Source organism: Trichomycterus rosablanca, chromosome 6, assembly GCF_030014385.1.
Source record: "Trichomycterus rosablanca isolate fTriRos1 chromosome 6, fTriRos1.hap1, whole genome shotgun sequence".
Taxonomy (NCBI): domain Eukaryota; kingdom Metazoa; phylum Chordata; class Actinopteri; order Siluriformes; family Trichomycteridae; genus Trichomycterus; species Trichomycterus rosablanca.
The window spans coordinates 32287909-32531562 of record NC_085993.1 but is presented as its reverse complement, the minus strand read 5'-3'; the positions used below and the strand labels follow the sequence as shown (position 1 = coordinate 32531562).

At 39.2% G+C, this 243654-nt stretch overlaps 3 protein-coding genes across 4 annotated transcripts; 1 reads left to right on the top strand and 2 right to left on the bottom strand.

Moving 5' to 3' along the window:
- Positions 1-9817: 9817 nt before the first annotated feature.
- Positions 9818-144582, bottom strand: dock9b (dedicator of cytokinesis 9b). The gene is made up of 54 exons (XM_062997678.1): positions 144253-144582; positions 114302-114418; positions 106654-106743; positions 102509-102591; positions 100586-100655; positions 95416-95511; positions 94153-94287; positions 90025-90199; positions 89693-89748; positions 88195-88269; positions 85529-85669; positions 83312-83527; positions 83094-83216; positions 82874-82956; positions 79955-80077; positions 79639-79718; positions 72895-73079; positions 72169-72234; positions 71913-72005; positions 70606-70717; positions 70399-70517; positions 66377-66463; positions 66204-66296; positions 65269-65384; positions 65115-65184; positions 64885-65010; positions 64014-64085; positions 62281-62427; positions 59511-59594; positions 58173-58284; positions 56915-57093; positions 56724-56822; positions 55125-55236; positions 54499-54629; positions 52248-52362; positions 51639-51705; positions 51501-51548; positions 44927-45063; positions 44487-44596; positions 43860-43997; positions 42942-43124; positions 40904-41017; positions 39326-39541; positions 38816-38873; positions 33970-34076; positions 30735-30857; positions 30510-30623; positions 23989-23994; positions 18594-18740; positions 17484-17694; positions 12055-12245; positions 11864-11964; positions 11433-11571; positions 9818-10280 (listed from the first exon to the last, which is right to left on the bottom strand). The coding sequence occupies exons 1-54, from the start codon at positions 144370-144372 to the stop codon at positions 10158-10160; spliced, it is 6234 nt and encodes a 2077-aa protein (XP_062853748.1). The 5' UTR covers positions 144373-144582; the 3' UTR covers positions 9818-10157.
- A 10124-nt stretch (positions 144583-154706) lies between these two features.
- Positions 154707-216196, bottom strand: bmpr2a (bone morphogenetic protein receptor, type II a (serine/threonine kinase)). The gene is made up of 13 exons (XM_062996857.1): positions 216116-216196; positions 193199-193381; positions 187419-187598; positions 184642-184749; positions 184406-184497; positions 177220-177447; positions 172985-173099; positions 165740-165900; positions 163867-164014; positions 163620-163756; positions 160368-160537; positions 157998-159181; positions 154707-154996 (listed from the first exon to the last, which is right to left on the bottom strand). Exons 1-13 carry the CDS (start codon positions 216168-216170, stop codon positions 154722-154724), a joined length of 3036 nt encoding a protein of 1011 aa, XP_062852927.1. The 5' UTR covers positions 216171-216196; the 3' UTR covers positions 154707-154721.
- Positions 216197-219316: 3120 nt separating this feature from the next.
- fam117ba (family with sequence similarity 117 member Ba) lies at positions 219317-242657 on the top strand. 2 transcript variants are annotated; one of them, XM_062996856.1, is made up of 8 exons: positions 219317-219349; positions 226853-226990; positions 230998-231081; positions 231211-231321; positions 236062-236205; positions 239408-239621; positions 241444-241564; positions 242272-242657. In XM_062996856.1, the coding sequence occupies exons 2-8, from the start codon at positions 226970-226972 to the stop codon at positions 242558-242560; spliced, it is 984 nt and encodes a 327-aa protein (XP_062852926.1). In that variant the 5' UTR covers positions 219317-219349; positions 226853-226969; the 3' UTR covers positions 242561-242657. The 2 variants fall into 2 exon arrangements, with proteins under 2 accessions (XP_062852926.1, XP_062852925.1); XM_062996855.1 differs by having other exon boundaries at positions 239402-239621.
- Positions 242658-243654: the final 997 nt, after the last annotated feature.

Genomic DNA, 243654 nt, shown 5'->3' with positions numbered 1-243654 from the left:
GTCAAACACAGTCATGGACAATTTTGTATCTCCAGTTAACCTGACTGCATGTTTTTTGACTGTGGGAGGAAACCGGAGCTCCCGGAGGAAACCCACGCAGACACGGGGAGAACATGCAAACTCCACACAGTAAGGACCTGGACCTTCTTGCTGTGAGGCGACAGTGCTACCCACCGAGCCACCGAGCCACCGTGCCACCCTTAAGGGAAACAGTCATGCCATAAAGCTATTAGTGAAAACTGCTAGTGAAAACAAAACTGGAGATCTTTTATATCAATGTGATGAATCAATTTAACCACACTGATCAGCATTTAAGCATGAACTGCCTGTTTAAGGTCCTGCCACAACATGAGATTCAAGTCTGGACTTTAACTAGATCACTTAAAAATAGTATTTTGGTTACTCTTAAGCTGTCCAAGGTGTGCTTGCTCTTGTCATGACAGGTGATTGGATTTTCCCATCAGGATTTAATGGTAGAGCATATGGAGAACATATGGTTTTGTCAATTATTTACATTTACAAAACTTAGCATTTACATTTACAGCATTTAGCAGACGCTTTTATCCAAAGCAACCTCCCACTGTGAGGAATACAATCTAAGCAAGGGTTAAGAGCCTTGCTCAAGGGCCCAACAGTGGCAGATGTGAGGCTTGAACCTGCAAACCTTACAATTACTAGCCCAGCACCATAACTGCAAAGCTACCACTGTTTTAGGTAAGCAGAGTTAATACTTTTCCCTTTCCTCAGTAAAGCATCCCCACACCGTCACACTATTACCACTATGCTTGACAGTTGGTATTATGTTTTTATTGGACTGCTGTGTTGCTACAAGCCAGATGTGAAAAAAACTCATTATGATATTGAGGTGTTTTGGCAGGAGTTACACATGCCTGAATGTTTCTTTTAGTTAGCAGTAGATTTCACTTTGCAACTTCCCAATGAATGCAATCTATACTTTCTCTTTTTTTAAATAGAAGGATTGAGGAAGCTGACCTTATCTGATGTAAACAAGCTCTGCAGTTCTTTAGAAGTTGGTGACTTCCTAATAAGAAAGTGCTATTAAAGGAAGTTTTGTAAGTATACAGCAACCACTTTTCAGACTAAGATATTTTAATAAAAAACATGTTTTTATGTCTTGTTTTGTATAAGTTGCTTTTAACAGCAGTGTGCAGTGTTAGTTAAGTGTTGCCAAACTTGACTAGACTATTTCAGATTGCTGAAAATGTTGAAATACAAATGAAACTAATTATTAACTGCATGTAGTTTATTAGTTAACAAACATTTAATGCTGGATATGTGTCATTCACCAAATAAAATAATATTTGTGTGTTCATTCAGGTTTTTAACGTTGAAGATGTAAAAGTGTGATGACTATGCAAAAATGTAAATATGCAAACCTCATTTAAGAAACAGCAGGGACTTTATAAAATGCAAAAACATTAAGAATAAGATACTAATTAAATTATATTTTGTAAATATTAACAAATTTGGAATATGACGCCTTCAACATATTCAAAAAAGTTGAGGACAGAGGCACTGTATACTACTACTATGCATACATCGACTATGCTCGCCACTGTATTATTATTCTCATGCTGCACAATGCATTTTCAATAGGAGACTGATCTGGACTGCAGGCAGCCCAGTCAAGCACACACACTGTTGAAGTACGTTCAAAAGGAGGCCTAGAATTGTCTTAAGTAACTATATACTTCCCAACAAAAGTCACCTTTATGGCAGCATGTGTCTCTCAAAAAAAAAAAAAAATATTCGCCTCCATGTCAATGGTATCTTTACACAAACTGCAAGTCACCCATGCCATAGCCATTGATGCACCCCCATACCATGACAGATGTTGGCTTTTGGACCTTTCACTGATAACAATCTGGATGGTTATTTTTGTCTTTGGCACAGAAAACACACATTTATTTCTTTAAAACAAGCTGTAACATAGACTCATCTGACCACAGCACACATTTCCACTGTCTTTCATTTATATAAGAGGAACTTAGACCCAGAGAACTAGGCTTTGTTTCGGCATAAAATTAATGTATGGCTTTCACTTTGCATACAAAATTTTCATATTGCATTTGTTGATGCAGAAGCAGACTCTGTTAGTGACAATGGTTTTCTGAAGTACTCCTAAGTCCATGTGGCTATATATATTACAGTAGACAGTTTCTCATGCATTGCTGTCTGATGGCTTAAAGATCACACCCATTCAGAAGTGGTTTCTGGCATCGCCCTCTACAGTCTAGAATTTCTCCAGATTCCCTGAATCCTTTCACAATATTATATATGCTGGATGGTGAAAGATCTAAATTATTTGCAATAATGAATTGAGAAATGTTGCTTTTAAACTGATTGATAATTATTTTACAACGTTGTGAACAAAATGGTGATTCATGAGCCAGCTTGGCTTGCTGAGCAAAGACTGAGCCTTTGGTGGATCCTCCTTTTAAACCCAATTATGAGTCCTTCACCTGTTACCAATTCACCTGCTTATTGTGGAATGTTTCAATTCAGTGTAACCGTATTAATCTATGATCTTTACACTTGTAAAATGTAAAAATAGAGTTAAGTTGTAAGGAAGTAAAATGACAGATTCTGTCATTTCTGTTTTATTGCATTTTACAAAATATCCAAACATTTCTAAACATGGGGTTTGTAAAAATCAGGAAACTTGGAAAACACCTTTAAACTTTCTACAGGGCCAAAGTGCAAAATCATGTCAAATATGGCCTCTGAGGTTTCAAGTCCAAGAGTCAAGTTATATTTCTCAAAGCTGTTTGCTTGTACAAATCAGAGTCTTATAACAAGTCTTTGGTCAATAAATTGTATAATTGTTTTGCCAGTGTACTTTATCGCATGTCCATCACACTGAACGTTTTTGTTCCTCCTCCTTGTTTCTACACTTACTGTCCATTTTATCAGCTTCACTTACCATATAGAAGCACTTTGTAGTTCTACAATTACTGACTGTAGTCCGTCCGTTTCTCTGCATGCTTAGTTAGCCCCCTTTCATGCTGTTCTTCAATGGTCAGGACTCTCCCAGGACCACCACAGAGTAGGTGTTATCTGGGTGGCAGGTCTTTCTCAGCACTGCAGTGACACTGACATGGTGGTGGTGTGTTAGTGTGTGTTGTGCTGGTATGAGTGGATCAGACAGAGCAATGCTGATGGAGTTTTAAACACCTCACTGTCACTGCTGGACTGAGAATAGTCCATTAACCAAAAATATCCAGCCAACAGTGCCCTGTGGGCAGCGTCCTGTGACCACTGATGAAGGTCTAGAAGATGATCAACTCAAACAGCAGCAATAGATGAGTGATCGTCTTTGACTTTACATTTACAAGGTGGACCAACTAGGTAGGAGTGTCTAATAGAGTGGACAGTGAGTGGACACGGTATTTAAAAAAAAATTCCAGCAGTGCTGTTGTGTTTGATCCACTCATACCAGCACAACACACACTAACACACCACCACCATGTCAGTGTCACTGCAGTGCTGAGAATGATCCAACACCTAAATAATACCTGTTCTGTGGTGGTCCTGTGGGGGTCCTGACCATTGAAGAACAGGGTAAAAACAGGCTAAAAAGGTATGTAGAGAAACAGATGGACTTTAGTCAGTAATTGTAGAACTACAAAGTGCTTCTATATGGTAAGTGGAGCTGATAAAATGGACAGTGAGTGTAGAAACAAGGAGGTGGTTTTAGTGTTGGTCATGTTTTTAATATTTTAATGTGTTTATTTAGGCTACTACTTAAGTCTGCTTAAGAAAACATAAGCATTAACATTTCTAATCAAGAAGAGATTATTCTCTAACTGGACACGATAAATGTGCAATACAGAAATCACTTACATGAGAACCATGGCTCATGGAGATTCTTGACCTTTCTGAAAAGGCAGAGTGTACAACACAGATGTACAGGAAACATGCTTAACCACATGACGGGGGCACTGGAGGCTTGTGCAGTGTGAGGATTTGTTTGGAATTATCGGGACATGAGAGGCATGTGCAGTGCAGTCAGCAACTTTCATTATGATAAAAAGACCATTGCTTAACTCTACACTGGGATGACACACAAAGCTTTTAGGAAAAAGCATTAGGAAAAATAAACCATATGTGTTTCATGCCAATAAATATACTGTGATTAAGCCATTAACGATAAAAGTACAATGAATGGTTACAGCTGTTGTGCCAAATGCTTTTTTTTAACCGAAAAATGATTAAAATCTCAACAACTGCACTTTTATAGCCTGTTGCATATATTGTCTTACAGTCCTGAGATTAACACAGGCCCAGAAAACTTGTGTTACTTGTGTTTCTGCATGTATGGCTTTTTCTTTGTGTAATACAGCATCAGTTTACATTTTCGGATGCAGTGGTGGAATGTGTTAAGTAACAATGGTTTTCCAAATTACTCCCAATCCCATGTGGCTACATTTTGCACAGTAGCATCATGGTTTCTAATGCAATGTCATCAGAGGGTTCACACTTAAGAGTGGTTTCCAGCTTCGCCCTACACAGACTGAGATTTGTCTGGATTCCCTGAATGTTTTAACAGTATTATGTATGGTAGATGGTGAAAAACCTTAATTATTTGCAATATTGCATTGTTTGTTTGTGTGTTTATTGGGATTTTTAACGCCATGTTTTACACTTTGGTTACATTCATGACAGGAAGGGTAGTAGGAAACCCCCACAGACATGGAGAGAACATGCAAACTCCAACAGAAAGGATCAATGTCCCTTTTAACTGACTGAGCTTTAGTGTATCCTCTTTTTTTACCCATTATGATTCCCTTACATGTTATCAATTTACCTGCTTATTGTGGAATGTTGCAAAACACTGTATCTTAATCTAACCTTTCTTTCTTATTTTGCCCCGTCCCAACTTTTTAGTGTGTGGCATGCATCAAATTCCAAATTCTACAAAAACTACAGTGAAGCTGATCAGGGAAAATATTGGAAATCTTTTCTTTCTATTTTTGTCTATTAAATAAAGATTAGAGATGCATGAGTACCGATACTGGTATCGGGTATTTGCCCGATACCGCTCTCATTAACTTGTACTCGTACTCGCAAACGAGGCTCCGATACTAAACATCCGATACCGTGTGCCTAGTGCACGTTGCTGCGTTATGCCTGGTTCACACTACATGATTTTTGCCCTGATTTTCGCTCGTCGACTGGGTGGCGCTAGATTTGCCGGCTCGGGAGCAACTCAGCGTTCGCTCGGCGATCAAAACTCGGCTCTCGATCGCTAAGTGTGAACTATCCAACAACTCGATCTGACCAGCTCGCCAAGCGCTCGCCGACCGGATCGAGTTTTCTAGCATGTCAGATATCTGATCTGAGATGTGCGACTGGCAGTGAGTGACATGTCGAACAGCCAATGAGAACGCAGGATACGGTGTGAGGGGAAACGCAGGAGAGGAGTGTAAACAGGTGGGACAGGGGGATAATATAGTTTATATCAGAATACACCGGCACACACACACGTTTTACAGTATTTCTGACCTGATCGTTCTCTACAAAACATAACAACAAAACACCAACATTGCAAAAATATTTATTAACCTCCAACTCACTACAGAACAATCCATGCTATTCGTGTTGCCAAATCCACTCAGATTCATTTATTTTTCCTCCTTGATTTTATCACGTCAGCGCACAAACACTTTGATCACTCGCTACTTGTTGACGTGCATTTTTGGACGTGGTATCATTAAACTTCTCGTCACTTCGCACGTGTGTACGAAGAACGGTATTCTAAATAGGTATTGGTATCGGTAAGTACAAAAATACATGTACTTGTACTCGGTTGGGAAAGAATGGTATTGATGCATCCCTAATAAAGATACAAGAGAATTAATAAATCACAGATTATTTTTATTGCATTTTTATTGCACAAATCCAAAACTGTAAAATTGTATTAAATAAAAAATAGCATACTATATTTTACATGAACAATAAACAAATCATTTTAGCCATGTGTAAGCAGATACAGTATACTCAATCTCACGTATACTGTTTAACATGAGATTATTATTAAAAATAAAAATAGAACATGGAAAGAAGTACAAATGTACAAAGCAAAAAAGCATTCACTCTTTTGCTTAAAAAAGAAGTTTAAACTGAATTGAAACTAAATTAAAAAAATAAACTAAGAGGTACCATAGCGAGGTGGATTGAGAATAAGCAAAACTGAATTGCAGGGTTTTTAAATTTTTTTATTTTGCAAGCAGCTACTGGACACTGCATATATATAGAAGCACTTTGTAGTTCTACAATTACTGACTGTAGTTTATCTGTTTCTCTACATATCTTTTTAGCCTACTTTCACCCTGTTCTTCCACCACAGGACCACTACAGAGTAGGTATTATTTGGGTGGTGGATCATTCTCAGCACTGCAGTGACACTGACATGGTGGTGGTGTGTTAGTGTGTGTTGTGCTGGTATAGGTGGATAAGACACAGCAGCGCTGATGCAGTTTTTGAACACCTCACTGTCACTGCTGGACTGAGAATAGTCCACCAACCAAAAATAACCAGCCAGCTGAGCCCCATGGGCAGTGTCCTGTGACCACTGATGAAGGTCTAGAAGATGACCAACTCAAACAGCAGCAATAGATGACCGATCATCTCTGACTTTACAGCTACAGGGTGAACCAACTAGGTAGGAGTGTCTAATAGAGTGGACAGTGAGTGGACATGGTATTTAAAAACTCCAGCAGTGCTGCTGTGTCTGATCCACTCATACCAGCACAACACACACCAACACATCACCACCATGTCATTGTCACTACAGTGCTGAGAATGATCCACCACCCAAATAATACCTACTCTGTGGTGGTCCTGTGGTGGTCCTGACCATTGAAGAACAGGGTGAAAGCAGGCTAAAAAAGCATGTAGAGAAACAGATGGACTACAGTCAGTAATTGTAGAACTACAAAGTGCTTCTATATGGTAAGTGGAGCTGATAAAATAAACCGAGTGTAGGAACAAGGAGGTGGTTTTAATATTATGGCTGATCGGTGTATACGGCCACTATAAGGGTTCTTTTGTTTTCCATCATTCCAACACAGCATTGTGCCTACTTGTGTGCTATTACTCAGTCGTTTTCCTGTTCATCTTTTGTAAAGTCTCACTGTATAGATTTTGTTTTGTTCGTGTCTGGTTTAGCCCAGCTTAGCATAATTAGCACTACTGTTAGGCTCACAGATTATTTACCATGGTGTTTAGTATTGCTGGTGGTTTAGTCTTAATTATAGTATTGAGTGTTTGTGTTCATTTTAAATAAATCGCACTAGCGAGTACAATCGAGTTTTAGTGTTTTGTGTTGCAGTTATAAAATTTTTGCTAGAAAGTATTTTCTGTAATGCCACCTGTAAAACTGCAACATGCATTTTGACATCTTGACCATTTAGTGTATAGAAGGCCAAATATGGGATCGAAATTGACTAATTAAACAATTATTTACAGAAATTATTATTTACAGATTTTTCTTTTATTGTGTTTTACAAAGCATCCCAACTTTTTTGGAAATTGGGTTTGCACTTAATGTGTTTAATATGCAACATGTTACACATATAAAAATAAACCATAAGTAGACGTGTATGTCCTTGAGTGGCCAAGACAAAGCTCAGACAATACTCCATTGAACATCTGTAGATAGACCTGAAGATTCAGTTCAATGACAAATGCAAACCAAGTCAATGGAAAACCAAGAGAATATGCCATGAAGAATAAGATAAACTGCCCAAATCCAGCTGTGTAAAACTTGTAGGGATAATTTAAAATGATCTGTAGCTGTAATTGCTGCAAAAGTGGCTTTTACAAAGCACTGAATAAAGGATCTGAATACCCCATGTTTAAATCATTTTTGAAAAAACTCCCAACTATGGGTGAGTAGATGTACACTGATCAAGCATAACATTATGACTACCTTACTAATATTGTGTTGGTCCCCCTTTTGCTGCCAAAACAGCTCTGACCCATCGAGGCATGGACTCCACTAGACCCCTGGATGTGTGCTGTGGTATCTGGCACCAAGATGTTATCAGTAGATCCTTTAACTCCTGTAAGTTGTGAGGTGGGGCCTCCATGGCTCGGACTTGTTTGTCCAGCACATCCTACAGATGCTCGATTGGAGTGAGATCTGGGGAACTTGGAGGCCAAGTCAACTCCTCAAACTCGTTGTTGTGCTCCTCAAACCATTCCTGAAAATTTTTTGCTTTGTGGCAGGGTGCATTATCCTGCTGAAAGAGGCCACAGCCATCAGGGAATACTGTTTCCATGAAAGGGTGTACATGGACTGCAGCATTGCTTAGGTAGTTGGTACATGTCAAAGTAACATCCACATGGACGGCAGGACCCAAGGTTTCCAGCAGAACTTTGCCCAAAGCATCACACTGCCTCCGCCGGCTTGTGTTTTTTTTCCCCATAGTGCATCCTGGTGCCATGTGTTCCCCAGGTAAGCGACGCACATGCACCCGGCCATCCACGTGATGTAAAAGAAAACGTAATTCATCAGACCAGGCCACCTTCTTCCATTGCTCCGTGGTCCAGTTTCGATGCTCATGTGCCTATTATTGGGGCTTTCAGTGGTGGACAGGGGTCAGCATGGGCACACTGACTGGTCTGCGGCTATGCAGCCCCACACGCAACAAATGATGCACTGTGTATTCTGACACCTTTCTATCAGAACCAGCATTCACTTCTTTAGCAATCTGAACTACAGTAGCTCGTCTGTTGGATCGAGCCTTGGCCGCCCATGACCCTGTTGCCGGTTTACCACTGTTCCTTCCTTGGACCATTTTTGATAGACATTGCCCACTGGGTCTAAGTCTAACAGCATGTTAGGCTCTGCAAATACAGATTTTTGTGGGGGTTTTTTTTGTTTCTTAATTTTTTAAAAATTTTAAACTTTTACCTTTTTTTAGCTAAAATACAAAAAAAAAAACTTTATTACACAGACTGCATTTTTATTCTGATTAGCATGTTTAGTTAGCGCTTGTAATAAACTGTTACCTGGTATAAAATCTACATTTATGAGGCTGAACTGGTTCTGCTCACGAAGTTTATGTTTCTCAGACTGTTCTACATTACTGCCATGGTCAATTGGTTACACTGTTTTTAATCAATAAATAATATGTAATTTGTTGCTACTAAAATGTGTGGTGTGTTTTATATTTTTATGGGACTTGTTGGTTATTGGTTAAGCATTGGTTAAAAAAAAGGCAAAATTTGCATTGCTAATTGTGACATCACAACCCCATGCTCACATGCTTTTAGCTGTTTGTTTTAGTGAATTTAACTGTGTTGCAACAACAAAGGTGATCTTAAACATTGTGCTAAAGCCTTTTGTGCAGCTTAATAAAAACATTTAGCCTTATCTTGACTTTCCATCCAACCTAGATTGCTACTTCAATCTAATGCACAGAAAAGAACTGCATCTAGCAAAATATTTTTGGTATTCTTTTTTATCATCTATTTATTCACAGTTGGGTCCAATAGGAGCTTATCCCTCTCACCTCACTGCTGCCCCCCCACCTTCACCCCAAACTGATGATGGCCGTGGCTGTCACACACCCCCTCCGACACGTGTGCAACTGCTGATCGCTTCTTTTAACCTTTTCACCTGCTAGGGACGGGGTCTCACAGCACAGTATCTGCATCACCCGAGCGCCTGTTTCTGGTAATCATTATTTGTAGTAAAACACGGGGGGTCCGGTGTAACGGCGTCCTATCAAATAATAGTTGGCTCCCTTACCCACTCAAACTTGTGTAGTAATAAAACAAATTGAGAGAAGTTTCGAGTTATAATTAAAAATTATGTTATACTGAACATTTCTAATGATCATTTCAAAGAATGTCAACATACTGTACATATTTAAATGTAAAAATCTTGGGACCCCATCAGCACTCCAAGCAAATCCATTTCAGTGGTATGATTGTTGACAGCCTGCAGTTGATGTAGTTTCTTCACGTTTCACTGTTGCACATACAGAAACTCAAGACTTTTGAGTCAGTAGTAGTGCGGATTGAATGGAAACTTGCATACTGCATCCAGTTTAAATTGTTGGTAGGACTGCGAGCTGTCTGTGTCTCTCTCAACCAGGTCCAAAATGTATGGTTAAAATGAAAAGTCACATGGGGGAGGCAGACCTGGACATGCTGTGGGTGGAGCCTCCTGGTGTGCCACTGATGGCGTTAAAGATGTTTAGAGAATCAGAGAGTGAGCTCTTCGCTCCATTTTCAACTGCTGAGACCTGTAAAAGAAATCAGAGAATGAGCTGCAAACTCTGGCCTTAGAAAAAAAGGAATATCATTTTTAGAAAGACAATGAAACTAAAGACTTGTTTACCATTCAATCTGCAAAAGTCAGCAAAAGAGAATAAGAAAGAATGTGTCAAAAGTATTGAGTGGAGTCAAACAATATGATTTAATACTGGATATTAATTACACTGGTGTTAATGTGTGTGCAGATTGCAGGCAACAACTGCACACATTTATCATAGTTGTACATATTTGAGGATCAGTAATCATACGAAGGATCTTCAAAAAGTTTCCACACTTTTTTTATTTTTGTTGGAAACGGTGAGGGCAGGAGGGTAGTAATTGTTCGTGTCTAAGAGAGAGCTTATAGTCCAGATTTAGCGTCATCTGATTTCCACTTTTTTGGATCGCTCAAAGAAGCTTTAAGGGGAAGAAGATTTTCATGTGATGATGTTGTGAAAGCAGCGGTGCATCAGTGGCTACGGGCTCAACCAAAAAAATTTTTTGCTGATGCATTAAAAAATTGGTACGATGCTGGGAAAATGAATTGGAAGGTGACTTTGTAGAAAATGTATGTCATTTCTTTTTAAAATTCTTAATAATACTTTTTGAAGAACCCTAGTATATGACCTACTTTGTGCCTGATTAATGAAAATGTTGTACAGCATTGAAACAAGTGTCCTAATACGTACAGGCATAATTGCAGTAAGCCAGTGAAATAAAAGTAAGACAAAGACAAAAAATTACACACATCTGGTAAACTGCTGATATAAAAGACATACAAGAATACAAATATTTTTAAAAGAGAGATCTCAAGTCTGTGTAGGTTAAATTATTTTTTCTTGTTTGGCAGCCTCTAAGCTTTTGGCAAAGTAATGCTTGCTTTGACTGTGCGTGCACAGTGTGACCCATTCTTCAGCTGCTTCTAATTCAGCTATTTCATTTTCACAAAACACGAATGTGACCAGTGGTGATTGTGGCACTACCAAGACGCAAACCACTATTGAGCCCTGTGGCCATTATTTGATTTTAAATCAGATCACTATACAACTTTTGCTAAATGTACATTTTTAAATAAATAACAACATATTGACAAATGGCAAACATTTACAATAAGTAAATGCATAAATGTAATCATTTTGTACCTGTTCATGCATGATTAGTGAGAGTTCTCTGGTCAGGTCTCTGTAACTGGCCTTCATTTCATCATGATATTGCTGCTGATCCTCCTTAATCAGCCTCTCATTCACTGTTAGAGCCTGACCACAAGCCTCCACAAACTGTCTGCACACATGTACACACATATATAAGTGTCAAAAACAACCCAATTGTTTTACATTAGCCTAAAATATATGCAGTTCCATTGGATCATGAAATGCATTTACAGGTTTCCCAAACATCCTTATAGGAAAAAATACCTTGAAACTCAACGCTGTTTAAACTTAATGCCTCTTTCAGAACCAACTGACGTCTAATTTCAAGGTACCACTGTATTATGTGCTTAAAAATAAACAATTGTAAGTTCCTGCCTTTATCAGAGCTGAATCAAAAAAACGAAACGTTTAAATAAGTATACCTGAAGACTTCTTTGAGCTGTTTGACTTTATTGTCAGGATATTTCTTGGCACACGTATTGTCGAGGAAAGCTCTCGCATACGCAAGTGGTCCTGCATTTACCTAATAAAAGAAAAACATTTTTAAATTACACTTTTTATATTGATAGACGTGTAGCTCATTCTGGGTATGTCTGTATTTGATTACACACACCTGTACACTGATGCTGCCCTGCAGTTTGAGCTGCAGACAGATCATGTCGACCTCTGCGGCTGCACATAGAGTTTTCAGCTCGGTAACTTTACTGCTCATCTCGTCGATAGCCACCTCAATGGGACTCAGATCTGTATGGTGCTGATACATCACTGCTATGCGCTTCTTTACATAAGGAAAGCAATGAGTGGCTGAGACAAAAGAGAAAGCAGTGAGAGGGTTATTATAATGCTCTGAGATAAGTAACAGATGCATTTTGTTAAGGCCTTTACAAAAACTTCCAGTCACATGCATCTTTTAGATGAAATATACATCCACCAGACATTCTGGGATTATAAACTAATAAACACGTGCCTCTGCACTTCCTGCTACAGTCAAGGTTAAAGCTTCGACTTTCACCTGAATAATATGTAAGAGGTGTAACTATTTTCTTTATATTATCTGTTTGTAAACAAAGATACAAAAATACAACAAGAATCCCTCATCTATGTAAAACTCACAAATCAGATTTATTTATAGGGTGTGTTCGAAAACCTAGGGAGCTGCCTTGCTGTCTTACTGCCTACATAGGCAGCTGCCTCAGTAGAGAGGATTCTAATAAGTTAATGACTTATAAGGCAGGTTATTCGAACACGCTATTTAGACAGCAATTCCATCAGGTTTCACCTTTAGCATCCTGCCATTCAAACCAATGGGATAGGGTGGCACAGCACGCTAGCATGTCAACTAACATCTCCCTCCGTGTACCGAAAACGGTTACATTCGCTGACAAGCTCGAACTTGCAAATAAATGACACTTGTGCAAGTTTATACAAGTTAAAAATAAATATTAATGTATTTACGTTTGAAAATAACCCCATTCGGTTCTCCACACCGTCAGCCATGTTTTTATTTTTCTGTGAGAGAAGAGCTGCCGCACTGAATGCTGGGATTGCCTTGATCACTAAGGACGCTTCCGATGCTCACTCGCTCTTGAGTCAAAATAACACTGAAATTTTAAGATACTCAACTAGACAGCTTATTAAGGCATCTAGGTTTTCGAACAGCCTCATTCTCGGGAGCGCGGGTAGGATGACGTAAAATGCTGTCTATGTAGAGAGCTCACTAGCTATTCGAACACACCCATACTGTAGCGACCGGCTGGTCAGTCATTGTAGTGAGGCGGGGGAAGGGGGGTTTCCCCCTGCATGCATCACTGGCCAGAGCAGAACGGAACCCTGGGCTGAAGCATTTTGAGGGAATAAAAGTTATGTTTTGTGGTTAAAGAGTGGTTTGTTTACATGTATGTAGTTATTATGTCGTGATGTGTTTAATAGTGTGCTTTCTGTTCACGTTATTGTTAAATGTAAGTTACTGTTTAAAGGATGTGCTTTGCATTTGGTGGTGTGTGCCCGTTTTGTGCATGTTAAAGCAGTAGTGGAAGTAGTCTGCCTATGTCACATCTGGTCTTTGCTCCTGCTTTTGTCATTCACCTAAAGACAATTCTTAATAAAGAGCTACCTCCTACAAGTGAAAGAGCGAAATGCTGTCTTTCTCCCCACTGACGCCACAGTACACATTCAACTTGTAAGCAAATGTATTATAATTTATTTAGATTATTTATTATTTTTGTAATTGGCAAAACCAGTTACATTCGACATGCTCAACCTTTTTTGGTCAATGTTCCTAATTTGAGAGCCCACCACTGAGCTCATGGTGCCCCCTTTCCCACCTCAATGAATCAAAAACAGTGTATATTACACTGTAAATCATATTAGTTATCCATAAGAAGATAAAACACTCACTCTCACTTTCTTAACCGCTTATCCAATTAGGGTCACTGGAGGGGTGCTGGAGCCTATCCCAGCTTTTCAATGGGCGCAAGGCACACAGTAACACCCTGAACGGGGCGCCAGTCCATCGCAGGGCAGACACACATACACACACCCCTTCACCTATAGGGCAATTCAGTGTCTCCAATTAACCTGACTGCATGTTTTTGGACTGTGGGAGGAAACCGGAGCTCTTGGAGGAAACCCGCGCAGACACGAGGAGAACATGCAAACTCCACACAGAAAGGACCCGGACCACCCCGCCTGGGGATCAAACCCAGGACCTTCTTGCTGTGAGGCGACAGTGCTACCCACTGAGTCACCATGCCGCCCAAAGATAAAACAAACAAAAAAAAAACCCCAGCAGGTTAGATTAATTAGTTAGACTCAGTAAACATTCATTTATTCATTCATTCATTCATTGTCAGTTTTTCCACCGCATTATCTTATTCGGGGTTACAGTTGGTCCGATTCACTGGGCAAAATACAGGAAACACCCTGGACAGGTCGCCAGTTCATCACAAGGCAGACACACACACACACACACACTCGTACCTAAGGAAACTTTTTAGTATCTTCAATATAGGAGGAACCTGGAGCACCCGAAGAAAAGCCACATAGACAGGATCTGGACTGCTCCACCTGGGAATCAAACCTAGGACCTTCTTGCTGTGATGCAACAGTGAAAGCCACTGAGCCACTGTATAGTCCCTCAGTAAACATGTTATTGTTTTTTGCCCTGTGATGACCTGGCACCCAGTCTAGGTTGTATTCCTGCTTTGCACTCAGTGCTTTCAGGTGTTGTCTAAATAAATGCTACCTTGACCAAGATTAGGCAAAATAGGCAGGCTAGACTCTCAATGCACCAATGAATAAATCAATAAATGTATACAATAATGCACTAATCTTTTAAGTTGTGGGTGAATAAGTGTGCATATGAATGATGGAATGTTCCTGCCTCGTGTCCAGTGTTCTTAAATGGCCGTGGAATGTAATGGAACTCTGACCAGGATAAGTCACTTAGTGAAAACGAATAAATAAGTTGAGTTTATTAGACTGGTTATTACTAATAAACTCAGTATGACGTGCTGCGGTACATGCTACATGTGCTATTCACAGAATCCTCAGATAAATGTTGGTTTTATATTTTATGTAGTGATGCCAGGAACAGAAACCATGATAAGGGGCTTGATTAGCTATCAGCAAGGCTGATAACTGGCCAAAGGTTCAGGGACATGGAATTCACTGAGGAATCTGGTAATAAAGTGAACAATCAGGGAGCAGCTACCTGATTTCAGTGGGATAAGAACATTTTACCCTAAAAGCTGCTGTCTGACCTTATAGGAATTATTATAATAGTGTAAATACACTAAATGTATTTATTTATTAGGATTTTAATGTCATGTTTTACACACTTTGGTTACATTCATGACAAAAACGGTAGATACTCTTTACACAAGATTCATCAGTTCACAAGTTTAATGTCAAACAGTCATGGACAATTTTGTATCTCCAATTCACCTCACTTGCAGGTCTTTGGACTGTGTGAGGAAACCAGAGCTCCCAGAGGAAACCCACGCAGACACAGGGAGAACATGCAAACTTCACACAGAAAGGACCCGGACCGCTCCACCTGGAAATCGAACCCGCGCTACCGTAATATAATACAATTGTATTACATATCATCAGTCTTATACTAGACAGTACTTGAGGGGCCAAGCAAGGAACACTACAAGGAAGTTGGCTTAACTGACTAACAAATAGCAATAAATTCACCACAAGTGACTGGTTGAACACTGTGTTCCTCTAGGGCTGCACACAGCTGGTTGGACTGTTATAAAACTGAAATGTTTCATGAGGCCATGAGTCAGGATTTTATAACACTCTGATCAAACACTCCATAGACCTGAATATAGACCTACAGTCAAGATCAAAATTTACATTTGCATTTATAAGAGACGTAAGGTTTTCATGGCAATTGAGGATTTGAATGATTTCTGCAACTGAATGAATGGAATTGGAGTTCAATAAAACTCTTTCTGAAAATATAAAAGCATCAGTTGGAACAGAAATATGCCCACATTAACTTTGATCATTTGTTTGGTGGTGCTGATAGTTCTTTAATGTCATTGAACTTTGTGGCAGGACTTCCTAATTAATTGTGAATAATTATGATTGACTAAAGACATTGATTTCTATGTTATTTTTTTATTTTTTATTAGGACTTTAACGTCATGTTTACACACTTTGGTTACATTCATGACAAAACAGGTAATTACTAGTTACACATGATTCATCAGTTTAAGATTTTAATGTCAAACACAGTCATGGGACAATTTTGTATCTACAATTTACCTCATTTGCATGTTTTTGGACTTTGAGAGGAAACTGGAGCTACCGGAGGAAACCCACACAGACACGGAGAGAACATGCAAACTCCACACTCCACCTGGGAATTGAACTCAGGACCTTCTTGCTGTGAGGTGACAGTGCTACCCACTGAGCCACCATTGACTTCTATGTACCCATATAAAAGGGCTAGTTTATCCTACTGCACCCATAAGACTCAGCCACAAACATTACAACCATGAGGTCATGAATATCATTTGCATCCTTTTTTTTTTATAAAAAACTTTTTATATTGGTTGTATAAAGAAAAATGGGCCTACCCCAAAATGTTGGCACAAATTTTAGGAACATCATGTATAGCAATGTAAGGCTTGCTTTACTGTGGACAGTGTCTAGTCTAACCTACTGCACCCATTAGACAAAGCACAAAGTCATGAAAATCATTCACATCCTTTTTAAACAGCATCAGAGATCATCTGTACAAAGAATTGTTCATTAATGCAACATACATGGAACAGCGATCTCTTAACCAGACTGTCACCTAAGGAAATTTGTTCAAATGGTCAGAAAAACAAGTCCTCCATGAATTCAAAGTTGCTAGAACACTGGTGTCACTGTCCACAGTAGAGCGAGATTTAAATCATTATAGGCTAAATTAAAAGCTTAAAGCCTGACTGAAGTTTTGTTGAAACCCTTTGAGAATTTGTGGACTGTGCTAAAGTCAAGTCTGTAGCAAATATAAAACAATGAGCTCCATTGGTGCACAAAAATGGAAGGTGTGATGCGTAGCTTTAAACACCCTACAGTAAGAGAGGGGTGTGTGTGGTCCAAAATGGACCTACAGAAAGACAGAGGACACAGAGGAGTGGTGACATAGTGGTTAAGGTACTGGACAGTTGTTCGGAAGGTCAAGAGTAAAAGACCTAGAATTAAGAAACTGCCACTGTTGGGCTCCTGAACGAGGCCCTAAACCCAGTTGATTGAGCCTTTCGCCCTGTAAATGTGACACACTGCGTCCATGAATAGTATAAACGTGGTGGTAAAATGAAACAATGAAAATTATAATTATCTAAGTCATGGTGGTAGGGCGACAATTAATCACAGGGCAATTAAAAATAGCCAGTTCATCTATGGCCGGCCATGTCTTATGAAAGCTGGAAAAAAAACAAAGGAGCTTGAGGCAGACCCTAACAAACTTTTCAAAAGCATCATGAAAGCAAATACTGAACACTGTAGTAACCACTCTGGGATAGTAATAAAACCACTCACTGGTGAGCACAGTCCTGCGCTTGCATTGCTCGTCCACACCGCCATGCTTCTTGCCAGACTCAGTAAACGGTGTCTCAAAGACGAAGCGCCGGATGTTGTGGTTCCTTTCAAAATCTGTAGGCCTCTCCTCCAGCTCCTTCTCCTCCAGGTATGGAGTGACATGTGTAACCTGGATGTAGGCAAATCTAGCCTCCAGGTCTTTAGGGTTCACCTGATTAACAAGGTCCAACAAAGAAAAGGAGTGAATTAACTCAACTCTCAAGTCTCATAGACTTGTAAGTGACCTGTACTCTACATGGACTAAAGGATGTCAGGGCCTGAGCATGAGCTTGGTGGACATCCAATTCCAAAAATGTAGGTTTTACAATTGAGACACCTAAACTGTAAGCTTCTCCCCTCTTTGCTGCTACAACAGCCCTCAAGATTTTGTAGTTAGTTTGTAAAAGCCTGTATACATTTTACTTAAAGAGGATTTGTAAGGTCAGGCACTGATGTTAGATGAGAAGGACAGGCTCATAATCGACATTCTAATTTTTTCCAGAGGTGTTGAACACCAATCTAGTCAAACCATGTCCTTAGGGACCTCATTTCGTAAAAGTGGATGACATGTTTAATGAAAAAGGGGTCTTCCTCAAAGTGTTGGCACAAAGTTGATATCATATAATCTATTTTACATCAGTGGTGCTATACACCTGGTTTAAACTGTCCAAAAGAAGAACAAAACAGCTGATGCCTTTTATGTGCCTAGGTTGACTGGATCCATCAATAACATGGAACAGTGGTCTCTAGCCAAGTTCAGGACATCATGCCCATCAATGTAAAGCTTGCTTTACTGTGGACCATGTTCCCTGTGCTTCACAAGCTCTTTCTGATCTTGACAGTGAGCTTGCTGTTATATGTATTTTGTCATAGGTAAAGTCAAACTATTCCTAATTAAATGGCCACAGAGATGCCATCAGTTGTAAACTAAAATGAAACTAGGATACCCACAATAAATCTATGAAAGGAGTAACTTCTCATCCAGAGGAAGAAATCCTGCCATTACATGTACTGTACGTTATCCGTACGTATTTAAAACTCTTTATTTGTGTGTGCTGTGTGCATCTTTACCCTTCCTGAGTCCTGGATCATTTTCACATTCTCCTGGCCAAATTTATCAGAGTAGAGTTTTAACAGGCGCTGTGATATCTCTGAAAGAGGTGTGAACTTTGGTTCTTTATAGATGTACTCCTTCCCATCCTCATCTTCAAAAAAGCCCTAAAAATAGTAACATTTAGTCACACTGTATGAGTAATAGTACATCAAGCAGAGCTACAAAAAAGAAAAAGGCCAAAGCTTAAGCTTTAAGCACAGGCAGAGAAACTAGAAAGGGGTCAGTTAAGACTTTATGGGAAGATCAGATGTTGAGATTAGACAATTAGGCTTGTGGCAATATTTAAATCTGATGCTGTACTGTATGTAACCTGCCGTTGTTGCTTATGCTCAGTGATTTGTATAAAACATTTTGTAATGCATTTTCTCCCCATTTTCCTCCTGATTTAGCGTACTCAATTTTTGTCTTCCGCTGCTGAGAGATACCAGATTGCATCCAAGGAGAGCACGTCGCAGCACACGCCTCTTCCAACATCTGTACAGCCCTCCTCTTCTCGCCCATTGCACTCTGCACAGGTGTCTCTTCCACCAATCAGGGTCCTTACACAGCATATGAAGACCCACCCACCCACACATAGTCCGCCCCCACCCTGCAGATACGGTGGCCAAGTAGTATCTGCTGCAGGCACTGCCAATTACGCCCGCCAGATGGCGCCCAGCTAAGCGGTGGCAACACGAGTTTCGAACCAAGGAGTTCAGAAATTCGGTGCTGGTGTGCTTGCAGACCACCTGGGTCCCGCTGCACCACCTGGGTGCCAATTTGTATAAAACATCATTAATAAATTTAATAATTAATAAAATTACTATTAAGAATAACCTCAGAAATGGCACACACTTTGGTGGCGTATTGTTAAAGTGGTTGGCTCTTAATGGCAGAATATAATAATAACTAACCAGTCAGAATGGAGTTGACAGTCATGGGTATGATTTAGTTACATGGACAACCTAGTAAACATAAAAGCTCTAGATTTACTAGGAGTTTGCATATGTAAACATTGACAAAAATGCAAGGACAAATTTTCTGTAGACACTCATAAAGAGCTGTATTTTTCAAATAGGCAAAACAACATGTTTTGTCAATTGCAGTTTGCCCTAATAAAATGACATATTTCTAATTATGAGAGCAAAACAGGGCCGGACAGGGTCAATGCAAACAGATTTTTCATTACCAGCTGTGCTCAAGTAACGTAAAAACCAAACCAAGTATGAAAGTAATCTTTAAAGTGCTCATTGAACATCTAAATTGATATGGAAGAGCGCAGTTATTCTATGCACAATTTGTTTGAGGTATTATATTAACAAATGGGACAGTAATATATCGGATGTCCTATATTCACATTTAGCTTATTTTGTTCTATGATGTGAATATCATTATATTGGTGTTTCATTTATTTTATGCAATCATATTAGTTAAAACCAGATGTCTATTGAAACAATATGAGAATACTTTCTTACAGTGAAATGTTTGTATGGTACCTTGTAACTCGATGTCCCCTAAACTCGGAATTTTTGAAACTCGGCGCCCTTCGTCAAGAAATTCACACCCTTAAACTGGACGTTTACCTTAAACTGTGTGTGTTACGTCACTTTGTTCAAGACTTGGCTGAAGCGGTGCAGTAAAACATCATCAAAGTGTGACTATGAGACGAATCTGCATTTGTGTGGAAAAATCATCAAATTCACTCTAAAAGCTCCACGTGTATCTGTGTTTAGCTGGATTTTTCTCCTGTTCAATTTTAAACTTTTATTATAGTTATAGTACTGTATATTACAGTATAGTTTGTGTTATAGCTCGGGGTGCTGAGAAATTGTAAGAATCAGCTTTCTTTCGACAGTCTAAAACGCTTATCGTTAACAAAAAGCTTAATGTGACTTAATGTATTAAAAGATTGACACAGAAACACTAAATCTCTCTTAATTATTCTAATAATTATCTTATTCAATAAAGAAACATTTAGTTAAGCTTAAACAATTTTATTTAACATAACAGCTTAACCAGTCACGTTGGGTTCATCTATATTGCTCTAACATTCTTATTCTTTCACACTAACATAAACTGTTCGCTGCTCACTACTGACAACTAGTGTTCACATATTACCATATACATATGCTTATCACTACAGTTATTACTGCTCATAAGTTCTCTCCACTAATGAAATTCCTCGCTTATTGTTTTAATACAATAAGTCACGTTAAGCTTTGTGCACCAGCACACTCCATAGGAAATAACGACACAGCCAGCACTTCTCATGTGAATGCACCTTAACTGAATGGAATACAGTATTCCAAGATCAAGCATCACCACGATAAAAAAGCATAAGGAAACAACAAAGAAGTAAAGGTAAAATGCAGGTTTTGTTGTATTTTTATATTGATTTTTAACTGTTTTGAATTATATTTCAGTTTTTTTTATATTATATTTGAGTTATTTTCAAGTGTCAAAACAACCCCATTATTTTACATTAGCCTAAAATATATGCAGTTCCATGGCGCCATGGGGTCTATGTTTTTTATACTGGTGAACAGGAATTTATAGATGACAGCTTGAGAAACTCCCAAAAGAATTATAAAAAAGTAATAAACAGTGTTAAAAATATTCAGACCCCTTAACTCAACCTGTGGAACTACAAATTGTACTCAGGTGTTATGGAGTTCATAGAGTACATGCATTGACATTGTCAATGTTAAATAACAACTGGCTGAAATGTCACATAGCAACTATGGTGTCCCATCATGTTTTGGTTTTATTTCCGAAAAAGCATAAAATTTTACGATGTGCTGTGTATTTTACGTCAGCTGTCCCTAAAGTTTCTTTTTTTACGTCTCTCTCCAGAGCTGTCAGGCAACGAAGCTTTCAAAAGCACCAACAGAGAGTAAAAAAAAAAAAGCACTTATACAGTATATATCCTTTTCCAAGTCAACCGACAGCAGCAGTGGTTTTATGGATCATAAAGTCATTATGGCTGTGGCCAGGCTAATGGTCAGAGCACAGACTAAAAAAGCACACTAAAGTGTTAGCACTTAATGATGCAGCCACAAACAACAGCGAGAGAATCCAGCTGTAAGTAAGCAGTGAGATCACAGGATGCATGAGAGCACAGAAGAAATGGAAACAACTGAACTGTTATTATACATGTAATGAGGTAAATGAATGATAGAAGCACAAAGGCAAGCTCTTCTCTCGGAAACAAAGTTTTATGGTAAAGAATGAGGAGAGTTCAGCTGGTTTACAGTACTGGAAAAAGGTTACACCTCATTGTTTTACATATTTAAACTAAACACTAGGAAAACACAAACTACAATTTGGTTTTTTCTTTAATTGTAGAAGAAAAAACTGAGAAAGGGGATGTTTCAACAATATAGTATATAAAAAGTACTTTTTATCAGTGGTAAAAACACACGCTAACACACCAGAGCTGGGATCTCGAATACATCGTATCGAATCTTAGCTCTGCCATCCGGCTGGGCTGAGCGGCCACAGTTTTGGAAGTGTTTGCTTGCAGTAGTTGCTGCTTAAGGTTGCAAAACTGGTTAGTAAGGTAAAGTAAGGCCCCACCTAATTCACGACCATGACCGTGAAATGAGCCTTTTCTGATGTAATATGCAATTTGCTGTGAAATTCAAAATTGAAGGTTTGTGTTTAGCAATTTAACATTTTTTATTCGAGTAGCATTCAAGTGCCTCATGTTTACTGGTTAATTTGCATTATGAGGCAGTCCTAGCAATCCTACAGCAATTCAGTTAGCAATCGGTTAGTCAAAATGTCCAAGATGTTGAAGTCTAAAGTGGCTAAAACACTACTCGGGTAACTGAGATTGGAAAACTCCCAACCAATTCTGTGGACACAGAGGGGGCGTGTCAAAACACAGACAATGATTTTCGTCTTTGAGACTGTGGCTGGATGTTCTAGGTTTACATTCAACTCCTAAGGTAGGCTGTTGTGTATTGTAGCTTCCATTTATTCTATCATTCAATTTATGAGTGTTATTTAATGACTGTTGTGAAATGTGGCAAAATCTGTAGTAATTACTTTTCAAATGGGTGATATACTGTAGCTGTTGCATAAACCCTTTCATGTAATACATTAAATCTTTTAAAACTAAATTTTTTTGCATTTTTCCCCAATTTTCCTCCCAATCTAGTCGTATCCAATTACCCTATTGCATTAGACTATTTTTCTACTACCATTCCTGAAAAAAAGTACTTTTTTTCGGCGCTCAGGTGGCGCAGCGGTAAAAACACACGCTAACACACCAGAGCTGGGCTCTTGAATACATCGTATCGAATCTCAGCTCTGCCATCCGGCTGGGCTGAGTGGCCACATGAACAACGATTGGCCTGTTGTTCATATAGGGGTGGGGTATTAAGCCGGATAGGGACTTCTCGTAACTGATACACTATAACCTCTGCTGGCTGATTGATGGCGTCTGCACAGAGGCGGGGAAAGAGTGCAGATCAGGGTGTGTCTCTCCGTACACAAGGCTGATACGCATACATGCACTCGCCTAGTGTGGGTGACAAAATGCATACGGCTGCTGCCCACGTGTCGAAGGTAGGCTGTGTTGTGTATTGTAGCTTCCATTAATTCTATCATTCAATTTATGAGTGTTATTTAATGACTGTCGTGAAATGTGGCGAAATCTGTGGCAATTACTTTTCAAATGGGTGATATACTGTAGCTGTTGCATAAACCCTTTCATGTAATACATTAAATCTTTTAAAACTTTTTTTTTTTTTTTGCATTTTTCCACAATTTTCGTCTCAATCTCAATCTAGTCGTATCCAATTACCCTATTGCATTAGACTTCTTTTCTCCTACCATTCCTGAGCAAGAGATCTTTTTACCTGCACGAAGCGGGTCATATAAGAATCAGCTTTGTGTACAGAAAGCCACAACCTAATCAACGCATTATTGCTCAACCATCAATCAGCCAGCAGAGGTCATAACTTCATCAGTTATGAGGTCCCGGCTCCGGCTCCCACCCTATATGAACAACAGTGAATCATTGTTTGTGTAGCCGCCCAGCCTGCCAGATGGCAGAGCTGAGGTTCGAGTTGATGAGTTCGAAATGTCAGCTCTGGTGTGCTAGCATGTTTTACCGCTGCGCCAGCTGAGCGTCCAAACTGTTATGTGTTTTATAGTGTTCTCCTTGTCTTAAATTACTTTGTATATCAATGTAAAACCAGTTAGTGTGCAAAAATTTTGAAAAAAATGATCGGGACCAATACTTTTTCAAAGCACTGTATCGCTTAATAGCCATCTGTATTAAAAACTGATGAGTGAGTGAGACAGGGTTAGATCCATACAAATACACACACAAATACACACAATGCATTTTGCATGAGCACTTACCGCAGCCTTAAGGCAGGAGAGAAAGCAGAGAAGATCTGATTAACCCAAAGCATTACAGCAATTTATAAAAGCATTGTACTGATGTACATAACAACCACACACAACCACAGGCTTTCATTAGAACATGAGAGCAAACGTATTACTGTTTACAAGAGCTGAAATTCACCTCTGCTCATTGGACAAAATAATAAAATGTACTTTTTAGTCAAGAAATACAGTGGGGCCAAGAAGTATTTAGTCAGCCACTGATTGTGCAAGTTCTCCTACTTAGAAAGATGAGAGAGGTCTGTAATTTTCATCATAGGTACACTTCAACTATGAGAGACAAAATGAGAAAAAAAAATCCAGAAAATCACATTGTAGGATCTTTAAAGAATTTATTTGTAAATTATGGTGGAAAATAAGTATTTGGTCAATAACAAAAGTTCAACTCAATACTTTGTAACATAACCGTTGTTGGCAATGACAGAGGTCAAACGTTTCCTGTAAGTCTTCACCAGGTTTGCACACACTGTAGCTGGTATTTTGGCCCATTCCTCCATGCAGATCTCCTCTAGAGCAGTGATGTTTTGGGGCTGTCGCTAGGCAACATGGACTTTCAACTCCCTCCACAAATTTTCTATGGGGTTGAGGTCTGGAGACTGGCTAGGCCACTCCAGGACCTTGAAATGCTTTTTACGGAGCCACTCCTTCGTTGCCCGAGCGGTGTGTTTGGGATCATTGTCATGCTGGAAGACCCAGCCACGTTCCATCTTCAATGCTCTCACTGATGGAAGGAGGTTTTGGCTTAAAATCTCACGATACATGGCCCCATTCATTCTTCCCTTAACACGGATCAGTCGTCCTGTCCCCTTTGCAGAAAAATAGCCCCAAAGCATGATGTTTCCACCCCCATGCTTCACAGTAGGTATGGTGTTCTTGGTATGCAACTCAGCATTCCTCTTCCTTCAAACACGACGAGTTGAGTTTTTACCAAAAAGTTCCATTTTGGTTTCATCTGACCACATGATATTCTCCCAATCCTCTTCTGGATCATCCATATGCTCTCTGGCAAACTTCAGACGGGCCTGGGCATGTACTGGCTTAAGCAGGGGGACACGCCTGGCACTGCAGGATTTGAGTCCCTCTCGGCATAGTGTGTTACTGATGGTAGCCTTTGTTACTTTGGTCCCAGCTCTCATGATCATTTTGACCCCACGGGATGAGATCTTGCGTGGGGCCCCAGATCGAGGGAGATTATCAATGGTCTTGTATGTCTTCCATTTTCTTACAGTTGCTCCCACAGTTGATTTATTCACACCAACCTGCTTGCCTATTGTAGATTCACTCTTCCCAGCCTGGTGCAGGTCTACAATTTTCTTCCTGGTGTCCTTCGACAGCTCTTTGGTCTTGGCCATGGTTGAGTTTGGAGTCTGACTGTTTGAGGCTGTGGACAGGTGTCTTTTATACAGATAACGAGGTCAAACAGGTGCCATTAATACAGGTAACGAGCGAAGGACAGAAGAGCTTCTTAAAGAAGAAGTTACAGGTCTGTGAGAGCCAGAAATCTTGCTTGTTTGTGGGTGACCAAATACTTATTTTCCACCATAATTTACAAATAAATTCTTTAAAAATCCTACAATGTGATTTCCTGGATTTTTTTTCTCATTTTGTCTCTCATAGTTGAAGTGTACCTATGATAGAAAGATGAGAGAGGTCTGTAAATTTCAAGTAGGAGAACTTGCACAATCAGTGGCTGACTGAATACTTTTTGGCCCCACTGTAAAATCTGGCTAAAAGTGATGCAAGTTCATGCATACTTTGTCATTTATTTATGAATTTATTTATGAAGTGCTCCAGTAAGGTCCAGTAAGAATAAACTCTGGACTGGGCACCAATTTATCTCAGGGCAACATACCACAATCAATTACTCACTTACACCTAACTGTAAAGCAATCCACCTGATAGATGTTGGACAATGACCAGACAGAGGCAAGGATCATGCCCCCTTTTAGAAGTACTGGAATTTTGCTGTTTTGTGTTTAGTGTGGTCATTGAACAATTTATTTATTAGAATTTTAACATCTAGTTTTACACACTATGCTTACATAGGGCAGTTGTAGCCTAGCGGTTAAGGTACTGGACTAGTAAGCAGAAGGTTGCTGGTTCAAACCTCACCACTGCCAGGTTGCCACTTTTGGGCCCATGAGCAAGGCCCTTAACCCTCGGTTGCTCAAACTGTATACTGTCACAGTACTGTAAGTCTCTTTGGACAAAAGTGTCTGCTAAATGCTGAAAATTTAAAAATGTAACATTCATGACAGAAATGGTAGTTTCTCGTTACACCAGGTTCATCATGTCAAACACAGTCATGGACAATTTTGTATCTGCATTTCACCTTACTTGCATGTCTTTGGACTGTGGGAGGAAACCCACACAGACATGGGGAGAACATGCAAACTCCACACAAAAAGGACCCAGACTGCCCCACCTGGGGATTAAACCCATGACCTTCTTGCTGTGAGGTGACAGTGCTACCCACTGAGCCACCGTGCTGCCCTGATCATTGAACCAAGATCAAGAATGAATAAAAAGGCTAAAAATGCCCATAAAAATTGGAATCAGATGTAGAAATAAAATGTATAATATTTCAATGTCTATTTTAAAAATCACATTTCTTTATAGCATGTGTATTTGCTTTATACAGAATAAATTAAACCTCATCGGCCAAAAATATATCAAGATAAAAGAAGGATGTGTTAATTAGTGACTGCAAATATAAAGCCAAATTAACTCAAGAGGTTTATAATAAAGATGACGAGGGTGCTCGCATGGTCTAACCAATTTCCTGTACTGAGTCCCATTAAAAATGTATGAAGGATTTTGAAATTGCAAGTCCATCAGAGTGACCCTCGAAACCTTGAGGAATTGAAGATGGTTTGCTAAAAGGATTAAGTCACAATTAGAACCACTGCAAAAAGCTGCTGAATTCCAACTGTAGACATCTTAAACTTGATTGCCGTAATTGCCAATATCTATGTTTTTGACTATAATTACATGTTTTTGTTCATGTTTGTAAGTACTAAATTGAAAAACCTAATGTGGGTTTGAACTGGCAAAATAATTAATGACAAATACAAAAGTGCTTAAATGTTTTTTCACTGTAAATACTTAAAAAAGAAGATAGAACAAATAGAAGAACCTCCTTGTTTCTACACTCCTGTCTATTTTATCAACCCCATTTACCATATACAACCCCTGGCAAAAATTATGGAATCACCACTCTTGGAAGATGTTCTGTCAATTGTTTAATTTTGTAGAAAAAAAAAAAATCACAGACATGCCACAAAACTATCATTTTTCAAAATGTCAACCTTCTGGCATTAAGAAACAATAAAAAAAAGAAACAAATATAATAGTTGTGGTCAGTCACAATTGCTTTTTTTAGATCAAGTAGAGGAAAAAAATATGGAATCACTCAAATCTGAGGAAAAAATTATGGAATCACTCTGTAATTTGCAGTTTAAAAACAAAACATCTGCAGCAGATTAGATTTGCTAATTATTCTTCAGTTTAAAAAGAGTGCTTACACCTCGGAGAGCTGTTGCACAAAGCAGATTGTCATGAATCATGGTTCCAACACAAGATATGTCAGTTGAAACAAATGAGAGGATTATAAAATTCCTTCAAGAAGATAAATCATTGTGGAATGTCGCAAAAGATGTTGGTTGTTCCCAGTAAGCTGTGTTTAAAATCTGGACCAAGTACAAACAAAATGGGAAGGTTGTAAAAGGGAAGCATACTGGTAGACCAAGTAAGACATCAAAGCATCAAGATAAATCAATATGTCTTGAAAACAGAAAATGCACAACAAAACAAATGAGAAACAAGTGGCCGGAAAGTGGAGTCAATGTCTGTGACTGAACTGTAAGAAATCACCTAAAAGAAATGGGATTTACATACAGAAAAGCCAAACAAAAGCCATCATTAACACCTAAAAAGAAAAGAACAAGGTTAAAGTAGGCTAAAGAAAAGCAATCGTGGACTGTGGGTGACTGGATAAAAGTGATCTTCAGTGATGAATCGCGAATCTGCATTGGGCAAGGTGATGATGCTGGAACTTTTGTTTGGTGTCTGTCCAATGAAATTTATGAAGATAACTGCCTAAAGAAAACATGTTAATTTCCACAGTTGTTGATGATATGGGCCTGCATGTCGGGTAAAGGCACAGGGGAGATGGTCTTCAATAAATGCCAAAGTCCACATTGAAATTTTGGACGCTTTTCTTATTCCATCAGTTGAAAGGATGTTTGGTGATGATGACTTCATTTTTCAAGATGATAATGCATCTTGCCATAGGGCAAAGGACGTGAAAACTTTCCTTCAAGAAAACATATAATGTCAATGGCATGGCCTGCAAATAGTCCGGATCTCAATCCATTTGAAAATCTCTGGTGGAAATTGAAGAAAATGGTCAATGACAAGGTTCCAACCTGCAAAGCTGATCTGGCAACAGCAAGTGACAGTTGAAGGCAGATTGATGAAGAATACTGTTTGTCATTAGTTAACTCCATGCCTCAGAGAGTTTAAACCATTATAAAAGCCAGAGGTGGTGCAACAAAGTAATAATGGTGCAGTGTTTTCTAATGATTCCATAATTTTTTCCTCAGATTTGAGTGATTCCATATTTTTTTCCTCTACTTGATCTAAAAAAAAGCAATTGTGACTGACCACAACTATTATATTTGTTTCTTTTTTTATTGTTTCTTAATGCCAGAGGGTTGACAGTTTGAGAAATGATAGTTTTGTGGCATGTCTGTGATTTATTTTTTTTCTACAAAATTAAACAATTGAAAGAACATCTTCCAAGAGTGGTGATTCCATAATTTTTGCCAGGGGTTGTAGAAGCACTTTGTAGTTCTACAATTACTGACTGTAGACCATCTATTTCTCTACATATCTTTTTTAGCCTGCTTTCTCCCTGTTCTTCAACTGTCAGAACCACCACAGAGTAGGTATTATTTAGGTGGTGGATGATTCTCAGCCCTGCAGTGACAATGACATGGTGGTGGTGTGTTAGTGTATGTTGTGCTGGTATGAGTGGAGCAGACACAGCAGCGCTGCTGGAGATTTTAAATACTGTGTCCACTCAGTGTCCACTCTATTAGACCTAGTTGGTCCACCTTGTAGATGTAAAGTCAGAGACGATCACTCATCTATTGCTGCTGTTTGAGTTGGTCATCTTCTACACCTTCATCAGTGGTCACAGGATGCTGCACTTAGGGCACTGTTGGCTGGATATATTTTTGGTTGGTGGACTATTCTCAGTCCAGCAGTAACAGTGAGTAAAACTCCATCAGCGCTGCTGTGTCTTATCCACTAATACCAGCACAACACACACTAACACACCACCACCACCATGTCAGTGTCACTGCAGTGCTGAGAATGATCCACCACCTAAATAATACCTGGGAGAGTCCTGACCATTGAAGAACAGCATGAAAGAGGGCTAACAAAGCATGCAAAGAAACAGATGGACTACAGTCAGTAATTGTAGAACTACAAAGTGCTCCTATATGGTAAGTGAAACTGATAAAATGAACAATGTGTGTAGAAACAAGGAGGTGGTTTTAATGTTATGGCTGATTGGTGTAGCAGGTCCTTCAACTTCTGTACACTGTAAGGGTTGTGATTTTGAGTAGGGCATGCTGGTGCCAGCTCTTTCATAGATAATTAATGCACACGTGCTTGACTGTCCACAGAAAACGAAATTGAATTAAACAGTATTTGTCAGGCCAGTCAGTCCTCTTCCATTGCTCCAATGTCCCGTTCTGATGTCTGCGTGCCCATTGTAGGTGCTTTAGACAGTGGACAGAAGTTAGAATGGGCACTTTTACTGGTCTGCGACTACACAGCTCCATACACACAAGGGTTTAATGTACTGTGTGTAGTGACACATTTACCTCATCGCTGGTATTAAAATGATCTGCAATTTGAGACACAATAGCTCCTGCAATTCAGTCACAATAGCAATGAGTCTTAGCTGCCCAACAACCTCTTGTTCCTACTCAGATAACTGTTGGTACTCATCACAACTGTCTGTAACTGTCTAGAAATATTTCAACCCAGTCGTCTGGCCATAATGACTTGGTTCTTATGCAAGTCAATCAGGTCTTTCTTTGTCCCCATATCTGCTCTATTCATCATGTGTACTATAAGTAATTACCAGCCCAACAAGTGATACTGTATATCGCTGCCTGTGTCATGCTCATCAGTGTATGTATAATATAGCATCAGCACACTGTACGCCAACGTAAATACACACAATAAGAGGAACATAGTTGATATGGCTCATATCAGAATCACTCAGTTCTTTGCCCGAGTGCCTATGCCTGATTATATCTGTTGCATTCATCATGTGTACTATTACTAACTACCATCAGCTACCATTTAATACTACTGACCGCAAAATGCACAGTTGTTATGAACCATGCATTGCCATGCACATTTTTGAAGGTTGTTTCGAAGTAAAGGTAGCATACCTGACCAAAAAATGCCACTCTAAAGAATGTTCCCAGCAGTCTTTTTCCAGAATGCATCACTTCAAGGACTTTAGTGTATGCCCGATGTAACGTGTCATACAGGTGCGCCAATTTCTATATATGCATGGGACAAATACAAGATTACGGGTTATTACTACTTTTACTAATTACATTAAATAACATGTTTAAACAGTGATGCTGCACATAGACACAGCATGTGTGTACCTGAAAGTCTCTGCGCTGTTCATAGATAGGGACGATGAGTTTGTAGATATCTGAGATGAGCTCATAACGTTCAGCCTTCCACAAAGCATCAGTGCATTTCTCTAACAACTCAATCAGTACTTCCTAAAAACATAAACAAGCAGTTACACACCTTAAAAAATAAAATAATACAACCCCAAATCAGAAAAGTTGGGACAGCATGGAAAATGCAAATACAATAAAAATGAAGTGTTCCTTACATTTACTTTGACTTTTATTTGATTGCAGACAGTTTGAACCCGAGATATTTCATGTTTTGTCTGCTCAACTTCATTTCTGCAACACATTCCAAAAAAAAGTTGGGACAGGGGCAATTTAGGGCTAGTAATGAAGTGAAAAAACTAAATAATTACGTAATTCCAAACAGGTGATGTCAACAGGTGATTGTAATCATGGTTTGGTACAAAAGCAGCATCCAGGAAAGGCTGAATCTTTCATGAGTAAAGATGATCAGAGGATCTCCAGTTTGTCAACAAATGCGTGAGTAAATAATTGAAATGTTTAAAAGCAATGTACCTCAAAGAAAGATTGGAAGGAATTTACATATTTCTCCCTCTACAGTGCATAACATCATTAAACCATTCAAGGAATCGGGAGGACATGCACAAATGCCACTTAAAACTTTAAAACTGTGCAAAAAAGAAGCCTTATGTTAACCATGTCCAGAAGTGGCGTCGACTTCTTTGGGCTCGAAGGCATCTAAGATGACCCATCACACAGTGGAAACGTGTATTGTGGTCAGATGAATCAGCATTCCAGGTCTTTTTTGGAAAAAAATGGACGCTGTTTGCTCTGGACCAAAGACGAAAAGGACCATCCAGACTCATCAGCAACAAGTCCAAACATCAGGGTCTGTCATGGTATGGGGCTGTGTCAGTGCCCTTGGCAAATGTCATTTACACTTCTGTGATGCAGCATTAATGCAAAAAAGTACATTGAGGTCTTAGAGCAACATGTGCTGCCTTCAAGATGTCTTTTCCAGGGACGTCCATGCATTTTTATAACAAGACAATTTAAAACCACATGCTGCACACATTACAAAAGCATGGCTGCGAAAGAAGAGGGTACGGGTACTGGACTGGCCTGCCTGCAGTCCTGACCCGTCCCCAATAGGGAACGTGTGGAGAATTTTGAAAGGAAAAATATGACAACAACGACCCCGTACTGTTGCACATCTTAAGACGTGTTTGAAGGAAGAACGGGACAAAATAAAACATTAAATCACTTGGTATCCTCAGAGCCAAAACGTTTTTTTAAGTGTGGTGAAAAGGAATGTTAACATTACAAAGTGGTAGATGCTTTACTGTCCCAACTTTTTTTGGAATGTGTTGCAGACCTGAAATGCAGGAACGGATGTTTATTAATAAATTAAATTAAGTTGAGCAGATAAAACAAATATCTCAGGTTCATCCTGTCTGCAATCAATTAAAAGTCAAAGTAAATGTAAGAAACTCTGTGTTTTTTTATTCTTCTTATTATTTTTTTAAATAATGTTTACTGATTTGGGGTTGTACTTTCCAAATGGGCATTTTTAAGGCACTGATTGTCAGAGCAGGATAACTAATTATTCTTTGGCCCATGTAAATTTAATTTGGAGGTCTTATTTTTATCTGAACAGTGGGTTAATGTTACATACATCATGATCATAGGTCATGTGACATTACTGTACAGTCCATTTGACATACGATGAGCAGAATGTGTGGTTTTGACAATAAAAGCTGCCATTTGTTTCATAATGCAGAGTGAGAGGGCTTAATTCACAAGACTCTTGATGTATATGCCAGCAGTACGAAACTACAAAACAGATTTGAATCAAAATGGTGAGAGGGCAAGATTTAATTAACAATGAGAGGATAAATATAAGAGCATTTATGTCAGAGGCTTTAGTCACTGGCTAGTGTGGTAGAATGTATAAAGAATGAAATTGTCCTCAACATTGGAACCCACTCTGTTATGCTGAGGGAAGGCTTTGGACTCAGCGCAGGCAATTCAATACCTGATATGCTGGAAGATTTCTATTCCAATTGAGTTTCTCTTTTGCAAGATAACAGTGGCACCATCCACAGGAAACCACATGCTTAAACATACGTATATGAGGAATTATAATTGATTGTATGAGTCTGGTGTACTTAAATGACCTTAGTCACTGGATTTTTTTCTAGTAGAGCATTTTGGAATGTAGTAGAACAAATCTGCAGCAATTACATATTATTAAGGCCCTACCTAATTCACGGCCGTGAAAATCATGTCATGGACCGTAACACGAGCCTTTCCTTATGTAATATGCGATTTGCTGTGAAATTCAAAATTTAAGGTTTGTGTTTAGCAATTTAACATTTTTCATTTGCATAGCGTTCAAGTGCTTTACGTTTACTGGTTAATTTGAACTATGAGGCAGTCCTAGCAATCCTACGGCAAGTCAGTTAGCAATCGCTTAGTCAAAATGTCCTAGATGTTGAAGTCTAAAGCAGCTAAAAACACTACTCAAGTAACTAAGATTGGAAAACTTCCAACCAATTATGTGGACGCAGAGTGGGTCAAAACACGGACAAGTATTGAACAGAGCCTCGCACCGTTGCTGGATGTATTAAGGTAGACTATGCTGTGTGTTGTAGCTTTTATTTATTCTATCAATCAATTTATGAGTGTAATTTAATGACTGTTATGGAATGTGGCACTTTTCTTTAAAAATCAGTGAAATTAAGCACATTTGTAGTGAATTTAGTAGTGCCTTACATATTACATATTAACATGAACTAAAATGTGAAATTGATGCCAAATCGTACGCCTGTTCTGAGAACGCAAAGGAGTTCTACCCTGTATTAGTGCGGCGTTCTTAATAAAATGCCCAGCGACTCTATATTGACTCTATTGCCTCAGTAAAACTGAAATTGTTCATTCAGCAAGATAAGATAACCTCCAATTTACCTGTTGCACAACCTAGAGCAAAACTATAATGAATGCATTTGTTCTTTTACTTGACTCGTGTGCTTACAACTCAGTAAAACTGTGATAAGATAATGAACCTCAGTTTCCGATCCCATGTTTATAATTTAATGATTCGTATTTATTGACTTTGATGTAATAAATGTAATATAATGAGCCAATAACATTTCGGTGACATTACTAGAAGAAAAAAGAAGGAATTTAGCATGGGATTTAAATTATAAAAGGAGGCATTTAGAGTGACACTGACCTCATTAAAGTGCACGTCCTGCATGCCAACATCCTCCATCATGGCTGCTTCCTCAGCGATATTTGGGGTGATAACACGAAACGCTGAACAGCCCTGCTGAAACATTCCTAATATACACAAATGAAAGGATATTTAATAAGTATATCTGTATGTACACAAACAACCTGATTATACTATGTTTATGTGCTGATTTTGTGAACACACAGTTCTCTTCATGTATTTACAATACTAATATTAATCTAATTATCAGTCACTCTACACTTAATCATTACAAAACTAAAGCTACACACACTGATTCATGTACTGCCAAAAGTCATTATCTAATTAGATTTTATTATCTAATTATTCTGTACTTAAGGATGTCCCAATCTGGCTTCACATTTCCAGTAAATATATTTATAAGTATATTAATATAAAAAGGCAAAGATAAAAGGCATGATGGTAACATATTTTAAGATGTGTGTTGTGTTCATGACTAGGATCTGTGTCCTTTCAGTCATTACACACAGTCAAAGCCAAACACAATCCAATAACTATCCAACCAATCTAATCAGCGCATTTCTATTCCTAACACTAATTTCATTGGAATTACATAACCCGAGGTAATCCTACTTGTCGCATAACACATCAGGTTTATTAGATGTTTATGGTCGCTATCAGGTCTGTTAAAATAACCACTCCTCCTTATTATTTATACTGTATAGGTCCAGGTCTTAACCCATCATGTATCATGTTATGTTTGTGGATACATATCTGTGTGTATACTGTGTGTGGGTGTGTATGTAGCTTCATTAATATTGCTTAGTCATTTTATGAATTACCCACATGATCCAAATGACCTTAATTCCATGAAGATGCCTGTAAACAACCCCTGTAAATCAATTCATGAGTGTATGGATATGCGTGTGTGTCTGCAAATATTGTTAATAACTGATAAGCTCCATATAACACTTTAAACAGCTTTTTATGAGCATTGTAACTTAATTTATGTATTTATTTTTGGAAATATACACTTATTTCAACTGTTATACATGAAACAAATTCAAAATAGTTGGGACAGGAGAATGTTTAGTTTAGTGTTGCATCAGTGGCCCTTTACACCAGTGGGCCACGGAACGGTACCGGGGCCGCACAGAAAGAATAAATAATTAGAGATCACTACAATCAAAGCAATCAAAGCAATGAAAACTCTGCTTCCACTTCTAACATCCTATCTTTGTGAAGCAGGTTTTCTGCAGTGACTGCAACCAAAACAAAATTATGGAGAAGTCTGGACATAAGGAAAACACTTCGGGTGTTATTGTCTCTTATCACCCCTGAGTGGGAGCATCTCATTGCTAAGGGTTCCCACTGATTTTCCATCATTGGTGAGTAGTATTATTATGCTCAATGTAGAATTTTATTCTAAATTCTCCTGCCCCTGCTGGTCCATGAAATTATGTCTTATATGAAACCGGTCCATGGTGCAAAAAAGGTTGGGACCACTGCTTTACACAACACAGGAATCATCATTTTGGAATTAAAGAGAATAAAAGAGACCACGTTTTTAAAGTATGTCCTATAAGTAGACATTTGTATGTGTTTTACTCAACAGTGACTGTTGTGCCATTCCGCCATGAAAACCAATAAGAGCACCTTAAGATCAATTCTATTACAGGAGTAGGGTAAACAGCAGAAAATTACAATAGTCAACTCTAGATGTGACAAAGACTGCAGTTTTTCAAATACTACTAATGTGATTTTTAAAACTGAGCTCATTATCAAAAATAACTTCTATGACACATTCTTTGGCCTCCAAATTCATAGGCTTTAGATGTGCCTGTATGTCCTTAGTTTGTGCCCCTTTACTAACAATAAGAACCTCTGTCTTTTCCCAGTTTAACTACAGAAAATTATAAAACATTCTTGTATACATATCAATTAAACAGTAATCTGATAGACTGCCCAGAATTTGGTGCTAGAGAGATATAAAGCTGTGTATCATCTGCGTACTGGTGAAAAGAAATGTTATGCCTCTTAATTACAGCAGGAAACAGAAGCATATGCAGGATTAATAGCAGTCCTAATTGTGTAACATTGTACTCACAACCACATGAATAGTTTGAGACCCACCTAGTTTTGATTGATAGATAGACAGACAGACAGACAGACAGACAGACAGACAGACAGACAGATAGATTACAAAAAGTGTCTTGGGCATTAAATGTCCAGAGATGTGCAATGACATAAAACCAGGACTATCAGGACAGACTCATGAAGCATGATCTGTCACTCTGTTTAACTCAGTGAGCAATGATGTCCCGGCACAGTGGGGATGAGTTATACAGTGAGATCGCTGTTGGTACAATCGATTTCCTGTATTGTTCCTTCTTACAGCAGAGCTGGATGAGTCTGTTACTGAAGGTGCTCCACTGTCTGACTAGGAGGTCATGGAGGGGATGTGATGGATTGTCCAGTATGGAAATAAGTTTGTTTAAAGACCTCCTTTCGACCACCAACTCTAAGCCTTCCAGTGAGCAGCCCAAGACTGAGCCAGCCTTCTTGATCAGTTGAATCAGTTGAAACTGATCATGTAGTATTGTGTAGAATGATCAACTGTATCAAACGCATCGCTAAAACCAAATAAAAGCCTTGTCTCTCTTGTTTCTTGGATCATTTAAGTCCTTAAGAAGTGCAGTTGACTGACTAAAACTTGTCATTAAGCAAGCTGCCATTGAGATAATTAATTAATAGGATTGGCACCATTATTTCAATAATTTTGCCAAGAAATGAAATGCTAGAGATGGTCTGAAATGATTCAGCACACTGGAGTAAAGACTTTATTCAAGCTATTCATTACATTTAGCAGAAGAGACGAATTCCGGTGAGCTACATGGGCAGGATTTAGTACTTGGTCTATGCTAGAGAAGAGAAATTAGGCACGATTTTTTATTAAATTACTGAAATAAGCTTTCCTGGCCAACCTAATCTCATAGTTAATGGGTTTTTTCTTAATACAAAGCAAATGAATCATCGGGCTTGTGTTTCTTAATTTCCTCTCTGCTCTTCAGCAGTCTTGTTTATGTTTTATGATAGACATTGTCTTTCTCCAGGGTGCTTCTGTCTTACTAGGAATGACCTTTGTTTTTAGAAGTGCATCAAAATCTATGCTTTTGATAAACCTTGAGTTAAATGACTCTGCAAAAGCATCAGCTGATAATGTAGGTAAAAGGTTGGGTAAAAAAAATGCATTTTCACCTTACAGCAGTATCTGCAGTGAGATAGTTCTTACAACACAGTTTTTGCACATGCTTTAATGCTTTAATAAAAAAGACACAAAAGTGAGCTGAGATTGCATTAACTATGTTTCCTTTATGTGTAATGGATGTGGAATAACCAAGTCTGTGGTATTCTATGCTTATGAGTGGAACCTGACACATGCTGTATAAAACTGAAGGACATTAGCAGCCTAACTCAAAAATTATTGGATCTGTGTATCTGTCCATGAGAATATTAAAATGACCAGTGATAACATCATTAAATGTTTGTTTGATGCACATTATTAGGGTGATGATCCTTCACTAGGCGAGTACCATTCTCCTTGTGCCTGATGGGCTGACGGTCAGAATGCCGAGGTTGTGTGTAATGCATTACTCTATTCTTCTGTGGAATTGGCTGTTCAACTTGCGGGATTCCACCAATAACAGAGCTTTATATCTGATTATTGTTAGGACTCCAGGCTGTTTTTCTTCTTTCCCCAACCAACAGTAAAATTACTGTTTTTGTAACAATGTTTAATGTGTCCCAGCAGCTACATGGTGTGATGTCTTTACTGGCTTCATTCTATGGGGTGGTTTTGTCAGCAGATGCTGTTATCTTAGCCGGATGAGTACCAAGCATCTAGTCCAGATTTTCTTTATACTTGTGTATGGAGTATAAGATTCTGTCCTGAGCTTTGGCTAATACGTGTGATAATTTGAGGACAGCTAGCAGCCACCGGGAAAGTGGAGGGAGGCATGATAGATAGATGGATGGATGGATAGATAGATGGATGGATGGATGGATGGATGGATGGATGGATGGATAGGAGTTTATATTGATGGATAGGAGTTTATATTGATCTTCTAGCAATTATAACACTGAAAATCATTGAAATGCTTTCGTTTTATGTGTAATTATGGGATTGTCTTGATTCCAATAATGGAAAATCACTAGGAAATAAAAATATTTAAAAAAAAGTAATAACAGGACAAAACAAAAAAGCAGAGCTTAGCAGAGACTGCTAAAAGAAGGAAGCAGGAATGTGGACATTTAAATCGAACAATAAAGCCTGTCAGTGGAGATTGTGGCATTTAAAATTTGTCACAGGTTTACAATAATAGAGGCATATAAATGGCATATTAATGTGAAATAGTTCATATAAAGTAAACTGCTTTATTTGACTTTAATAATAGCAAAGTCAAAATCAAGGAATTAAGGAATTGCAACTAAGGTATAGGCATAATACCAGTTAAATCATACGATTTTTTAACTTTTACACGGATTTTATGCATGGACATTGCACTTTTGTGTATTTGCATGACTTACTGTCTTTCTAACAAGAAAGCACATGGTTACTATGGTAGTGCTTACAAACTACAAACAGTGTGGACTGGACATATGTGTCGGGTGTAAATTCTAGGTCTAAGTCTTAAGTTCAGTAAGTGTTGGTAAACTGTATGTGATAAACACTACTTATCAACTGTCCATGCACTAATATTGCTTAAAGCACAACATGACAATGCAGAAGTCTGGGACAGAGGGCATTAGGTAACATGACAGTGAGTCCATATGCATATCTATATATAATGCAACAGAGAGGACTTACCTTTCCTGTTCAGGTATTCTGCCACCAGTGCTGCTACATGCACATAGCACATTGCTGCCTACAGAAAAAAATAACTATTAATACAGTTATATCATAAAATAAAAATGAAATATATCAAAATTAATAAATACCTTTTTAGTGAGTTCACTAACCCAGTTATTTATTAACCTTGTGCAAAAGTTTTGACACCCTTGGTCAAATTCTGATAGCAGCACGCAGCACACGTAGATCACAGGTAGACACGAGTGGGATTTCTGGACACCCCTTAATACAAGCCAGCCATGGATTCTTACAGAAAGCCTTATCATTTACGCAAGGTCACACTTTACCTTGTGTGTACCTCCACTACTCATGCCGGTGCCTCGACCACACAACAGGACACAACAGGACTTTATCCAACCTTCCCTTCCACAGACACTCTCAGTTAAACTCTCCTAGACTGCTGCCCCACCTACACACATCACATACTATTATATATAATACAATGTAAGCCCTTTAAGCCAAGCACACCTCTGACAAGTCTCCATTCTTCACGTGGATTTTAGCCATGCTGTCCAGCCATGTCTTTCTCAGTTCAGGTGTGCTGGTGTACGACTTTGCCAGGCTGTACTGCAAGTCCACCAGCATCTCAGGATCCTTCTCATGCTCCTTCATCTGCTGTGTGGCCATCAGCACTGTCCGGATCCGCTTGGTCAAGTCTTTAACGTCTGAGGGGAATGCAGTGTGCTGAGAGAGGAATCAAAAGAACCAGAGAAAATTTAAATTTAAATGAAGTGATCAGTAAAATAAATTGATATTAATAGCATTAAAAAGAGCTTCTTCAATCAAAAAAACAGGGACTAGAGATGCATGTGGACCAAATGAGTGTCCACATGGCAGGACGTCCAGGGGCAGCATACCACATTATATTTTACTTCATTCAAAAAAGGTACAGGTTTACACACTGTAATAGTAATCAGAGGATCACTGGTTCAAGCCCTGCCAAGTTGCCACCATTGGACCTCTAAGCAAGAACACTTATTAACCTTAAAACCTAAACTGTATTAATCCATAAATTGTTGCTTTAGATAAAAGTATCTGCTAAATGCTATAAATGTACATTTAAATAAATGAACATGCTGCACTTGCCTGTAAGCTGCATTTCATACCAGAAATCAAAATGTACACCGATCAGGCATAACATTATGACCACTTTCCTAATATTGTGTTGGTCCCCCTTTTGCTGCCAAAACAGCCCTGACCTGTCAAGGCATGGACTCCACTAGACCGCTGAAGGTGTGCTGTGGTATCTGACACCAAGATGTTAGCAGCAGATCCTTTAACTCCTGTAAGTTGCGAGGTGGGGCCTCCATGGCTCGGACTTGTTTGTCCAGCACATCCCACAGATGCTCGATTGGATTGAGATCTGGGGAATTTGGAGGCCAAGTCATCACCTCAAACTTGTTGTTGTGCTCCTCAAACCATTCCTGAACCATTTTTGCTTTGTGGCAGGGCGCATTATCCTGCTGAAAGAGGCAATAGCCATCAGGGAATACCGTTTCCATGAAAGGGGGTACATGGCCTACAACAATGCTTAGGCAGGTGGTACGTAACACACTTTAGGTGTTATTGTCTCCTATCACCACTAGGTGGGAGCATCTCTTTGCAGCAAAAAAAGCTCAGGGTTCCCACTGATTTTTCATAATTGATGAGTAGTATTGTTATGCACATTGTGATTTTTATTATGCTCATTGTATAATATTTTTAAAGAATCCTCCCGTCCCTGCTGGTCTGTGAAATTATATTTTATATGAAAACCAGTCCATGGTGCAAAAAAGGCTGAAGACCGCTGCCCTAGATCACTTTTCTACATTTTAATGTTTGATATAAACATTAACTAAAGCTTTTAACTCTGTATGTCTGTATAATATATGCACTCTGCTGCAGCCACATGACTGGCTAACTGGATAATACCATAAATGAGCAGAGGTTCAATACTAAGAGGACTAATACTAGTTTCCACATAATAAAAGTAAGTCACAACATTTAAGATAAAACAAACTAAGTATAATTGTTTATACCGCATCTCTTTAAGTGCATTTTGCTCACCTTCATGTTCTTGTCACTGTTGGCACAGTTGTTGATGATGGACAGAGACTGCTGGAATCTTATACCTCCAATACCAATCACATCAGCTATCAGCTGGCTAACTGCTATTATCACCTGGAAAAAAACAGCAGCTTTCAAAAATAACAACAGTTTTTCAAACCAGTAATAAAATAATACTGAGACTGTAGAGGTGTAATTTTTATATCTTTATACTAATAATGCTTTAATTTTCTTTAATTTTGTGCATCTTTTAGCTGAATTTTGTACTGACATGACTTGAATCACTTTTAGAAAGATAGAAAGATATCCTTTATTTGTCATATATACATATACAGATGTACAGTACAATGAAATTCTTTCTTCGCATATCCCAGCTGGTGTTGGAAGCTGGGGTCAGAGCGCAGGGTCAGCCAACTTACGGCGCCCCTGGAGCAGACAGGGTTAAGGGCCTTGCTCAAGGACCCAACAGTGGCTACATAGCAGAGCCTGGATTTGAACCGCCAATCTTCCGGTTGATAGCCCAAAGCCCTACCCACTAGGCTACCACAGACCATTTTACGGTACACTGCGTCTCTGGTTAACTATTAAAACAGCTGCTGTAGTACAAGTAATACACACATTAACACATAGAACCTAGAAACCAGCTGTGTTGATTCTCATTTTAATGTATCTGCATTGTTGGTGCTACATAAAAATTGTAATTTAAAATAACTCATTAAAGAAGAATAAATTGAATACTATTTTAAAAGAACTTGTATGTATGGTCATTTGTTTTTTTTGTATTTTGTTTATGTATTTTTCTCCCTTTTTAGAGCGTTCAATTGCCTGATTGCCCAATTGCATCATGCTTTCTCTCCACCAATGCCGATCCCCGCTCTGATTGAGGAGAACGAAGCTAACCCATGCCCCCTCCGACACGTGGGCAGCAGCCGTATGCATTTTGTCACCTAAACTTTTACGAGTGCAATGCGGATCAGCTCTGTGTACGGAGAGACACACCCTGACAGCACTCGTTTTCCTGTCTCTGTGCAGGTGCCATCAATCAGTCAGCAGAGGTCATAATTGCATTAGTTATGAGAGAGTCCCTATCCAGCTTAATATCCCACCCCTATCTGAACAAAAGGCCAATCGTTGTTCATGTGTCATTTGTCTTTTAGCTAAAGCTGAAAAAACACAGAAATGGAGGAAACAGAAACAAAGGTTTTAAAGTGGCCTAATCAAAGTCCTGACGTGAAATATATAATACGTAATATGCTAAATATGTAAAAATGGGTTGAAAAACATAATAGAAATGCTAATTATATATAGTTACAGTCAAACATTTACACCATTATAAATTTACACGTATACTTACTTATACTAGAAACTATTCTATGCTATTATAGTGATTATATCACTATTATGTAACATTTCTGCAGTAAATTAGAAGCTGAAACATGGGTGTTACTATCTACAATCAACCAACCTTAACCACACCATGGGTTTAAGAGGCTGCAGAGCAAAAAAAAAAAAGCCCCTGCTGCTTCTTTTTTGACCATGTAATTTAGATAGTGTTACCTGTGTTCCAACAGCATCTTATTCATGGCTGCCTTTTTTTGGTGATTATATTAGACCATGCAGACAAATTTCCTTTTAGCTAGAATAAGACTTTGGGTTTACTTTCTGGCCTATGATACAAAATGAATACTTATGAACCTTAGCTGTTGTATGTACATTTTGACTTGTGTCATATTTTTGAAAAAAAAAAAACACACACACACACATTAAAATAAACAATAACTTAACAATACTTAGTAAAGTTTTGTTCTATTTGAACACCAATTTGCTCCAATGATTCAGTTAGAGAGAAAATTATCAATTGTAGAAATTATTTAGATCTCAAGACATAACACATTACAAGAGTGTTCAAACATTTACCTAGTTGTAATTCATATACTTAAGCTGATGCTGTGATTTAAACCCTATATTGGACTTGTAACATTTTCGTTTCCGTTTTGTGCTTTCCTTTATTGCATTTCTACCACTCCATGTCTCTTACCTGTAGATGAGTGCGGACAAATGACTTTCTGTTAGTGTAATCAAAGTTGCTCTTCATGAGGAAGTAGAGCAGGTTGGCGGCATCACTGCGGATCGAGCTCAGTTTGGAGTTACAGCATTTCAGGATTTCGTAACACAACCAGGCACACAGGTCGGCTCGGCCATCGAAAAACGTGCTAGGAAACTGGGAGAGAAAAGACTCTTTCTATCTTTGTAGTTATTTAGCCTGTTTTACATTTACAAAACATATAATAATGTATATTTTATATATATATATATACTATAAATATACTGTAAATATATTTATAGTATATTTCTAAAAAAGAAAAAATGTCTGACATTTAATGACACCTGCATTTAGACAGCATAAAAGTACTTAAGTCTTTGCCTATGATGTGATCCAACAATACAAAGCAAGAAATTTGATGAATTTTGCTCTCTACCAAAAAATTCCTAAAGAAAAATGTCTGGTTATCAGTCAGTCATATAAAGCTAAAGTGCACCCAAGTTATGCAAAATTACATCAATGTGAAGCAAATGAGCAGATGGAATTGTAATTGGCTTTTTTATAAATGGGGTTTGTATATAATTATACAGTGGTACCTTGTAACTCAACGTCCACTAAACTCAAAATCTTTGAAACTCAACGCCCTTCATCGAGAAATTTGTACCCTTAAACTCAACGTTTCCCTTAAACTTAGCGTGTTCAGTTTGTTTTTAAAAAATGTATTCATTCAATTTCAAATTCACAATGAACAGTTGCTTTGTGCAGAGCTTGGCTTGAGCGGAGACTGGGGCAAGTACTTTTTCACAGCACTGTAGAATCAATTCACTTTATTTAAGGTTAGATTTACTTATTTACTAAAAGATTAGGTTAATTTATTAATGCACTTGTAGAATGAGAATTTAAGGTGATTACCTTGTATATAAAGGTACGTAGTGAGGTGAAGACATGCTTCATTGCTGTTTCTGACTGAGGAATCTGCAGGAAGCAAAGATGAACCTGGAACACCTTCTTCATTAGAGGATTGTGGCCCAAATCAGCACACAACTGTGACTACAAACACATAATTAAGGAAAAATAAAAATGTTTCAAAAGATACAGAATGATTTCTAATAATACAAACTAGTATTTCATTTCTTTGTCTCTTTAACTACAGCAATATAATATTGTACTACTTCATATAGGATTAGAAAGTATGCAATGTTTTATTGCACACATCATACTTAATCATTTCAAATTATTAAATGCATAAAACATGAGCTTACATAAAAGGAGCTTAAAAACTTATTTCCAAAAGCCTATTAAACAGATGAAAGATATCCAACAGCCATGTGACTCTTGAAAAGGTAAAAGCCCCCTCAGCTTTGCAATGACTAAAGTATTTCTTTTACTTCACATTAGTTTTTTACATCACAATTGAGGAATTTTAGCTCACTCTTCTTTACAGATCTGCTTTAAATTAAACATTCTTCTCTGGTCACAGGTTTCTTGATTAAGTTCTAAAGATCTGCATACATTTAACTAGAGCAATGGAGACTGTACCTTAAAACCTGTGATGAAGACACTCAGGGTATCCAGCACAGTCAGACACACCTCAGTGGAAATGTTGGCCTCTAACAGACATGCCTCAGCATCAGCATGTCCACTGTACACTAAGGAGCAGTAAAAATAAATAAATAAATACATTGTGACTGGCTCAAGATTGTTCATAATTTAAACAGCAAGCCATGGTCTAGGAAATAATAAGCATCAATTACAAGCATAATGTAACTATACAAATTTTCTTCATTTGATCTTATTTGGTAGTTTATGGTTAAAAAGATGACTGTGCTGATGTGGGTGTTTAGCTCAGAGGGTGGTAGATCAGAGGTGTGGCAAATTAAAGGGAATCAAATAAAAAAAGAAAATAAGAACTAAACAAACTTTTTGTATTAGAAATGGTTGTTTTGATACTGATAACATGCTTTAAAACAATATCTTACTGTGGTTGAAAGTGTGTGCATTTTCCAGACAGCCAAGTTGGTGTAAACGAGTGTGTAGGATGCTTGTTCTGTTACGAGACACAGGAAGAGTCAATGACTTCCTGTCTGAAGCCATAAATCCTGTTCCTTCCTGGCATCTGTAAAAAAAAAAAAACATAGGCTAATAAAAGCCTCAGTTAAATGACAATGCTCATGTAAATCAAAATATTTACATTTTGTGAATGGTATACATGCTCTTAATTTTTAAGTTCAGGTGTTTGAGCCACACACTTTGCTAACAAGTGTATACAATTAATTATATAATACTATCCATATCAATCCATATCAATAAAATTTATAATAATAAATGATATGCTTTCAAATTTGAGGAAGACCCTGTTTCAGCATGACTGTGACTTTGTGTGAGGTTTATAAAAAAGCTTTGACAGATTTGGTATATAGAAATTTCAGTGGCCTTGACTCAAACCCCACTGAACAGTTTTGGTATTGTGTGGGGAATTAATTATGTCACAACCCTTTTTGTCAAACATGAGTGTCTGACCACACAAATGCTCTTTTAAGAAAAAAAAACGGCTCAAATTCCCACAGACAGGCTTAAAAATCTTGAGAAATGGCTTAACAGAGTGAATGCTGTTATAAAATGGGATGTTAAACAAGCTTAAGATCTGATGTGCATGTATTTTAGGTACTTTTCAAATTCAATGTGTGCAACAGTCACACTATTTTACTAAGTGCTACATAGTGTAGTTTTGTAAAGTGAATGTCTATCTTAACCTTGATTAAAAAGACTGTAAGAATTGTGGCATTGTTTACAGACCTGTTAATAAAATAATAACAATAATAAAAATGAAATACAAAAACCCTAAAGAGACCATTCTTGATAAATATTTGCTTTGGGTTCCTACTTTCAAAATTGCTAAATATAGGATCTTCTTTATAATTTCACAGCAGTATAGATTATCCATTTGACAGTAGTATTGTTTGTACTGTAATTTAATTGAGCCTTGTTAAAGTTTTAGTATTAGACCACATTGTCACCCTTAACCACTCTCTGGTGTTATAAAGCCCTAACATGTAATACTGTATACTTAATTCTTCATTTAGTAAAATGGTTTTATAACAAATATATTAACTGTATGTAATACAGTAACATTACTATTAATATTATAATTAATATACTTATAATTACTGTCATAATAACAATAACAATTATTATTAATATTTTTAGTATTATTAATACTTATTAATACTACTACTACTGCAGCAGCTACATTTTAACTACTTCATTATTAGAGCAGCCTGCTGGAACGTGTATATTAAATGCAGTATAGCATTTAGTACATTTACTGTATACGTTTAGACTGAAGTGTTTAGTGAGTCATCATTAAGAACCTGAGATCATTTATCTTTGTAGCTAAATGTAGGGTTTCAATGTGCAAAAGAGCAAAGACGGTACAGGATGAAGACAGCTATCAATCTACTATGACAAAACAATGGAAACATATGCTAAAGCTACAGTCACACTAGAAACTTGTCCTCCACCATGGTACAAACCCATTTCTTAAAACGTTGGGACAGTTTGACAGTGAAAAAAAATGAATACAATTTTGCAAATCATTTTTGACCTGTTTTCAACTAAAAGTGTACAAAGACAAGATATTTAGTTTTAAGTTTTTTTGTTTATATACAATCATTCTAAATTTGATGGCTGCAACATATACCAAATGACTTGGGACAGGGCAATGTTTACCACTGTGTCATATAACTTTTCCTTTTAACAATGTACAGTAATCATTTGAGAATTTAGTACACCAATTGTTCTACTTAATAAGGTAATTTTTCCCATTCTTGTTAAATATTACACTTCGGCTGATTAAGAGTCTAGCTCTGGTGTTGTATGTCATACTTTATAATCCGCCACATATTTTTAAAAGGAAACAAGTCTGGACTACAGGCAGGCCAGTCTTTGCATTACAAAGCCACATTGTAGTAAACAAAGCAAAATGTGGCTTGGTATTGTCTTGCTGAAACAATCAAGAATGTCTATGAATAAGATGTTGTGTCGACACCAGTATAAGTAGCTTCATAATGTAAATGTTCTGCTCAGCATTAATGATGCTGCACATGCCACTGGCACTTCTTCTTCTTTTCCTTGGCCCTTTGTCCCGTTCGGTTGCGGGGTCGGCTCTCGGCGGATCATGATCCGCGCATCAATTTGGCACAATTTTTACGCCGGATGCCCTTCCTGACACAACCCTCCCTATTTTATCCGGGCTTGGGACCGGCACTACAATGCACTGGTTTGTGCATCTAGTGGCTAGGTATCTATAGGACAATTCAGTGTTTCCAATTAGCCTGGTGGCATGTTTTTGGACTGTGGGAGGAAACCGGAGCACCCGGAGGAAACCGACACGGACACGGGGAGAACATGCAAACTCCGCACAGAAAGGACCCGGACCGCCCCACCTGGGGATCGAACCCAGGACCTTCTTGTTGTGAGGTGACAGTGCTGCCCACTAAGCCACTGTGCCGCCCGCACATGCCACTGGCACTAATAGACCCCATACCATGATATAATCTGGCTTTTCCATTGGTCACAGTACTATGTACTATGACCACAGCACACATTTCCAGAGCCCAGAGATGTCATCCATGTTTCCGGATGTTGGGTATATATATATATATATATATATATATATATATATATATATATATACAGTGGGGCCAAAAAGTATTCAGTCAGCCACTGATTGTGCAAGTTCTCCTACTTAGAAAGATGAGAGAGGTCTGTAATCTTCATCATAGGTACACTTCAACTATGAGAGACAAAATGAGAAAAAAAAATCCAGGAAATCACATTGTAGGATTTTTAAAGAATTTATTTGTAAATTATGGTGGAAAATAAGTATTTGGTCAATAACAAACAAGCAAGATTTCTGGCTCTCACAGACCTGTAACAACTTCTTTAAGAAGCTCTTCTGTCCTCCACTCGTTACCTGTATTAATGGCACCTGTTTGACCTCGTTATCTGTATAAAAGACACCTGTCCACAGCCTCAAACAGTCAAACATGGCCAAGACCAAAGAGCTGTGGAAGGACACCAGGAAGAAAATTGTAGACCTGCACCAGGCTGGGAAGAGTGAATCTACAATAGGCAAGCAGGTTGGTGTGAATAAATCAACTGTGGGAACAATTGAAAGAAAATGGAAGACATACAAGACCATTGATAATCTCCCTTGGGGTCAAGATCTCATCCCGTGGGGTCAAAATGATCATGAGAACGGTGAGCAAAAATAGTACTTTTTGGAAAAACTCAACTCCTCGTGTTTGGAGGAAGAAGAATGCTGAGTTGAAAACATCATGCTTTGGGGCTGTTTTTCTGCAAAGGGGACAGGACAACTGATCCGTGTTAAGGGAAGAATGAACGGGGCCATGTATCGTGAGAATTTAAGCCAAAACCTCCTTCCATCAGTGAGAGCATTGAAGATGGAACGTGGCTGGGTCTTCCAGCATGACAATGATCCCAAACACACCGCTCGGGCAACGAAGGAGTGGCTCCGTAAAAAGCATTTCAAGGTCCTGGAGTGGCCTAGCCAGTCTCCAGACCTCAACCCCATAGAAAATTTGTGGAGTCCGTGTTGCCCAGCGACAGCCCCAAAACATCACTGCTCTAGAGGAGATCTGCATGGAGGAATGGGCCAAAATACCAGCTACAGTGTGTGCAAACCTGGTGAAGACTTACAGGAAATGTTTGACCTCTGTCATTGCCAACAAAGGTTATGTTACAAAGTATTGAGTTGAACTTTTGTTATTGACCAAATACTTATTTTCCACCATAATTTACAAATAAAATCTTTAAAAATCCTACAATGTGATTTCCTGGATTTTTTTTTCTCATTTTGTCTCTCATAGTTGAAGTGTACCTATGATGAAAATTACAGACCTCTCTCATCTTTCTAAGTAGGAGAACTTGCACAATCAGTGGCTGACTAAATACTTTTTGACCCCACTGTATATATACTGGTGCTGGTCATAAAATTTGAATATCATGAAAAAGTTGATTTATTTCAGTAATTCCATTTAAAAAGTGAAACTTGTATATTATATTCATTCATTACACACAGACTGATATATTTCATATGTTTATTTTTTTTCATTGTGATTATTATAACTGACAACTAATGAAAACCCCAAATTCAGTATCTCAGAAAATTAGAATATTACTTAAGACCAATACAAAAAAAGAATTTTTAGAAATGTTGGCCAACTGAAAAGTATGAACATGAAAAGTATGAGCATGTACAGCACTCAATACTTAGTTGGGGCTCCTTTTGCCTGGATTACTGCAATGCGGCGTGGCATGGAGTCGATCAGTCTGTGGCACTGCTCAGGTGTTATGAGAGCCCAGGTTGCTCTGATAGTGGCCTTCAGCTCTTCTGAATTGTTGGATCTGGTCTCCCCCACATTTTTGAATGGGTTTTGTTTCACAATCCTCTCCAGGGTGCGGTTATCCCTATTGCTTGTACACTTTTTTCTACCACATCTTTTCCTTCCCTTCGCCTCTCTATTAATGTGCTCTGTGAACAGCCAGCCTCTTTAGCAATGACCTTTTGTGTCTTGCCCTCCTTGTGCAAGGTGTCAATGGTCGTCTTTTGGACAACTGTCAAGTCAGCCGTCTTCCCCATGATTGTGTAGCCTACAGAACTAGACTGAGAGACCATTTAAAGGCCTTTGCAGGTGTTTTGAGTTAATTAGCTGATTAGAGTGTGGCACCAGGTGTCTTCAATATTGTACCTTGTCACAATATTCTAATTTTCTGAGATACTGAATTTGGGGTTTTCATTAGTTGTCAGTTATAATCATCAACATTAAAAGAAATAAACAAATATATCAGTCTGTGTGTAATGAATGAATATTATATACAAGTTTCAGTTTTTGAATGGAATTACTGAAATAAATCAAATTTTTCATGATATTCTAATTTTATGACCAGCACCAGTATATATGGTAATGCTAAGTTGATGATGATAACTGGGATTTATTGCCACGTCAGCACGATTACGGCTATATACGTGGCATGTCAAGTTTCTGGTTCATATAGTGGTAACAATGTTTTTAGAGGTACGGCTTGGTACTCCCATCATTTTCTTTATTACATAAGGTGTACTAGTTTGACGTGTGTTAAGTAATTATGTATTTTCCCTGGTGAGGTTTTATCGAAGAGATCTTTGATGTTGTCTGCAGGGAAGTGTTTTTGTCTTTGTGGCTGCAGGGTAGGGCATTCAATCAGTATGTGTTTAATTGTCAGGGTCTCGTTGCAGTTTTGACAGGTAGGGGGTTCGTCTCCTGTAAGTAGGTGTTTGTGTGTCAACTGGGAGTGTCCTATGCGCAACCTTGTGTGGATAACTTGGTGATGTCGGTTCTCCATCTTGTAACCTATTGGTTTTATGTTAGGTTTGATTTCTTGGAGCTTGTTGTTGTTTTGGTTGTCCCATTTCTCTTGCCATTTTGTGTTTATGAAGGTTTTTATTATTGGAAAGGTATCTGTGGCTGGGATGGGGAGAAAGGTTATGTCCTGACCTCTGGCGATGTTGTCCACTCTTTCGTTTCCCTGTATTCCACAGTGTCCTGGTATCCAACAATATTTTATATTGTATTGTGTATCTTTCAGTTTGGTTTTCGAGGGTTCCATGGGGGAGCGGTTCTTGGGGCTTTGCAAGTGTATACATGTGTATTTTTAGATCTTTCAAATAATCCTTTATGCGGATTCCTAATGGCTGTATGAAGTTGGGTTTCGCCTCGTACATATGTTGAAACCTTTTTTTATATATTCTTATATACCTATACATAATAAATAGCAATTTGGCTTTGTCTGAGCATGCATGTTATATATTATTTCTAATTAAAAATTCATTCGAGTTTTGCAAGCTTCACAAATGCAATGTAATGTTCTCTGGGGGACCAAATCAAGTACAGAGCATATCAAGTTTTAATATATTGGAAGTCTGCCTCATCTGCTAACTTGCCTGCGGGTCAAAGTTGAACAAATTTTGTTGGAGCAAATCCCAGTGAAACTGATACGTTTCTTTGAACCAAATTTCACATACTATAACTTAGTGTGACCAGGGCTTTAGAATAAGCAGGTAAGAAATGGAAATGTGAGAAATCACAGACAATGCTCAACATGTAGATACACAACAATTCACTCATTAACCACAAACAACAGCTGTTACAAAGCAGTGAATGAGAAAGTGTTAGACAGATGAAGGTGAGTCAGCATGCTGTTAGTATTTAGCCAGTCAGCAACACACATCTCTTACCCTGTGCAGGGATGCCAGGAGGGTTCAGTAGAACTGAGTAACTGTGCTCTCGAGTTTTAGCCAAAAGTAAACCCACGCGCATACACACATGCACACACACACGCAAACATATATAAAGGGACAGGGTAATTTTGGGCAGGGTAGTATAGGAAAAAAGGTTTTGTGAGTACATTTGTGATTGTACAGAAAGCAGTGGTTTATGCTGAGTAAATATGTATTACATGTTTACAGTAACATTTATTAATCATTCTTACCTGATAATAAACCTCTTCCCCATGTATTTAAACTGGTGGAGGCACACTCTGAGGGCCAAAAGGGACAAATAGGTATGACACTTTGTGCTCACAGAAAAATGAAAATTGCTTTGATTATTTGGAACAAGTTGTTCTTACTCTATGAGCATAAAGAAGTCCATCAGTTCAGACTGAGAGGCTTTGTTCCAGTATGTGAACAATGCATCTGGAAGGACAAAAACACAATACATTGCCATTAGGTGCAGTAGGTGGAGGGGTAATGTCCTCACAAATATATTTACATATAATACTTTGTCGTTAGTCACTAATTAACAATAAAATTAGTATATAAAGTTCACGTAAAAATATGTAATCATTCTGTAAGAAAGGTTTGGTAGTCTATTTGTGTGTCCATGTGAGTACAAGTTAGTGCAGTGGTCCCCAAGCACCGGGCCGCAGACCGGTACCAGTCCGTGGGTCATTTATTACTGGATCGCACAGAAAGAATAAATAATTAGAGATCACTACAAGAGCAATTACATTTTCAATACTCTTTGGGTGTTATTGTCCCCAATCACCACTAGGTGGGAGCAGCGTCTTGTTGCAGCGAAAAAAGCTCAGGATTCACACTGATTTTTCATTCTATAGTTATTCTATTTTAAATCCTCCCGCCCCCGCCGGTCCGTGAAATTACATCATATATGAAACCAGTCCGTGGTGCAAAAAAGGTTGTGGACCGCTGTGTTAGTGCATATATTGTGTTCTTACCTTCAGACATGCTCTTGAGTACATGTAGAAAACACATCAACAGATTCCTGATTTCCTCTCTGTCCAATTTATCACAGCGCAAAACTGAACTGCTTGAAGGAATTGCACACTGGGTCTGTTAAACACAGGCACACGTCTTTTAAAATCACTAAAATCAATAGGTTTACTATATGACCAAAAGTATGTAGACACGTCAGCTTAAAATCTTATAATATAAGATACGTCACATAATAATTTATATACTTCCAAGTCTTGTGAGAAGCGTTCTGAAAAGATCACATAGAGGTCACTCTATTTGAATAATATGTTTTTAAAATGATATGTACAACAAGCTCATGGTCAGGTGTCCAAATGCTTTGTATACAATGTAAATACAACTTTCTTTTGATTGTGACATAGTGTTTCTGTAGATACTTTAAGCTGATAGCTTGACTGTAATGCTTCAAGATAAGATTACTATTTTAAAAGGCTGACTGAATCCAAGGCTTGCTGGCTGGTGTTTAGTTATCTAAACTGTTACTCTCTGTTCTCTTTGAAGAAGAAGAAGAAGAACCTTTATTGTCATTATACTTGCGTACAACGAAATTTTGTTTGACACCCCCCGAGAGATAAAAAAGAAGAAGCAAAAGTATTTACATAGCATATGGATATTTACACAATAACCAGTACAATTTAAAGTATGGATTTTAGGATGAATAATAAAATAAACTATGGATGAATATATAAAGTAAAGTGACTGTGCTATGTGGAGATACCAGTTCAGTTTCCAAAGTGATGATTTTATGCTTGAGTGAGAGAATGGTTGTATGAATGGTTGTATGAAGATGTGCAAATACGCAATGTTCAGGTTCACAGTCTATGAGGTGTTGGGAGGGGTGATGGAGGCCACAGCTCTTGGGAAGAAGCTGTTCCTCAGTCTGTTTGTGTGTGCCCGAATAGCCCTGTACCGCCTCCCAGATGGTAACGGGGAAAACAGATAGTTCCCAGGGTGTGTTGAATCCTTACTGATGCTGTCGGCCTTGCTCTGTAAACGGCTGTTATATAAACTGTCCAATTTGGGGAGTTCGGTCCCGATGATACGTTCCGCCGCTCTGACCACCCGACGCAGGTCCTTCCTCCCTGAGGCTGTGCAGCTGGAGTACCACACAGTCATGCAGTTGGTGAGGACGCTCTCGATGGTGCTGCGGTAGAAGTTCACCAGGAGTTTTTGAGAAAGCTGAGCCTGTTTTAGCTTTCTCAGGAAATAGAGTCTTTGATGTGCCCTTCTGTTCAGGTACGAGGTGTTCTGTGTCCATGTTAGATTGTGTAACAACAAGGCAATTACTTTTTCACACCACTGCAACCCAGTTCATTATATGCAAACAAATCCTGTTAGATAAATTGAGCACACAAAAACACACAGACACACACATGAACACAAAGCTTCACTCCCCAGATAGGGGACACACAGCAGATCTACTTGGATGGATTCATCAGCAATGCTTGTGTCCTTCTCAGAGAGACTGTGGTTCGACAAAAGTGAAAAATCCATGGTGAAGCGTTTGGTGGGTGTGCTAAGAGAAATGAAGTCATCTGACACTGGTGGGAGGGGCAGCACCATGAGGGTATGTCTACGAGTGTACTTCTCTCTCTGCTGATTGGTCAGTTTTAAGAGGACAGAGAAGGAGACAAGTAGCAATGTAATCAATGGCATTTGAAAATGAAATACACTATATGGCCAAAAGTATTTATTTAGTTATTAGGTGTTTAACGTCATGTTGAACACACTTGGTTACGTTCATGACAGGACAGGTAATTACAGGCTACACTTGATTCATCAGTTTAAGTTTTAATGTCAAACACAGTCATGTACAATTTTATATCTCCAATTCACCTCACTTGCATGTTTTTGGAATGTTGGAGCTCCCGGGGAAACCCACGCATACATGGGGAAAACATGCAAACCCGGACCACTTCACCTTAAAAAAAACAAAAACCCAAGACCTTCTTGCTGTGAGGCAACAGTGCTACCCACCAACTGTTGCTAATGTTTATATAATCTTTTTTAATGCATTTTCTTCAACCACTTTATTCTGGCAAGGGTTGCAGCATGTCCAGTTCCAACTGAAATACACTGGGTGCAAGGCAGGAGTACTCTGGACAGGGCCAATTTATCACAGGCTTCACCTCTTAATACTGCAGAGGTGGGGTTACACCTTACACCTATAGAGAGAGACACAGAGAGAATGATAAGACAGAGAGAGATATATACCTTATCAGTAGCGTTGCTCTTCTCACAGGTTCTGTCAGTAAAGCTGTTTCCCGAGTCGGTGCTGAGCAGAGAGCCGCGGGAGTCAGCATGGCGCACAGCATTCATGTTGGGGGTAGAAGTATGTGGAGAGGCTATAGAAACATAACATGAACAGTAAAAGTTCAAATTAACTATCGAACTACAATTTAACTGTCATTACAATCAATACATTGTTGGATGCACTTAGTGTACTAATGAGACCCTGCCATTAATTTTTGTTATGAGTGAAGAACATCAGGGACGTTGTATCAGTCAAAAATATAAATAGTATACATTTCTTTAAGTATGTTTAAGGTTAAAATGTGGATTTTAAACCGTGGGGTGGGACCTCATGAGCTTCCTGTTTTTGAAACATGAATGCCATTTAAATATCCAAATTTTACAGACAACAAAACAAAACTCTATATGGCCAAAAGTATGTGGACACTTTACCTAAATAATAAGTTCACTGCAACAAGATAAACAGCTGCCCCATATATATATGCTGCAATATAAATATTTAACCTGACAGCAGGTTCATGGAGTTTAATATTGACTAAATTGTACAGATTGTGTAGTAAGTGATGGTGTAGTAAACAAACACTCACCTGTGCCTGAGATGGTCCCAAATACATCCTTATGCAGACTGCTCTCAAGGTTCCAAGCAAGCTTATGTGAGCTTGCTGTAGAGATGCTGAAGAGGAGGTCTTCCTTACCATTCTGTAAAGAGAGCTTAGGTGTATAGGTATTGTAGTTCTCTAGAGCTTTCTTATCAGACAGTGAAGCATGGCTTGATACAATAACAATTTAAAATCAAAACTACACTACACTGTGTCCTGGTAGAGTACCTGTGTCGTTTCCCATCACACGTCCATGTGCACTATTATTCACCCCCCAGTCTCAGTACTTGTCAGAACAACCTTCTGTCTTGATGATCTCTAGTAAGCGATTTTGTTATGCGCTAAAAGGCCCAATACTCCTCACTTGGAAAATCTTCAAGCAAAAGCTTTCACCTCCTTGATGTTTGATGGCTTTCATGCTGTAACTACTTTCTGTAAATCCCAACAAATATTTTCTATGGGATTTAAATCTAGAGACTAAAAGACGGCCACTGCAGGATATTCCAGGACTGATTCCTTAACCAAGCTGTGGTTGACATGGAGGTGTGTCTGGGATCAATGCCTCGCTGAAAAGTCCAACTATCACCAAGGTTCAATTTTCACCACAGAAGACATAATACATGAATCTATGATGCCAGTTCCTGCAGTAGGGACAGTATTCTTTTGGTCATTAGCCTTGCCTTTCTTTGTCTTAAAAATAAGGCTAGTTTGAATTTGTCACTCCATAGAACTGTGTACCAGAACTCTGCAGGCCTATCCACATTCATTCTGGTGCACTCCAGTTGACCCTTCCTGTGTTTCAAAAGTGGCATGCATTGTGGAGTCTGACCATGAAGTTCTTGGTTGTTAGGGGTTGAATAATTGTGACATGGCAGTATTACCAAAACATCCTGCAACTATATAACTATATAATTGATTTTCTTTCTTCATTTGCTGCATCATTCACTAATAAATACTTACAGCAAAATCTAGCTCAGCAGAAAAGTTCAGAACTATAAATATTTACTTTTTTATACAAGTTTTTTTTTTTTTTTTTACATTTTTATATAAGTTTTTAGTAATGCCAATAATAATAATAATCTTTTTCAGAATACATTTAGGTTAGCATTCTATCATTTTTAGTGTCAGATTGAGATAATTAACCACAAAGACAATATGGCACAGACAATAAGTATGTGGACACCTAACCATCAGCCTGTTGGGCATTTTTCCCAGTGTCAAAACAACTTTTAAATGCCATCAGCAAAAAAATGTTTTTGGTTGAGCCTGTAGCCACTGATGCACCTCTGCTTTTACATCATCACATGAAAATATTCTTCCCTTTAAAGCTTCTTTGAGCGGTCCAAAAAGGTGGAAATCAGATGGTGCTAAATTCGGACTATAAGCTCTCTCTCAGTCTCTCAGACACGACCAATTACTACTACTCCTGCCCTCACCATGTCCAACAAAAATATAAAAGTGCGGAAACTTATTGAAGATCCCTCGTACCTTTATATAGTGGTTGTAAGTTATACAGTGTATTTTTATGACATTGTTTACCCATCTTTACAAAGGTTGCCATGATTTCTGAAGCTGGCTGTAACTCACCTGACTGATAAATGTTTCTTTCATAGTGAGTCTGTAAACATTCTCCAGAAGCAGTCCAAACAGTGGCAGGTACAGAGTTGCTAATCGAGCCTGGTGACTCTAAAATGCACGCACAAAGCCATGTAAGGTGAATATTATACTGTATATATACATTATAATTACATATACTGTAACAATCAGTTCTGTCTGACCTTGGGAGCATAACGATCATCATATGTGTGTTTGATCATCAGGCTCTTAAGAACTTGGATAGCTATCTGCTGGATCTCCCGAAATTCCTGCAGGGCTCCGCTCACCTCCCGCAACAACAGCCCAACCATAAAGTGGTTCCTGCAGAAGTCATCAGTCAGGGAGTAGTCTAGCTCCAGATCTGTAAAATTTTGAAGAAATTAAGATTAATTACATCGGCGTGAGCAAGTGATCAGTCAATTATTCAATGCCTCTGTTAATGCGTAATTATATTAGCTTATACAATTCTCACTAAAATGTCAACCATAAAAGACCCACTAATTAGAAAACTTTCTTATACTTTAGTTATTTAATTAAGCTTGCATCCAGTCAGGATACAAACATTGTTTTAAACCAGTGATGTGTGTTAAATTTATAATTAGTCAACGCCTGCAAGTGAAAAAATTAACACTTAGTTATCCTGCTTGCTGTGATATTCTTTTTTCTGAGAAATCACTAAAAAGTAAATACAAACCATTAAAATGTATGTTGAACTAAAGGCAAAGCTCACAAAATGTATGAAATGTGTTTGGGAGCAGGAACAAACCCCTTTTCCACTGCATGGTACCTTGTGGTTTAATAACATTTTTAAATCCCACATAAAACCCACATTTAGTGGTTGTTTCAATCGCCAAGTGACCTGAAATTTGTACGTAAGTATCTGTGCTAAATTTGGTTACCCTTCTTGACCAGGGATCAAGTGTTCGAAAGTAAGAAACAATGCAGACTATTACTGGTCAAGCAAAAGATAAAAACAAGCTCCATAGAAAAAACCAAACTGCAATAGAATTCATTAAAGTGGAACCTTAAAATACATAAAAACTAAAAGAAAACAGAAAATTAAACACCATAAAAGTGGGAAAAACCAAAAATCGACCTGTTGCTGTGTGTTTGCTCTCAGCATCAGCATTTAGAATTTCATAACAGCCTCACACCAGCAAACTGTAAATACTTCCACTGTTATCATTGTGCAATCAGAACCAGACAAAAGCACATTAGGTACAGAACAGAAAGTTCTAGATTTAGGTGTGAACCATAATGTACTGTAGAACTGTGCAATGGAAAAGTGAAAGGAAATGTGTTCTACAAAGATGTACAGAGAAACTGATAAACAGAAACTTGATTTTTCCATCTAAACTAACCCAGTAAACTTAAACATTGGCAGCAAACAAAAGCTTTCTTCCAGTGATTCAATCAAAATAGGCTTTAGTAGAAACTGACCTTGAAAGCGCATAAACCTTCCCTTTCCGAAGGGCATGGGCAGGTTAAGTGGGATGTAGTGTTCATGGTTACACACCACCTTGAGAAACGCAAACTTAAACTCGTACAGCGTCTGCAGGAAACACAAAGAGTCAAAGCTTACAGATTAATATTCAAAGCAAAAAATAAAAGTAATGTTTGTATTTATTTTAAGGCAAAGATCATTTGTTTCCATTTTTAAGGGAAATTAAGAGTTCAAGAGAGGCTTTATTGTCATTTCAGCTATATACAAGAACATATGGAAACGAAACAATGTTCCTCCAGGACCAGGGTGCAACACAGAACACAAGTACAAGACAATACAATATACACAGTGCAGATAAAAAACAGTACAATAAATACAAAAACCTACAATAAATACAGAGGACATTTCTAATCTAAAGGAATGGAGGGGGACGAGAAGGACAAGACTAGAAAGTCTCTAGTCTCTAACTAAGAAATTCCCAGATGACTCAAAGAATTATTATGTAATAATATCAATACTGTTTGTAGGTCATACACTATATGCCCCCCAAAAAATATGATGTGAGGTCATACACTATATGCCCCCCCCCCCCCCCCCCCCCCCCCAAAATATGTGAGGTCAAACACCATAGCCCTAGAACATTTTTTATTATTAGTTTAGGTACCAGATGGTCTGAAGACTTAAAGAGTATAACTTATAATTTATGACCAAAAGTATGTGAACAGCCACACCTAGTCAAATGCTTTTACCTTTGTGGCTATGTAGCAAGGTCCATAGGGAAAGAACCCCAGTGGCCTGTAGGGAGCCCTGACCTTGAACTCCATTAAACACCCTTTGCATTAAAGCCAGGACTTCTCATCCGACATTAGTGCCTGATGCCACAAATTCTACTTTGACTGAATAGACATAAATGCCTACAGACAAATTCCAATTCTTGTGGAAATCCTTTTCAAATGTGTAAAGACTATTAGAGCTTCAAGGAAGTTTATATCAATGTCCATGGTTTAAAAACGGATGTCCAACAAGCCTAATGTCAGCTCTCTGTATGCTTTATATTTTAATGTACAGGGTTGGCTGATGTCAAGCCTAGCTCTAAACAGTTATCTACATTGTCTAACCAATTTAAATTTGTTAGTTACAGAGCAGTTTTTTTTACATTAAGGCCATATGGATGTTGCATGAATTTGCTTTGTGGATAAATTAAATTGCTTTACAAAAGAGTTGTTTACAAAATTAAATAATTGCATTGCATATGTAATACAAGGATAGTTTTTAATACAATACAAGGATAATATTTCTAGTAAAAAAAATAAATAATAAAAAAAGTTTGTTACCTTCGGATCACCAGGCACAAAGCAGTTGATGTAGTTGTTGATTTGTTTGAAGACAAATCCACGATCCATAAACGTAAAACAGCGCTGTTTAAAAGGGAAAAAAAATGTGGATAAAATTCTGAGCTTTTATTCTAAGTGTTAAATGCAGTAAAATGCTGAATTCTGCAGTGCATACTTCAGTCTAACATTGAAGGAAATTAAACAAAACAAGACAAGATTTTTCAGAGGATTGTTATATAGGTGTACATTACATTTTCATACATTAATTAATTGTACCAATTTTGTTTTAAGATTTTTTACACAGTCCAAAATGCCCTTAGATATACAGTATATATACAGTACAGTGGCTTGCAAAAGTATTCATACCCCTTGAACTTTTCCATATTTTGTCACATTACAACCACAAACATAAATATATTTCACTGGAATTTAATGTGAAAGACCAACACAAAGTGGTATACAATTGTGAAGTGGAAGGAAAATTATACATGATTCAAAACATTTTTTACAAATAAAAAACTGAAAAGTGCGGTGTGCAAAAGTATCCAGCCCCCTTTTCTCTGAGTGCAACCAATTGCATTCAGAAGTTGCCTGATGACTGCTAATGACTAAAAAGAGTCCACCTGTGTGTAATCTAATCTCAGTACAAATACAGCTGCTCCGTGACGGCCTCAGAGGTTGGTTAGGAGAATATTGGGGAGTAAACAGCATTATGAAGTCCAAAGAACACACCAGACAGGTCAGGAATAAGGTTGTGGAGAAGTTTAAAGCAGGCTTAGGCTATAAAAAGATTTCCCAAGCTTTGAACATCTCACGGAGCACTGTTCAATCCATTACCCGGAAATGGAAAGAGTATGGCACAACTGTAAACCTACCAAGACAAGGCCGTCCACCTAAACTTACAGGCCGAACAAGGAGAGCACTGATCAGAGATGCAGCCAAGAGGCCCATGGTGACTCTGGACGAAATGCAGAGATCCACAGCTCAGGTGGGGGAATCTGTCCACAGGACAACTATTAGTCGTGCACTGCACAAATGTGGTCTTTATGGAAGAGTGGCAAGAAGAAAGCCATTGTTAAAAGAAAACCATAAAAAGTCCCGTTTGCAGTTTGCCAGAAGCCATGTTGGGGACACAGCAAACATGTGGAACAAGGTGCTTTGGTCAGATGAGACCAAAATTGAACTTTTTGGCCTAAATGCAAAACGCTATGTGTGGCGGAGAATTAACACTGCACATCACTCTGAACACACCATCCCCACTGTCAAATATGGTGGTGGCAGCATCATGCACTGGGGCTGCTTCTCTTCAGCAGGGACAGGGAAGTTGGTCAAAGTTGATGGGAAGATGGATGGAGCCAAATACAGGGCAATCTTGGAAGAAAACCTGTTGGAGTCTGCAAAAGACTTGAGACTGGGGCGGAGGTTCACCTTCCAGCAGGACAACAACCTTAAACATAAAGCCAGGGCTACAATGGAATGGTTTAAAACAAAACATATTCATGTGTTAGAATGGCCCAGTCAAAGTCCAGACCTAAACCCAATCGAGAATTTGTGGCAAGATCTGAAAACTGCTGTTCACAAACGCTCTCCATCTAATCTGACTGAGCTTGAGCTGTTTTGCAAAGAAGAATGGGCAAAAATGTCAGTCACTAGATGTGCAAAGCTGGTGGAGACATACCCTAAAAGACTTGCAGCTGTAATTGCAGCAAAAGGTGGTTCCACAAAGTATTGACTCAGGGGGGCTGGATACTTTTGCACACCGCACTTTTCAGTTTTTTATTTGTAAAAAATGTTTTGAATCATGTATAACTTTCGTTCCACTTCACAATTGTATACCACTTTGTGTTGGTCTTTCACATTAAATTCCAGTGAAATATATTTATGTTTGTGGTTGTAATGTGACAAAATATGGAAAAGTTCAAGGGGTATGAATACTTTTGCAAGCCACTGTATATATATATATGTGTGTGTGTGTGTGTGTGTGTGTGTGTGTGTGTGTGTGCGTGTGTGCGCACGCGCGCGCGCGTGTGTGTGTGTTAAGATATGAATGTGTATGTTTGCTCTGCAATGGACGAGTGCCCTGTCCAGGGTATTTCTCTTTGCCTTGCACCCACTGAGAGCTGGGATAGTCACCCCCTACCCTGACCCGGATTAGAATAAACGGTATAGAGAGTGAGTGAGTGAGTGAGTGAGTGAGTGAGTGAGTGAGTGAGTGAGACTATTCATTCATTCATTGTCTGTTTTACCACCTCTTTATCCTGGTCAGGGTCGTGGAAGGTCTGATTCATTGGGCAATAGACAGAAAACATCCCAAAAAGGTCACCAGTCCATCACAAGGCAAATACACATACATACTTTAACACTTAGGGAAATTTTAGCTGCTCCAGTTGGCCTTTGGACTTGTGGGAGGAAGCCCACATAAACACTGGAAGAACATGCAAACTCCACAGACAAAGGACCTTACATTTTTAATACTTCATATAAAAGTAGCCAAATAAGCAAAAGCATATCATATCAACTTTAGCACAAGGCCAGGAACTAGCAGGGCAGCTATCTAAATGGTAACACACTAGTTCACACATTGTTACAATTATATATTTAAATATTTAAACATATTTAAACTGGCTCAATGTTCAGCTTCAACAGTGACATCAATAATTAATCTGAAATGCCCTTAAATGGGTTTTGATCATTTAATAATTGTATATTTGGCTTTCCCAAAGCAAATAAACCAATGCTAATATTCTGTGTGTCCAGGAATTGATCTTACCTTGATAAAGACAGCCAGGCTATGATTGGCATTGCGGGCAGCATCCAGATTATCTTTGTACTTCTGAGTGATGTGTGGCATCAGCATGTTCACCAGAGTCTCAACTGCATGGTGGAAGGAAGCAGTGAATCGCTGGTTTCTGGAAAGCTGGGTCAAAACATCCACAGTTACTAGCGAAATGACAAAGCCATGCAATTTACTCCTGACCTTAAACGTGGACTAAGGTTTAATTACAGTCATGGTCAAAAATATTGCCACCAATATTTATAGAAGTCGCCTTGTGTTTTAGCTGTTCCCTTTAGGAGTCGCCTTGTGTTTTAGCTGTTCCCTTTAGGAGTCGCCTTGTGTTTTAGCTGTTCCCTTTAGGAGCCGCCTTGTGTTTTAGCTGTTCCCTTTAGGAGCCGCCTTGTGTTTTAGCTGTTCCCTTTAGGAGTCGCCTTGTGTTTTAGCTGTTCCCTTTAGGAGTCGCCTTGTGTTTTAGCTGTTCCCTTTAGCAGTCGCCTTGTGTTTTAGCTGTTCCCTTTAGGAGTCGCCTTGTGTTTTAGCTGTTCCCTTTAGGAGTCGCCTTGTGTTTTAGCTGTTCCCTTTAGCAGTCGCCTTGTGTTTTAGCTGTTCCCTTTAGGAGTCGCCTTGTGTTTTAGCTGTTCCCTTTAGGAGTCGCCTTGTGTTTTAGCTGTTCCCTTTAGGAGCCGCCTTGTGTTTTAGCTGTTCCCTTTAGGAGTCGCCTTGTGTTTTAGCTGTTCCCTTTAGGAGTCGCCTTGTGTTTTAGCTGTTCCCTTTAGCAGTCGCCTTGTGTTTTAGCTGTTCCCTTTAGGAGTCGCCTTGTGTTTTAGCTGTTCCCTTTAGGAGTCGCCTTGTGTTTTAGCTGTTCCCTTTAGGAGTCGCCTTGTGTTTTAGCTGTTCCCTTTAGGAGCCGCCTTGTGTTTTAGCTGTTCCCTTTAGGAGTCGCCTTGTGTTTTAGCTGTTCCCTTTAGGAGCCGCCTTGTGTTTTAGCTGTTCCCTTTAGGAGCCGCCTTGTGTTTTAGCTGTTCTTTTTAGGAGTCGCCTTGTGTTTTAGCTGTTCATTTTAGGAGTTGCCTTGTGTTTTCAGAGGATCATTTATCTACATATTTGATTTGGCACAGTTTTTACACTTGAAGCAACCATCCTATTTATCCAAGCTTGGAAAAGGCACCAAGGGCACACAGATTTGCCACCCGTTCCCATCATTCCCCAGTAATTGCTAAGTTCATGTGACGCCATGTATTTTCTGTTTTTCTGAGCCCAGCCCAAGATTTAAACCCCTGGAACAGTCACAGCGGTTACCAGCAGTGTGGCTCATATAACAACCATGATCGTACTAATACTCAGTTTTTGTCTGCCAAGAAACTGGAGCAACAGTCACCCACAAACATGGAAAGATATTTTTAATTTCTGATAATTCTGTGTACATGTTTATAAATTAGGCCATATTTGTATTTAAATCCTTCTTGAGTTTATATTCTGCATCCGTGTTAGAGCTCTGTCTGAACATTGATTTTGCTTTTGCATTGTGTTTTATAAAACTGTTTGCATTGCATCATTAATGTTTTTGCACAGAGAATGACACCCAAGAAATTCAAACATCAGATAGTCTGATTTCAATTAGCAATTAAACCAATAAAAATAAAAATCATTTCTAATTTGTAATTTACAGTGTTGCAATATACAATATCAAACTAAAATATAAAGACTTTTTAGAGGTTTTTACTTACTTTGATTTTGCCTGTTTCTATTAAATGCTGAGCCATGGACTTTACTAAGACCTCGAAGAAATACCAGGAGTACTGAAAAACAAACAACACTTCATGTAAACTCATACATTATAAAACACAAGAATACACACAGATGTACTGAACCTGTGTGGGTGGCTCTGGTCATGATGAAGCAGTTACAAAAATTAACAAGTTAATAAATTAATCCTGCACCAACTTAATGTGGAGGGGAGTAGTTTATTTTTAATTAAAGCTGCCAATGCATGCAATCAGCAGACAAAGTGAAAGAAGCAGATGGCAAAAGATATTTGTACCTACAGCTGTAAAAATATTTAGTGCTTTAAATATATGTAAAATATATGCATTTTGTATGTATGTCTTAGTATTTTATTAATTTCAGTTTTGTTTCAGTAACCAACACTTTTTCAAAAACTGTTCAAAGATTGCCTTGGCTATTTAATTTTGTTCCACTGAATGAATGGTAGCCTAGTAGGAGTTTTGAGTTATCAATCGAAAGGCTGAGTGTTTGAATCCCAGCTCTGCCATGCAGCCACTGCTGTGCCCTTGAGCAAGGCCCTTGACCATCTCGGCTCCAGGGGTGTCGTACAATGGCTGACCCTGTGCTCTGACCCCAGCTTCCAAACAAGCTGTGATAGGTTGTGGCTAAATTACTAAATGAAGCACAATAGCAGACCATGTGGGAATAAAACAATTATTTATTGTGACCAGGCTTTATGAGATGGACAGCTAGAATTCTACAGGCTTTGTTTGCATCCTAACAGTGATAGCACCACTTGTCTAAACTACACATTCACATTTGGGCCCATTTATAAATAGGAAACTGCCTGAATTATTATTTTTATTATTGTACCTTGAGTAGCTTGTTGCTGGTGAGAAAATCAGTGCAAGGTTTTAAGATGGCGGTCATTGCTCTGGCCAGTTCCTCGTGCACCGCCTTACCATTCGTGGGTAAAAAGGGTTCAGTCCTAAACACAAACTGTACAGGCAAAATCAGTGAAAATCTATACTACAAAGTATTTGTCTATAAATGATAAAGTTTGTGTGCATTCCAGTTCTTGTATTTAAGATTTCTAAATTTACCTTTACGTAAGATCTGAGGTAGTGTTCTAGACCCTCCTCATGACACTGAGCAACTATGTGGACCATGACCCTAAAACAAATATACTGTAAATATAAATATAAATGGTAAATTAATTCTAAATAATTTTAGTCCAGTATCAGTAATGCCTCCCACCTGGTGGTGTTAACTGCCACTTCTTCATGACTGGCTGTAGTCAAAACCCAAACCAGCTGATTCAGGATGGTTGGCAGAAAGTTGATCATCATGTGACTTTCCATTGCATGAAGGCTCTAAGAAAATGAAGTTAATAAGTTAAAAAGAAACTACCATTCTACCATTTAAAAAGGTACTTGACTGCAGACTCAGACATCCAGCATGAAAAATACTTAATGTATCTGCAGAATCGGACACAACTAGCTGAAAAGTTACTTGGCTGCAGAATGTGGTTCCCACCATGCGAAAAAGTTGACGTTATAATCAGACAGCTTCAACAAAAAAAGACTTGGCTGCAGAATAGGACATCTACAGCACAAAAAAGTTCCTAGGCTGCAGAATTGGAAAAAAATGTAAAAAAATAAATAAATAAAGCTTTTTGTGGAGCTTAGGCTGAAGTGAAGAGTGTTAACTATCTGGCAGGGTGGTCAGCAGGTCTGAGAAGGGTAAAGATGAAAAGGGTTTCTTGTTATTGCTGCTGCAATAGTGACTCCTGCTGTCTGGATGAGGCGCTAGCACAAGTGGCGAGCACCTAGGGCACAGCCTGACTCTCTGTCGATGGTATGGTTCTCTGTGAGAATCTGCTAGTGGCTGGAGTAAAAGTTACTTGGTTGCAGAATCACAACACATATACACACTCACTTACTTTAACCTAGGTGTACTTTTTAAAGCAGCAAATCTATGTTTTAGAAGCTGAGGTGATAACCCAGAATTCCAGATGGAAGGTCAAACATTCACTGAAAGTTCAGTCAGTGACCAGAGTTGAGATTTGAACCCAGAACCCATGCTGCTGTCTGACACCCACTCAAACAGCTGCACCACTGTGCAATCCTGTTATTTAATATTTGCTATCTTTAAAGAAACAAGAGTCCCATTAATGTAAGAACACCACCCACCTTAAGGTATTTGACCAGCTCTCCTTCTGTGGCCTGAGCTGATCCAGCTTCCATCAGCTGGCAGTGATGAAAGAAATTATGAAGGTGCTGATCCTAACAACAGAGAGACAGAAAGTCATGATTTAAGGAAGGATCTTTCGGGGCACTTATCTGCTCTGCTGTTGCACTCTTACTTGTGTGTAGACTGTGGAGACCAGGTGTGTCGACACTCTGAAAAGTGGACGACCTCCATCCACCCATTTCACCTCCGGACTGGAGTGCTATCATCCAAACACATTCAAAATGATCATTTATTGTGTTTCTGTAACATCAAATATGTGAAGAAAGTCTTTAGGGTTAATAAAGCCTACAGGGCTGTATCATAGGCTGTATGGTCAAAAGCATGTAGACACCTGGCAATGAGCTTGTTGGATATCCAATCTCTAAACCATAAGCATTAACATGGAGTTTAGCTCTACTTTGCAGCTATTAACATTTTCTACATCTAGAAAAGTGTTTCATGATATTTTGGAGTGTGTCTGAGTACATCTGTGCCCATTCTATCAAAACAATTGTGGGATCAAGCACTGACTCTGGACAATATGGCTTGCAATAATAGATAGATAGAAAAACCGACAGGCATACAGACAGGTAGGTAGATAATAGATGGATAGATAGACAGACAGTCAGACAGACAGGTAGCCAGAGATGCCCGACAGAAACGAGACTAAAGAAAAGAAAAAAGGTAAGAGAAAGTGGAAGAACAGCTTCAGCACGAAGTGTAAGCCGAGAGATGCAGGAAAGCTTTTGGAAGAGGCTCTGGAAAACAAAGTTCTCCAGCAGCCAGAAGGTGATGAGGTTCTGGAGCTACACTCCATCTTGGAGGACATTTCACCTGGTGTACTGGAGATCCACGCTGACACCGAGGCTGGAGCTCTGAAACACACCTGCCTGGATGAGACCAGGGATGATGCTGAGAAGCTGCTGCCTGTGGAGGATCTTGAATCTGAGGCTGAAGCCTTGAAATACACCAGTCTGGATGAGACCAGGGACAATGCTGAGAAGCTCCTGCCTGTCAGAGCGCTCGAAGCTAAAGCCCTGAAATACACCAGCCTGGATGAGACCAGGGATGATGCTGAGAAGCTCCTGCCTGTCAAAGAGCTCAAAGCTGAAGCCCTGAAATACACCAGCCTGGATGAGACCAGGGACGATGCTGAGAAGCTCCTGCCTGTCAGAGAGCTCGAAGCTGAAGCCCTGAAATACACCAGCCTGGATGAGACCAGGGATGATGCTGAGAAGCTGCTGCCTGTGGAGGAGCTTGAAACTGAGGCTGAAGCCTTGAAAAACACCAGCCTGGATGAGACCAGGGATGATTCTGAGAAGCTCCTGCCTGTCAGAGAGCTCGAAGCTGAAGCCCTGAAATACACCAGCCTGGATGAGACCAGGGACGATGCTGAGAAGCTCCTGCCTGTCAGAGAGCTCGAAGCTGAAGCCCTGAAATACACCAGCCTGGATGAGACCAGGGACGATGCTGAGAAGCCCATGCCTGTCAGAGAGCTCGAAGCTGAAGCCCTGAAATACACCAGCATGGATGAGACCAGGGACAATGCTGAGAAGCTCCTGCCTGTCAGAGAGCTCGAAGCTGAAGCCCTGAAATACACCAGCCTGGATGAGACCAAAGATGATGCTGAGAAGCTGCTGCCTGTGCAGGATCTTGAACCTGAGGCTGAAGCCCTGAAATACACCAGCCTGGATGAGACCAGGGAGGATGCTGAGTAGCTCCTGCCTGTCAGAGAGCTCGAAGCTGAAGCCCTGAAATACACCAGCCTGGATGAGACAAGGGACGATGCTGAGAAGCTCCTGCCTGTCAGAGAGCTTCGAAGCTGAAGCCCTGAAATACACCAGCCTGGATGAGACCAGGGACGATGCTGAGAAGCTCCTGCCTGTCAGAGAGCTCGAAGCTGAAGCCCTGAAATACACCAGCCTGAATGAGACCAGGGACGATGTTGAGAAGCTCCTGCCTGTCAGAGAGCTCGAAGCTGAAGCCCTAAAATACACCAGCCTGGATAAGACCAGGGATGATGCTGAGAAGCTGCTGCCTGTGGAGGATCTTGAACCTGAGGCTGAAGCCTTGAAAAACACCAGCCTGGATGAGACTAGGGACGATGCTGAGAAGCTCCTGCCTGTCAGAGACCTTGAAGCTGAAGCCCTGAAAAACACCAGCCTGGATGAGACCAGGGACGATGCTGAGAAGCTCCTGCCTGTGGGAGAGCTCGAAGGTGAGGCTGAAGCCCTGAAGGACCTGATGAAGACCATCCTGGTAGAGTCTGAGGAGACCAAGCTTCAGAACAGAAGAGACACTGAAGCTGACCAGGATGAGCCTGAGGAAACCACCGAGGAGCTACAGAACCGAGCTCACAGTAAGAAAAGACTTTCATGAGCACGTAGAGCAAAATGACCCTGACGTCAATAAATATTTCAGCTTCAGTTACAATCGCTAATTCATAAAATCCTGATTGTAGATGATGGAGAGAATTTGTTTGGCAAAGTTGATGATGGTGGCATCACTGGAGAACACGGTCGGAAAAAGAAAACCAGGAGAGGAACCCAGGGACACAGCTGGAAAATAAACTACAAAAAGAACGATAATGAAGGTAAATAAAAGTTAAAAGATCAACATGCGTCCACATACTGGAACCACTGTGGGATCTGAATTATCACTCTGATCAGATCTGATCTTCTTCATTCTGCACTTTTGTTTTAGGATCTAAAATATTAAACGTGATGAACGTTGAAGATGAAGCAGAAGCTGAGGTCGCTGAGATCAAGAACATCCACCCTGATGAGAAGGCCGACCTGCTGACCAACCTCTGGGTGAGGAAAGAAATCAGTGGATACAATAATGATCAGCAGGTCTTAATAATTAATAATCAGTATTAATTCAATGTTTTTATTTCACATCCCAGTTGAAGAATTCATGATGAAAGTGTTGGCTAGCACGGCTGAGACCAAAGCCATTGAGAAGGTGGTGGATGCTCAAGCCAGTGCTCACACTTTAAACCGGCAGGTGGAGAAGAAACCAAAGAGGATGGAGAAGATAACGGAGCTGCTTCTGGGTACGTCATGAAAATGAAACATCGCTTATAAAACAGTAACACCGATGAGACTCTGAATTACTGACATCTTTCCAAATAGAAGCAGGAATCCAGACAGGAGCTGAAGCTGAAGCTCACGTGGAAGCCGACGAGTAGCAGAAGACCGGATGCTCAGAGGCTTCAGAAACGATCGACCTCATACCTCCAGGTAAAAACGCTTCAGAGACTTTTTACAGCACAAAGAAACATCAACATTTAAGGTTTTTTTGACTGAATTATTGATTTATTTTAAAGTAAAAAAAAACAAAATAAAGAAGGATGACGCCAAGAACGCAGTGAAACAGCAGAAGGTGTGTGTAAGTGTGTGTGTGTGTGTCTGCCCTGCGATGGACTGGCGCCCCGGTGGGACTGTGTGCCTTGAGCCCATTGAAAAGCTGGGATAGGCTTCAGCACCCCCCCCTTCCCCCGCGACCCTAATTGGATAAGCGGTTAAGAAAGTGAGTGAGTGAGTGAGTGAGGTGCTCAGTTATCCACTAATCATCCTGATTTTTATCCAGTTGACTGGTGTCCAACACTTTTCTTGGTCAGATGTAAAGTCTTCAGTTACATTCCATTTGTTTAAGGGTAGTTCAGATGCTCTGTTCTTTTTTACCACTGGGTGGCACTGTATACCAACTGAGTCATACATAGTATATTATATCAGGGATTGATCTTGGTGTTTGTCAATGAAATGTGACAGAGGGCTAAACACACATGACTTCTAAGTCATAACATATCAGATAGATTAAGGAGTTATATGTTAAAAATGTGTTAATACAAAGACAATTTAGTTTATTTTAAAACTACAGAATCTCTTTAAGTAGAATAAGCCTACTTCCAGTTATATGATTTTGGTGCACTTTTATAAAAGAAAAGGCTTTGTAATGCATTACATTCTTTTCAAAACCATTTTAGCATTATTTATGTGCAGCATAAACTAAGTGTATGATTTAATTTTACTATTAAAATAGCCAAGCAAGACTGTTATTTTCCAACAAAAAGTAAAACTACCTTTTGTTCATGATGCTTTTTCTGTAGGACTATGACAGACCTATGCTGAACAGAATTTTCTTTACCATTACCTTGTTATTTCCATGATGGCAGCTCAGGTAACCTGCAGATAAGTTAGAAGCCACAGAAAAGTGCTGCTCACTCACAATGACTCGGCCGTCTTTAAGCAGAGGCAGCCAGGCAGAACCCACTGAGAGGGACACAAAGACAAATATTATCAATGTGATGATGATGCCCATCTGACTATAAAAGGTCAAACAAACAGGCCACTCCTGTACCTGGTGTCTCTACCACGTCCCGTTTCTTGGCGCTGTTGTCACAGCTGATGTGGTAAAAGTTGAAGAGCAAGTGATGTTTCTCATGTAGCTGAGTGGGAAGCTCAATCTTAATCTGGCACAAAGAATGATTAAATAGATTTAAATATAATGACAGTCAGTTAAAAAGCACAGTATTATTTAGAGCTGAGCTGTGTCCCATGTTCCTCACTTTACATATTTTTGGCCTTACATGTCATACATCTTCATTATTATAAAGCCAAGTCACTTGAACATGTGACTTGCCATTGGCAACCATCGAATTACCTTTAGTGGGCCGTCTTTTTTTTCTTTTTAAGACTGAAATCTTTTTTTATAATTTTTTATAAAAATCTATTTATATACCATTACAAAGTGCATTGAACAGTGGTCTATTTGCCAGGGTTGGCAAGAAAACTCAAACCCTCGACTCATGCTATTAGGGAAATTGTTTGGATGATCAGACATAATCCAAGAGCCTGAATAAAACAGGTCTAAGATGTGGCCTTGCAAAATAATAATAATAGTAATACATTAAAAAATAAATAATAAAAAATAATAAAATAAAGAAAGAAAGCCCCTCACTCCAAGCTAAACTTACATTACAGCTTATTATGTGCATATTTGACCAAAGATTAAAAATTAACATCTAAATAACAAATATAATATATAAATATATACAAATCACACAATTGCGGAAATCATTAAATGACGTATGGCCATTACAAATGTATGCAAATTATATAAGCTCTTTATTACTTTACTAATTTACTATTTACTAAGTATTTTTAACTAATTGTACTTTATTTAAATTGTCTAAAAACAAGCTAAAACCTTAAGTCATCTGACCACAGCACATGTCTTACCACTGTCTTTCAGTCAATCTGAAATAAGCTCAGGTCTAGACGACTCAGTACATGTACTGTATGTATGATGTATGGCTTTCTCTTCTGATGCAGCAGTAGACTCTGTTATGTGACAACAATCATAGTAGCTTGATGGTTTCAGGTCACGCACATTTAACAGTGGTTTCTGGCCTTTCTTTGCCCTATAAAGACTCCATTTTGTTTCTTTTCACAATGTTATTTATGGTAGATGGTGAAACATTGTAATTATTATATCAATAAGTAACTTCATTACAATCAGATGTTTAGAAATGTTCTTTTTGAGTTCATTAACAATTCTCTCATAAACTCTGGCACAAAACGGCTCTGGCCCATCTTTGCTAAAAGATTTCACTCAAATTCTTCATATTTAAAAAAAAAGATGCTTTGCAGCTTGATGGATCTCACCTCATCATAGAACTCAGGATTTTGTTGGTGATGCAACACTGCTACATAGGCATGTGTGGTAAACAGAGGTCCTCCTGGATGTCCATAGATACACTACATACATACAGAAAACCACAAGTAAATACATATATATTCTACTGATGCACTTTTATTAATGAATGACATTAATTCGTTATTACTTTTTATTAAAAAGTGAATAGTGCAAAGTTAAAGAAGTTAAAGGCAGCTAACTAATTATATATCCTAATTATTTTACCCTAAGTGGCTGTGCATCCTCTTCATCAGAGTCTTTGAACATGACACACACTGCAATGTTCCTCGCCTAGGACACAGAGAGTTATATACAGTCAGATCCAAAATAATCATTTAACATTTATTTAAGATTATAGTTATTCTAAAAACATTATAAAATTAATAAAACATTTGTTAAAATTATCACAATTATGGGAATTGAAGTCATTCAATAATTTCCTTCGGGATAAATAAAGTATCTATCTATCTATCTATCTATCTATCTATCTATCTATCTATCTATCTATCTATCTATCTATCTATCTATCTATCTATCTATCTATCTATTAAATAAAAGTTTAGTGCTTCTTCAAGTGTACTAGCTAAAATCAATCACACAAAGTAATTAAAGTCTGTGTCTTAATTCCAACATTTGCCAGACAGACAGACCTTGAACTACCTATTTCCTGCAGGACGCATTGGCTAAAAAGAAGACAATGAAAGCAGAGAGGGTGTTTAAGATTACTGCAGTTGTATGGTATACTTTATTAAAAACATTTTCAAAACAAATGAGTTCACTTAGTATATTTTCACTTATTATACTGGATTAACATAACAACTGCTCTTTTTTTATTTTACTTTCATTACAATTAATGTGACCAAATGTTTGTCTGGGATAATCACTGTTATGCTACAGATATATTTGATTTATAGTGGTTCACTTTTAAATACAATAACAGAAACATGGTACCTTTGCAAAAGACTTCTGGTTGTCGTATGTAAGGTGTTTAGGGTAGACATAGAGGTGGTTGTTGTAGGTGGTAAAGGGCTGCGAACACTTGGCGATGCAAGGTACAAACTCTTCCACTTCTAACAAAGGCCCTCCTTCATTACTATCATAAGGATGCACAGGGATGTAGGAGGGAGTAACACAATCTGACCAATCAAGAGAGGAAATAAAGTTAATGTGATGAATTTTAATAGGAATAGATGCAGTTTAGTAATTACTGTTTTCTGTGATTATAAGAAAATTATAAAATATAAAGTTTTTTTTAGATATAACTGTAAAAAAAAAAAAAAAATTTAGGACACAGCCAATATCACAATGTCATACTACAAACACCAGATTTTTTTTTTTCAAAATGTAGATGTCACAACAATTGACGAATCAACAAAATCACAGAAGTGCTTTATGAAAAGGAACACTGAAAGTCTGTAAAATGAATAAACAGAATTACAAACACAGCCATTACATTATTTTACAATTCACAGCATGAATAAGCTATTAAAATAAGCATAAGCATTACAATGAGAGCAACATAAAGCTAAACTTAAAGTTTTAAAGTAGTGGCTGCATCAGTAAATAAAAAAGGAACAGTAGTCCCGAAAGAAATAATGACTACTAATGAAAAACAGCACTTCCAAAAGTACCCTAAATTACCCCTAGATTCAAATCGAATGTTCATTCATTCATTTTTTGTCTGTTTTACCACTGCTTCATCCTGGTCAGGGTCACTGTGGGTCTAATTTATTGTACGAAAGGCAGGAAACACCCCAAACAGGTTGCCAGTTCATTAGAAGGAAAACACGCACACACACTCACTAACACTTAGGGCAAAATTTGTACGATTAATGGTGGAGGGTAATGTATTTGGCATTAGACAAGAAATGGATCGGGATTTATCAGCAGACAGTGAGTTTACTCTGTTTTTTTATTATTGTTAATTTAATCACAGAGACATATATATGGGACAGTGGTAGCCTAGTGTGTAGAGCTTTGGGCTATCAACCGGAAGATTGGCAGTTCAAATCCAGGCTCTGCTATGAAGCTACTGTTTGGTCCTTGAGCAAGGCGCTTTGACCCCAGCTCCCAAAACAAGCTGGGATATGCGAAGAAAGAATTTAATTGTACTGTACACCTGTATATGTACAGTATATATGACAAATAAAGTATATCTTCTTCTTCTTCTTCTTTTTATATGTATAGGTGTTTCTAAAAAGGCCATGCCTAAGCAAAGTTGGAAGAATATAATCTATTTTATATAATTGATTTATTACACCTGATATCAATTGTTGTGGCTGAAACATGAATTTCATCATCAGAAGGATACTTTATACTTTTGTCCAGATGGTGTTAGAAAAGTTTCGACATAAGCCAGTTTTTCATCAGTGCTGTTTGCTGATAGATGAGAAGGCCCAGTTAATGCAACTTTATGTGTCCACTGTCTACACCCACAATATATGCTACATTAACATTCAACTAACTAAAGTTGCAGCTAAACACACAAACTGTGCAAGATATTGCCTACTTCGCTTTGTCTGAACTAAAGGGTACGGATGTGATGTGATTCGATGTTGTGAAATTGTGGAAACTATAGATCTATCTAGAAGTGACTTTTAGGTGACTAAAAAGGTTTATTTGGTAATGGATAACAATCATGGCAGAGCAAATAAAACTTTGTGGAAAGTATCAATATCAACTGATATACCATGCCAGCTAATTATTTTACGTTACCAAAGACTACCTTGTAGAAAATGAGCTGTGGTCATGTTTTATCCTAATATTGCAGTGCATTTAAATAATAAACCTCAAAATAACTAAAATTTAAATTTGTTAATAACAATTATAGTACTCACATCACCTACATAAACTGTTTATATAGGTGACCGTTGTGATATATCCTAGCACTAGTCTAGGTATTAAAAAATATCATTAGTATCTTCAAGTCCCTCAATTTCACACTTTTTCTAAGTATTAACTGGTGTAGGGGGTCTATTTGTTTTTAGACCAGTAAATAGCTACCCCTAGAGGGAGCCATCCTATTAGATAGTATAAGTGTCTAAAGGTGAGAAGATGCAGAACCACGATGAAAGAAATTCTTTTTAGAAATGACAGAAAATGCATTACGGTTTTAAGTAAGCCAAGATTGTGGCAAAATATGTGATGCATGAACAACAACTTAGAATCAAATAAAACAGAACGGAGTAATTTAAACATTCATTTTACTGTATTAACTTATTATCGATTTTTCAAAATTTATACCGAATTACTGTTTTGGAACATTCCACAAGTAAAAAAGCAAATAAATAAGGTGATTTAATTCTGATAGTTTACACAATTGTAATGAATTAGGAATTTCATCATCAACTGATTCAAAAAACCTATTGCACACAAAGAGCAATCTGGACAATATACAGTGGGGCCAAAAAGTATTTAGTCAGCCACTGATTGTGCAAGTTCTCCTACTTAGAAAGATGAGAGAGGTCTGTAATTTTCATCATAGGTACACTTCAACTATGAGAGACAAAATGAGAAAAAAAAATCCAGGAAATCACATTGTAGGATTTTTAAAGAATTTATTTGTAAATTATGGTGGAAAATAAGTATTTGGTCAATAACAAAAGTTCAACTCAATACTTTGTAACATAACCTTTGTTGGCAATGACAGAGGTCAAACGTTTCCTGTAAGTCTTCACCAGGTTTGCACACACTGTAGCTGGTATTTTGGCCCATTCCTCCATGCAGATCTCCTCTAGAGCAGTGATGTTTTGGGGCTGTCGCTGGGCAACACGGACTCCACAAATTTTCTATGGGGTTGAGGTCTGGAGACTGGCTAGGCCACTCCAGGACCTTGAAATGCTTTTTACGGAGCCACTCCTTCATTGCCCGAGCGGTGTGTTTGGGATCATTGTCATGCTGGAAGACCCAGCCACGTTCCATCTTCAATGCTCTCACTGATGGAAGGAGGTTTTGGCTTAAAATCTCACGATACATGGCCCCGTTCATTCTTCCCTTAACACGGATCAGTCGTCCTGTCCCCTTTGCAGAAAAACAGCCCCAAAGCATGATGTTTTCACCCCCATGCTTCACAGTAGGTATGGTGTAACTCAGCATTCTTCTTCCTCCAAACACGACGAGTTGAGTTTTTACCAAAAAGTTCCATTTTGGTTTCATCTGACCACATGATATTCTCCCAATCCTCTTCTGGATCATCCATATGCTCTCTGGCAAACTTCAGACGGGCCTGGACATGTACTGGCTTAAGCAGGGGGACACGCCTGGCACTGCAGGATTTTAGTCCCTCTCGGCGTAGTGTGTTACTGATGGTAGCCTTTGTTACTTTGGTCCCGGCTCTCTGCAGGTCATTCATCAGGTCCCTCCGTGTAGTTCTGGGATTTTTGCTCACCGTTCTCATGATCATTTTGACCCCACGGGATGAGATCTTGACCCCAAGGGAGATTATCAATGGTCTTGTATGTCTTCCATTTTCTTACAATTGCTCCCACAGTTGATTTATTCACACCAACCTGCTTGCCTGTTGTAGATTCACTCTTCCCAGCCTGGTGCAGGTCTACAATTTTCTTCCTGGTGTCCTTCGACAGCTCTTTGGTCTTGGCCATGGTTGAGTTTGGAGTCTGACTGTTTGAGGCTGTGGACAGGTGTCTTTTATACAGATAACGAGGTCAAACAGGTGCCATTAATACAGGTAACGAGCGAAGGACAGAAGAGCTTCTTAAAGAAGAAGTTACAGGTCTGTGAGAGCCAGAAATCTTGCTTGTTTGTGGGTGACCAAATACTTATTTTTCACCAGAATTTACAAATAAATTCTTTAAAAATCCTACAATGTGATTTCCTGGATTTTTTTTCTCTCATAGTTGAAGTGTACCTATGATGAAAATTACAGACCTCTCTCATCTTTCTAAGTAGGAGAAGATGCACAATCAGTGGCTGACTAAATACTTTTTGACCCCACTGTAAATGACAGTGACCTTCAATCCCACAGATGCCAATGCATTAAAAACCTATGAGCTTCTGTGACAAATATATCCACATAAGCTCGGGAATTCTTCAAAAACTTAAAGCCAGTAAACACACTTCAGTGCTACATCTACAAATGTGAGGTAAGACTTCAGTACACAAGAGTAGAAGCTATAGGTGAACAACATCCAAAAATGCTGTCGACTCAGTAGGATTCATGCTCAAGGCAGTCTGATGTAAAGTTGAAAATGTACTGTGGTCTGAATGTATTAGAAGTCAACCTTTTAAGTCTCAGCAAACCTTCATATTGGTTACAATTAGGATGGTTGTGTTCCATTTTGGCTCAGAGAACTATCCCAAGCGTGCTGAGAGGGACTTATGCATTTTAGAGCAACACATGCTGCCAAATGCTGCTGGTTTCAGCAAGACAATGCCAAGCCACATTCTGTGTTTCAACAGAAAGACTTTATAGTAAAAGAGTGCAAGTGCCGGCCGGCCTGCTGTCCAGACCTGTTCCAATGAAAACTCAGAGGAAGCATATATTAGAAGTATAACAGCAAAAACCCCAAACTGTAAAGCAGCTGATTTTTTTACAATCAAGAATGGAAGAAATTCAGCCTTTATAAACGACAACAAAAAAAAAACTCCATGACTGATAAAAGCTTATGTAACAGTGATAAACTTTCACAATAGAATGCCTTTATTTGTCATATATACAGTGGGGCCAAAAAGTATTTAGTCAGCCACTGATTGTGCAAGTTCTCCTACTTAGAAAGATGAGAGAGGTCTGTAATTTTCATCATAGGTACACTTCAACTATAAGAGACAAAATGAGAAAAAAAAAATCCAGGAAATCACATTGTAGGATTTTTAAAGAATTTATTTGTAAATTATGGTGGAAAATAAGTATTTGGTCACCCACAAACAAGCAAGATTTCTGGCTCTCATAGACCTGTAACTTCTTCTTTAAGAAGCTCTTCTGTCCTCCACTCGTTACCTGTATTAATGGCACCTGTTTGACCTCGTTATCTGTATAAAAGACACCTGTCCATAGCCTCAAACAGTCAGACTCCAAACTCAACCATGGCCAAGACCAAAGAGCTGTCGAAGGACACCAGGAAGAAAATTGTAGACCTGCACCAGGCTGGGAAGAGTGAATCTACAATAGACAAGCAGGTTGGTGTGAATAAATCAACTGTGGGAGCAATTGTAAGAAAATGGAAGACATACAAGACCATTGATAATCTCCCTCGATCTGGGGCCCCACGCAACCCAAAAGTCTATGGGGTCAAAATGATCATGAGAACGATGAGCAAAAATTAACAGAACTACAGAACTACACGGAGGGACCTGATGAATGACCTGCAGAGAGCTGAGACCAAATTAACAAAGGCTACCATTAGTAACACATTACACCGAGAGGGACTTAAATCCTGCAGTGCCAGGCGTGTCCCCCTGCTTAAGCCAGTACATGTCCAGGCCCGTCTGAAGTTTGCCAGAGAGCATATGGATGATCCAGAAGAGGATTGGGAGAATATCATGTGGTCAGATGAAACCAAAATGGAACTTTTTGGTAAAAACTCAACTCGTCGTGTTTGGAGGAAGAAGAATGCTGAGTTGCATCCCAAGAAGCATGGGGGTGGAAACATCATGCTTTGGGGCTGTTTTTCTGCAAAGGGGACAGGACAACTGATCCGTGTTAAGGGAAGAATGAACGGGGCCATGTATCGTGAGATTTTAAGCCAAAACCTCCTTCCATCAGTGAGAGCATTGAGGATGGAACGTGGCTGGGTCTTCCAGCATGACAATGATCCCAAACACACCGCTCGGGCAATGAAGGAGTGGCTCCGTAAAAAGCATTTCAAGGTCCTGGAGTGGCCTAGCCAGTCTCCAGACCTCAACCCCATAAAAAATTTGTGGAGGGAGTTGAAAGTCCGTGTTGCCCAGCGACAGCCTGCAGAGATCTGCATGGAGGAATGGGCCAAAATACCAGCTACAGTGTGTGCAAACCTGGTGAAGACTTACAGGAAACGTTTGACCTCTGTCATTGCCAACAAAGTTTATGTTACAAAGTATTGAGCTGAACTTTTGTTATTGACCAAATACTTATTTTCCACCATAATTTACAAATAAATTCTTTAAAGATCCTACAATGTGATTTTCTGGATTTTTTTTCTCATTTTGTCTCTCATAGTTGAAGTGTATCTATGATGAAAATTACAGACCTCTCTCATCTTTCTAAGTAGGAGAACTTGCACAATCAGTGGCTGACTAAATACTTTTTGGCCCCACTGTACATATACGGGTTTTTGCATATCCCAGCTTGTTTAAAAGCTGGGGTCAAAGCGTGAGATCAGCCATTGAGTGCCGCCCCTGGAGCAGAGAGGGTTAAGGGCCTTGCTCAAAGTGCTCAAAGGCCCAACAGTGGCTGAATGACGGAGCTGGGATTCAAACTTTCAACCTTTCGATTCATAGCCCAAAGCTCTACCCACTAGGCTAAAACTGTCTGAGAATTTAGAAAATTAGAATTAGTGTCTCAGCGTCTTAGCGTTTCGAAAAACAAAGTTAATAAGTAATACATTAAATATTTTGTATTTGTACTGTTTCAAATAAATACAGGTAAAATGATTTGTATGTTTTACTTAAGTCCCAGCTTTTTAAGTTTGGGTTTGTATTACTTCCTAAATATCACTCAGAAACGGTTAAGGATAAGAATGAATTAGGTAAAAATCTTACTGGTCACATCTGGAGCCACGTTGTCAATGGTCACATCCAGGTTACCAAGAATGACAGGAAGCTTGGCCATCTTCTCAGGTCTGTAAAGAAATCCAGACGTTGTTTAAAGAAACATTACTGGTCATAGGTGTTCCGAGTAAAGCAGTCATAACACAAACCCAGCTGCAAAAACACAGATAGGATCAACTGTTCTCAAAATGTTCTTATTTCTGTTCTTATTTTACCTTTCAGTGTTAATATTCCAGGCTAATTACATGAGATTGTTGAATTAAACAATGATTGTGTAAATGAAACTAAATGACAGGTGATAACTAACTTCCTGAAGTCAGCCAGCAGTTTGAACAGGTCTTCATCCGACAGTTTGCTGCTGTCCTGTCTATAGAGGGTGGAGAAGCGAGCACTTTTGTCCAGAGTCCCTGAAGCGTCTTTAAACACAGGCCTATGCCAACACAGAGGAATATAAACATTTGCATACTTACTCAGTCTGTTAAACCTACAGGTCCTGAAATCAATATAACCAACACTTTTTACTATTTGGAATTTATGGTGCCACAACAAGGTCAACCGCCTTTATCTTTGGAAGTCACACATAATTATTTTAGATGTATAACAAAATTATATATCTGATGCACTTCCATACCATCACAGACTTTTTCACCTTGTGATCGTGACCCCACTGCTATTAGGCAAAACCAGTGTTCGCTGGCCACTAGGCTGATGTTACAGTGCGTGGTCATAGGGGTTAAGGGAAGGAACAAGGAAAAAAAACCCAGGATGATGAGATAAAGTGCCAAAGTGCAATTATCCATTTATTCCATCCAATACGTGCTCCAACAAGGTGAAAAACTATTTACAACTATTTACAAAACTGTACAATATATTACATGGCTCATAGCAGCCTTCACAGTTCAAAAATACACTATATTGCCAAAAGTATTTGCTCGTCTGCCTTCACACGCATATGAACTTGAGTGACATCCCATTCTTAATCCATAGGGTTTAATATGATGTGGGGCCCACTCTTTGCAGCCATAACAGCTTCAACTCTTCTAGCAAGGCTTTCCACAAGGTTTAGGAGTGTGTTTATGGCAATTTTTGACCATTCTTCCAGAAGCACATATGTGAGGTCAGACACTGATGTTGGACGACAAGGCCTGGCTCACAGTCTTCACTATAATTCATCCCAAAGGTGTTCTATCGGTTTGAGGTCAGGACTCATGTAAAAAAGCCAACTTTCAAACAGTTCTCTAAACTAAAATAAGAATGTAATTTGAACTAAAATAAATTAGTAGGTAGAGTTCACATGTCATATTAAGTAATTGCAACAAATTCCGCTTGAACTTATTACAAACTAATTTCTCTTTGTTGATGTAACTTACAATTGTACATTTCTGATCCATAATACTAACTAATTTAGTTAACACATGCGCACTTCAGGTCAGTGGCATTTGCTACAGGGTTTCCCTGTCTCGGTGGGGGGTTAAGCATGTTTCTGAGAGATCGCTAGCATAGAGTAAAGAAAGTCATTTACATCGGATAAAAGTCTGTGAATATGAAGCTATTGTTATTGTAGAAATATTAGCTGGAGAAATATGTGAAAATAAATGTAAAACAATGTTTGGAAGCCCAGAACAGATGGGGAAAGAGTAAAGCTGGTCTTTTTCTGGCAATATGTTAGCGTGCTAGCTAGCTAATTTTTAGTAGTAGGTTGTTTAGTAAGTTATTTAGTAAGCTATTTTGATGTTAAATTGCATATTGTTGTTTGCATATTGTATTTTACCCCATTCTGTTTAATAAAGGTTTTTAATAATGCTCACCTTGTTTCATAAAGATTGTTCTTTACAACTTTGGCTTAAAATGTTAAGTTAACAATCTGGACTAATTTTTTGAAGTTGTAATAGCTTTTGTTCTCCCAACTAACATTGCTTTGTTCTGTAATTGATTCTATGGACAAAAGTTTACATATTTTTTTTAAGTTGGCTGCATTTTTTTTTTTTTTACAGTGTGGTTGGCATGTGTTAAACTCAAAAAATATTGGTATTCCTAATTTAAGAAGCAGCAGCTAAAAAAATCATCCATAAAAAGTTGGAAAAGTTGAAAAAATAGGAAAAGCAAATAAATAATTTTATAAACATTATTTTCTTGTTTAGACCATTAAAGGGTTAAAGACGTGCATTTTCCTCAATGAATTAATTAATCTTTCCTCTGCCAGTGTAATTCAGAAGCTATCTAAATAAATATTTGTCGGCAGGTTAGTTTTTGTAGATGATGGACACGTCATGTCTGCACTGAATTAATTCCAAACAAATTTAGTGAAATGTTATATTTGTGGTTCGAAAATGGTAGCTAGATATCCGAACAATGTTAATGCTAATAATAATAATTTAAAAAAACTATGTTGATGCGGCTTTACTTTGTTAATCATTTGAACTTACATCAGTGTGTTGGACGGGGAGGTTCTGAAATGCCGATATTTTCGTTTCTTTGGGTGAACGGCGCGCTTCACTCCGATCACTCTAATTTACAAGTGCAGATTAGCCAAACCTGCGTGCAGTCTGTCACACATTTACATCATTTAGCTAAAACTAATGTTGTCGTTTTATTTTGTAGTAACGAGTAACGAATTTACATACAGCAAATGTATCGGAGTAAAAGTACACAATTTCTTTAGAAAATGTATCGGAGTAAAAGTTAACAAAACTTTTTATACTCCAGTAAAGTACAAATACTCCAAAAAACTACTTAAGTACTGTATTATTACTTCGTTACTATACACTACTGGTGCATCATCTATCAGTCACTTTTGTTTTAGGGGTGTGTGTGTATAGTCTGTTAAGGGGGAAGGGGATGATGGCTTGATCAGGGTCGGCTTTTACATTTACATTTTCAGCATTTAGCAGACGCTTTTATCCTAAGCGACTTACACAATGAGCTGAACACGATGAGCAATTGAGGGTTAAGGGCCTTGCTCAGGGACCCAACCAGGGGTGTAACTACTGAGGGGCAGGTGCACTGGGGCCCATGGTGGGAGGGGGCCCTCCACGACATGAACTTAAGCCCCCACCACAGTAAAGGAGAAAAATAGTGCTCATTGTTTTATACATCAGTTAAGGAAAACATACCTCTCTGTATTTGAAATGTGCAATCCATGTGTTTCTTTCAACTTTCAATACATTAAATAAAACTATCCTGTAAACATATATGGTTTAAAAGCAAAAAATGTTGGTTTCCCCACCTGGCAGCCCAAGCAAAAGGCATCCTGTACTGGCCCAGTCGACTGCATGCCATCTTAGCATTTTTCAGAACCTTCTGTGCTACCTGTATAACAAATGTACATATTATTGTCAAAGAAATTTAAACCCTAACAACACAAGATCACAATACTCAAGCCAAAATTTCTCCTTACTGTTATTATTATTATATCACTTTTTATGTGTCTGTGATGCTGTCAGTACCTTAGTTGAGTCAGAGTTTTTCATGTAAGGTTCAGCACAATGTGCAATGCCCCCTTGCAGCACTTTGTCTATCCGTGCCACCAGGAAAATATCCGGATGTGGACACGTCACTGAAAAAACACCCTAAAAACACAACACATACATGTACACAAACACACACATTTTGAGCCGATATTATTGGACTGAGAAGAGCTGGGCTAGAGTGTTTGTGTGGTCACCTGTGTGGGGTACTCCAGTGCCCCCTCTAACAGTCCGTTGAGCTGTGTGGGAGTGTGTGGAGTGTTGAGATTTTCTCCATGACCGTTGATCACAGAGCAGTGTGGTGCAATCAAGGAACGCACCACTGGGTGATTTAGATCCACATGGAAATCAGCTGAGATCTTTCTACTGTTCTGCACATCAAACAGCGACAGTGCCACAAAGAATGGTTCCACCTGCAACGACAAAGCCTAAAGATTTACTTACTGTATGTATCTGCATGACTAAATCTAAAAATCAGTGCACTTCTTCAAAACTGCAGAGGCTTAACTAGATGACAACTTAAACATACTAAATAAATAGCATATTTAAAAATATGTGTACATGTGAACCCAGGTATTGTTGTCTTCACCAAAAATCAGGTGCTTTAACTAAAAATCAGGTGCTGTTGTACCAAAAATGTTTGTGTGACTGTTTCTTTTTAATTTATTAATTTGCTTAATTAAATTAAAACTAATTAATCACTAAGGAAAATATATAATTAAAATTTAATATTTTATATTTAGAAAGGTAACAGGACATTGTCAGTGTACTGGGCCATTACCTGAGGCTTAAAAGAAATCGAATGCAAAAAAAAGACAAACTAAAGTCATAATAACAACATATTTTATTGTGGAACAAGTAAATTTACTTTAAAAAAAAACTTTTTTAAAAATGTAAATAAATTAAATTAAAATTTAAATAAAAGACTGCATTGAAGATACCAAGTACAGTCCTTAAGAATAGAAAATAGAAAAAAGTTTTACAAACTGATAGTTACAAGGGTTCAGATACTTTTTGTTTTAGTTACTGATACTTTTGTTTAGCAAATTGTTGTGCGTAATTAGTAAAGAAAGAATTTGGTTGTCTTTAAAAGTGACTTCAAAAATAAAGTTCAACTCTCAGCTTTGCTATTGGACGTCTACACAAATAATGATTGGCTCATTTGTAGGAAGGATGCCAGAGGGGATTCCTCATAACTGATGCAATTACGACCTCTGCTGGCTGATTGATGGCGCCTGCACAGAGAGGAAGGATAATGTGTTCAGCGTGTGACTCTTCATGCGTGAACCCCTCGTTCAGGTAAAAAGATGCAGTCGGCTACTGCACACACGGCATGTTTTAGTCATGGCTCTTCTCAGTCAGAGTGGGTCTGCATCAGTAGAGGGGAAGTGTAATACAATCGGAGAATTGTGTTTGACTAGATAGGGAGGAAAATTGGGGGGACAAATGCAAAAAAATTTAAAAATTAAAAATAAAGATCAGAACACATTGTGTATTACAGAAATACAGAGTCATGTTCTCCTACTATTATACTATTGAGTAGGGCATGACAACCTGCACCATTCTGGTTTGGTCCTGAACAACATAAAATTGTACTAAATAGTATGTCAGATCAGTGCACTGAAAATAGTGCCAACAGCCTTTTAGCTTTTGCAACTTAGCATGTTCACTAGCTAATGGTAAGTGTAATTTCACAGCTTACCTAAATTTACATCAAAACATAAGAAGATAGAAGATATTCTTTATTTGTCATATATACATATACAGGTGTACAGTACAATGACATTCTTTCTTCGCATATCCCAGCTTGTTTGGAAGCTGTGGTCAGAGCACAGGGTCAGCCATTGTACGGCACCCCTGGAGCAGATAGGGTTAAGGGCCTTGCTCAAGGACCCAACAGTGGCTGCTTAGCAGAGCCTAGATTTGAACAGCCAATCTTCCGGTTGTTAGCCCAAAGCTCTCCCCACTAGGCTACCACTGTCCCTAATTTCCTAGCAATATAGTTTAAAAAAGTAAAGCATTTTAAAATGATGGACACTTAAACATAGACTCACCGGTCAATTGCATAATTGAACAGGCAAACAAGTGTTCCTAATAAAGTGGAAACCAAATTTTATTTCTTTTTATGCCATAAACATTTTTTATGTCATAAACAGGACAGTCTCATAATTCAAAACATCGTAATTATAAAATATTGTTTTAAATGCTAACAAATTCCATCATAGTTCCTGTCTATACATTTAGATGTTGGACTTGTGTTACTCTTAAATTAAGACTTGGACCAACTAAGGTACTACAGACCCCGTGTCCACTTGTTGATATGATATGTCTACACTGACATGCTCTGGCAAAATAAATCACACCAATCTCTGTTCAGTGCTTGAATGATTAATGTGCATTTGAGTTTGTCTTACATTAGTACAAGGTCCATCCTCGTTCTCGTTCACACAGCTCTGTAGGTTAAACGACAGATTGTTGCAGCTGACCAGAACTCTCTTCCCAAACTTCTCTTCAAACTGCTTCACTTCTGGTTCAATGCCAGACAAATCCAATCTCTACGGATGCATACACATGCTAAATTAGTTATTACATTAGTGTTTTCTCAGAATGAATTGTTACTACAGACAAGAACTGAAAAAGGAATAATTTTGTGTGGATTTGGACATGTTTACTGTCCTGCTGGAAGATCCAGTCATGTTTCAGTTTCAGGTATTCAGCAGAGGCAACCAGATAACCAGCTAAAAGCACCTGGGGAGTTCGGGTGGTGCAGCAGTTTAATGCGCTGGTTCACCACTGCCAGGATCTCAAGCTCTTATGCTCAAATACCAGCTGTGCTATTGACCAGCCTGGTGCTTAATGTATCCTAAGGTTCCCAGGGTGTTAAAAAGACACAATTACAAACCCACCATACTGTTCAGTCAAAGTTATTTGAAAAATTAAGCTCTTATTATTTGCATTTTAAAATGTAAGAGTTTCAGGACAAATCATTATTTGTGGTTGTGTTACCAAAGTACACTATAGGCATAGGTGGCTAAGATGGCGCAGCAGTAAATAACCCTAGCCCACTACCATTGGGACTTAGGTTTCAAACCCCCCATAATGCTAATGACCGGGCGGACGTCTACATACAGGCATGATTGTCATTTTGTGTGACGCAAATTTCCAGTGACAATTATTTGTGATCCCATGAACAAGACATTTTCTTTAAGCTAAGAGGGGGTAATCACACATACAGTGTATCACAAAAGTGAGTACACCCCTCACATTTCTGCAAATATTTCATTATATCTTTTCATGGGACAACACTATAGACATGAAACTTGGATATAACTTAGAGTAGTCAGTGTACAGCTTGTATAGCAGTGTAGATTTACTGTCTTCTGAAAATAACTCAACACACAGCCATTAATGTCTAAATAGCTGGCAACATAAGTGAGTACACCCCACAGTGAACATGTCCAAATTGTGCCCAAATGTGTCGTTGTCCCTCCCTGGTGTCATGTGTCAAGGTCCCAGGTGTAAATGGGGAGCAGGGCTGTTAAATTTGGTGTTTTGGGTACAATTCGCTCATACTGGCCACTGGATATTCAACATGGCACCTCATGGCAAAGAACTCTCTGAGGACGTGAGAAATAGAATTGTTGCTCTCCACAAAGATGGCCTGGGCTATAAGAAGATTGCTAACACCCTGAAACTGAGCTACAGCATGGTGGCCAAGGTCATACAGCGGTTTTCCAGGACAGGTTCCACTCGGAACAGGCTTCGCCAGGGTCGACCAAAGAAGTTGAGTCCACGTGTTCGGCGTCATATCCAGAGGTTGGCTTTAAAAAATAGACACATGAGTGCTGCCAGCATTGCTGCAGAGGTTGAAGACGTGGGAGGTCAGCCTGTCAGTGCTCAGACCATACACCGCACACTGCATCAACTCGGTCTGCATGGTCGTCATCCCAGAAGGAAGCTGACGCACAAGAAAGCCAGCAAACAGTTTGCTGAAGACAAGCAGTCCAAGAACATGGATTACTGGAATGCCCTGTGGTCTGACGAGACCAAGATAAACTTGTTTGGCTCAGATGGTGTCCAGCATGTGTGGCGGCGCCCTGGTGAGAAGTACCGAGACAACTGTATCTTGCCTACAGTCAAGCATGGTGGTGGTAGCATCATGGTCTTGGGCTGCATGAGTGTTGCTGGCACTGGGGAGCTGCGGTTCATTGAGGGAAACATGAATTCCAACATGTACTGTGACATTCTGAAACAGAGCATGATCCCCTCCCTTCGAAAACTGGGCCTCATGGCAGTTTTCCAACAGGATAACGACCCCAAACACAACCTCCAAGATGACAACTGCCTTGCTGAGGAAGCTGAAGGTAAAGGTGATGGACTAAACCCAATTGAGCACCTGTGGCGCATCCTCAAGTGGAAAGTGGAGGAGTTCAAGGTGTCTAACATCCACCAGCTCCGTGATGTCATCATGGAGGAGTGGAAGAGGATTCCAGTAGCAACCTGTGCAGCTCTGGTGAATTCCATGCCCAGGAGGGTTAAGGCAGTGATAATAATGGTGGTCACACAAAATATTGACACTTTAGGCACAATTTGGACATGTTCACTGTGGGGTGTACTCACTTATGTTGCCAGCCATTTAGACATTAATGGCTGTGTGTTGAGTTATTTTCAGAAGACAGTAAATCTACACTGCTATACAAGTTGTACTCTGACTACTCTAAGTTATATCCAAGTTTCATGTCTATAGTGTTGTCCCATGAAAAGATATAATGAAATATTTGCAGAAATGTGAGGGGTGTACTCACTTTCGTGATACACTGTATATTACAGATGTGGTGCATCCAGTGTACTTTTTGTATATCATAAAAATGTGTGGTACATAGTAGTGTTGTAGATCATATCAGAACAACATTGGGTCAAGGCTTAACACAAAAAAATAACATGCCAGGGAAACAATGATCTTTAAAAAGAATTTAGCAAAATTTTGTGATAAGACTGCATTATTTAAAGTTCGTAAAAGCTTAAGGTAAAATTAGATCTGTTTTTATAGCTTTAAAGTCAGATATCAGTTCATGTTCACCTGAGTGTCTGGATCCAATGTGAAGAGCTTCATTCGAGTCTCGCTGAGCATCTTGGACTCAATGTCTTTGGCACTCTAACAAAACCAAAACACAAATCTGTCAAACCAATCAAACCAATCAAACCCAGTACACTCAAACCTGAATAAGTACAATGCAGAGATAAAACACAATAAGCTGCCTGGAGTTGGAATCAACCTAGTTCTAAGAATTTCATCAGAAAATCAGTATTTGATTGGTTCCTGCTGGTAGAGGGAGAAAAAAAGATTTCATGTAATGTAAGCTGCACATACTGCAGAGATGTAAAATTGTCACTGGAGACTGTCATTTCAAACACTGTTCATGCTACCAGACTTTATAATGTTGCATGAGCTGCTGTTTAAAAAGATCAAGACTGGGTGTCATGTGCATGAGTATAATTGTAACAGGAGGGTGACAAACAAAGTCCATTTTCATGCCAGTGGTTTTGGATTGAGATTTTCAACAAACTCATAGTCAGGTGTCCACATATGTTTGCCAAAATAGTATATTTATATTAAAATATATGGCAATATATCACCATACACTCATATTTTCATTAAAAAAAAAGTTTAGTTGTTTTTTCTGCTTGGTGTTAGATTTGTTGCCAGAGCTTGCTATATGACACGTTATTGCCCATGGTTTTAAAACGGGATGTCTATGATTTGCTTGTTATTCAATCGGGGTGTCGGAGGGGATTTCTCATAACTGATGCAATTACGACCTCTGCTGACTGATTGATGGCGAGGATAATGTGATCAGGGTGTGTGTCTCTCTGTACACAAAGCTGATCCACATATGAGCTCGCCTCATGCAGGTGAAAAGATGCAGTCGGCCACTGCACACGTGTCGGAGGGGGCCTGTTAGCCATGGGTTATTGGATATGACTAGATTGGGAGGACAATTGGAGGGAAAAAAAAGAACTGAAACTGTAAAAAAAATTAAAGTAAGACATCAGATCTATGTAGAAACGTCCTAAACTTCTTTGGGCCCAAGCTCCTCTCAGATGGACTGACAGTGGAAACATGGGCTGTGGTCAAATGAGTCCATGTCTCAGCTTGCCTTGGAGAAATGGACACTGACTTCTCTGTGCCAAAGAAAAGAGGACCACTCAGACTGTTAATACAGGTAAAATATTACAAAGCTAGGGTATGGGGTGCATCAGTGCTTACAGATATTAGACCTACTTAATAATACAGTGTGTGGAAGACATCAAATTCTGTACATAGGGTTCTCAGTGACATTTAATACCTAATAAAACAGCAGAAGTATATAACATAAGTATAACTTATACAGTAAACAATACATGATGTTATCTGCAATAAGAAATATCAATTTCATTTTATATCAGTAGATTTTGTTGATTGTTAGAATGTTGAAAATAAATTGGCATGTTATATTGTTTAAATGATGTATGCACACACACACACACTCATTATACACACAGGTAGAACAAAAAGCTGGTATACTTATTGCTTATACCTGAAAGTTGTCCTGGAAATTTTCAGAAGGAATATCTGACTTTCCTATCTCATCATCTGTAATACAGCAGAGGAGAATGTGTAGTTAGCAAACAAATAAAAGAAAACACACACAACAGGAGATATGACATGAAAATGACATGATTATCCTTTGCTGTGACTGGCAGGTTGAAGTCAGGGGAAAAATGTTTAAAATAAAAGTTTAAAAGAGGTTTAAAATAAATAAATTGCTGCACCTTAGGTAGCCTAATTACAGTCTCAAAAAACTCTGACCTCAACATTGCTTTGTAAAGGTAAAGTTTGTGAAAAGACAGATCATTATTTTACACACACCATCGTGCAGCTCTCCGTTCCTGCGATCCTGCATGGCCAGCTCAAAGCTGCTCTGCAGTATTTTGTTGAGTGTGCTGATCCAGTCGTCCATCTCAGCCTCATTATCAGCAGCCATACAATATGAGCTTTTATCCTGCATCTTCAACTCAAAGGCAAATCGTCTCACCTTACTGTTCTACACAACACACACACACACACACACACACAAAGAGAGAATAAGCTAATTAATCTGCACATACACAAAGATTTGTTTTTGTTCAGCTGGCTTTATTGAACTTTATATTATTAAAGTAGGCATCATCATACTAATTATCAACAAAATATAGTAATTATTAACAGCCAGGAAAGTTTTATCTACTCAGCGGTTAAAAACATATTTAAAAAATACACACAAATGTTATTTAAAATTAAACGAGGATTGATTTGTGTTCATTTGTGAACACGGAATGCTTCTGGGCATATTGTTATACAGTTCTAAAGATGTGGGTTTTGATACAGTTAACATTTTACATCAGTCTATTAGCAATGTAAAAAATATCAGTTTGGACAGTCAAAACACTGTGCTGGGACCAAACGAGTGGTTGTTGCTTTAATCTTGCTTTAAAAAGGTTGGGCAATGACATTTGGCACTGTATATGCTAACATGACTTCACAGCCTTGATGCAGTCATTAATTGATCACACATCTGAAATATGAAGAAAAAATAGATTTTACAGCTTTATTTTCTCTACAAGTTAGGTTTAAAAAATACAAATCTGTCATCTGTCATAGTATGGGGGTGCATCAGTACCAAAGCATGGCTTGCATACACCGATCAGCAATAACATTAAAACCACCTCCTTGTTTCTACACTCACTGTCCATTTTATCAGCTCCACTTACCATTTAGAAGCACTTTGTAGTTCAACTCATAGTGATTGTCTCTGACTTTACATCTACAAGGTGGACCAACTAGGTAGGAGTGTCTAATAGAGACAGCAGCGCTGCTGTGTCTGATCCACTCATACCAGCACAACACACAGTAACACACCACCACCATGTCAGTGTCACTGCAGTGCTGAGAATGATCCACCACCTAAATAATACCTGCTCTGTAGTGGTCCTGTGGGGGTCCTGACCATTGAGAACAGGATGAAAGCAAGTTAAAAAGTATGTAGAGAAATAGATGGTGGACTACAGTCAGTAATTGTAGAACTACAAAGTGCTTCTATATGGTAAGTGGAGCTGATAAAATGGACAGTGAGTGTAGAAACAAGGAGGTGGTTTTAATGTTATAGTTGGTCGATGTATATCTATATGTCTATCTGTCTGTCTATCTTTTTTAAACAGTATATAAGGCTTTTGATTATAAAGCAGCAGAATGGCAGAAGTAATGTTAATAAGCCATCCAGAATTTATATTTTAACATGCTGCTTTTCCCTTCAGGCAAGTTCAGTTAAGCCCTCTTTTACACATGCACCACACACAAACACACATACATTCACACATACTGTACATATGGGATGAGAAAAACATGGAAAAACATGACCCTGAAAGCTGATCAGGTCATTGAACTCCATGTGAGAAATGGGCTCAGCTTTGTTCTTACTCTGTAACACCATGTGCTACAGTACTTGAAATTTTTTTTCAAACCACATTTCAAGAAAAGTTGGGACATTTTGTAATAAATGGAAGAATCAGATTTGTTAATTCTCTTGAATTTGTATTTAATCACCAAACATACAAAGAAAAGATTTCCAGTGTTTCCACTGATCATTGTATTTTGCAACTATAAACACATTTAAAATGTTATGGCTGGAACAGTTGGGACAGAGGTGTATTTAGCATTGTGTTCCATCAACTTTTCTAACAATGAGACTTTCTAATGGTTTGAGAACTGAGGACACTAGGTGGATTTTTTTTCTCCCTTCTTGCATGATACGAGCTGTTCACCACTCATATTCACAGTTGTCTTTTTCTTCTCTTCATGGTGCACCATACATTTTCATTGGGAGACAGATCTGGACTGTGGTCAATTCAAAGAATTCATGGATAACAATTTGGATGGTCCTTTTTGTCTTTGGCATTGAGAACCCAACACCATTCCCAATGCACATTTAAATCATCTGACCACATCACATGTTTCCACTGTCTTTCAAAATTGATGTATGGCTTACTCTTTGCATAACAGAGTTTCAGGTTGCATTTCTTGACACAGTGACAGACTGTGCAAAGTGATAACAGTTTTCTGAAGTGCTCCAGAGTCCAGGTTGCTACATTTAATACAATAGAATGTTTTTATGTAATGCTATCTAAAGGCTCAAAGGTCATGCATATTCACCAGTGATTTCTGACCTTAAACCATTTTACATCTAAACTTAACCATATTTTAATCAAAACCATAACAACATAATTATTTTGGCTGGTCCATTTTAAACCTAAACATTTAATCAAACAATATAATTATTTAGGTTGGTTTTCAATAAAATAACAAATGAGAAAACGACACCTAATGTGCAGTAAGACAATGGCTGATGTATTCCAAGTTAAAATTCCTACTTAATTTAGAAATGCTCTTTTATGTCAAATCATATTTTTCATTAAGGAAATAATCACTTCTGATGTGGAAATACATACACATATTTTAAAAGTTCACCAGGGGATCATTGAGCTTTTTCTTGCTCAATGTGCAATGCCAAGCATGCACTTAATTGGTGTAAAGCACACTGGTATTAGACTATGGAGCCAGAACATGTCTTCTGGAATAATTAATTATTTCCCACCATTAAAGCACCCATAGGTATTTACTAATTCCCAGAAGAACGCTACCCTGCATATCAACCTTATTCCTGGCACAAATATGGTCGCGTTTCTGTTGACTGATCCAGTCTGATTCACTTATGTATCACTTTCATCCATATACTATCGTCATCTTAATTCCATCCAGGATATTTTTTTTAAAGTTAATGTGTTTTGTCTGTTAGCTTATATCTATTAAACCATTAAAAGTTCTTAAGACATAATAGGGATTATGTTTCTAATCTTACTAAAAGCACTGCTGATTGAGCATCCATAGGAAATGGAATATAGTGTGAAGGAAAAGAAGTAGTCTGAGTACAAGCACAAGAAGCAGTGAAGATTATACATGGTGAATGTGGAGTAAGAAATTCAGTGCTACCTGCTTTGGTATACACTCCTGGTCCACCACTGTTATGTCTGACTGTTGGTATAACGTTTCTACTTTAATATGCTTTGTTTGCTTTTTGCCAGAAAAAATGAGATCCTTGATGTCCAAAAAATTCTAAAGTTGATTTGTATTGTTATATAGGAGCGGCATTGTGGCTCGGTGGGTAGCACTGTCGCCTCACAGCAAGAAGATCCTGGGTTCAATTCCCAGGTGGGGATGTCAGGGTCCTTTCGGTGTGGAGTTTGATTGTTCTCCCCATGTCCGCATGGGTTTCTGGGTGCTCTGGTTACCTTCCACAGTCCAAAGATAAGCAGTCAGATTAACTGGAGCAACCAAAGTCTCCCTAGGTATAGAAGAAATGCCATAGGTGTGACCAGGACTGGCGATCTGTCTGGGGTGTTTTCGACCTCACTCACCATGACACTGACCAGAATAAAGCCGTGGTAAAACAGACAATGAATGAATGAATGTTCATATGGGGCAACCAAATGTTTTAGAATAATCCATGTGGCTTTGTTAAATTATTGGGCATGCATGTGTGTATCTCTTTGTTAACAGTGGTTTCCTCCATGCTGCTCTAGAATACATCCAATTTTTTATGTAGTGGAGTGATGAAGCCTTGGCTGAGACTAGTTTTCAGACCTTTTGTGACTTTTATTATTGTAATTTTAGCAGGTGTATCACTCTGGGAAGATTTACAACTTTTTACAACTTCTTTATTGAAAGATAATGGCAACTACTATATATATTTATTGTTTTTAATAGTTTAAATTCATTTAAAGAGACTACAGTGTCACATGACTATAGGGAAGCATGACATTTGGTGCTGTAATAGACCGCTGGCTGCTTGTGCCCATCATCATCACTATGTCACGCTTTTTTTTTCTCCCATTGACTTTATTTTCTACAGTATATTCATATTCTATTTCTTCATGAAGCTTAATAGTTCACAGGGACAATTACCTGGACAACCCCCATACATGAGTCAAGAAAGATGGTCCCTTTGGGCTCCTTGGAGATCTTGTCATCCTTATAGAAGTTCAGATTGTATGATCCGTCCCCCAGCTGCGCCAACTGAAAATATCTCCTCTTAAAAGACTTGAGAAAGAGAGGAAATGAGAAAGAGGAACAAGAGAGAAAGCGTGTTACATATAAACAACAAACATACAACAACAAGAAGATTCTTTCTAAATATAAATTTAGAAAAGATAGGAAACATGGGAAATTGAGCTATACAGCTATACACTTTTTAGACACTTTGCACAAACCATTAAAGATATCTGGATGAAAGAGGAAACATGGTGTTTTAAAACTTAAAATACAACCACAAACCATTCAGAGTTCTGTCCAAAGCCATACCTCCAAAATGCAAGGCTACCAAGACTAAAATCCCTAAATGCTACTGCATAGAGGGCAGATTTCTGAAATAAAACGCAACATGATGGACAGGCAAATAGATATGCACCTTCCCCCTGATTGTTCAGATGTTTGTGGTCCAAATCCTGTGATTATTTTTATTCACAGAGACTGATCTTTTGACAACTGCCAAAATGAGAGAGGACCTTTAATAAATATTATTAAAAATGCATCTGAACTGTTGTTGAATTAAAAACCAGATCTAAAGACATTGCCTTTATTAAAATATGTACAAATAGGAAATGCCCTTGTATCAACAAGCCATTCCAAAAGTTTTTGGACACCTGTCCATAAGCTTGTTGGACATCTAATTTTAAAAACAAATGGTAATAAAATCAGAGTTACCCCTATGTAAGGGGTCTTCTGTGAAGACTTCTCACAAGACTTTAAAGTATGTCTGTGGGATTTCTTGTGCCTATTCCGTTAAAAGAGCATTTGTATGGCTGGGCACTGATGTTGGTGAAGAAAACCTAAATTAATGACCCAGTTTATTCCAAAGCTGTTCAGTGGGGCTGAAGTCAGAGCTCTGTGCAGGCTATTGGAATTTCCTAAAACCTTTCTTCATGTCCTTATAGACCTTACTTTGTGCACATGGACACAGTCATGTAGAAACAGGAAAGAGCCTTCCTTAAACTGTTGTTATAGAGTTGGAAGCATTATTTGCCTTTTATTTATTATGAGTTGTTACATCTGTTAGCAATTGTTGTGGCTGAAAGAAATGAATTCAATAATAAGAAGGGGTGTCCTGATACTCCATATAGTGTGCCAGGAAATCCCCTATAACATAACATTTACAATGTGATTACTCACCCTCATTGTGACACTAATGGCACTATTCATGTTTCCTTTGTAAAGCCAGCCCTGTTTGGACACACCACCTTTCTGAGAGCCCAGAGATGATGAATCCTACAGAAACAAGAGAAGAACCAATTTCCTACAGACATACTCCACACCTGCATCTACCACATGTTTCCAGTACTGAGTAAAAAATCTATATAATGTCTAAGCACTTCGAAGCAATTCTGTCAAATTAAAACCATAACACACCTTCACTGCCTAGTCAAAAAGTCACACACTTTAATATTTTGCTGGATCGCTTTGATTATGGCGTGCATTAGCCATTGTATTGCTTATACACTGCATGTATTTTTGGTTAAAATCTTATACTGAAGACGAGAGACTCAAACCACTCAGGTAAAGTTTCTTTAGCACATCTTAAAGACTTTCAATGGGGTTAAGGACACTCTGTGGTATCAATACATTGATGGGATAACCTGGTCATTTAGTACATTTAGGTAGTCAGCTGACCTGTATCTATTTCTTTTTTCCTTATTAATCTCACTAACAATTGGTTTTCTTATGACCACACAGCTGTTTAATCCCAATCACTCTTTGAGTCCTTGCCACATTGTGCATGTGGAAATCAAGAGTTCAAGAAAGCCTTTTTTGTCATTTCAGCTATATTCAAGTACATAATGAAATGAAACAATGTTCCTCTAGGACCAGGGTGCAACACAAAACAAAAGTGCAAAACAATATAATATGCACAGTGAAAAAAAAAAAAAAAAGAGTACAATAATTACAAAGGACTACAAGAGACCTTTCTAATCTTTCAATGTTTGAACATAGTCATGGGTTCTACTGGTAATTTTTGTGATTTGTCTTAACAAAGCATTCAAGTGATCTCTGACCACAGTCATTCAAGATGTGAAGGTTCACCAGCATTTTTCCAGCTAGCCAATAATTTGAACCTCCTGAAACACAGTAACATCCTTTTCACAACCATGGGGTTCAATATTTATCATAGTTGTTTAAGTAACATTTTTTTTTGGCCATGCAGCATATATAACATAAAGGGTATTGTGATATTGTATATAACACAGTAGGTACTGCTCAAAAATCACCTCTAGTAGCAGTATGTGTTGAGCTTTACATTTTCTCTCAGATATAAATACTTTGTTTACAAGATCACTCCCTCAACTGAAATTAATTAACAGTGTTTAGGAAGGATACAAAGTGGTCAAAGCTGTTTGACACACAGCCATTGTACACAAATGTGCAAAAAAGCTCAGCCTTTATGCACACACGCGCATTACATCACAGAGGACCCCAGTGTGCTAGTAAAACACAGACCTAAGCTGATGCCAGTGACACCTGCAGTTTTTATGTAAGTTGTAAGCTGTAAAAATATCAACCATTCCGTGTCAATTTACCACGCTATCCCTTTTTAAATAAATTACTTTTACTGTAGTTCCTAGAAGTTCCTGTAAATTCCTTGAAGCTTAGACATTGCTTTTAATACTTGTCAGACTTCCGCTCTGAAATGTAATAGGCTCTGCCATAGCATTATTAAAACACTTACAGAAGACTGGTTCTAAAAAGCAAGGTTCAAACTGATTAAGATTTAGGTTTTACAGGACTGTCTAAACTCAAGTCTGGCCTTTATATACAGCCGTAAATAGCCTTTATTTGTATCCAAATGTATTTAACTTAGATTGTCTTTCGTTTACCATGACCAATCAAATCTACACAGTACAAAATAAGTACAATTTAGCCTCATGTGCAACATGTTCCAAAAAAGTTGGCGCAGGGGCATGTTTACCACACTGTTACTTCCCCATTCCTTTTAACAATGTTTAGGGGGATTTTGGGGGAAACTGAGGACACTTGTTGCTGTTGTTGTGAAAGTGTATTTTCTGTAAGTATTGTGCTTTATAATGTTCCACATGTTTTCAATTAAAGACAAGTCTGTCTAGCACATGCAGTCTTTTAGTATGATGCTGTTGTAGCATGTGCAGAAAGTGGATTGACGCCCCCTTTAAAAATAATAATGTTATGTTTTTCCAAATGTATTTAATTAAATTCACTTTGTGTAAAATCATGTTTAGTATGATGATCATAAATCAGTCTGAACTACACTGATCAGCCATAACATTAAAACTACCTCCTTGTTTCTACACACACTGTCCATTTTATCAGCTCCACATATCATATAGGAGCACTTTGTAGTTCTACAATTACTGACTGTAGTCCATCTATTTCTCTGCATGCTTTGTTAGCCCCCTTTCATGCTGTTCTTCAATGGACAGGACTCTCCCAGGACCACCGCAGAGCAGGTATTATTTGGGTGGTGGGTCATTTTCAGCACTGCAGTGCCACTGACATGGTGGTGGTGTGTTAGTGTGTGTTGTGCTGGTATGAGTGGAGTTTTTAAAAACCTCACTGTCACTGCTGGACTAAGAATAGTCTACCAACCAAAAACATCCTGTAACCACTGATGAAGGTTTAGAAGATGACCAACTCAAACAGCAGCAATAGATGATCGATCATCTCTGACTTTACATCTACAAGGTGGACCAACTAGGTAGGAGTGTCTAATTGAGTGGACAGTGAGTGGACATGGTATTTAAAAACTCCAGCAGCGCTGCTGTGTCTGATCCACTCATACCAGCACAACACACACTTCTACACCACCACCATGTCAGAGTCACTGTAGTGCTGAGAATGATCCACCACCTAAATAATACCTGCTCTGTAGAGGTCCTGTGGGGGTCCTGACCATTGAAGAACAGCATGAAAGGGGGCTAACAAAGCATGCAGAGAAACAGATGGACTACAGTCAGTAATTGTAGAATTACAAAGTGCTCCTATATGGTAAGTGGAGCTAATTAAATGGACAGTGAGTGTAGAAACAAGGATGTGGGTTTAATGTTATGGCTGATCAGTGTACAGTGGGGTCAAAAAGTATTTAGTCAGCCACTGATTGTGCAAGTTCTCCTACTTAGAAAGATGAGAGAGGTCTGTAATTTTCATCATAGGTACACTTCAACTATGAGAGACAAAGTGAGAAAAAAAAATCCAGGAAATCATATTGTAGGATTTTTAAAGAATTTAATTGTAAATTATGGTGAAAAATAAGTATTTGGTCAATAACAAACAAGCAAGATTTCTGGCTCTCACAGACCTGTAACTTCTTCTTTAAGAAGCTCTTCTGTCCTCCACTCGTTACCTGTATTAATGGCACCTGTTTGACCTCGTTATCTGTATAAAAGACACCTGTCCACAGCCTCAAACAGTCAGACTCCAAACTCAACCATGGCCAAGACCAAAGAGCTGTCGAAGGACACCAAGAAGAAAATTGTAGACCTGCACCAGGCGGGGAAGAGTGAATCTACAATAGGCAAGCAGGTTGGTGTGAATAAATCAACTGTGGGAGCAATTGTAAGAAAATGGAAGACATACAAGACCATTGATAATCTCCCTTGGGGTCAAGATCTCATCCCGTGGGGTCAAAATGATCATAAGAACGGTGAGCAAAAATCCCAGAACTACACGGAGGGACCCGATGAATGACCTGCAGAGAGCTGGGACCAAAGTAACAAAGGCTACCATCAGTAACACACTACGCCGAGAGGGACTCAAATCCTGCAGTGCCAGGCGTGTCCCCCTGCTTAAGCCAGTACATGTCCAGGCCCGTCTGAAGTTTGCCAGAGAGCATATGGATGATCCAGAAGAGGATTGGGAGAATATCATGTGGTCAGATGAAACCAAAATGGAACTTTTTGGTAAAAACTCAACTCGTCGTGTTTGGAGGAAGAAGAAGAACCCAAGAACACCATACCTACTGTGAAGCATGGGGGTGGAAACATCATGCTTTGGGGCTGTTTTTCTGCAAAGGGGACAGGACGACTGATCCGTGTTAAGGGAAGAATGAACGGGGCCATGTATCGTGAGATTTTAAGCCAAAACCTTCTTCCATCAGTGAGAGCATTGAAGATGGAACGTGGCTGGGTCTTCCAGCATGACAGTGATCCCAAACACACCGCTCGGGCAACGAAGGAGTGGCTCCGTAAAAAGCATTTCAAGGTCCTGGAGTGGCCTAGCCAGTCTCCAGACCTCAACCCCATAGAAAATTTGTGGAGGGAGTTGAAAGTCCGTGTTGCCCAGCGACAGCCCCAAAACATCACTGCTCTAGAGGAGATCTGCATGGAGGAATGGGCCAAAATACCAGCTACAGTGTGTGCAAACCTGGTGAAGACTTACAGGAAACGTTTCACCTCTGTCATTGCCAACAAAGGTTATGTTACAAAGTATTAAGTTGAACTTTTGTTATTGACCAAATACTTATTTTCCACCATAATTTACAAATAAATTCTTTAAAAATCCTACAATGTGATTTCCTGGATTTTTTTTTCTCATTTTGTCTCTCATAGTTGAAGTGTACCTATGATGAAAATTACAGACCTCTCTCATATTTCTAAGTAGGAGAACTTGCACAATCAGTGGCTGACTAAATACTTTTTGGCCCCACTCTATATGCAATAACTGAGGTAATCAGAAAAGTAAAAAATTATTGTTCTCAGTACTAGTACTGTATGAGACTTAACTGTTAGTCACAAGGTTAGTAAGGATTTAGTTTTTTGTGTTTACTTTCAGCTATACATAACATAAAAGCTAGAAAAGATTGTTATCCAGCATGACCAACAGAGGCTAAAAGCTCATCCGGCAGGCCCACACGAACAACGATTGGCTGTTGTTCAATGGGGATGCCGGAGAGCTCCTCATAAATGATGCAGTTACAACCTCTGCTGGCTGATTGATGGTGCCTGCACAGAGACGAGGGATAAAGAGGATCAGGGTGTGGCTCTCCATACACAAAGCTGATCCACATATGGAAGCTGATCCACAACTCGCTTTGTGCAGGTGAAAAGATGCAGTCGGACACTGCACACGTGTTGGAGGGGATGTGTGTCAGTCTCGGCTCTCATCAGTCACAGTGGAGGTCAACATCAGTAGAGAGGAAGCATAATTCAATCGGGTAATTGGATACAAATAGATTGGAAACTTGACAGGAAAATTGGTGGAAAAATGCACAAAAAAAAGAGTATGATTTAGCCTCCTGCCTTGGGGATTAAGAAATGTTTCTTTGCTTTTTCTCCATTAGCTGTTTAATTACAGTTTCTAATTGACGTTTACATACCTCATCCTTATCAACATCCTCATCAACCTCAAACACATGTGTGGGCAGCTTCTCTGGTCGAGAAACTTTACTGTAAAACAGAAACCACAGAGATGAAAGGTCAGAAACAGTACATGAGTTGTCAACAAATACAAACCTGTACTTCCTGAAAAGGATATTTTGTAAGATGCAACAAAAACAAGAATATGTGATGTGCTAATTCTCTTCATTCTTCAACTATTTTACTGACAATATACAATACGAATTTTGTATTTTATTTTTAATAAAAACTACTTTTAATTAGTTTATATTTACACAATACATAATATAATCACCTGCAAGTATTACAAATAAAACAACTGTAATGTATTGTTAATTCTTACTTCAATATTTTCTCAAAAAAGTAAGTATTCATGGCTTTTGCTTTAGTAGCATCCTAACTTTTATTTCTAGATGCAGTGACAAAATCAATTTATTGCCAAGGGTTTTTCAAAACAGAGGCATGTTGGTTTTGCATGGAGTGCTGTTCGTTCAGTTGTAGTTTCTAGCCTTGCCCTCTACACACAGAGATTTCTCTTAATTCTTTAAGTTGTTAAATAATTTCATGGACTGTAGATGGTTAAATCCCTAAATATATTTGAATTGTGCATATGTTGTTTTTAAATTGTTATACAATGCAGTTAATAGCAAAGTAGCAAATTTCAACCATTAGTCATAAATAACTAAACCTTTGTTTAATAGTCCATTTGAACCCAGTCATTACAGCAATGTTTGTTTTAGACTCCTGGTCTTAATCTGCCTGTCTTCAGAAGGCATAAAATTAGGAATTAATGTACAATTCCTATTTGGAATTGGGTAGATACTTTTGGCAATATTCTGTTTGAGCACTGAGTATGCAGTAGACTGCTGTCCACCTGTTCATAGTGGAAGACTAAGATGTCAATGATCAAAACCATTAAATAACACATGAAATGATTTAACAGTGATGAAATACTCTTGGCATTTGCAGATTCTTGGCATGCTCTCTCACATGTGTTGGCCACTTGTGGGTTCTCTTTCCAAGTTCTACATAAAAAGTACAGACAGTGGATTTTTTTTAAAGCTAAAATAATTATAATTGTGTATTTGTGTCTGAATGAACACAACTACACATGGCTGTGGTTATAACTTATGTTTTAAACCACTTAATAAACAGAAAACAATATAGTATACAAGTTACTAAATGTAGGCTACAAAAGTTTTGTGGTATGTGATTTAGGATGCAGACATAGGGACAGTAGGATACACCAAGGATGTCAAACTCATTTTCACCAAGGGCCACATCTACATTATCTTGGCACTCAAAGGGCCGATTGTAACGTATCCTTCTGTGATTGCAGTCTGCCTTTTAAGTCTTGGACAATTTGTTGTTTTCTTGGAGGCTAAATTCTGTGTTTGGTGTCAAAATGCCAAATTTATATTGTATATTTATAATGTATATCTGCATTTATATTGTACTCCTTTACCACAGACACGGCCTCATAACACAAGAGACGTACTGGTTTTTCTTCTTGAAGCACAAACTTGTTTTTACTTTCCCATCTTTCATTAAATTACCTCCTTCTGCTTCAGTTTTCTCTTCTTGTACATTTTGGGATTATTTGTAAATATGCTGATGTGGAAACACTGCCATCTAGTGGCGGAATGCAGTCACTTTGCAGGTTACAAAATAGGCATGCATTGTGGGAGATGCAGTTTATGTACGATTTTACAGTGTATTTTAAGACAATCATACGTCTTTTAAGCTCTCGCCACATAAAATGACGTGGCGGTCCGGATTGGGCCTTGAATTTGACACATGTGACAGTACATAGTTTAGCATTTAAATCTGCAGTTATTATTTGGGATCATAAAAATTAGGGACTTAATCAGGTGTACTGATTGAGGTAATCCTCAAACTCTTACTTGGGAAGCTGGCGGAAGTCTCCAGAATAGTCCTCATACTTGTAGGTTATCACATGCCCGTCTGAGTTGTATGTCTTGATGCACTGTGGGGAATAAAATAAAAATGTACAGTTATCGCAGAGTCTATAATTTCGATAATTCTATAATTTGGAGCAGGCTTTTTAAATTCTTGTTAGTGATTATGATTTATGTAAACTGGTGAGTTGTTTGTGTCCACATTAAAGAGGCTAATATGAATACACAATACAAAGTACATAAAACAGTAGTCTGAGACACCTTATGCTGAAACGAAATCTGTCCAGATGTTTGCATTTATTAACCATTAATCTACACTTAATCACCCATGATAATGTACACAGGTAACTTCTAGAAGGCCCTACAATAGAATTTAGAGCTGCAGGTCCTCTTGGATAAATCTCTACAAGCTTTGTCCACCTGGATTTGGTCAGTTTATTCCAAGCAGATCCTTTCAAGCTTAGTCAGACTGGGTGCCAAACATCTGTGAACAGCCATCTTCAGGTCTCTCCACAAGTGTTCAATTGGGTTTAACTCATGGGCCCTTGCTAAGCCACCCAAGGACATTCAGACACTTGCTCCAAAAGCCACTCCAGTGTTGTTTGATTGTATTCTTCAGGTCACCGAGATTGGAAGAGGTTTTCTTTAGGGATGTTCCTGTATTTGGCTGAATTTAATCATTATTTAATTCACAGTGGTCTACCTGTTTCAATTAGGGGTGGTATTAGCCAGGAGATAAGCAGTGCCTGTTTTTGACAAATATAGTGCTCGCTGTTCTGTCCAAGGAGTCAATTTTTATGTCATCAGACCATGGAACCTTTTTTTTCACATTGCCTGAGCTTTTACAGGCTGTTATTCGGCTTTTACCCAACAGCTTTCTTCTTGCCACTCTGCTATTAAGACCTGATTTATGAAGCGCTGCAGAGACGGTTGTCTGTCCAACAGGTTCTTTTGTCTCCACACTGGAACTTTGGAGCTCATTCAGAGTGACTGTTGGATTTTTTGACCTCCCTGACTTTAACTCCCTTTTTGTCCAGGTGCCCAATTTGGTCAGCCAACTCTAGGAAGGTTCGAAATTGTGCCAAGCTTCTTCCATTTCAGGAATATTAAGGCCACTGTGGTCCTAGGATCAATTAAAACCTTAGATATTGTTTTATATCCTCACCCTGATCTATGACTTATCCTTTTCCTTCCCACAATCTATTTGTTTTCAATTCCTGATTGCAACTCCATCTGACACACATGCAGTTGGTGGACTCTGTTTTTACCCGTCACCGTCGACTCTCACAGAGAACTGTATACTTAAGAGTCAATCATGAGTCAACCACCTCAGGTGCAACCCACACTAACACTAACCACCACCATGTCAGTGTCACTGCAGTGCTGAGAATGATCCAACACCCAAATAATACCTACTCTGTGGTGGTCCTGTGGGGGTCCTGACCATTGAAGAACAGGCTAAAAAAGATGAACTACAGTCAGTAATTGTAGAACTACAAAGTGCTTCTATATGGTAAGTGGAGCTGATAAAATGGACAGTGAGTGTAGAAACAAGGAGGTGGTTTTAATGTTATAGCTGATCGGTGTATATTATTCATACCGTGCAGCTGAAACTTAATAATTGAATTTAAGGTAGGAAGAGGTAGCCTAGTGGTTAGAGCTGTGGGTTACCAACTGGAAGTTTGTGGGTTCGAATCCCAGCTCTCTTATGCAACCACTGTTGGGCTCTTGAGCAAGGCCCTAACATTGGCTGCCCCTGTGCTCAGACCCCAACTCTTCAAGAGGCTGAAAAGTACTTTAATGTACTGTACAAGTGTATATGTATACATGACATAACCAGGGCATTCCATCGCCCCTAAATTATCCATATTCTTATTGGTGGGGGTGTCCACATTCTTTACTTTTGGTCATATATGTAAATGTAGCTTACATGAGTAACATTTTAACTACAGCACATGAACACACACACACACACAGACAAGGCTTAATACACAACAGCTTTATTAGCACAACATTTAAAAATGTTTTCCCAAGGTCTCTGGAGTGCTTTTAGTCAGACTTTAGAACTAAATGTGATTTTCTGCTCGAGTGGCAACCGTAATTACACTTCAGGCATTTAAGGCAAGTAGGCTGGAGGGTTCTTTTGCTGAAAAGGATAGATTTCAGATTGTTTGCTTTTTCGGCAAACAAGAATTCAGCACTTAGCACTTACTCAGAAAAGCAAAGTCCCTTTCGAACTATTTCCAAATACTATTAGCAGAGAGGTTGGATTTTGCAATCCATCTTATTAAGTATTTAAATAAATCTCCATCTCCGGTCTTTATTTATGACCACAATAAGCTAGCATTATTCTTATTACAAAAACATTACAATCAGAATCAGCTATAACTGCTGGCTTAAATTCATTGTAAACACTTTGCTGACTGATGTTTACTTTTTATTGCCATCTACACTGATGTGCACTAATCCCAGACTATTACATCACCTCAAATGTTGATGTTTAATGTTAACTTGATTTTCCAAAAAAACAGAGTGATCTGTTAGGTTCTTATAAGCAATTTCTTATTATACCTCATTTTTAAGAGACCATGCTAAATGATGAAGGACGATAGTGTGGTTCACACAGATGTTTGACTCTTTGAATGATGCCTAAATAACTGTCTGGCTTTGGGCCAGCTGTGCATGCTGCAACTGCTCATGCTGATCTTATCAGAATTACAAAAGGAAAATATTATTTTATGCTCAGCCAAGTCCCTTTCTATGTGGAAATACATTATTTGGCTATGTCACTCTTTCTACTTAATTATTTTGGATGTATTAGCCACAGCCATTGCTAACAGGTGTATGAAATCAATTATATAAAATAAACAGTGTGCTTCCAACTTTGTTTGGATAAGGCTTTTTCCTAGTACAGCATTACTGTCCATGTGTGAACGGGAGAGGGTCCAAAAATACATGGTTGGCAAGGTTGGTGTGGAGGAACCCCATCAGCCTGCACAAAGTCCTAACCTCAGCACTACTCAACAACTCAACTCAAAAACAACTTTTGGACAAACTAAATTTCAACTATGTGTGATGACTTATTTAATGTCAGTGTCTCCCCACATAAATTATCTTGAATGAATGATTACAAATATTTACAGACACACTCTAAAGTGTGTAAAGAAAAGAAGAGTAAGAGGAGTTACAGTATACCCAAAGACAGTTATAGTCAATAAAGAAGCCTATGGTTTAGGAATGGATGCCCAATAACCTCCTGGTCAGTCTGATTGGAAACTAAGTTGCAAGTGGACTTAAACATGTTCTATTACATCATTACTGTCCTGGTGTGAACGGAAGGGGGTCCAAAAAGAAATGGTTTGCAAGGTTGGTGTGGAGGAACCCCATCAACCTGCACAAAGTCCCGACCTCAACACCACTGAACACTTATCTAAAATCACCTCATAAATGCGCTTGACTGAATGGTCACAAATATTCATGGTAACACTCTAAAATCTTATAGAAAACATAACTAAGAAGAGTTATAACCAAAGGCAGTTATAGCCAATAAAGAAGCCTATGGTTTAGGAATGGACACCCAACAAGCTCATGGTCATGGTTCCACATACTGTTGGCCATATGTATCATTTAGAAGGTAAGTATGTCTTTATTTCAAGCTCTGACTGCAAAACATCTAAGTTCACTTCACATTATTTAATTACACATCAGTATATTAGATTTTTTTTATGGGAACTGTTGTTGCATTTAGTGTCATCTAATGCCAGTCTGATTGGAAACTAGGTTGAAAGTGGAAATAAACAGGTTCTATAACATCATTACTGTCCCTGTGTGAATAAAAGGGGGTCTATAAAGACGTGGTTGGCAAGGTTGATGTGGAGGAAGTACTGACCTCAACACCACTGAACACTTATTTAATATCAGTGTCACCACATATAGGCTTTTGACTGAATGGTCACAAATATTCATGGTAACACTCTAAAATCTCGTAGAAAACATAACTAAGAAGAGTTATAACCAAAGGCAGATATAGCTAATAAAAAAAGCATATGGTTTAGGAATGGATGCATTTAGTGTCGCCTAATGCCTGATTAGAAACTAAGTTGTGAGTGAATGTAAACAGGTTCTCTTACCTCTTGAACAAACAGACTGGAGGCTGTGTTCTCTGCTCCCTCTGGGACAGTGGGGTACAGAGTTCTGCCCTGCCGCTTCACAGTGGACATCTACACACACATATTTCAAACATTTAGATCAAAGCAAATATATCAAAAGTGACAGACTATTTAAACATTGACATTTTTACTTTAATTTTTGTATTGTACACAATTTTATATAGTTATAGTCAGCTCCGAAATGATTAGAAATTATTAGGATGGGTAAAAAGGTTATGAAGAAATATATGGTTAATTACAAATTAAAATAAGTGAAATTAATAAGTGAAATAAAAACTTCAAATCAAGCAATAAAAACCGTATTATTATCAATAACCGTATATAGGATTACAAGACTTAGATAGATTACTTCATGCTTTAGTGTTTATAAACTTTTTAAAGTTGTTATCAATGACTACCGTATTCACTGGGATACTATATTTTTTTCCTATTTTATTTATGCATTTTCTCCCAATTTAGCGTAGTCAATTTGTCTTCTGCTGCTGGGGGATCCCTGATTGCAGTCGAGGTGTTTTTATTGCTGCTCACGCCTCCTCCAACCCGTGCGCAACCCTTAGCGGAACCCTTTGTCACCTATGCACTCTGCACAGGAGCCTCTCTATCTGCCAGTCAGGGTCCTTTTACGCAGCATTTGAAGACCACACCCACATAGTCTGGTCATCCCGCCCTGCAGGCACTGGCAATTATGCCCTCTAGATGGCGCCCAGCTGACCAGTGGCAACGTCGAGTTTCGAACCGAGGAGTTCAGAGTCTCTGCGCTGGTGTGCTAGCAGAATATCCCGCTGCGCCATCTCGGCGCCTGTGATATTATATTCTTAGGTCATAATGAATTCACTGCATGTTTAAGATTTTTCTACAGATTTTTTTTATCTTTGCGGACTATTGCTTAAAGTGGCTTCCATGTTGCAACTCTGCCATTAAGGCCTGATTTATTAAATGCTGCCAAGATAGCTGTCCATCCAACAGGTTTTTCTATCTTCGCACAGTATTTAAAGTTTTAAATACTATAATAATTTATAGTTATTAGAGTTTAAAGATTTTGTAGAGTAATCGTTATTTCTTACTTCCCTGACCAAGGCCCTTCTTGCCTAATTTGCCAAATTTGATGCCTAGTTTGACCAGATGATAAACTCGTAAGAAGGTTCAAGGTTGTCTCATGCTGGACATTTAAAGACAGTTTCTTTGACTTCTTGGCTTGGTCTTTGTCCTGACATTGCAGTATGTATTGTAGACTCAGATGTGGGCATTTCCAAATGATATCCAATCAATTCCAACTGCAGTAGGTGGATAATTGAAGCAAAAAGGGTGTGCCTGAACACAATTTGAAGTGGTACATCAAGGGGTCTGAATACATTTGTGAATAAGAGATTTTCTGTTTGCATGTTCAATATTAGATAGACATTAAATTGTACATTTTTAACACATAAATAGATTACAGAGCAATCCTCCTTTGAATAGACTATGTCATCCCTAACATAACTGGGCTGAGATTGGGCTCAGTGCTGTGTGTGTGTGTGTGTGTGTGTGTGTGTGTGTGTTGATGGTTTTATAAGTGCTGAAAACTATGAAGACTCTCAGGAGCTCTTTCACTGCTGCATTTCTGGGTGGGGTAAAGTATTAAGCTGTTAATGGGGAAAATGTGTGTGTGAGAGATGGAGAGTGAGAGCGAGTGTGTGAGACCACGGTATTTTATAAGTATATAAGTATCAAGTTAATGCATTAAAGAGGTACTGACTGGCCTGCTTTCAGCTATAAGCTAAACAGCTGTGTGAGTAATTGATAAAGCAGAAAATGGCTGAGGGTAAAGCTTATTCTCAAAAGATATGGGGATGTCTGCAGTAATGTTTTAAATATAGAAAAAGCAAATCTGGTTCAGCAGAACACAAAAGCTGTTAAAGCTTAACTGTGATCCATTCCACCCAGAAAGAGTGTGATGACAAAAGCAGATTCCATTTCTGGAAATGTTAGACATTTTGCAAAATGTATTAAATTATTAAAAAGACATGATGAAAAGACGTTTTCACTCAACAACTTAAATGTACTTTGTAAATATTTATTGGAATTTAACCAGAGGCATGTCTACCACTGTGTTCCATCAGCTTTCCTATTAATTACACTTTTTAATGGTTTGGAAACTAAGGACACTAATTGTTAATTCCACCTTTGTATGATTTGCCTTACATTTTCAATAGGAGACAAATCTGGACTGCAGGCAGGCCAGTCAAGCACACATACACTCTGGGTCTCCAAGGGCATGATGTTGTAGTGTGTGTATAATGAGGCCATGGGCACTGATCTACCCCAATACCATTCCAAATGTTGGCCTTTGCACCTTTCACAGATAACAGTCTGAATTGTCCTTTTAGGTTTTGGCACAGATAACTTGACATCTGTTTTTTCAAAAAGTAAGCTAAAAATAAACTAATAAGAGCAAAGCACAAGTTTCCACTGTTTTTGGTCCATCTGAGATAAATTGGTACCCAGAGAACTTGTGGCATAAAATTAATGTTAATGTTAACTAAGGTTTGTGTAATGTAGTTTTAGGTTGCATTTCTTAATGCAGTGGTGGACTGTGTTAAGTGACACCGGTTTTCCAAAGTATCCCACCCTGCATAGTTATATAATAGGAAGCCTGGTTGTGCCAGATTTTACAGATTTAAATGTAATGATACAACACAGCTGGATTTAAACAGACAGATAATCCAGTATGGAGTATATAAAAATGTAAATGTTACTATCATTAGCCCAACATTAAAATTATGTTTATAGCTATTTAGCCCAATTTAAGGCAGCAGTTCTCAACCTTGGGGTCAGGACCCACAGTAACAGTTACCTAAAATATTCACAAAGCTGTTACTGTGTATTTCTAGTCAATTAAATATACCTATAAATTTCAGTAATAATATTAATAACAAATAAACCTCAAATTCTGTGCAATATCCTATGATCTTAGGGATGATTCTAATAAGAGTTATAATCTGAGTTCATTAACAGTCACTTCACACAAATAAAACCTAATAATTCCCAATGTGTTTAATAACAGTAATATAAGCAGCATTCAGACAGCCAATCTTGTACATTAACAGAGCAGTGGGTGCATAGATTCCCTCCGAGATCTGGCTTTTGCTGTATCAGAATTGACACTGTATGCACCAAGCTTTAATGTCCTAAATTAGCTGCAACCAACTAATAGCATACAATTGCATTTTTAAGTGTTGGCATTACACAGCTTCCTCTTAAAAACCAATAAAACCAATGAAAGGACTTACTGTGCTTTATCATTAAAGCTTACTGCTGTCAGCCTTATAAAAATACTGAATGATCTGCAGCATAGATCCATAAAATAACACATACTCAATTTTGGTAACGTAAGCAATTAACTATAAGCAATTATAGTAAAGTAAGTATTCCAAAAAAGATCAAGAAGGCATTATTTATTGATGAATAGACCAATAAAGAAATAGAATAAATGAAAAGATGAAAAACAGCAGAATGTAATAAAAACAGATTGATAGAGGTGGATGGATAGATGAATGGATGACTGGCTGGATGGATGGATAAAAAGTAAAAGGATAGACAAATTAAGAATACAGATGAATATTTGGACGTATGCAAGTATAGAATAGGAAAAGGCACAGCAAGGAACTAAATGACTGATAAAAGAAGAGATGTAGGAATTAGTCGTTGAAAAAATCATGGAACATCAGTACCTGACCTCTCAAATGCATCTTTGACCATATAGGCAGTTACAGCCACAAAGGAGTAAAGAGAATTCTATATTAATGGCATTGGGTTTAAAATGGGGTTTCTAACATGCTAATCAAGTCTGTTTGGTCCAGTGGCGATTTCTCTAAGACTGCAAGGGAAGCTCAGCTTAGCTTCCCCTAAAATGTCAAAAATTTAATGGTCAAATATGTACAGTTGTGTTAACATTTCATTGACTACAAATGCGTTAGAACACGTTCATCTTGAAGACGAGTTCATTCAGAATCAGCTACTTATCACAAATCGACTCGATTTTGTTACCTTAACTCATACATTCCCGGAGCGTCAATGCATTTACCCGCAGACGCTGAGCGTCTCTTTGCTTCTATGGGACTGCATGGGCGGGACTTCGAAACTCGCCGGTCATTGGATAAATGCCACGATTTTGTCTGGACACTGAGCTTCTGCAAGATGATTGGAGGATCAGTCGAAAGGCTGAATCCCGTTTTGATTGACAGCTGTCGCTGGGAGCTTCAGTACCATCGCGGATTTTGCGAGTGAAGTCGGAAGACAAACTGCAACCCATTTAATGCCATTTTCTTGAAAACTAACAAAGGGGAGAATTTATACATTTATATATAAATAAATTGACAAATTTTATGATGTAAGCCGACAATGAGCTTCCCCTCTTTGAAAGACCAGCAGCCGCCACTGGTTTGGTCATATTGTGTCAGAGAAGATCAGCTCACATGACATAATTACATTTAGAGCTTTGGATTGATGCATATATGTGGCTATTAATGGAATTTGTACAACTACTTCCTTTCTTACTTACTTTCTTTTCATGGGACAACACTGACAAAATGACACTTTGACACAATGAAAAGTAGTCTGTGTGCAGCTTATATAACAGTGTAAATTTATTATTCCTTCAAAATAACTCAATATACAGCCATTAATGTCTAAACCACCCGCAACAAAAGTGAGTACACCCCTTAGTGAAAGTTCCTGAAGTGTCAATATTTTGTGTGGCCACCATTATTTCCCAGAACTGCCTTAACTCTCCTGGGCATGGAGTTTACCAGAGCTTCACAGGTTGCCACTGGAATGCTTTTCCACTCTTCCATGACGACATCACGGAGCTGGCGGATATTCGAGACTTTGCGCTCCTCCACCTTCCGCTTGAGGATGCCCCAAAGATGTTCTATTGGGTTTAGGTCTGGAGACATGCTTGGCCAGTCCATCACCTTTACCCTCAGCCTCTTCAATAAAGCAGTGGTCGTCTTAGAGGTGTGTTTGGGGTCATTATCATGCTGGAACACTGCCCTGCGACCCAGTTTCCGGAGGGAGGGGATCATGCTCTGCTTCAGTATTTCACAGTACATATTGGAGTTCATGTGTCCCTCAATGAAATGTAACTCCCCAACACCTGCTGCACTCATGCCGCCCCAGACCATGGCATTCCCACCACCATGCTTGACTGTAGGCATGACACACTTATCTTTGTACTCCTCACCATGCTTGAGACCATCTGAACCAAACAAATTAATCTTGGTCTCATCAGACCATAGGACATGGTTCCAGTAATCCATGTCCTTTGTTGACATGTCTTCAGCAAACTGTTTGCGGGCTTTCTTGTGTAGAGACTTCAGAAGAGGCTTCCTTCTGGGGTGACAGCCATGCAGACCAATTTGATGTAGTGTGCGGCGTATGGTCTGAGCACTGACAGGCTGACCCCCCCCACCTTTTCAATCTCTGCAGCAATGCTGACAGCACTCCTGCGCCTATCTTTCAAAGACAGCAGTTGGATGTGACGCTGAGCACGTGCACTCAGCTTCTTTGGACGACCAACGCGAGGTCTGTTCTGAGTGGACCCTGCTCTTTTAAAACGCTGGATGATCTTGGCCACTGTGCTGCAGCTCAGTTTCAGGGTGTTGGCAATCTTCTTGTAGCCTTGGCCATCTTCATGTAGTGCAACAATTCGTCTTTTAAGATCCTCAGAGAGTTCTTTGCCATGAGGTGCCATGTTGGAACTTTCAGTGACCAGTATGAGAGAGTGTGAGAGCTGTACTACTAAATTAAACACACCTGCTCCCTATGCACACCTGAGACCTAGTAACACTAACAAATCACATGACATTTTGGAGGGAAAATGACAAGCAGTGCTCAATTTGGACATTTAGGGGTGTAGTCTCTTAGGGGTGTACTCACTTTTGTTGCGGGTGGTTTAGACATTAATGGCTGTATATTGAGTTATTTTGAGGGAAGAATAAATTTACACTGTTATATAAGCTGCACACAGACTACTTTTCATTGTGTCAAAGTGTCATTTTGTCAGTGTTGTCCCATGAAAAGATATACTTAAATATCTGCAGAAATGTGAGGGGTGTACTCACTTTTGTTATACACTGTACCACACTGAGCATGGAAAAAAGAAAGAAGAACCAAGGCTTGTTCAAGGATGTGAGAACCAAAATTGTGCAAGGCTACAAGTCCATCTTCAAGGAAACTTATGTTCGTGTGTTCACATTGCTTGACCTCCCTGGACATGGACATAAAAGAAAAACTGATAGAAGATTGCACTGTAGGATTATTCAAACTGTGGAAAAAAAACCTCAATCACCCCTAATTTCAAGCTGACCAGCAGATACAGGGTACAACAGTGTCTTCTCACACTATACATTATCATCTGAATAAAACGGTATGATAGGAGGACCCTTATGCTTAGATACATAAAATAACATAAACGAGAGTTTGCCAGAACTTGCCTAAGGAAGTCACAATGCTTCTGAGAGTAAATCCCATGTGCAGATGAGACAAAAATACAAAAACAAACATGATGGATGTTTACAGATGTTGTAGATTGACTTTTCTGCTATTGGCACTGGATAAAAAATTTTCTTTTAATCCAGTGGTCTTCCAGTAGGACAATGACCCAAGCTAATTTGGATCCACTGGAAAAGCACTCACAAATACACCGATCAGTCATAACATTAAAACCACCTCCTTGTTTCTACACTCACTGTCCATTTTATCAGCTCCACTTACCATATAGAACACTTTGTAGTTCTACAATTACTGACTGTAGTCCATCTATTTCTCTCCATACCTTTTTAGCCTGCTTTCACCCTGTTCTTCAAATGGTCAGGACCACTACAGAGCGGGTATTATTTAGGTGGTGGATGATTCTCAGCACTGCAGTGACAATGACATGGTGGTGGTGTGTTAGTGTGTGTTGTGCTGGTACGAGTGGATCAGACACAGCAGGGCTGCTTGAGTTTTTAAATACCGTGTCCACTCACTGTCCTTTCTATTATACACTTCTACCTAGTTGGTCCACCTTGTAGATGTAAAGTCAGAGACGATCGCTCAGCTATTGCTGCTGTTTGAGTTGGTCCTCTTATAGATCTTCATCAGTGGTCACAGTACGCTGCCTACGGGGCGCTGTTGGCTGGATATTTTTGGTTAGTGAACTATTCTCAGTCCAGCAGTGACAGTGAGGTGTTTAAAAACTCCATCAGCTTTGCTCTGTCTGATCCACTCATACCAGTACAACACACACTAACACACCACCACCATGTCAGTGTCACTGCAGTGCTGAGAATCAACCACCACCCAAATAATACCTACTCTGTAGTGGTCCTGAGCCATTGAGTCCTGACCATTGAAAAACAGGGTGAAAGCAGGCTAAAAATGTATGTAGAGTAACAGATGGACTGCAGACAGTAATTGTAGAACTACAAAGTGCTTCTATATGGTAAGTGGAGCTGATAAAATCGACAGTGAGTGGTGTAGATTTCAGGTATTGTTTCCGAATAGTGTGCTAAGTATTAATTTGAAAATGCACATAATTTTTATTTTTGGCCATGACTGTTAATCAAAAAAAATAAAAAGCAATTCTCACCTGGAAGTCATCAATAGGGAACTGCAGCATGTCCCGTAGGACGTCACTAAGGATCTGAGTCTTCCTCTGCACCAACACACTTTCATAGTCCAATGGCTCGATAACCTTTGGCTTAGTCTGTAAAAAACAAATAAAAGCCGTACACCATAAGCCATTGTGTTTTACACCATATTTTACACCATACATTAGGAGCCAACCGGTCCAAGGAGCAGCCAGTAAACTTAATTCCACTTTATTTTTCATTAAACTGAGCACTGTCATCATTGTTATTCACTACACCACTGCTGTTAAACTGAGGAGGTGCCTGCCTTGTTAATAATTTGTTTATAATTTGTGTACTAGTAATCGAAAGGTCGCTGGTTCAAGCCCCACCATTGCCAGGTTGCCCTTGAGCAAGGCCATTAACTCCCAGTTGCTTAGACAATATGTGTCTGTATACTGTCACAGTACTGTAAGTCACCCAACCTCAGACATAGCCAATCGTGTCTGTGTAGATGCCCAGCTGGCTGATAGCACAGCTGAGATTCGACCTTGGTCTCAGCGGTGGTGGGCTAGTGTAACTGACTACTGCATCATCTGAGAACCTAGATCTTGAGATGTCTCAATCCAGCTTGATTTTTATACAAAAGCAACATCAATGATATAAATTAGGCTGTCAGTACAAAAATATACATTTGTTTAATACTTTTACAAAGTGGCTTTTCGAACAACACAAAATGACTGTGGATGCTTTAGTTCACTGTTAAAAGGAAAAAGGAGGGTTTACTTAACACTTTAGGTTACCATATAATTTGTTACAATAATGATGCAGGTATTATTACATCCATTTGCCTGTTCACTGTTTTAATACACAGGGCGAACTTCCGAAAGTCATCACAGAGCGTGATTGGAGTCAAGTTTCAAACCTAGAATCCTGGTGATGATCCTGCATGCTGTGCCATAGTGCTGCCTCATGATCTGATTATGCATCAAGATGACTAAACAAGCTGTGAGTGTATGTGTGTGTGTGTGTGTGTGTATGAGTAAGAGTGAGGAAAATAAAGAACGACCTACATAAAGACAGATATACATGAATGAGTATTGTGTTTAATTGTACCAGGCACAGTGAGCTCATAAGCTTCCAGCTGGGCTCTGTGATTGGTTAAATCCAGCAGAGACTGCTGCTGCTATCCAATAGAAACAAAGATGATCTCTAGTGTGACCTCATAGCTAGATACAGTAATGAGGGTGTCTCCATTACAAAAAAAGATCTCCTGGGAGAAAGGAACGCACTCACACACACACTCACTCACACACACACACACACACACACACACACACACACACACACACACACACACACACACACACACACACACAGAGTGCTCTACAAAATGATCTATAGAATGTTTGTAAGATGGGGCTTTTAGATTTGGTAATTGTACTGTGAACCGATTTTAATCATATTCAATTCTACATGAACTATGTCACACTCTAAAAAAATTCCATAAAAACTGTGATATGGATCTTGTAAAAATATACACTGATCAGCCATAACATTAAAACCACTTCCTTGTTTCAGCTCCACTTACCATATAGAAGCACTTTGTAGTTCTACAATTACTGACTGAAGTCCATCTGTTTCTCTACATACTTTGTTAGCCCCCTTTCATGCTGACAGGACCCCCACAGGACCAATACAGATCAAGTATTATTTGGGTGGTGGGTCACTCAGCACTGCAGTGACGATGACATGGTGGTGGTGTGTTAGTGTGTGTTGTGCTGGTATGAGTGGATAAGACACAGCAGCGCTGCTGGAGTTTATAAACACTCACGGTCACTGCTGGACTGAGAATAGTCCACCAAACAAAAATATCCAGCCAACAGCACCCCATAGGCAGCATCCTGTGACCAATGACAAAGGTCTAGAAGATGACCAACTCAAACAGCAGCAATAGATGAGTGATCGTCTCTGACTTTACATTTACAAGGTGGACCAACTAGGTAGGAGTGTCTAATAGAGTGGACATGGTATTTAAAAACTCCAGCACCGCTGCTGTGTCTGATCCACTCATACCAGCACAACACACACTAACACACCACCACCATGTCAGTGTCACTGCAGTGCTGAGAATGATCCACCACCTAAATAATACCTGCTCTGTAGTGGTCCTGTGGGGGTCCTGACCATTGAAGAACAGAATGAAAACAGGTTAAAAAGATATGTAGAGAAATAGATGGACTACAGTTAGTAATTGTAGAACTACAAAGTGCTTCTATATGGTAAGTGGAGCTGATAAAATGGACAGGGAGTGTAGAAACAAGGAGGTGGGCATAATGTTATGGCTGATGGTGTAGTCTGTAATGGTTTACAAAGCCATGTGTATGCTCTGGGACTCCACTAAGTAAGAGTTAAAGCCATTGTCTTTAGACCTAGCTAAGATCAGGGTTCAAGGTTTTTAAGACTTTGCAAAAATGGATTTAAAGGGACTGCTTCCACCAGGAAAAACTGGACGCAAGGTAGTAATAATCTGATCAGATAGTATCTGGCCGATAGTAACGCTGAGATTCTAAAAAAGTCTACTGTCTATGGACCTAGCAAAGGTATGTATGTTTGACAGTTATTTTTAAAAGTAAATAAATGACCCCCATCCTTTTAAAATAATGGTGTTTCAAGAGTTGAATTTAAACTTTTTGGACACCAGTGTTTCATCATATCTAGTCAAAAGTCTAATAGAGCATTTCAGTGTAAAACTATTCTACCAACAGTCTGCTTGTGGTAGTATGGTGGGGTAAAGATGCTTTGCTCCATCAAAAACTGTCCGACTTGCTGCTATTAAAGGAACAAGGATTTCCTCTGTCTTTCAAAACATTCTTCAGATCAATTAAAGATCATTTGTCTATAAAATGAAGGTAAGGTATAGCTGGATTTTGTGTATTACAATAAATTACAGTGCAAAACCCCTCTTTCTAGTTTTTTTTAATTGAATTTAATAATACTCACCTTTGTATTTCAACATATTAAATCATACAAAAATAGAGGCTATTATGTAATCTGGAAGCTCTAAATTCCCCCTTGGTGTGAGTGACCAAGTTGTGTGGTGCAAGGTGGTGGACCCACTGCGACTTTGGAAAAAAGCCGTTAGCAAGAATAAATGAATGTATGAAGGAGCAGCTATTGCAGGTAAAGACATACACCAGCACAAAGCTGCTGTTCTGACAGGAAACAGACTGCATGTAGAAATAACATTAGAGGTGTTTGCCTCATGTTCTATAATTAAGTTGTGATTCTGCCTTCCTTATTACATTAACTAATCTTGTCTGGAACAGCTTTGACATACCAGCTGCATCTTTGGATTACGATTAAGCTGTTTAGTTAGTCCCATCTGGTTATAGACTTCCAGCTACCAACCATCTTAGTATAAACAGGCTCTGATCATGTCATTTATGTTCAAGTTACTGTTACATATTACTGCCACATTTTACATTTAATTGTTTGGTCATTTTATGAAGACTAAAGTTAAACTTAACGCTGCTTACAAAGCAAAAATGGATGAGCACCGACCTTTTTTTTTTTTAAAGCACCCCATTCTGTACCGTGTATCTTTAAAACCAATTTGTGACTTGTCTTCACCCCTTCCTCAAGAGTCAAGGCAGGCATCATTCGAGGCTGTTTTCTGTACCAACTGAAGACTCACATTTTTCCCTAAGTATGGTTAGAAAGTCTAACCTTGCACTTTATTTAGATTTTAACACCCTGATTTTTAACCCAGAGTCATGTTACTCTATCCAATTCTAATCAATAACTGAATTATACCATGTGGTCAAGAGAACTTAAGCCTTATTCATTTAACACATACTATATGCAAAAATTATGTAGATACCTTACCTCTTCATTAAAATCAAGTGTTTTATTACTAACATATACAATAATTATGTAAAATAAATTATATGCTTCCAACTTAACAACATACTCAAAATGTATTTTGCTTTAATGTGTGTAATGCTGACAATACACATACCGTCTTAAAACCCATCCACCATAATACAGGTGACAATCTGTGTAACTATTATAGGCAGCCCAGCTACTAAATTGCTGTTAGTATTGGACTAGTATTAAACTGACAATGTTCAAGAGCTTTCATCTTGGTGATATATCAGAAAAGCTATACATTTGATTTATCTATAGAAACTGACGATTAAGTCAACATAAAGTTTAATCAAAACTATTGGTGTTTGCTCATTTTTTCAGCGCCCTAGAATGATATTTTCGACGAGATGCATTAATCAGATAAATATAACTTAAAATTTTACATTTGCTCTATTTTTATTATTAATTTCTTTTTTATTTTTGTTGTGAACATGTCTGACGTTACCTAACAGACCAAGCATGTGACTATGGCTCACAATTTGTTGTAAGGTTATTTTAGTATTCTGTAGTAATTTGCTACATAAACTTTTAATTTCAGTTTATTTGTAACTCTTATTTCATAGATTTAAATTAATTTTTTACATACATTTGGTTTTATGTTCGCTTAAAATTTTTTTGGTTTATATATATATATATATATATATATATATACGTATATATGTGTGTGTGTATTTTCTTTATGCATTTTATCCCCTTTTTCTCCCTTTTTTCTCCCGTCCAATTGCCAGATTGCGTCATGCTTCCTCTCCACCAATGCCGATCCCTGCTCTGATTGAGGAGAACGAAGCTAACCCACGCCCCCTCCGACACGTGGGCAGCATGCCGTATGCATTTTATCACCTGCACTTTGACGAGTGCAGTGCAGCTCAGCGTTGTGTACGGAGAGGACACACCCTGAGAGCACTCTTTTCTCATCTTTGTGCAGGTGCCATCAATCAGCCAGCAGAGGTCGTAATTGCACCAGTCATGAGAGAGAGACTCTAGCCGGCTTAGTCACACACATATCTGAATGTGGCCGCTCAGCCTTAGCCGGTAGGCAGAGCTGAGATTCGATACAATGTATTTGAGATCCCAGCTTTTGTGTGGTCAATTATTTATTCATTAAATTAAAATATAGCAGATAATAGACTGTTTAAGCTAGCATAATTGCGTTTTGGGGAATTTATAATAAACAGGCAATAAAACAAAAGGTACAGACTTTTCTACCAATTACAACTGTCGAACGTCAAAGATAAGGTTGTTGTTTGTGAGATATAGAAGACAAAGTGTCTGTGTCAGAAACAAGAAGCCCACCAGAAGTTAGTGTGATAAACAAAAGTTGCTATGATAAACAAAAGTTGCTACGAACATATTACTCTCTGCAATGAGGAGGAATAGAAAAACACAGATCTAATTAAACTCAAAACGGTGTGGGAAGAAAGGGTAAATTACGGGAGGGTACGGAGGACTGCGGACTGTTTGTTTACTTTAAATGTTTAATTTTACAAAAACCCATATAAATACTGCTTTACCACTTTTCTACATACATACACCCACACTGCATCCCACTTAAACACACTTCCTGCAGTTAAACAAACAGAGCCAGTCTGAGGGCTGTACAAGCCTGAAATACTGGGTCAGAATTTACAATCAAATAAGCTTTATATTTTCATGAGCTGCATTGCATTTCAAGGATGCAGCGCAAGAAAACTCTCCTTAAAACGTAACTAATGACTTAATGCTAGTCACACAAAGTTTTTCTTTTTCCCACAACAATGTAAAAGTCACTTGACTGTGGACAGTGACAAGTTCCAGCAGTTTCTTACTCATAGCATGTGGTAACAGTTTAGGGTTTCTTTTCAGTCCTGGCAAAGAAACCACTGTTCCATGTACCCTGTTTATATACATATAATCTTAGAGCCTAGCATTTTTTTTACTTTTTAAGATCTGTACAAAGCTCTATAGATTATCCCATTGTAATCTTTGTGGCATGTCTAATGAGTTCACCCATGTTGTATGTACATTCATCAAGCTACGTCTTGAGCTACGTCTTGAGCTACGTCTTGAGCTACGTCTACCATATACATACACTTTGTGTATACAATCACAGACTGTGGTCCATCTGTTCCTCAGTACAATCTGTCTATCCCTTATACCCAATCCTTAACTGGAAAAGAACATCCATAGGACCTGCACTGCTAAATATTATTTGGATGGTGGACTACTCTCAGCACTGCAATGACACTTGAATGTCACTAGCATCACTAGCATAGTCATTATTGTACATACATACTGTATGATGAACATTACACAGCTGTAATCTTTAACCCATTCGTTGCTTTGGGGGTGACTTTGGGATGAACTTCAGTGCCTCACATTACAAATGGTCTTTTAAGTGAAACTGTTTACATACACACCCCAAAATCATGTGGAAAGCTTTTAGAGAAGAGTAAAGGAAGTAATAGCCACAAAGTTTACAGATATATTGTGGTGTCAGACCTATCACAAAATTAATCAGATGAAGCAGTTACCTTAAAGACCTTTCAAAACTAAACGTCAGTGTAGGAATACATCAGATGGTCAGCTGGTCTTAATTGCTGGAAGGGGTCATAGCCAATATCCAATAACTGACTCTGTATAGAAAACTGTTACACCTAACAGTAATTCATAAAATGCTGTCATAGTAAGTTGTAAACCATTACTAGATTTATTACTCTTTCCCTTACATCAAGATGATTGCTTGAGCCCTCACTTACTATTTATACAAAAAGCCCTAAATATTTTAGCAATCAACCAAATTAATATAATAAGCAGTTTGTTTTAGTTAAAGGCTTAAATCCCTGTCATTCCTAATCTCTGGAATGATTATAAAGCTAAATGTACCATTTAAGATGTGTAGTATTTTTATAGCTGTACTATTAGATACTAATACTAATTAGATACTAATTATGTAATAATGTACAAACAAAATTTCCAGAAAAGTTAGGACATTTTGTAAAATGCAAAAAATAATTGAGTCTGTGATTTGTTTATTCTCTCAAACTTTTACTTAACTGACAAAAGTATTAAGAAACTACTTTTAATGATTTGACTGACCAACCTGATTGAATATTGTAAATATAAACAAATACCTGCAACACATTGAAAAAAAGTGAAAAGTTCATAGACTATCTGAATATATGTTACACCTTTTTTATACACGGGTGAGTTGGAAACAAATTATGTATAATGATTGTGTATAAATAAAATTAGGTCTTTCACCATCTACCGTAAAAAATTGTGAAAAAGTTCAGGGAATCTAGAGGTATTTTATTTTGTGTTGGGCAAGGTTGGAAACCGCTGTTGAATGCCCGTGATCTCAAGCCCCTAGATGACACTGCATGAGAAACCACTATGCTACTGTGATATTATAGCCACATGGGCTCAGGAATACTTTTTGCATCTTGATTCTGCTGCATCAAGAAATGCAACCTGAAGTTCCATTAGGAAAAAGCCAGATAGCAGTTCTACGCAGAAACACTGACAAGTTCTCTGGGGCCGAGACTGTGGTCCACATTTCACCTTCTTTTTGATAAAAATCATTAAGACCGTTTATAGTAAAAGGTGCAAAGGCCATTTGTCAAGACATGGATGACCTACATATGTATAAAGGTATCACTGATGCAGGGGCATTTATTGAAATTTTAGAGAAAAGTTTGTGCTTGACCGGCCTGCCTGCAGCCCAGGTCTGTCTTCTATTCAAAATATATAGACCATCATGAAGCAGAAAATCAGACAAGAGCAACCACTGACTGTTGAGCAGCTAAAGTCTCATATCAAGCAAGAATGGAAAACAATCACTTGCAAAATTGGAATATTTGTGTCCACAGTTCCCAAACTGTTAATAGTAAAGGTGATGTAACTCTTTGTCAAACACCCCTCTGTCCCAACTTTTTTGACTGTGATGCAGATATCAAATAATAATTCTGTTTATATTTACAAAATACAATTTAGGTGGCCAGTGAAAACATGTTTTTTATGTAAATTTGTCAGTTAAATAAAGGTTTAAGAAAATAAACAAATTACATATTATTGTTTGTATTGCATTTATGTTAGAAATTTTCTTGAAATAAGGTATGTAATAATGGCAGCTCTTAATAAAACGCACTTTTGGATTTTGGCTTTGAAATTAAAAGGATGTTTTATTATTATTATTATTTATTATTATTATTATTATAGTGAGAAGTAGTAATAATAATGATTTTTACTATTTTTCAAATGCTCATAGACGTTACTTCATAACATTTACACATTTTACAGTGCAAAATGTAGTGCATTATCACTTATATGGTAGGAAAACAAGGAGTGTGTAAATAATTATTATTTTAGTTTCATATTTTTAATTTTATAAAAAGTTAAACTTGATTATACAGATTACAAGCACAGCATGTGTTATTTATAATTATGCAAACTGATACCAAAAAAGTACACTTTAATCATAATAAAGTACACTACAAACTAAATAAATTTTTAGATGATTTGATATTTTTTACAAGGATCAATAATGATAAAATAATAGTACCTTGCTATTTTTACAAAAGTTTTGTTTTTTGCTGACATTGACCACGATGTTAATTCAAGTAAGGTTCTGAGTTAATTTACAGACACCAGTCTACTTACCCCTGTTGGAGGCAGTGTCTCTTGTTCTACCTCCATCTCTATGAGAATCCTGCCTTGTCTGGGTGACTCACACGTTGGTACATTACGAGAGCTGTGAACCCCCCTGGCTTGCATGGTTCAGTCCTTACAGTGTGTATATGTATGAGCAAGCCAAAGTCAGCCAGACACACCGACATACACCCACAGCGTCAATCCACTATACACAACACAGTACTGCTACAGCAGGCATATCCCAATCCTCATTTAGTCTGTCTCTGAACATGTGGAATTCAGTGTGTTATCATTCTGATCCCTCCTCTGTTTAAGCAGGGTGAGCTGACCACTCCTTCATACAGCTGTTTTGGTGTGAGGGAGTGAGAGTACATGAGGAAGGATTCAAGTGATGTGTGTGTGCTATTGTTTTAATACAGCACATGAGTTCATTGTGTTGGGATCCACACTACAGGACCCAGTGTTGTTTAATGTGCACAGGATACTCCTGTCAGTAAAGTATTAATTCCTTGCTAAAAAAATTTACTCACGAAAAAATATACTGTATGTATAGTGGGGCCAGAAGTTTTAGTAACTAGTAAAATCCTTCTATTTTGCATCTTTACTTTAATACCAGCTTGAGTGCATGCTGCCAATACAGCAAAAAAGGGACATGCCAAATAGTATACTAAATAGGCACTAAATCACTTCCAAAAAACTTAGTCAAATAATAAATTTTTTTTTGCATTTTCCAAATTTTTTTACCTAATCCAATCGTCGTGTTCAATTACCCAATTGCATTACACTTTCTCTCTACTGATGCTGACCTTCTCCCCGACCAAGAAGTGCCGTGACTAACACATGCCCCCTCCGACACATGTGCAGTACCTATCGCTTTTTTTACCTGAATGAGAATGAGTTGATATGAAGCTCAGTTTTGGCGCAAAGGTCGTATTTATATCAGTTATGATGAATCATCTCCAGCATCCACCCTACGAACTAGCCAATCATTGTTCGGGTAGGAGCCCAGCCTGAGGTTCAAACTCACAAGTCACAATGTCAACTCTGGTGTGCTGCCGTTTTTTACCACTGCGCCAACTGAGCACCGTAAATAATTTGCATTTCTAACTATTGCAGATAAGAATAAAATATCTGAAAAACAATGAAATAATAGTTTAAACTAATTGATTAAACAAATGTACCATAAGCCAAAAAAACAGCATCTAAAAAGCAAAGAGACCAAATCAGACAAATCTTCCTCCCGCCATCATTATTGACTGTAGTTAAGTAAAACGCCATGAGGGAAGTGTCTATAAGTCTATAACCTGACTAGAGTTGGGGTTAGGGGTAGGATTTTGTAGTGTGCTAGTAGCATTTGCAAAGCCAGCCACTGATGTTGGAGAAAAATACCTGGGTTGCAAGTTCCTCCACATCAGATAGAAAAAAAACACTGATGCTCACCTACAAAGCCAAAAATGGACCAGCCCCAAGCTACCTTCGTGGTCTAATCAAACCCTGCTCTGTGCCACGCAACCTCCGAGCCACTAGTCTTGCTCGACTTGATCCTCAGGACTCAAGGAAGACAAGCATCAAGGCTCTTCTCTGTACTGGCACCCAAATGGTGGAACGAACTTCCTGTCTGTCCGAACATCTGAGTCTCTTGCTGTCTTTAAAAAACGATTAAAAACCCACCTTTTTACTAAGCACTTAAGCTGACTTGTACTTACTTACTAACGCTCTTTCATTTCTTTAAAAATAAAAAATAAAAAATAAAAAAAAATAAAAAAAACTTTGTTTCTTACAAGTTTGAGCAGATTTGTGTTCTTGGACTGTTGTTTACTTAAACTAGAGTAAGGTAATGTTTACTATGGAAGCACTTCTGTAAGTCGCTCTGGATAAGAGCGTCTGCTAAATGCAGAAAATGTAAATGTGTAAGTGTATAAGGGATTGAGTGAGAGAAAGTGATGTTATGAAAGAAAGAAAACAATGGAAAGTCCCTACACTCTGGAGTTCGTCTGAACAGATTATTTCTTCTGCCAGGAGAATGACACAACAGCAATGAAATTCTGATTAACTGCTTAATTAATAACTGAAAAAATAACCCATGTTTGATGTACTCTATCAGTAAAAATCATTTACATTTATTTCCAGCAGCTGATCTCACACACAACCATTAAAAGAAAATTTGTGGCTAATTATATAACTCCCAGTATAGCTCTCATCCCTCCTATGCACATGCTCAAACCCTCTCAATCTGGCCTCCCCAACTTTGTCTCCAAAACATCCTACCTGCGCTGTGTCTCTAATAAACTCTTTCCTAATCTTGTCCATCCTTGTCCTTCCCAAAGAGAATTGCTACATCTTCATCTCTTTCACCTCCAGCTCCCTCTCCTGTCTTTTAGTCAGTGCCAATGCCTCCAAGCCATTTAGCATAGCAGGCCTTACTACTGGCTTGTAAACTTTCCCTTTCACTTTGGCAGATACCCTTTTATCCCAAATCACTCTTGCCACTCTACACCATCAACTCCACCCTGCCTGCACTCTCCTTTTCACCTCTCTACCACATTTTCTGTTTCATTGTACACGTGAACCCAAAGTATTTAAACTCTCCACTTTCCACTTTCATCACCTCAACTTTTTGCAACTTAACCTTTTCGCCACCCTCCCTCTCATGTTATTCTCTACTCTTGCTAACATCGGATGTTTCATGAAGACTCCTGCATTTACTGAGTCTAAGGAAAGCCTTGATGCGGTTCTTCTTCCACTTTAAACTCGTCTATCATTCCCACTGCACATCTCACCACTGTGACACTGTCCTCTGCACTCACCACCCTCACATACTACACTCACACTTCCAATTTCCTCAAACAATACCACAGCTCATCTATCAGCACCCTATCAAGCTTTGTGTAGATCTAAAAACACAAAATGCAACTCCCTTTGGACTTTGCTACACTTGCTGGCATGAGGCCATACTGCTGCTCACAAACCCTCCCATCTTTCATTTTTTACATTTACATTTAGTGTACAGCATTTTTACAGCATTTAGTGGACGTCTTTATCCAAAGAGACTTACAGTACTGTGACAGTATACAGTCTATCAATTGAGGGTTAAGGGCCTTGCTCAAGGGCAAGTGGTGGGGCTTAAACCAGCGATCTTCTGATTACAAGTCCAGTATCTTAACCACTAGGCTACAATGTCCCTACAATGTCTTTCCTCAACCTAGCTTCTACTTTCTCAGATCTTTATGCTGTGACACATCAACTTTAACGTCATGTCTAATTTGTTGTAAATCTTGGCTAAAGGTAGACAACAAGGTAAACATTTTGTAATATTGATTATTAAAGAAAGAAGAATTTAATTGATGCATTTTAAATTGATTTTAAATTGAAATTGATTTTATACTCTGCCATCGAAGTCAACTGAGTGAAGTCCTTTAGTCAAAGCTGTTCACTTGCTATATAACAGAAATACTTAAGTGTTTATTTAAAATTGTGTTAAACAACATTAGAGGGTAAACCATTCGTCGTTGTCTGGCTTTAGAAGCAGATCATTTTGACACAGTGAGGTCCACACCTGTGTTCACTTAAAGAGCACCCCAGACCGCTCTCTTCAGGAGGACCAGAAATCAGCGAAGTTGACCGCTGGTGTGAAACTCTGGCATCAATCAGACTTAGGCTGACAAAAGCCTGTTTACATTTTAGAATGTAGCTGCATGACTCCTCAAGTCTGAAGTTCTTTAGTCCTACACCAATGTGGTCTGCAAATAAATGGCTTTTGATAGTTCTACAGTGTTGCCTTAAGTTTAAACGCAGCTGTACTTTGCATTTGTGACAGTAAAACTGTGAAACTGCCGACCATGAAATATCAGGTCACTATTTATTTATTTGTTTGTGATTTTTCAGTTTATAGTCCTTCTCAAGTGTTTTTCTTTAGATGCACTCTTTAAAAACCAATTTTTTCCAAAAACTTGAGGACTGTTTTTATTTGGGTTTGATTAAAGTTTTTCCTCATAGTTTTTGGTATTGCATTAGAAAGTGGTATGTGTCAGGTATCACAGAGTGGAGTATCAGGTCACTCTCTTGATTTGATTTGATTTAAACAAGGCTGACAACCTGACATACTGTAATTGTGCTTTATGGTGGCTTGGTGGGTAGCACTGTCGCCTCACAGTAAGAAGGTCCTGGGTTCGATCTTCAGGCCGGGAGCTCCGGTTTCCTTCCACAGTCCAAAAACATGCAGTCAAGTTAATTGGAGACACTGAATTGCCCTATAGTTGAATGGGTGTGTCTGCCCTGCAATGGACTGGAGCCCCGTCCAGGGTGCCACCCCCCCCCCCCTTTCCGCGACCCTAATTGGATAAGCGGTTAAGACAGTGAGTGAGTGAATATTGTGCTTTATAAATAAATGTACTATTAATTTACCCCCTCAAAAAGAGTACTCTAATGACTGCCACTAACAACTTTCTTCCTATCGATTAATCTATAGACCATTTTATCGATTAGTCAAGTCATTTAATTCAGAATCTCATTTAAGCTTCTTTTATTTTAACAACAAACGGTTTGGCATAATAATATGGCACAAAACTAAATGTAAACAGGGTTTATGTCCATATCAAATTCTCAAGCGCTCCTTATTAAACAAAGTGCAACATGTGTTAATGGCATTCTGTACACAAAGCAAAGTGCTTAAACTTATAGCAGAAATAAAATAGTTAGAGGGAAGTCTAACATACAGTAACGACAGAATGAGCCCAGATTCTAACCTACACATTCACTCAAAACTTACTTCACATTCTAAGCCATGTAAACAAAGTGTGTAGGAGTTTCATGTGAGAAGCTTTGCGCTTTGAGTGCCACGGCAACCGCAAAAATCGTGAGCCCAACGCAGCAAATTGCACTGAACTCGCTAAGAAATACGGTATTCCAAGATCTTCGCGATTAAGAAGCTTAATGAAACAATATAGAAGTAAAAGTTTTGCCGTGTCTCATTACCCTAACTGAACTCGCTAAGAAACACAGTATTCCAAGATCTCTGTGATTAAGAAGCTTAATGAAACAATATAGACGTGCAACATCGCCCTAGTGCTGCTGTGGTACCATGAAAGCTTTGCACAGTGTACAAACCACATTTTTGTTTTGTGCCAGTTGTAAGTATTCCCAAACTTTTGATGATTTGGGTCTTGGAAAACTTTAAGCTGGGCAGCACGGTGGCTTAGTGGGTAGCACTGTCACCTCACAGCAAGAAGGTCCTGGGTTAGATCCCCAGGCGGGTGGTCCGGGTCCTTTCCATGTGGAGTTTGCATGTTCTCCCCGTGTCTGCGTGGGTTTCCTCCAAGAGCTCCGGTTTCCTCCCACAGTCCAAAAACATGCAGTCAGGTTAATTGGAGACACAGAATTGCCCTATAAGTGAATGGGTGTGTATGTGTATGTGTGTCTGACCTGCGATGGACTGGCCGTTCAGGGTGTTACTGTGTGCCTTGCGCCCATTGAAAAGCTTGGATAGGCTCCAGCACCCCAAACCCCCCTCCCCCCCCAAAACTTGACTGGATAAGCGAATAAGAAAATGAATGAATGAATGAAAACGTTAAGCTTATCTTTGACAGCTTTCTACAATCGGCCTCTGACTGCTGCACATGGCATTTTTTAAGACTGCGCTTGATGCCGACAGCCAGTGGATGGACCAAATATGACTAAGGTCATGTACGCAACAATTAGTGCTAAGGGAAATCATATGAATGGTTATATGAATGAAAACATTGTAGAAATTAAAAAGGATCATTCATACACAGTTTTAAAAACGATGCATCAACTTAAAATATTGACACTTGACTAGGTCGACCAATCGGGGCAGCCCTACTAAGGACATTTACATTAGGCTTAATATAATAATGTCTTATACCTGAGGCCTGTGTAGTAGTTCTCTTCTCCGTTATAAATGTGTTCACGCATGAAGTAACCATTTAAACACCACAGTTCAAATTTTCATTCAGAGGCCTTAACGATCAGGACAATGAAGAAAAACTGTCATTAATAATAAACAGAACAAAGCACAAACCAGATGTCGCTTTAGACTTAGAGCGCTCCACCCTAAGCTTTTTAAGTGAGCTTGCGTAAATTGCATAATTTCACAACCTGACGTAATGATTCGAGAGGCTCGTGAGGGGCTTGCTGGTTAGAAGCCAAGGTGGGGTTCGAAAACAAAAGCAAACTATCCACGACCTTCCACATCTGCACACACCCACCCACCCACATAGGAAGCTTTACAGATGGGCCTCAGAGCTCCAAAACACAGCTGGCAGCGTTAGAACAGGTCGAACAGAGCATTCTGAATGAGTTATTACAATGATGCATTAATATTGATTTTTGTAAATGTGTTATTTTCTAATCTGATGCCTGGAACAACTCCAACAAAGTTGGGACAGGGGTAAATTAACACAAGGAACACCGTAAGACAGTACAAACCCCATTTCCAGAAAAGTTGGGACATTTTGCAAAATGCAATAAAAGCAATAATCTATAATTTGTTTTATTTTGAACCATTAATTCACTGACAAAATTACAAAGAAAAGATTTCAAATGTTTTCAGTTAGCAACTTAACTGTATTTTGTAAACAAACGATGCCAGCAGCACATTTCCTATTAATTAAATTGTTTTTATGGTCACTGTTGTCTGACGATGTCTCTTTATAATGTGCCTTACATTTCCAATAGATCTGGACTACATGCAGGCCAGTCAAGCACACACCCTCTCTGTCTACAAAGCCATTATATTAGCGTGTAAGTGAACAGTAAAACAGTTTAAAAACATCGTTTCTCCATGCAAATTATCAAAAAATATAGGGATTACACCATCTACGGTCGATAACATTATTAAAAGATTTAGCAAATTTAAAGAAATCTTTGTACATAACGGGCAAGGCTAAAAAACAGTACTCAATGCTGATGATTTAGCCCTGCATTAAAAACCAACATAAGACATGCAGAGACATGTCTATTAATTCTTCTTCTTTTTCATATTATTATTATTATTATTATTAGTAGTAGTAGTAGTATTATTGTTATTGTTATTATTATTATTATCATTAATATTATTATTGTTATTGTTATTATAAATGTTATTATCATTATTGTTATAATTATTGTTATTGTTATTATTATTGTTATTATTATTGTTAGACAAGACAGGTCTAATTTAGTTTTTTTCATCTCTGTTAGCATCGCTCACTGTGTTTTTTCTATATAAAATAAAATATTAAAGAAAATCTTAGTGTATTAATAAATACCTATTATTACTATTACCCAAAACTTATTATTTTTAAGCCGTAAACACTGGTAAAACATGCTAGCACACCAGGGCTGACATTTTGAACTCGTCAGTTCAAAACTCAGCTCTGCCATCCAGCTGGGCTGGGCGGCTACATGAACAACGATTGGCTTGTTGTTCATACAGGGAGGGAGTCGGATCAGGGTTCCTCATAATCCTGCAATTACAACCTTTACTGGCTGATTAATGGCGTCTGCACAGAGTTGAGGGATAATGCGATCAGGTTGTGGCTCTCCATACACAAAACTGCACCGCATATGAACTCGCCCCATGCAGGTGAAAAGATGCAGGCTTGCTGTTCTCAATCAGGGTGGGGATCAGCATCAGTAGAGATTAAGCATAATGCAATTGGGTAATTGAACTAGATTTAATTAGATTGAAAAAGGCAAAAAAAATGTTTCTTATAATGGACACAAACAGAAACTTGGCATGTCGTAAATATTTATTTTGGCTACATTTCGTTTTTATCTCTGTTAGCATCGCTCACTGTGTCACTTTTTATAGTGCAGGCAACCTCTACAAGCCAGTCATAGAATCTTATCTTATAAATTTTTAATTCTAATCTTACTAAAGTTTACTCCTCTAAAAAGTACAATGTAATATACAAGCTGGATTTAGGCCAAGAAGAGGCACATAGGGTCAGATCACAAACCTCCAGATCATCATGGAGGAAGCAAGAGAAAGAAACCAGGCACTATATTTATGTTTTATTGATTTCACAAAGGCATTTAAAATGGTGCAGCATATTCAATTATGGATAACCATACTGGAGATGGATTTCCCCTCACACCCAGTCCAACTACTGAGGAATCTGTACAGCTAACAACATGCTGCTGTCCGGACTGCCACATTAATAATAACACATGAACACGTGAGAAAACGAGTCTGACAAGGATGTTACGTCTCACCACGTCTGTTAAACATCCTCGGAGAACAAGTTATGAGAAAAGAGCTACAAGGCTTTGCTGGAAGATCCAGGAATGCTGAAGAATCTCAGGTATCAACAGAGTAACTCTACAGGACCTGGTGTGTCATATTGAGAAGGCTGCAAAGAAATATAACAAGCTGATAAATGCAGCAAAAACAAGAGTGATGACTGATACTGATGAAGTACTGGAGATTAAGGTAGAAGGTGAAGGAACAAGTGGACTTCTTAAATTTGGGAAGTAGAGTATCAAACTAGGGCTAAGCGATATGACTAAAAAACTCATATCTCGATATGCTTTTAAGAAGTATTGTTATACGATACGATACAATATAATGTAAAGTAAACAAAGTACAGTGGCAGGCCACTGCCATTTAACTTCAAATAAATGAGCATCAAAAACATCCTGAAAAAGTTCAATAGTTGATAACGCTTTGCTATTGTTGCAAAATGAAAGCGCATGGTAAACAGCAGCACCGCGACTCAGATCAACCACACAGCAGCATAAAATTATAACCGCTGCTTACACTGAAGAAAGAAGATGAAAGATGCATTTTGAGAGCAAGCGGTGACTTGCATGTACATGTGCTTGCCTGGCCTGCCTGCAGTCTAAATCTGTCTACTATTGAAACTATAATAATGTACAATGCATCATAAAGAGAAAACTCAGACAACACCAGCAACTGACTGTTTAGCAGCTGAAGTCTCATATCAAGCAAGAATGGAGAAAAATTCCTTGCAAAACTGCAAACCATTAAAAAGTCTAATTAATAAATGTGATGTAACACAGTGATGAACATGGCTCTGTCCCAACTTTTTTGTTAGTGTGTAGCAGGCTGCAAATTCCAAATGTCAGGCATAACATAATGACCCCCTTCATAATATTGTGTTGGTCCCCCTTTTGCTGCCAAAACAGCCCTGCAGCTGTGATGCACTGTGTATTCTGACACCTTTCTATCAGAACCAGCATTAACTTCTTCAGCAATTTCAGTAATTCAGAACCTCAGTAGCTCGTCTGTTGGATCGGACCACACTGGCCAGCCTTCGCTCCCCACGTCCATCAATGAGCCTTGGTCACCCATGACCCTGTCGCTGGTTTACCACTGTTCCTTCCTGGGACCACTTCTGATAGATATTGACCACTGCAGTCCGGGAACACCCCACAAGAGCTGCAGTTTTGGAGATGCTCTGACCGTCTAGTCGTCTAGCCATCACAGTTTATCCCTTGTCAAACTCGCACAAATCCTTACGCTTGCTCATATTTCCTGCTTCTAACACATTAACTTTGAGGATAATGTTCACTTGGTGCCATGATGAAGAGATTATATTCATCGTTATTCACTTCATTTTTTTTGCAATTTAGTCAGTGAAATAAAGGTTAGTAATAAAATAAAGAGAATTAATAAATCACAAATTCTTGTTTTTATTGCATTTTACAAAGGATTACGGAAATGTGGTCTGTAAATAAAAATAGGATATAAAACCCTATAGAGGACACAAACTTAAATTTGTTTATAAATGTTATAAATGCATTTTTTCAATTTAATTACCATATGTAATATATTGTTATTATTATTATTATTTATTAGGATTTTAGGATATTAGGATATAAGGATGTAATGTTTTACACACTTTGGTTACATTCATGACAGGACAGGGTCAGTTCACAAGTTCAATATCAAACACAGTCATGGACAATTTTGTTTCTTCAATTCACCTCACTTGCATGTCTTTGCTCCCGGAGGAAACCCACGCAGACACGGGGAGAACATGCAAACTCCACACAGAAAGGACCCAGACCGCCCCACCTGGGGATCAAACCCAGGACCTTCTTGCTGTGAGGCGACAGTGATATCCATTAAGCCACCGTGCCGCCCATATAATATATTGGGGGAAAACACTCACTTTCACTTATGAGCACCTGACCATCTACTTTGTATGAACCAAAGGAAATATGAAACAAATATGTAGAGCTAAAATCTGTAAATTACAGTTGGAAAATGCATATTGTTTAAAATCTATTTTGACAATCTTAAACACACATTACCAGTGTGGTCGGTTCTGGTGGTTCCGGTGATTCCCTGCGGCTTTCATTGTGTGTTTCCTCTTCTATCTCTTCTTCCTCCGTCTCTACTTTCCCCACACACACGTAGTTTCTATTCCACAAATTCCGCCAGCCTTTCCATAAGATCAAACTCGCCGCACAACCCATTGCACTCACACACACCCACACCCACAGAACCACAAAAACATTCAGATCTTAGCTCAGGTCTCTCACAGTCCTCGCCTCAGCTGTGTTCGATCCATACCCCACATCACTCCATCATGTTCAGAGGAGCAGGAACCACATGGACCGGATCCTCACAGAGATACTATTCATTTAGCATCACATGGATTGGATGTTCATAATGATACTGTTCATTCAGCTGTGTGATGCATACAGAAAGCGTGTGTTACAGCATCACATCGAACGGATTTCTGAGATGTTGCCAAGTAATAAAAGTATGCGCGAGTGTAAGAGTAACCTTGATATAGACGTGCAGGCTTCCGGAGGAAAGATCAATCAGGCTCAGTACAGGACAAGACAGTGGGGGAACTGTCTCCTCAGATGATAATGGGCATCTACTCATTCTCTCTGAGTGCTCTGTTTCCTTTTCCAAATATCTGTACAGCTCTCTCAATTTACGTTCTCTACATCTCTCAGGCAACCCGACGAAACTCTGTTTCTTAATCGATATGACATACATCTCACAGTCTGATTCACAAAACTGCTTAGACATACTGGAACCAGGTTGATCTCACACTGAGTCATCAGACACAGCAAAAAGGAAAGTGAACGTCTTTAAATGCTAAACAACTGACACTACTCTCTCACACACACACAATAGAACTGCACCATTTCTTGGTTAATCACCCCAGTTTTCCCTAGTTAAGAGGGCATTGCTAATTCACCTCGTCTACACAAATGAGTCCACAGATGCCCGAGATTGGTTAGCATTGTGACTGATGGAAAGAATGCCATCTCTGAGAAAGCAGGGTCAATCTGCTCCCAACTACCAACAACATGATGGCTTGTAGCATCATTAGGGCTCAATCTCACAACCTTTGGATAAGAGAGCAAACACTTTAAATATTTCTTTATTTTCTTTATTTTTTAATGTCAAACACAGTCACAGACAAATTTTGTATCTCCAAATCACCTTTGGACTGTGGGAGGAAAATGGAGCTCCCTAAGGAAACCCAGGTAGATACAGGGAGAACATGCAAACTTCACACAGTAAGGACCCAGACCACTTTACCTGACGACAGTGCTACCCACTGAGCCACAGTGCCGCCCTCACACACTTTGAATAGCTTGATTAAAGTCATTGCTATTATAGTCCTTACTAGGACCTAGGTTCTATTAGATGGATAATCCATGCTGTATATGTAAGTTGTATCATCAGACTATTAAATTACTAAAGTTTGAAGCTCTACAGTAAATATAAGACAAGCTGATACAGAGAATGTTTGGAAAATAGCTATTTAAATTGCAACAGGTGGACTTCAACTTTCTTCTATACACATCTTAAGTATACAGTAATTAAAGCTAAAAGGATGCTGGAGTACCACAGCAAAAGGTCTCAAGACTTTTGTGAGTAAGGGATTTCCATTTCCATTTGCCGCTGCTGCATCAAAAATCCAACCTGAAACTCTGCTAAACAAAGAGAAAGCTGTGCATCAAGATGACAGAATCAGACAACAACAACTATTGTTGAGCAACTGAAGTTTCGTATCAAGCAAGAATGGAAAAAAAAACAGCAATTAGTGTCCTCAGTTCCCAAACCATTAAAAAGGAAGAATAATGAGACACAGGGGTAAACAGGCCTCTGTTTTTTAAGTAAGTTGCAGGCATCAAATTTCAAATGATCAGTAAAAACATTGGACATTTTTTGGACACAGTGCTAGCACACCAGAGCTGGGATTTTGAATCGTATCGGATCTCAGCTCTGCCATCTGGCTGAGCTGGGTGGCTATATGAATAACAATTGGCTGTTGTTCATCCAGGTAGGGAGCCGGATAGGGACCTCATAACTGATGGCGTCTGCACAGAGTATAGGAATAATGCTGATCAGGGTGTGGCTCTTCGTGCACAAGGCTGATCTGTATGTAAAACTCGCCTCGCGCAGGTGAAAAAAATGCAGTCGGCTACTGTACACGTGTCGGAGGGGACGTGTGTCAGTTCGCTCTCCTCAATCAGGGGCGGGGATCAGCACCAGTAGAGAGGAAGCATAACGCAATTGGGAAAAAATTGGTAGTGCTAATATATCGGGAGAAAAAGGGAAATTAACCCTAAATGAATGGGGGGATTCATTTTTACAAGGGTGATATGCATGTTGGAAAACTTTATTTTTGATCTTTACTAATCTAAAATATTTCAGTGACACATTTAAGTGAATTAGGTTTTTGGACACTACTTTACATACACTACAAACACTATAAGACGAAGTATGTGGACACATAACTATGAGCTTGTTAGAACTTCCATTCCAAAAACACTGACATTAACATGGAATCGTCTCCTTCTTTGTGGCTATAACAGTCTCCATTTTTCTACAAAAGCTTTCTACATGATTTTTAAAGTTCCACATATAAGAGTAGATATTCATTACACGTGTACACACATGCACTGTAACATGTGGTAATGATCTTTACAAAGCAGAAAAGGAAAACAGAACATTTAAACAGCAGGGAACAACAACAGAATAAAATAGAGAAAACAGCCTTTACTGGTTTTCATTATTTAGACTGGTTTAGGCCTCCACCTATAGGTAAATAACAGTACTTCTCACTGTGCCATTCACTTACATAGTATTTCTCAACAACACATGATTTACCAGCAGGCAGCATGATATAAAATATTAACACTATGACAGTACAACCATATTTTATTATTTTTAGTATTTTATGTTATGGTATGATTGCATGTGCACTATATGGCCAAAAGTATGTGGACACCCATCTTAATTATAAGATGTTATAATCTTAATTATAAGATGGCAGTTGTAGCCTAGAGGTTAAAGTTCAGGACTAGTAATCGAAAGGTCACCGGTTCAAGACCCACCACTGCCAGGTTGCCACTGTTGGGCCCTTGAGCAAGGCCCTTAATCCTCAATTGATTAGACTGTATACTGCCACATTATTGTAAGTCGCTTTGGATAAAGGCGCCTGCTAAATGCTGAAAATGTAAATGTAATTACTGAGTACAGATGTTTTAGCCACACCCATTGCAAGCAGATGTATAAAATTGTACTGTATATTATTATGTTTTGTGGCAACAGTGGAGTGCTGAGGACACTTCTAGTATGACTATGAAATCAATTGTATAACAAACACCAGAGCCCTAAACTCAACCTCAACTGAACAATTTTGGAAGAAACTGGAATGCCAGTTTCAAGCCAGCCTTGCTTATTCAACATCAAAGCTTAATCTTACAATTTCTTTTTTCACTGAATGGGCAAAAATCCCACAGAAACACATCTTATGAAAAGCCATTCCAGTCCAGAAGAGTTATGGCTGTTGTAATCATGATGGTGGTGAAATCATGTTGTTGTTAGGAGGTAGGTCAAAAAAAATAAATAAAAGAATGCAAGCATGCCCTCGTTGGAGTAAAAATATTCTGCTAACCCAACGGCACTGGGATTTTGAACTCTCCAAATTCAAATCTCAGCTCTGCTAGCAGGCACAACTGACCACTAGTCTGCTGGTTGAAAAAAAGACTGGACTAAAACACTGTCCTCAACACTGTGTAAGGATCACGTTTAGTTGCCCAAGGAACCTGTACAGAAGTAAAAGTAAAAGAGATCAGCGAGTGACTCTCCGTGTGCCTCACTCACAATTTCACCAAAGTATGGGAAAATAAGAAGGGGTCAGTGGAGGGACGTAGGGAAGGTGTGTCAGGCAAAAATACCCTCCTTCGATGCAAGAGAGGCTATGCTAAAATTGGGGAAAAAAAGGAGAAAATGCATAAATAAAATAGTAAACAATTTGAGAAAAGCCATCATTCCACCTGCCAAAATAAATTAAAGATAAGATCTAAAGTAAGTTGAACACTTATTTTATACCTTTGATCCATCTTTTTTCTTTTCTTCCACTCTGTCTTTTAATTCTTGTGACCTTTTCTCACTTTGTTCTCTTTTAAGTACAGGTTTATGAAGAAGACGGATAACAACATTACAACATTACTGTAAAATATGGTGGTGGTAGCATCATTACAATTTGGTCAATGTTTTCTATAGAAGAAAGTAATGATACACAGCATAAAAACATAAACAGTGACATAGTACACTCAAAGCAACACATGGTTTACAATAAACAAAACTAATGTGTCTGGGCGTCCTGATCTTAACCCCATTAAACATCTGTGCCGAAACCTAAAAATTGCTCTGTGAAACAGAATGAAATAGGAAGACAGTGTATTAGTGAGCCTGGTCTGACAGTAATCTTGCATTAGATACAGGGCACCAGTGCAGGAGATTATCTGATGAGGACTGCTGATCAGAGAAAATCCTCTCCACTTCAGCATGACCCTGTTATTATAAGGCGAGGTACCCAACACCCTTCCTGCAGGTCTGGACAGCTTGATAATTTATCTGTGAAAAGATGCCTAGTTCAACTATTTACCTCCTTGCATTTTATTTAAAGACTTCATGTGCAGCACTGGGATTCTGAACTCCCCCAGTCGGCTGGGCGCCCTCTAGCGGGCACAATTGGCAGTGCCTGCAGCAGGCAAAATTGGGCACCAGTCTGCTGTGTGGGAAGGACCAAACTAATGAGTGTGTAGGGTCTTTAAAACGATGTGTAAGGACCCTGGTGGGTAACCTGAGGCATCTGTACAGAAGTGGAGGAGAATGGAGATCGGTGCATGGCTCTCCATGCTCGATATCCGGCCTCATGTGCGAATTGACCAATGTATGGGCAAATAAGAAAGGGTCAAGAGGACTGTGCACATGTCAGAGGGGGCATGGGGCAGGCAAATATACCATTCTTGGATGAAATCGGGATCCCCAGCAGCAGAAGACTAATTGGCTACTCTAAAATCATAAGAAAAGGGAAGTAAATGCATAAATAAAAATGAAAAAAAGACTTAATGTGCATACAGCCAGATGCAACCAGTGTTTCCATCCATGCACAGCTGCAGAAATCAAATGATAGAGTATAAGCTAAAATGCAGCTGGTTTTATCTGATTCATAAACTCAAATAACAGCCACACTCGCTAAAAAATTGGGTTAAGGATCATACAGATATGACTTTTTCCTATGTGAAGCTGGAAAATCTATTCCTCTCACTGAAGTGTCTGATGCAGAGACATTTTCCAGTTCCAAGCTCTGACGATAATGATGAAGTAATTGCTGCTGACAGTGCTGGATTGTAGAAACTTTGCCATGGAAACAAACCTGCATTTCCAAGGCATCATCTTTGAAGACAGATAAAAGGATTATGACATTTTCGGGCCTTGTAGGTCAAAATACTTGTAGACTAAAATATCTTTTGCGATTGCACTTCAAAGCCAGTTATTACCGGCTTAAAGAAGTCTGAAACAAATGCAGTAAATATTAGCTTTGATTTAAAGCACACACTTCTGCTGTAGTCATTATCAAACTGTGGAAAACGTCTGTTTATGAGATTATGCCTCTTATTTGAAATACTTCACACATTCCCACAAACCAGCAGGAACTTTTTCATAAGTGAGCACTAAACTGCTAAATATATCTCTTCTGGTATTTCAAGGACACCTAATTCCCTATAATATGGGTGCATTTAGGCATAAGAGCATAATAACATCTAGGCATAAGATCATAATGTAGGAGGATTGCAATTGTTGTTTTTATTCATATTAAAAACATTTATTGGGGTTGAGGTCAGGGCTCTGTGCAGGCCAGAAGTTCCACCAAACTAATCATACAATATCTTTATAGACCTGCCTTCATGGACAAAGATACAGTTATGCAAAAACAAGAGGTGGGGCTTGAACTGGCAACAGTCATTTCTCCTCTCAAACAACTAAGCAGTAATAATACATGTCTCAATGCACCATGGTTCAACTAGCTATCTAAATAACAGATATTGTTATCTAAATGCTTAGACTGTGAAACAAATATTCTAAAGGATCATCACAGTGATGCAAAACTGCTGTTTTTATTTTCACTTTTACACACAGAACATTTAGCAGTATTTTTGGCTTGTTTAACAGCACCATACAAACATTTAAAATAAAATGTAAAGTGCAACTTTATCTGTATTTAACAAATAAATTATAATTTTAATATAAAATTCTAGATCTGTTAACTCTCAAGTCTACACCTTGAAGAGGCAGCGAAAAAATTATAAAATAAATAATAAAAATATAAACAATAAAAATGAAACAATTAAATACTAAAAAATAAACAAATGTACGTATCTTGTCCCGGCTTGGAGATCTCTCACATCCTTAATGAAATTTAATCCATTAGTGCAGGGTTTATTAATAAGCGCGCTTTGGTTTTTAATCATCTAAAAACATGACAGAACTTTAACGGAAAATCTCAACCAAACACAATTCTAATTGTTCCATCGCGTTTGATTGACATCCACATCTTCCAATTGTAGACACTTTATACGACACGCTGTAAAACAGTGTTTGTAGATGTGGCAGTAGTAGATGATTTTTTAAAATGCTAAAAGTTTAAGTAGATCAGTGTGTTTTAATTTCTGAATGGCCTTATTTACATTAAGTGTTATTTACATAAAGTGTTATTTACATTAAGTGTTATTTACATTAAGCAACAGTATCGGATCGGATTACAAATTTTTTTTCCTTCCAATATCCGATCCAGTGATCTGGGCCAATATCGGATACAGAGTATCGGATCGGTGCCAGCCCTAGTCATAACGGTTTACTGGCAGAATTACAGAGAGTCTGTTTAAGACACAAACCATCCAGATGAGTCTTTGTTTAAAAAATAATCCTTATCCACTTAGAGTTATCCATTAGGAATTTGTAGGACTCGTTGATGCCCTTTATTCCACCTTCAGGACAAAGCAGGTTTAAAAATAGATCTGACACCCAGGCTGTCCTCATCCATAATGAATGTATTCAGTTAGCTAATCAGCAGGCATTTCCTGATCTCCAACACCTACTGTATACACACTCAGAAAAGATAATAATAATGCAAAAGGATCGTATTGCTCAAGAGGTAAAGCAAGATAAAGATCTAATATGGACCTCAAATATCTGTATACTATCTGCATAATACTATTTCACTGTGCTATTTACACAGATCGACTACTTTATTAGAATCACCAAATTTCTACATATATTTATTGCTCAAATATACTTGATGATAACAGGTTTATAAAATGAACTACATGTTTCCAACTTTGTGTAGTTGAAGGAAAACCCTTACCCTTTAAATCCTGACTAAGCTCAAAGCAAGGTCCATTAGGACATGGTCTAAACAGGCACAAGTTTCCACAGACATAATCCAAAGTTGGTGGAAAGCCTTTCCAGAACAATATAGGCTATTATATGTGCACAGAGGGCCAAATTATTGATCTCCTATTGTCCACAAACATTTGGCCATGTTATGTAGTTTAAATGTGAATGTATTTTAGGAAAATTTGCTAAAAACATAGGAGAAAGATTTCCATATACTGACATCCCACTTGTGTTTACCTTTCATAATTGTAGGTTAACATTGTTAGCTGTAACGACTTAATAATAACAAAAGACAAGGATACACAAGACAAGACATACTAACACAAGACATACCCATGCTAAGCTAAATGCTAACGCTAATCTAATTACATGAAACAAGACTAAGACTCACCTAAACCCTAAGCCAAGCTAAACTGTACACACTAACACAAAAGCTAACAAAACAAGAACTATACAGTATTCACTAAACAAGACTTTAGACTAGAAACATAAACCAGAATACCAAAAAACATGAACACCATAATCATTAAATCAAGAACAAGCTAACCATACAAAGTCATGACCAATTACACTAACCAAACAAACCAATTTTACCTGAAAAGAGGTGTAGCTGTGGATCACTGGCTACTGACCAATCATAATAAGGAGGTGTTGGCTTGACACCATAAACAAAGCCTCCTCTACCATGTGCTCACAGAAACAGGGGTGTGGCACTTACACAATAAATGTGCTCTGGGAGCACAGAGGAGCTGAATTCGTGACGTTAGCCTTATGTTGGGCATGGCAAAGGTGTAACTCAGCAGTTGTGATAAAAAAGTGGGTTTCCATTACTAAAGCTGTACAAATACCCTGCCCAATACCAAGCATCAGCTGAAAAAGTGTAAAGCCCAATGATATTAAACTTTACAGCTGTGGAAATGCATTTTCTTCAGTAATTAATCATGCCTTATTATCTAGCAGTACATTGGACTGATGCACTGCTACTGATAAAAAAGCAAAAGCATGCAATTCTTTGACCTTCACTTTCCTGTGACACTCTACTGCTGACCACAGTAAACCACATTTAAAAAAAGTAAATGAATTATGCTACAGCACAGTGCACTCCTGATTTTGGTCTGCTTTTGGGTGGAATTTCCCACCATTCACACAAAAGGTAAATTAATGGCATGATGAAATGAAGTTGCAGTAATAGTTCCACCTCTCTGTTTCCTAATGGCTGAGATGAAGCTATTCTCTGACAGTTTACAGATCCAGCAATGGTTTAATGATTTCACCAGATTATGAAAAAATGCTCCAAATGCATTTTCCACTTTTATTTGACTCCATCACACACATATGGCTTTCTCTTGGAGACAAATCTTTCATGATCAGGACCATTCCTAAGACTATAAATTATGAATAGCTAAAGAAATCTTAGTAACCTATGATTTTTTGGCAAAATTTTAGTCGCCAGATAGTGGATAAGCAATTATAACAGAAACCAAATAACATAAGTATTTTAAAAAATAACATTATATGCAATTGTCAACATTAAGCATTGTGCAGGGCGGCAGGGTAGAGCATTGTGTAGCATTGTCGCCACACAGCTCGACTCCCCAGCCAGGTCCTTTCTGTGTGGAGTTTGCATGTTCTCCCTGTGTCTGCATGGTTTTCCTCCAGGTGCTCCAGTTGCCTCCCAAACATTCTCAGACATGCAGTCAGGCCAATTGGAGCTACTTAAAATTGTGTGTGAGAGTGTGTTTGTGCGTCTGCCGTGTGATGGCTTGGCAACCTGTCCTGGGTGTTTTCTATCGTTTCTAACTATGGTTTAAAGGGTAAAACATAAAGTCTGAAGATATTAGGTCATGTTTACCATTTTTATTTGCATAACAATGCTAGTTTTTATTAGTTTTAATTACATTAAAGTATATTTAAAATGCATCTGGACGCTGAGCTTCTGCAAGATGATTGGAGGATCAGTGAAAAGGCTGAATCCCATTTTGATTGACAGCTAGTTTGAGAGCTACACCGTCACTTCTCAAACTCAAACTCAAAAGAAGCTTTATTGGCATGACAAATAGGGACATTCGTATTGCCAAAGCAATACACTTCATTAGTCACTTAATCACTAGGAGCTTCAGTCCCATCGCGGATTTTGCGAGTGGAGTCGAAAGACAAACTGCAACCCATTTCAGGTCATTTTCTTGTAAAAGGAACAGAGGGCAGAATTTATGTGTAAATAAATTGACAAATTTTATGATGTAAGCCGACAAAGAGCTTCCCCTCTTTGAAAGACCAGCAGCCGCCACTGATATATATATATATACGGTATATATACTGTATATATACAAGCTAGTATGCAAACCTTATACCCTGTCAAGGACACCTATACAGGTATGCAGCTATGCAGACCCTATGGATGGATGGAAGGATGGATATAGATATAGATATACACCGACCAGCCATAACATTAAAACCACCTCCTTGTTCCTACACTGAGTGTCTATTTTATCAGCTCCACTTACCATATAGAAGAACAACAATAGTTCTACAATTACTGACTGTAGTACATCTCTTTCTCTACATACATTTTTAGCCTGCTTTCACCCTGTACTTCAATGGTCAGGACCCCCACAGGACCACTACAGAGCAGGTATTATTTAGGTGGTGGATCATTCTCAGCACTGCAGTGACACTGACATGGTGGTGGTGTGTTAGTGTTTGTTGTGCTGGTATGAGTGGATCAGACACAGCAATGCTGATGGAGTTTTTAAACACCTCACTGTCACTGCTGGACTGAGAATAGTCCACCAACCAAAAATATCCAGCCAACAGCGCCCCACGGGCAGCGTCCTGTGAGCACTGATGAAGGTCTCGAAGATGATCAACTCAAACAGCAGCAATAGATGAGTGAGAGAGTGGACAGTGAGTGGACACGGTATTTAAAAACTCCAGCAGCGATGCTGTGTCTGATCCACTCATACCAGCACAACACACACTAACACACCACCACCATGTCAGTGTCACTGCAGTGCTGAGAATGATCCACCACTTAAATAATATCTGCTCTGTGGTGGTCCTGTGGGGGTCCTGACCATTGAAGAACAGTAAAAGCAGGTTAAAAAGTATGTAGAGAAACTATTACTATAGTAACTTTTCATGCCCATATAAAACAGACCAGTTTGACTGCACCAGTTAAAAAGTATAGTGGTCTTTTACTAAGGTCATGAAGAAATCCCAATCCATCATCTTATGCAGATGGACATTTTTTTTGATGGTCAAGATGTGATACAAAAAAAACACAAAAACCGGTACTGCCAACAGGAATTAGAAGCTTCTAGAACACAGGTGACACTGACAAGAGTCAAGCAAAGTTTACATCGACAAAGGCTTAGAGGCTGTTGTCCATGTCAATGTATAGCTCGCTTGGCTGTGGTCACTCACTGTCACGCAGACAACAGGGAGAACATGCAAACTCCACACGGAAAGGACCCGGACTGTTCCACCTGGGAATCGAACTCAGGACCTTCTTGCTCCAAACCTAGTAGTTTAGTATGTTCTTCTCAATGCACACATAGTTTCCTCTGGGGACACTGCCCTTTGCACATCGTTCTGTGTTCTAATTATTCAGTCACAACTGAGACGTGCTTAAATATCTGAAATAATAAAACAATGAACAATCCCTATTCACATGAAGCACCAGATTCATTCATTCAGAAGTAAATGTGGTGTACACGTCCTCACCAGCAGTACAGAGGTCCGGACCACCTCAGACACGCTCTGTCGGAGCTCTGCCGCGGTTCCAGGTTTACTCAGAGCCCGGCTAAACTTCCTCGTCTCCGGCTGTAGCGCAGCAGCCATCATCCGAGCTGACCCGCTTCAAAATAGGTAATTCTAACGATGCATTTAAACTCAACCCGATGTTAAATTCGCCATCATCTTCACCACGCAGCGTAACGGGTGCTCGTCCTGTTTCCAGCGCATCATTCGCATTCCCTGCAGAATTCAGTGTTTGTTGTGCTGGTAGAGAGAAGCACTGTGTTGTGGGTAAATCAGTCCAGTCCCTGTGCGCCGTCAATCCAGCTTTTAAGTTTCATTTCTATCCAAGAATATCCATTCATTTATTTATTCATGCACTCATTCATCCTTTCCTATTTAGTCTCCTCATGTTATACTGAACACATTTAGTTCCAGCATCACATGGACTAGGCTGCGTCCCAAATCGCTCAGGCGTAGCATGACAACGCACTTGGTAAGGTGATAGGCTACCTACTTTTAAACTAGGTCAAAGGCAGTGGTTTTTAACCTTGGGGTCTAAGGCACCCCTAAGAAACTACGACGGCGTATTAGGGCCACTGTAAAGAAATATTTTTTTTTAAGTTTCGATTTTGAGAATAAAGTCGTATATTTCGAGATTAAAGTCAAAATGATTACAAGATTTAAAGTCAAAATAATTACGAGATTAAAGTCAAAATAATTACGAGATTAAAGTCAAAATAATTACGAAATTAAAGTCAAAATAATTATGAAATTAAAATCAAAATGTTATGAGATCAAAGTCAAAATAATTACAAGATTAAAGTCAAAATAATTACGAGATTCAAGTCAAAATAATTACGAAATTAAAGTCAAAATAATTACGAGATTAAAGTCAAAATAATTACGAGATTAAAGTCAAAATAATTACGAAATTAGTCAAAATAATTACGAGATTAAAGTAAAAATATTATGAGACTAAAGTCAAAATAATTACGAAATTAAAGTCAAAATAATTACAAGATTAAAGTCAAAATAATTATGAAATTAAAGTCAAAATAATTACGAGATTAAAGTCAAAATAATTACGAACCTAAAGTCAAAATAATTACGAGATTAAAGTCAAGATAATTACGAGATTAAAGTCAAAATAATTACAAGATTAAAGTCAAAATAATTACGAGATTAAAGTCAAAATAATTACGAGATTAAAGTCAAAATAATTATGAGATTAAAGTCAAAATAATTACGAGATTAAAGTCAAAATAATTACAAAATTAACGTCAAAATAATTACGAGATTAAAGTCAAAATAATTACGAAATTAAAGTCAAAGTATTATGGCCATAGCAACCTCCTTGTGTTAAAATGAGAGATGTTCATGATTTGTTATACTTTCATATCAGTTTCACAAATAAAGAAATCCTCGATCTCCTGTAACATCAGCACCAGCGTGTTATTAGTATAGGGACAGTGAAATGGCTTTGCAATAAACTGGGTTTATTTAGAAGAACGTGAGCCACCGTTCAGCGTCTGCTTCATCAGCAGTACTTAAACCGAGTCTTATGGACTCGTACAATAAACTAAAGCCGTATGGCATCGCTATAAATGATTGCATTGACATGTATAGTCTTCATGTCAGGTGGATGGAAGCGTACAATACAAACAACGACCCAAAAATAACCATGGATTATAGGATAACCACAATAACACTCATTATAAGCTGCCCTCAGCACATGCGTGCCAATCCAGGTACTGAGACCCGGGCTTCTCTGAACTGACAAGCCTACGACGGATGCACACTCTTTGGCCATAATATTTCGACTTTATTCTCAAAATAATTTCGACTTTAATCTCGAAATAATTCTGACTTTATTCTCATAATATTTCAACTTTATTCTCATAATATTTCAACTTTAATCTCGAAATCAAAACTTATATGACTTTATTCTCGAAATCCAAACAGTGGCCCTAATATGCCGTCGTAAGAAACAGATATAGTCTCATGATTTTTCTTTACAATCCATTAATACAGAATTCTAGTAAGATGAATTTAGTTTTAGATTTGTTTTCAGGGCTTATCTATGTTTATGACTATATCAGCTCTTTATTGTGACTTGAAGACTTGTTGATCTGACTTGGGGATGAATCCAAACCTTAAAGTTTAGTATGTTCCTCCCAAAGCACACATAGTTTTCCTTTGGGGTCACTGTACTTTGCACAGTGAATCAGACCCTCAGTAACCCTAACCAGGATAAACCAGGATTTAACGTCATGTTTTACACTTTGGTTACATTCATGACATTCATGACATGCAACTTGGCTGTTGGTGCCTAAACAGAGCAGCCACCATGTAAAAGCCACATAATGAAAAACATTATAATGTTAGCGCTAGGGTGCACAACGGTCAGTTTGTTTGTTTATTAGGATTTTAACATCATGTTTTACACTTTGGTTACAATCATGACAGGAACGGTAGTTACTCATTACACAAGGTTCGTCAGTTCACCAGGTTATATCAAACACAGTTTTGGACAATTTAGTGTGTCCAATTTACCTGACTGGATGTCTTTGGACTGTGGGAGGAAACCGGAGCACCCGGAGGAAACCCATGCAGACACTGGGAGAACATGCAAACTCCACACAGAAAGGACCTGGGATCAAACCCAGGACCTTCTTGCTGTGAGGCAACAGTGCTACCCACTTAGCCATAACCATATGAATCAGGAATGGCCTAGCAGTTAGGGTACTGGACTGGTAATCAGAAGGTTCCTGGTTCAAGCCCCACCACTGCCAGGTTGCCACTGTTGGGCCCTTGAGCAAGGCCCCTAACCTAAGTTGCTTAGACGGTGTACTGCTTTGGATGAAAGCGTTTGCTAAATGGCAAAAATGTAAATGAAATTTGAATTTAGGAATGCATTTGGCTTGATGGCTCGGTGGGTAACACTGTCGCCTCAAAGCAAGAAGGTCTTGGGTTCGATTCCTAGGTGGAACAGTCTGGGTTCTTTCTGTGTGGAGTTTGCATGTTCTCCCTGTGTCTGTGTGGGTTTCCTCTGGGAGCTCTGGGTTCCTCCCACAATCCAAAGGAGATATTAAAATGTTTGACATTAAAGACTTGAACTGATGAACCTTGTGTTACAAGTAACTACCGTTTCTGTCATGAATGTAACCAAAGTGTAAAACATGACGTTAAAATCCTAATAAATAAATTACTAAAGACATGTCTTAGGAGTATAGTATGAGAATTCAGTGAATTTTGTTAATTTTAAGCATAGCCATTGCTAAATTTAGTTTTCAGTACATTTAGTTACATTAATGTGTGTGTCATTGCAAAAATTGGCTATGGAAAGTGCAGAAGACTAAAGCAGGCTACATTTACAGATTATATTTTTTATAACCTGTCCTTAGCATCTCAGACTTTAATAAACAGTCAAAATGTTCATATAAATGTTTAAGAGATCAGCTTACAGTCTGATTCACTTCCCTTCAACACTTTAAGGTCATAAAAAGCTGCTGAATCACTTGGTTCTGGCACATACTGTATCCTAGCCTTCATATTTACATCACTGTAGGTGCAACTACTTTTAATAAATATATATTTACTTTGACTGCATGATCTTAATTAAGAGCAAGTGCAAGACACAGCATCATTACTCACATTATTCAGTATTCTTCTATTCCTATAGCATCTGAATGGTTTATGCATTGTGAAACATTTAATGATGGCTTGTGAAATGATTTATTTTACACTTACCTTACACATTAGACACATACTATTTCGTACATACTTTCTTTATTTGTATTATTTATATAATGTGGGATTTGTTTTAAAATTACATTTTAGTTTTTTTGTTTTGTTTTTTTTTATACACAAAAAGGGAAATGTGCAGCATTGTTTTGCATAGTTTGTACCTACCTCAGAAATAAAAGGACATTCATTATTTAGATAAATAAAATATTTTATTTTATTTTTTAAAGAGAAATAATAAAAGGAAACTTTGTCCTAGTTTGTCTTCAATTTCATTTTGTTTAAGAATCGGGAAAAAATCGTATCGTGAATCGTAGAGTAGAGTGAATCATTACATCCCTATGTAGTACACATATGCCTGATAAACATCTCCTTTCAAAACCATGGACATTATTATAAAGTCCACTCTTTGCACCTATAAAAACCTTCACACTTCTGGGAGGACTTTGGGGTGTGTCTGTAGTAACATGTGATGCATTTGTGAGCTTTGGCACCAATTCTGGATGAGGAGGCCTGGCACACAATTGACATCCTAACTTCAATTTCATGTTTTTAACACTGCTTTATCCTGGTTAGGGTTCAGCTTCTTTGAAATCACTGAGTGCAATGCCAGTAACACACAGGACACTGTACAGGACACTGTACAGGACACTGTACAGGACACTATTCCATCACATGGCCTTGGCCAGTGTCTGTATATAGACGCCTGACTGGCCAATAGCACTTCTGCATATTTGAACTCAGTGTTTTTTTGGCTAGCGTGATGACTGGGGTTAAAGCTTTGTGCAGTCACTGGAATTCCTCCACACTCATTTGTCAGACCTTAGGGTGCATTTACATGAGAAGCGGCAAATCCGCTTTTGCGCCAGCTGTAACGTTGTTTTCCTATGGAGTGGCGCGCACCACACACTTTTGTCGCGTTGGGCTTGAGATTTTTGTGCTTGCCATGGTGCTCAAAGTTCACCTGATTAAACTTAGACCCAGTTTGGCACTTTTCAAAGCACCTCCAATGAGACAAACCGCTTGATATGGTGTAGTAAAAGTGACTCAGGCTGTATGAACAACGCTTAACATAAAACTTAACATGACTTACAGTATATTAAAACAGCAAGCAAGGAATTTAATAAGTGGAGAGAACTTATGAGTTCAGTAATAATTAAGAGAAGTTTAGTGTTCCTCTTGTTCATTTAATACATTATACCACATTAAGCTTTTTTAGCTTTCGGGAAAAACTGATTCTCACAATTTCTCAGAACCCCGAGCTATAACACAAGTTTAAAAGTAAAACAGTGTGGAAAATACAGCTAAACATAAATTTATGTGGACGCTTTCAAAGTGGATTCGATGGTTATTTCACACAAATGCATATTCGTGTTGTGGTGCACTTTGATGAGGTTTTACCGCACTGCTCAAGCCAAGCGCTGATCAAAATGGTGATTTGCGACGAGATTCGCTTCTCATGTGAATGCGCCCTTACTCAGAGGTACAGTCATGATGTATGTATTAAAAGAACCACATTGGAACACTAAATCTCTTTTAATTATTATTGCTCATAAGTTCTCTCCACTAATGAAATGCCTTGCTTGTTGTTTTAAGTACAGTAAGTCACGTTAAGCTCCATAGAAAATAACGGCACAGTCAGCGCAAAAGCGGTTTTGTCACTTATGTGAATTACCAAACTTGCTAGGGAATACGCTATTCCAAGATTGAGCATCTCCACGATTATGAAGCATAAGGAAACAATAAAGAAGTAAAGGTAAAGAGCAGGTTTTATTGTATTTTTATATTAATTTCAATGGTTTTTAATTGTATTTCAGTGTTTTTTATATTATATTTGTGTTATTTTCAGTGTATAAGTGTCAAAAACGACCCCTTTATTATACATTCGTCTAAAATATCAGTTCCACAGGACCAGAGAACACATAACAGGTTTTCCATACATCCTTATGGAAAAAATACCTTGAAGTTTCAAGGTACCACTGTATTTTTTCAACTGTATATAAGAAGAACAACTGGAAATTATGACTGCAAAGCATTATTTATTAAAATGCTGCAACAATACAGTTTTGCAATCGGATAGAAATCACAAATTCCAAGTGTACAACAAGGAGGCATTCTCACGGCCCGGCATAAGGAGCTGATCGAAAACATTACACCTACATTTAACAGCAGATTAACATACAAAACCTTACTTACATGGAAACATGGACTCTCCAGATAAAAGGTAACATTGTGCTGTTGAAAATGCATCAAATACATGCAAGTCAGCCAATAGAAGAGTAAGTAATGCTAATAAAGGTCAGCAGTATACGATAGTGTGACTATGCTGTGGGATTTTCAGATAAAATACAGATTTCCGTAGGTTCAAAGTCGTGTCTATGTGCATAGAGTAAAAGCACAGCTCGTAAGCTGAGAAACATTTTTGTGCCTCTAACCGGATTGTTCAGAGCTGATTGTTCAGGTTGATTTGACCTCTAATATTTGCCACGTCCTGCCTTGTTCCAGGGCTGAACATGTCCACATACAAACATTAAGACATGCATAAAAACAGAAATGAGTCATTTATACACACAGAAGACATACACATAATACAACACCTCCCCCCCTCCCACCCAGGACAAACATGTAATCGAATGTATAGTTTTATAAACAGTGTAGCAGGTGAAAGAGCATCAAACACAGTGCAAATCCAAACTGATTCTCCAGATATACAAAGCACACGAATACAGCTCACAGGTAAACCCGGACGCTCCAGAACGTAAGGTGTGACAAAGATCCCGCCTAAAGTCTACTCTTGTGGGCAGTAGTTCAGTGGTTAAAGTACTAGACTAGTGATCAAAGTTACAAGGTCGCTGTTTCAATCCCCACCAATGCCAAGTTGCCACTGTTGGACCCCTGAGTACCCTCTTAACTCTCAAGCGTTTGCATTGTATTCAGTCCCAGTTGTGAGTGGCTTTTATAAATGCGTCTGCCAAATATCGTGTTGATTTAGAAAGAATAATTTAGCACCAAAAGGTAAGTTGTGTATGTTGTATAGATGTATTTTCAGCATCCATCAGCACCATTTCCAATTCAATAACAACAGTGTTGCTATAGAGTTGCTGTGGAACAACCATTTTACTGAAAAAAGTTTAAACTTTCTGACTAAATGCACACTAATTCATTTCATTTTTATGTTCATGTTCAACTACGGGTCATAGTGTGTCTGGTTTCCCTGGAATCAATGGACACAGTGCCACAACACACCCCTGACTGGACACAAATCCATCGCAGGGCCTTGGCCAGCTTTCCCCACACTACGTAACGTTCATGTTGTTCAGATCACTGTACAGTTCACACCACACAACGTGATCTCCTGTAATCAGGAGTCTTTTAAGTCGTTGTGGTGTGCACACTATACGACTGATCGGCGATAGGGGGTCACACACTACACGATCCATCACCAGGAGGAATCTCAGACGAGTGTGGTGTCTCCCAAACTACGTTCTGTCACGAAAACACACACGAGAAGTGACAAGGGGTTAAGTAATATCATGTCCAAAAATGCACTTTAGCAAGAAGCAATCAAACTTGTTTGTGTGCTGATGTGTAGCGTAAAAGGCTACACGGCCAGCAGGGATTGTTCTGCAGAGAGAGTTGGAAGTCAAATATTTTTGCAGTGCAATGTTGGTATTATAGTATTATGGTTTGGCGTGGACAATAAGTCACAAATACTGTAAAGCTTGTATGTTTGCCGATGTATTCTGATAAAAACTATATTATGCCCCTGCCCCACTCGGATCGAGTTGTCGAACAGTTTACACACAGCGATTGAGAGCCGATTTTCGAGCCCGGAGCCAACCCCTGATTTGCCTCTGAGCTGCCACATCTAGCAGCGACCTGTCAGCGAGTGAAAATCAGGGCAAAAATCGTGTAGTGTGAACTAGGCATTAGACATAAACCAATCATGTCTGTATGTAGATGCCCGAACGGCTGACGGCACTGCTGGTGATCCATACCAAGGATCCCAGTGTTAGTAGGCTAATGTAATTTACTGTATTTAATGTAATCATGAGTCTCCCAGAATGTCTCAATCCAGTGCAAAACATCTGTTTTCTTCTTCAGAATATCCAGGATCAAGAATGAAATAGGATAAAGTGTTTGTAGTGGTGGAATGGTGACAACATGGTTCCTAAGTTTCTGGGTTCAATTCTTGCTTCTGGTTATCGTCTGTGAGTTTTGCCTGTTCTTTATGTGTCCACATATGGTTCCTCTATGTACTCTGCTTTTTAACCCCACTACCCAAAAACATGTAGATCATGAATTAATTTCCCAGAGTTGTGATAAGCGAATGAATGTCTGTGTTGCCCTGCCATGCGCCCAGTGCGTAGACTTGGACCAACCACGACCTTGACCAAGTTTGAAACTCTTAGTGTAAACAAATAAATCAATCTTGTTTTTGGTATATTGATTGTGTTCCAATTTAAAATGGCTAGTTGATTTCAGCTCTCATAGCCAGTATATGGAAAAGCTTGTAGCTTCGAAGCATCTCCGGCAATCATGCTGAGCTAAATACAGAACAAATGAGCACAGCGCCATTAGCGTCATAGCTACTTTAACTGCAGTGTCATTACATAATATGTGGTTTGAGTTGTGACTTTTCCAATGATCTGTGAAATTGAACTCCCCCCCCTCAGGCACAACAGGAACGCAAATCAAAGTGTCTGCTGAGGGAAAGCCAATATGAATGCAGCCTTGAAAGTGTCAGTCCATGAGACAGGTATATAAATATTCTTCAGCTGAGTATGTTAAGGAAACGTGACAAGGCCAAAGGACAATAACTAACTGTCATTGGACAATATAGCTTAGAATCTGTTGATGCATGCTCAATAATCCAGGTACACAAATCCACAAAGTTGAATCAGTTCATCTGGACACAAGTTTGTTGTAGAGATACGTTTCGTCACTCAATCCGAATGACTTCTTCAGTCTGAGCTGGTGTTGAATACCCCAACCTTATATGCAGTTGATTTGCATAACGACCGATCACCGCCCATTGCATAACAATGGAACTGCATAACTTTGTGGACAATATAGCTTAGTTATTTTGCCCTCAAAGGTTTCTGAGAAATTGTGTTCAAAGATTTACTATTTGTTGACATTCGACTTGCTTTTGCCGATTGGGGATTAAATCTAGGATGTTTAACATATGCAGCTATATCAGTAAAGATATTTTATATATGATCAATATGACACATATTTACTTAAAGAAGGCAGCTGTAGCCTAGTGGTTAAGGTACTGGTCCAGTAATCAGAAGATTGCCGGTTCAAGCCCCACCACTGCCAGGTTGTCACTGTTGGGCCCTTGAGCAAGGCCTTTAACCCTCAATTGCTTAGATTGTATACTGGCGAAGTATCGTAAGTCAACGAATGTCCTTATTTATTATATTTATGCTTAATCTAGTCATATCCAATTACCCTGACCGAGGGGTGCCATACCTAACACGCCACCTCCAACACGTGTGCAGTAGACAACCGCTTCTTTTCACCTGCGTGAGGCGGGATTACACAGGGATCAGTATAGAGTATGGAGAGTCGCACAGTGATCACCATTATTCCACATATCTGTGCAAGCACCATTGACCAGCCATCAGAGGCCGCACCTGCAGCAGTGATGAGGAATCCCTTCATTCGGGAACTAGCTAATTATATCTGTGTAGGCATCCAACTGGCCGACAGCAGAGCTGAGATATGAACTCGAGATGTCAGATGTTTCATTATTTGGATGACTCTTTGCCTTAAATTAAGTCATTACATAAGTATAGGTTATATAAAGATATTTTTGCTTCAGCTACTTCCATTACACATGCAGTATTCACAATGTAATACATTAGATTAAACAAACAAAAAATCGATTATTTAAATAAACATGGCCATCCCTAAGGATTTGTTTGGGTATTATTTAAATAAACAAGGCCATCCCTAACCATAACTCACGTTACTAATATCTGTGGTAGGATCTGAAATCCATTTCAGTTCCATGATTCCTTCTGTGTTCTCTGCACTGTCAAAATTCTATGGAGCTCCAACTCATCCAAAATGACGTCTCCCCACACAGCCACCAGGGGAGTGTTTAACCTTCATTAGCACAGCTCTAATAATAGCATATGTTATTTAGAATTTGTTATTTAGAGTGTGAGAGGCAGGAAAGTGCAGAGCTTTCTATTTGAGAACACAAGTGCGAATTACTTGATCATACACAGCCTGCACTGCACTATTAAAGCTTTCACCTTTGTGTATCATACATATCATGTGCTCTTTAATATTGATTACATTATTTATAAAACGTCATGTGAAGCTATTTGCATTGATGAAACTGTTTAGAGACAGTAATTGAGGTCAATTTAAGAGTAAAACGCATGATTCTTACATTTAAGTGCAACGTTAAAAAATAATAATAATGAAAGTCCAGAAAAAATATAAATAATACTTTGAAAAGAATTTCAATAAAATGATTGATGCACAGCTGTGCTACTTCAGAATTTTTCCACAGGCAGTAGAAATGAGCTTATAATATTAATATTATAATATTACCATTATCATTTGAGTTCGACTTGTATGTATCCAGCAATGCCCTCACATTGATCTCAACACTGTCTGTCGAGTGTGAAGCTCTCTGATGGTCAGAACCCGAGCAGAAAAGCGTGTATGTGGCAAGGCAGGGCTGAGATTTAAAAGGTGCAGTCACTGGAATCGGTGGTGAAAGTGGAGGTCAATCCCCCTCGACCCCTCACGAACAGCACAGGGGTGGATTTGGGTCTGGTAGAGCCAGCCTGACCTTGGGTCGGACCTCCAGGACACCTGTTATTGTTTACTTCAGCATCCAAAGTATCTGTGGTGATGACCCAGGTCGCAGGACGCAACTTCTTCAAAGCGTAGGGCGTCTTTACGCGTTTTTTAATCTTTTCTCCAGATCCCTCCTTTCCGTCTAAATCTGAAAGGCCTCCTGTGTGAGAGAAAAAAACAGGTTATGTTTACTTGTCAAACAAAAATCAGCAGGGAGAAGTATACCAAAATAGGTATTTAATGGGTTGTACCATTAACAATCATTATTTCTAATTGCGTTGTTGTGGTGCGGAAAGCTTTAAAATAGATCCGGTCAAAAGTTTAATTACAATTTGAAATCAGTGTGTCTGCCGAACATGACCAAGTTAATTAAAAAGAGCATTAATAACAGAGATGAGATCAACAAATACATGTGTCAGAGTAATAATGTTCCAGTAAAACATTCATTCAATCAATTCATTGGATGTTTTACCACCGCTTTATCCTACTTAGGGTTGCGGTGGGTACAATTTAAGCGATTTACAAAGACAGTAATTATTCATAGGCTAGTATGTGTGTAATGCAACTTGGCTGTTGGTGCCTAAACAGAGCAGCCACCATGTAAAAGCCACATAATGAAAAACATTATAATGTTAGGGTGCACAACGGTCAGTTTGTTTGTTTATTAGGATTTTAACATCATGTTTTACACTTTGGTTACAATCATGACAGGAACGGTAGTTACTCATTACACAAGGTTCATCAGTTCACAAGGTTTTATCAAACACAGTCATGGACAATTTAGTGTCTCCAATTCACCTCACTTGCATGTCTTTGGACTGTGGGAGGAAACCGGAGCACCTGGAGAAAACCTACACAGACACAGGGAGAACATGCAAACTCCACACAGAAAGGACCCGGACTGCCCCACCTGGGGATCGAACCCAGGACCTTCTTGCTGTAAGGCGACAGTGCTACCCACTGAGCCACCGTGCCGCCCCAACGGTCAGTTAAGCTAGTATCACCTGGCTGTGCATTTATACATGATTGCCTATGTCTGGAATTAAGGGGGTAAGACTGAGGCCCTGTGATGGACTGGCACCCTGTCAAGGTTATTCCTGCCTTGAGCCCTGTGGCAATCGGTCTCAACACTACCCTGACCATGATAATCAACGTTTAGTTCCCTAAATTAAATAAACTACTGAGCTTCCTAAAATAATGCATTTACCTTCACATTTGGCCACATTTAGATTTTTTTTAATACAGAAGGCCCCACCAAGTTCACTGGAAAATGTGATTAATTTCATGGACCTCATCACAGATTTCACAGATTTTTACATGAAAATGCCACATTTCATGGCAGTCATTAAATTACACATATAAATTGAATGGTAGAATAAATGGAAGCTACAATACACAGCACAGCCTACCTTAACGGTTGAATGTAAACCTAGAGGAACCAGTAACGGTGCAAAGTTCTGTCTCAAATACCTCTGCGTCCACAGAATTGGTTGGGAGTTTTCCAGACTTCGACATCTTGGACATTTTGACTAGGCGATTGCTAACTGAATTGCTATAGGATTACTAGGATCACCTCATAGTGCAATTCAACCAGAAAACATGAGACACTTGAACGCTACGTGCATGAAACTAAACACAAACCTTAAGTTTTTAATTTCACAGCAAATTGCATACTACGCAGTAAACTGGTCATTTTATGGTCCGTTATAAATAAGTAGGGCCTTATTTAAAATATATTAATAGTTTCTTTTTACTTCGTTTTCATGCTTTGCCACTGCTTTATCCTTGTCAGGGTTGCGGCAGGTTCGTTTTTTCTGGAATCACTGGGGGCAATGCAGTAACACAGGACACCAATCCATCACAGGGTCTTAGCCTGCCTTAACTTTGATATATTTCATAAATTTACTTGAATTATTTGAAAATTTATGGAGTTTTTATAGTTTAATGGATTTAAACAGTCTAATGCATGTGTGACATGACTTTACCTAAAAGCATCAGCTGAATGAGAGAAACAGAAGATTTCCAATCAAATTTGGAAAAGTCCAACATGCTCAAGGACAGGTGTCCACAAACTTTAAGCCATATAATGAATGTAGAGTAATTTGAAATTTAACTGTTAAACTCACTCAGTAAGGGCTCATTAACATGAGAAGCGGCAAAACAGTTTTTGTGCCAGCTGTGCCACTGTCCTGTGGAGTGTGGCGCGGTTGGGCTCACGATTTTTGTGCTTGCCACGGCGTTCAAAGTTCTCCTGATTGAACTTTGACGCAGTTTGCTGCTGACGTTTTCAAAGCACTTTCAATAAAACTGTTTGATATGATGCGGTAAAACGACTACGAACAATGCTAAACATGAACAAAACTTAACGTGACTTATTGTATTAAAAAACGACCTGCCGCTCAGGTGGCGCAGTGGTAAAGCACACTAGCACACCAGAGCTGGGATTTCAAATACTGGCTGGGCTGGGCTGGGCTGGGCGGCTGCATGAACAACGATTGGCTGTTGTTCATAGGGTTGGATGAGCCGGATAGGGACTCCTCATAACGGAGAGAATTATGATCTTTGCTGGCTGGTTGAGTCGAGGAATAATGCTGACGAGGGTGTGGCTCTCCGAGCACAAAGCTGATCGGCATATGACCCCGCCTCGTGCAGGTGAAACACGTTTCAGAGGGGGCGTGTGACAGTCTCGCTCTCCTCAATCGGGGCGGGGGTCAGCTCTAGTGGCAAGGAAGCATAACGCAATTGGGTAAAAATTGGACGCGCTAAAATGGGGAGAAAAAGAGAGGAAATGCATAAAAAAAACGACTGAGGAAGTGTTCCTATGTTCCTATGTCGTTCTGTTAATACATGTTAAACCATGTAAAACCATGTTGCTTTTCTTTAATGATGAGCATTTTAATCTCTCGGAAAAGCTGATTCTCACAATATCTCAGCACTCCGAGCTATAACACAAGTTTAAAAGTGAAACAGTGAGAAAAATACAGCTAAACACAGATGTGTGTGAATGTGGATTTGACGGTTATTCGTCTCATTTCCGCACTTTGATGACATCTTACCGCAACAAAGCGGCTCAAAGCGCCAAAGCTCGCCGTGAGCAAAGCGCAAATCTCTTCTCATGTGAATGCACCCTAAGGACAAAGTAGAATCTGCTGTAAACTCACCCAGTAAGGGGTGTGTAGTAAAGGACAGATCCAGTGAGTTGGGTCTCTCTGGTCTGCGCACACGGTTCTGTCTTAATAATGCTTCTCCTTGTGGCTGTGCTAACGGTCCAGCTTCAGGTGCTGCTAGAAGAGGAGCAGGCTGGCACGGAGGTGGCAATGCCGGAGGCTCAGATATAGATGAGGTATGAGGGTCTCCAGCTGAAGCAGTGCTCTCATTAGTCTCTCCTCCCTCTCCTCCTGCACCCTCACTCTCACCGTCACCGTTTCCATCCCCGTTGTTATTGCTGTTATTGTTGTTGGTGTTGCTGTCTAGCTGGGCATCTCTCCGCAGCAGCGGCTCCTGCTCGTCTGGGCTGGCAGTTAAGAGGCCAAAAGTCAGCTCCTCAGTACTTTCTTTAACCTGAGATTCGGCGGCGTTTAGAGTGCCGACAGGAGGCACATGACTGGATCCTCCGCTTAAATTTGCCATTATAGAGGAGACTGCGTTGTTGGTGACCACCACAACCGGTCGGGGTCCAGGAGCAGATTTTGCTCTGGCCACGCCCACGTCAACCCTTTTCAGATTACTCTTGGCCAGCTTCCCTAACTTCATTCTAAGAGATGAAGCCGAGGAAGATGAGGAAAGTTTTCCAGCAGACTTTGTGTTGAGGCTCAGGCTGCTGGGTCTCTTAGGGACGTTTTGCTGCTTGGGCAGGACAGATCCAGGGGTGTCACTGTGTCTAGATACCTCGGTGGACATTTCCACCAGTGGGTAGAAAGGGATTGTGGTTTCAGATGAGCTGAACTGTTTTTGCGAGTGCTCCATGAGGCTCTCGTCAGAGCTTTCGCGCAGGTTGCGCTGCACCTCGCTCAAGTCCAGCTTGGGGGTCTCCAGGTCCTCCTGGGTAAGCTGGGCACGGAGAGGCCCGGCAATGCACACTGCTGGCACAGGCTCAGAAGAACCTATGGGAGTGTTGCCATCAGACCCGAAGTGGCGTGATTGTGCCTGCTGACGCTCGTAGTTGATGCAGTTCCTGTTCTTCTCTACAGCTATAACGCCTGTGGGATTGAGCTCTCCTGTCAGGGCCGGCTCTGTAGCTGAATCACTGTGGAGAGTTGTAGCTTCACCCTCTCTGCCCTCATCAGTGGCCACAGAGGACATTTCTGGGCCAGGCTTTGGTGTTTGGCGCTCATGAGACAAGTTCCTGGAGGAGTCACAAACAAAAGAAACAGAAAAGCTGAAACCACATATTTTAAAATCTGAATTTACATTTACAGCACTTAGCAGACACTGTCATCTGAAACTGCTTATAATTGTGACAGTATATAATCCAAGCAATTAAGGGTTAGGTGTCTTGCTCAAGGGCCGAACAGTAACATCTGGTAGTGGTGGGTCTTGAAAAAGCAACCTTCTGTTTACCTGCTGAACTACCACTGGCCAAATGACTATAAATTTACATTTACCGCATCTAGCAGGGGCACGGTGGCACTGTGGGTAGCCCTGTTGCCTCACAGCAAGAAGGTCCTGGGTTTGATTCTCAGGTGGAGGTGGGTCCTTTCTATGTGGAGTTTGCATGTTCTCCCCATGTCTGTGTGGGTTTCCTCCCATAGTCCAAAGACATGCAGTTAGGTAAATTGGAGATACTACAAACATGCCCTCAGATGTGTGTGTTTGTTAAGGTGTGAATGTGTTTGTGTGTCTGCCGTGCAATAGACTGGCGCCCTGTCCAGGGTATTTCTCTGTGCCTTGCACCCATTGAGAGCTGGGATAGGTTCCAGCACCCCCTGACCCTGATTAGGATAAACGGCTTAGAAAGTGAGTGAGTATGAGTGAGCATTTTAGTTAGCAGGTGCTTTTTATTAACAAACACATGAACTTCTCAATGCAAGAACAGTTACTTCAATCATTCCATGTGCTTTTTTCTGAGATGTGTGAAAGCCACTGTTTAATGCTTTTAAAAGTAATAACAATTATTTTTTATTTATTAGGATTTTAACGTCATGTTTTACACACTTTGGTTACATTCATGAAAGGACAATTTTGTATCTCCAGTTCACCTCACTTGCATGTCTTTGGACTGTGGGAGAAAACCGGAGCTTCCAGAGGAAACCCACGCAGACAAAGGGAGAACATGCAAACTCCACACAGAAAGGACCCGGACCGCTTCACCTGGGGATCAAACCCAGGACTTTCTTGCTGTGGGACGACAGTGCTACCCACTAAGCCACCGTGCCACCCCAAAATGATAATAATAATGGTAACATAATTCAATACATTTTAATTAGTAATTTGACAGTAAGGTAAATGTCACATAAAACACCATGACTACCTGAGTCACTGTAACACTGTAACAAGTCTCTACTCATTATTATTACTTGGTTCTTGATTACCTGTGATTGTGCATCGTAGTGCTGAGGTTTAGAGCAGGGCTCATGGATTTGTCCCGTTCCCAGAGGAGAAGCAGCTCAGCCAGCCGCTCTTCCGCACACTGAGCTGTGAGACGAGCCTCAGCATCCTGATCCCAGCAGTCTTCCATAGTCTCCTTCAGGGAACGCAGAGTCTGAACACAGAGACAGGTCAGGCATGTTAGGGCTATAAGGCTAATAATGTAATAGACTATGAACAACAACAAATGTATCAGCAAAACTAACTTGGTGGCTGTATCCTAAATGGCACTCCAAGCACTAACAAGGTTGCTTGTTGTTGCTTGTTAAGCGGTGCTGTTTTAGAGCAAAATCCAGCAACATGTTCCAGCAACATTTTCAGCAGTTTGAACAGTACAATATGTGTATTAAATAACAATAACACAATTAAAAGAATAATATCTACTTAAAATATACAATTTTAAAGGTATATTTAAATGTAGAATATGAATAGAATATACATCAGTAAATCTGTAATCCATGTTTCTATGTACAAGACTTCAGCTGCTTAACAGTCTGTAGTCTGTTGTCTGATTGTGATTATGCACCATACATTGTCAATATAAGATAAATATGGGCTGCAGGCAAGCAAGATGAGCACACACACTCTGTATCTACAAATTCATGCCATTGTCCTGCTAAAATAACCACAGATTTAATGCCTCTGCTTTAATGGAACTTTCACACAAGTCAGTCATGCTGTGGGCAGAGATGCAGCCTCACACCATGACACATGTTGTCTTTTGCACCTTTTGTGATAACAGTCCTTTTTGGCACAGAGAACTCAGTGTCCATTTTTCCGAAAACAAGCTGAAGCGTGGACTCATCTGACAGCAGCACGTTTCCACTGTCTTTCAGTCCATGAAGAACTCAAGATAAACTTGGGACCAGAGGACTAGGATACATTTCTGCAGAGAACTGATGCATGGCTTTTTCTTTGTTTAATAAAGTTACATTTCTTGATGCAGTAGTGGACTGTGTTAAGTCACAACATTTTTCTGAAGTACTCCTAAGCCCATGTGGCTTCATTTATCACAGTAGTAGGACGCTTTACAATCAAGTTGGTCAGTCATACCATTATTTGTTTATTGTTATTGTACTAGAAGATAGTCCACATTATTTGTTTCTCTGTGTTTTAACAGTAAAGTGGGTAGGAATTATCTTATATATGTAGGAGCAACATTGAGGAATCATTTATCAGGACGTTTTAACATAGTTGACAGTTTGCAAAACTTTAGACATGACATTAGGAAATGTTACATAACGGGGAAAATTTGATGGTTAGTAGTTACTTTTAATGATGCTGATTGTTTCATTTAAAGTATTAAATTTATGTTTCAGTGCATTATGGTCCAATGCTTGCTACAGTGTATCACAAAAGTGAGTACACCCCTCACATTTCTGCAAATATTTCATTATATCTTTTCATGGGACAACACTATAGACATGAAACTTGGATATAACTTAAGAGTAGTCAGTGTACAACTTGTATAGCAGTGTAGATTTACTGTCTTCTGAAAATAACTCAACACACAGCCATTAATGTCTAAATAGCTGGCAACATAAGTGAGTACACCCCACAGTGAACATGTCCAAATTGTGCCCAAATGTGTCGTTGTCCCTCCCTGGTGTCATGTGTCAAGGTCCCAGGTGTAAATGGGGAGCAGGGCTGTTAAATTTGGTGTTTTGGGTACAATTCTCTCATACTGGCCACTGGATATTCAACATGGCACCTCATGGCAAAGAACTCTCTAAGGATGTGAGAAATAGAATTGTTGCTCTCCACAAAGATGGCCTGGGCTATAAGAAGATTGCTAACACCCTGAAACTGAGCTACAGCATGGTGGCCAAGGTCATACAGCGGTTTTCCAGGACAGGTTCCACTCGGAACAGGCTTCGCCAGGGTCGACCAAAGAAGTTGAGTCCACGTGTTCGGCGTCATATCCAGAGGTTGGCTTTAAAAAATAGACACGAGTGCTGCCAGCATTGCTGCAGAGGTTGAAGACGTGGGAGGTCAGCCTGTCAGTGCTCAGACCATACGCCGCACACTGCATCAACTCGGTCTGCATGGTCGTCATCCCAGAAGGAAGCTGACGCACAAGAAAGCCAGTAAACAGTTTGCTGAAAACAAGCAGTCCAAGAACATGGATTACAGGAATGCCCTGTGGTCTGACGAGACCAAGATAAACTTGTTTGGCTCAGATGGTGTCCAGCATGTGTGGCGGCGCCCTGGTGAGAAGTACCAAGACAACTGTATCTTGCCTACAGTCAAGCATGGTGGTGGTAGCATCATGGTCTTGGGCTGCATGAGTGTTGCTGGCACTGGGGAGCTGCGGTTCATTGAGGGAAACATGAATTCCAACATGTACTGTGACATTCTGAAACAGAGCATGATCCCCTCCCTTCGAAAACTGGGCCTCATGGCAGTTTTCCAACAGGATAACGACCCCAAACACAACCTCCAAGATGACAACTGCCTTGCTGAGGAAGCTGAAGATAAAGGTGATGGACTAAACCCAATTGAGCACCTGTGGCGCATCCTCAAGTGGAAGGTGGAGGAGTTCAAGGTGTCTAACATCCACTAGCTCCGTGATGTCATCATGGAGGAGTGGAAGAGGATTCCAGTAGCAACCTGTGCAGCTCTGGTGAATTCCATGCCCAGGAGGGTTAAGGCAGTGCTGGATAATAATGGTGGTCACACAAAATATTGACACTTTGGGCACAATTTGGACATGTTCACTGTGGGGTGTACTCACTTATGTTGCCAGCCATTTAGACATTAATGGCTGTGTGTTGAGTTATTTTCAGAAGACAGTAAATCTACACTGCTATACAAGCTGTACACTGACTACTCTAACTTATATCCAAGTTTTATTTCTATAGTGTTGTCCCATGAAAAGATATAATAAAATATTTGCAGAAATGTGAGGGGTGTACTCACTTTTGTGATACACTGTATATTCTAGGATTTGTCTATTTATAGGGACCACAATGGAAATAAGTCTTTGGACTATTTGTATTTTTTTATAATAGGCAACACATCTTATGAGGGGTGGGAGTGTTGCTTTATTTAAAATATGAAATGGTTAAATAAAATTATTCAATGAATTAATGAAAACTAAAATAATTGTCAGTTAAATAAAGATGTAAAAGGATTAACAAAATCACAGATTTTTACAGCATTTTTTAAAATGGAAAATAAATGTCAATGCTTTTTACCAGGCTGTTTTCCTTCCAGGCTTCTGGGAATCTAGGTCTTTGTTTCTGCCGGGAGACAAGTGCCTGCATTTCTTCTATGGTTGGGTGATTTCCCAACTCCGTCTGGAAAGCTAGCTGGAACGTGGCCACTGATTCACCTGAGAAGGGGTGATGGCAATAAAGATTCATGTATATATAAGTGTTTTACGTTTGCACATTCATTTCTTATATAGTCCTCAGATTTGTAATGTCTGTGTGTGATCAGTACCTGGAAAGAGATCAGCACAGCGCATGAAGCATTCCCAGTAGAGTAGACCTAATGCATAAACATCCACCTGCTTTAATGCTGCCTCACAGTCTCGCAGATTCACAGCTCCTTCCAGTACCTCTGGAGCCATGTAGCGCACTGTACCCACCTGCCACACAAGGATATTTACACTTTACTTTCTATAGCTGTTAGATCAGCTAAGAGCCTAAAGATACAGTATACAGGAATGATTAGTATAGTACTATAATAATAACATTTAATTTGATGCTATGCCTGGCTATTCTAACTGCAGAAAGTATGGTTTTATTTGTAGCTATTTTGAAAAGCAAACAGTCAAGTTTACATACACTAGAAATAGCTAACAGAATTGCAGTTTCTAGACATCAACGGTAAGAAATTATTAGCTCTTTGCATCACTGTGGAGCCTTATTCAAATCCCTGATGTTACGAGTGTCCCATTGGTTAACATTTTTAATAGTATTAAAGTTCAAAGATTGCCTCTGCAATGCAAGCAGCTTCACCAGATGAATTTTAAGTTATTTAATGTTTTAAGTTTAATGTTTTGGGTGGTTGTTTTGTTAAAACATTTGGATTTAGTTTTTTTGGCAAATTACATTTGGCCATTTGTCTTTATTTCCTAGTACACAACTCGATTTTTAATTTTTTTTGATGACGTGTAATCAAAAACAGTTTGTAGTGAAGTAGCCCCATATCATAATGTTTCCACTTCATACTTTACTAGTCGTATGATTTAGGGATCATAGGCGCACCTCTTGAACATTTTTAAAAACATGACAAGGAGCCGCTCAGGTGGCGCAGTGGTAAAATACGCTAGCACACCAGAGCTGGGATTTCTAATACATCATATCGAATCTCAGCTCTGCCATCCGTCTGGGCTGGGCGGCTACATGAACAACGATTGGCTGTTGTTTAGGGTGGGATAAGCCGGACCAGGGTTCCTCATAACTGGTGCAATTACGACCTCTGCTGGCTGATTTATGGCGCCTGTGCGGAGTTGGGGAATAATGCTGATCAGGGTGTGGCTCTCCGTGCACAAGGCTGATCCGCATATGAACTCGCCTTGTGCAGGTGAGGCAATTGGTACTGTGCACATGTCAGAGGGGGCATGTGTCAGTTGCGAAGCTCCTCAGTCAGCAGTGGAGGGTTGTATCGGTGGAGGTGAAGCGTAACGCAGTCAGGGTAATTGGATTAGATTAGATTAGATTAGATTAGATTAGATTAGATTAGATTAGGGGAGAAAATTGGGGGGAACACTGAAGAAAAAGAGAAAAAACAAAACAAAAAAACCATGACAAGGTGAATTATAGCCAAATAGTTTAATCTTTGTTCTGTCTGACCAGACAACATTTTCCCAAAATGGTTCTGATTCATCTAAATGCTGCCAGTTCTATTATTTTTTTACAGGGCTAAATAAACATAGTCGATCATAGCACAGTTTATCGTTTATTAGTTTCCATTTAATTTTCCTGTTTTACCACCACTTTATCCTGGCCAGCCTTACGGTGGGTCTGGCTTCCCTGAACTGACTGGACACAGTCACTCACCTCGAACAGGACACCCATCCATCATGGGGCTTCACTCAGACATAGCCAATCATGTCTATATGTAGACACCTGACCAGCCAATAGCACAACTGGGGATTCAAACCCTGGATCCCAGCAACAGCGGGCTCGCACAATATACAGCTGCATCACTAAGCATCCCTCTTTTTACATATACTAAGAATAAATGTTGGAATACATTTTATTACATACTTGAAATGACGTGCATCCCTCACTAATGTGTGTAATTGGTGTACTTCGGCCGACCATGTACCGACTAAAACATGCCTTAGGGTGAACTCAGTACCGACCTCACTGATGGCAGTGTTGTCATCATCTGCATGACCGGACTGTCTTTTCCCTGTTAAAGTCATGGACAGGCCAAAATCACTGATCACACAGGAGCCATCTGTCTTCACCAACACGTTCCTACTGTTCAGATCCCTGTGTGACACAGCAGGCTTATACAGGTCTAAAAGGGAGAAAGGAAAAGAGTAAAGAGAGGAGAGAGAGAGAGTATAGTCCAGTTAATATATTTGTTTTTTAACATGTTTTATGTGTTGTATGTGTGTGTGTGTGTGTGTGTGTGTGTATGTGCAATTGTTTGCAGAACCATCTGGTTGGTTCATTCTGTACATAATGCATACATGATGTTGGTTCATTGTGTACATGATGCATATACAGTAAATGCTTTCGTCTTTCTAAACTGTGCCAAATGATGTCAACATTTGGAGGAGTCATGTATTGGACTTCTTTATCCCTACAGTGAAAGGCTGTTAGCTCTGTTATGCTGTTGGGGAAATGTTGTCCACATGATTTGGGCTTAGGCTTAGTTAGTAGTTCCCTACAGTACAGTATTACCTGCTCAGCAAGAGCACAAGGAGATACTGAATAGTTTTCACTCTTTCCTCTTCTTTAAGAACTTGGTTGTCATAGGCAGTTGAGGCAGCTTGCCATATTGTGACAACCAGTATTCATTACTGCACTATCCTTTTTCTACCCACTTTCTCTGTTGTGGGCTACAGATGTTTTTGTCTTTGATTTGTTACTTTGTTTCCATTATTTTGCCCACTGCTTTTATTTATCCATTGCAGGGGCGGCTCGTTCCTTAGGGCGATCGGGCGACGCACCACCAAAGGGCGAAAGGGAGGAAATATTTCTATCACATTCAACCAGTGTTAAACTATCTGTGACAGTCTGTCTTGCCTCGGAATATCGTAGTCCAATCAGCGTCGAGTTGTGTTCCGTACAGTACCGCTCCTTTTGGGGAAACTTCACTCTAACTGAAAATCGCCCCAGATTGCTCTCATAGACTCTCATGTTAAAGCTCTTTTTTTTTTTAACTGCAGGCACTGCAATGCATTTTGAATAACTTCCGGGGGGGCACGCACTTACGTGCTTGCGTCACACGTAATCGTTCCTTATTTGGAAACTAAAGGTGATGTTCTGTATTTTATCAATGGGAGAGAAATGCTGCACACTGAGACAGGGTGTTATGTGTGAAACAGAAGGAAACTGCTGCTACCGTAAGAATTAGAAAGCGTTTGGTTATTATTGTAAGTAGTGTTCACTTTTAGTCTTAGTAACGCCGTGTGTAGTGCGAAAGTAAAGTAACACAAGCAGGGCCGGCACTTCTCTCACTGCCCCCTGAGCAATGCAGTCCAGAACCGGGGCTGCATATCAGTGTGAAGATGGATTATGTAAAAATATTGTTTGCACTATTGAGAAAACAATGTTACATGATGTTCTTTATGTTGTTTTGCCTAAAATATGGTTCTGATTTATTATTATAAATTATGAAAATAATAAATGTTAAACAGCCTAAATAAAACATTTTGATAATGTTCCTATGACTGTGTAAGACCCGTTATATTTTTTATAGGTGCAACCCTAACCGCCTACCCCCCACTCCTAAGCTTTAATTTAACCATTGAACGAGTCACCTTGGCCATCATCGCAACAATTGCCTCCCCTGAGAGATTTGGCAGGAGCCGCCACTGTTCCATTGCCTTTTTTTGTTAGTGGCTTTTTAGCCACAGTATTCTAGTATATTCACAGTATCAGTAGTTCTGCCTTGGTTAAGCATCCTGCAACTGGGTTCATTTTTAATTCTGCAGGAGTGAGGGTTTCACCTTACACTAATGTAGCATAGCATGACCCGCCTCGTTACTTGATCTTTTAGAAGAATGACTTTTAAAATCATCCAAAACAGTTACATGTAAAAACATAATGCACGGCAGCTCAGGTGGCGCAGCGGTAAAAACACACGCTGGAACCAGAGCTGGGATCTCGAATACAGCGTATTGAACCTTAGCCCTGCCTGCTGGCTAGGCTGAGCGGCCACATGAACAACGATTGGCCTGTTGTTCAGATATGGGTGGGATTAAGCCGGATAGGGTCTCTCTCTCATAACTGGTGCAATTACGACCTCTGCTGGCTGATTGATGGCGCCTGCACAGAGATGAGAAGAGTGCTCTCAGGGTGTCTCTCTCCTTCAAAGTGTGGGTGATAAGATGCATACGGAATGCTGCCCACGTGTCGGAGGGGGCGTGGGTTAGGTTTGTTCTCCTCAATCAGAGCGGGGATCGGCACTGGTGGAGAGGAAGCATGACGCAATTGGACGCGCTAAAAAGGGAGAAAAAGGGGAGAAAATGCATAAATAAAAAAAATGAAAACATAATGCACCAGATCATGAAGGACCCACGACTGCATTGTGATAAAATAAAGTACAAAAGCGAGATCTGAAGATCAACATTCCCACTCTAGAACACCAGCGTCCACTGCAGTAACAGGGATGCTGTGGATGGGAACGAGTATATGTGTGTGTGAATGTGTGTGTGTGTGTTGGGATGGGGGGGTGATATGCCAAGTCAGTGCCCCAGAGACACTGCTACAGGAAGACTGCACTGAGAAAGAGGAAAATCAACAAACAGTGTGCAGAGAAAGTCCATTACTATAAATGTGGGGATACTCTCTTCCCTTAGAGAGAACACTGTGAACCCTGAGAGCTAATGGAAAAAAGAAAAAAACACAGTAGAAGAGAGAGAGAGAGAGAGAGAGAGAGAGAGAGAGAGAGAGAGAGAGAGAGAGAGAGAGAGAGAGAGAGTCCACACACCTGCCTACATCAAATTTATGCTTGTAAGTTTGACAGGTTGTCCTCTTTAGTAGTCTTTAAGAGAAAGATCAATAAGTTTCTGTGTCTGTCCCGATCCATTATTTGTAGGTACACTTTACTATTGTACCTTGCTCAGCAGCTGCGACTGAAACCCTTGTATTAGCACAGAGCCGCCTTACATGTCCTTGGTATGTCAGTGTGCAAAAACACAGCTTTGGTAATTATGTAACTGTATAACGTACATGCAAAAAATAGCTAACTTTTTACATTTTAGAATAATTAGTAGGGATGTAACGATGCACCACAAGACAGTTAAAAATCGATTCACATGTGTAATGATTCAAATTGGTTTACATGTATAATAAATCAATATTCACTTTAAACAGCAGAGGGCACTGGCACTATTCACCTCGCCTGGTTGACATCACTACAGGGTTGCCAGGTTCAGAATTTTCCAGCCAAATGTATTTATGTGAGAATACTTTCTTTATTTGTATGATTCATTTATTTATTTAATGTGGGATTTGTTTTAAAACTTCATTTCAGGTTTTTTTTTACACAAAAAGGGAAATGTGCAGCATTGTTTTGCATAGTTTGTACCTACCTCAGAAATAAAAGGACATTCATTATTTAGATAAATAAAAAATAAGCACAAATACAGTCTATTATTTTATTTTTTAAGAGAAATAATAAAAGGAAACTTTGTCATAATTTGTCTTTAATTTCATTTTGTGTAAAAAAAATCAGGAAAAAAAACGCATCGAGAACCCAGTAGCGTGAATCACATCGCATCGTGGGTAGCAAGTATCATTACATCCCTAATGATTAGGATTTTCGAAATACACATACAACCGTCTTCCAACTCATAGTAATGGCCAGGCATATTCTGCTTAGTATAGTAACACAGAAAACTGCATTTTCTTTAGTCATCCTATTTAGTAATTTACAAAGGCATGTGAACCAATAAATGTTATTACTAGAAGAACAGCAGTCGTGTTTTCAGGCAGCACTATGCTAACTTGCTGTATTTTCTTTTTAGCATCATGTTTTTTTCTAATGGTGGAGGTTTTATTTAAACTAGGGATGGTCATGATTTATCAATGTCTTCTGGTACCTCAGCGGTTAAGGTATTAGACTAGTAATCAGAAGGTTCAGGTTCAAGCCTCACTATCACTAGGTGGCCACTGTTGGGCCCCTGAGCAAAGCCCTAAACCCTCAGTTGATCAAATTGAAATCAGTCACAACTACTAGGGATGTAACGATGCACCACAAGACAGTTAAAAATCGGTGCACATGTGCCACAATTCGAATTGGTTATTCATTTAAGATGAATTGATATTCACTTTAAACAGCAGAGGGCACTGGTGCTATTCACCTCGCCTGGTTGACGGAACTTCACAAAGTTGCCAGGTAGGGGATTTTCCAGCCAAATGTATTTATGTGAGGATACTTTCTTTATTTGTATTATTCATTTATTTATATAATGTTGGATTTGTTTTGAAATTTCATTTTTTTTACACAATAAGCATTATTTGGCATAGTTTATACCTACCTCAGAAATAAAGGGGCATTCATTATTTAGATAAATAAAAAATAATAAGCACAAATACAGTATTTTATTTTTTAAAGAGAAATAATAAAAGGAAACTTTGTCATAATTTGTCTTCAATTTCATTTTGTTTAAAAAAAAAAAAAGGGAAAAAATCATATCGTGAACCCAGTATCGTGAATCGTATCGCATTGTGGGTAGAGTGTATCGTTACATCCCTAGTCACAACTGTAAGTCACTTTAGATAGCAGCGTCCGCAAAAAGCTTTAAATGTAACTAATGACCAAGAGAGTTACTGATACATGTGGCCAGTCAAAAAATCATTCCCACCTTAAGGCAAGTTTCAATTAAAAACAGAGATGGGAATGTCTCACACAAATACACATACACCCTTCAGCAGCATACAGTAACTCATGCCAAAATCTGACTCAGCTGAAATTGGTGTTGAATTTCAGTTGAGCCTTAGTTATAATGAATGTTATATGCTGGAGGAACAGGAAATCATCCAATATTTTGAATCATAAACAACGCAATAAAGGCACATTAAAATTATACATATAAGATTTCTTGCTTATAATTTCAGAGTCACTGGTGAACAAACAAGCAATCATATTAAACAAGCAATTATATTAAGCTGGGCACATGAAAAGTTGTAAGATGTATTTTTTCAATTAATAAAACACTGTATCCTTTACCTAAAGCTATAATATACACATAGTACACTGCAGACCCTGTAATGTAATTTGGGAAACACCTATATCTTACTTTAATTAGCATATAAAGTTGTGTTACGCTGGCTGGTAGGGCAGCGAATTATTGACTGCATTAACGCAGCGAGTTATTAGTATTCATGCAGGAAAAAACACCCAATGGATCGCTGTTCCGTCAGGAGAATAAACCAGAGGACAGCAAATCGTTTGCAGTGGCATCACCAATTAACACGGCAGATCCTGGAGAAAAGGAGGGGCTTATGCTTCGCCTCAGATTGACTTTGGCTCTGGTGTATTGTGGATTACGGTGTTTGGTGCTTGTTGTGTATTTAGTGTTGTTGTCGGTGTTTGAGTGTGTAAGCCTGTCCTGTCATTCGTCTGTGTTCTGTGAATGTTGTATATAGTAAGAAGCACTTTTAAATAGTCATCCGTTATCACTTCTTCCCACCTTCTGTAAATATCTGCACTTATTATTATAAAACTGTTCACGTGCATTTGGTTATCATTATTTCCTCATCTCTTTTACAACTAAGTGTTACAGCCTTCTCCCTAGATGGGGTCGTAACAGTTGTTATACAGTGCTAGCAACTGACTGTATTATTTTTGTATAACTGCTCTCGTATTCTGATAGGGTACCTGATTTGGCACAGTTTTTAAGTCGTGTGCCCTCCCTGACACAACCCTTCTCATTTTTATTTATGCTTGGGACCTGCACTGAACTGGAAAGTGCACCTCCCAATGACCTTTACCCCGCCTCAGACATAGCCAATCTGGTCTGTGTAGACGACGACCAGCCAATAGCACCAATGAGATTCGAACCCAGATCACAGCAGTAGTTGGCTAGCTCATTTATACCACTGCGCTGAACTAGCTCTTTACATGCTATTTATGTTTTACATGTCACATCAATGTGATTTTTTCATTAAATAAATAATTTATTTAATGTTGTTGACATGATACTCAGTAATGTGTGTAGTATTGTATCGCTATAAGGTTGTCAGCAGATGATTTTAATTGACAAGCAAAAATGAACTGCCATTTCTTTACATAAAACAAATTTAAGTATGACATTATACACCAATCAACCATAACATTAAAACCACCTCCTTGTTTCTACACTCACTGTCCATTTTATCAGCTCCACTTACCATATAGAAGCACTTTGTAGTTCTACAATTACTGACTGTAGTCCATCTGTTTCTCTGCATGCTTTGTTAGCCCTCTTTTATGCTGTTCTTCAATGGTCAGGACTCTCCCAGGACCACCACAGAGTAGGTATTATTTGGGTGGTGGATCATTCTCAGCTCTGCAGTGACACTGAAATGGTGGTGGTGTGTTAGTGTGTGTTGTGCTGGTATGAGTGGATAAGACACAGCAGCACTGCTGGAGTTTTCAAACACCTCACTGTCACTGCTGGACTGAGAATAGTCCACCAACCAAAAACATCCAGCCAACAGCGCCCCGTAGGCAGCGTCCTGTGACCACTGATGAAGGTCTAGAAGATGACCAACTCAAACAGCAGCAATAGATGAGCGATCGTCTCTGACTTTACATCTACAAGGTGGACCAACTAGGTAGGAGTGTCTAATAGAGTGGACACGGTATTTAAAAACTCCTTCAGCGCTGCTGTGTCTGATCCACTCATACCAGCACAACACACACTAACACACCACCACCATGTCAGTGCCACTGCAGTGCTGAGAATGATCCACCAACTAAATAATACCTGCTCTGTAGTGGTCCTGTGGGGGGTCCTGACCATTGAAGAACAGGGTGAAAGCAGGCTAAAAAAAGCATGTAGAGAAACAGATAGACTACAGTCAGTAATTGTAGAACTACAAAGTACTCCTATATAGTAAGTGGAGCTGATAAAATGGACAGTGTGTGTAGAAACATGGGGGTGGTTTTAATGTTATGGCTGATCAGTGTATGACATTAACAGCACATTTTGATGCATGGTTCCTAATAAATTTCCTAAAACTAACATAAAAATACAAAATTTAACATAAACACAAACATAAATTTAGGACATGAAATATTCTATTATTTTATTTTTATCCAATATAATAATTTTGCAAAAACAATCAGTTATTATGCATCAAACAAAACCTTGTCCAGATTTCTGCAGAAGACTAGATTTCCACAACACTTTAATAGTGTATGTGCGAATTGCATACATTACCTCCTCTTACTAGCTCTGTGTGCAGGTAAGCCAGTCCTTTGGTGGCAGAAAGAACCAAGCGACAGCAGCTCAACCAGTCCACTGTCCTCGAATTTAGATATGTGCACAAGGAGCCCTGAAAACAGAAATGATTTTTATTATTATCATGTTTTACTATTGCTTTATCCTGGTCAGGGTCACAGTGCATCAGTGGTTTTCCCAGGTTTAATGGGCAAAAATGCAGTAACACACCCTGGACAGGAGGCCAATCCATTGACCGGCCTATAGCACTGCTGTCTGTTCAAACCCTGGATCCCAGCGGTAGTGGAGTAATGTAAATTGCCGCCTTTATTGTTTGATTGCTTGCATGGTATTTGGTCTTAATTGTAAGTCACTTTAAATAAAAGCATCTGCTATATGCCATAAATGTAAATATTGATGAACCACATCATATAATCACCTTAATATGTACTTATATCATATTATCAAAAATGATGTGTTATGATGTGTTGATTCAACGATTCAAGTGTCAATTGTAACTTCGACTCTTCAGTCCACATGGTCAGGTAGATGTTTTTTTTGGCAAATGTAACACTTTTTTAGCAGTAGTTTGCACCCTGCAGCTTTCCCATGGGTGGCATTTTTGCCCACTGGCTTTCTTATTGTAGAATTGTGTATACTGACACAAACCAAGGCATGTATGGCCTGCAGTTCTTTAGATGTTTGTGACCTGCTGGATGAGTTCCAGAGCCTCAGCAATGGCTTTGTAAGCCTTACTAGACTGGTAGATTTTGTTTTGGACAATGTTTGTGTGTGTTACTGCAATTGGCCTGCTTCACGTTGCCAGAGAGGTTCTATTCATTGATGTTTAGGTTCAATAGCTGGCAACAATCATGCCTGGGTATGGCTAGTGAAATTAAACCCAATTGTCAATATCATTTGGTTAATTTGGGGGGGGGGGGGGGGGTGTTGGAGAGAGATTTATTTTTCGCACAAGCTGTGAAACTACACTACACGACATCTACGCCTGATACCCATACGACACCTGCACATTTTCCGGTTCAGAGATGCACATTAAATTATACTAAATGGTTCTCACACAACTTCCTCATTTATACACTCTCCTAATGACCCAAGATGACTCCCTAATGACAGGATGACATTGCTATAGCAACACAGTCTGACATAAGCTCCACTCAATCAGTGAGAAGCCCACATATGTAGTTTTTTAGTAATTCAGCCACCACTTTCTATATATTAGTTTGTATATGTGAGTAATATCGCTGTGCAGAGAGGAGACCGAGCTGCCGTAAAAGCTGTCGGATCACAGATTAGAAAACAGAATGAGGACGTAAGGTGTAAGACGTTTGGCAGAAACAAATGAAATTGTGATGACTTGCACTAAGTTTTTACTTGGCCCACTCTTCTTTGCAGAATTGTTTTAATTCGGCTACATTCAAGGGTTTTCCAGCATGAACTTTCCATTTCAGGTCTTGCCACAGCATCTCAATAGGATTCAAGTCGCCACTCCAAAACCTTAATTTTGGGTCTGTCTGAAAACCTATATAAGCTGCCTTGTTTCCTACTGTCTACCTAGGCAGCTGCCTAAACAGAGAGGATTCTAATAAGACATCGAACTTATGAGGCAGTTCCCACTTACTAAGTTTTCCCTTACTAAGCTACAACAGTTACACAATCATCTCCCTCCATGTACCAAAAATAGTTAAACTGTCACTGACAAGCTTAAATTTGCAAATTTATTACATTTGTACACCTTTAAACAAATGAAAAATCTATTACAATTTATTTACATTTTAAAAGAACTCAGTTTGTTGCTCTGCATTTGTCCGGCATATTTGTTATGTTTTGTGCCTCTCTTAATGCTGGGATTGCCTTTACCGCTAAGGAAGCATTGGATGGTCCCTCGTCATTTAGTCAGTTTATAGCTTTGAAATATCAGTTTATAGCTTTTGGCACCTTAGTAGGCATTATTTTAAGGTATCTTAACAGACCTCTTCTCAGGAGCGTGCATAGGATGACGTAAAAATGCCGTCTATAGAGAGAGCTCACTAAGTTTCAGACTTGCTTGTGTGTTTCAGATCGTTTTCCTGTTGAAAAACCCAAGTGCGCTTGAACTTTAGGTCACAAACTCATGGCCAGACATTCTTCTTTAAGATTTTTTGACAGAGAGTATAATTCATGGTTCCATCAATTAGGACAAGTCATGCAGGTCCTGTTGAAGCAAAGCAACCCCAGACTATCACACTACCACCGCTATGTTTTAGTGTTGGTATGAAGATCTTACAGTGGGATGTGGTGTTAGCTTTAAGCCAGATGTAACAAGAGCCATGTCTTCCAAAAAGTTCCACCTTTGACTCATGAGTCCACAAAATATAATCCCAAAAGTCGTGTGTGTGTTCTCATGAAAAAATACTGGTGGAAAGCGGAGCCAGACTACACTTCCTCCTCTTCAGGAAGTGACAAATTACAAATCACATAAGGAAGTTTTACAAGCAAGTGATATTTAGTACAATTTGTACCTATGAACTGACATTAAACTGTGTGGTCACCCATCCAAATTAGTTTCATCCACAACCACTCCTAAGTTGTCTAATAATGTATTATACATATTAAACATAAGTATATATGCTCTTTCTATGATTCGGTGGTGGCATCAGCCATTTTTTATGGTGTTGTCTGCTATGGCAGCGGCATGACAATAGCAGACAGGAAGAAACTGGACAAACTGATCAGAAAGGCGAGTTCTGTCCTGGGCTGCACCATGGACTCAGTGGAGGCAGCTGGGGAGAACACCTCTCACCCACTACATGAGACTGTGGCAGCACTGGGCAGCTCCTTTAGCAACAGGCTTCTTCACCCGCGTTGCTCAAAGGAGAGATACCGCATCTCCTTCCTTCCTTCTGCTGTCAGGCTATACAACCAGCACCACCCCAAACGCAGACAATCATCTCCTTCACAATAATTCACATGGTTTTAATCTGCTCTCAAGTACAATAACTTTTTTAAATGAGTGCAATACCTGCTGTACTTTGTGCAATACATTGTAATAACTGTGCAATATTTGGTTAACTTTTTTAATAGACTGTATATATATTTGTAATTTGTTACATATTCTTAGATTTCTACTTTTTAATATATGTGTATATAAATGTAAACACTTTGTATTTTTATATTTTTGAAAGCTGCTGTAACACTGCAAATTTCCCCCTGTGGGATAATAAAAGGCTATCTTATGATTTGCTTACAACTCTGTGGCAACAGTCTGGAAAAGGCCCATTTTTCTTCAAGCATGATTGGTTAGAGATGTTTTGTTAAAGAGAGGTGAAAAGCTCTGTCCTAAACAGTTAGGATGAATTTGAATATCCATTGCTAGCCAGGCCTGTTTATCCAACATCAGTGCCTAACCTCACAAATGCATTTTTTTCGACTGAATTCCCACAAACACTGTTCAAAAGGCCTTTCTGGAAAAGTGGACTGTCCAACAAACTCATGATCAGATGTCCATTTACTTTTGCCAAAATAGTGTATACAGAGGAACCTCGATTTAACGGATTTCGGATTTAACAAACAAATTCTGGAAAACCGAAAGTCCGGTCCGATTGTTTAAAGCTCGCGCAAGAAGTGTATCATGACCAGTAGTTCAGTAATTGTCCGCTAGCCGGCACACGTCCCTCTGTTTACATGAGTGGTTTTGTTTTGCAAGGTGGCCCGCTTTGTTCTCGCCTTTTTCTTTGTGTTTTATGCCTAATTTTTGCAAGTTCTAGTGCTTAGTTATGCCTTTGAAAGACAAGTGAAGTCGTAAGAGGGTGCATTTAGCTTTATTGCTGTGAAGTTAGAACTTATTAAGACAGTGGAAAGCGGTGTTTCTGTGGCTCACATATGTGAGGAATATGGTGTAAAGAAACAGACAGTGAGTGATATACGTCTCTAGAAAAACTAAAGGAGTATGCAGTGAAATTTAGTGGTTTTACATTACAAATTTACATATCTATTTATGTTGTTCATTTTACTGTTTATCATATGAGCATGTTTAAGACTTTGTGGACTTTAGTGCTGTGTTTTTGTATATTTTTGCACCCCCTGCAAAAAAAAACTCGCTGTTTTGGACAATCACATTTAATGGACCAGTGCGACCCCCTTTTAGTCCGTTAAATCGAGGTTCCTATGTATATCCATTAAACAAAACAATTCACTTCAAATTCAGATTCAGTGTTTTCGTATGTATGGATGCTCACATAAGGGTAAAAGTCCATTAGCAGCAGGTACTCTGGGTTCCCGTCTGTCCCGATTCGTTCTTCGGTCTCGAGGAAGCGGGCAATGTTGTCATGCTCCAGCAGTAAGCGGTAGATGGAACGCTCATTCACAAAAGGCTGGCGATTAACACTGGAGAAAACTTTAACTGCCACAGTGCGCTCGTCCAGAGAACCACGGTACACTGATCCGTACCGGCCACGCCCAATCAGCTGCAGGAGAGAGAGAAAGACATCAAGTGACAATAAATAAAAAAGGAGCAAGAGATTTTATACACCAGAACAACATATCATTCTTATAACTATGACCTTGGCAGTACTAATCTTGCATAGGCCTGCAAAAAACTTTCTAAGGCTGAATTTACATTACATGTGGCAAAACTGCTTTGCACAGACTGTGCCATTGTTTCCTATGGAAGGAGGAATGAGGTGGCGCCACCTACCTTGTCACTACACTACATTGAGCTGTACGCACCACGCCCATTTGACCCAGTTTTCTGCTGACCTTTTCAAGGCACCATCAATGAGACAAACTGTTTATATGACAGTCTGAAGCAAGTACAGTCATGATGGAGAAACCGATTCTCACTGTTTCACAAAACTCTGAAAAAATATTCAATTTAAATTAGTTTTATTTGTTTGTTTGTTTAAAAAAAAAAAAAAATATATATATATATATATATATATATATATATATATATATACAGGTCCTTCTCAAAAAATTAGCATATTGTGATAAAGTTCATTATTTTCCATAATGTAATGATAAAAATTAAACTTTCATATATTTTAGATTCATTGCACACCAACTGAAATATTTCAGGTCTTTTATTGTTTTAATACTGATGATTTTGGCATACAGCTCATGAAAACCCAAAATTCCTATCTAAAAAAATTAGCATATTTCATCCGACCAATAAAAGAAAAGTGTTTTTAATACAAAAAAAGTCAACCTTCAAATAATTATGTTCAGTTATGCACTCAATACTTGGTCGGGAATCCTTTTGCAGAAATGACTGCTTCAATGCGGCGTGGCATGGAGGCAATCAGCCTGTGGCACTGCTGAGGTGTTATGGAGGCCCAGGATGCTTCGATAGCGGCCTTAAGCTCATCCAGAGTGTTGGGTCTTGTGTCTCTCAACTTTCTCTTCACAATATCCCACAGATTCTCTATGGGGTTCAGGTCAGGAGAGTTGGCAGGCCAATTGAGCACAGTAATACCATGGTCAGTAAACCATTCACCAGTGGTTTTGGCACTGTGAGCAGGTGCCAGGTCGTGCTGAAAAATTAAATCTTCATCTCCATAAAGCTTTTCAGCAGATGGAAGCATGAAGTGCTCCAAAATCTCCTGATAGCTAGCTGCATTGACCCTGCCCTTGATAAAACACAGTGGACCAACACCAGCAGCTGACATGGCACCCCAGACCATCACTGACTGTGGGTACTTGACACTGGACTTCAGGCATTTTGGCATTTCCTTCTCCCCAGTCTTCCTCCAGACTCTGGCACCTTGATTTCCGAATGACATGCAAAATTTGCTTTCATCCGAAAACAGTACTTTGGACCACTGAGCAACAGTCCAGTGCTGCTGTTTCTGGTTCAAAAGTGGCTTGACCTGGGGAATGCGGCACCTGTAGCCCATTTCCTGCACACGCCTGTGCACGGTGGCTCTGGATGTTTCTACTCCAGACTCAGTCCACTGCTTCCGCAGGTCCCCCAAGGTCTGGAATCGGCCCTTCTCCACAATCTTCCTCAGGGTCCGGTCACCTCTTCTCGTTGTGCAGCGTTTTCTGCCACACTTTTTCCTTCCCACAGACTTCCCACTGAGGTGCCTTGATACAGCACTCTGGGAACAGCCTATTCGTTCAGAAATTTCTTTCTGTGTCTTACCCTCTTGCTTGAGGGTGTCAATGATGGCCTTCTGGACAGCAGTCAGGTCGGCAGTCTTACCCATGATTGCAGTTTTGAGTAATGAACCAGGCTGGGAGTTTTTAAAAGCCTCAGGAATCTTTTGCAGGTGTTTAGAGTTAATTCGTTGATTCAGATGATTAGGTTAATAGCTCGTTTAGAGAACCTTTTCATGATATGCTAATTTTTTGAGATAGGAATTTTGGGTTTTCATGAGCTGTATGCCAAAATCATCAGTATTAAAACAATAAAAGACCTGAAATATTTCAGTTGGTGTGCAATGAATCTAAAATATATGAAAGTTTAATTTTTATCATTACATTATGGAAAATAATGAACTTTATCACAATATGCTAATTTTTTGAGAAGGACCTGTATATATATATATGATTATATCATATTTTTTTATCATCGTTTTTAATCATTGTTTTTTTACCTATTTATTTATGCATTTCCCTCCTTTTTCTCCAGATTTAGCATAGTCAATCTGTCTTCCACTGCTGGGGATCCCTGATTGCACTCGAGGAGGTTATGTTGCTGCTTACGTCTCCCCCGACCTGTGTGCAGTCAGCAGACATGGTAGCCTATTATTGTCTGCTACAGGCACTGCCAATTGAGAATCTCAGAATATCCCGCTGCGCCACCTGGGTGCCTATTTCTGTATGACCTGTATTACTGGGCAAACGTAGTATTTGTCTTTCACTGTTGTACTTTGGGCATTAGTTCAGGATGTGTTTTATGGTGATTAGTGCCTGATATTCTTCGCAACCTCTGGGGTCTTATGGGGTTGGTGTGTCAGTCTGAAATGGCCTATTCTACATCTAGTGTAGATAACTTGGTCTGTACGTTTTCCATAATGTATTTTTGGTTTATTTCTGATGTTGGTGTGAATCTCGTGTAGTTTATTATTTGTTTGTGTGTTCCATGCAAGGTTTCCGCATAGTCACTAGAAAATTTGTGAAACAGTGAGACAGGGTTTTCATTTTAGATAAATAGATTAGATAGAATCAGCTTTTTAGTCATTGCTCAGTACTAACCCAACGAAAGGCAACAAGTATCTACCAGCAGTGCAAATAATAGCATTATGCAAAAAGCAATGGCACTTAGACAGCAATTCCACAACTACTGACCCTGGTATCACTTGTGTGGCTTCAGAGATTTAATGACTTATGTGACTAAAGCAATAATGTTTCCAAACATATAATACAAAATTCCATGTGAATAAAACAAGCAATACTGTTGGTCAATACTGTGGCTTGTTTCCAAGCTTCCCAGTAAGTAAGCAGTTTTGCCATGTATTGTGTGAAAGGCAGCCTTGTGGAGAATGAAGTGCAAAATGCTTATTGTGTAAAAGCATTTAATGTTTCTTCTGCTAGTTGCATTACAGACATGCCTTCCAGAAAACCTTTAATCCATTATGATCAATACAATATGCTAACAAGTAAACAAGGCCAACTTGCTAAATGGCTAACTTCTACTTTTATTCTGCACCAGGCCAGCAGCGCTAGACATACATAAGATATCTGTAACATTCGACCCTGTCACATTGCACTTATTTACTTGTACACAGTTGAAACATAAACTCTATATAAACTGGCCAGTGGTCATATTGCTGATGCCTGATCAAATAGCTTTTGTTATTAATTTCTTTTAGGATACAGTATCTGAATGCATTTTCCTAATAAATGTTTCTACTTTATACAGTCACAGGTATCAGTATAATTCCTATATCTCTCTGTGCTGTCTTTGAATCTGGCATTAGCTTTAAATCAGCTAAGACTATAGCTCATGATGAGAATTGTAGTACCACCTACTGATTTTGCTCTGCTTAGGGAGGCAATTTTAATAAGCTGTTGTAAAAGGGTGGACATAGTCAATGTAAGATCTGGAAATGCTGTGGATTTTAATAACTGAATAAGGCTGACAAGCTGCAGTTAACTGATTTACCCAAGTGAAAACAAAAGTCCTGTAGAAAGTACATACTATGTACTATGTTTGTTTTAAATCTGGAAATTTTAAAAATGCTTCCTTTTTAAGTAACCTGATTGACGAGCAAGAAGCAGCCCAATAGAAAAAGCACTGTTAAGAGCATGTGCATTTGCTGAGTAGTTCTAAAATTCTCTTCTATTATTTATGCCTCTTCTATCCAAAATCCTAGTGGAAAATACGGTTCTAAAATGTAACCAATCTGCATGGTTGCTGGGACAAGATTTAATGCCTTTAGCACGTTTAGGCTCATCTTTAAAACATATTGTATTTAAATTAAACTACATGTTTCTGGAGTCCATACAGCTACAGCAGCAACTTCGTTGGGCTGGACACGTAGCAAGGAGGACACACGAATGCCTAAATCCATCTTCCTTGGTGAGCTGAAACAGGGCAAACGTGACCGCGGCGCTCCCAGAAAACGCTTCAAAGCTGTCATTGGCTGGGATCCAACACCAGACATGGCAACAGGAAGCACTTCAGGCTTCTTAAAGGTCTTAATTATTGTTCCTATAGTATAGTTGTATCAATCCACCTGGCTGATGGCCATCTTTTACTTTCAAATTTTCCAAGCATAATTGTCTTTTCCAATGAATTGGTTTGTCTCAAAGATAAGAGAGCTTCAGTGTGGTTAACTGGGCTTTAAGTGAGAGGTTAGGTTTAGTTTGGTTGAGGATCCATTTGTTTGCCTTTTTGACAGTTTTATTGAATTTCTTGGCTTTTTTTCCACAATCCAGTGTACATTTGTTCTTCTGGCTTTTCTAAATCCTGCTTGTACATCTGGCAGTTCTCTTTCAATGTAAGGCTCTAGTCTGCATTAAATAATCATCAGCATCATTTTACTGGTGTGTGATATGAGGAAGATTGTACAATAAATTTGCACACTTCTTTTTATCATTTCTTTGGAATTGGGACTATACTGGCCTCCTCCAATCTGCTGGTCATTGAGTTATTTTCCAGATTTGTTGGCATAATTTGGTGAGCACTTTAACTGCCATTTCTTCAGAAGCTTAAATATTTCCAGTGCAATGTTATTAATTCATGTGGCCTTTTGTTTTGGTAGTGATCTCAAGGCCTGTCTGACTTCATCTTCTACATAGTTGAGATCAACAGAAGTGTCTAAGATTCTGTGTAATCCTTCCATCTGTGTTTAATCATTGTTTGCTCAGATATACATAATTATATCATATCAACATTATTATACAATACAAGCCTACCTTAACAGTTGAATGTAAACCTAGAACATCCAAAGACAGTCTAAAATACGAAAATACTTGTCCGTGTTTTGACACGCCCCCCTCTGCATCCACAGTATTGATTGGGAGTTTTCCAAACTCAGTTACCCAAGTTGTGTTTTTAGCTGCTTTAGACTTTGACATCTTGGACATTTTGACTAACCGATTGCTAACTGAATTGCCGTAGTATTGCTAGTGTAACAGACTTTTCTGTAGTATAGTGTGCTGATAATGCTTTATGTATGTGTTTACGCATTGAGTGTATTTTGTCCCTTTTGAGGATTCCATAATCTTTGAAAAAGTGTGCTTCTCTTAAGCAATAGAGGGAGTGTGTTATCGCGAATAACATCACGGCTGTGATTTGGTCGCAGGCACGAACCGAAGGTGAGTGTCGTAGATCATCACAGCCGTGATGTTATTCGCGATAACACACGACCTCGAGTGTTCTATTGCTTTTATACAACAGTTTTTACAAAATAAAGAAAGAAAATAAATCAAAGAAGCCCTGAATTTCATAATAAATATGCTTTAATATTGACAATACCTTCCGCCAAAAAGTAGTTCCACAACGAATATAAAGTTTAACACTACAAAGCAGACATCCCAAGTTGCAAAAACTCATTTCAGGGAGGTAAGAACAACAAGAAGAAGAAGGCAAGAACCTCCGAAGGGAAAAAAAGAAATAAAAAAAACCTCTCGCACACACCATGGATGAAAACAGAACTACTAGGAGCTGCTAACTGGGCTTAATTAACTGTTCGTGTTACAAACACATTAATGTTCCCTACATAGTGCACTAGATTGTGTATCAGATCATGGATATATGTTCCCTACATAGTGCACTAGATAGTGAATTAGACAATTGGTTATGTTCCCTACACAGTGCGCTAGATTGTATATCAGATAACGGATTTAAAACGCGACCGGGAAAAAAAGGCTGTGTCGCCTGCGTGCGCGTTTGTGTGCATGAAGCTTGTCGTTAATGGCAACGCGTCAGCGGAGTAATACCATTGTGGTGTGAAAAGACCGTGCTGTTATCACGAATATCAGCACGTTTAGAACGCTTCTCAACCAATCAGATTGTAAGGTCGGAACTACCTGTTGTATAATACACGTTATCATCTCTCTGTAATGTTATGCCTAGTTCACACTACACGATTTTTGCCCTTATTTTCGCTCGTCAACTGGTCGGCGCTAGATTTGCCGGCTCGGGGGCAACTCGGCGTTTGCTCGGCGATCAAAACTCGGCTCTCAATCGCTAAGTGTGAACTACTCAACGACTCGAGTAGTAGCACTCGGCGACCGGATCGAGATTTCTAGCATGTCAGATATCTGATCTGAGTTGCACGACTGGCAATGAGTGCTATGTCGAACAGCCAATTAGAAGGCAGGATACAGTGTGAGGGGAAACGCAGGAGAGGAGTGTAAACAGGTGGGACAAAACATAACACCAACGTTGCATTGCAAAAATATTAATTAACCTCCAACTTACTATAGAACAATCCATACTGTTCGTGTTGCCAAATCCACTCAGATTCATTTATTTTTCCTCCTTGATTTTACGCTGCACATCAGCGCACAAACAACTTTGATCACTCGCTACTTGTTGACGTGCATTTTTGGACATGTTATCATTAAACCCCTCATCACTTGGGAGACCAGAAAAGCTTGCCTGCGATTCCAGTTGGTGATAGGTCATGTAGTGTGAAACCCCCTATCGCCGATCAGTCGTGTAGTGTGAAATACACACCGACTGAAAGACTCCCGAGTGCAAAAGATTCAGTCGTGTAGTGTGAACTGTACAGCGACCCGGCAAATCAGAAAGTCGTGTAGTGTGAACTTGGCATTAGCTGTGCCACAAAAGAACAAGCCAGTAAAGCATTATGCTCCTGATAGTTTGTCTATGTACAGTTTATTTCTTACTTTATAAACTCAGCAAACTCTAAAGATGTTTGGTTACACCATAGTGCAAATTAACCAGTAAAAGTTATGTTTTTCTATAAGTATTATGTTAATGCAGATTAAAACCCACTAGTGTCTCACCTCTAGTAGTTTAAGATTATCCAGGTCCAGTAAATGGGGGGAAACTGCAGCTTCCATCATATTTAAGTTATGAAGACTCTGCTTACCATGTCCTGTTTCTCACACACACACACACACACACACACACACACACACACACACACACACACACACACACACACACACACAACATTAATTCCACAAACCAAAATTCAATGAGCTTAAAGGTAAGGGGTACACTACAACAGGCAACTCACCTCTAAGCACACGGTGGCAGAAAAAGAGCACCACAACCAGGACTGCCACCACAGATACACTTGCCAGGGCAATCAAGATGGCCTCCTCCCGGTAGAGATGGCGAGTATCTGGTCAGGGGTTAGATGAATGTCATTGGTTAATCGGTTATCTGATAACTGACGAACAACTTTTTAATTCATTTCCAACAGCTGAGGCTTGATTCCCATTAAGAGTGCAACTACAGTCTGTACAGAGCAAAAACACCAATTTGAAACTCTGAACATTTTTGTTTTTAAACAACACAATTATTACACATTAAAATCATAAACAAAAACTGTATTGTGTCAGTATGGAGTCTGACTGCATGTTAAACTCTGCACATGCTGATCTGTGTGTAATGTTTATCTTTATTTCTACAAAAATGATGTGTATATTTTGCATCCTGTCCCAGTAAAAAGGTAAAACTCAGAAAGACCTTTGGTATTGTGACTTCATATCTGTTAATTATGATCAGCATGTTAAATTAGTGCTTGCAACAAACTGTTTGCTATCGATTCAGTTTATTATTTATTAGGATTTTAACATCATGTTTTACACACTTTGGTTACATTCATGACAGGACAGGTTATTAATGGTTACACAAGATTCATCAGTTCAAGTTTAATGTCAAATAGTCATGGACAATTTAGTATCTTCAATTCACCTCACTTGCATGTTTTTAGACTGTGAAGGGAAACCGGAGCCCCAGGAGGAAACCCACGCAGACACGGGGAGAACATGCAAGCTCCACAAAGAAAGACCACTCCACCCACCGTGCCGCCTCTATCTATTTAAAAATCTGCCATGTTTACTGTGATGCTCTTTTCAATTCGGTAAAGCATGTGTGACTTGTTGAAATCTAATGTGTTTTATATTTTGATAGGACACTGTAAGCTTGTCATTTAGTTATTGATTAAAATAAACTGGCAAAACAGCCAAACAGCCTAATCATTGGGGGTGCACTTGTCTTGGTGCCAGTCCCAAATCCGGATAAAAACTGGTGTAAAAATGCACCAAATCAGGTATGTGGAACATGATGAAAATATGATAATAAAATATGAGAGCAAGTCGGGAAAAAAACAACCCTTAAAATAAAATGCAGCATGCCCTGGATATCTGTTTGTTTGGACTTTGATGCCACATTCAGCACATTTGTGTCATTTCATGGCATGATTGGTATTATGATTAAGTCTGCTTATTATATCCCTGGATATTTAACTGTAAATTAAAGTCTATAGCCACTAGGGAGCAATACAGAGTTCTTAAGTCTAAAGCAAATACATAAAGTGGTGTTAGCTAGTATTACTAGCATGTAACTGGGTTTCAATTGGGCTTATTTGGGAATCCAGTAGTTATGTTGATCCTGAGCACATTCATGGAATTATACAAGTTTTCACTCGGTGACACTTTATTTTGTATGAGAAATACTGACGTAACTAACTGAATGGAGATGAGACTCCTTCACCACAAATCTTGTGACAGGCCTTCTAAGAAGAGTGGAGGCTGCAAAAGGCAGGGAGGTAACTTCAACTTCACGCTGGCCCTCCAACAACTGCAGTCATGGCTGGATGTTTTCTGCCAATGGTGAACTCTCACAGAGGGGCCTTACCGCATGTAGAGAGACACCCTAAGCACTACAAAAATCATCCATCATTAGCACCAGCACCTTGACCAGCCAACAGAGGTCGCAATTGTACAGTGCCAATAAAACCCTGTCAACCTCTATCCCTCAGGTACAGTACAGCCTGTTTGGATGCCCGGCCAGGTCGACAGCACAACCTTCAGATTTAAACTATTATTAAGATCCTAATATGTTTACATTTTTGTACTTGATGAATTTACGCCCTGCTCAATGTGATAATTATATTTTTTAAACTCAGTGTAGTTATTTTCTGCTTGGTTTTTTAAATTTATTTATTAGGATTTTAACGTCATGTTTTACACACTTCATGACAGGACAGGTTACACAAGATTCATCAGTTTAATGTCAAACACAGTCATGGACAATTTTGTGTCTCCAATTCACCTCACTTGCATGTCTTTGGACTGTGGGAGGAAACCGGAGCTCCCATATGAAACCCACACAGACATGGGGAGAACATACAAACTCCACACAGAAAGGACCCAGACCGCTCAACTAGCTAATCAAACACAGGACCTTCTTGCTGTGAGGTGACAGTGTTACCCACTGAGCCACTGCGCCATCCTCTACTTGTTTTCGAGTATATTTTCTCAGCTGTGCACTTGGGTGTCCTCAGTAATCAATTCAGGCGGTTCATGTTTTTCAAATTCATATTGATTTTACTCTCTGATGAGGCATTAAAATATGTTCTTTCTTACCAAGAGCAGGTAAACCTTACACATTGATTGCTATATTCATTTTTATATGGTTAAAAAGGAAACCAGGTTGCTGGGGTGGCGCCAAGGTAAATTACGCTAGTGGTGATAGATGACCCAGACCATAAATAATAATAAATATTCTTGACTATGTTAACTGTTATGTAATAGCTTTAATCTTAGCTCTAAATACAGTTGTAGCCTAGCGGTTAAGATACTGGACTAGTAATGAACTGGTTCAAGCCTCACCACTGTCAGGTTGTCACTGTTGGGACCTTTAACAAGGCCCTAAACCCTCAGCTTAGATAGTATACTGTCACAGCACTGTAAGTCGCTTTGGATAAAAACATCAGCTAAGTGCTGAAAATGTAAATATGTTGGTCTATTTAAAGCTACACTTGAAAAGCTGACATGAACTTACAGATTGGCTGTGCGGTGGTGGGTCTGGGTAGCGGGAAATCCTCAGTGAAGTTAAGGTTGCACATGTCTCTGCTACAGCAGCAGAAGCGGTAGCTGCCATTCTGGTTTTGAGAGGGTGGTGTCGTAACCTGGCAAACATCATCGTGGCATGTCTGTTTGTCACCAAGATACGTCCAGCAACCTGAAAGATCCAGAAAGATTCTCAAAAACAACCCATTTTTTTTAAATGTTCTAAATGCAAAAGAACGCTCATGTGGCCCTTTTCTACTGCATGGTAGCCTGTGGTACGACTTTTTTTTAACATTCATGTCAATTTTACTGCACCTAAGTATTAGTGCTAAATGTGGTTACCCTTCCTGACCAGTAACCAAGAACACGGGCCAAGTGGGCCATATGTGTGTAGCTAGAAATTGTGCCATTAATTAATCAAATATGACAGTCAAATAATTCGCTTGTTAAGTTAGGACCATTTCCGGGGCCAAACGAACCTTTAATCGCAAACGCAAACAACTATGGCCAAACCTGTGAACCTTTTGTTTTGCCAACATAGTGAGTTTTTATTTTGTTTTTATAAGAAACTTGGATTAATGGATAAGTCAATGTCATATTTTTAATTCATTACATGAAAACTGACATTTCTAACTCTTTGGTTTTACTTTTAATCAGTATAGCTTATAGCTTATATAGTAAAAATCCAGAATCTCACATTATTCTATGAAATTAAAAAAGAAAAAGCTTGAAACACGTGTAATAAATATACAATGACAGTTTACCTTTTTACATGGAATTATGAACAAAAATATAACTTCATGATATCTAATCGCAAGGAAAGCGGTAAAAAGACAGTTAAGTAGTTTTTTTTTCGACTCAGACCTGTTGAAGCAGTACGGGACACAGCACTGTGGCATATTGAAAATACGAGGGACTCAGCCAACTTGGACCCGGATGTGACGTATCATAAGGTCGACACGTCACCACTTAACAAGCGGATGGCCACTAGATAGTCCAGTTGTTGCTATTGCAATTGTTTACAGTTACTCTGGTGTGTGTGCTCTAGCGTCTGGTGGGGAATGTTTGTCAGCAAAAAAAAGTTCTGGATTTGGTTGTGTACTGTACTCTACTGTACAGTCCATGCAATGGAAAAAGGCAATATACATGTCTACAAACAGCCTAGCTTTTACATTATTAACTGATTTATATTTATTCCATTTAGTTTCAGTACACCTGAATAACCACACTATATGGTTATTGTGTGTGGACACTTGACCATAAACTTCTTGGACATCCTATTCCTAAACCATGACAATAATACGGAGTTGTACACCTGTTAGCAAGGGTGTGGCTGTCCACATACTGTTGGTTTATTGCTGGTTATACTGCATTACCCGTCATTCTCCTGTAAAATGCTTTTCAATACCTGTAGTCAATCCCGACCCAACACAAAGCAGTCCCACACCATTACAGTTACGATAATGTTTTGACATTAGTGTGGGGTGCCTTTTTGCTTTTCTGCCAATAGATTAAACTTCTGCCTCCTTAGTAGACAAAACACTGGCAGACATGTTGGAAAACAGGTGGTGTTTTGCAAAAAAGACATGCAGTATGTGTGTCTTTTTTTCTTTCGTTTTTCTGTCTTTCTTATTTTAAACCCTGAACTGTATAAGAACCACGGATTTTAAGAAAAATATGGCATGGTATCTAGAAAGCTGTCCAATAGTTGAATCAAATTCAGCTCCTGATGTACATATGGACAGTGTTTCACCAGAACATCCTGTCTTCTCTTTGGGTCTTCAGGCTTCTTAGTGGCTTCATTGTTCATCTAATTGTATCCATCCATTTAGTTGGCTAATCGTTCTCTTTCTCTTTTATGCCACGTTTACACTACACGACTTTCCAAGTTGTCAGGTTGCTGTACAGTTCACACTACATGTTTTTCAAATTCATATTGATTTTACTCTCTGATGAAGCATTAAAATATGTTCTTTCTTACCAAGAGCAGGTAAACCTTACACATTGATTGCTATATTCATTTTTATATGGTTAAAAAGGAAACCAGGTTGCTGGGGTGGCGCCAAGGTAAATTAGGCATGGTGATAGATGACCCAGACCATAAATAATAATAAATTGACTATGTTAACTGTTATGTAATAGCTTTAATCTTAGCTCTAAATACGGTTGTAGCCTAGCGGTTAAGATACTGGACTAGTAATGAACTGGTTAAAGCCTCACCACTGTCAGGTTGTCACTGTTGGGACCTTAAACAAGGTCCTAAACCCACAGCTTAGATAGTATACTGTCACAGTACTGTAACACAGCACACACAGTACACAGTGACATTCCAAGTCGTCAGGTTGCTGTGCAGTTCACACTACACGACTGGATCTCTTGTAAGTCTTTTAAGTCGGTGTGGCTTTCACACTACATGACTGATCGGTGATAGGGGGTTTCACACTACACGATCCATCACCAACTGGAATCGCAGGCAAGCTTCTCTGGTCTCCCAAACTACGTTTGGTCACGAAAACAAACGTAAGAAGTGACGAGGAGTTTAATGATACCACGCCCAAAAATGCACGTCAACAAGTAGCGAGCGATCAAAGTTGATGTGCAGCGTAAAAGAAAGGAGACAAAATAAATGAATTTGAGTGAATTGGGCTACGTGGCCAGCGGGGATTATTTGTTCTATAGTGAGTTGGAGGTTAATAAATATTTTTTGTAATGCAAAATTGGTGTTATGTTTTGTAGAGAACGGTAGGGTCAGAAATACTGTAAAACTAGAGTGAGTGCACGTCCTACCTTTTTACAATGCCTCCCCTGCGTTTCCCCTCACCCTGTATCTTGCGTTCTCATTGGCTGTTCGACACCGCACTCATTGAAAGCCGGCCGACTCATATCCAGATATCAAGCAAGCTAGATAATTATCTTCAGTCACCGAGCCGCTCGGATCTAGTTGTTGAACAGTTCACAAATAGCGATTGAGAGCCGAGTTTCAATCTTCGAGTGAACGCCGAGTTGCTCCCGAGCAGGCAAATCTAGAGCCGACCAGTCGGCAAGCAAAAGTCAGGGCAAAAATCGTGTAGTGTGAACTAGGCATTACCCTCAACTCTCCCAAGCATAATAGTATCATAATATCAAAATAGTAGAGCTTCAGAGAAGTTAGGTTTGATTTGGTTGTCTTTTTTGCCATACAAGGTACTCTCAAAAGGAATGGTAACAGAATGCAGCCCTGTCTTAAATCTTAAAGCTATTGTGGAACCAGTCTGTTTGTCCACTTTCTGTCACTATTGTGGCATAAATCAGTGTAGATTCCTTAGTAGAACAATGAGAAGTTTTGGAATTCCCATCTTGCCAAAGACATTATCTAATTTTGTATTGTCAACAGTCAAAAGCTTTACTGTAATCAATAAAGCACATGTTCACTTCCTTCTGGTATTTCTTGGCCTTTTCCAAAATCCAGCATACATCTGCAATATTTCCTGTTCACCTGTCTTTTCTAAATCGTGCTTGTACACCTGGTAGTTCTATTTCAATAAAAGGCTCTAGTCTGTGTTCAATAACCTTCAGCATCATTTTACTTGTATGTGATTATGACGTGATAGACATCCTGGTATTCAGGCAAAAAAGATGATCCTGATCATTGTCATGGTATAGGAATGTACATAGCATGCCCACAGTATGGGTAAATTGCACTTCATGTAAATACAAGTTTTAGCAGTGCCACCAGCCTGGCCGCCTGCTCAACAAAGATAACTGGTCACGTCTGGGGAAAGGAAAGGTTGGATAAGGATCCTTTATGATTATTTATACGTCAATTTCCAATTCATTTTAGGATAAATTTGTTCTTAAAGGATTTTACAGAAATCCAGGTGACTTGCCATTGGCTCATAATGTACTTACAGTGGGGTTAAAAAGTATTTAGTCAGCCACTGATTGCGCAAGTTCTCCTACTTAGAAAGATGAGAGAGGTCTGTAATTTTCATCATAGGTACACTTCAACTATGAGAGACAAAATGAGAAAAAAAAATCCAGGAAATCACATTGTAGGATTTTTAAAGAATTTATTTGTAAATTATGGTGGAAAATAAGTATTTGGTTAATAACAAAAGTTCAACTCAATACTTTGTAACATAACCTTTGTTGGCAATGACAGAGGTCAAACGTTTCCTGTAAGTCTTCACCAGGTTTGCACACACTGTAGCTGGTATTTTGGCCCATTCCTCCATGCAGATCTCCTCTAGAGCAGTGATGTTTTGGGGCTGTCGCTGGGCAACACAGACTCCACAAATTTTCTATGGGGTTGAGGTCTGGAGACTGGCTAGGCCACTCCAGGACCTTGAAATGCTTTTTACGGAGCCACTCCTTCGTTGCCCGAGCGGTGTGTTTGGGATCATTGTCACGCTGGAAGACCCAGCCACGTTCCATCTTCAATGCTCTCACTGATGGAAGTAGGTTTTGGCTTAAAATCTCACGATACATGGCCCTGTTCATTCTTCCCTTAACACGGATCAGTCGTCCTGTCCCCTTTTCAGAAAAACAGCCCCAAAGCATGATGTTTCCACCCCCATGCTTCACAGTAGGTATGGTGTTCTTGGGTTCTTCTTCTTCCTCCAAACACGACGAGTTGAGTTTTTACCAAAAAGTTCCATCTGACCACATGATATTCTCCCAATCCTCTTCTGGATCATCTATATGCTCTCTGGCAAACTTCAGACGGGCCTGGACATGTACTGGCTTAAGCAGGGGGACACGCCTGGCACTGCAGGATTTGAGTTTCTCTCGGCGTAGTGTGTTACTGATGGTAGCCTTTGATACTTTGGTCCCAGCTCTCTGCAGGTCATTCATCAGGTCCCTCCGTGTAGTTCTGGGGTTTTTGCTCACCGTTCTCATGATCATTTTGACCCAACGGGGTGAGATCTTGCGTGGGCACCAGATCGAGGGAGATTATCAATGGTCTTGTATGTCTTCCATTTTCTTACAATTGCTCCCACAGTTGATTTATTCACACCAACCTGCTTGCCTATTGTAGATTCACTCTTCCCAGCCTGGTGCAGGTCTACAATTTTCTTCCTGGTGTCCTTCGACAGCTCTTTGGTCTTGGCCATGGTTGAGTTTGGAGTCTGACTGTTTGAGGCTGTGGACAGGTGTCTTTTATACAGATAACGAGGTCAAACAGGTGCCATTAATACAGGTAACAAGTGGAGGACAGAAGAGCTTCTTAAAGAAGAAGTTACAGGTCTGTGAGAGCCAGAAATCTTGCTTGTTTGTGGGTGACCAAATACTTATTTTCCACCATAATTTACAAATAAATTCTTTTTTTTTCTTTTTCTCATTTTGTCTCTCATAGTTGAAGTGTACCTATGATGAAAATTACAGACCTCTCTCATCTTTCTAAGTAGGAGAACTTGCACAATCAGTGGCTGACTAAATACTTTTTGGCCCCACTGTACATTTAAATGTAAGTGCAAAAAAGGCTTGTTTTAAACTTTGTTATACTCCTGCAATCATGATGTAGCTGCAGTGAAGACAGAGCTGAAGTTGAAATTAATAAATAAATAATTTTCCATTATCTGAAGGTGAAAAACAAATGGTGACCAGAGACATCAGACCAAACAAATGGTTGAACGAATTGAATGGACTTGGACTAAGTTATTTGGACTGTCACTGTGCCAAAACAATTTATACATAAATACATTCAATTGTGGTAAGATATTTTTAAAAGAGAAACACACAGCTGAAGCTGGGTATATTCAGGCTGAAAGATTTTAACAATCCTATATGTACCTTGTTTGACCAGCCTCACTCCATGTTGCTTCTTTTCCCACAATCCATAGCACCGACCTCCCTGACTACAGCGAATAGTTGAATTCTCTAGGAAGACACGCCCCTCCCCTCCTCCACCAATGCGATCGGCCAGAGCCTGCTGCTGTTCTGCGTACGCACACTCCCTCTCTTCACCCTGAGCAGCTACACAAACAGAAAGAGACGTATTAAATATACAGTTGGAAAAAACAGAGCAAGCAATCATATGGATGTATGACATTTAATGACTGTTTTGTATTTATTTAAACTACATTGCTTGGAAATTAAATGCAAATAGCTGCATCACTGGCATTTATTATATTGCTACAGTAACAAAATATAAACCCTGTTCGTGGAAAACTTGAGACATTTTGTAAAATCCAATAAAAAACGAGAATCTGTAATTTCTTAATCACCTTAAACCTTTATTTAACTGACAAAGACATGGTTTCTGCCTAACCAACCTGATGATTTGAATTTGCCTGCAACACACTCAAAAAAGTAGACATGGGGCAAAATAAAGTTAAGTTCATAGATTATTTGGTTACACTGTTTTAAAACATTCCACAATAAGCATGTGAATTGTTAACAGGTGATAATATCATGACTGGATATAAAATGAATAAGTCTCAAGCAAGAATGGGCTTACAAAACTGCAACAATCAGTATTCTTATTTCCCAAATGATCTAAAAGGGTACTTAAAAGGAAAGATAAACTTGCCTCTGCCCCAACTTTGAGTGTGTCGCAGCCACAATTTGCTTTTTATTTATAAAATACAATTAACTTGGTCAGTGAAAATTTCAGTTTTTTGCAACATAGCCCAATCTTTAACTACACAATGACTAAATTGTTGGTTGTGAGTCAATCAGTTAGTCATTACCACCTGGAATAAAAACAATAATAAATAGGTTGGTGATGACCTTTAAATTAATGCTATAATGCAAACTAGCTTTTTTTAAAAATGCATTGTTAAAAATGTTAATCGACTTTTGTGGTACAGTGAAAAGGTTAATATATCTCCGTCATGGTTTTTTATTATGGTGATTCAATTATCATGTGCTATGACCCAGGAACTTGAAATGATTTAAAACTTAGCCATGTTTATGAGATTTTATGAAATTCAATTCACAATGCATAACATTTGGGTAAGCAGTCAATAGTTCATTATTTTATTTAATAATTTCCTACAATATTGGTTTCTTAGTGTAGAAATTGATTTCATATGATTAAACAAAATGCCATGCTTATATTGCCCAAAACAAAACCTATGTAAAACTAACTTTTTTTTAAGGAACACATATTACACAAAAGTCCACTTGAGGACCTGCCCAGCTTCTCCTTATGGGCTTAAGGTCAGAATTGAAGACCTCTTTGGGTGTTCCTGTTGCACGTAAGGTCAGGATGAAGGATCTGCCCGTGAGCCCCCTTTTTTTTATACCTTTTTGCTGTCACTCGATGGTGGATTAATTAGCTGGCATTAGTGGCAACCCAGCTCTTCAGTGTTCTATATTTGTTTTTTATTTAGTGGGGTGTTTTGGTGGTTATACACATGGGGTGATGGCAGGGCTTTTCTGTATTTTTGTTAGTTGTTTTTTTTCTGCTTTGAGCTGCAGCTTAGGTGTTTTGGTGTCTTTTTGTGATTCTTTTGACCAGTTATGATTATAGTTTTTAAAAATAGGTTTAATAATTATTAGGTTGTTTATTTGTAGAGATGCATCAATACCATTTTTTCCCAACCGAGTACAAGTACATGTATTTTTGTACTTGCCGATACCGATACCAATACCTATTCGATCAGATATCTGACATGCTAGAAAACTCGATCCGGATCTAGTTGTTGGATAGTTCACACTTAGAGGTCGAGAGCCGAGTTTTGATCGCCGAGCGAACGCTGAGTTGCTCCCGAGCCTGTAAATCTAGCGCCGACCAGTCGCCGAGCGAAAATAAAGGAAAAAACTGTGTAGTGTGAACTAGACATAACGCAGCAACGTGCACTAGGCACACGGTATCGGATGTTTAGTATCGGAGCCTCGTTTGCGAGTACGAGTACAAGTTAATGAGCGCGGTATCGGGCAAATACCCGATACCAGTATCGGTACTCATGCATCTCTAATTATTTGTATCATGTGAACCTGTGTGGAGGAATCTGCACATTACTGGTGCTGGTCATAAAATTTGAATATCATGAAAAAGTTGATTTATTTCAGTAATTCCATTCAAAAAGTGAAACTTGTATATAATATTAATTCATTACACACAGACTGATATATTTCAAATGTTTATTTATTTTCATGTTGATGATTATAACTGACAACTAATGAAAACCCCAAATTCAGTATCTCAGAAAATTAGAATATTACTTAAGACCAATACAAAAAAAGGATTTTTAGAAATGTTGGCCAACTGAAAAGTATGAACATGAAAAGTATGAGCATGTACAGCACTCAATACTTAGTTGGGGCTCCTTTTGCCTGGATTACTGCAGCAATGCGGCGTGGCATGGAGTCCATCAGTCTGTGGCACTGCTCAGGTGTTATGAGAGCCCAGGTTGCTCTGATAGTGGCCTTCAGCTCTTCTGAATTGTTGGGTCTGGCGTATCGCATCTTCCTCTTCACAATACCCCAAAGATTTTCTATGGGGTTAAGGTCAGGCAAGTTTGATGGCCAATTAAGAACAGGGATACCATGGTCCTTAAACCAGGTACTGGTAGCTTTGGCACTGTGTGCAGGTGCCAAGTCCTGTTGGAAAATGAAATCTGCATCTCCATAAAGTTGGTCAGCAGCAGGAAGCATGAAGTGCTCTAAAACGTCCTGGTAGACGGCTGCGTTGACCTTGGACCTCAGAAAACACAGTGGACCAACATCAGCAGATGACATGGCACTCCAAACCATCACTGACAGTGGAAACTTTACACTGGACCTCAAGCAACGTGGATTTTGTGCCTCTCCTCTCTTCCTACACACTCTGGGACCTTGATTTCCAAAGGTAATGCAAAATTTACTTTCATCAGAGAACATAACTTTGGACCACTCAGCAGCCTTTTTGTCTTTAGCCCAGGCGAGACGCTTCTGACGCTGTCTCTTGTTCAAGAGTGGCTTGACACAAGGAATGCGACAGCTGAAACCCATGTCTTGCATATGTCTGTGCGTGGTGGTTCTTGAAGCACTGACTCCAGCTGCAGTCCACTCTTTGTGAATCTCCCCCACATTTTTGAATGGGTTTTGTTTCACAATCCTCTCCAGGGTGCGGTTATCCCTATTGCTTGTACACTTTTTTCTACCACATCTTTTCCTTCCCTTCGCCTCTATTAATGTGCTTGGACACAGAGCTCTGTGAACAGCCAGCCTCTTTAGCAATGACCTTTTGTGTCAGGTGTCAATGGTCGTCTTTTGGACAACCGTCAAGTCAGCAGTCTTCCCTATGATTGTGTTGCCTACAGAACTAGACTGAGAGACCATTTAAAGGCCTTTGCAGGTGTTTTGAGTTAATTAGCTGATTAGAGTGTGGCACCAGGTGTCTTCAATATTGTACCTTGTCACAATATTCTAATTTTCTGAGATACTGAATTTGGGGTTTTCATTAGTTGTCAGTTATAATCATCAACATTAAAAGAAATAAACATTTGAAATATATCAGTCTGTGTGTAATGAATGAATATTATATACAAGTTTCACTTTCTGAATGGAATTACTGAAATAAATCAACTTTTTCATGATATTCTAATTTTATGACCAGCACCAGTATATTCCTCCATCTGTTTAATTAAATGTGTCCTTTATTTGTTATTGATCTGTATAATCCAGACGATGTATGAAGCAGGTGACTGCAATTTCATACACAACACAAATAATTATCAGCACTGTCTGGTGTATTATACTCCCAGGGTTCCTCTCAAGGCCGAGGAGCTGAGTGGCCTCTGGGTGGTAGGGCAGGAGAATGTAAACACTGATAATGACTTAACTCTGTCCTCTATCAACAATGCTACTGTGGCACAGGCGCGCGCGCGCGCACACACACACACACACACACACACACACACACACACACACACACACACACACACACAAACACACAAACACACACACACACACACACACACACAAATTCAATACAGAGCACCACCAGAACATACCAGGATTTCTGCATTAATTACTAATTAAATGTGGTCTGATTGTCATCTGAGTCACAATTACAGACAGGCGCTTTGCGGGCACAGCAGTTTAAGACACTTGCACACCATCGCTGTGTTCTGGGTTTGAATCTCAGCAGTGCTATCAGCAGGCATCTACACAGACATGATAGGCTATGTTTGAATGGTATTTCTGCATTGCGCACAGTGTTTTCCAGTGGATCCAGACCCACTGTGTAACAGGACCACTGGCCCTGGAGTGTTGCAGCCCCTTTAGCCCTGGATGATAGAGCTGGCCCAGAGGCATTTTCCGGAGCTGCCCCCACGTTTGTACCCACATTGAGCATGGGCTGCATCAGTTGATGGAAATGTGGTCGCGATTGTTCATTGTTTCTGTCATTTTGCCCACCACTTTTTCCATAAACCTTTTTGTTTATGGCCTTTTTTAGCTATAGGACTGTTTTACCTTACCTATCCCGCATATTGTAATCATTTTCAGTTCATACAGGTGCAGGACTACACCTTGTGCCTCACAGGCAAGGTGCGATCCGCCCTATCTCTTACTTTTTTATTTTAGTTTTTGCATTAAACAATATCCACAAAGCACAATAAAAAAAAAAAAGCCATATCATGATGACTAATCCATGATGCTTTGTTCTGTCATACAGAACTCAGTCAGTGGATGGAGTGTGTATGCAATCATGCTGTGTATGTGTAAGCATTGTTGTGAGGGAGTGTTTGTGACACGAGTGAAGAATAAATCATTCTGACACAGTGCCACAGTGCATGATGGTCAACAAGAAATGAAATAAAACGTTTAAAAAAAATGACAAAGAGAAAACTGTCACAAAATTACATTACCCCCTTCATGAGAAAAACACAAATTGAGTTTTTGGAGACATGCAGAAAAATACAGGCAATCTGCTTCAATTTTTAACCTTTTGTCATTTAAATGCTTGGTTAACACTGTTTACATTTAATTTGAATTTAACCCATATATTACAAAAAATGTATTACCCCTTAACTTAAGAAATGGTTGACCCACCTTTATTAGCAATGACTGCAACTAGATTTTAATATTAGTGTCAAAGACTGGTATTCAGTTTTTTTGAAGTGTTTTGTTGCATTTGATGCTACTTAAGGTGGCACAACCAGCTTTAAGGTTTACGAGTCCAATAATATTATCACTAGGGCTGTCGTTAATCGCGTTAATTAACGCGATTAACGCGTTAAAATTTTAATCGCGATTAAAAAAATTAATCAAGATTAAAAAATTTTATCTAACTATTTTTATTTGGCATATACATGTGTGTCTCAGTGGTAATTAACTGTATTTCAGATGAATTAGGATGTAAAGCGCATGAACTGTCCGATGATAAACTACTTTTAGCGCTTTTCACTTTTTTTACGTGTTGATGAAAAGATGAATGAAACCACGTGATCTCTGTAACGAGTATTTCCATTGGCTGCTAGAGCTGTCCATCAAAACCGTGTAGCTCCGCCTCCTCCCCCTCCGGTAAGAAGTGAAACTCTGTGTGATGTTTCATCTCTACAGTTTATTCAGCTTATTCTATCACATGGTTATAAACATGATTTATATTTGTTGATGTTTTCTAAAAACACATTCGTATCTGATATTTATATGGACTAAGCGTTTACATGGACTGTTTTAATTAACACTTTTTTTATATAGCTACAGTCAATTACTTATAGATAATGTCTGCTAACTTGACTGTTTCAGGTATTTATAGATGTTTAAATGGTAATGTAGAACAGTATTTCCCAGTATTCTTTCTGCACAAACACAGTATTAAAGGGTTTTCTTAATAGATCTATGAAATAATCATATCTGTGTTTTGATGCTTTATTGATGCCTTATATTAGATCAAAACATTATGGTTGGTGCACCTGTTTTCAGTGTCAGGGTCATGAACAGGAAAAGATCCTCACTTTTGTCAGATAATGTGCTTTCTACAATGAATTTAGATTTAATAATTTTATCATGTTTTATGAATGTTTTATTGGTATACACGTTCTTGCAATAACAATGTGCATAACTGTTCAAATTTTGCTTAATTATTAGTTTGCGATTAATTGAGATGAATACATATATATTTAGGGCTGTCACACGATTAAAATTTTTAATCGAGATTAATCTAGATTAATTTTGTTCTTTAATTTTAATTTAATTTAATTGTTCTTTAATTAATCTCGATTAAAATTTTTAATCGTGTGACAGCCCTAATTATCACATACGCAATATAGGTGTTGCATAATCGATTTACTTTGATTCATATAAATTATTTTTAAGTTTCCTTTGATCTGTCATTTTACATTTTGCATAATGATCTAAAGTGAGATAATTGAGTGTCACATGCAAAAAAATCAGTAGGGCCAAATATTATTATTATTATAAAATATTATTAATAGTTTATATATAATGACACTGACATACTACTCAAAGTTCCAAATTTTCTCCATTTAAAACTAATAGCTCTTACAAAATACATTTACAGTGAGTAATGCATGTAGTCACATTGTTTGATAGCTTCTACAACTAGGCATTATATTGCTTTTGAAGAAAATGTTTATGACTGCATTATGGCTAAACTTATAATAAGAACTTGGTTAATTGACCACCCTTAAAATGAGTACTAAAATATTTGTGATCTTTGATGTGGTTAATAAAAATACTATACCATGGTCATTAAAAAAAGCCTGATTTCTGATTCAATGTTTTAAAATTGTTAAAATAAACACAACAAATAATGCTAGACCTGCATTTCCAATTTAACCAAGGCACTGATAGATGCGAAGTAGAAATGGAAGCCTGGGAAAAAAGAATTGTTTAAAGAATATGTAAAGAATATCATTTACAGCAAAACCATTAATGGTTATTACACGTAAAATACGCATTCACAGGAAACACGGTGTGGAAATAAAAAGCAACTTAAACTCAGTATTATAACACGGATCAGTAACCACAGCAACCACAATGTAAAAGTCAGTGAAGATGAAGTGCTAGAAACTTATATTATGCTAGGCCACCACCACTAAAATCTTAAAATCCGAGTTCGAATCTCAGTGATGCTACTGGCCAGCCGGGCGTCTATAGAGACATGACTGGCTATGTCAATGGTTGAAGCAATGGATTGGCACTAGGGCTGGGCGATATATCGAGATTTTATAAAATATCGATATATTTTCATACGCGATATAAGATAAGACAATATCGTCTATATCGATATAGATGTTGCGTTCCAGTTAGATCCGACAGTTCGTCTTTCTCTTCTCCCAGTTTGTCTCTGTACATGTTCACCTGCCCCGCCTCTCTCCCTCACTGAACACAACTCGCCCCACCCCACCGCCAATTCTTTCTGCCCTCAGAACACATTTCTGTAAGTAAAACTCCCATGATAGCATGGAGACGGCTGAGGAGCTGGTTAGTAAAAAGAATAATAATGGCTCAGTTACTTGGAGATGGTTCGGATTCAGTGGTGGAGAAGTGTCAGATGAGCAGCAGAATAATGTATTCTGTAGAGAATACCGAAAACAAGTCCAGACAAAAGGTTCCAGCTCCGTGTACCTTTGGTCATTCGTTTTTCACTTCAAATCCCAAAGTTGAAAAACAAGAAAACGAGTCGTTATTCGTTTCAAAAAACGATATTGGAAAACGGAAATACATACAAGCGCATGCACGCGCTGACATGCATGTATTTACTTCATATATAAACAGTGTAAATCAAGCACTAAATCAAGTGTTATAAACAGTAATAATAACGTAACGGTGTGTCTCCTGTTGTTCTGACTCTTGTGTGTGTATATTTGACATATATATATTTGCTCTATCTGTAAAAAACAAACATTATGGGAAGTGATTTCTGTACTGGATGTTGTACGTGTTCATGTTAGTTTATACTGGATGATCGCCCGATGTCCGAGACTCATTTATTTATTCATCTTCTATTATAGTATTTCTTGAAAGTTGGCCAATAAACAACCAAAAATTAATAAAATTGCACGAACTAACTCTGCAGTAAACAAGGAGCAAACAGCAATTAAACAACAAATAAAGCTGTTAAATAATAATAAAGTACATGAAGCAGAACGCTGAATAAAATGCATTAAATGTTGTAATAGTTACACAGTAACATGAACGATTAGTTATGCCTGTTCTATACGGTAAAAAAAAAATATTAATGTAAATGTTAATGTTGTAGCGACTGATGTAAAATAATGTATAAATGTCCAAACATGTTGGGGGGGTAACGAGAACGCTACTTTTAATGTCACACAAGCTCAGCGCAAAACAACAGAAGAACACGAGCACAGCCGGAAACGATAAATTCCAACACCTTCCCTACACACTCGCTCCCTGCGCCCTATAGTGCACTTAACATTCTTAAAGGGCCAGCCAATATATTTTTAATTCACATCACACGACAACTGAGACGTTAGAAAACAACAAACTTTTTCTTAGAATAGGTTTTTTTTTGTTTTTTTAAGGAAAAATAGTTCCTGTGTGAAGCTTCCCCAGCATGAATATTAATAAAATATGCCTGTATAAAATTTGGAACATGTAGCTAAAGTCTCAGAAGTGTCTTTTTGTTATTACCTTATGGGAAGAAAAAATATCAAGATATATATCGTATATCGCCGTTCAGCGAAAAAACATCAAGATATTACTTTTGATCCATATCGCCAAGCCCTAATTGGCACCCTGTTTAGGGTACTCCTTCCTCGTGCTAAGTGTTTACCAGTGGAACTGGACTCACGTTGACCCTGACCGGGATAAGGCAGTTGATGAAAATGACACTAAATAAAATTTAGGGAGGATCTTTTCTGCACATGAGAGTGTCCTTTAAGGCAGGGTTTTTCAAATCCTTGGGTGGGGTGTGAGCCAAAAATGGGTCACAATGAAATATTATAATAGGTAAATAAACAAATTTTAAACAGCCACATAAACACAAAATGAAGTTATACACGAACATCTCCTGTGGAGGCTTTACATTACATCTTGTAAACCACAGTGGGACCAGATTGCCATCATTTTTATTAATTAAGCATATTTCATTTAGTGTTGTTTTGAAGAATTGTTTGTGTTGCCTCCATCACAGTAAAAATCATGGACAAAGGTGGGTCACTTGAAAAAAGTTTTGAAAACCCTGCTTTAAGGCATAAGTAGACAAGTTTGGTGTGGAAATCTGCACAGAGCCTTGACCTTAGCCCTATTGATCAAATTGTCATGAACTGGTGACGACTACAAGTCAGGCCTTCAATATTTAAAATTTAACAGAATAGGAAGGCTTTTTTACAGACTACCCCGAAAATCTAATGGAAAGAGGCTGGTGGTGGTGCAACTCCATTTTAATACTCATGAGTTTGAAATGACCTGTCTAATAAGATAATCATGATGTCATAATTTTGGCCATACAAGGTATCGGGGTCAGATAATCCTTCTAATAAAATAAGCATTTTTTTTTTGCCTCTGTCTCGACTGTTACTTCCATATAACTGACCAGTATGTTGGCTCTTGCTTCTTATTTATTAAACAATTAAGCAATGCATTTCGTGCTAAATATTAACAGTAAGAATAATTACATTACTAATATGACTATTATGACTAGGGCCCTAATAAATTCATGAGAAAACGTGCTTAATTTCACGGACCTTGAACATGCAAACTCCACACAGAAAGGACCCAGACCGCCCCACCTGGGGATCGAACCCAGGACCTTCTTGCTGCGAGGCGACAGTGCCGGTCGTGAATTAGGTAGGGCCTTAATTATGACAAACAGAAAAGCTGCACATGGCCACTCAGGTGGAGCAGCGGTAAAATACGCTACTCGAATCTCAGCTCTGCCATCTGGCTGGGCTGGGCGGCTGTTGCTCAGGGTAGGAGCCGGACCAGGGTTCCTCATAACTGGTGCAATTACGACCTCTGCTGGCTGACTCATGGCGCCTGCGCAGAATTGGGGAATAATGCTGATCAGGGTGTGGCTCTCCGTGCACAAGGCTGATCTGAACTCGCTTCATGCAGGTGAAAGGAGGCAGTCGGTACTGCACACGTGTCAGTTCCAAAGCTCCTCAGTCAGCAGTGGAAGGAGCTAGGGGTAGAGGTGAAGCGTAACGCAATCAGGGTATTTGGATACGACCAAATTAGAGGAGAAAATTGGGGGGGAAATCTGAGAAAAAGAGAAAAAACGTCCACATACATCGGACAGCAAAACAATCCGCTTGCTCAATTCCAAACACTATATGAGCTAATAGTGGTTCAGCACTATGTGGTTTAAATGACTGCACTACATGACCACAACCACAGCATTTAAATAAGACCTGCCACTATAATAAATCATTAATGGACCTCCTGCTGCAGAGTAAAGGTATGGTAAGCCACCAACAGCCTCCTGCTTCCTTCATCGGCCTCCTGCCTATTCATCCCCACTGTCACCCATCTGCCGCAGGCCTCCGCTACAGTGTGTATGAGAGAATCAGAAAGCAAACCAGGCGGATGGAGAGGTTTGACATTCGTCTCCTCAAGCACTTCAGCATGAAGATCAAGGACTTGACTTGTGACTTCAAAGCTGTTCAAACTGAAGTCTCTATGGCAACGGACATAGCTGACATGTGCAGTGGACAGTGTGATGAAAGGAGTCACACATCCACAGTGTTCATTACATCACGCACATGCACAGTTTGATCGCAGCATTTTTTTTATTTAATGCATTTTCTCCCTTTTTCTCCCCCCTTACACTGCAAAAACTGATTTTTTGACTTAGTAAATAGAGTGAAGATTTTTAAAGTACTTTATACAAGAATATTCTAGTACAGTCTTGCTACTTAAGAATTTCACATATAATTTAGTGTTACTTGGTGTTTCTTTGTAACTATTTGTCATCAAATACATTAGTAAATTTTATTCTAAATGCCAAGTAAAATTAACTATGTTTTTTATTTCTTGGATTGAAGCACTGCAAGTTTTCAGAAAAATGTTTGAAAGATTGATATCATTTATTTTGTCCTTACACTGTGACACTTTCATAGTTTGTTTTCCATTTACAGTTTTTACTTTTGTGTAGCGAGGGAGACTTTAGAAAACACGCTGTTTGAAAGACATTTTGTCCACTGAACTGTAAGTGAAAATGCATTTCCATTAATTGAGCAAAACAAATAAAAAAGTTTGACAAAATGTGTTGACTGTGTTATAGTGGCTTTTGTATATAGTAATCATTAATGTTAAATTGAATAATGTAAAATTATTTAGCATTTTATAATATAGCATTATAATAATATATAGCGTTTTCATAATATATAATATATATAATATATCATTTTAAGTTGTAAGTGCTGCAATGTTTAAGTAAAATCTATCAAGATACAGCTATTAAAATATGCTTGAAGCAGTGTGTAGCAAAGTAACTTTTACTGAAGAATTTCTAGTAAAATCCAGATAGAATTGTGAGTAACTTTTACTTGAATATATGGTCTGTTAAATTTACTAGCAGTTTGTACGTGGAAAAACTTTCCTAAGTTGTTTTTAAGTAAATCTTACTCCACATTTTTTGCAGTGTAGCGCGTCCAATTGCCCAATTACATCACGCATCCTCTCTGCCTCTGCCGATCCCTGCCCTGACCGAAGAGATCAAAGCTAACCCACATCCCCTCCGACACGTGAGCAGCAAGCCGTATGCATCTTGCCACCCACACATTGACGAGTGTGGTGCCACCTAGCGTTGCGTGTGGAGAGACACACCCTAAGAGCACTCCTTCCTCATCTCCGTGTAGGCGCCTCTAATCAGCCAGCAGAGGTCGTAACTGCACCATTCTGACAGAGAGAGACCCACTTCCGACCTTAGTCCCGCCCATCTGAACAACAGGTCAATCGTTGTTCATATAGCCGCTCAACCTCGGTCGGTAAGGCAGAGCTGGATTCGATACGACGTACTCGAGATCCAGCTCCGGTTGCAGCGTGTGTTTTTCAGCGCTGCGCCACCTGAGCGGCTTCGCAGCATGTTTAAGATGACATTACAGATGACATTCTAAGAAAGGCAAGCCAGAGAGGAAAATGTTGCAACAAATATGCTACTTTGTTTAAAGAAACAAACACTAAATGAGGAATGCTTTTAAAATAGTACAAGTAGTGACCATGCAGTACAAACAAACAAAACACTTAAAGTGACTTAATGTACCAAAGCTGCAGTTTATAAATAACCTACAAAATATCTGTTCTGAACTTGTTCTACCAACCTAATTGTCCCCATTTGCATTTCCCTTCCTCTACTGCTGAATACCTTTACTGCTAATGCCAAGTTCACACTACATGACTTTCCAAGTCGTCAGATCGCTGTACAGTTCACACTAGAGATGTACCGATCGGGGTTTTTGGCACCGATTCCGATCTCCTTTCAGGGATATCGGCCGATAGCCAATTCCGATGGGGGGAGGGGCGATAAGGCGTTGCAAATTTAGCAGTAAATAAAGTACATCAAACAACAACATCAGACATATTTCATTAGTCTAACTGACCACACACACACGCAGGTTTAATGTTATCCAGTTCAGTCTGAAAAAACCTTAAAAAGAGCCTTACAGTGAAGATAAACCGGAGCAGCGCGTGTGCGTGTGTGTGCCTTTAAGAGAAATGATCTGTTCACTGTATCGCTTAAAGTGATTCACGAGTCGATTCATTTTCCACGAAGCGTAAGTTTCTCTTCTCAGTCATCTCTCCGTGTTTACTGTTATTAATTAATGTCAAGGTTTTAAATAAACACCAACTAATACAGAACATTTTGTGTGACTCTCACTTTAAAAAGCTTAATTAAAAAGCTTAATTAAACTGCTATTACCACAGATCTGTAACCGAGTCAGACTTGTTCCGTCTAAGGAGCTAAAAGTTTTCTGATGATCCTAAAAGTTCAGCAGATGATCCTGAACTAACGAATTTGGTAATGAATAAACTTTTGCCTCTGATTGGCTCTGTAACGTTTTCTGTTCTCATTTACATCACAAGCAAGAACCGCTTACGATTTACCAAAGTGAACCAGGAGTTTATATAACGTGCTGATAGAATCGACTCAGATGTGACCGGGTTGAATTATCTTTTTAAAGTAAATATTACAATCAGCAAAATTACATCGTATGTATGATGCACAACGTTAATGATGTTATTTTAGGTCATGAAGAGCTTTCACGATGGTTTCTGTACGATTGTTGACGAATTTTGCACAAATTTGAAATTTGCACATTTTGCCGATAGCATATTTTGATTAAAAATCGGCCGATACCGATTCATAGCCGATCGATCGTTCCATCTCTAGTTCACACTACACAACTGGATCTCTTGCAATCGAGAGTCTTTTAAGTCGTTGTGTATTTTACACTACATGACTGATCGGCGATAGGGGGTCACACACTACATGATCTATCACCGGGAAGATTCGCAGACAAGTCTATCTGATCTCCCAACTTGATACCACGTCCAAAAATACATGTCAACAAGAAGTGAGCGATCAAAGTTGTTTGTGCAGCATAAAAGCAAGTAGGACAAATAAATGAATCGGAGTGGATTGGGCTACGTGACCAGACGGGATTGTCTGTTCTGTAGTGAGTTGGAGGTTAATAAATATTATTTGCAATGCAGTGTTGGTATTATGGTTTGGTGTGAAGAATAAGATCACAAATACTGCAAAGCTTGTGTGTGTGCTGTATTCTGATAGAAATTATATTATGCTCCTGTCCCACCTTTTTACACTCCTCCCCAGGTTTCCCCTCACCCTGTATCCTGCATTGTCATTAGCTGTAGTTCAACATAGCACTCACTGCTGCTCGGCAACAAGTCCAGATATTTAACATGCTAGATATTTGTTTTCGGAGCTGCTCGGATCGAACTGTTGAACAGTTCACACATAGCGATCAAGAGCCAAGATTCGATTCCTGAGCGAATGCCGAGTTGCCTCCAAGCTGCCATATCTAGCGGCGACCAGACGGCGAGCGAAAATCAGGGCAAAAATCATGTAATGTGAACTAGGCATAACCAAGCAGGGCCATGACTAACACACGCCCCCTCCGACATCTGTGCAGTATCTGACCACTTCTTTTTTACCTGGGTTCATATGGAGATCCATATCGCACACGTAGAGTAACTAACAGATCCCCATTATACCCCATCTCTGTGCAAGCACTCACGCCCTGTAGGACAAGTCATTCATGGTCTGTACAGACGTCCGGCCTGTTGGTGGCAGAGCTGAGATTCCAAACTGTGTTTTACCGCTGCGCAACAGAGCCAGGAATCGGCAACTGTTTTGTTTTAAAAACAAAACATTTTAAAAACAAAAAAGTTGCCATCGAACCCAGGACCTTCTTGCTGTGAGGCGACAGTGCTACCCACTGAGCCACTGTGCCGCCCTACTTCAATGTAAACAGCGACACATGTTCCAGCAGCTACTAATTTAGAGCAAACCTGGTTTGTTTTGCACTGCTACACCACCAGATTAAGAATCTAGTGTGGCCGCTCAGGTGGCGCAGCAGTAAAAACACACGCTGTTCACCAGAGCTAAGATCTCGAATACATAGTATCGAATCTTGGCTTTGCCTGCCGGCTGAGGCTGAGCGGCCACATGAACAAGGATTGGGCTGTTGTTCAGATAGGGGTGGGATTAAGCCGGATGGGGTCCCTCTCTCAGACAACTGCGATTACGACCTCACTCGTCAAGTGTAGGTGATAAGATGTTCGAATGCTGTGCACGTGTCGGAGGGGGCGTGGAGCAGCCTCGTCCTCCCCAATCAGGAGCAGAGACCAGCATTAGTGAGAGGATGATTGATGGGCAGAAACTGGATGTGCTAAGAGTGGGAGAAAAAGGTGAAAAAAAAAAAAAAATCTAATGTGTGTTTTACCACGTTCTTCAATGGTCAGGACTCTCCCAGGACCACTACAGAGTAGGTACTAATTAGGTGGTGGATGATTCTCAGCACTGCAGTGACACTGACATGGTGGTGGTGTGTTAGTGTGTGTTGTGCTGGTATGAGTGGATCAGACACAGCAAGGCTGATGGAGTTTTTAAACACCTCACTGTCACTGCTGGACTGAGAATAGTCCACCAACCAAAAATATCCAGCCAACAGCACCGCGTGGGCAGCGTCCTGTGACCACTGATGAAGGTCTAGAAGATGACCAACTCAAACAGCAGCAATAGATGAGTGATCGTCTCTGACTTTACATCTACAAGGTGGACCAACTAGGTAGGAGTGTCAGAGTGGACAGTGAGTGGATACGGTATTTAAAAACTCCAGCAGCGCTGCTGTGTCTGACCCACTCATAGCAGCACAACACACACTAACACACCACCACCATGTCAGTGTCACTGCAGTGCTGAGAATGATTCACCACCTAAATAATACCTGCTCTGTGGTCGTCCTGACCATTGAAGAACAGGGTGAAAGCAAGCTAAAAAAGTATGTAGAGAAACAGATAGACTACAGTCAGTAATTGTAGAACTACAAAGTGCTTCGATATGGTAAGTGGAGCTGATAAAATGGACAGTGTGTGTAGAAACAAGGAGGTGGTTTTAATGTTATGGCTGATCAGTGTATATATATCCATTGTAAGAGTATATAAATGTTTTCCTTCCTCTGTATGAACTGTCCACCCCAATTTATGTTTCATGATATCACAAACTGAGACAAAAGCATAACGGTTATCGTGTTACAGAAATATAACATGGGTCGATGTGAAGTCAAATACTGAAATGGACACTACACTGCAGCAGGAAAAAGGATTGTGCTTTGTTTACTGTGCAGACTATTTCTGTCACACTGCTACTCACTAGCCATTTTTTGCGTCCATTACTCTTGCTAAAACACACACACACACACACACACACACACACACACACACACACACACAGACACACACACTTCATTCCTTCCTGTCCATAAGAGAGGTCAGCGTGCATTGCTGACAGCATTTACATGAGGGAACAATGCTGGGCCTTCCTGCTCCTCCTTCTGGAAGCACCAGGGTTTGCTGGGGGCGTGTAGCTGTGTGTGTGTGTGTGTGTGTGTGTGTGTGTGTGTGTGTGTGTGTGTGTGTGTGTGTGTGTGGGAGAGAGAGAGAGAGACATGAAAGACACTATTAAATCAGATCAAACTGCACACTTTAAGCAGGGAGTGGCTGGTCTTGTTTTACCATCCCAATTTCACCTCTGAGACCACACACACACACACACACACACACACACACACACACACACACACACACACACACACACACACACTAAGAACATATCTAACATTGAGACATACCGAAAATACAAAACACACAACATTTGCAACTAAACCTCCACCTTCCATGGCTGTTACTTTCCTTTAAAATAATTCAATCATTTCAGTACTATGACAAAGCAGTCAGACCTTATTTTTTATATTTGACCATATAAAATTTAGCTGGACTGTAGAACCATCTTCACAACAAAAAGACATGTAATTCAAGTACTGACACTCTTGTAGGTGGAAAATTAGCTTTAATCTAATGCAACTTCTTACCTCGCCAATTTGTGGAACTGCTGATTTCAATTACTTTACAAGGCTAAGGCCAAAGCAGGGACCAGCATCCTGTTCAGGATTGACAGGAAAATAAATAATGCACAGTAATGAGAAATCCGGGACAAAAAGTCTGTTACCATTTGTCAGAAAGCTTAAACTTAAATGGACATTTCTCTTTCAGCAAGACAGTTATCTAAAAACGCTGACATTTACATTTCCAACATCCAAAGCGACTTACGGTATACAATCTAAGAAATTCAGGGTTAAGGGCCTTGCTCAAGGGCCCAACAGTGGCAACCTGGCAGTGGTGGGGTTTGAACCAGCAACTGTTAGCTTACTTGTCCAGTACCTTAACCATTAGGCTACAACTGCGTCTGACAAAGCAGCAATGGTGTAACCGTTAGGATACAACTGACAAAGCAGCAATGGTGTAACCGTTAGGCTACAACTGACATAGCACCAATGGTGTAACCGTTAGGCTACAACTGCCACTGACAAAGCAGCAACGGTGTAACCGTTAGTCTACAACTGCTACTGACAAAGCAGCAACGGTGTAACCGTTAGTCTACAACTGCCACTGACAAAGCAGCAACGGTGTAACCGTTAGTCTACAACTGCCACTGACAAAGCAGCAACGGTGTAACCCTTAGAATACAACTGCCACTGACAAAGCAGCAACGGTGTAACCGTTAGAATACAACTGCCACTGACAAAGCATTAATGGTGTAACCGTTCGGCTACAACTGCCACTGACAAAGCAGCAACGGTGTAACCGTTAGGCTACAACTGTCACTGACAAAGCACCAATGGTGTAACCGTTAGGCTACAACTGCCACTGACAAAGCAGCAATGGTGTAACCGTTAGGCTACAACTGCCACTGACAAAGAACCAACGGTGTAACCGTTAGGCTACAACTGCCACTGACAAAGAACCAACGGTGTAACCGTTAGGCTACAACTGCCACTGACAAAGAACCAACGGTGTAACCGTTAGGCTACAACTGCCACTGACAAAGCACCAGTGGTGTAACCGTTAGGCTACAACTGCAACTGACAAAGAACCAACGGTGTAACCGTTAGGCTACAACTGCTACTGACAAAGCACCAATGGTGTAACTGTTAGGCTACAACTGCCACTGACAAAGCAGCAACGGTGTAACCGTTAAGCTACAACTGCCACTGACAAAGCACCAATGGTGTAACCGTTAGGCTACAACTGCAACTGACAAAGCACCAATGGTGTAACCGTTAGTCTACAACTGCCACTGACAAAGCAGCAACGGTGTAACCGTTAGTCTACAACTGCCACTGACAAAGCAGCAATGGTGTAACCGTTAGGCTACAACTGCCACTGACAAAGCACCAATGGTGTAACCATTAGGCTACAACTGCCACTGACAAAGCACTAATGGTGTAACCGTTAGGCTACAACTGCCACTGACAAAGCAGCAACGGTGTAACTGTTAGGCTACAACTGCAGCTGACAAAGCACCAATGGTGTAACCGTTAGGATACAACTGCCACTGAGAAAGAACCAACGGTGTAACTGTTAGGCTACAACTGCAACTGACAAAGCACCAATGGTGTAACCGTTAGGCTACAACTGCAACTGACAAAGCCCCAATGGTGTAACCGTTAGGCTACAACTGCCACTGACAAAGCACCAATGGTGTAACCGTTAGGCTACAACTGCCACTGACAAAGCAGCAACGGTGCAACCGTTAGTCTACAACTGCCACTGACAAAGCAGCAATGGGGTAACCGTTAGGCTACAACTGCCACTGACAAAGCACCAATGGTGTAACCGTTAGGCTACAACTGCAACTGACAAAGCACCAATGGTGTAACCGTTAGTCTACAACTGCCACTGACAAAGCAGCAACGGTGTAACCGTTAGTCTACAACTGCCACTGACAAAGCAGCAATGGTGTAACCGTTAGGCTACAACTGCCACTGACAAAGCACCAATGGTGTAACCATTAGGCTACAACTGCCACTGACAAAGCACCAATGGTGTAACCGTTAGGCTACAACTGCCACTGACAAAGCAGCAACGGTGTAACTGTTAGGCTACAACTGCAACTGACAAAGCACCAATGGTGTAACCGTTAGGATACAACTGCCACTGAGAAAGAACCAACGGTGTAACTGTTAGGCTACAACTGCAACTGACAAAGCACCAATGGTGTAACCGTTAGGCTACAACTGCAACTGACAAAGCCCCAATGGTGTAACTGTTAGGCTACAACTGCAACTGACAAAGCACCAATGGTGTAACCGTTAGTCTACAAGTGCAACTGACAAAGCAGCAACGGTGTAACTGTTAGGCTACAACTGCAACTGACAAAGCACCAATGGTGTAACCGTTAGGCTACAACTGCCACTGACAAAGCACCAATGGTGTAACCGTTAAGCTACAACTGCCACTGACAAAGCACCAATGGTGTAACCGTTAGGCTACAACTGCCACTGACAAAGCAGCAATGGTGTAACCGTTAGGCTACAACTGCCCCTGACAAAGCACCAGTGGTGTAACCGTTAGGCTACAACTGCAACTGAAAAAGAGCCAACGGTGTAACCGTTAGGCTACAACTGCCACTGACAAAGCACCAGTGGTGTAACCGTTAGGCTACAACTGCCACTGACAAAGAACCAATGGTGTAACCGTTAGTCTACAACTGCCACTGACAAAGCAGCAACGGTGTAACCGTTAGGCTACAACTGCTACTGACAAAGCACCAATGGTGTAACCGTTAGGCTACAACTGCAACTGACAAAGCACCAATGGTGTAACCGTTAAGCTACAACTGCCACTGACAAAGCAGCAACGGTGTAACCGTTAGTCTACAACTGCCACTGACAAAGCAGCAATGGTGTAACCGTTAGGCTACAACTGCCACTGACAAAGCACCAATGGTGTAACCGTTAGGCTACAACTGCCACTGACAAAGCAGCAATGGTGTAACCGTTAGGCTACAACTGCCACTGACAAAGCACCAGTGGTGTAACCGTTAGGCTACAACTGCAACTGACAAAGAACCAACGGTGTTACCGTTAGGCTACAACTGCCACTGACAAAGCACCAGTGGTGTAACCGTTAGGCTACAACTGCCACTGACAAAGAACCAATGGTGTAACCGTTAGTCTACAACTGCCACTGACAAAGCAGCAACGGTGTAACCGTTAGGCTACAACTGCCACTGACAAAGCAGCAATGGTGTAACCGTTAGGCTACAACTGCCACTGACAAAGCACCAGTGGTGTAACCGTTAGGCTACAACTGCCACTGACAAAGAACCAATGGTGTAACCGTTAGTCTACAACTGCCACTGACAAAGCACCAATGGTGTAACCATTAGGCTACAACTGCCACTGACAAAGCAGCAATGGTGTAACCGTTAGGCTACAACTGCCACTGACAAAGCACCAGTGGTGTAACCGTTAGGCTACAACTGCCACTGACAAAGAACCAACGGTGTAACCGTTAGTCTACAACTGCCACTGACAAAGCAGCAATGGTGTAACCGTTAGGCTACAACTGCCACTGACAAAGCCCCAATGGTGTAACCGTTAGGCTACAACTGCCACTGACAAAGCAGCAATGGTGTAACCGTTAGGCTACAACTGCCACTGACAAAGCACCAGTGGTGTAACCGTTAGGCTACAACTGCAACTGACAAAGAACCAACGGTGTAACCGTTAGGCTACAACTGCCACTGACAAAGCACCAGTGGTGTAACCGTTAGGCTACAACTGCCACTGACAAAGAACCAATGGTGTAACCGTTAGGCTACAACTGCCACTGACAAAGCAGCAACGGTGTAACCGTTAGGCTACAACTGCCACTGACAAAGCAGCAATGGTGTAACTGTTAGGCTACAACTGCCACTGACAAAGCAGCAATGGTGTAACTGTTAGGCTACAACTGCCACTGACAAAGCACCAGTGGTGTAACCGTTAGGCTACAACTGCCACTGACAAAGAACCAATGGTGTAACCGTTAGGCTACAACTGCCACTGACAAAGCAGCAACGGTGTAACCGTTAGGCTACAACTGCCACTGACAAAGCACCAGTGGTGTAACCGTTAGGCTACAACTGCCACTGACAAAGAACCAATGGTGTAACCGTTAGGCTACAACTGCCACTGACAAAGCAGCAACGGTGTAACCGTTAGGCTACAACTGCCACTGACAAAGCAGCAACGGTGTAACCGTTAGGCTACAACTGCCACTGACAAAGCAGCAATGGTGTAACTGTTAGGCTACAACTGCCACTGACAAAGCAGCAATGGTGTAACTGTTAGGCTACAACTGCCACTGACAAAGCAGCAATGGTGTAACCGTTAGGCTACAAGTGCAACTGACAAAGCACCAATGGTGTAACCGTTAGGCTACAACTGCCACTGACAAAGCAGCAACGGTGTAACTGTTAGGCTACAACTGCCACTGACAAAGCAGCAATGGTGTAACTGTTAGGCTACAACTGCAACTGACAAAGCACCAATGGTGTAACCGTTAGTCTACAACTGCCACTGACAAAGCACCAATGGTGTAACCGTTAGGCTACAACTGCCACTGACAAAGCACCAATGGTGTAACCGTTAGTCTACAACTGCCACTGACAAAGCACCAATGGTGTAACCGTTAAGCTACAACTGCCACTGACAAAGCACCAATGGTGTAACCGTTAAGCTACAACTGCCACTGACAAAGCACCAATGGAGCACTGGCAAATAAAGAAAATTGAATTATATTAACCTCATTAAGAATCCTAAAGTACCTTAAAATCTGCCATACACCACCACTCCAGCTAACCTGACATATATGAAAAATGTGCCAATGACGTGCCAGGTTCTAAAATCAAGTAAGACTGATTAAAAACATTACTGGCTTTAACAGCTGCCAAAGGTGGCACAACCAAGTGGTTTATAGGTGTGTACTGTATTTACAAACTGTTAACATCAGTGTTGCCACAGATCTTGGGATTTGGGGGATCGACTTGGAATTTGGGGATTTTGCCAAGTAATGGTGGGATTTTTATTTAGCCCTCAAGCAATTAAAAACCGCATTCAACTGTATGGTCTACAGTCATAAATAAGGAATGTGACAAAGCGTACTTCTACTAAATAATAACCTTTGGTCGTCTCTGGTCATTTCTACGGCTATTGTACATTTACTTCTTTACTTACATTTTCTTTTGACGCGAGAACATGACGTACGTTTGTTGTCATCTGTGCATTTTACTTCAGTTTTTGGTAATTGCGATAGATTGCAGGAATACATTTGTGTCTATCGTTATAGTGTAAACAGTTTAAAATCTGATTTTTTCATGGCTTGTTTAATGATTGCGATCACAGTGATCACCATTTTTTATATTGCAATTTGTAAATATTAACACTTATAGGGGACAGTGGTGGCCTAGTGGAGGGAGCTTTGGGCTATCAACCGGAAGATTGGCGGTTCAAATCCAGACTCTGCTATGCAGCCACTGTTGGGTCCTTGAGCAAGGCCCTTAAACCTGTCTGCTTCAGGGGCTCTGTACGATGGCTGACCCAGCGCTCTGACCCCAGCTTACAAACAAGCTGGTATATATTAAGAAAGAATGTCATTGTACTGTACACCTGTATATGTATACAGTATATGACAAATAAAGGATATCTTATATTATAATGATCCTGCTCTTTCTTTGTCAGTTAACTCAGGATTTTTTGTTTTCTCGGTTACTTGGGATTTTTGTGGCAAGATCTTGGGAATTCTTTAAATGAAAAGTGACAACACTGGTTAACATCATATTCACTGATCACTTTTACACACTGCCTTATCCTTTTGGGTCCCTGTGCCACCATTAAAACTTTGCCAAATAATCACTGGGCAACACACACATTCACATATACAGGCATATTAGACTAGTCAATCTACCCTCTGCATGCTCTGTGGATGTGAGAAGAAAATAAAGTGCAATTAGAAAACACATGCTTACATTAAATTTAAATGTGAAACTCTACAGTGTCACACCCACTCTACCAGTCATGCCAGTTTCCTATTATATTATATAGTAAAAATAACACAAATGTCAGGTTATAACAATCATTTGTGACTTTTAAGGTACTGTACATAATAAGAAATGCTGAAAATGTGTAGTAAGGTGTCATTTGGGTTAGTATTATTATAATATTGTATATTATTATAGTTTTAAGACATTAATAAAAGCTGTATTGTAGAACTTACCAGTAACAGGACTGAGCAGAGCCAAAGCAAAGAAGCCAATATGAAGAACTGCCATTTCGCCTCAGGGCTTTTTCCTCTTCAGGGCAAAACAAGACAGATGTTCTGTTTATTTTCTGTTACAGTAAGAACTGCAGCGAGTCATGCTTTGAAAATGTGTGTTTTTGTACGGACATTATGATACATATGTTCTAAGTGTCAATAAAATGACCTTTTATGTGTTTAAATAACGAACAGTAGCTCCGAATCTCGTTAAAACTGGGCCAAGTTCCAAAAACAGTCAACAAAACTATCTAGGCGGCCTCGACGTTAGAGTTCACATAACGGTGCCAGAAAAATGAAGCAGCACTGCAACGTTTTTACACGAATATAATAGTACAAATGGTTTAAAAAATAACCGATTAAAAACAGAATACAATACTTCGGTGTTTGCTTTCTCCCGAGAACAGACTACACACAGTACAATGTTTTACAGTCGATTCTTGTGAAGCGATTCGGGACATCCGGAAACGATAACAGCATCCTCCTCCTTCCAGCTAATACAATTATTTCCATCACATTTGATATAATCCCGTAACAGACACTTTAATAATAAACACGCGTCCTTTATCCGGTCACTTTGTATTCCAGTTTGTTGAAATGTTCCTCCGTCCGTCGCTGTTTTAGCTTGAGATGCTACATGTTGGCGTGGCGTCGCTTTCCACGGGTCGTGTCTCAAAAACAGAACCATCAGAGTAGGGTTTTGTAGGGAGCATCGGCGTCCAGACGGCTGGAAACGCCTCGAGCGCGGATCGTCTCCGGAGAGCTGGTGCTTTAGAGACTGCCAACAGATGCGCCATCTAGTGACCGATCCCCCGCAATACAAAGGTCATTTACAAACGGGAACCGGTGTTTTACCAGATACTGTTGCCACCGTTTGTGAGTTTTGTATGTTCTCCTCGTATCACTCTGGTAATAAGCCTTTTCAAAAATACGAGGAGGCGGAAGTGGCTACTTTAAATTTCCCGCAGGCAACTGGCCCTGTGATTGTTGTCCTGTCCAAAGTGTATTCCTGACTTGAGCTCAGTGTTTTCAAGTAGTATCACATACATTAACATATATTAAATGATAATAATAGATTTGATCAAATCATCTTTATCATCATCTAGAGCAGGTTGAATCCCTTTATATGGCATATACATATACACCTGTACATTGCAATGACATCCTTAATGAAATGATTTATTCATCATAGCACTTTGTACATGGTCAGCAGCCCATAATCAAAACTATATCATTTTTTAACACTCAAAAAGCTTTGCGTTATTTACACATGACAAATTTACACTAAGATTTACCAGATAGCACCCTTGCACACATTCCAGTACACTTACAGTAACTATTACTATTTTTGGCTTTGCAAGCAGGTTTCACTGTTATTTGAGGATATGGATCCATTTTGTAAATCCAATAAATGACCAGTGGTTCTTAACTGGCAAGTAGACTATTCGCAGCTCAGGGAATCTTTGTGAGGGTTGTGGCCAATGCTACCATACTATAAGTCTACTATTCCTATATGTTAATGCATGTATGCTGTCCCTAAGACTTGACCTTGCCTGATAGGTCTGTTAAAAGTGTTAACAACCACAGTGTTAAGTGTGTGTTTATTCATCGTATGTCACTTTGTATGGCACCCCTGTAGCAGAGAGGAATAAAGGCCTTGCTCAAGGGTCCAATAGTGGCTGCATGGCAGCACCGGGACGCACAACCCACATCCTTCGTATCCAATTAATTCAACTTGCTATTAAAAGTATTTTTCATAATCCACTTTAGTCCAGTAGTGCATTTTGACTTTATGGCTGGTTCATTCTACGAGACCAGGACAAACTTTTTTGCTATCTAAAGCAGTCCTACAGTCTTTTCAGAAAACACTGTGAGATTTATTTAGATTACATTTTCCAATAGGACACAATAGACATGAATGAAGCATATTGAATAAAAGCTGTCGAATTAGTGCCTCTTCGATGGATGGATTTTCTAACATAAAACGACTTGCAGCCTTCTGAGATGTGAACACGTTTAATTGTAGGGAATGTTGTGGTACTGCTGGTGGAACTGTAGTACTGCACCATGTAAAATGTAAACTGCAGCATATGCTGCTCAGCAACAGCAGGCGGAGACTGCGGGCAAAGTGTGTGCTCATTGGCAGTATGGGTAATAAACATTGCTAACCCTATATTTGCAGTCTCTATAAATCTGCTCACTATAGATAATTTTAAAGTTACCTATAAACCTATACCACACACATATAGTAGGCTACCTTTAAAATATTTAGCTCATCAGGTTATATTAATCTGGTTGTGTTAATCTATAAAATATTTGCAGTATAACAAATAAAAAAATATGCATTTTGTCAAATCAAAACAAAAAAAAAGTTAAAAAGTTATAAAACTACAATAATACTAAAAATGAAAGCAAAGCAAAGTTACGGTCCTAATCAGGATTCGAGAGAAGAAAAGAAAGAAAGGTGACCACATCAGTGGAGTAGAAACACTGCACTCCAAGCAATCAAGGAACACTGAAAACACTGGTAAAGAGGGTTTTGGTTGTACAGCGAGTAATATTTATTTAGGTGCAGAGTATGCTTTAAAGTGCAGTTTTCCGGGTCCTCTCTGTGTGGATTTTGCATGTTCTCCCTGTGTCTGCATGGGTTTCCTCCGGGAGCTCCGGTTTCCCCCCACAGTCCAAAGACATGCAAGTGAGGTGAATTGTCCATGACTGTGTTTGATATTAAAACTTGTGAACTGATGAATCTTGTATAACCAGTAACTGTTTCTGACATTAATGTAACCAAAGTGAGTAAAACATGATGTTAAAACCCTAATAAATAAATAAGTAAATAATAAAGTGCAGTTTAAAGACATTTAAAGACATAGCCAGTAAAGTAAATATTACCTCAGCTCAAGTCTGTATAGCATGTTTTAGTGACAGGACAATCTGGCAACCCTTCACTGCGAGTCTGCCAGCAGCATCATCGTGGCAACGCCCATAGCAACCCGCGAGCAGCCTCTCTGCATCCTGCCTGAATCCTCCCCGGTACCCACCGCGCCTGTTTATCCTACTGCTGCACCCACCGATAAATACTGACATAATTCATCCACATCAGCAATAAATGTAATAACCGACAGCATCGTACTGGCTTTCTTTACCAACGGGCCATGAATATCAGCACCGGAGCAGCTCACTTGTCCATACGAGGTAAGGATTACGCGGATTATTTGTTATTTCGCTGTAATCATTGTTGTTGGATGTTTTATATTTTATTAGAAGATGAATTAAATGCACATTAATGTGCGTTATGGAAATGATATGGATTTTGGTGCGATGCTGGGCCCTGCTGATGCTGTTCTTGTTTCTTCATCGTCAGTTGCTATGGCGCCTCGTGCTGCAGAGACCTGATTCATGCAAATTTCTCCACTCGGGTGTCAAATATATAGGCCGTGTTTATAAATAGCTATAGCTACATTGTGTCCATTAACATCAAAAGCATCGTATGCATTATCATTTAATTGTGTACAGTCTAAATGATAATACCTGGTACATCTGTTTTGTATTATTGTTGTAAAATGCGATGGATCCAAAACATCTCATTGCTGCAGCATCAGCCGCTGTAAATATGAGCTGAACCACTGGTACTATTCAAAAATGCACAGAAACCTAAATGACCTGTAACATTTAAACCTTTTTTCTCATTTAGGTGTATTTATGGCTTTAATAATATAAACGATTACTGTTTCATTGTATTGAGCCCTTATGACGTTTGGTAAATAGTGTAAAAACATGAAAGGTAATCAGATGTTGCTCAGAATAGTGCAGCATGGTACTGACTAATAAACCATCCTATTATATTCAGTTTATTCAGTTTAAACTTATATTAGTTTAGTTTAGAGTGTAGAACCTGGTTGTACATTTAAATAATTGTAACATTTGCTGTTATTATTGTAATTTCAATTAATAATTCCAGTAATAATTCATTTTTATTATTAATATTATTGCTACAAGTGTAAAGTGCTTTACCTTTTTATAACACCAGATGCAGTATATTCACTGTATATAAATAACTCATTTAAATGTTTTTCCTTTAAATTGGCAAACTCACCCCCATATTTTATTAAGAATAAACAGTTACCTATCTCATCCATGTCTGTAATATAACCAAATATAACCAAACTAACCTCAATGTTATATGTATATAGATACAACGATCAGCCATAACATTAAAACCACCTCCTTGTTTCTACACTCACTGTCCATTTTATGAGCTCCACTCACCATATAGAAGCATTTTGTAGTTCTACTATACAGCTTTGTTAGTCCCCTTTTATGCTGTTCTTCAATGGTCAGGACTCTCCCAGGACCACCACAGAGTAGGTATTATTGTGGTGGTGGATCATTCTCAGCACTGCAGTGAAAATGCCATAGTGGTGGTGTGTTTGTGTGTGTTGTGCTGGTATAGCTCAGACACAGCAGCGCTTCTGGAGTTGAGTGACAGTGATGTGTTTAAAAATCCATCAGCATTGATGTGTCTTATACACTCATACCAGCACAACACACACTAACACACCACCATGTCAGTGTCACTGCAGTGCTGAGAATGACCCACCACCCAAATAATACCTACTTTGTTGTGGTCCTGGGAGAGTCCTGACCATTGAACAATATAATGAAAGGGGGCTAACAAAGCATGCAGAGAAACAGATGGACTACAGTCAGTAATTGTAGAACTACAAAGTGCTCCTATATGGTAAGTGGAGCTGATAAAATGGACAGTGAGTGTAGAAACAAGGAGGTGGTTTTAATGTTATGGCTGATGGGTACATTGAAACTGGGACTACCACCAGGAGCAAAAACACACAAAAGAAAAAAGGCAAGAAGAAATTGTAGCCTCGCTAGGCCTTGTAGCCTTAAGGTACTGGACTAGTAATCAAGAGGTTGCTGGTTCAAGACCCACCACTGCCAGGTTGCCATTGTTGGGTCCTAGAGCAATTGTTTAGATAATATACTGTCACAGAACTGTAAGTAACTTTGGATTAAAGCACCTGCTAAATGCAGAAAATAAAAAGAATATAATCTTATTATTGGTCTTTGTGATGCTTATATAGCAGAAAAATGTGATATATCAAAAGCTTTCTAGCAAATAATGTTATTTTTTTACCATTTGAGCAGATTTACACATTATAATTCTGTGTAGCTGTTGCCAGACTTAATCATATAAACAAAAAATGCAGGCTGTGCATGAACATAATCAATCTAACGTTTGCGAGGTTTATTGGATTACAATATAGTCATTGAATGGCAGTTCATATGAGGTTGCTCTCTGTAGACATAGTCCAGAAGGAAATATGGGAACAAAACAGCTATGGCTCCATTTCTGTCAACATAAACAGTGCAGTCTGCATAACCACAGCCTTTTTTTTATCTTGGGGTGTAAAAAGAGATGGAAGGTGGGAAATCTCCCAGATATTTGCTGGTAATGTCCATTAGTGTGGATTCAACAGTGATCTGTAGTGATACATTGACATAGAAATTCTAAGCCAATGCAGACGTCCAGTAAAAATGTGTCACACTTGCTAAATAAAATCTATTATAGCCTATACAACTTATTATATTCTTTCAATCTTGCTGCAGTATGGAGAAGACCCTTTCTTGTTAAGGATAATCTAGGGCAGATAAAATGCCTTTATTTGACATATATACATACATATGTACACACATGTACAGTACAATGAAAGTCTTTAGTTGCATATCCCAGCTTATTTGGAAAAAAGTTGCCATAACGACATTGGCTTGACCTTTAATACAAGTAAAGATTATTAATTATGTAATTTAGCACTAATGAACTACTTGGTTGGGTCATGAGTGTGGGACGCTAATAAAATTTGGCTAATAAGGCAAAAGTCAGAAGCTGACCCATGTGGCGTCTGTTTGTTGGTTCTTTGAAATCTGGGCTCAGAGAGTAAGGGCAGCCATTGTACAGCAGCCCTTGAGCTGAGAGGGTTAAGGGGCTTGCTTAAGGGCCCAACAGTGGGTGCATGGTAGAGCCAGGATTTAAACTGACAATCTTCTAGTTGGTAACCCACAGTTCTACCCACTAGGCTACCACTGTCCTGTGTTACAGCATGATTGTACTTTTGTACACAAAGTGAGATCCAAATAGATGGTTTGTTTTGGTGTGGAGAAACTCCAGTGTCCTGCACATAACTAAAGACTGATAAGATAAATTGGAATGTCAATTTCAAGCCAGTCCTTCTCATACAACATTAATGCCTGATCACACAGAATTTATCAAAGGTGCATATGTTAGGTCAAACCAGAGATGGGGACTCGAGTATGTGACTCGTGACTCGCATAAAATGACTTTTGGACAACAAAAGTCAGCAACATTAGTTACGTGTGACAATTATATATATACAGTGTATCACAAAAGTGAGTACACCCCTCACATTTCTGCAGATATTTAAGTATATCTTTTCATGGGACAACACTGACAAAATGACACCTTGACACAATGAAAAGTAGTCTGTGTGCAGCTTATATAACAGTGTAAATTTATTCTTCCCTCAAAATAACTCAATATACAGCCATTAATGTCTAAACCACCGGCAACAAAAGTGAGTACACCCCTAAGAGACTACACCCCTAAATGTCCAAATTGAGCACTGCTTGTCATTTTCCCTCCAAAATGTCATGTGATTTGTTAGTGTTACTAGGTCTCAGGTGTGCATAGGGAGCAGGTGTGTTCAATTTAGTAGTACAGCTCTCACACTCTCTCATACTGGTCACTGAAAGTTCCAACATGGCACCTCATGGCAAAGAACTCTCTGAGGATCTTAAAAGACGAATTGTTGCGCTACATGACGATGGCCAAGGCTACAAGAAGATTGCCAACACCCTGAAACTGAGCTGCAGCACAGTGGCCAAGATCATCCAGCGTTTTAAAAGAGCAGGGTCCACTCAGAACAGACCTCGTGTTGGTCGTCCAAAGAAGCTGAGTGCACGTGCTCAGCGTCACATCCAACTGCTGTCTTTGAAAGATAGGCGCAGGAGTGCTGTCAGCATTGCTGCAGAGATTGAAAAGGTGGGGGGTCAGCCTGTCAGTGCTCAGACCATACGCCACACACTACATCAAATTGGTCTGCATGGCTGTCACCCCAGAAGGAAGCCTTTTCCGAAGTCTCTACACAAGAAAGCCTGCAAACAGTTTGCTGAAGTCATGTCAACAAAGGACATGGATTACTGGAACCATGTCCTATGGTCTAATGAGACCAAGATTAATTTGTTTGGTTCAGATGGTCTCAAGCATGTGTGGCGGCAATCAGGTGAGGAGTACAAAGATAAGTGTGTCATGCCTACAGTCAAGCATGGTGGTGGGAATGCCATGGTCTGGGGCTGCATGAGTGCAGCAGGTGTTGGGGAGTTACATTTCATTGAGGGACACATGAACTCCAATATGTACTGTGAAATACTGAAGCAGAGCATGATCCCCTCCCTCCGGAAACTGGGTCGCAGGGCAGTGTTCCAGCATGATAATGACCCCAAACACACCTCTAAGACGACCACTGCTTCATTGAAGAGGCTGAAGGTAAAGGTGATGGACTGGCCAAGCATGTCTCCAGACCTAAACCCAATAGAACATCTTTGGGGCATCCTCAAGCGGAAGGTGGAGGAGCGCAAAGTCTCGAATATCCGCCAGCTCCGTGATGTCGTCATGGAGGAGTGGAAAAGCATTCCAGTGGCAACCTGTGAAGCTCTGGTAAACTCCATGCCCAGGAGAGTTAAGGCAGTTCTGGGAAATAATGGTGGCCACACAAAATATTGACACTTCAGGAACTTTCACTAAGGGGTGTACTCACTTTTGTTGCTGGTGGTTTAGACATTAATGGCTGTATATTGAGTTATTTTGAGGGAAGAATAAATTTACACTGTTATATAAGCTGCACACAGACTACTTTTCATTGTGTCAAAGTGTCATTTTGTCAGTGTTGTCCCATGAAAAGATATACTTAAATATCTGCAGAAATGTGAGGGGTGTACTCACTTTTGTGATACACTGTATATATATACTATATACAGTGGGGGAAATAAGTATTTGATCCCCTGCTGATTTTGTAAGTTTACCCCCTTACAAAGACTTGAACAGTCTATAATTTTTATGGAAGGTTTATTTTAACAGAGAGAGACAGAATATCAACAAAAAAACATTAAATAAAAGTTATAAATTAATTTGTATTTAATTAAGGGAAATAAGTATTTGATCCTCTACCAACCTCTACCAACCAGAATTACACGGGAGGAGCTTGTCAATGATCTCAAGGGAGCTGGGAGCACAGTCACCAAGAAAACCATTAGTAACACACTTCACCATAATGGATTGAGATCCTGCAGTGCCCGCAAAGTCCCTTTGCTCAAGAAGGCTCATGTACAGGCCCGTCTGAAGTTTGCCAATGAACACCTGAATGATTCAGAGAAAGCTTGGGAGAATGTGATATGGTCAGATGAGACCAAAATTGAGCTCTTTGGCATCAACTCCACTCGCCGTGTTTGGAGGCAAAGAAATGCCCGGTGGGGATGGTGTTCTTGGGGTCATATCCAGCATTTCTCTGCTCCCAGCTCCCTTGAGATCATTGACAAGCTGCTCCCGTGTAATTCTGGACTGACCTCACCTTTCTCAGAATCATTCTTACCCCACCAGGTGAGATCTTGCATGGAGCTCCAGAGTGAGGGTGATTGACTGTGATCTTGTATTTCTTCCATTTTCGAATGATCGCACCCAACAGTGGTCTCTTTCTCACCAAGCTTCTTGCTGATGGTATGGTAGCCCATTCCAGCCTTGTGCAGGTCTACAATCTTGTCCCTGACGTCCTTTGATAGCTCTTTGGTCTTGCCCATGGTGGTCGAGAGATTTGAACGGAAGAAACTGATTCTGTGACAGGAGTCTTTTATACAGGGACAGGACTAATTTGTGTGGCACATGGGCACATAACCGGTCTGTGGGGGTCAGAATTCTTGCTGGTTGGTAGGGGATCAAATACTTATTTCCCTTAATTAAATACAAATTAATTTATAACTTTTATTTAATGTTTTTTTTCTGGATTTTTTGTTGATATTCTGTCTCTCTCTGTTAAAATAAACATTCCATAAAAATTATAGACTGTTCAAGTCTTTGTAAGGGGGTAAACTTACAAAATCAGCAGGGGATCAAATACTTATTTCCCCCACTGTATATATATATATATATATATATATATATATATATATATATATATATATATATGATCAGACATCATTCTGATCGTGTCATTTTCTGCTCTCAAATAATAACGCTCTGGCAGTTTTAAACCGCAACACACGCAATAGGTAAATGTTACAGCCAGCTTCCGGCGTGGTGTCCCTACTTAAAATGATGGAATACTCTACGTAGTGCACTTCACAGTAACACATAATGTGAATGGAACGCTCATACAGAATTGGTGCTAATGATTGTAAGAACCACTTTCTAAACCAATCAGACCTTCTGATTGTAATTTTTAGTAAGAAATGCTGTTATTTGCATGTATTTAGTTTGCAGCGTCACACAGATGATTGTCAATGAAACGCTTGATTGGCTTTCTAACGAGTTCGTGTTTTACTTCACAACCGGGAAAAGTTTGGAGGTTTTTAATTATAAGCACATTTACAAAATAACGGATTATATTCCTAATGGGACAACACACGGTTATAAATTTAATAGCATCTGGAACAACATAAGCTAAGGTAAGCAGTATTATGGATTTTTTGCTGTGTTTGGGATTTTGGCCGCTGTGCCGTAATTTGCAAAGAAAACAAAACGTCAGTTTAAGCTTTTTACTGGTACCTAGGAAAGTAAAGGCACGAAGTAAAACGGCAAAATACAGTCGCTAATCTGTTGTTGTTTTTGATCTGAACTTACATATTATTTGTTTATTTCTACGCTACATTTCCAATATATGTTTTGTGTATATTATATTGACTATATTATCGTGTATATTATCGTGTATATTATCGTGACTTGACTCGGACTCTAGCTGAAAGACTCGTGACTTGACTCGGACTCTAGCCTAAAGACTCGTATTTTGTGACTTGTGAACATTTCTGGGTCAAACAATGATGTCGGACAAGGAGGCCTGCTTTGAGATCAACATTAAAATTTATTCCAAAGAGGTTTATCAGGTTGAGTCCAGGGCTCTGTGGAGTCCAATGGAGTTCTTTTACACCGATCTTGTGAAACTATGTCTTGAATCAGAAAAGGCCTAAACAGTTCCACAAATTTTAAAACGAAAAGAGAATTAAGGCCTGGCTGGTAATATACTGTACATTCTACAGTATTTCATCTCTAAGTGTGAATGAGGTTGAGCTAGTTGATTACTTACATTATAACAAGGCATCATGGGAGAGTGATTCTAGAGTAAACTAAATACAGATGATGTACCTTGACATCATTACCTAACAATTAATACAAGTAAAGATTGATCATTATGTTATATAGTACTAATGAACTATTTGGTTGGGTTGACTTTAAGACCCTAATAAATTTGGCTAATAAGGAAAAAATCAGAAGCTGACCCATGTGGCGTCTTGTTTGTCTGTTATGACTATTGCAGTGGTGGTGCAGTAAAATTAAGTATAACTATCCATGCTTTTGTAGATTAAGCTAAACTTATTTATGTCTCTTTTTATTTTCAGCAACATCCTATTGTCATAGCCCTACATCTAGCTGAATAAAACGACACCCCATCACCTGGACTCAGTCTATCAGGGAACTGGCAGCTGTACATAAGCACCACCCACCCCACCCTCTCGATGAGGGACAAGGCCACCCAGGTAGGTTACTAAGATGGTGATCTTTAATTATATTGACCAAATACCCATTAAAAAGTATAGTCAAGTTTAGAATTATTGACACCCTTGGTAAAGATCATTAATTGCTTGATTGGTTGACTGAATCTCACACATAAAATATGAGAAATATCCAAAATCATTATGTCATGTAAAGAAAACTTCATGTCACAATAATTGGCACACATACAGTATTTCTGGACTAAATTATGTCCCCATTTGTGTTTTCCCTGGTGTGTAAATGTACTTTCTGGAAGATGGTGCAAAAGATCGTAGCATTTTGGAATCAACAAGTCTTAAATCTACAGTTATACAGCAACTCCATGTCAACAGACATGCCAGAATAATGCATTTTCATCTAAATAATCACCTGTAGTTCTAGAAATGTTACTAAATGTTTGAATGAAATCAATTTCTGTGGTCAGATGAGACAGCAATAGTCGAACAAACACAGTTTGGCTTAAAAAAGAAAAATGGTTATGGGTCATTCCTGGGATTGGGTGCCTTTTGGACCTTAAAACTTTTTGAAAATGAAACACTTTTAATTTGTTTTTCATGTTTTATTATAAAAAGGACATGTTATACTTTTCCAAACTAATACTGGTCAAGCTAAATTACACATGCACCTCATTCACACTGTGACGTCCAGCCTGTCACGTATTAGGTTGTAACAGGGTGGACCATAACAGGGTGGACATTCTGACATAAAATTAGCCATTAGCTAGCAAGTGAGCAAAACCATGCTAGCATAAAAGTGAATTCAGACAAAGAATTCTCTGCTTTTTAGTGTGATTATTTTTAAAATGATCAAATAGTATTGCTTTTTCTCATACATCCCATAACAGGGTGGACATGTTATGGTTGACCATGTAAGACTTTTAGGATAAAATGTGGAAAAAACAACATTAAAATAAGGAGTTTAATAAGCCACTCATTTTCCACAGTTGTTTTCCCTCTAAAAAGATCATGGGAGCCCCAGGAAATGATGTCAGTATGTAAAACAGCTTTTCATTTTAAGAGACAGTAGTAATTAATAACACGGTGGACAGCAACTTGAGCGACATGTGAAAAACCCTTATAGTCAGCAATAAAATCAAACTCATAAAGAAAAAAAAAATCCAAGTTTAAGCAAAGCTTTTTTAAACAGTATTGAAAGACTGACAAATCCTCTTTTTCCCAGACGTCCTCTTTTTGAGACCTAAAAAATGCGTCCGGCTGGGATTTTTCTAGTCTGCACTTGCTATTCTGTGTGTATGTTTTTGCATTGGTTTGTTTTTAGGTCTTGTTAGGAGTGCATCTGTTTTGTTAAAATAAGTCTTTTTCACATGCACATACTAACACAGAGACTCTTGTCAACACCGTGATGGCTCTGCATTCTGTGGAAATTGCTTAGCAAGCACTAGAAGACACACCTTACTGCTGGGTTTCTACTGATGGGAGCAAGTAATTAAAGTGAATTAAATTAAAGTTAAAAACACTCCTAATAAGTCGGCTGATACGATTGTACAATACATCAAAGAAACTAAAAAATAAAGGGATTTTATTTATAGGTGACTACTGTTTTTTAATTTGTTGTTATTATTGTATAGAGCTTAATGCTGAATGTGAAGGAATAAGATTATCTGACCATAAAGGCCCTTGTTAAAGAGCAGCTGTACATTTATTAAAGTTCAGTAACACAGCTGTATGGTTATTGACTCATTTGTCAAATATTTAAACCTCTACCCCATACACATTGCCATGGTGTCACCAACGACATGGAATACCCCCCCCTCCCCCCCTTCCTTCCCCGAATCAGGCGTCCTCTTTTTTATGGTCACCCTATTAAACCTCATATATCCATCACTAAATCAGTATGTATACAGTGATTTTATTTTGGGTGGGTAGAAAACATTGTGTTTAGTATTTGAAAGTGTTAATTATTTTAGTAAGATGTTTAGAAAATTGTATTGTTTAAAATTTACTTAATAAATACAATGATCAGTACTGGGGACACAAAAGGCACCGAATTGTAGGAATGACCCTTATACAGAAAAGAACTTAATTTCACTGTTATGTATAGTGGGAAATCTGTGATGCTTTGGATGGTTTTAAATGGTAAATCTTGTTAGGATTTATGACATCATGTAATCCACAAGTTTTAGAAAATGTAAATAAAAATCTGTCCACCTCTGGCAAGGGTCATGGCTAAATGGGTCCAAAAATGATCGTCATGGTGATCTCAGTCCCATTGGAAACCAATAAGGTAAGCTAAAATAAGCCATAAAAAGCTAGAAGCCCTAAGAATCTGGAAAATCCCACCAAACATTGTGATGACGACCCTGATCAAGTCCTGTATGAGCGGACTAAACAAACTGATAATGAGAAGAGAAGAGAAAAGAAATTGTACATTGAACATTGGACAACCCAAACTCAATCCCAAAACAGACTAAACTGCTATCTGACCCTAAAACATGAACACAACCTGGCCACGTATCTCCTTACTGTCCGAGATACGAAGCAAAGACACATTCTCACCAAATACAGACTGAGTGAGAGGCAGGTTTAGTCCTGGATCCCCAGAGGAGAGACTGTGTGGTCACTGCAGGACAGGTGAGGTTGAGACAGAGGTGCACTTCCTTCTAAACTGCCCAAAATACACAACAATCAGACATAAATATGAAAATCAGTTTGAAAGAGTAGTGAGCAGCTTCAGAACACTGACAGAGAGGCAGAAATTGGCCATTATATTAGGAGAGGGACCATCAGCCTCCACTGCAGCCAAATATGTACATGAGTGTACATATTCATGTACACCACCCCCCCCACCACCACCACACACACACACACACACACACACACACACACACAATGATATTTCCTCTTTTATTTGTTTTATTACATAATTACATTTTCTTTACATATTTCATCTCTATGTATATACCTGTTCTTTTTTTATTTATATATACTATATGATCTCTTTGACAATACAAATGTGAATTTGTCATGTCAATAAAGCAAATTGAATTGAATTGAGAGAGAGAGAGAGACTGTGAAATTATAAACTGATTCAGTGTTGAGCGGATTGCCTGAGAGAACCGTTTGATTCGGATCCGACTCGGTCCTGGTGTACAGACTTTATTTTATTTATTTATTTATTTTTTTGAACTGTGAAAAGGCTGATAAAAGCCATGTATACTTTTTTTGTACAGTTTGTAAATAGTATAAATAGTTTTTTCACCTTATTGGAGCACTGGGTGGACTAAATAAACACACCTTGCACTTTGGCACTTACTTCATCGTCCTGGGTTTTTCCTTCCCTTGACACCTATGACCACGCACTTGAACATCAGCCTAGTGGCCAGCAGAACACTAGTTTGCTTAACAGCAGTGGGGTCACGATCATAATGTATATTTTGAATATACAGACAAATTCAATAATTACCAAGTTCATTCTGATCAGTTGGTGTTGAAGCTTACCTGGAAACACTGGACATAGCACAGGAATGAACACTAACCTGGGTGTAAATGAATCTATGGGCATGACACACACACTTCCACATTTACTTTCACTTAAACCCATTTTGCATGTTCTTATCAGTTAACTTCGAAAAAAAATACAAAAGGTGGAAGTTAATCCTTATTGTGCCAGTGAGTGAATATATTGCTCTGGACCCACTGTGACCCTAAACAGGATAAAGCGAGCTAAGAAAATGAATAACCAAACATTATAAGTAAATTTTAAATTGTCACAGTTATATCATGAACAGTTACGTTTCAGCATAAAACAATGTAACTGTGTAAAAGCTGAGACAATAAAGTACCTGGTGCTAATCACTACAACAAAGCTTGCAAGTTTTTTGCATATGCTAAAGCAATCTTTTTCTTACTCTACTTGACACAAAACAAATCAAATGGGTGTTGGTGCTTAATAATTGAATGTCTTATATGTGTTTAATTAAATAATCAAAACCCTAATAAAGTTCTCACCAACCTTTACCCTCTGTCTTCAGACCCCCAGGGCCTGGGTAGATGAGCGGAGGAGAGGCTCTCATAAACGCTCAGCATCCTGTGGCAGCACTGACCAGCTGAAAGAGGTAAACATAGGCATGAAGTTGTCCATATTAGTGTTCTTTACTGTCAAATGCAGCCTAATTAGATTAGAAAATATAATTAGTTAATATTTATATTTGTTGTGGTTCATCAGTTTTAATTGCAACCCTCAGATTGCAAAATTGAGACAGCAGCTCCAGCGCAGCAAGAGAAGCAGTCGTCATCGTCGTGACAAGGAGCGCAAATCACCCTTCAATGGCAACCATGCTATTATTCAATCACAGGTGAGCACTTTTAATAGTTTCTATGCTCTGTAGGTTTAACCTGACCTTTGTAACCTTACTGCATCATAGCCTGAGGTGACCCACCTTGCTCTTCGTCATACCTTCTGTTCTCCTATGGAAAGATGCAAGGACATTGTAGTAGACATTAGCCTAATTAATAATGTATCTACTTTCACCAACAGATCCATTACTTATTCTAAATGTGCGTGTTTAATTGAGCAAAAATGTTAAGGTGCGGACTAGGCTTCAAAATTTATAAATGCAAGATCAGCATAGTGAAATGTTTGGAAGTGCTACTTGCTATTGCAATTAGATAGATAGATTAATTCAACCTTATTGTCAGTGCTTAGTACAAGTCCGAGGCAATGAAATGCAGTAAAGAAGTCGGAATCTGACGACCCAGATGGGACTTGAACCCGGTCCTTAGGGTGAACTAATTTCTGGCGCAGCGTGTTCTGGGGTTTGAAAGCAACTGAAACACGGTGTTTGGAGAATATCCGTCTTAATTGTTCCGATACTCCTGCCACATACGGAATCACCACTGGTTTGTGCTTAGACCGCGGTTGTTCTTCTCCTCCCTTCGATCCACTGGAGCTGTGTTTGGGCATTTTTCCCGCTTTTACGAGTGCCCAGTTGGGATAACCACATTCACCCAGGGCCTTCTTGACATGAGATTTCTCTCTATCCTTGGCCGTAGTGTCTGTGGGGATGCTGTTCGCCCGGTGGTGCAGCGTCCTGATGACTCCTAGTTTGTGCTCCAAAGGATGATGGGAGTCAAACCTTAAGTACTGGTCCGTGTGCGTTGGTGTGCGGTAAACATTTACTTTCAACCGTCCCCCATCTTTACTAGCAATTTTACAGTCTAAGAAGGCTAAAACGTTGTCGCTTGCATCCTCCCTTGTGAACTTGATGTGTTTGTCCACCGAGTTGATGTGGTCTGTGAAATGTGGTACTTCCTCTGATTTTATTTTAACCCAGGTGTCATCCACATATCTGAACCAATGACTCTGTGGTGTCCCTGAGTAGGTCCTTAGTGCCTTCTTTTCCACTTCCTCCATGTGCAAGCACAAACCAGTGGTGATTCCGTATGTGGCGGGAGTATCGGAACAATTAAGACAGATATTCTCCAAACACCGTGTTTCAGTTGCTTTCAAACCCCAGAACACGCTACGCCAGAAATTAGTTCACCCTAAGGACCGGGTTCCTCGACACAAACAGAGTAACGTAGTGTATGCTGTTAGGTGCCGGGAGGATTGCCGGGAACTGTACATCGGGGAAACTAAACAGCCACTGGTGAAACGGATGGCCCAACATAGAAGATCGACCTCTTCTGGCCAGGACTCTGCGGTTTACACCCACCTGCAAGCCAGCGGCCACTCATTTAATGATGAAGATGTGCAGATCCTTGACAAGGAGGAACGCTGGTTTGAACGTGGAGTCAAAGAGGCCATTTACGTGAAGAGAGAACGACCATCTCTGAACCGGGGAGGAGGCCTGAGAGTACATCTCTCACCATCATACAACACCGTCATTGGAGCGTTACCCCAATCATGTGTGAAAGACACACATGGCCATTGTAATTAATGGTCATTGTGAATTTCATATAGACCTGATCACCAGTTCCATTGTTATGCAATGGGCAGTGATCGATCGGTCGTTATGCAAATCAACTGCATATAAGGTTGGGGTATTCAACACCAGCTCAGACTGAAGAAGTCATTCGGATTGAGTGACGAAACGTATCTCTACAACAAACTTCCAGATGAACTGATTCAACTTTGTGGATATGCACTAAAGAAGACATTATCGAACAACCCAGGTGGGACTCGAACCCACAATCCCCATCTCCGGAGGCTCATGCCTTATCCATTTGGCCACTGGGTAATAGGCACATTAACTTTGGCTTATGCCAGCTTTTCAATGACTCCATTCATCAATTTTCTACCTTGGTGGAACCACCCTGGCCATTAGTATTTGCAGTTATCATGAAGTGCAAATGTCTAGGAGCAACAACAGCTTAGCCACAACAGCTACAGCCAATTGCGTAAGCCCAAGGTATGAAAACATTGCCCAACCGTGGCAACCTGGCAACCTGTCCTTTTGCACCACTTACTTCTAAGACATGTGCATTTCCAAGCATTAAGGAAAGTGGTGTAAAGTAGCGCTCCCCAACATTTTTTGCACCATGGACCAGTTCAATATAAAATAAACTGTTACGGACCGGGGGGGGGGGGGGGGGGGGGGGGGGGGTAACTTTAACTATAGAATAACTATAGTGCTCACAAATGAGCTTTTTTTTTGCTGCAACGAGACTCTGCTTCCACGTGGGGGTGATATGAGATGATAAACAACCGTGTGTTGGAAATGGAAGCAGGAAATGGAAGCAGTATAACTATAACTATAGAATAACTATAGTGCTCACAAATGACCTTTTTTTTGCTGCAACGAGACTCCTGGAGAGCTTCCACCTGGGGGTGATATGAGATGGTAAACACCCGTGTGTTGGAAATGGAAGCAGTGTTTTCATTGCTGATGTAGCGATCTCTAATTATTTATTCTTTCTGTGCGGCCCGGTAATAAATGACCCACGGACCGGTACTGGTCCGCGGCCCGGTGGTTGGTGACCGCTGGTGTAAAGTACACTGCCAATCGACTCAATTTCTATGTTCAAAGGTTCTATAAAATCTATTGTCCGATTTAGTGTGGAAGAATTTAATAAATAACTTAAACCCAAATGAAATTATACCTTTGAAATTCTTTCAGTCAGATTCTAGTGGAAAGTCTCATCATAAAGGCTGTAACAGAAGCAAAGTGTAATGTAATAATGCTGACACGACATTTTGAATGCGTACATATGGATGTGATGATCTAATCTTGTTTCAAACACCAAAAATAGAACAGCACATTGTGCTCTACAGTCTGTCTATGAGTTCTTGCTCACATCTGCAATTAACAATAGGAATTAGAAAGAGGTTGTCATGTATTCTTTCAAATGTGGACTACAAAGAGAGGAATGAAAAGCATGCGGGATTAGAGAGGAACATATGAGCATGTAGGAGAAAATGAAAAGTCGAAAAATATGTTAATATGAAACCAAAGATTTTACAGTTGTGGTTAATGGTTTGTTTATGATAAAATGTATGGTGTCAACCTTTGGGATCAGTGGACAAGACCTTTGAATGGGTGTGGTCATCTGTTAGAATTAGACCTCTGATTGACCATGTTGATTGTGCTGGTTCATTTTCAAAGTGAAGAACCAACAACAACATATCTACCATTAATTAGGAATTGTTGGAACATGTGACTTATGTCAGTGTCCACAGTCAAGCAAGCTTTACATTGCTATAGGTTTAGAGACAGGAAAGAATAATGCACTTTTTCAAATACACTACCTATTTACTATATGAGGAGCAACAGCTTATTTACCTGGGCATGTATGCTGAATTTGCTCGGGTGGCACAGTTGTCTGTTATGCTGAGATCTAGGGTCGAATCTAAGTGGTGCTATTTGCCAGTCTGACTTCTACATAGACATGATTGGCTGTGCCAGTGGGGTGGGGGAGGTCAATGACGCCCAGCAATGGACTGGAGCTTCGTCCAGGATGTGTTGGTGCCTTGAACCCAGTAATTTCTTAAAACCAGACAGACCATGACCAAGACCAGAATAAAGTGGTTGATAAAAATGAAATGTTTATGATGAAATGTTTAGAGATATTTGGTGTTAGCCACTGGGATCGGTGGAGAACAGCTTTGAATAGATGTGGTCATCTGTTAGAGTTAAACCTCTGATTGGCCAAAGTGTGTTGATTACAGTACTGCTCCAACAGTAGAAAACCCAAAGAATCACCTTATGGTGAAAGCCAGTCTGTCCGGATGGTCGGATGTAATACAAGAACCACCAAAACATATCTGCCATGAAATAGGAATTGTTGGAACATGTGACATATGTGTCTACAGTAAAGCAAGCTTTACATTGACATATGTTTAGAGACTGCTATATCAGTAGCAACAGCTAATATGCCTGGACATGTCTGCTGAATATGCTTGGGTGGCACAGTGGCCTGTTATGCTGAGATCTAGGGTCAAATCTCATTGGTGCTATTGGCCAGCCAGGTTTCTACATATACATAATTGGCTGTGTGTGTGTTTGGGAGTCACTGATGCCCTGAAAATGATGAAATTAAAAAATGAAATGTCTGCCCAACAGTCTGTATCATTCGTGGTGTGCAGTTAGTGGAAAATAATCAAAACTGGATGGTTAACAGACCACTTTTCAGGAATTATTGTCCTGTAACAGCATGCCTCGTGTGCTTAATCCTTTAAGTATTATCCTTGAACAACTGAGATCTGGGTCACAGTGGCTTTAGAACTTAGAAGGCAGAAATACACACTGAAAAGGGTGCAAATCCATCAAATGACATTACACACACTAACCCATTCACTAAATTAAACCCGTCCACCTTCTGCATGTATTAGCACAGTGATACCGTCATTGACTGTAAATGAGGTTTGAATCCTGGTGCATCTTGCATAATTTAAAAAATGCTGATAGTGGGATAACTGCCAGAGAAAACTAGCCATGATTTATTTTCATCATCACCAAATGAGAAGAGTCTAGTTGTACATTTACCTTCACTATAGCTGTATATAATACGATTCATTATTTTTTCATTTTTGCACTTCATTGCTTACTTGTGTTACTTATCATTAATTGTTTTCTGTACACATTTTCTCTTCACAGTCTCAGATGCCCAAAACCATCCTCATCCCCATCCCAATCTCCAGGACCACCCCTCCTCGCTTCCGCAACAGCATTGAAGGCCTCAACCAGGAGATTGAGCGCATCATCATACGAGACACCACAGAGCGAGATGAAGTTATTGTTGTAAGTCTACATAGCAACTATTTGCTTTTTGCTAAACCTCGGTGCACTAAACATATTACAGTTTTGAAAAGGTTTAAATTTCTGATTCTATTTACAAACCTCATTTCCAGAAAAGTTAGGGCATTTTGTAAAGTGTAATAAAACCTTATTTCAATTTGTTAATTCATTTAAGTTTTTATTTAACTGACAAAGGTACAAAGAAAAGATTTCTAATGTTTTTAATAACCAAATTGATTTTGTATTTTGTATACAGTGCCTTGCAAAAGTATTCAGCCCCCTTGAACTTTTCAACCTTTTGCCACATTTCAGGCTTCAAACATAACGATATGAAATTGTAATTTTTTGTGAAGAATCAACAACAAGTGGGACACAATCGTGAAGTGGAACGAAATTTATTGGATATTTTAAACTTTTTTTAGAAATAAAAAACTGAAAAGTGGGGCGTGCAATATTATTCAGCCCCCTTGCGTTAATACTTTGTAGCGCCACCTTTTGCTGCGATTACAGCTGCAAGTCGCTTGGGGTATGTCTCTATCAGTTTTGCACATCGAGAGACAGAAATTTTTGCCCATTCTTCCTTGCAAAACAGCTCGAGCTCAGTGAGGTTGGATGGAGAGCGTTTGTGAACAGCAGTTTTCAGCTCTTTCCACAGATTCTCGATGGGATTCAGGTCTGGACTTTGACTTGGCCATTCTAACACCTGGATACGTTTATTTGTGAACCATTCCATTGTAGATTTTGCTTTATGTTTTGGATCATTGTCTTGTTGGAAGATAAATCTCCGTCCCAGTCTCAGGTCTTTTGCAGACTGCAACAGGTTTTCTTCCAGAATGGTCCTGTATTTGGCTCCATCCATCTTCCCATCAATTTTAACCATCTTCCCTGTCCCTGCTGAAGAAAAGCAGGCCCAAACCATGATGCTGCCACCACCATGTTTGACAGTGGGGATGGTGTGTTCAGGGTGATGAGCTGTGTTGCTTTTACGCCAAACATAACGTTTTGCATTGTGGCCAAAAAGTTCGATTTTGGTTTCATCTGACCAGAGCACCTTCTTCCACATGTTTGGTGTGTCTCCCAGGTGACTTTTTATAGATATCTTTGAGAAATGGCTTTCTTCTTGCCACTCTTCCATAAAGGCCAGATTTGTGCAGTGTACGACTGATTGTGTCCTATGGACAGAGTCTCCCACCTCAGCTGTAGATCTCTGCAGTTCATTCAGAGTGATCATGGGCCTCTTGGCTGCATCTCTGATCAGTCTTCTCCTTGTTTGAGCTGAAAGTTTAGAGGGACGGCCGGGTCTTGGTAGATTTGCAGTGGTCTGATACTCCTTCCATTTCAATATGATCGCTTGCACAGTGCTCCTTGAGATGCTTAAAGCTTGGGAAATCTTTCTGTATCCAAATCCGGCTTTAAACTTCTCCACAACAGTATCTCGGACCTGCCTGGTGTGTTCCTTGGTCTTCATGATGCTCTCTGCGCTTTAAACAGAACTCTGAGACTATCACAGAGCAGGTGCATTTATACGGAGACTTGATTACACACAGGTGGATTCTATTTATCACCATCAGTCATTTAGGTCAACATTGGATCATTCAGAGATCCTCACTGAACTTCTGGAGTGAGTTTGCTGCACTGAAAGTAAAGGGGCTGAATAATATTGCACGCCCCACTTTTTAGTTTTTTATTTCTAAAAAAAGTTTAAAATATCCAATAAATTTCGTTCCACTTCACGATTGTGTCCCACTTGTTGTTGATTCTTCACAAAAAATTACAATTTCATATCGTTATGTTTGAAGTCTGAAATGTGGCAAAAGGTTGAAAAGTTCAAGGGGGCTGAATACTTTTGCAAGGCACTGTATATATTTAGAATTAGATGCCTGTAACACACTTAAAGTTAGAACATGTTTACCACTGCGTTACATCACCCTATCTGTTAATGCCACTTTATATTGGTTTGGGAACAGAGAAGACAGCTGCTCAGCAATCCATGATCACCACTGTCTGAATCTTGTCTTTATGATTTGCCATAAATTTTTGACAGAAGACAGGGCTGGACTGCAGGAAGGCCAGTCAAGCACACGCACAGGGATCTACAAAGCCACATTGTTGTGGCACGTGCACAATAAGTCCTGGCAAAAACAAACAAACATTGATGTCCTGAGAAAAAGCATTACCTTAATGGCAGCATGTGTCTGTTTAATATTCCAACATACACCTTGGAGTCAGTGGTACCTTCACACCCATGCCGTGGACCCTAACGCACCTACATACCATGACATAACTTTTGCACCTTTTGCTGATGACAATCATTATGACCACCTTCCTAATATTGTGTTGGTCCCCCTTTTGCCCTGACCCATCAAGGCATGGAGTCTGACACCCTTCTATCAGAACCAACATTAACTTTTTCAGCAATTTGAGTTACAGTAGCTCGTCTATTGGATCGGACCACACGGGCCAGCCTTCGCTCCCCTCGTGCATCAGTGAGCCTTGGCCACCCATGACCCTGTTGCCGGTTTACCACTGTTTCTTCCTTGGACCACTTTGGATAGATACTGACCACTGCAGACTGGGAACACCCCACAAGAGCTGCAGTTTTGGAGATGCTCTGACCCAGTCGTCTAGCCATCACAATTTGACCCTTGTCAAACTTGCTTAAATCCTTAAATTTTTCTTGCTTCTAACACATCAGCTTTGAGGATAAAATGTTCACTTGCTGCCTAATATATCCCACCCACTAACAGGTGCTGTAATGAAGAGATAATCAGTGTTATTCACTTCACCTGTCAGTGGCCATAATGTTATGGTCGCATGGTCGTTGTGTAAGAAATGTATAATATACACATTACTTTATATTGTTAAGTTAGGTGTGAGCCCTGTCCGAATTTAGTCATTTCTAATTACCTATTGCTTTCTAATAATCTAAACTAGGTTTTATTTTGCATAGAATATATTTCATTGTTCGTATTATTAATGTTTAAAGGCACTTTAATGCTTTGGGGTGCTTGTTGAGAGTATTGTATGGCAGTTTTGCTTTATATTGTTAAGTTATGAGTAAAATAACAATGAACGATCACTATACTTTAGGGGACAGTCTAAGTCCAAGGTAATGAATTTAATAAATATATCTGAACATACTGTATAAGGGCGCACTTGGTTGATTGAGATGTTATTAACATGTGTATGTGTGTTTTAGCCACAGGATGTCCCTGATGGACACCGTGCACCCCCACCCCTTCCACAGCGCAGCAGCAGCACACGCAGCATTGACACCCAGACTCCTTCAGGACGAAGCCTGGGTGGTAACCATAGCAACAGCAGCAGCCGGGCTGATTCAGTGTCACCCTCATATCTCAGCATCCTGAATGACACAATGGGAAACAGTCCCCTCAATGATGATGCACTCAACGACAGAGGTGAGACACTACACTACATGACCAGAAGTGTGTGGGAGATTATTGAGAAGATATAACATGTGCTTTCTCACAAGACTGGTGATACTGACCTTAAATCAAGACTCACGACTCAGGTCTCGACTGTGATGTCCTAGCATATTGTACTGCTGCACCAACTGAGTGCCTCCTAGAGGTTTTCATAAATCACAAGATAAAGCTACACTGTCGAATCACATTATTATGACCACTAGCTCATAACATTATGACCTAATATTGTGTTGGCCCCCCTTTTGCTGCCAAAAAACTCCTGACCTGTCGAGGCAGGTTTACCACTGTTCCTTGCTTGGACCACTTTTGATAGATACTGACCACTGCAGACCAGGAACACCTCACAAGAGCTGCAGTTTTGGAGATGCTCCACTGTTCACAATCAAGCAAGTCTAATACCACCAAAACCACCATAAACTGTCAGGCTGAAAAAAGACCTTGTTTTGATTTTTTGTTTATGTGATCAGCAAACACTTTAACCCTTTGATGCACAAGCTAAGCAAACCCCTTCTAATGCACAACATGGGTCAAAAATGACCCATATTCATCCATTCAAGAATATTTTCATATGCACATTTGTCAGTTATTCATGTATTTGCTGTCTTAGCTAATAAAAGCTATCTATACTAGAATATGTAAACAGCTAGCAAGCAAATAGTATTGGACATATTCAAGATTCAAGAGCCTAATCTTTGGTTGTCTTTCAAAAGATCAGTAAATATGTTTTTGACTACAAACACTTACAAATGTCAGTAGTTTCTGTCAAATTCCATAGTAAATACATAAGGGTCATTTTTGACCCATGTTGTGCATTAGAAGGGTAGTGATACAAAAATAATTTTTATTAAAAAAGCAAAAAATATAAAACTGAAAAGATATAGAAAATAAAAACTCAGTTGTGTCACTTTTGACCCAGGTTGTGCATCAAATTAATGGAGCAGTTAATTAACCTAGCAGTTAAGGTACTAGTAATCAAAAGGTTGTTTAAGCCCCACCACTGCCAGGTTGTCACTTCTGGTCCCTTTTGCAAGGCCCTTAACCCTCAATTGCTTAGACAGTGCACTGTCACAGTATTGTAGGTCGCTTAGGATAAAAAAGCATCTGCTAAAAGCCAAAATTATAAATGACATTTTAGATTCTTCTTATGACCTTAACAGATGAGGACACTTTCATGTACTTTTTATTATTGCAGTCGAATGAAGGTTGTTTTTTGACATACTGATACAAACATGTTTCATCACAGATTATTTACCCACAGAAAAAGAATAGTTGGTGCCCAGGTGGCACAGCGGGATATTCCACTAGCACACCAGCGCTGAGATTCTGAACTCCTCGGTTCAAAACTCGGCATTGCCACCAGTCGGCTTGGTGCCATCTAACAGACATAATTGGCAGTGCCTGCAGGGTGGGATGACCAGACTATGTGGGTGGGGTCTTCAAACGCTGTGTAAGGGCAGTGTGCACAGGTGAAAAAGGGTTCCGCTAAGGGCTGCGTGTGGGTCGGAGGAGGCATGAGCAGCAATATACCCACCTCGACTGCAATCAGTGGAAGACAAATTGACTGCGCTAAATTGCGTGAAAATTAGAGAAAATGCCTAAATTAAATAGTAAAAAGTCCCAGGACTGCCATGAAATACATGACCTTTTACAAAAGTTTACAAGTAAAACTTTAATTTCAAATGTACAGACTCAGATTTATGTTTACAATGTTTACCATAAAAAAACTATATGAACCTTACAACACAAACGCAAAGGGAGACAATTTGTGATCAAGGCTTTCTTCTTTTACCTCTAGATATAGGGCCATACTCTCCTCTGCCTAAGTACGCTGCTTCTCCCAAACCCAACAACAGCTACATGTTCAAGCGTGAGCCTCCGGAAGGTTGTGAACGAGTCAAAGTCTTTGAAGAGAACCAGTAAGTAGCAGACAGACACTGTGATGTATTTGTGTAACAGTTTTAAGTTACATATCTCTGACTTTAATGTCATGTTCACTGCAAATCTAACTCACATCACAAATGCATGAATATTAAACAATGAGCTGAATCAGAAACTGTTTCATTATTACTTGATCAGAATGAGTATCAGGTAACAATTATTTTCCTATTTTATTTATGCATTTTTTCCCTTTTTGTCCCAATTTAGCATAGCCAATACAAGGAGGGTACCTGCCACATGCTCCTTCCATCATGTGCACATACATTTTGGAATAATGTTTTATGGGCAATATTTTTTGGATAACAAGTGTGCCATGATGTTTGACATAAAGCAATTGCAGCATTTTCCTAATAAATCAAACATGACTTTAGTAGTGTGACCATGCAGAGGTGCTTTGGTGAATCAAATAAAACCCCTTGCTGTTTTTGAGCAAAATAGTAAATTTCACTTTATTTTAAATTGTACATTTAATTTTAACAAACAATGTAAGATCTCCTGTCTGCAAGCTATAGCTGAGGCATGCTAACGCAGCAAGAATGCATAAAACAGAAGCAGAATAGAATGACCTAGTTTCTTAAATAATTATATTATATTTTGTGTTATATCATACTTAATACTCTGAAAACATTTTGTGACAAATGTACAATAATTCACTTATAATGTTCCCTCCCTTGTGTCTGTTCAGGCCAAAGCCTCTGCAGGAGATTCCTCCGTACTTGTGTCCGGATCGGAACAAGGTGAACTTCATCCCTAAAAGCGGCTCAGCTTTCTGCCTCGTCAGCATACTGAAGCCGCTCCTGCCCACACAGGAGCTGAACTTCCGCAGCGGGGTTACTTACCGCAGCCTCTCGCCCTCTATCGTCCCTCTCAGCGGGGTCGGAGTGCGCAGCCTGTCCCCTTCCGTGGGTGGCGTCCTGTCCCGAGGACGCCAGTCTCCCTGCCTCCCACGCCACCTGGAGGAGCCTGAGGGTTAGACATCCCAACAGCTCAAGGAATTATTTCAAGATGGAAGTACATGTGTAAATAACTCTCATCATCAGAAGGCTCTTTTGTAATATGATTGAATCTCGAAGCTGTGACTACATCAGGGCTTGATTTGTTGAATCAGATTACCCAAAAATCACTAGCTAAAACTTGAATTTGAAATCTCCTGTGTGTTGAAATGTAATGCTTCAAGGTCTTGTCTGTTAGCCAGGGATTATGACAAGGTCTTTGGATGTGTACGTATGTAAGAAATACTTAATTATTTTTGACATTGCACTGCTTTTTACTGTCAGTGTTTAGCTTCTTTTACCATCAAAGCCTTGATCCAGCCAAGTATTCTTATTTTCATGTAGTTTTAAGCCAAACTTTGGACACCCTGGATCAGATTGGCATGTTTTGCTGATTGTCTATATCTTACATTTGTGCCATTTAGCAGATGCTTTTATCAAAAGCAAGTTACACTTATCACTAAATATTCAAGCAATTAAGGGTTAAGGGCCTTGCTCAGGGGCCCAACAGTGGTCACTTGGTGATGATAAGGCTTGAACCAGCAACCTCATGATTGCTAATTCAGTACCTGGACGAGCCTCTGCTGCCCTAATAAGAGCCGAAATGTGAATTCTACACATCTCTGGACCTGCACCTGACCCTTGTTTTAGAAGGTTTTTTTACCCCCTTTTTCAGCATAGCCAATCCACTCCTGGGGGGCCCCTATGATGTCCAAGGAGGGTGTGTCTTGACCAATGTCAATATTTACCCATACTTCGGTGGATTTGCATGTACTGAGAGCCACGCCCGACCTCTGCACTCCTCCACTTTCTTTACGTGAAGAGGGAACGACCATCCCTGAACCGGGGAGGGGCCTGAGAGTACATCTCTCACCATCATACAACGCCGTAATAGGAGCTTTACCCCAATCATGTGTGAAAGACACACATGGCCATTGTAATTAATGGTCATTGTGAATTACATATGGACCTGATCACCAGTTCCATTGTTATGCAATGGGCAGTGATCGGTCGTTATGCAAAGGTTGCATATAAGGTTGGGGTATTCAACACCAGCTCAGACTGAAGAAGTCATT

Excerpts from the sequence above, each read along its gene's own strand:
- dock9b (XM_062997678.1), bottom strand. The coding sequence starts at position 144,372 with ATGATGGCTGCTGCGCTACAGCCGGAGACGAGGAAGTTTAGCCGGGCT. Across the intron at positions 38,874-39,325 it reads AGAATGGAGACTTGTCAGAG|GCAGCAATGTGCTATGTGCA; the intron begins GTGTGCTTGGCT and ends TTTTTTCTGTAG. Across the intron at positions 30,858-33,969 it reads AGGACGTGCACTTTAATGAG|GAAGTACTGATTGAGTTGTT; the intron begins GTCAGTGTCACT and ends TTATGTTTTTAG.
- bmpr2a (XM_062996857.1), bottom strand. The coding sequence starts at position 216,170 with ATGGCAGTTCTTCATATTGGCTTCTTTGCTTTGGCTCTGCTCAGTCCT. Across the intron at positions 184,750-187,418 it reads CACCACCGCACAGCCAATCT|ATACTCGCCATCTCTACCGG; the intron begins GTAAGTTCATGT and ends ACCCCTGACCAG. Across the intron at positions 177,448-184,405 it reads ATAATCTTAAACTACTAGAG|CTGATTGGGCGTGGCCGGTA; the intron begins GTGAGACACTAG and ends TCTCTCCTGCAG.
- fam117ba (XM_062996855.1), top strand. The coding sequence starts at position 226,970 with ATGAGGGACAAGGCCACCCAG. Across the intron at positions 231,322-236,061 it reads ATGCTATTATTCAATCACAG|TCTCAGATGCCCAAAACCAT; the intron begins GTGAGCACTTTT and ends TTCTCTTCACAG. Across the intron at positions 239,622-241,443 it reads TGATGCACTCAACGACAGAG|ATATAGGGCCATACTCTCCT; the intron begins GTGAGACACTAC and ends TTTTACCTCTAG.